The sequence below is a fragment of the Tyto alba genome, unplaced genomic scaffold (genome assembly GCF_018691265.1).
Source record: "Tyto alba isolate M040663 unplaced genomic scaffold, T.alba_DEE_v4.0 Super-Scaffold_48, whole genome shotgun sequence".
Classification (NCBI taxonomy): Eukaryota; Metazoa; Chordata; class Aves; order Strigiformes; family Tytonidae; genus Tyto; species Tyto alba.
The window spans coordinates 14,215,233-14,503,590 of record NW_024881324.1 but is presented as its reverse complement, the minus strand read 5'-3'; the positions used below and the strand labels follow the sequence as shown (position 1 = coordinate 14,503,590).

Below are 288,358 nucleotides of genomic sequence, written 5' to 3'. Positions count from 1 at the left end.
TCTTTGCATACTGGTTTTTTTTTTTTTTTGCATGTTTTATATCATCAGACCCGGCACCTGCCATCACTGCCAACATGTATCCATGTATGAAAAAAATGAGTTGAATATCAGCTCTCTTGTCTGAGAAGCAGTGTCATCTGTTCAGAAACTGACTGGAAATACTATTGAAAAATGGAGAGAATGGGAAAAATAAACAAGCATCAGAAACATGCTACAAAAAGAAATGTAGAGATGAACATAAGGAGAGCTATGCAAGTGATACAAATTGACAAATCAAATTCTTCTCATCCTATTTATATACATGTATTTTACAAAAAAAAAGAACACATACTAGCATAAAAAGTATACATTTATTACAACTCACAGAATATATATCTTGTTTTCTTACTATGTTCTTGTGGCCTGGTAGGTATCTCTTTTACTATGGCATCTGGCTAGGAAATAAAATAACTGCTCTTTTCTCTATTTTCTTGCCCCTCAAAACAGAAGATAAAAGGGTCAGATACACACAGCTTAGCTAGTTGCTGATGTTGGTAGTGCAGTGTGTTCCCCAGTGAGGTTCCCACCCATGCTATTGCATTGCCCACAAATACCACTGATGAATGGTATTGAGGAATGTCCGAGGAAATCTGGAAGAATCACCTTCACTTTGCTAAACTGTTTGTTGTTGAGCCTACATTTCCCTGTAGAAAGAAAAAAAAAAAAATAGGATGTAAAGGCAGTGAAAGGGAATCACACATTCTTCTGCCTTTGGTACAGTTGTTTGCATTTTCCAGCTGACAATACAAATGATGAAAAATAGCTGAGTTCTTCCTTGCTTTCACTCAAAAGCATTAAATATTTTAGTCTTTCAATCAGCCAGGACAACTCCATTATAGCATTTACATTTAATTCCTCTAGCTTAGTTTTTCACGTACAAAGTTCTCAATGGTTAAATCTCTCTTATCAACCATTATCTTAAAATTAGACCTATGATTACTACAGGTTCCCTCTACACTTAGGAAGCTAGTAATGAGGCTAGGAAGTGCTGATGTAGTAATATCCTCTGTTCAGATTACAAATACAATTTTAGCTTTGATTATAAAGGAACTGAAGGACTGTACTGGTGCATCTTTGTGGATATATCACTAATGTGATGATGGTTTGTTATATTTTTAACTACTCTGATTTTCCTATGCATATGATAATACAACTTACCACTGGTTCCCCCCTTAGCAGATGTGAGACATTTTCCATTTGGCCATTTTGTTTTTAGCATTAGTCTAACTGTTGTTTCTTGCCCAAGAATTTCAGGGACTAACCAATGTGGTCAACTTCTCCCATAACATCACTTGATGCAAGGATTCCTTTCTTTGACCTTTCCCATCTTCTCTCCAAATGATACTCTCCTACTATCTCTTGATGGAAACTTCTGCAACACTGTCTGCAGAAGAGTAAAATCCCAACACACATGTGCGCACGCAAGTACCAGAAGTACCTTCTCAAAAATGCTCTCAGTGAATTATTCTTAATGTAGATCACACAGGCTGAAATCATCCTCTCTTTTAGGCCTAATTACATCCCTTATATAAGTGGAGCCAGCTGGGTTTTTTTCCAGCTTCTTCAATTCCTAGAAGGTTACTCTAGCTCAGTGCCTATCAGGTTACTGTTGCCAAGGAGTTTACAGCTGTACTCGGCGAGGATGATCTACTATCAGTCAACTCATCTGTATGATCACAGGTAAACTTGGTTTCTTGAGGACTGCTTTTTTTGTCATTTCTGACATGCTGCCCTCCATCATCTGGGTGTTCTTGAAAGGAGGAAGTGACTGGAAGTAGCCTAGGACAAGTTGTCATACTCAAGAAATGAGCTCATAGCTTAGCTTCAGCAGTGAGGGGGGGGATAGGGGTGAGGGGGCTTTTCTTCTGGCTGTGAGCCATCATTTGTGTAAAAAGCATCCTCATGGTGTAGGGTGTTTAGAGGAAGAAAAAGCATCTCACATTCCAGTTCTTTATTATGCCAGTCATGTTGGAGGGCTTATTTTGAGCTGTGGTAGGAAACCTCTCTTTTTCTATTCAACAGAAAGTGTTTAGACAGTTTGAAGAACTCTTGTCTCCCTTCCTCTATTTGAGCTCAAGTCTTCAATTAGATGTAATTGAAAAAGGTAGAGTAAATGGCAGGTGTCTGCCTCTTTGGAAGGCATAATTATGACTAGCTTGCAGACTTGGAATTTTGATGACTGAATAAATAAAGAAGACAGATGTGTTTGTGTACACACCGACAGCAGTATTGACAGGATGACACAGGGAGATCTGTAGCTCTGTATTCTGTAGAATGAGGGGGAAAGTGAGGGGTTTGGGCTACTTTTTCCCCCTCTTATTTAGGAAAATGAACATCTGTTCCCTTTCTCTTCAGGTCTATGGATGAGGTGAATTTCTATTGTGCCTGTGAAAAATAATAACAGCTGTAGTTGGGACTTAGGCATTGATTTGTGCTACCTAGAAGATTTCCATTCAACATATTCAGTAAGAGGTCTTCTCTTATTTCTACTTCCACATTTACTCTCTTATATCTTCTTCATCTTCTCAGCATTCTACAGGTAGGAAATGAACTTGAATTTGATTAGAATTTGGAATGTCTTGCCAGGTAACCCTGTCTCCTAAACTCAGAGGTATTCCACAAAACAAAGGCTGTGCAAAGGACTTCCATCTCCTTTAAAAGCACTACCATAGCCATGTTGCTGTGTGGCATTTTTATCAATCGTAAAAAAAAAAAAAAAAAAAAAAAAAAAAATGCTAGGAGAAGTATTGCTTGGAGTGGAGCAATAGAATATTTGGGTAACCAAGTTCTTTACAAGGTCTTCATGCTCCCTCTGCTAAGGTTTGCAGATGGTGATACTGGGGCAAACCAGGTTTTGCTAACAAACCAGTTGACAACAAGCTGTTATCTAATCTATAGCTTAATAAAATACTGGTGCTTCTAAGACATTAACTATCTTCTCTTCATATACTGTTAACTTTCCTACCATTATTGTATTTTATATCAAAAAATGTTCTCAAAACACAGTTTGGTCAGCAGCCCTCTTTTTTTTTTCATTGTCTTTTATGTTACAGATTCATGTACTCATGTATTAATTACATTGTTGTATTCTTTGCATGCAAACACAGCATGGTTACTGTTGAAAATGACTCACCATTTTTGAATTTACAGAGGTCCTATGAGAGAATTACTGACTATATTCTTAACACATTTCTTGAGCTCAGCTCAAGAATGGTGTGTTAGTTTAAGATAATTTCTTTTACACTTTGTAACACAGATTCATATATGGTCAGACTTTGCTAGACCTACTCTGGTGCTGCTCGTGCCATGCAGAAGGGGTTCTGTTTTGCTGTGTTTTACAACTTTCTACTCTTCCACTGATATGTAAGCTTAAATAGCTAGCTTAAATTAATAGCGTGATGATTATAGAAATTTTGATGGTGTACATAGGGCTGGGGGTCTTCAGCATAGGGACTGATAACATAAGAGGGTCTTTATTTTCCTGCCAGTTGGGAATTTTCCTCTGTTTTAAATACAGTTTCTTATGAACAGTATCTGAGAAAGCCCACACAAAGGGTGGTTAGGATTGCCTAAGGAAACAGCTTTACTCATCTATTTATCGTGCAAAATACTCAATTGCCAGGGATATGCTTTCATTGCTCCCTAAGGAATAATAGAGGAAATAAAACCATCTAACTGAGGGTAAAATATCTAAGCAAATAGTGAAAGAAAAGGGAATAGAAACAGCTTTGAACAGAGTGTCTCTTCTTGTGTTAGACTATTATGTTTTTTTAAGGTTGTGGGTTTTTTGAATTCAGCTATTCCCCGTTAGCTCACACTTCATTTATGTTTTCCCCCTCTATTCTGCTTACTGAAATTGTTTATTTCTGTAGCTGAGTGTCCATGATGTTGTATACTTGGGCCCTTCAAACTGAAAATACTTTCATATTTCTCTTCCCTTCAACCGAACAAAGGCTCTCAGCTGTGAAACATCTGGTTTCTAATCACTGTACCCACTATTGTGGGCTCCTTTGTTGTGTTTTATAGACCTGCAGTCACATCTGCCTTTACACACTTGCACAATGTGCATTGCTTGCTCCAACAAAGCTATTTTGACATATGTCCTGTTTCTACCACATCTCTGGCATGATTCCTCAAATAACTTCCTCATGCCCTCTGCCAGTTTTACATCGAATGCAGAAAGTGCTAAAGTATATCAATATCATGAGGTTTATTGTTGTGGAATTAGCTCACTTCTGCCTCTGTTGGTTTGGTCTGGCAGCTTGAAGGTATTCTTCTGTCTGTCTTCATTTTAATAACAGCTGTGCTGGTGCTGCATGCTCAGTGAATATCATGCAGATCATTGCTGTGAGAGTTTGGTTCAGCTTTATTGCTTTAAAGCAATAAAGTAACCACCCCATTCCATGTGTTGTGGAATGGTAATCTAGAAGATGGGAGCATGTGCTTAAAATTTCTAGATGTGGTATTAATTCTTGATTACAGTCCTCCTCCTACTGCAAGCAAAATAGCTAATGTATAGCATTAAATTTTTACATAGGAAATGAGCAATGGGTGCATTTAATAAAAATAAATTACATTTGTTGTCTAAGGTCATCTTGCCTTGACAGGTGTGAAGTAAACCTGGAAAGTTCATTGCCATAGAAGCTTTTCCTCCCGATATGACTATGGTACATAGTAGTAAAGTAGCATTTTTATTTGCATCATTTATTCTTGCTCCTGTTTCCTTTCATAAAATAAAAGAAGGCAAACTCCACAATTTGCAGATAAAGCTGACTCTGTATCACAAAGGCGATAGCACAGTTATCTTTGTCACTTGTTGTACCTCTTCACAACCCTTGTTGCTACCAGGATGTCAGCTAAGCTTGTCATATAACACTGGTCTGAATTGACAAAAATTGTGGTGTGAAGATAAAAAGGATTGCAAGGAAGGAGGAAAGGGAAATGGTTTCCACAAGCTCTTATTTAATTAGATTTAATTTAATTCTATTTAATTTTAAAATTATTTTTCTTCACATTAAACTAATAAAATGTCAACATTGATTATTTTTTTTCCCTTAGTCTTGTTAAGTAGAAGAGAAAAAGGAGAATAGTTGGAAAATAGAAATATTAATTAAAGATTAAAGAACTGCAGTAAAATGGGCAATGCACATCTATCTATAGTTTGGAAGTTACATATGTACACAGTTACAAGGTCTAGCCATCTTCTACAATTTGGAGAGCTGGGGACTGTGAAGGGGAGCTGCAGGGGAGAGTTCACATAAATAAGGAAGGAGACGAAGACAAGGTCTCAAACCATGACAGTGCATTACAGCTATTGTCCTGGATCTGTGAGTCAGAAGTGACCCACTTTAATGAATTCTTTTGTATTATTATGAAATATTTGGAAGAAAAAAATATTCTTATATCACAATATAATTCAAAAGCTAAAGAAAATAAATGTCACTCTTTGGATAACAAGAAAGCTTTCATCTTCTGGAGCTCAAACAACTGTGAAGACCTAGGTGTATGAGCCACTGCTTAAAAAAATGGAGCAAAACTTCAGTGAAAAGATTGCAGATGGGCTAAAAAATATATTCTTCTGGTCCCTACATGTGGTATGTCCATCTGCCCTTCAAGTCCATTTCAGGCTGATGTTGTGGACTGTTGTTGGTGAGTGAAGTGCATGTGTGTATCACTTGCTTCCCTGACGGGTCTGGTCTGTGAGCACTGATAACATACCTCTGCCCATTGACTTTGTGTCCAGAGATCCAGAAAAACCCCTCTGCTAGTGTTCATATCATATGCACAAAAATTATCTTAAAAGTTTGAAGAATATATACAGAAGCTATTTATTAGTACCTTATCCAGAAGAAGGAAGGAAGTACTCAAAAATGAAAATTCGTTACACAGTATGTTGGAATGAGGAACATTTGAGTTGTGCAACATGCACTGCAGTGAAGAAGCATGTTACAAGCAAAATGTGACAGATATGACATAAATGATCATCAGTTTTGATGCAGTTTGGAGCTTTGCCAGTTACACTTTTGATGAAACACTTGATTCTGATGATGTTCTTATGCTGTATGAAAATATCTGCTGTTATATGATACAAGCTATGCATTGCTGTATCTCGTGTTCCAGAAATGTGTCTCATGTTCCAATAATACTTTAGATCATCATGGGAATTCACCATTTCCTTTGGAAGCTGGTGTTCCAGTAGTAATTCTCTCATGTGTAATTATAAGATTATTCACCTGAATTATTTTTGTCTCTATGATGCCAGGACTGCTGCAATAAGTTTGCATTTTCAGTGAGAAAAATATATGAATCATCTCATTTAAAAAAAAAAAAAAATAGTGAGAGAAATGTTTCAATGAAATGATCAGTGAGCAGGAAAGAAAGTGATTGGTCTCCTCCCCAAAAATACCGAATTGGTGTGTCTGTTGCAGATGTATCCAAGCAGTGTGCCTCTAGTCACATTCAGGCACCAAGTCACTGGTTTTTTGTATACACAGAATTTTCACATTTCTGGCCTATTTCTCATTTCACTGATTAACTGTACCCACTGCTATATAATGCTCTGACTTAATGTAATGAGCAATTGTTCCTTTAAGTAAAACCATTAAATATCTGGAAGTATCATTGATACCTGATGTAGATAACATCTTTCATGTCTTTTGATTCACAGTGATGTTCTGCTTCTAGTATTCTGGCACAGGCATCCTAGCCTTTAAGGATTGGTTGCCCCTGTTTAGACAGCACACACATAATTAATAATCCATGAAAGAGTCCTTTTCTGTTTCATGTGATCTGTTGAGTACACACACATATGCCTCAGCTAATATTAATTCCATAGAATAGGTAAATCACTCTTTGGATATCTAACAAAGCTGTTTCACCCCACATTCAATTTTCATATCAAGATGTTTCAGAGGGATGTTGTTTCCTAAGGTACTCTGTGGTGTTGCTACTCTAGTTCTTGAAAATCTCTGTCAAAATGCTTTTTCTGTCTTGCAAAGGGCAACATCTGGCACCTTATCGGCAACCAACGTGCAGTACTATTTTTCTTTCAATACAGTTTGCCATCCCTTTGTTTCCTCTCAACCTCACAGAAATTTCAACTGTGGTATTTTCATTGTGCACTCAATTTTATTTCTGGGTTTGTTTTTTATTTCATTTTATTTTATTTCCTGGACCATTTTAACAAGTTCTTGGGAGTTTTCTCTGCTTCAGCCATTGGCATAACATAGCACTGCCCTGACAATGTGTCCGCAGTCATTTCCTGTTCCAAGTACTGCTGTATCTCATATTATATTGCTGTGCATAACTCTTGCCAGGAAAAAAGGGTCTCAAATTGATTTTTCATAGAAAAACACGGATATATTTATTTGGTTTGCTACTACAAATATTCTTCCTCTAGGTTGTGACCGGGTGAATTCCAGGCCCATTGAGGCCAATGGAAATCTGGCATTTGGCTACAGTAGAACCAGGATTTCCACCCAGATTTTTGCCTGTTTGGATAATTAGAACTGACAATGATTGTTGACAAAAAAACCTGGAACAGAATAGCAATTAAAAAAAAAAAAAAAAAACAACAAAAAACCAAAACAACCCACCATGATTCAGTCACTTTGCTACTATGAAATAATGACTTTCTGAACACTGTGAAAGCAATTCAAAGAACTGAGCCTTATGTTTTGCTTGGCTTTTCTTTTAAATCATTACCTGTTGTTATTTATGTGATGATAGGATCAAGGATTCCTAGCCACAGATAAGAACCTCAGTGTTGTATAAACAGGGAAAGAAAACACAGCCTCCTTCAGGCTTGCCAAGTAAGTGCTTACCGAGAGATGAGGGAACATGGGAAAACACTGCAACTACGCTGATTGGCACATTAGGCTGCACATTGGCACCCCGGGAGCATCTTCTCAGGGTTTTCTAGGTGTGATGGCAGAGGAGAGCTTTAGGAGGCATTTTGAATAACATAGAGGAGATTTGCACTGGCATTGACAGATATTTCTTTCAAAACATGAGAAAAAGAGAAAGGTGTGTGATACTTCTTTCAAAATATGAAGAAAAGAGAAAGGTGTGTGAAACACCTAGAAAGCTGGTAGGGGAAACTGGGGTTGTGAGCTGCTGCCTTTGACAGCCAAGAGAAGAACGGGGGTGAGGGAAGAGCAAGGCTGGGAAGTGCAGGGAAGCGCCTGTGAAGCGGTAATAACAGCAACAGCAGGACGGGTGGGACTGGTTTGCCTTTTCCCAGGAGAGGAAGCTATCTCCATTCACCTCTCCTTTCTGTTATTGTCCTCAGCATGGCTTCTTAACACTGGTGTTTCTAGCATTGGTTGTAGTCACAATCCAAAATTCAGAGGCTCAAATCAAATAAATGTCCATGTCCAGACACTTTTCTCACACCATCAGCAAGTACTTTTGGAACTGGATGTAGCCCAGCTGGAAGTAAGATGAGAACAGATTTTCTTGCAAGATTTCTCATACAGACAGCTTTTGGCTGAGTTGGAGACATTTTGAAAGAAGTAATTTTTCGTGCTATTTCAGCATTTCTTCATCCAATCAAAGTCAGGAAGTGCAAGGATAATAATTTTAAGAGAAAGAGAGTGAAACCTAATTGCAAAGCTATAGTAACTGACACAATAGAAATATGATAAGCAGATTTTTTATTTGAAAAAGAGTAATGGGGGTTTCAGACAATCGGTGATCTGAATGAAGACTCAAGTAGGCCACTCATCCTCTGCAACCCATGGCTCATCTTCCTTTAATATACATGGATCCAAACCAGATCCTGCCCCTAAATATTTTTAAAGTTTGAGGCTGTTGGAAGTCCCCTTCTGCAATATATTTTCCATATAGCGAGACTATACAGCTCATCCAAAGTAAAATCTAACCCAGGGTATACCGGAATTTGGAAGTGCAGAAGTACCTCAGAAAAGCGACACAGCATCATCTTGGTGAAACGGGGGCTCAGAGACTGCCTGTACTCAGATGCAGATGTGCTGCCCTCAGACACCATGCACATAGCCTAACCTCTGCCTTTATAACTGCTGAGTGGAGCCTGTAGTTCAGTGTAGGTGTCTGAAACATGGATTTTGACAGTAAGGCTTGTACCCCTCTCTGATTGTCACAAGGTAGATCTCCCTTTCTTTTTCATCTCAAGTTTGCTTTCTTCCCTTCTTGAATCATGGTACCACACACCTCTGCCCGTGAACCTTCAGATTTTTATTTCCTGCCTTACTTTTTGTAATCCCTTCCTATCTGAGCACTTTGGTCATGCAGACACTCTTTATTGGACCCTATATTTTTCTGACAGTTGTGGGAAGAGGTGATAAATATTGTTCTTCTGTATGAACTTGGGTAAGCGTTATCGTGTGTGTTCTTTTGACTGCTAAGCCATGTTTCCTGCTGGCTTTGTTACCCATAGCAGTATGTAACTTTCCTTCCTTTGTCCCATTCAAACTCTTAAAAAAAGGAATCAATTCAGCAAGCAGTTATCAGTTCACAATTTCTAAATTTTCTGCTTTCCTTCTTTTTCCTTACCTCACAAGGAGATTCTTTAACTTTGTGAGAATAAACACTCGCCCCGGCTTATCTGTGCCATGCCAGAGGTGCTCAACACACATCTTCATTTCTCCTACATGAATATCCCTGCCCTTTCTGACCACAGCAGGTTAAGACTCAAAAGTGGTGTTTCTGTGCTTGTGCAGCAGTGTGCCTGAAATTACAATGGCTAGAACTGGACAAGAAACAGCTTTCTTGTCCCACAGTTTGGTTTTGAAATCGTGGCTTTCATCCCAATTGCAATCAGTTGGAAATTTTCCCCTTAGACTGTGGACTTACTTTTTCACTATTAACTACCAGGTGACTAGGAAGATTTTTCAAACAAAAGTAATTTTGAACTGAAACTGGCACCTGAGTGAACTTTTTAAAAATACAAACAAAATATTTTGTTGCTCTGGAAACTTTTTTTGTTAATATTTTTCTAATTGTGAACTTTATCTCAAGTGATTGTTTCCTGAAAAAGAAAAACCTACTTACTTTTGACAAATGGGTGATTTCTGACTGGGAAAGTTATATCAAGAAATTCCCAAGTGGCTCCTCTACAGGCTTACCAATTTAGAATAGTGACACATTAGAGAGCTGGTTTAAAAACTTTAATTTCACCATTCAGTCAGTAGTACTACAGGCTTTATCTAAAGCCTGATCAAAAACTTATTGTAGTCAGCCACTCTTTACATTTAATGGACTTTTTCCACACCTGGAAAAAATAAAAGCCATTAACAGATATTAGTAGCTTCATGTGGCATTTCCATGGAGCTCAGTGAATTTTCTCAGTTTTCCAGATGTTGAATCTGAAGCACACCAAAGGTGAAGGGACTTGCTCAAGGACATGCTGTGGGTCAACAGTGAGACCCTGAACAGCAGCAGCGTCTCATCACTAGACATTGGCCTTCGGAGTATAGGAATAATAGAATATAGACCAGGACAGTCATAATAATCTTAATGTTCAAGGTTTTCATTCATTTGTGATTGCAATGGCAAGTGCAAGTTTAGAACACATTAAGTGCAAGTGGATTAACAAAGCCCTGTGCAATGCTTACTGATGCTGCAGTTAGTGGTATACCACGCACATTGGACAATAAAGCACAGCTTCAGAGGGAGCAGCATGGCTTTAGGGATCACCCACTGCTCTGAAGGCATTTATAAAACTACTTTTTCCCATATGCATTTCCAACTGGTTGTGCCTACTGCTGACAACCACTTCAGAGTCACAACCCAGCCCCAGTGTCTCTGTCTGAGTAGCTTAAGCCTTTAGGGCACAGTTCTCAGTACCATCATTTATTTTCAATGGAGAAATACCACTTAAAAACCCAATAGCTGTAACACAAACTGCAGACTGTTACACTCTCTCAGTGGGGTCACATCTTGAGCAGTTGTTCCAGCAAGAACATATTTCATGGTCTGTGTCTCATCTAGACAAGGCTTTTAAATTAGATCGCTCCTAACAAATTTAGTTTCTTATCCTAGACTTTCCTCGAAGGCTGAGATGCATATGCCTGCACCACCAGCCTCACTTAAATTTGCCTTGCAGATCATATATTTGGTAGCTGGGAAAAAAATAAATATAACTGCACTTTTTTCAAAATATTTGCTGGGTCCTTTCCAGAAAAGACAGTAAAGAGTTTACAGTCAACTTGAAGTTAACACAGATTCCTATCAGTAAACATACCAAACCTTTTCAATCCATGGCTTAAAATTGCAGCTGTCCTCTTCCACTGCTAGAGTTTCTGATGTCTCAAGCCATCAGTTTTCAGTCATGATTGCATTTTGCTGTCACAACCTGAATTAATAATTTCCTTGGATGATTTAAGTGTTATGCTTTCTGATATATAAGCAGTTCTGGGACATCTTTAATTCCTGCCGTACTCCGGCTTTTTACACTGTCCCTGCTCCATTAGACCAATAAGCCACAAATTTCCCAATATGTATTTTGTCATTCTGAGCAATATTTCTATGTCTCCATTGCCTGTCAGGGTCAGAACTCAACTGAAGCATCCCTTGCTGTGTTGCCTTTTTTTTTTTTTTTTTTTTTTCTGTAGATTCTTTTCCTGCCTTACACAGACTTTGTCTTGCTATTGTCAGTCTAGCTGCAGCACAGCACCTCAGTTGCTTTTTTCTAAAGTTTCCCCAAGGCTCTAACCATGTTTTTTCACTGGTTTTCCCATAGTCAGAAAATGCCACCTCTGTTGAACTTAGTGCCTATTGTAGATCTAGGCATTCCAAACCCTTGCATGTTCTGAGGTAAGTCTTGTGTCCTGAAATTAACCCAAATGCCGTTTGAGGAAATACTGTCATATGAAGTGCTGCATCTGCCCAGACTTGTTGGGCATGATCATGGTAAGCATTAGCTGGCACAGTGTCATGAGTTACAGGGGCCATCTCTTGCTGGGTTCCAACTCAAACTGCCTTACTGCTTTTTAAACCAGTCTTTTGTCATCTATTGATTTTGTCAGGTAGGTTCACTGGGTTCCCTTATTTGGGTAAATCTGAGTACGTTGTCAAGGTCTGTTTATGTGTCCTCCAGTGTTTTGCCTTGGAGCTCTTTGCTCCAGGCATGAATGAGTCTTTCACACAGCATCCAGTTTTTCCCTTCCCAAACACTACAGTCTGGTTTCGGTTGCAGACAGGCATTATTTTTTTTTTTTTCGATTTGTGTTCTCTGCTCAAGAACTGCCATCTCTCATGCTTCATTTTTCCCTTGGAGTATAGCAGGCTTCATAATCCTGTACTGTGATTTCACTTTTTCTTCTTTCTATCTGGATTAATTAAAAACTGTAAGAGCCTACCAAGTGCTTCAGAACCCATTGTTGTCAGAAATAAGATATTCTGATTACCTTTTTTTCCTCTCAGACTCAAACAAGTTTTTATACCTTTTACATTTCAGCATAATCTCAGAGAGGTTTGGCTCCGGTGGAGTTTATGGGTGTGCCATTTTCACACCAGCAAATTGTCTTATCTCTTTTGTATACATAGCACTCGAAGTCCAGTGCCCATTAGGTGCTTAAATTAGGACATGAAAGAGATGAGACTTTTATTCTGTGTCTGGTTCCATCTGGCTGCCCATAACAGGAGTTTGACAGAAGCCTAAACAGACCCTTCCAGAAAACTCAAAGCATAAAGATAAAATCCCCAGTAGCAAAAGGAACAATATAAGCACTACTCACTGAAGGTGTGGAAATCAGTCCAACCACTGATGGTACCTGTCGAGTAGAAGTAATTTGGAGATGTCATAAAAAAATCTCACAGTGGTGAGCCAGGAAGCTGTGCAATTAGCTAGGATGTATGGTGTTTCAGTTATGACTGAGACACACTTTAGGATAATGTATTTAACTTCTTTGGGAAACTATGTATGTGATCATCATAGAGTGGAGGTGGGTCTTACCTAGCCCAGTTTATTGCCTGTCTCAGACTCATGGCTGCCTCTTGTCTGTGTGGGGGATGCTCTGTTAGAATCATCCTTAGACGTGTATGCCAATTTTAAAAATTCCTGCAGAAACTTAACCCATGAAAGAACAGGAAGGACTGACTTGTTACAGTCCGTGGACAGTCCAGTATTTATGTGACATGGCACTGTGCTGTCCTCTTTGCATCTTGGGACTGGGCTACCTCTTTGATTTAATCCACAAAAAACCCACCCGGTAAATGTATATCCTGCATAATCCTTAGGCACTGAGGAGCTCTGACCCTTTCCCACCTGTGTACTTCTGTTGCTGCGGCTGTTTAACAACACCCTGTGAGTTACTGCTTTGTGTCCCTGCTCCTGAGTTTCAGACTTGGCCAGCTCTGGCCAGGAATGCAGCGTGGAGGTGGGAAGTAGGGGAAGGCAGACTGGTATGAGAGGGTAAAAAGTGCCATGGCTCAGCCCGTTGTGTGTGGAAGGGAGGTCTAATACCCCTAAAGCGGATTACTCTTTTGAACTACCTCTGGGGTAAGAGCAGCAACATGCTAGCCATCAGATAAGAGATGGAGCAGCCAGATATCTGCTCCTGCACCAGAGTCAGCCTCCGAGCAGTCACGTGAAATCTCCTACTGAAATTTTTGCACATTTGCCCAGAAGAAAATGAAGATGATGTGCACAAGCTATGTTGATTACCACAACTTGAACAGCCATGGCAGCAAGCAAAACCTGCTAACAAGCTGTCATATTCACAGTCTCCCCCATTTGGAAGGACAAGAGATAGTGAGGACAATGGCTTGAGGAAAGCGGCTTTAAGGAGTTACTCTTTATGTATGACACATCATACAGTTGCTAATTTCTTCACATATATACAGTTTGACATTAACTTTATTGTCATGTGCATAGTTACATACCTGTCTCACAGGCATCTTATCCATGCCTAATTTCTAGAACCAAAACAGCTCTGGGACTTAGTTCAACACACATCACAGTGCAACAGGCAATCATATCTTTATATTTTATTTCTTAATCAACATAAAGCTCCGTTTCCCTCCCGAGGTGGAAAAAGTGAATTGCTACACAAAGTCTTCTCTCACTTATTTACTTTGTGTATACTGCAAAACTCCCATTAATTAGATCTCCCGGGGCAGATACTTTTCTTTGTCTTGCATTGCTGTGTTGCTAAAAGCCCAGTGTAGTGAAAAATATTACAGGGATACGATTCATGAGATTCAGACCTGCCTGCTGTCTCTCTGAATTTCATGCCAGCCCAGGTCTGGAGAGGACTAGGATGTGACAAATAGAAAAGCCAAATCTGGAAGAAGTGGTAAGTGACAAAAGTCCAAGAATGAACATTTTAGGAAAACTATTCATTCATAAAAGTATAAATGCTCTAGGACTTATTCTTTAGTTTATATAACTGTTTCTACAGCATCTGTTAAGTGGTTTGTAATTTGCCAGTAAAAATCAGAAGAATGAGTAAGTTAACTGCCTGCATGACTCTGGAATATAGGCAGCTTTGGAGCTCAAGTGAGAAAAGGCTGTGGGTTTCTGTAGGATGTTACATTTATTGTGCCTTCCTAGCCTGCAGAGCAAAATACAAGGTTTCAATCAAATTAATGTAGAAAAGTCATTGTTAGAAGCCTGCTCATTTGCTTATTTTGTTAGTGAACTTTATTCCTGCTTCTCTTTTAATGTATTGAATTGATCTGTGTTTTGGTAGAAGACGCACTATACGTGCTTTTCTGACTATAGGTACCTCATGGGTGCTCCAGCTAGCACATAGCAGTCATCTCAAATGGAAAGTTTAAGACTGAGAGCAGAGTGCTGTGGGGCACAGGATGAATCTTTCCCCCCAGGTTGATGAAAGGCCCACCCTCAGCTCCTGCTGGAACGCTGTAACTCTCCTGGAAAGGAGAGCGGTGAAGATCAAAGGCAAAATACTGCCGAAGAACAAAACTTAACAAAGATTCCTCACCCTACCTTATTATCACATCACACTTTGAGTCAACATGCAAGGCTGTTGGTGCCAGCTGTGAAAAAGGCAATTAATAGCTTTAAATCGAGCCCAGCTTCAGGCTCAGGATGAGCAGCTGTGAAGAGCTATGTGCAGGTAATAGGCCCGCTGTTTCCATCCCTTGATGTGGCACACTGCTTGTTTCGTGGTGGTGTGGTAGGGATGGTGGAAAATGCCTTTTCACAGACTTTGAGAAACATGATGAAGTCTAGATAGGTTTTTAAAAGGTCTCTGTCGATCCTAAAAAGGTAGCAGTGGCATTTCAAGAGGACAAGGCAAGCACCACTCACATCAGCCAGGCTGGAGCAAGTGCTGCAAGGGGAGTAGCAAGGGGGTTGCGTTCTGCTATCCCAAAGGGAACTTCCCAAAGAAAATACAGTTCTTTACCAACAGTCCCAAAAGGATGCCAGTTGTTCACAGCGAGTAAGATGCTGGTGTTCAGCTGGGTTCAAAATTCCAGTTCTGAGTCGGTGCCAGGGTTGTGTGCACCAAAAGAGGGCACTTGCTTGGCTCTGAATGACTCGCCCTGGCTCGGAGAGGGAGGCTGTGGCTGAGGGAAGGCTAGGAATCAGGTGTCTTCATTTTGGTGCCTGTCGTGGAAACAGAAGACCTCTAGTTCATCTTTTTAGCATGTGAATAATCTGTTCCACGTACCTTGTAATACCTTCACGCACCACACACCAAGCATTTGCCATCAATGGCAGGCTTGGCAGCCAGAAGAGCGTTCCCCAATACCTGATGTGTGGTTTATGGAAAGAAGGATTTCATGGCCAATTTTACTACACATTAAGGGCAAAAAATTGCCCAAGTGTGTTTTATATATACATCTAGAAGAAATCCCTGGTATTTCTGAAGTTGTTTCTAAGCCACCTTGTTTCAATTTAAGATTTTGCTATAAAATAAGCCTTCTTAAAAGCTGCATGTCGTTATGTTTTGACTTAAAATTAAAGGAACATTGTAACTCCTTTTATTTTGCTAATATTCCAAAAATAAACATTTTTACTTATAAAGCTTTTAGGAAAATTCATTCCTGTTTACAGTCCCAGCACATGCACCATGCTGGTTCCAACTCTGTCAGCCAAGCAGCTGTCCTGCCATTAACGCTCTTTAGCAGCTGTGTTCTTTCTGCTACCTGGGGACCTGTTAAAAAGCGTTTACAGAGTTTCGTGCAGACAGGTGTCCCTGCAAAAGCAATGCCGCCTGCAAAGGAATGCAATAAGAGCGACCTCTCTTCCAACACCCTCAGATATTTTAGATATTTTATTTCAATATTAAAAGAGTAAAGCAAATTATTAAGGTGCTCTACCCGCCTACCGCTCAGATAATTTAAACAAGTTGTAGAAGTTGTGCTTTTGCAAAAGTGTCCACTGGCATGGAAAGTCTGTCTGCCTTGCTCTGTTTCTACAGGGTTCTTGGAAATGAACTATAAAGGTGCTAAGGAATGAATTAAGGCAGCATAGATATTGTATGTCCCTGACAGCTGCCCTTGTCTGCAAGCTAACGCAAGTGAGTTGTCTTCTTTCCCACTTAGGTATTCTGAGGACAGGCACCACAGAACAGCCACTCTTAGGACTGGGGACACAAACTGGCCTTTTGTTCAGCAAAGGAGTACATCTAATTCTCTGTTCTATCTTAACACCAAAATACTTTTGATTTACATCAAAGTAAATTAAATTGCAGAACTGGACATGACTGTAGTCTTGAGACAAATAGCTGGCATTATACCTCAGCAGAAACTCTGAACTAAATGTCAACATTCATAAATGTATTAGTCAGGCCAGCTCACCAAATTTTCAAATGTTCAGGATTTCCAGAAGCAGCATAAAAAAATGCTATCAGCGAACATTTTAATTCATGAATGATCAAAGTTAGGCACTTCAGTAAAAGTCACCTGATTTACAGGCAATGCAGGAATGAGCTTGTTTCCTCACAATCAGTGTGGCTTTCTCCTCTGCTCTTGGCAAGTTCTCCCTTTGATACTGGGAAATGAAGCCGTGGGTTTTTTGTTTGTTGCTTAGTACTACTGTAAACCAGTAGACTATTTGAGATTATTGAAGTCTGCAAGTGTTCTTTGAGAGTCTGATGGACATAACTAAATCCGTGTCGTAACACCTTTGTCATGCTCAAGTGCATCATGACTTGTACTCTTTGGGATTGATGGGTGTCATTGTGAGTGGCCCGGCAGAGGCTGCCAGGTACAGGCCAACTGGTAGAAAGCCTTCTGGTCAGGTTTGTCTAACTGCAGCTGAGCTAATAATGTTTTGCTATGTCTGAGATAAGAAACAGTCTCTGAGGAAAGGTTTTGGCCTGTACATGGTCTAAGTGCCTTGTGGAAGTCCTCAGGCTGGGCAAGGGTCTCCCACGAATCAGAGGGTGATGCATGGTACCTGCTGAGTGGTAGGACAGATGTGCACATGTCACCAGAGCCCTTCTGTAGAGGTCGAGGTAGGGCATTTTGGTGACGTGTCTGACCGAGAGGCACCTGGGTGAGCCGCAAGCCTGCTGACATGGCTACCTGGCAAAGCCAAGCACTGCCTCAGACCCCAGAGGCTTGCATCAGCAAGCCTTGCTCTTGGACTCATCAGCTCTGCTTTGCAGAGCACTTGTGTGGGACACGGGGACCTTTGATCCAGGCCTCTGTCCTGGACCCGAGAGAGGTAAGATCTAGACAAACATACCCAACATTGCTGGAAAAAGCCTCTGGTGTCTGGTCTGTTAGATAAGGGAGCGGTAGAGACTTGGGTTTGTTTGACTAGTCCCCCTCATATTTTCAACGTCAAGTATTTGAAAAAAATCATAAGTAACTATATATCTAATTGTCTAGCCCTCTCTGCTGGAAAAAAGAAACCAGGGGAGAAGGACAACTTGGGCAGTTGGCCAGAAATGGGAAATCCTATCTGTGTAAGACCATAGGACCACAGAAATGTTGATTGACAGCAGCCGCTGGATTTCAAATCTCCACTTAGACTTCACCACCAAAACCCTAAGCTTTACCTTATGGTTTAAGAAGGTGTTATTGTATGTGCACTGTATAATTTCTTCATGTCTAGTTTTCTGCCTGACAATAAGAACCTCGGAGGAGTTCCCTTCTGCTTGTCAGAGCCTGTCCTGTTTCCACCAACTTTACAATTTTTCCAGTTACCTAAAGTTAGATCCTCTTTTTACGCATCTTCCTAGCATGTCTGGAGCTGGCACATGGTAAGGCCAAGCTGATCTTTGTAGATGGTGGCTACAGCAATTGGAACACAGATACTCAGGGAGAAAGGCAAAACTCATCACTTCACTTGCTTACTGAGGCATCTGCAATTGCAAAAGGACACATGCTAGCATAGCATGATGCCCCTTGGACTAGCTTCTTCATTTTCAACTTTACTTTCAGTGTTAAAAAATTTCAATTAAAGAAAAATAAACAAAAGTGGCCAGTATTGCTCTCATTGTGACAAAATGAGTTTCACCAGTAAAGGAAACAGAGATGAGAGATTATCTTAAACTTCATCCCTATTAAAACAAAATTTTTCATATATTGCCACAATGCAGAAACTTTATCTGAACTTCCCTCCAACCTCTATAAACATGCCCTTAAAATAAATCCTGCGAATTAGTATTTGAAAAGTAGTCTCTCTGTGACATTGGGGAATACTATTTGAATAGTAGTAGTAGTAGTAGAACTTGTTCTGAAACAAAAAGCATTGCATTGTTGGATGAGATAGAACTTAGTTGGAAAATATGGCTAGTAGTAAACCTGCTGTAACCTTAATGTTATTTTTTCTGGGAAAAACCTCCAGTGAAATAGTTTGAGAAAGTATGTTAAATAAGATGGATAAGAAGGTCTGTCATTTGTTATCCATGGAATACTGAAGTGAATTGTAAAATCTCCTGTTAAGGAATATCCTTTCTTGATACTCAGTCCCATTCTGTGGAAGGTGCAATGCTCTTTCAGAGAGTGATGGGAAAAAAAGATTAATTAGAGACCAAGTGTCTGTTTTATGCACCTGCTCCAAGGAGTGACAAAAATTGGTGCTGTCGTTCAGCAAGGACAGCATTGTTTTTTTACTGCTGAGGTTGTCTGGAGGAGGGCTCTGCTGAAGATAGTGAAAGAAGTTACAGAAGAGGAAGTGTCATATATGCATGACCCCAACATTAATGAAGAAAAATGGGATTGTGTACCTAGCAATTTTACTGCTTTAGCTTTTAAAGCTCTTAAATTTGGATTCTGATTTGATTCCTGTTACTATACTGTGAGAGCACGGATACACCTGCTGTGTTAACTGGAAAAAAAACTGTTCTGGGGAAGCGGTTTGTCCAACAGAGAATCTGAGACTCGGGATGGGGGGAAGGACCATCAGGCTTCAGGCCTTTCCCGCGGCTTTTGCTCTCCATCTCATGACTGACCGCCTCTGCCTGGCTTCCCTCCCTTTCAGATCCGTTGCCGTGCACTCCAGGCAGATGTGGCTGCACATCTGTGGTTGTTTCAAGGTCTGGAGTCCAATTTCTTTCACGGTAAAGGGATATCAGCAAATCAGTGTGGGTGAGTGCATTTCACGTCGGGAATGAGGGGCACACCTCCGCCTCTTCCCCCAGCCACGCAGGTGTCTGCAGGGGGGCTCTGCTTCCGCACAGGCACCCGCGTTTCCGAACAGTGAGGTGAGGGGTTTTGGGTGCCCTCACTTGACATTGGGCAACTAGTTGCCAGGAAGTAAAGTAAGAGCTGTTTCTTTTAAAAGACCTTCACCAGGTCTCACACCGTAGCCCCTGAACGTCAGGGAGCAGCCCTCATTGTGTGAAAGCCATCTGTGTACAGGGGTGCAGGGGTGTGCACAGGGGGATCAGCAAGCTCGGCCAAATCCTGTGCTCACAGCAAGTTCAGCTTATTTTGAAATGAGGGCTGGGTCAGAGGGGGGACCCTGCGCCTCCCACCCCGCTCCCTCTTCTCTTCCTGTGTGTTCCTTTTTCCCCCGAGGGGATTTTATTTTTTTCTTTCCCCTGGCAACAGCTCCTTCGTGGTTTTAATCTGCCAACAACAGGCAGCGAATGCTCTGCACACCTTGAAACAATTTCTTTTGCAGGCCAGGCTGTGGAACGCATCTGAGCAGCTGAGATGCTGTCAGTGCAGAGGAGCTGGGTTTCTGCCTGCTGCGGGGGTGTGGATGTGCCTAAATCCTACTGACCTCAGCAGGAGATGGTTGAATGTATGTTTAGGATCTGGGAGAAAGTGGTGAAAGGCACAGGAGAGAGTGAAGTTCCGAGGAATGGGGATTTGGTGGTAAATTCTGAACTCCCATTTTTTTCTAATTAAAAAAAAGAAGTCACTTAAAACACTGAGGTACAAGTTTTGGGTTTTTTTTAATTCCACTCATTTTGGACACGTCCAAGTTTAGGAAGGATAACCTGCGCCCCAGGAATGCTGGACTTGCTGACTGCAGTCTGGATCAACCGCGAGACCCTAATTTTCTTGTGCAGTGAAGTTTGCATTTAGACCTAGACAAACAGGAAGGATGGAAACTAAAAACCAAATTGGAGTAAATAATGTGTTGTTACCTGTGTTATTACACAGGGTTTCAGCATGTGGTCACTGTTGGTGAGAGAGAAAGAAGAGGCTACCACCATGATGGAAAAAGATCCTACAAATAATAAAACAACCTACAGGACAGAAGGCCTTGAATTGAAACACGAAGATTCAAATCTAGAATACTTGCATATAAGCTATGTAGAACAAGGTAGGGATGTCTTCATTTTGAACAGCCGCCTAGATGTCTTGCATACAAGATTTAAGGGCTGAAAAGTGCTGTCGAGATGTTTGTCTCAAAGCGGCTGTAGAAGGCGACGCTGCATTTATGCAGCGCCACAGCCGTGCCTTGCAGATGCATTGAAACAGTGCTGTTACTGGGCCATTACAGAGCTGCCTTCCCCCTGTCCCCATCGGAACTGAATCTCCTAACCCGCCTGCCCGCCCCCCTTCAGGGCATTCCCCCCTGGAAGATGACAGTAGCTTCATGCTGGCACTTACCCGGAGAAGCTCATTCTAATTTTCTGCTTATCTGCCAGAGGAGTGTGATCAGACACGCTATTTGAAAGGTGTATTGGGGTTTCTAAGCCTCATGAAACAAGGCAGAGGTTAACCCAGGCAACCACCAGGCTGTAGTTGAAAATTGGCCTGCCTTCAGAGGATAAAAGAGCAGTGGGAGGGTCTCTTTTAGGCAAACACAGCTAGCTAGTGAATTGCTAAAAAACCTTGATCTTCAAGACACAGAAAGAAGGAGCTTTCTGAACTTGGAGAAGGTTGGTAAACTGGAGGTTGACAGCAAAACGTTGGTGCCCCCCCACAAAGAGGGGATGGGGACTGCGTTGCATGGACGCGTTCCAGTTGGAGGAGAGCTTTGCTAGGAGGGGATGCTCTCGGGTCAGGTGAAGACAGCGGGATTCTTGCAAACCAGATAGGTAAGTCAGCTCCTCAGAGCTGGATTTCAAATGAAACCTGGACCGGTTCATTATTCCGGGGTGGAACCAGGAATTTCCATGGCTTTGATCAAAATCCTACAAAAGTAATGGTTGTGGAGATGGCTTTCTTTGAAGTTTTGAATTTGAATTTTGAGAGAATCCAAGATGCAAACTAGAATAGGCTGAAATTTGTTTCAATAAAAACATTTAATGCATAAATAAATAAATAAATAAACAAACTATGAATTCTCAAGGAAAGGTGCTTTTAAAATATTGTTTCAAAGTTGATGGATAATGTACATTATGTTTCAACTGATCTTCCTAATGAAAAGATGTTAAGACTCTTAAAATGAAAAATGATAATGTTTTCACTGAAAAAGGGGTTGGCCTTTACACACTGTGCTTTCTCTGATTTTTTTTTTTTTAACTTCAGCAGAAAGAATACAATACAGACTCTCTTGTGTACCTGATAACACAGTGCTGTGAGGAGCAAGCTTAATAATATTCTCCCTACTTTCCAACTTGCAAAAATCTTGAAAAAGATAAATAAGCTCCCACTTATTCCCTGAACCTTCCTTTGGGAAAATCTTTCAACCTTCCAAGCATTTTTTCTTCTGTAAAAATTCTTATGAGGAAACATTCTAACTTGATATTAATCTTTAGTGCGAATGAAACATAAAAATCACTTTGTGCAAACACTGGTGATCAGAGACTGCTGACCTTAGCCCCGCTCTGTTCCTTCTCGGGAAGCTGATTAGTGTAACTGTGGTCACTGAGGAGGCAGAAGAAATATTTTAATGGAACTCCAGATGTGGTTTGTGTGTCTGTATGTGTGTGTGTGTACACACAAACATATCTATATAGGTACTATATACTAAATATATGTGTTTGTGTGTGTGTGTATGCACGTGTATATATATATATATAAAGTACATGGGTTTGTGTTTCCCAGATTACTGAGAACTCTTGTATCAAGACACCTACACTTGATTGCATCCTGTGAAAAGAATAGTTTACACACAGCTGGAGAACAGAGTCACTATTTAAACTGTAAAATATTCTGTTTCATGCCACTTTCATCTTGATAGACATTAATGTAACTTTCTTTTGCCAAGCTGAAGATAAACTGTTTGTCTTGCAGTCTCAGTCCAAAATACAGAAATGACTGTAAGAGTGCCTCACCCCTAAAAGGAACAGTATGTGATGAAACAGAATATGCCTGGACTTATATTTAATTTTGCTGACAAATGTCTTTAGAGTGACTGGCTGTTCCTCAGCTTCTTTTCCAGTCCTCTATTTTTACGAGTTTGGTTTTTTTTTTAAATACTGATCTTTCCACAAACTGGTGACACAATGTCATCTCAAGATTGGAATTGGTCAGAACATGTTTGATGAAATATATTTTAAGTAAAATATGCTGCTTCTTGGATGCCAAAACATTATGCAGAGGTGCTGGTGTTGATGAGTGGGGAGTTTTCTCTATCCCAGGATGAGGTCTCTGGTTACGTCTGATCTGAAAGTATGATTGAAAACTTGATCTCTCTAACTCAGAAATAGATATTTCAACACAATTCCACACCCATCCACTTAAAAAGTTTTTGTTTTCATTTCGAGACCATACAAAAAAATCGGAAAACCTGCACAGTTTTGGAACGGACTTATTCCACTGTCACCCAGCCAGCTCTGATTGGGACCTTCGCTCCCACAAATGCCTGTGCCAGATTTCCAGAAAAGGCTGTAGGGCTACAGCCGCAGTTTCTTTCCTCAGAAGTCACCTGTCACTTTCGCTGTAGCTTGAGCTTCAACACACTTTTTCTTTTCCACTGGGGCAGGCTACGGGCTGTCAGAGCAGACCACAAGCACGCGTGCAGCCAGAGCTGTGCCTCGGCTCGTTGGCTCTGGGCTGCTGTTGCAGCCGTCTTTGCTGGTTTCGGCAGTGCGACCGCTGTGGCCTCATTATTTAAAAAAAAAACAAAACAAAACAAAACAAAACAACCAAACAAACAAACAAAAAAAACCCCAAACCCAGCCAAAAAGGTTTATAGACGTTTGACTTCAAATTCTTGCACAAGGGTGACTTAATTGAAACGCATACCCGGTTGAACAGGGTTAGACTGTGCCAAAGAGAGCCTCAGTGCATGTTTCATTTGAAACCTGTGGAGGGAAGATAGGTTGTTAAGTCTGCGGTTTCTAGAAATGTCTCAGATGTGGAGTTAAACTTTTTTTGTTTTGAACTCTTTGTTTTGTTAAATGAGTGCAATGTTAGTTGTACAGCCTGAATTTTAATGACCTGCTTCTTAGTTTAAAGAGATGCAGTCACATTTTCAACCTTTGAGGCTGTGGTTGCCTATTATGTAGATAAGCTAAAAGCGTGACCAACTCCCCTAATTAGACTTTGGTTCTTGCAGTATATGCTGAACTTTATTGGTCATGCTTCCACTCACTGAACTCTCAGGTCATTTCCCAACACACCTTGAACTTAGAGTTAAACCTGAAATATCTTATCAGAAATGTTTTTTCTTTTGATTTCCTGGAAGTCCTAGTCTTGATCTGGAGAAAAATACTTTTTAATTTTTTTTTCTTTTTCAAAATTAAGGCATTCTTTGGAATTATGGACAGTTTTGAAAAGTGGCTCCCCTGTTAGTCAAAATATTAACAGCAAATACTGTGTTCTTCTTTGAAATGTACAATGAAAAGCAGTAGGCATTTATATCAGACTTTTCCTCCATTGAGGACCTTGTGTTGCCATTCTCAGAAATACATAAAGGGTGAATTATCCAAGAGCTCATAACCTGTCAACCTTATCAGGAATCAAATGTCAAAATACCATTTGAGGAGGTGGCCCTTGAAGAATGCAGCACTGGTGTCTGTCTGACAGGCTGTGGGAGGTGGGCTCCTGATCCCTCAGACTGTTTCTGAAAATGGGACTTGGGGTGACTGAAGCACCATAGGAATATGGGCTGCAGACATTTTGGAGGTTCCTTTTGTAGACTGTTGAAAGGTGCATCCTTGGGGATGGTCTGAGTGAATGGTTTGGCAGTGGTAGCTGCAAAATTGAGTCTGGCAGGTTGCATGGTTTTTACCTAGTTTAAACCACCTAACACACATGCTCCACAGCTGGTGGGCAGAAACCAGAGAGGAGCTTATAGGGGATGTCACCAAGATGACTGCAGTCCATTAAGGTGAAAATATCCAATTCCACCTTCTCAAAGTAGGAATTTATCATTGTGCCTAGCTGTTACAGTGGGTGGTCTCTCTACTACTAATATAACGTAGCTGTTAGAAAGGTATTCCCATCCCTCATAATTTTGTAGTGTTTACTTACCCTTGCTGTGACACTGCTGTTGACTCTGCAGTTGTAATTATAACTAATAATTCAGTAATCCTGATGATATATTGCAACAAATTGATCAATGATTACATAGGAAACTGTACCGTGACAGTCACTGGGGACTGCCTAGCATCCGACAACTTTAATTAGAGATGACTAATGCCTTATCCAGCCCCCAGGGTGCAGAGGATGTTGAGTGCTAAATGCTATTTTTTCTATTAATTTACATGATCTTAGGGGATGGAATTTTGCTAATTGTTCATATAAAGGAATCTCCATTTACAAAGAGGACTGGTTTGTGGCACATGGAGGGACTGTTAGCTTTAGCTGAAATCAGCAGCATCCTGGATTGCCAAAATCAGTTCTGCAAGGAGGAGAGGAAGTGCTGCAGAAATGCCTGGCTTCTCTACAGGCACTAAATTGAAATCTCTTCTTCCCATATTCAGAAAATATTTTAGAATCCCAAATATGTGTGTAGCAATTAGAGTCAGTTACCTAAAGAAAAACTAAGTACATGAACTGGAGAGGAAAACTACCCCTCTCTGCTCCAGCCTCCACAAAAATTATGTTTCTATTTTGATGAAATGTGTGGCATGTGCCACTGCTTTTTTCAATATAATAGTGAGATGCAACATGAGAACCCTTTGGGATTCATAGTCTGCTTGTGAAGGATCTATAAACTACAGATTAGAAAAAGACAGTCCAGGTATTCTGTGCACAACCTACACATCTGGGGATTTCAAAATATATCTTATTTTGCTTTAGAATATTTGCAGTTGTCCACAAGTGGAAGTCACAGTTTGGAACAAACACCATTGCAAAGATCAACAAACACCTTCCTGCCTGTTGTGTGGAGGGCTGACATTCAAGGTATTGCTGTGCTTTCCTCCACAACACCCCTAATACAGGCACCAGCATCATCCCTTTCTTCCTTTTAAATTGCTTTTCCATACGCAGCTCTACTGCGAAACCAGCCCCTCTGTAGTGTCTTCAAGGCAGTGGAAAAAATGCATTCAATTACATACACAAACATAACCATGAAAAGTTAAAATGGGTTCAGTTTCTCCCATACCTTTCTTATCTTGCTTGTTTTCTAAGTTTAGGGACAGGAGCCTTGTTTAAACATAAGTTAGCATAACACCCTAATTTTAAATATGGACCTGTAGGCAGCAGTATAACATAAGTGCTAACACAATAACTTTGACTGGAGACCTTAGCTGAACCCTAGAGCCGTAGTTATTTCACAGTACAAATAGTCATTCAGGGGTGATCCTTTGCTTGGATAAAATGCTTCCATCCAAAAGTAATGATAGTGTTTAAATTAATTAAGTTATAACTGAAGTTTTTCCATGATGCTATCTTAGAATAATAACCTAGCAGTGGTACCCACAGCCTAATCAAAATCAGGCTTTGTGGTTTTAGGTGGTATACAAACACTTCTGTAGACCTGATGTAAAAAAAGTGGAGCATTTCTAAGAAAATTAAGAACCTCAAACTCACCTTCTAGAGTAATTTTGCTACTTAGGACCAGCTTTTTCAAAGTGTTTATGCATTGCTCTTTTCAACAATAGAAAAAGGTAAATGATAAAAAGAGAGCTGGAAAATATAGGTATGGATTTCGATAAACCTGAGGTACCCTGGTGCACATCTGCAGCTATTCGCACCTATGTACTTTAAGAAACCTGAACTTAGATACCTCCCTCACTTTTAAAAATGGGAATTTACACCACAAAGCCTAAGCATCAACAGAGCAGTGTGAGCCAGAATACCTGTAGAAAACAGTTTTCAAATGCATATTGTTACCTCGGTTTGTAAATGTGAGAGGTTATCATATGAGGTTAGTTACAGAAGTAACTTGAAATATCCTAACAGCTATCTGTCTATCTGCTTAGGTGGAACATTGTTTAGAAAACTGGTGTGCTAAGCAATCCACACGTGGTAGGTAGGCTCCTAAGTTCCTGCTGAGAATTGTCTTCAGAGTTTCCATGAAGCACCTGTACTGTACCTGGGAAAGGAATGCACAAAGGAACAGAGCTGTTAAAAGCAAATACTTACAACAAACCAGGGCTTTTTGTGTTAAAAGAAATGGTATGTCTTGTGTAGTATGCCTTCAAAATGTTAGAAGCTTTTCTGTCAGAAGCAGTCCTGTGAAGTGAACAGGAGGCAGAAGGAAACTCTTTAAAGGCTCAGGCTCACTTTGAGCTTTCACTTGTAGAAATGTTTTTTGACCAGTGTCTTGTATAAATTAATTTAGTGTCAGTTGTGCTGAAAGGACATGTTGGCTCTTGATCTTATTGTTCACAGGCACTTTTCTTTGTATACCAGAGAGAGAAGAAAGCATCCACCAAATCACAGCATTTAAAAGAAAGAGGCAGAGAGGTCTCTCTCCTTCCTGCCTCCGCTTTTCAGCCACAGGGGTTCTGAAAGTGCTGTCCTGCTGCTCCCCTCAGCTTCCCAGCACTGTTCTACAGTTCAGACCATCCATAGCACAACTTTGCAACAGAGTGTATCAGGTTGAGATGAGATTTAATTAAGCTGGTGGAATCAGGAAGAGGGCTTGAGCACAGTTACGGTGCAGGATATACTTCAGGCATTTTTTACTGTGTCTGAACCAAGCTTGAGTTAATCCTAGAGCTAATTTGAGATCAAAAGCACAGAGACTGTTTGAAATCTTATCTGAATCAGACTGCCAGATCATTTAAGGCACACGTTAAGCAAGATCGCTTCAATTACTCCAATCAGTCAATCTTGGTAACTGAGATTGGGCTATTCAGATCAGGGGCTGATCTACTACTATTAGATTAGGGTAGTTAATAGGGTAAATTAACTAGCCTGTATTTCTTAATGCTGTGGCTATTCTGGAAAGCCAGCTCTGCCATATCTAGACCACACCGTGGCACAGCTACAATCCAGGTTTACAAGTCCAGGGCTACTGTCTCGAGCATCTAACGGGCTCAGAGTCAGGGTTTGAGTTTTGACCCACTGTCAGTTTGGGCACAAAAAAATTCTCACCTCTTCATGGGCATTGCCTTTGTGAATAGTTACACCATTAGGTAAAAATATACCATAACACTCTTTGTGATAGCTGAGAGGCTATAGGACATGTCCACTGTGATATGAGATAGTTATTAAAAATGTTTTAACTGAACCTACAGTACATTCGGATGCTGGCTGAAATCCTGACAAAATCAGCTCATTTAAAAATGCACCTGCTTATGAGGAGATCGGCTTTGTTTCATCTGCAGTGGTTTGTATTAAGAGGTAGATAGATCTGATATCAGTTTATATGTACAGAATTTTGCTGAGCTTTTCCTATCGGAGCATTTTTTCCCCCCCTTTTTTTGGCTCGCTGTTCCCATGGTTTAGAGTTCAGGTTGAGCAGCTGGAACTCAGGACTGGAAATCTGGGGCCAAGTTTCTGATCTCTGCTTTCCAGTGCCTGACTCAAGTAATGTCCCTGGATACGTTCCTGCCTCTCTTCCCAGACTGTAAAAACGACTGTCAAAGCATTTGTCTGTCTTAAAAAGGAGTTGAAGCCTTTGACTGATGACAGAAGTGAAAAGGGCTTTTACTTTTCCGCCTATTTTTAAGCTGTTTAGGACCTGTCTCTCTTATGCCAATCTTTCATTTTGGTAATTCCCTCTCTTTCTTGGAGTAAGAAGAAAGTATAAAGAAAGTGAATTAAGAAAAAAACATTTGTTTCAGAAAAAAAAATTTGGTTGCTCTGAATTACAGATTTTCACCTTTCAAAAATACAAACTCGAGGTTCAAACTAGAGCCAGGCATAGGTATCTTCTTTTTCCTTGCTATGCATGCAGCTGTTTCTTCCCCTGTGGAGAGCACTCTATGCATTTTAAAAGGGAACATGGGCCCAGCTCTGAGAGTTTCTTTGTGTGGCTCTGTGGAGGTACCTCAGCCCTTTCTGCAGAGCCGCTTTTGCAGGAGCACTGAGCATGCTGCTGGGTTTATAGCGTACCCGGATGGAGACTTAGGGTAAGGCCACAAGATTCCTCAGGTGGGGTCTGAATGCAGATAAAAGGCTGAGCCCCAATCCACCAAGTCACCTCATTTGTAAAACAGGTCGGAGGAATCAATAACATATGTAATTCACAGCATAGCAGTAATAGTGGAATTTTATAGTGCCTTTCAATTATAGCCTTGAAAATTATTTCTTTACCTTCTATGTACTAAATATGCATAACACTTGCTGTGGTACAGGACCGGAGCAAGCCAAGCAATGTGCATTACGTCCCAGTGCAGCAAACAAGTCTCAGTTTAATCTTGCCACCCATTTATTTTGGGTGTCTATGGTATATTCTAAGCTCCCACAGCCCAAATATACTTGCCCCTCTTCCCACATATATTTCACAAATTCACAAGCCATAGCTGTTAATAATACCAGCAAATTCTTGTTTAAAAAGGAAAGGCAGGTTATTTTGTAAATATAAGGAACATCTGTTTGTGACTGGGGAGAAGATTGGTATTGGAAATCATTCTGAGAGGTTTATAATGCTTCTCCTAAAACTGTCTACAAAATCCCCTCCCTTTTCTGCCCCAAGGCCTAAAAAAAATATTTTTTTTTCCCCTTTGATATCTTGACACTTTCTTTAAGGAAAGCTTTAAGATCCAAGTGAAAAGTTCTTATCTATTGCCTCAAGCTACAGCTTTTACCTGTTTAACACCTGTAGTCTGATTGATAACACTTTACAAGATGTGATAAAGACGCTTAATACCATTAGCAGTATTCCACACACTAGTAATCTTTGCTCAGAGTTACAGGCTCAGTCATTACCAGTAGCAGTTCCTATTTTTTGCTGCGAGTTGATTTATCAGGGTGTTCAAACTTCACTTTGGACATGCAGTTCCAGTACAAATATGACCAAGCACATTCTTGTTTCATGATTATATCTGTATGAAACTCAGGAGGCAGTGCCTCTAGTCATTCTATCCTATGAAGTAGCTGTGGACAAACCTGTTGCTGTGACAATGCAAGATAATAGTCAAGAGATTTGGTGCACAAGCTCAGCATGAAAGAAGTGTCCTCTTATCTCTTTCTGTGAGACCCTTCTCAGATGTGATGTACATTCTGGTGAGATCCTCCAAGGATGTGCACACTGACCTTCAGATGCATTTTGGGTATGACAGACACCCTTCCAATCGCACAACCCTGTACTTTGTTCTGCAGTTTTCTTGGTTCATACCCCCGTGCTTTCAGCACTGAAGGAATGCCATACTGGCACACACAGCCTGGTTTTCCCCCGATCTAGCTTCTTGTGTGGTTACTGTTTGTTTTCACAGAATGAGTTCATGCTGCTCTGTAGTGGTGTAAATGAATTTTTCCAGGTGCCAAGTAAAACATCAGAGGATCAAACTAACAAAACAAAACAAAACAAAATAAAAAAAAAAAAAAAAAAGGAAAAGAAAATTAAAAAAGAAAGAAAATCAGAAAACAGGATCATCTTAATGTCCCCTGGGGCTGTGCAGCCGTACCAGCAGGAAAGGAAATTTCAGCCTGGTGGGTCTGGGAGAGCAGAATAGGCCAAACCTATAGGACATCCAGAAGTTGGAGGCTATCACTTGGACCGCTAGTGTTTAAGGACAGCCCTGCCAGATGAGGATTAATAGAATTTTACACCTACCATCCTACAGAGCAGGGCAGGGAAGAATCATGTTGAGGTCCTCTGCGTTTGCCAGGCTTGTCTCTACTTTGATCTCCTTCCAAGGCAGCACTGCTGTCTGTGCCTCTGTAATGTCAAATCCTACCCTCAAAAAAGTCCTTGCAACTGCAGTGGTTGTCTGTAGAAAGCTGCTCTGCTCTGATCATCTCCCAGGGTAAAGTTATTAATGAAACAAGTGTTCCTACTCATTCCAGGTGGAATGGTGGGTGCCAGCGAGCTGGAACTCTGCCCCGGGAAGCAGGCAGAGGTCTCCCTCCTATCATTTTTTTGCATCCCAGCTTCTCCAGTGGGACACAAAACGTTTGTAAAGCTCTTCCTGACTACTTGTTCTGCAGGGAAGTGTGTTTTAAGTTTTTTTTGGTGTGTGATATTTTTAAATATTAACATCAATGATCTTTGTAAATAACAGAAAGTGATGCCTTAAATACCTGTTCAAAAAGCAACTTTATTATGATCTCCTCAGCAGGACAGTTGGGTTTTTTATTTCTTCACTTCCATTGCAGAGAGTTGCTAATTAAAGATGTCATGTAGACCCACACAGGAAGGAAAGAATTTCACAAAATATCCTGTTTCCCACCCGTCGGATGGGAATAGAGTGGGGGGAGAGAGAATGAATCAAAGGATGAGCACAAGAATATAAAGTTAAAACTGCAATAGTGACAATAAGGGTTTGTTCTTTTCCACAGGAGCCTGTCCCAAGAAGGGATTCCTGGTGGGACATTTCCTGTTCACATTGCCGTCTTTCTCATGAGAATCCACTCTCAGATCCCGTGCCTCCTTGTGGACTCTGACAGATGGTGGCATCCAACTGGACCCTGACTGAGCAAAGTAAGGAAGAGCCAATGACATGAGACAGTACTGGTGGTGCTGGGGTGTGATCCACAGCCAACACTCATGTTAAAAGAACTGCAGCAAGAATAAAAAATACATACGTGATTGCTAGTGGCTACTCCAGATAAAAATAATGCATTATGTCTCAAGAATGTAAAACCACTTCAAGACCTTTATTCCATTTTGGTTAATGTAAATGAAATTAGACCTATGGGATCCTGATCCTATGAAGAGATTTTCTGAGAAGTGTTAAGACTATCTGATGCTTATCAAGACTGCTTGGGAATAATCAAGGGATATTTGGTACTCTGTACAATTGACCTTGGAATAGCTGTTCTGCCAGTGGTGCTGTTGATCTAAACTCTTTCTCCCATCCATCTTAGGTAAAAAACCTTCTATGAGAGGGTTTGAGAAAGCAATGCTTGAGAAGTAGATATTGTAAGGATGTTACTGATCAGTTGTGTAGTGGCATGCTGCACCTGTGTACTGGTACTCTGCATATCATATAGAGAAACTGGAAGCATTGGGAAGCTGAGATCCACTGAAACCTACCATTAGTAAAAAAAATCACACTGTGGCTTTGAAAACCTTTAACTTGGTTACTCTTGTAGATGCTAAAAGAAACCTATTCAGAAACCTATTATGGAAAATATTCAAGATTACTTTTTAAAACTCTTAACTAAAAAGAGTGGCTTTGATAAAAGGCAGTCAAAGAATATTTTCCTTTAGCTATCCTCTCACCAGTAAAACCAACTTATTAACTAGACATCAAACTCAAATTTTCAGAAGTTAGGTACACACCTAGGTATGGAAGACAGGTGATTATAGAAAGACATTTTCCATGTGGAGGCAGATTGGGGCATAAAATAATTACAGGCAGAAATAAGGGGAAAAAAAATGATAGGTCTGCTATTGTCAATGTTTTTAAATACAAAAAGATACCTCCAAAATCTAAGAAAGATGGATTACCCTACCCAGTAGGACTCAATTACCAGATAGTCCTAGAGAGATAATCTATACGCCACTGAGAAAAAAAAAAAAATTCCTTTTTTCCCCCAAGCAAAATGACTACTTTTTAGAAGAATCTTTTACTCCTGTCAAGTTGGCAGAAACTTTACAGGGAATTGATAAGAGAATGGCAATGTTGTCTGGTACTCTTGGCCAGCAGTGGTGATGCCTGCCTGGCTGAGTGCAGCCACTGAAGCCTGTTAGTGCCACATGAATAAATGCAAAGCCAGGGACCTGTCCTGGCAGGGAGTACAAGGTCATGTTGCTCTATAGAAAGCCCTAGAGATGATCTTAGAATGTTTCTTGTGAGATTAAATGTGTGGTTTAATGCCTGCTTCTGTCAAAATGCTACTCTATTCTCCTACACTTCACAAAAGTTTTTATGTATTACTAATCTTAGTTTATCCTGTTATTGCATAACAAATGCAGATGGTGGAAACTTGCCAGAGGCTGGATTTTCAAAAACATCATCACATGTTGTAGTTTCCAGTTTTGTCCCTAATGACACTGGACAGAAAACCGTGGCCTTCATAGGAGCAAAGACTTGGCCATGCACTTTTACAATAGCAGGTGTGCATTTGGGTTTTTTTAGACCTCTAGTGGTCTGTTTGGAATAAATTAGTAAATGGTAAAGAATACAAGTTTTCCTTGGAATACAAAAAGGAAAATACTCAAAGGCAACATAGAGCATAAATTCTTACAATTTTCTGTGTATCTGAGGTGATTCAATGTACTCATTGCACAATGGCAGCAACACAAGTAAGACTGTAAGATGGTTAAAATGCATTTAGATGCTCTCTGTTACATCTTAAAGGACAATCACAGTAAAAATAACTGTTCCACTGGAAATGGTTAGAGCTAACTCAGAACAAATTTTCATCTTCCAGAATTACTCTCTGACCACTGTTGTTCAGGAATAGCTGCAGGACAGCTGTTATGTGGTAACACCCCTTGGAGATAAACTCATCAGATTAATATTTTCTTACAGTTTTCTTATCACTGGATAAAATTGAGAGAATATCATACCTTTCTTTATCATATCTGTGAGTCACCCGTCAAGATCAAGGTCTCAAAATGCAAGAGAAGATGCCTGCAGGTTGTGAGAGGTGAGAGCAAGCATTACTAAAGAGATGTCCTAGAGACTGTGCTTCACAGTAACAATGACAAAATTCACACATATTTTCCTGTATATAAGTATTTTCAGTTCCAAATCCTACTCAGGAAATGTGGTTTAATTAGTGGGGCTTTTTAGTTTTCCTACAGACCAACTGTTACTTTTAACCTGAAATCACTGTTTATATCATTCAGTAGTTTATCACCAGGAACACCTGTGTGGGAACTGAAGTCGATAAGAAAATTTTCAATACATCACTGTTTTCTATTTGCAAGGTGTGAGCATGTATAGAAGTCAGTATCTGTCTCCTATTTAAGTAAGATAAGGGAATTATAAAATGGGGTGTGTTCTACCTATGGTCAATATGTAAAATCCCACCTGAAGAGATAAGCACTTGGAAACTGTAAATTAAATGTAAAAATAATGTCTCAAAAATGTTCACTCAGGGATTTTATCGAGCATTTGTGTTCCAGAGTAAATCTTGTTTTATTTTCTTTTTTCTATAACACTTGTTAACGGCCATGCCACACTGGCATATTCACTTATATCGCACTTCTTGGGAATTGTGTTTGGGCAGCTTCTGGTTTTTATACTTGATTAGTCCTTGCAAAGATGTGTGGTTGAATACAAATGTAGGGAGAATCCTAAATCTAACAGAGTGGTTTGGGCCAAACAAATCCTGAGAGACTGTGCTAACATGAGAGGTCATCTTTGTAACTTGTAAAATAGAGTGGAAAGGGGACTTGCCCTTTGAAAATACTCGTTTGAAAACATCCTGCGCTGGGGATAATGTAACCGAGAGGAAGGATGGACTTTGTGGGCAGCACTGGCCTGGGAATCAGGATACCTGCTATGAAATTTCACAGCTTTTCCTTTCCCTTGTGGGTAAAAAGTGCCTAAATAGTGCTGAATTTAGTAGCCTCAACTCTTGTGAATCTTTGCCTTGCCTTCTTATTTTTGAGTTCTCTGATAAAATACCAATGCCACTATTATGACCTATGTGTCTCACTTTTTTTGGACTGGAAGCTTCTAAACTACTCTTGCCTTGTGCATATTACAGTGGTAACGTATGATTGATCTCCTCTACTCGAACCGATGTAGCTGGGTGCCTGCTGTGTATCTTTCACACAAACAGCTGAAAAGCGTTATATGCACGGAAACACTGTTGTCTAACCTGAGGCATTTTCCTACCTCCATATTTAGTATGCAAACATGTAGTCTGTCTTTTGGATCTGTTCAATTACTAGAGCATCTTACCATTCTTTGAAAAATTGGTTCTGCTTATCTTACTTTCTCAAAAGTTCTCAAAAATCTTCTTTTCTTCTGGACATGAGATAAGACTTCTCAATGGCATTAAGCAGACCTAGCATGCTATAGCCCATCACTAGCTGGGCTTGGAAGATCTTGCCAGTCTGGCTTTGAAATGGTCAAGATTTATCACTGTAACTATGTTTCTTGACAGAGACTATACAGAAGTCAATTTTCCTGGGACACAAGACAAGCAGGAGACTTTTTTCTAGCTCTGAGATCTTGACTCTGCTTCACCGATCAGCCCTATGTCGAAAAATCCCTGTCGTCCTGCTGCTTTTTAAGGTTCTCCCTTTGTTTCCAGGGTGAGCCACTGTCTTCTGGTACCAAAACAGACAAGCCTCCCTGGGTGAGCTCAGAGCTCTCTGCCCGTGTCAGGGAGCCTCCATTGCTAGCAGCTGTTTTGCTATATGAAGGGACTTAAGTGTGGCTTCCACTGAATTGAAAAGAGTGGACTTGGCAAGCTCATTGGCTTAATGAGGTCTGCAAACTGTCTTTGAATCCAAGACTCCCATGATGGCAATTGTTAGCACTTTTCAACACAGCAGTCTTTATATAGGGTAAAATATTCAAAAGTTCTTAAGTGAAGGTCAATAAGACCTAGCTATTAAAATAAATAAATAAATAAACCCCGGACCCATAATTAACAGATGTTTGTGGTCCTGCAATAAGTGAAACTATTTTAACAGCACTTTGGTAGAAACCAAATGCTGAAGTAACCCTTTAGTTAAAAAGAAGCATAATTCTGTAGCCTGATGGGAAGGACTCCCTCCCTGTGAATAAACAACCCCTGGGTTCAGGAAACATCTAATTACACAGACAAACCAAAATAGGACCAAAAGGAGGGTAGTTTGGAGCATTTTCACCCCAGTGCTGTACCTCAGGGGAGCGTCGCACCCACGGCAGGGTAACCTGCTCCTTTGGAGGCAGCTGGTTCAGGCTCTGGCATCTCACCTCCCCTCATTTTCCCATGTGTCGCTTCCATGTCTGGGACAGCACAAAACAGGCAGCATGGAGGAATGCTGCACAGCTGGCGGGCTGCATGGAAAGTCACAGTCTGGTTGTCCCACCTTAACCTACGGGATGGAGAGTGGCCTCCCCGGGGAGGGGAGATAGTCACTTCAAACACCTCGGAAGCTGAAGGACTTCTCTCTTGCATCCTGGCTACTGAATGAAAAGGGGGAGAACAGCACTTCTTGCTTTGTGAAATCTAGCCTTTTCATTTCCTTTGCTTTTACTACACGTGTCCAAAAATGAAGTGTTTCATTTTGGGGGTCAGAAGGAGCTTTTCAATGCAAAATGAGGCTTTCTCTTTTTTCATTTAATGTAAAAAACGGGGAGGGGGGGAGAGGGGAGTTGCATCAGTTTAATCCAAGTTTCCAAAGTATTTCCAATTCAGTAGTCATGCTGAAAAAAAATGTAATTTTTCATGCAGCCCTACTCACTTTGGAGACAGTAGCAGTGAGATGATACACAACTACATATATTTAATTTTAAGGCATTAATTTACACAGTGAAGTAGCAAGAATAGTCATGGGAATATATGTTTCAGGTTCAGGGCCTGGATTATGTGAGCACATATGATGGGCATAGATGATAGAAACGGAGTTCAAATCCCACTTAGATTTGAGTTCCTTCTCCTGGTAAAGCCTGCAGCTTGTGTAGTGCATCTGACTGTTACTTGCTTTAATAGTAACAACCCGATGTGAGTTAGACTGAGCACCTTCCACAATAAACCTCAGCTCTACTGACCTGACTAGCTGTGACCCAAGTATTAGCCTACTTTCTACTGCAGGCTGTGGAGGTACGGTGCAAATTGAGGGAAGAATTTGTCCCATGGTTGAGCAAATGAAACCCAATTTATGCAACAAAACCTTTGGAGGCTAACTGGCTATCTCATTTATGCTACTAAACGTAAATGAAAATCACATGTAAAATATTATTAATAAAACAACTAGCACCTTTGGTTATTTTAAGCCTGGACTCTGCCAAATGCAAATAAAATAAATAATTTTAGAGAGAGAACTGGGTAGGCTAGTCCAAAATCTGTTTTTGTATTTTTTTTATAGAGATGCCAAGACTGTTTGATCAGCATGGGAGAGCAATTTGTTGACTCACGAACCTAGCTCTCTCTGATTACTGCTTACATAGCACTTTGGAAAGGTTGGCCAAATACCTTCAAGTCAAGTACCTTGTTATTATGAACATGAGTGCCAATAACAAAGAAAAAATAGCCTACATGTCACTGAATAATAAATCATGGAGGCAAATAAATGGCTTTTCTAAGAAATGCTCTATTTACCTTTTGTCACGTGGCATAGCTTTGCTTATGCTTGTGGACGTGATAACACTTAAAAGAATATTTCCTCTTCAGTGCAGCATCTTGGCATCAATCATCTTAGTGCAACTGCATATTCTGGGATCTGTTTGCAATCAGGCGAACGAAGCGGCAAGGGAGGTTTAGCGGTAAGACCAATTTTTAGTTTTAAGTGATGAAGCTGTATAGGTAAACATAGCTGGCCTTATTCAGCAGTCATAAACTACCTCCCTCACATGAGCCTTTGGCATAATTACTCATGCAGAACAGGTATTCATCCTCTCTAAGCACCACATGAATGAGGCCATGGTAAAGTTATGCAAAGGGAATATGTATCCAATCTGATAAGAAGTCCCTAATAATTGCTGGTATTTTCCATAATATTAGTTTAGGGCTAGAGCCACAAAAAAGGTTTAGGCATGTAAGCTCTGCCTAACTGCCTCGTAGGCATTTGCGGCCAATATTTAGATCCTCAAAACCCCTGTTCAGCTACTGCCTAACCCTGGAGGCGTCTGAAGTCTGCAAGTGCCCACGTTCCTGCCAGTAAAATTCCTGAGGTGCCCAGAGGTCTGCTCCTGGGCACGCCTGGGACTGCCTCTGGTTTTTCTTTCTCCTTTTTTTTTTTCCCCCCTTCCCTTCCTGAGCTCAGTCAGTAGACACCCAGATCATGATTAATGTCTGATGGCATCTATGAATGAAAGCTCTGACAGACATCCTTTGAGAAGCCCAAATCGTCCCCTGACCACACACACACACACACAAAAAAGCAGTGCAGCTGGTGGAAATAGTGGTTTCACTTCAGTCTAACCCCTCCATGGTGGCACGATGCCCTCCTTCAGGTCCTCCCTCTGCCAGAGAGGGGACATCCCCCCTCATCGCTGTGCTCTAAGCAGAAGGAAAGGATGGATGTCTAGTCTAGGGCACCACGAGGGTTTCCCAGCCAAGGCTGGTTCTCAGTTCCAGGGTGTAGACCTGCCTCTCTTAGCTGGGTGAGGGGACATCCCCGGGGCTCGAGTGTCCCCGCGCCCTGCTGCGTGCTCGCATGCCCGGGGAACACCTTGGGGTACCAGGATCAGTGCCAGCCTCCGCAGAGAGGGCCTGGGAGTGCCGCAGCCTCGCCTGGCTGCAGCCCGGCGATCCAGGCGTTTGGCTGGACATACACCTCCCCTCCCCACGGCCAGAAAGGGGAGGCCCTGCTCCCACACCCCACGGACACAAGCCCTGCCATCGCTGGCCTCCGATGAGGCAATTTAGCTTCCTAAAATCCCAGAAATAATTTCCTCCCCCCAGCCCCTTGGCAGGTACAGTCTTCTGCAGGCTTAGTGAGCCATGTCATCCCATGAAGGGATCCAGCCATCCCTGGAGCTGACGGGCCAAAAGCGGCATGAGCAGCTCTGCTGGTGGCGATCAGCTGCTGCCAGCTCCGGCACAGGCTCTCTTCAGACATCCCAGAAAACTAAGAAATCTAACTTTTTTTTTTTTTCTTTTTCACAGGAGCAGTTCAGTGGCTGATCTGCAAAATCAGCCTGGGGCCATATTGTACAGGAAATGAGAAGGGACTAACTGTGGAACCCTCCACCAAGGGAAAGTGCAGGCTAACATGAGACAGCTACTTTGCTGCCAGCAAGATACTTTTTCTAGTATCTTTTTAACTGCCTTCAGGTGATCTGTATGAAAGCAGGTGTGGCAACTGTGCTTTGGAGTAATATGAATCATGTGAATGTAATGGAGGCATTTCCCCCTTCTTGTTTTTCACCCTGTCAAATGAAATCTTGGAGATCAGTAACACGGTGAATTCCAGATGTAGTAGGTAGGAGACTCAGCAGAAGGAAAGTGAGAAGGAAAGAGTCAGTGGCTAGCTAGGGCTGGGAGGGAGAAGGAAGAGCCAATGGCCCTCCAGGTGCTTCCTGGATTTAACACCCTACTGCTTTGCAGTAAGTGGTCACCTCCACTTCTCTAGTTAAAAGATGCAAAGAATCTCGCAGAAGTTTTACTTGTGTCCTTGCTGTTGGGCTTTTAGGTAGGAGACCTCAGTCTGGACCTTGTCTAGCCTGGTCAGGTGTAGGTGGGCACCAACATTCAGCGTGCCCAGATGGAGTGCAAGTGCCTTGCTGACTCAGACACGGAGCTGATGTTCACCTTTCTCAACGCGCCAGGACTCTTTGGAGGCATGTTGCTGTGTACAGGTAGATGGCTGCACAATTTCACATCTTTTATCTCGGTGGCAAAACAACAGGAGAAATATTGTCTGTGGCCATCCAGACTTGGATGAATTGTGCTCATACATGTACCTGCCTGTATAGTTTCCAGTTCTTAGATGTATTCCTCGACCATGGTTGCGCTGGTAGCAGTAGGAAGTGAATCCACATTCTTTGCAACAGGTAGCCCAGTATCAAGTTTGGGAAAGCGACTGGGTCAATGGGCTGGCATGGCCGATGAGGTTTAAGTTAGACAGCAGTGCCAACTGCACAGGATGCAAGTGTAAGGAAGGCAGGACTTGCGCCTAGTACCCGCCGATGGCTCCTTTGTTTAATGCCAGCTTAACTATGTGATATCTCTGATTTAGCCTCAAAAATAAATAGTTCATTTTCATTACCTTTCAGTTTGTGGTCCCCACATGTAAATATCATGTCTTAATAGATGTGCTACTGAATAGCAGGATAATGCACCTAAATCCTTTTCTGTCTCATGTACAGTTACCTTAAGATTTTCTGTCAGTGGTAGATGCTCTACAGCCCCTTCTGCGTATCTGAATTCCTATAGCACCTGCAAAGGCAGAGCCCTAACCTCCTGGGGGGGGTTTCCTGGTGCCACAGTATTGCAAAGGGTCATTAGCAAGCAGTGTATTATATCCAGCGAGAAAACAAGCAAAATGCTTCAAGTGTCTACTCATTCCAGCTTCTACAGTATGGTGGGCTTAAAATATCTGGGTTGTTTTGCCTTTTCCATCTCTCACCCAATTTTAAGCATGTTATAAACCATGTTTTTTATCAATCAAAGAATTAACTTTAGGTTAAATAAATAGTGTTGTCAGCTTCTGCTTCTTACAACAGCTTGAATTTGAGACATGTATTATAGAAGGTCTCTGGTGTTCCTGCTCTCTCGCCCCCCTCCTCGCTCTGCTACTCGGTTTGTGAGAAAATGTGTCCTCCTGGTAGTGCCATATTAGAAAGGGGGGGTGAGTGTTTCCTGTCTAGTGGAGCTATCATCAAGTTTCAGTCCAAATAAAGCTGAAAGAGTCTGCAGATTGGGAGGCTTTTCTGGTGAGACTTGCTCTGTACATTTGTTTTTATAGTACTATAGTTGCCAGTCAAAGAAGCGAGCAAGTCACTGCTTAATCCAATGCAGACTAAACAGCAAGGGGACTGGTTATGGGAATTTGCTTACAAAGAGATTTCCTGTTCTGTTTGGAGGTCAGTCCTAGTAAAAATAAGATAGTGGAGGGATTTACTTGGTCCCTCAACATATAACTGTGGAAGTGATAATCCCAGTTTAGCATGTGAAGAACATGGGCAGGAATCTACAAAGTGCCCATAGAGAGAGACTTTTTCTCTGTTATGTTGGGAGGGGGGTATCCTTTCAAACTGACAATCTATGCCTTAGTTTTTGTCTTGGTCATCTTAGTTTTCAAACTATAACAAGGCTGTAGATTTTTGAAAGACAAATTATGACAGGTTATTCTTTTGCAATCATATTGGCAACTTTCTCTCATAGCAATGAGCTGAACTGAGTACATTTTACAAATGCATTTGCATTTAGTTGTCCTGAATTTTCATGTAAATGAGGGAGTATTCACTCAAGCAAGAATCCATTCTCTAGGCATAATTTTAGAGATTAGCTAGAACATCTAATTGCTTCACCTGATGCAATCGCACTCTTCCAAACAGGTAGAATAGAGCAGGTTTGTCATTTGTGTTGCCTTGGGCAACTCCAGGATGTTTTATGTAATCACACCACTGTATTATGATAAATGGCTAGCGTGAAGTTGAGGTCAGGTGTTACAAATGTGGGATGCTCCTGGGCAGCAGTGGTCAGTACATGAAGAAGAACAGCCTAGGAATATTTTCCACGAGACAGCGAGAGTTTGCTCCTTCTGTTATGCTGTGAGGAAGCAGAGCTGGAGCTGCTTTTCCAAAGTGGATTGCAAATGAATCCTTCCTTCCTGCTTCATAATAAATCCTGCAAGAATAGCTGCCAAGGACGGTCAGATTGCATTAATCATTTTTCTTTGGAAATGTCCTCTTGTTAACTGGTGATTTGCATGCAAGTAAGCGGGTGCACTGGGAGGGGTTATAGCTAACGAGCAGTATGGTTAATGAGTGATACAATTGCTCAGTTTATTACTCAGTGACATGCCTTCCCATTCCCTCTGAGGAAGGGAGCAAAGATGAGCTTTCCCACTGCCCACTCCTGGGCTTGTGTGGCCCAGGTGGAAACAGCAAAAGCAAGAGCTCCAGAAAAGGGCTGGGCAAAGGTGAGAGCTGCAGTTCTTGGTGAATGGAGATCTTGGTACCCTGAGTTACTCCTGGTTATGAGTTAATATAGAGGAAGGAATTAGCAATGTTGGCCAGCAAAATCATAAGGGCCACAATTACAGCCACAGCCCTGTCAGCTCACTTTTACTCTTCCCTCCCATTTAGGAGCAAATGTGCCAGCAGAGGAGTTGTGAATTACTAGAGTTCAGTCCAGACAGAGTTTAACTCAGCCTCCACTGCAGGTGAGCCATGTGTATTAGATGTGCTGCAGGTATGAGCAATACCAACCCCCACCCCATTCCCATCTGTTTCTGGTTGCTCTCTGCTTGTCCTCTGTGTTATGAAGCCCTGTGCATTTTTCTTGTCCTAAGGAGTGTTTTTTTGGCCCTGTTCCCCTATATATCCCTCTCCCAGCAGATGCTCTATCTTCTTTCTTTACATATATCTTAGAAATGTCCTCTTACTTTTCTAGATAACTTTTGGTTGTGAAGCTGTCAGGTTCATCGTAACACTTGACAGAGGTTTGTTCCATTTAATGCTTAACTATTTGCTTTCAAAAGCATACAGACACCTGGTTTTATCCCCAATGCGTGTCCAGCCTTCACATTCATATATCAACATGGAAATAATAATCAAGTTGAAAATCTGTACTTTGGTTCTTAAGATACAGACTCTTGATGAGCAAATCTGATTAACTGTGGTAAAAGCAGTTGTTACCTTTTGTGATGTTAAAATTCCTTCCATATTTTGAGATACCTTCCATGTTTCAAGATTTATCCACTCAGATTTCTTACATAGGCTGGAGTTGGGATCTGCCAAGGTTCTCGTTAGATTCTTCTTCTGGGGTGGGGTGTGTGGAGATTATAGCCGATCTTTTTTTTTTCCAAAAATACATTTGATTCTTTTTTGTAATTCTGGCCAAAAGCTTTGTCTATACTTGCATGTATGTTATTACACTCACAATTTCTGTGCGTCTCCTGGTGTAATACTGTCAAATCATGCCATACTTGTGTTGCATTCATCTGCGCTTTGTCTTCATAGTGACATTGATGGCAAAGCTAAACAAGACCAATGAAGGAAGGCATCCTAGTTTGACAATGGGTTCTGTGCTGCATTTCTTTAATTGGTAAATTGAATCTTGATGTAAAACATTGCTCATATCAATTATCTTTGCTTGTATACATTAACTTGGTCAGTTAGTGTTGATTTATCCAGTTATTTGTTTTACCAAATCTTCCATTTCTTTATTTGGATATGAGATATAGTGCTTCATAGTTTTGGGTGTTAATCTTGTTGTCTAAATCAATCCCTTTTTATGACATTGATCTGTTTGGCATCTCTTGAAAGCATTCTGCAGATTTCATAGTTTCATTCATCCTCACTTTAGGTTTCCTCATCTGAGAGCAATTATAGTTTTAGCCAAATACACAGTGCTGTCATGTGGAAAGAGACATGACCTATCAATATCGACTTCTGGTGGTGAATCTAACTGTAGTAGCTCAGATTTGTTACTCTTCTCTATCTGAAATTACTGGGTTTATGCTTTGTGCATTAGCTTTTTGCTGTTAGTTTCCTCAGTGTTTCTTGGGCTGGTTAGACTTTAAGTGGTTTTCTTTTTTTTAAGTTTGAGCTTCAATTTTGGCACATGTCAATTAGAGTAATTTCCCAGTTCCTCTATAAACTTAGATATCCTGGAAAGCTGATTCAAATTTCCTTCTACAGCACAGATCGGCTAATCTGGCTGGTAGTGACTCTGCCTGGTGAATTCCATGCTCTCTGGTGGATACTATTGTTTGGGAACATTTCTCTTCCAATTATGAAGCAGGGCACCAGCCCTGTTTCCAGCAGCCTTCCCAAATTCTGATGGGGGAATAAAGGTTGTGCACATCTCTGACTTCCTCAGTGGCTTCCTGTAGGTGGATACAGAACGTGGTTTTCAACTCATCGGTTTGTTGGTTTCACAGTACAAATGTTGTTTCTGTGTTTGATAGGTATCTTGGAGCAATTGATTACTGATTTGCTGTTGATCTGCAAGTAGGTTCTTTGCTTTGGAAATTATAAGCAACACTGTTGCTTTGAAGGATAACCAGTTTTGGCCCCCAAAAGATATTATTTCCAAAAATAAATTATTATTTTAGAGTTTAAATTGTTTTCTGTCATCTCTGGATCCTGATACACAGCTATCCAAAACTGAAGATCTTGAGTGTGCATTAATTTCCTGTCATCACTTCTCCTGCTCTTATAACTTAGCAATGCTTCTTATGTTCCAAAAACACATTTTCATAGTTTGTTATACCACTTGTAAAGAACTTACTGATCACTGCTTTCTGCATATTCTTTGCTGAGACTTGTTAAATGTGCTGGGAAAAAATCCATTCCTCAGAATGGCTACCTGATTTTATTTCTGTAGGATTTTTTGGATTTGGATTGATTTTTAAAAAAAAAAAAAAAAAATAAAAAATTTCACCATTGCTCCGCTGTCACTTTGAAAGGACTTCAGGGTTTCCCCTCTGCTGCTACCTTGGTCACCAGCCTACCAAGCCGGGTTACCTTTTTATGTCTCCTTGTCCGCAGGACTCCCGGTGGTGCTTGCCGGGGCGGTATTGGGGCTGAAGACTCTCTAAGGGTGCTGAGCCTCCACACAGAATAGCTCGAGGCCCAAGAAGAGGTAAAAATGCCAGTTTCAGCCCAGAGACATGGCTGGGACCTCTGCTTAAGCCTGGGCTGAGAAGTGGAGGCACCACCACGTCTGCCTCTTCCCCAGGCGGGGAAGGCAAACCCAGAGAGCATGGGAGGCACGTGCCCCCCGGCAGGGCGAGGGGGGGTTTCTGGGGGGAATTTGAGAATCACTCTGGCTCTTAGCAGAGGCCAGTCCTAGCCAGCTCTTTGAAGAAAAAGCTGGCAGAGGTGAACAACCCTTCCCCAGGTATGGTACAGTCTCCCCAAGTGCTGCACATCCCACGGCCAGGCACCCGTGCTCTTTGCTGAACCTGGCCCTCCACCTTTTGTCTTGTATGAAAGCCATTAGTGTACATATTAAATGGGTTGCTTTTATTTCTGCCTTGCTACACAGTTGAACTTTGTCTTAAGTAAAATACAGTTCTGTGCAAACAATAGAACTGGAACCTCTGTACTCAATTTCTCCCTGAGTGGCACAGTCTCTGGGTCTTTACAGAATTTATTATGCTTTCTTCCATAAAGAACATTTTTACTTTTGACATTTTGTGTGCTTGAAGTAGCAAAATATTTCGTGTGATGTTTGGGAGCAACAGTAGCTATTCAGTCTTTAAAAAAAAAAAAAAAAAAAAACAAACCCAACTTTTGACAATCTCCATAAGCTAATATATTTACTTTGAAATTATTTTGGATTCACTGTATGTTTCCTACAAATCAAAGCTGATACATATCATGTGTTGCATTAAGTACTTGATCTACCCTCAAAAAATTCAGCTACTTTTTACTCAATGGCCTGTCCAAACAATGAATTAGTTTCTTCATTAACTGGATAACAAAGGCCAGCCACAACATATGTTTTTGTTCTTTTGAAGTGCTCTCTTAAAAAAACAGCTTACATTCAGATGTTTACCAGTTTAAAAAAAAAGTTTCCTCTGAGTGAGACGTATCTAGGGAGTTTTAAAAGATTTTATTATTATTATCACTATTGTAAATTTAGTAACACGCAGAACCAGGAACCCCAGTAAAACTCTGAAATTAAGGAAACAAGAAAAGCAGCATGTTTTCTGCATGTAATTCTTCATCATTCCCTGAAATATATAATTTTTAAACATGCTTAAAATAATGGCCTTGGCTACTAATGAATGTTTGTGAATGCCCATATTAAAAGTTTGGTTCTCTTGATCAGAATTTTAGTTACATGAAGAAACATGCAGAAACTTATACAGAAATTAATGGAACCAACATTGTTGTTTTAAATATGGTTATAGGAAGTCAGACTCATAAACATGAATTCTTTGTTAATTTTCAGTCTACCAGAGTGGGAAGACTTAATAATAACACAATATATGTTTTAAATATTACTTTTTTGTCTAAGGATTTAACAATGTACCACAAAAAGCACTCTGTCAGAATCATAATGCTATAAGTAAGCTGCCTGTCAACAAAAGAATATTTTGTGATGTACTGTGTACCTTAAGATGATGAAGATGCAAATGAGAAATAGGAGCTAATCAAATATGGATGTTATCCCAGAGTAAAATAGGATGTTAAAGGGCAACAGATTTTGGAACAGCTGTCCTGTGACACACAGTTATGAAATTAGATTTTTTTGTGTTTCTTCTGGTTTACCTCAACAAAGACTCTAAAATTTCCCACTGTATTGTCAGAACGTGTTCTGCCACATCTCTCGTGCAGGACTTCTGTACATGGGCAAACCACGATCTTGCCAAAATGTTCTGACACCTGGCTTATCTTCCACATGAGAAAGGATAGTGAAAAAATTATCCCCCTAAGTTTAAAAAGGGAGCAGTTAAAGGTACATAAAATAACAAGAGGTAGAAATAAATTCAATCTAGTGCTCCTGTTTGGCCATTCATAACAGAAGGATTAGAGAACAATTTACAGGCTTGAAAGGCAAGTAGTTTGAACTGCTAGAAGACTTTCTGCTGTTCTTTGAAATAAAATACAAAAGTTACATTTTGCAAATACAGCCCTAATAAATTGTCTTACCATTGAACAGAGCTGGTCATACCACTTAAAAGCAAAATAAATGGTCTGGGTAAGTTCTGAGTCAGGCGTTATCTGTTTTGCTGCTTGGATGGTGGAAAAGGGCTTTGGCAACAATTTCTTTGAAGAAAGCCCCTGATCGTTATAGATTAACCAGTTGAAGGAGGGGCTGTTCCACCGCTAGGTAGATGGGAAGAAGGTGACATGTGAGGCTCACCTCAACAGTCCCTTATCAGTGGGGGCAGCCCGGGATGGGGAACCAGCGAAGGCATGGCGTATCTCCTAAGTTGCCATGCGTATGTATGCTCCCACCAGCTTGTAACTCTAGGATACACCTAAACTGCACCGAGGGGCAACGCAAGGGCAGGCAGGTTTGTGGTCCCAGAAACTCTTACCAAACACAGCACAGAGACTGCACGAAGAGGCCAGTCTGGCTCATGCTCCAGCTCATGGGGCGGTCAAAAAGTTTCTCCTAGAAACTACAGCTCGTTGAGGTAGAAAGAGGGAACAGCTCTGCCTGCAGCAGCTTGTTCTGACTCCACAAGTCTTCAGGTCCTCTTTCTGCCCAGTCAGCGATGAGAAGAGGTGTGTCTGTATCCCCCGATGGGCTGCCTTGCGGTGAAAGTTCCCAGAAGGTGTGTTTTTCAGTATTTACGGTGCCGCCATGGATCTTACATCTTCCGTGGGAGAAGATCAGCAAGTCCAGCTTTTGGACACCCAGGAAATTTGAAGGTCAAACCACTCCAGTCAGACAAGGACGAAGGAGGAAGTGCTACCCAGCCCACATTCAGGAGAAATTTATGTTGTACCTCTTTTCAGCTCCCTTCAGTTTAGGGGTGATAAAGCTGCTGAATTGTACCTCAGTCTTCTCCAATGCTCCTTAAAGAAAAAAAAAAAAAAAAAAAAAAAAAAAACACAACAGACAGGCCAACCTTTGAAGAGCCTGGAGTAAAAGATATTTATAAACAAAAAGACATAGTAGTAGCCAGAGATGTACTTTTAACCACTTTATTTGCAGACCAGTTTCTGACCATAGTGAAATCGTACTACATCTGATTTAGGAGATATATTTTTTTTTCAGTATAGCAGTTTTTCTTTTTCACTATTCATTTTTAAGCTGAAAAGATATATTATGAACGGAATAAAGGAATCCTAACATTATACTTTGACAGCACTAAGTATAATTCATCTATGACTTCTTTTAAGAAGCTTCTGTCTTTCTGTTTCCTTATAGGTGTTATTCATTATGAGGAATTACCCTTAATTTTAGGGAATAACTTTTTATTTAACCACAACATACAGAAATTTTATGTGAAATTCTTCCTTTGTTTACAGTGGCATAACTTGTACTAACCTCAGTTAATGTGAAAAAAAAAAATCAAGCCTTATTTTAGAACTCATATCTAGATTTAGGATCTAAGTTTAGTTGGGTGGAAGTCCTAATTTTTGAAGGAATTTATTTTGAAGCTACTGCTTTTGGTTGGAGCTATGAGTTTAAATACCTTTCAAAACTGTTAAGCAATGGAACAAGCTTTAAGTTGCACAGTCAGAATCAACCCCGAGGATAGCCCTGAGTCATTTTCTTCTATTGGTCTCTGTCTCTCTTCTCACCTAACCTCTCAAACTTTCCTCTTAATGTTTAAACACTAACTGGTGACTAAGCATGCATTTTCACACTAAAGAGGTATAGCAGAAAGCAAAGAATGGCTTTTTAGGTGAGGCAACACTAGCTTACCAGGTGTTCTTAAAAGAAATAAGGTTTGAATGTTACAAGATAGATACAGATATATGCGTATAAAAAATAGGATCGATAGAAAGTTCACCTTCTCTCTCCCTTCCTCAAGAGATGAAAGGCTGCTCTGTACATGAATGAAAAAGCCAAGAGACTCCTAATTACAGCGCTTGTGGAAAGCAAACTACCATCTGTTTAAATTATTTCCCTCATAACAAATACCATTTTAATGTTAAAACCTCTAGAGCTTCCTTTTTTTATCACGTTATTCTTTACATCATGAAACAGCCCCAAATGCTTCTCCAATCTGTTTAGAAAGGATCATCACCTGCATTTACAGGTGGAAAAACTGTGGCAGAAGCTGTGTCAGGTAGTCACAGAGGGCAGGGGCAAAGCCAGGAATGTGTTCTGGGTGGGTAACCCCTTTCCTTCTCCTCGTCCTGAAGCACGTGGCCTCCTTCACACACGACTGGTGGTGTCTTCCTTGGAGGTGGGCCATAACAGTAAGAAAACTGCAGAGAAAGCTAAGTTTGCATTCTATAAATGGGATTTTGACCTTTATCACAAAACACAGTTCTTGTGAGTGTGGTAAAGCTCCTTTAATAATTTGGGCTGTGTCTCTGTTGCTAAATAAAACTGGTTCAGGGAGCGTGTTTAAACACCGACTTCCGAGCATCTGTGCTGCTTAATTTTGAGTATGACCCCTGGCCATTTTGGCCTTTGCCAAGTGGTGCTCTCTAAGGCAATGCCTGGGCCTGGAGTAGGGAAAGCATAGAGCAGAAACCATTCCTGATCGGGAATATAGGTAAGACTGAACCAAGTTTAGATGCCTCTTGCCAGGACAGACCTCAGAGGTCCAGCAGGCTTTGCACCTTCCAACACCTCTCTGTCCTCCTGCATCAGACACATATGATGAAACTATCATTCTGGTGGACCCACACATTATTTCAGGCATACTGAGCTGAAAAAACACACTGAAATTGTAACTTACGTCTTAGGACCGCCATCACACAAGGTAAAGAATAAAGGTAAAGGACAAAAGGGTAGGAAGGACCAATGCCAAGTACAGTAGATGTAGTCAGACTGGCCTCTAGGCCAGGAATATTCCCTGGACCTGATTTATTTAGCAGTCTTGACATAGCCTCAGAATCCAGCACAAATAGGGTTTTCCCACTCTAAAGTTTTATTGTAGTAATTGCTACCCTTTTACTTATCTGATTTCCTTAGACTTTTAAAATCCCTCTGTGTCATGCCAGCAGATCTTTGTAGAAATCTGGGGGAAAATGAACCAGAGTTAATGTAAAAAAACAATTAACCTCCCTTTCTTTTCAACCATACAGCGTAATTTCTGTCAGAGTTTCATTATTAAGTTCTTGCAATATTTTATTTGATATTAAACCTTTTATTAATATTTTTCAAATATTTAAGTAATAACAAAGAGTCAAATTTAATGTCTCCTGAACTGGAATGATAAAATATTCAAAGTATTTTTAAGTTTCTCTATAATTTTTTTTTTCCTGGCATTGCCAGAGTATCTTTAAGATCTCAGTTCAGAAATATATTAAAACCTCAAGAAGGTCTATAGCAATTTCACTCTATTAACATGTAATTTAGAAATATCAATCTTCTTTCACCATTTAGGCAAAGAATAACTGTCATGCCATTGATTTATAGGTTGCAATGAATGCATGTTTTATAATAGAAAACCAGGAGTATTACAGATCTGAGGTTTCCTCCTGTTATTCAGAATGCATCTTGAGAAAAGCTGTTCCTGTGCTGTTTCCAAGATTAGAGATGCTCATCTTCACCTTATACCAAAAGGTAGAATTGCATCCAGCACGTAAATCTGCCAGCATCTCAGTCTGGTAGTATGTTCATAAACTGCCCTCAAAAGCACATGCATCTGAAGGTAATTGAGATTCTTTTCTGTGGGTTTGTTCTTAGGAGCCAGAAAGGTTGCATGATCTAATGGCATTTTGTAAAATAGCCTGATGTTATAGAATCTCCTCTTCCTTTAGCCCAAAATATCCCTGTAGCTTCCTGAAAGGTGTTTTCACCAGTTGGGGTTTAAACTTTGCCTTCTGCTCTGCTGCTGTACCAGAAATGTAGGTTTGACTGTTCAATTTTTGGTGCCCCCATCATATAGTTAATGAAGCCTCAGAGTGAGTTGTAGATAAATGCTGAGGACTTTATAGACCTGAGGCCAGAGAAACATTAAAAAGCTGCCTGATCCAGGTGATTCGGGTACAGTTTGAGGTTTGGCATTCCCAAAAGAACATTTCATGAGAACAAAGAGCCTTTAATGGAAATATTTGGGAAGCTTGAAATATACTTTAATCAATTGTAGCAATTTATAAGGGAATAAAAGTAAGTGAAAGTCTGGGTCTTATCACCAAATATTCCAATTCCACAGAATTCAGTCTTGAAATCCACTTGAAGCCATGGGAATCCAGTTACCTCTGAGACAAACCCGTCTGATCTGAATTAGTGTGTGAATTTCAGTTATATTTTTACTACCTTTATTTGTTTATATAAATTTGTTATTTCTATTAACTATTGTTAAAAAAAAAAAAAAAAAAAAAAAGGAACCCAGACACATCATTTCAAAAAAGAAGAATAGAAGGTTTTTTTGCAATATATCAGTTCAATGCTAATATCTTTCACATAAAGGGACATGCTTAGGTCAAAACTGTTAAATCACATTAAGGATTAAAAGCAGTCTGCAATTTTATAATTACCAATATTAGCAATCACAGTTTAACAGCTGTGGAACATATGAATCAGAAAGATTTTATTTTTCTATCAGAGAAAATGTGCAGGAAAATTAATTTATCTCCAAAATATCTTGGAGAGGTCACAATTTTGAAATGAGAAGTAAAAAGGGAAACTATCATTTTGTTTTTTCATTTCAGATATGAACATTAAAGAAGAGCAGGTAAAAACAGTTTGTACCTGTTTCAAAAAGATCTTACTGTGTTGTTTGGCACAGTAGGTGTGTCCTTCGTTGATTTACTTTTTGATCTGATCAATATTAAATGTCATAAAGGTGGTATGTTGAAAAAATAAGAGAAAAGAAAGAGCATTAAGGCTCCTTGTAATCAGTAATGCAAAAGGTTCTTTGCTTCGTAGCTTCATTTCAAGGCAAACAATTACTTTTTTTTTTTAACATTGCAATCACTCACTGCACTGTCTTAAACTCTGTTTCTACCACAAGTTATTATGTTTCCTAGCAAAATGACGGAGTGAAGTCCTGGGGTTGGTGTTTTGCAGCAAGGCACTGTGGCTGATCATCATGTTGCCTTCTGGCCACAAATTTTCAAAGCCTCAAAAAGTTTCAGTTTGACAAATGCAACTTAGGACATTTGCGCTCATTTCTCTACCCTGACCTTTTTGTAAATGGCAAATTTATTTGTGTAGGGAAGGTGCTATGTTAGATTAGGGGCCATTTTGTGATTGCAGTGGTTTAGTCTGTATTTTTACATCAAGCCCAGATGTTATGTAGCAGATGTAATATAAATAAAAGAAATGTGTTTCAGCTTGTCCAGTATTGGATTCCCTAAGCTCTGTGCAGATGCCTCAGCATAAAGAGCAAAATCCTTTTTGTGAAATGTGGTCACAATGAATGGGATTTTCAGAAGGTAAAATTATGTTTAGGTTTATTCTGGTGACTGGAGTTTACCAAAGACTCCCATCAGCTTCAGCGGAAGCAGGATTAGGTCAACAGAGAGGGTTTCTGATGGACTGATCTTAAAGCAGTAGCTGTTTTCTGTAACAGATCTAACCTTTCTGCCTTTGGTCAGAACTGGCTGTCATCTCTAAGTTGCCTGTCAGCAGTCTAAAGGCTGCTTATTTTTGTGGGATGTTCTGCGATACTTCAAAATAGGAAGTTCTATATCAACTCCATCGCTTTGCTTCTGTTTTCTAAAAAGAACCTCTGGAATAATGACTATTGCCCACATGAACAAAGCTTATCCGGAAAGCATTGTCCAATTTTATGGTTTGTTACAGTCCATCCCCTCACACATTCATCCTGGTGCCTGAATGGTCCTGTTGTTGTGTATTTGGACCCTTTTCAAGTGTTTGAAAGTGGGAACAAAAGCAGTATTTCTTTGGGTTGTCCTCAAACATAACTCCACTCAATGGAGGGCATAAGTGGGCACCAAGGCCAGCTGCTCAGCTGATAGTATATATACTCAGAGTTTTCTCTTAACGAGCGTGAGTCAAAAAATAAGCCTGTGTTGGAATTCAAATACCATGAGGTTATAGCGTGATCATCACCTCTGAATAGCAGGAGTGCTATTCCCCCATTTAACAGAATCAGACTTCGGTGTTGATTCTCCTTTCCAAACAAGCAAAAGTACATATACTAGTACTAGCTTCTATCTTCATCAATAAGGATCCCAAAATAGGGGGTCCGTTGTGAATAAAGGTTCAATGCATTTTTTCATCTGTGCTGTCAGTGTCCATAAACTGGAAAGTATCAAAGCTATTCCTGAGTGTTTACGTTAGGTTCCCCCACGCAAGCAGGGTGACTCCTTTCACTCCCTGGGTCAAGGTTAGTGTTTTGAAAGCTGAAGGCTATTATGAGTTCTGGTTGTACATGGCAAGCTTTTAAGTGTGATGTCTGCTTGTACGATACATGGCTATGGAGTGAGCCAACTGCATCTTGCCCAAAAAGTGTTCCAAGCACAGATTATGGAGGCCAAAACATTTTTTGGTTAAAAAAAGAAAGCTAGCCTATTTTATAGAGCCTATTACATACCATACTTCAAAGTTGCTCTCAATTCAGATTCTAATAATTTGAAACCTTGATAAACATTGTGTATAAACCATCTGAGGGATCAAAATGTATCAAGATCTAGAGGTACAACTTGGAAAAGCTCACTGCCCTTTTTTCATAATTCTAAAATATTTGAATGTCTCTGAAGGGCACTATTTTGAATTCCTTCTTGCTGCTCAAACTTTCCTTGAAACTCATGAGAGTCAGAAGAGTAATTTTGGAGAGTCTGGAAATGTAATCATAAGATCTGGAAGAATGGCCACATAAAGCATGATGCTAGCTTAAGTAAGAAATGAAACAGAGATTTTTCAGTGTGCCATTTTGAGATAAACATTGACATAATTAATGGTAGCTATTCTTGTGGTTTTGGGGTTGTTTTTTAATGATTATTTTTTATAATTATGATTAGATTGTATGCTTCTCTAGTTGCAGTTACAAAGGAAGATACATTCAAGATCTCCACCATGTCCAGGTCTATACAGATGAAATATGCATCCTATGTGGTAGCCTCCAGTCTAACCTTAGTATTAAAGGCATCTCTTCATGAAACACCTATGTTTTATCATAAAATACCTCTTAGAAACCACGGTGCTTCATAAAAACTTAGCAGTCCAGGGGCTATAATACAAAATTTCAAGGATGGAAAGTCTAAGTATTCTCTGTTACTACTGTCAAGAATTTCTACCTGTCCATGGTCTGTGAGCTGCTGACTGTCTAGATATTCATGGAAAATATCTTTGTCAATATTTCAGTGCTATCTTCCTGTTTCCTATTTAAGATACTAACCCTCTGAAATGATGCTCAGGGCTTATGCCCAGTTTCATTTCAGCTCTCAAATAATAAAGACTCAGGCTGTCTGAATTAATACAAGCTGTCTTGGGTGAAATTAAAATAGAAACATTACTTTTTTCCTACCCTCACATAGTCTTTCTTTAATTAATTTTACATTGAACGCTATTTTGTTGAAGTTAATACAAAAATAAACCGTTGCAGGGCAGACAACTTGCTTCCCCATTCTTGTGCTGCAGAACTCTCCATAGTGGCACTTTCAAGCTCTCGTTTCCCATTGTAACAGGGGCTGGGCAGGCAACTGCATCATATGGTATGAACTTTGCTCTGCCTGGCTCCACCTGAACAGGGAAGAGGTTCTTTCCACCTGCCCCTTCCCCTCTCCCCAGTAAATATGTGCTTGTCACTGTTGATAAGAACTGTTGCATGCTGTGCCATAATGTCCCACCTGTACAAAAGCATCGGAAATGCCAGCACTGCAGAATTCACTCCTCTTGCTGTTAATAATGCTTTTCATCTATTTAGCACTGTCACAGATAGCTATTCAAAGTGCAAATCAGAGAGAAGTAGGCATTTTGGTATGGTTTATGTTTGTCTGGGTTCAGACAGTCCCTTATAAATTCAGAGTGAAAAAAACAGTAAGTCCTTTTGCTAGTTCAGTGGTCTTTGCAAAGCTAGACATGGTACCATGACTACCTTGGAGGGGTGGGCTCCACCTTCTGTGTGAGCATCCACTTCCAAAGCACTGTGAGAGGTACTTAGCATCAGACACATCCAGTTGCCAGCAAAGCACTTCAGCATGTGCTGAGGCACTTGGGTGAACAGGGAAGGATTATTAAGATTTTAGGTGTGGTTATGTACTTTGTTGAATCGGGTGGTTGTTTTCTATGTACTTTTTTTTTTTTTTTTTTTTTTTTTTTTTAATAAGAAGAGCATATAGGCGCCTCCTACTTTGTCTGTTCAGTTTGAGCCTGAGAGGCTTTTAGAGCTGCTGAGCACTCCTCCTGGCAGGAAGATTCAATAGGAACAGCAAATGCAGAATGCTTTCAGAAATCAGATCTTTCCCAGAAAACAGCGAAAAAGAGCTGGCATTTCTGAAACCTTCTGTCTTTAATGTATAAAACAGAAACTGGAAAAAAGAAATCTAGCAAACTTCACTCCTAATGTACCAATACAGCACCTTCGATTTCAGCCAGGCACAAATAACCATGAGAGGATACAAGTTTCCCTGAAGCTGACTTAGGATAACAAGTGATTTATCACCATATTCAAGCAAAGTGGATTTGAACGAGCTTCCATGAGCCCAGTCATCCTTTGGACTTGACTCAGAGCCTGCTGAGCTCAGGTGAAGTCCTACTGACCCTCACTAGGTCAGGTTCTCCTCCTATTAACGTCAATGGGAGTTCTGCCCGGATTTAACTCGGAGCAGGTTCAGGCACAGACTTATCACCTATAGGAAAACTCCCACACACACATATACATCATATTATAAATACAATATAAATATTAGTGAGTGGTTTAATTTTGGTATATATTTCCCAGCTCTCAAACAATGGTCTCATAAGAAATAAGAATAAAAAGCCTTAATAAGAGACACATGTTTTTGTAAATATATAAATAACATGCTTAAGCTATTCTTCAGTCATGTTTTAAGACTTGCCCTTCCTAGCACCCTAGCTTTCCAAGAATGTTTCTCAATTAATTGAAAAGAAGGGGTGGGGTACAGCCCCGAAAGCCTTTTGTCCACCATATCCCAGTGCTTTCCTCCATTTCAGTGGTAATCATGGATCCCAGATGCTGAGCTGTACTGGATATGTTTCCCCAACAACAACATCTGGCTGCCTGGCAGAACCTCCCGGCCCATTGCACTGACAGCTGTTAAGTCCCTTGGAGTTGCTTCATGCTCCAGTAGCAGCACGGCTTTGCTATTTTTGGTCTGTCTGAGCAACCACGCTCACATGGATGCTGCTTGCCTTTGATCTTCATAGCTCAGCTCTTGGTTGTTTCCTAGTTCTCTGTAGAAGTACGGATCTCTCGCTGGGATTCTTGGGCAGGCGCTGTAAACACAAGAAACATGCCAGCAGCCACCACGCACATGCTGTAGTCTCCTCTTTGGTAGGGACTCTTGCCTCAGACCGACTGATGGGCTCCTCAAACACTAGTGCCACCTTCCTTTCCCAAAGTCCCGACTGCATGGGTAGAGACACAGCTCCTTGCCCCAGCCCTGGGCAGCCACAGAGGGAGGGTCTCTTCATTGCGATGCTGGGAAGCAGAGGTCAAGCTGAAACAGGGCTTGTCTGAGGAATGCAGCTAGGAGAACTGACCACAGCAAAGGGAGGGAGAGAAGTAAGCCCGCAGCTTTTTTAAAAATACACACACACATATATGTATATTTATATTTGTTCATGCACGCATTGCAATCAGCTAACTGTGCTTCTCTGGCCTCCTGAAAGCTTTGGATCCCCTTTGGTGTTGCCTTGAGCGAAAAAGAGAGTAGAATTGGCTGAAACCTTTCACTTCAGACCTTGGCTGGATTTTTCTCTTTGAAAGCTTCAGAGGTACATTTGCAGCTTCTCTCTCCTTACCACCTTCTGTTTGCAACAAGATGTAATGGGAGGGGAATATGACAAGGAACAGAAGTAGTGCTGGGTGTGGAAGAAAGGGTTAAGGGAGCTGAAGGTGAAAGGGAGTTGAAAGCAGAGAAGTGTGGAGAAGAGCCAGAGTTCTTCAGTAGAAGAAAAATCTCATAATTTTTGCCAGTAATGACTGATGTGTCTTGCACTGTTTGGAAATAGAGGCACATGAAAGGCAGCAGATAGGACGTGAGCTACCCTCACAGCACTGCTGTGACCAAGCAGTTAAAATAAGAAAAACAAACTTTCTTCTTCAACCGTTCAGCCACCTCTGAACCTTGTTACAAACCCTGTGCGCAGCAGCCTTGCTGAAATCTTGCTCTGCCACAAGTTTATACTCTGATTCCAGTCCTCCAAAATACAGTCTGCTTAACTTTATTTGAAAAAGTTCCTCAATTTTGAGCAATTTCTTATACAAACAGTGATTCCCAATAAAGGTTTGAAACTTCCCATGAAACACATCTTTCTAAGAGTATTCTGGTCATGTCCCTTGCCTTTAATGGAAAAAGGCTATGGCTGTATTAAAAAATACCAGTTTGATAGGGAACATATATGAGCCAATCCACATGCTACCATTAGCTGGCACAACTCCACTGAACTGGCTTAGCCTTTTTTGGGAAAATATAACCTAGAACTTGGTTCCTCACCACTGGTCCTAGAATCAAAGATTGATAGCAGTGCTCCAAGGACATTAGAGAAATGGAGTGGTGTTTCAAAGTTTTGCCTGCTAGAGCGTGAGATGGACACATTTTCTGCAGGGGTCAAGAAACACAAAGGCCATGTTCTTCTGGAAATTTGGACAAAGGTATTCACTGCAGTTTAGCTATGTAGTATATAAATGTCCACGTACATATATAGACACGTCAAATGGGGAATGGCTGTAGCGCAAGTTTGAATTTCTAAATATTACAGTGAATGGGATGTAACTTTTACAAGTGATGTCGCCCCACTCGTTAATCTACTTAGTGTTGTTAGCTTTGAATTTATGCCCAATTTCGGCAGGTCAGTGCCTGATTCAACTAACTTTGTCTTTATGCTGGAAATTGCTACACTGATAAAATTATGGCTTTGAAATTTCTCCAATCACCTTTTGCGTGTTGAGAAATTCTGGATATAGCATGGGCAGACTCCAGCTTACATCAGAACCATCACTCCTGGGGAAGAGGCAGAAATATTCCTGAATTACAACCATTTTATGAGCGCTCACAAAGACAGAACTTCATAATCTGGAGGTCACCTTTTGTTATCTCCAACACTGAAGTAAATAATTCTACAACAATTATATGACTGGTTCTCTAGTTGAGATAGAATAAAGCTATAGATGTGTTTTAGGTAGATATAATGTTGCTTCATCCTGTACAAGCAAGCTGTATAGCAAGCAGTGTTACATTCAGAGTAAGAAGTTGTTATAGCTGAGAGCAGGAAAAAGGATGAATGTGGAAAAGTTCATTATATTGAAAATGTCTTATCATATTTACAATGCTGTTACACTTAATAATAAGAACAATTTGTATCACAGCAGGAGGGAGCACATAAATGTTCTAAGTTATGGTAAAACATGCAAGTAAGTTGTTTTTTTCTAAGCGCAAGCAATTCTAGAGCTGGTCAGAAAATTAGAAAAATCTTAGTTTTGGTTGCATTTGATTTATTTCTTCAATTTCCTAGACTATCACAATTATTAACTCGTATTTGTTCTGATTAAAAATCCTTAGGAAAGAAATCACTCCTTAAAGAAATTATGGAAGGTATAAAAAAAATATGTGAGGGTATGTTTATAAGCATGTATTTTCTTCACATGAAAACCAGCTGAATATTAATTAAAATATCCTGATTATTAAAATGCTCTAATTATTACCACAAACACTGGCCCTGGTTCAGGAAAGTGTTTAAATACATGCAGGTTGGTTTTTTTTTTTCAGTCTCAGGGACTTTCCTGGGTTCTAGTGTGTGTGCATAAGCATTCTTCCTAATTTCAGACCCTGTCCTTGAATTAGCATTGGAAAAATCTTGTCTCCACATGCGAATAAACCCAAGGTTTGTAATGTAGGTTCAGTTACAATACACAATTTCTGTAGTCTGATTCTGCAACTTCTTAGGGAATGTAAGACCAAGATATTTTCATATTATGCAAAGTTGCACGTTTAGCTCACTATTGTTTTAACCCCCCTGGAAGCTTGAGGCTGAAGTCTGTTTCCTTGCTGCTGCAGAAGCTTTTCATTTCTATTGTGTGAGCGTCCTGGGTTGTTATTGTAGGGCTGTGATCTCTGGCTGTTTGGCTAGCTGTGTTTCTTTTTTAGTTTTAGCTCAGTGAAGCATTTGATCTGAAACAAAGCGAGCTATATGTGAACTGAATTAAAAGAAGCTCAGATTTGTTTCCTGGTACCACTATAGCCATGATTTCTGGATATATTTTAGGACCCACTCTAGCCATAATTTCTGGATACATTTTTGGACGCGCTATAGCTATTATTTATGGGTAAATTTTTGGAAATAGAGACACATTCCCTACGCAATAGGTGTGCTGGCCGGTGGGGCTGCTTCTATCCCCACTCAGCCGGGAGAAACAGCCTGAAATGTGTTTCTCGGGGGAGACTCACTATAACAGGCCAAACTTGCAGCACTTTCTGGGTCAGGTCGCAATCACGTTGAGCACAAACCCGTCTGCGTGGGTGCGCTCAGCTCACGGGCAGCCTCATCAGTGCGAGAGGGAAGGGAAGCAAAAAAAAAAAAAAAAAAGGCGGGCGTGCTCCGCGCCGGGCTCCCCGGGAGCGTTCAGCCCAGGTTTCGGCCTGGCGGGAGGGGATCCGCGCCCGCCAGCCGCGGCCTAACGGGCCGCCTGCCCCCCGCGCCGCCGGGGCCTCCCGCGCCGGTCTCGCCTGACCCCTGGCGGCCGCCAGGCCCTGCCCGGGCCCCGCCGCGCCCGGAGCCCGCCCGGGCCCCGCCGGGCCCTGCCCGGCCCCCGAGCGACCGGGCCCCGCCGGGCCCTGCCCGGCCCCCGAGCGCCCGCCCGGCCGCTCCAACACCTGCCTCGCGTGCCCCCCCCCCTCCCTTCCTTCCGCCATCGCCTTGGAGCAACTCCAGGGCTCAGGCTCCCGCTTCACGAAAGGCGACTTTGGATCCTTGTGCGGCTTTCTGTTGTCTTGGTGGAAGGATGATGGTGATGATTTTAATGTTTGTTTGTTTGTTGTTTTTTTTTTTTTTTTAATTAAAGATAGTTATATGCAAATAAATATTTGAAATAAATTAGTGTCTCTAAAGTGTGTCGCAGAGAAAGTAGCACTGTAATGATGTGCCTGCTCTTAAGAATTCCCATTACATACACTCTACCATCACCTTCTTTCAGATTTTCTTTGAAAACATAGCAAAACTGAGTATTTGTTGCTTTTCAGCACATCAAACCTTTTTTTGGCTCTCCAAAAGCTTCCCGCGTTTTCAACAGGTACAGGTTTTGGTTTTTATAAGAGCAGAAAGGAAACTCTCTCAGTGGAAATTTTTTAAAAGAAAGAAACAGATTTTTGAGAAGTCCACATCACTGCAAGGTCCTTGAATCAGACACTTGATGCCCAGAAAAGGAGGAGGCAGAGTAACTGTTAAAGCAAGGGAAGAAGAAGTAAAAAAGAAGAGATGCAATGTAGAAAGGAGATTTTTTTTAATACACCTTGATACTAAGATTTGTTCTATGGATGTATTCTGAGCAATCCTAAAGAAAGGATGTGACTCTTTTTTTTTTGCCTGAGTCAGTCAGGAATGAATGGAATTAGCCTGGGTGTTATATAGTGCTGATACTATACAAGTGCTTGCAGATCCAGTCCTACCTTGGTACGCATGACCTAAACACATCTTATCTGTGTAACATTTGGGTTTAGTCTTGCATACACTAGTTTCAGTGGATTTGCCATGTAATTTACATGCGGTGTATATAAGTTAAAGGAGAATCAGGTCTTTTGTTTAGCTTTGGTTTTAATACAGAAAATCTGTAGAGCTAAACTGAAGTCAGTGTAATAACACTGATGCATTGGTGAGCACAACAGCAGCATGTTACGTGTCCTGCAAAAAGCATCTCCCTGTTCTTTTTTTTTTTTTTTTTTTTTTTTTCAGTTTCCATTCAGGATTGCCAAGATACATACAGTACGTGTAAGGAAACCTTCCTCATCTGAATTAGCAGTGCCGATTTGTTATGTTGCAGTCTCCCTCTACTTTTGAAGGGACTTGCTGAAAAGGAAATCCCACAGTCTTGTCACAAATATAAAGATAAGTAACATTCCTACTGGATTCATGATCAAAGAGCTCAGTGCAGTTGTATTCCCACATTCTTATTTCTCCTTTCAATGTATTCCAAGCTCTGTTCCTTTTTTTTTTTTTTTTCAGTCTGAAAGTGTTGTATATTTTTCATGAGAACTTTCTGACCAATTCCCACTAAATCAGGAGGGTGAAGTGAACATATCTGGCTATGTTACAACCTTCTCCTAGTGGAGCATTTGCAAACTCTCTGCATTTTTCATATGAAACTTCTAATTGTGTTAGAACTGCAGCACTAGTTACCTGATTTCTCTGCCGGGTTTCCATGCTGCCAGAGTTGCTTGTCTGACAGAGAAGCCCTGACAGCAATGCAGCAATGGGTTCAAGTCACAGACTCTGACCCAGAACCACACTTTCTCAGCCTGTGTAAGCCCAAATTAGGTTTCCATCCCCTTGCTGATGCCACTGGAAAGCTTAAAGAGTTTGGCACATGTTCCTGTATGAAGTATTAACCACTTCTTGCATGTTCTCCCGTTCCCTGGCCAAGGTGCTCTAGGATGCTTTGTATTCACCCTGCAAGTACCGCTGCCAGTTACAGCGGTGTAGCTGACTGTAGGATAAGGCTGATAACCTTTGAGAAGCAGGACTGTGTATATGTAACCACAGAGGTGTAAAATTATCCATGAAAAGCAGCCAAAACACCAAGGTTAGGGTTTTTTGATGCAATTCTTCTGCCCCTTCAGTTGTTTTTCATGCCTTCTCACCAGTTCTCTTTACACCACGTTTTTCTGCAGTAATGAACTCCATCATTGGTATTATCTAGATGTAATCCAGATTTTGGCCCAAAACTATTTAAATGAATAAATTAGAAAATTATTGGCAGCTGTACCTTTATTTTTGTTATCGTTTGCTGAAGAGGTGGAGGCAGGCTCTCGGTTCCTGCAAGTTATGGAGGTTCATTGTCATCTTGTGGTGTGATTTGTACTGCATAAGGATGAAACCGAGACCCTTTGGGTTCACCTCTGCCAGGTCTCCCAGCTGGTGTGTTCCACCTTGGGCCCTGTGAAGTGGGTAAGCTCTTACCTCAGACATCACTTATGGGACATCACACTCAGATTGCACAGATACAAAGGATATCTTTGAGCACTAAAGATTCTGGGGTTTATGGCACCTGCTTGCCTGCTAAATTTGAAGAATTATAATCTTTGATTTGTGTTGCTATGAGTTGTGTTACTATGGTTTGATTCTGCTTTATAAGGTAAGCTAAAATCCATGAGTCATGCCTTTAATTAGGCTGCAGGCTGTAAACACCATGCCGTTTCATCCATGACGCAGACAAGACTCTTTACCTTAAGCAAGTCTAAAGCTGCATCAGCAGTATAATTGAGTAGTAGAGGACGTGGCTGCACGTAAGAAAGATGACCTTCAGATCCTTGTTAAGTTGTACCAAAAATCATGTCTGATGAAGCTGTGCTGTGAGGTAAGTGTAGTGAAGGACAGAACCAGAGATGACACGGTTCTCTCTGCTCCTCATTTTAACCAAGTCTTCAAATAGCACAAATGTTTCTTCTTGTTAGGTCTTGTAAGCAGCAGAAGTGTTTTGGATCTTTAAAAAAATCCAATTTGGACATTATTAGATGAGGGTCTATGCGGTACAGTATGAAGAAGGTCAGCCTTGGCTGACTGAGGTGATTCCCTCCTGGCCTTAAAAAGCGTGAGGAGTTGTGTGCTCCCAGTGATCCCTGATGGTGTTGATGAATAAAGTTAATAGAATTTTTAATAAAAGATACAACCACTGGAACCGAATCCACCACTGTTTTAAAACATGAAATAGATACTTACCTTATAAAGCTAGAAAGTGTTTGGTTGGTAGCCATGGCAATTTACAGGTGTTAAATTAGCCACAATGGGGCTGCCTAGTTCCCTGATGCAACAGAAATATTTTGAGACTTATAATGAAAAAAAATAATAAAGCCCTGCAATATAAAGAATATAAAGTTCAAACAAGAATGGAGAGTGCAAAGTTATATCTGTACTTCTATGAAATTTCATAAAATGGGATTTTACACTGCGTAATACAACCTGCTGCTTCAACTGAAATAAGGAACTTGGTTTGATATTTTCATTAAATGCAAAGTATTTGTGGATACTGGTGGCAATTAGGTGTTGCAAATGCAGTCATCAGTTTGAAACTGACCATATAAAAAGGTATTTTAATAAAAAATACAGTCACCTTGGTACCTGAATCTACCCTTATTGTATTGTATAGCAGACACTCTATCCATTAGGCTGCAGTCACAGGTTAACAAGAAGGGAAATTTCAAGGCATAGAATTAGCTACAGGAAAGCTCTCCTATTATTGACTGAATGCAATAAAGACACAGCAAAATTTACAAGGAAAAAAAATTTAATAAAATATTGACTATAAAGGCTACAACATTCTGCGTCTGCTCCATAGCTTATATCCAAATCTGTGCATGTTCAAAAGTCCATGCAAATTGGACTTAATTTACTTTGCTTTTTCCTTCTTCAGGAATATAAAGTGAGCACAATAATTTTCCTTTATTTTATCTATAAATGGTTTCCTAAATGGGAGCTTATTAAAAAGGAGTCAGGGTTAGGCTGTCCAGGATGTTAGAGTGATTATGTCTTGGCAGCGCCAGAAGAGGCTGAGTCCAAGGGCCTGACTGTTTGTTAGTGTCTAGCCAACACCCTGGATTCCTAATCAGCTTAAGAAACGTATGGACAATGACAAGTGGACTCTTTCCCAGCTTTATTTTTGTCATTGCTGGCAGCTGCCAACTGACAGTTTTTGGTACGTTATTTATCTTTGGCTGTGTAGAGGGCTACTGGGATTGCCATACCCAACTCTGCCCAAGGTTCCCCAAGTTTCTTTTACATTTCCATATAAAAAAAGTTACTTTCACTGCAAATGTTTCTATGGTGAAATAAGAGAGGAAAAAAGAGTTTCTAAGGGAGGCTATGGCTTTTGTCCTTTTTCTCAGGAAGAGCTCACAAGAGGTAGGGGACAAAACTGGCTGCGCTCTAGTCAGTTTTTAAGAACATAAAGGTCCAATCCACAGCTGCAAAAACTGAACCAGTTTCATGTCACGTCTCTCAGACCCATAATAAATATAGCCAGCTGTAGTCTACCAGTTGGTATGGTATTGCTTTTCCTATTGCGTTGCATGAGTGTTCATCAGTGTGATTTGGACTGGAGCTGGTTGTGGAGAACCGAGGTTGCCAGCTCCTACCTGTGCGCAGAACCTCTCTTCAGCGTGCAGCTGTGGTGGAGTCCTCTCCTCTGGCACACCTTAGCAGGGGATACACCAGCACGCAATAGCCTGTTGATTACACTATTGCAGCCACTTATACACTGTGTAAATAGCAAATGTGCATAGACCTCTCGAGTGTCTGAGAGAATATGCATAAAGAGCAACAGATCCATTCAAATTGTCCCAGAGAGGTCTGCACAGTGTTCTTATTAAAGATTCACCCTGGGTTAGAAGTTTTACTGTGATCACATCGTTTTCTGGAGGACTTACATATCAGGGGACCTGCACCTAGTTTATACCATCACGGGAAGAAACTTGCCCACTGGAGAGGGACAATGTGTTAGGGGTAGTGATAGCACTTTGTCACCCACAGGCCCAGGTTTCAACGTCTTCTTCTAGAAAAAAAACACCTTGGAAGCCAAAGGAAATTTTGGGCCCAAGGGAGACACTCAGTATGAAGTGTTTTCTATTGTTTTGTTTCTGCAATAGTTTATAGATGGATGGGGGAATAGTCACAGGGGAAGGTGTATTACTGAAGTGTAGACTGATTCGAATGCTGCTGAACCTTATCTGCTGTTTCCCTGCATCCTTGTTATCCTACCAGCCCATGGTGGTCCACAGTGAGTTTGTCTGTATCATCGGCCACTAGACAAAGTGACTTTTATTTACTTTAAAACCTGTGGTGTTGGTGTGCCAGCATTGTCAGTGACTCGGGCAGTGATTAAACACAGAAGTATTTTTCCCTACATTTATGAAACATGAAGATATTTGTTTTGATTCCATCACTGTCACCTCATTAGGCACCAGGAAAGTTAGGTTATACATTGAATCAGTTCTGCACTTGGTTTTGTTTACTTTTCATAAATTAACATGGTAATTCACTGTAATAAAATTCTTCGTTTACACAAAGATATCAAAAGGCATCGTCCATTATTCTCCTTAATGTTACAGCTTTAGAATGTGCAGCGAAAGGCTCTGTTTATATTGCAGCTGGATGGAGCACTTACCAGAGGGTGTCACATCCCAGATATGCTCTGCTTTAAGAAGCGGGAGAGAAATGACAAATAATGAAAAAAAAAAAAAAAAAAAGCAACCAAAAAAAAACCACATCTAAAACCCTCCAAAAACCCACCTCCTTCATTAAAATGTTTCCCACTTTACTGAATTACTTATTCTAAACTCTGTCTCCTTCCATTTACATTCCTTTTTCATGGTCTAGGAAGCAGCAATGAGGTACACTCCTATAGGCAAGAGAAGGCTGAGTCCTACTAGTTGCAGTGTGCAGAAGGGGCTGACCACGGTCATTAGAGCAAGAAACATCTGCAGTGAAGGTAGCGCAGAATTGGGACAGACTGTGCACTTTTTATCATCGGGCAAACAACTGATCCTTTACTGTCACAAGGCATGAAAGGCCCTTCAGTCCCACTGTGCCTTAGCAGGTTTTGGATTCTGGGTGCCCTTCCCTGCTGATCCAAAGTTCTCGAATTCCCTGAAGAGAAAATGGTTCGTACTGCCTCTAATTGCTGGTGCTGCTTGGCGTTTGCCAACATGTTATTTCTTTCTGCTATGTAAGTGGTATTGGAGTCGCAGGCTGTAGAAGAAATTATCCAGCTTACTCACTTCCCACATGTGGAAGTGAGGTATTGAGAGCAAAACAAAGCTTAGCTTAAGCTTCTGTTTCTTCTTTTCTCTCTCCTTCCGCTTTTAGGACTGTTTATGTTTGCTTGAGCTCCAGGGGAACTGGAAGTGCACTAGCTGATCTAGAAAGGCACAAAACCCCCACAAATATATGTGTGCTTTATTTGTGTCCCCTCTGAACTTTTTGGGAAAAAAAAAAAAAAAAAAAAAGGCAGTCAGAGAAAGGGAAGGATCTGATGGGTTAAAAATTCACTATTGTGCTTTACATCAGATAACATTCCAGCCTGTACTTGCACCAGTCTCAGCTAATTGCACTGAATGGAGAGCACACAGTGGGTGAGATCTGGCCATGCTTTGCCATAGCATACAACAAAAGGACCCACAAGAAGAGATATTCTTCTGTGCAGTGAGCCCATGATATTTTTTAAACGAGTATTCCATATTGAGTATTAAAAAGGGCTTTCAACATCAATACTATAAGAACCAGGAGGGATATTTTGAAAGCTCATTTCTTTGGACAGTTCAGAAAAATTTTGCAGAAGTTTTATGAGCGTGTATGGAACATATACTGTTAGGAATATGTTAAAAAATTTTGCAGGTTTAATTTTGGGGATTAAAGAATAAACATTATGACCTTTAGAAATAGGCTAATAATTAAGCATTTCATCTAAGAGATACAAAAATATCGTTTGTATATTGGTGGATGACATGATGATAAACAGTAATTTTTATTAACTTTAATATTATCACTCATTAAAGATAAGGGGCAATAAATTAACTAGGTTCTGGAAATCAGCAAGTTATAGAAAGATTTATCACACTTTTTCCAACATGTGATCTGTGGAGCACTGGTTGTGTATCGATCACTTGCTGGCGGTCTTCACCCAACACGCACAGGATTACAGGGGCTGTAATGCAGGACAGATCTAAGCCCTAGAGTAGATCAGAGTGGACAGAGTGGCTGTCTCGGACTGACCCAGCCCTGCAGTGGGGGCTGTCACTGCGGCCGCTGCAGCCCTGCCTGCAATGCAGGCAGGCGGTTGAACTGCAAAGGGGGCGGTTTGCCGCCGCAAACACATCCCAGATCTTCAGCCAAGTTATGAAAATCACAGAGCAGGAAGTATGGGGATGTTACAGAGCAACCATACCCAGGGAAAGCTCTCGGCACAGGAAAGAGGTTAGTGTTTTGGCAACCTCTCCGTGCAGGAGGAGCCTCCCCACCCCAAGGGTCGTGTCCCCAGGCTGGCCAGAAGCACATTAGCAGGTGGCTGAGGGTGTCCTCCTCCTCCACCCAGATGGTCCCTCGCTGCTCTCCTGCTTCCAGAGGCTCCTCTGGCCATGAGGGCTTCTTGTTGGACTTGATCCCAAATCCACACAGTTTATGGAAAGATTCCTGCTAAGGTCAACTGCTTTGGTTCGAGTAACTGCACGGAGGCACTCCTGAATTTCGGGAGTTCCAAGTGGGGTCCCGAGCCTCCGTCAGGTGTCTGGAGAGGTGAGGGGGACAGTGACAGGCACGGCAATGTCTGTGAGGGGCCAGAGCTGCTTGAACGCGTTCTCTACCTTCTCCCTCCCACATTTTAGGGATTTTTATGGAAAACACATTCGTAATGTATTCAGTTGCATCTATGCAGGGGAGAATTAGATTGGCATAAAGGTAAACAACTGGCAAATTATTCATAACTCAAAATCTGCCCGATGTCTTTTTGTTCCAAAACTTTAGAAATTAGAGACTGCTCACCAGATGTTATAAAAGAAATTACTAATTTAACTGCTAAACTGCTAAAAGGCTCACTCTGGTAATATTTTCCTGCAGAAAATGTCTGTGTCTTGTTAAATGTTTATTGAATACTGTAATTATATTACATTTGCTGTTAAACGATATTGACATTTTTGAATAAAAAGGGTTTTTTTGTTTTTTAGTTTTTTTTTTTTTTTTAATCCAGGCAAGATCTATAATGTGAACATCTGGTTGCAACCTAATGTGTGGCACTGAAACAAAAAAAAAAATCTCCCCACCCTCAAAGAGAAAAGCCTTCTGCCAATGTTTTTCTCTGTGTATTATTTTTTCAAAGTAGCTCCGGCTTTTGTAGCACCAGCTATGATTAAGTACCAGGACTTTCTCACTATCAGCAAATGTTTGAAGGCAAGTAAGCAGCAAAGCTTCAGCAAGCTGATGGCTGGTGAAATAAGTATATATTTAGCAATGAAACAGCTGTTTCTTGAGCAATAACCCAGCTGTTTGGCTTGGAGTATACCTGTTAGAGTTATTAATCATATTAAAAAGTAGAAAAAAACACCCTGACTCTGGAAGGCATGAAACAGACATTTTAAGGGCTTTTTTTTTTTTTTTTTTTATAAAAGGTGGCTTTGTCACTATAAGGGGTATAAGAAAAAAAAAAGGGGGAGAGGAGTTGGGAATCTTTTAGAAGTATATAGTTATTTAAATAGTTGCACTTAATATTGCTGCCAGCTACCAATCAAGATTCTTTTCCTCACTTAGTGGACTATGCTCTTGTAAAACACTTGCAAAATGCTTTGTATCGTGGTGTTTTCTGTATCCATACCCTCCCCCAGACCTTTCTGTTGAATTACTGTGAAGGGTTCAGTTGTGATGTTGGCTAACTGCACCACTCAGCGTACATTTATTTTTTTCCCATTTCCTATTGGGTAATGGAAGACAGAAATTTGGCTCTCTTCAGCCTTGAGACCTATCCATAACTCAAAGAATGTGATTTCTACTGGAGGCTAGAGTAAGAAATACGTATAAAATTCTACCATCTAGCTGGAATGTTAAAGGCAGACGTACTTTTATGGGGTTTCCCTGTCACGCAGTAGATTTAATCAAGAGAACCAGTCAATTACAGTATGCTTGTGCCGAACAGACATGGGACACAACTCAAGTATTTAAACCATAACTTACACTATTCATAAAGGTGTTGCTGGCTGGGAACATCTTCAAAAGCAAAAGTTTCTTTGTATGTAGATAGGACCCGGTCCTGGCTGCTGTATGTGCATAAAAAGTAATTCTGGTGGCTCCATTGTTATTCCAGGTGGTCCTACGCTGCACAGCTGGAACCACCACAAGAAAGACCTATGTATGTACAAAGCACATGCTCTTTGGACAATGCATTAATTCACTAAAAAGTGGACAGATACATTTCTTCTAACTAAATTTTGGGGATTTTCTGACTTAGGGTATTTGAGTTTTCTTTTGCTTTATGTCTCTTTAAAGAATAAGTAAATAGAATAAAAGGTATTTTAAACATCTCAGACATCAGCTACTTTTTTTCAGCTGGAACTGAACATTGCAGTGTTTTTTAAGCAGAGTGAAATATTTTGATCTCTCAAAATGAAATGTTTCATTTAGGGGAATCTGAATGGGAGAATAAAGACAATCTAGTTAAGTTATACTTTTTTATTTATATCATCAATTTTTATAAAACCATTCATATGAACAGAAATGTATCTGTCAACAATGAAAAGAGCTTAGACTTCCATCAAAGAATTAATTCACGCATTGAAAGTCACACGGACTATCATAGCTAAAATCTGCTCCCATTTATCGTGGTTTACATTTTGTGTATTAAAGTAATCTGCCTGTTGTACTGCAGAATGACTAGAGGGTCTGGCACAGTTCCCTCCCAGCCTCACAGGATACAGGATGAACGTGCACATTTTGCCTGGGGCTGGACATACATCCCTTGCCTCACTGGACGTAAGCTTACCTTTCTCCTTGCAATCCTGTGAGTTCTCCACACTTGAGAAGGTTTGGGGAAGGATGTTAATTAGGAGAGCACATCGTGAGCCCTTTTTTGGCTACCAGCAGCATTAAGCTGTCAATGACTCCTTGGCATCTAGCCGATATATTGCTTCAGCAGCTAAGCATATGATAAAAATGTGCTTGGACTCAGTAAATATTATGCCAAGGTATTGTGTCCATAGACACACAAAGAGGTCACGATAAGACAAATCAGCACCAATACTAAGATAATTTTATAGAATGATGGAATAATTTTTAGCTTGCAAAAGGTATTTGTGTTTTCAGATTCTCCTTTTCCCCCAGAGCAACACCATGACATAGCTGGCAGTTGTGTTTTCACTGCAAAGGTTTCCTGCAACTCAAAGAGAAGACAAAATTTGCATTGCAGACAATGCAAAAGCCCACGTTAATTTCAGGCATGTGGATGGGTGGAGTTCTAACCTGATCCTTATGTTCAGGATGCCAAAGAGTCACGGTTTATCCCACAGTGATTCATAGACACTGGCATTAGAGTACCTCATATAAAGCTAACATAAATGAGCCAGGGGAAAGGGTGCCATAGAAAAGATAGCAGTCAGTGAGGTCCAAAGCTGTCTCCATCACACACTGTGTCACTCCCCATCCCCTTCCAGAGCTGTATGGTTTCATCCGAGGCCACAGGCCCCTGTTGCAGAGGAGTGAGGGGGGCAGAAGTCATGCTTTCGCAGCAGGTACGAGAGGCCCTGGCAGGCTCAGTGTGAGTCTCCTGCTGGCTTCTGGGAAGGGCATCAACTACAGGATTAGCAAAACTGGCCTCAGGGTACCACTGATAGCAGCAGGTCTGACATGTTGGCTGTTTGTCTGTTTTTTTCTCTCATAGAGGAAAATTAAATGCCAGATATAATTTAACACTGTACACTGTGTTTCTGCAGCTCTAAACAGGATATCGGAGCATAAGTGGCTTGGAAAGATGCCTTCCTTTTCTCTGCAGGTAGGTGTCCATCAGCACCAATATTGCACAATGTTTTTCCTGGGTTGATAGTGGAATTTAAAATGTGGTTTGTAAACTGAAATTTGTTAAGTTGAGGGCTTACCAGGGAGATTTTGACAGGCACCTAGGATTGAAATGTCTTAATGACAAAAATGACTTCTGAGATTCTGCAAAGCTTCATGTCTTATTCAGCAGGGAATTGAATTACCAAGCTCCTAGAGTCTCTCATCTGATACCTTCAGCAGGGCAAGCGAGAGGTGTGAAGTAGCAGGTCTGAAGGACCACCATGCTGACTGGATGCTCAGCAGTGAGTGGCATGCTGACCGATAAGCTGTGAAGCAGACCACATCACATTGCTGCCTCTAGGTTTCTACCCTCTGCATTTCATAAAACCATTAGGAACACCATTTTCTGTGAAATATTGGATTGAATTGAAACTAGGCCTGGGAGTTACTGGGATAGAAGGAAGAAGGAGGTCTGATCAGACAGATAGCTCATCCCAGAAGCTTCATTTCTTCAGGATGCCTCTCTAAAAATGCTGCTCTACTTTCAGTGGCATATGACAAACATGTACATGGGTATAACTTATACAATTCCATAACTTCTTGATGGATTTTTAGATGCATAGGGAAAGAACCCATGTAAATTATCTTCATATAAATTATATTATAATAGTCTTATATTATACAATTATAATTATTAAACATTACAGTAATTGTTGTGTTATAATTTATATTTGTATGTTATATTCATATATATGGATACACACATACATGCGCACTATAGATGTGTGTGTATATATTTTACAGAAAGATAAACAGAAAAATCTTGCTAATAGTATCTACTTAAAAATTTTTATAAAAAAGAAAAAAAATAACTCAAGTGTAATCCCTGAGAAAATTTGTCATTTGTTGCTTTTGAGCTTTCTTCACCACTCTGGAGCAAATGTAGATGCCCATTTCTTTGTGGAGATGATATGCTGTGTAAAAAAGTTCTCAAGAACTTTTTAACCAGCCGTATCGTTGCAGAGCAGCTGTCCAATGAGCCAAAGGAGAATTAAGACATATGCCAGTATATGAAACAAATCTGACAAACAGCCTGCCAGAGTTCCCAAATGAACCCTTCCCGAGGGCTGTGCAGTCTTTCTCATCCATTGTATGGAAAACCACATGCATATATTTTCATATCAATGTGGCTATTTGCTCCTCATGGGATGGGTCCCAGAACCAGAGGGAAAGGTCCATTCTCATCTGCCATCCTGAAGCTGGATACCCTGCAATTGTCTGCCTACATGCCAGTCAATCTATCAAGAGACAAATAGCAAAAATATTAAAAGTTATTGCCATAACATAATCAACATTTTCATCATTTTAAGATGACATCTTTTCTGAAGTTAGGCATTCCAGAAAATTAGCATTGTATTAATCCATGAGAAAAAATTGAAATTATTAACTTATATGTAGTTTTAACCTCTTTTTGTCCATGTATATCCAGGTTGGTCATGGTTGGAATGGCATTTTGAAGAACTTTATATTTGTGCATTGATTTCTAATTCAGGGCATTTGCTATTACCTTCTTTTTCATTCATTGTTGCTAGCCTGTTGAGAGCACTGTTTTTATTGCCTGGCTGGAGTAGTGTGCAAGAATTCCTTGTGAAATACTTGTGAACACATCTCTGTTAATTACATTTGAATGGGAACAGATTAGTCTCCAAACAGTGTACATTTATTTTTAAAAGACTGTACCTTAGTAGCATTTATTAAATCTCTGCCCCCTCATCTAAATTCTAACAACATTTCATTAGTGTTCCTATTTAATTATTTACTTTTACAGAGCAAGGATACAGAGTTGGGCTTCAAGACCCAAAGCTTTGTTATATATACAGTTACTAAGTGCAGCTGAATCCAAGGAAAAATATACTAGTAAGTAGAAGGCGCCAACTGTTAGGAGCTTTTTTCACTTGTATAGTTTTTATTCAGATATGTTTTTCTTTTCATGAAGAATTCAAACATGCTTGCTTGAGCAATGCCATCTGCAGGCTTTCTAAAGACAGTAATGTTGTTCTTTCAGGTCTCCTTTCTTCAAAGACCTGAATCCATCTTAAATGTTATGCTTCGAGTTTGGTCCTGTTGACTTAATCAGGACTACCTACCCACCACTCCGAGGGAAGCAGTGGGGTTGAATGTAGAGACCCCGTTTGCCATCCTTTGCTGACAGATGCAATGTGCCATGCAAACGTGTATTGACCAGCAAGATGTCTGTCTGCCTCCTAACTTCCCACTGCTGGCATAAAAATTCTGTCAAAAGTAGCCTCTCATGCATAACACCCAGAAAAGGGAATCAGGAATCATAAATGGGGACTCCTCTTGAATGGTGCGGATGACAGGTTTCACGCCTCTTTCTCCCAGTAAGCCTGTACAAGGAGGTTGGTGATTGTAACCTTGTAGTTCAGCTCTTTCCACAGTTTAGCCTGATGCAATTAAGGACATTTTGTTCTTTTTACCTGAAGAGTGGTTGCATGATCTAAATCTTGTCTATTTTTTCAACTATTTTGGTTAGTCTAATAAAAGAAAATACGTCTTTCTACACACCCGACCTTGGTTATACACTTAGACCATCATAGCTACAACACTACTTATAAAACATAATGAATCTCAAAAATAACACATCCATTTTTACTTTTAATTTTCTTATCAAGTCGAAGTGAAATGGCAACATTTTTGTAATCTATGAGTACCATGAGCAAAAGCAGGATGTAGAAATGCTGGTGGTCTGATCCCTAATTGGTTTAAAAGGCAATAAAGATAGTTTCTTTTAAGAAGCCACAGTCACTTTCTCTTCCTAACTCATAGTACTAATCTCTCATAGCACTGATAGTTCTGCATGGGTCTAACTCCTTGAAAAGCTCCTTATAAGGCTTTGTAGCTCCAAAACAGCTTTCTCTTAGTACCTACTTGTTCTTGGAAGAATCTTTTTCGTCATGTCATAGAAAGTGAAAAATTAAAAGTCAATTCCTCTTCTTGGCACTCTCAGCCATTACATCTGTGAGCTAGGAGAATCAAGGCATGCATGACATATTATTAACTGCATTAACATTGTAGTGTTCAAAGGAGCAAATGATATACAATCCTTGAAGTCAATGGAAGGATCACTGGATGTCCAGAGAAGGCCAAGCTGTTTATCAATTTTCAGTTGTGTTGTAGGCACTGGGACAGAGACAAGTTTGCATCTGAAATTAAATACAGTACTCAGAATAAATATAAGCCCAACATGACATTAGAAAAAGACGATGAAAACAACTCTTCCTGTTACCAAAGCTAGTTCTGGGAGAGCGCCCTGCTAAAAGTCCACACAAAAGATCTTTAGAATAGGGTTGCTCTCTCCAGCACCAGAGCACTTGTTGAGAAGGCAAAAGCAATTCAGTGCTTTTGTTCGATGATGGAAGTAATAGGAAGTTGGTGGAGGTTTAGGATGTTTCTTTGAGGAACATATCTCCACGAGAGCCGGAAGAAAAGAGATTTTTGAAGGCACTGAAATCAGGTCAGTAGAGAAACTGATCTTTGAAGCCATCTCTGGTTTGGGTGCAGGAGGTGTAAACCAAGCCTACAAGAATAAATGAGATGTCTCTGGGTCAGGCTAGGTTTAGTCTGTAGTTGAAGCACTGACGGATAACCTAAGGGTAGAAGTAAAAAAAATAATTCTGTCTTTCTTGGCTTGTGAACTTCAGGCAAGAACACTAAATCTGACATAATATTAGCCTCTAAAGGTCCCTTCCCAACTAAATTGTTCGGTGATTCTAAGTATGATCTTCTTACACTGTAGTGTCTTTTGTAATACTGGTGAGTTATAAAAATTTCCAAATTACAAATATTCTACACCATGAGGGACTGTTTTTGTTCAGCAGCCTATAGGATGGTGGCCTGGGCACTAGCTTCATCAGATCCTATTTTGCTATTTTATTGTGTATGCTCCCTATTGCAGAGTGATTTTTAAAGTCTTGCAACCAAAACAATTTGTTTCTGCAGCTTCCCATCTCCTCTTTTCTCTTGTTCTACCTATTGTGTATGCACACACAAAATGAGCACCACTTACAATTCTTCATTACTAACACTATCTACACATAGACAGCTATCTACCAGTCATGCTCTTTCTTTATAGAAACACAATTTTAGTCTTTAGAAAGCTAATGCTAAGCCTCATTTATTTCTTTCAAGACTTGGAAGGAGATATAAATCATCACAATGGAAGCCAGTAAAGACCATATGAAGCCAGTATCAACCTGATGTAAATATTTATTTGCCAGAGCCATCAGCCCTCAAAGCATTATGCTCACTGCTTTTCTTCTAGTACTGCAAAGCTATTTTCGCTAAAATATCTGGAAAGTTACAGAAGTGCCTTTCACCTGATATTGTGATATTCTCAGGCTCTTATGTAGAAGGGTGGTCTTATGGTTACAGCATGGGACAAGAAGGCAGATGAGCTTGCTTCATTCCCAGCGCACACCCAGATTTTTTGCAGGTCTTCAAACAAGTCATCAGAGGTAGTAGAACTGGCTGGATAGTGGAGAGGGTTGGCCAAAGTTCAGTATGCATGAACTCTGTGAGGGTAAGAAATGAGGGAGAAAAATTTTCTCTGCCTTGGGCACCTACTTGCCTTGCCTTAAAGTAATGGGATATACTTTATTGTTTCTAAAGACGGTATTTAGCCATCTCATAGTTATATGACTATAGTAAAGGAATATTTTCTAGATTGTACTGCATCAGTGGCTTTCTATGAACTTCTGTAGGTAACTGCATGTGCCTTTTCCTCGTCTTTCTCCTCCACCCCTGCTGCCGCCTTTTAAAGTTATCCAGGAAGCTCTCAAGAGTCTTTAGACCTATTGCTCTAAAATGCATGGCATTGTCTGGCATCAGAAAGATAAAATGTCTGAATCCATCAAATTAACATTTCACCACTGAAAAAATGAGCTATATTGTTATCAGAAATTTGCATACTTACTCACTGCTATTGCTCGCATAGATATATACAGGGTTTTTTTCCCTCAGTGCTTCTATGAATCTTTAAAAGAGGTTGATTCCATCTGCTGAGAGATTTAATTCTTGGTATATGTTTTCCATGTGAATGATGAAAGCCAGCTAGAATTACTGCTGAGTGAACTAGAGCAAGCCAGGATTATGATGAATAGGAGTAGTGAATGATCAGTGACTGATGTAAGCAAAACGTTACTGAGTTTGAAGCACCTATAATTAGAGGGACATGATACTTCCCAACTGAATATTGCCATGTCAAACATGGGACAAATATGATATTCGTCTTTAAGTACTGAAATCTTTTTATCAAGAAATTAGTTAATCACAAAATGGCATGTGGTTCTTATGCAGCAAGATAACTCACCCATTGCATAGCTTCAGCAGAACACGTCTCATTTACATCAGGGCTGAATTTCTCGAGTAAGAACTAAAATATTGGGAAATGTTCCTTCAGAGCTTGAGCTGCTGACCCCGGTCACACAAAGTCCTGCCTTCCCATTACAAAGTTTTGGTCTCGTCACTAATCAAGAAGTGATCCTTTTCTCCTACAGCTTCTCATACCTGTTAGGCTCCTTTCTGAAATACTTCAGGAAACATTACTCTGTGTTCAGGTTGCTGCCTGGAAATAACTTATTTGGCCCCTTGAATTTGAACAATAGTTTTTGTTTTTTTTTTTTGTTTTTTTTTTTTTTTTTGTTTTGTTTTGTTTTGTTTTTAATTTCTTTGCCCAGTAGAAGATACGGTTCACAGACTATGGTGTGGCTACATCAGGACATGTCAGGCAGCAGCTGGAAAGCTTACCTCTGAGGGTAGTATTTACAGAGCTGATGATTGTACTTAAAACGATGTGACCTATATACAGGAAATCATGGAGATAAAGAAACACCACTTTTCTAGTAAAACTCATTTCTAGTGAAATCTAAGAGTTTCTGAGGCATAGCTCAAACCTGATCATGGCAAGAGTAGATTATACTAGAACATCACTTCTGGAGGAGAAACCAAGCAGGTCAATGTAACTGGCTTTAATTAGAGGAGATGGAAAGTGGACAGTGTCTTTTTTTAAGGCAGAACATCAGGAGTGCAGATCCTTACCTCCTGTACAAAGTAGTATATATAATCGGAGTACGGGTGGCTTACAGTGGACCTTAGGTTCACCTCAGTCCTCATTTCCTGAGGTTCTTTTGACACCACTGAAGTGTATTACAGACAATCTTCTCTGGCAGTATTTCAAGAGAGAAGGGGTATTATGAAATGCAGCAAGAGTGGAGAAAAATAAATGATCATCAGTAATGTCCTTTTAAGACTGTGTGTGTAGAGGGGCAGTGTGAATGTGTGCACACATATAAGTAATCTGGATTTAAACTGATTTTTAGATTAAATGTTGTTAGATGCACAAAATGAAAAGAAAAAATTATTTCTATTCTGTTTTGCGCACATTTGGGTAAGCTTGGCTGGTAACAACTGTAAGTAAAGAAAAATCTTAGAAGACCAATTCATACTGGTGCTGCTTCTTTAGGAGAAATAGCTGGTAACTGGTCGCAATGTTTCATACAGGCTTTGTTACATTTCTTTTCCTTTGCCTTTCTAAAGGAAAATAGATCAGGGCCAGCACACTGTATATATTAACAGGTTAACATACTGGGCCATACTTGCACTTTATTGTAAATGTTTTTGATACTTCTTCTAAGTCTGTGTTTACCTTGGGTATTTTCTTAGTTCACACATGTGAAATAACAGCTGGAACTTGCCAAAATATAGCAGTCAAGTGCTGTACATGTAGTAGCTTTAAAACTAACACAGGTGTCCTAGATCCCTAACGCAGAATAAACAGAAGCACACGATCAAGAGTGTGTCTAACTCCACTCTTCTGGAAATGACGTGTCTTGAAATGCTTGATCTGACAATTGCTCTGGTCTCTCAAGAAAGATGCATCACATGGGTGAAATGCTGTTGATTTCTACAAACAAGTACACCATCTTCCTTTTTTTTTTTTGTTATTTTTTAAATAGAAATGTAGTATCGTAACGCGAATCTACCAATTTCTACCCTTTTTCTTTTTTTTTTTTCAAAGGAAAGGCAAGTACATGTAATGAGCTCAGTTCACTCCTGGGTCACACCAGGAGCAGAAGGACAAGACCTCCATCACTGGAAAGACCACCCAGAGAGGAGGAAGCTGCTCTTGCCCAGGGGGGAGGTAAGGCAAGAAGGTCCCAACAATTTTCCTCCAGAGCCCAAGTCATGAGTACCATCATCCCCACCAGCAGAAGCCCAGGGGTCCTGGCCATGCAGAAGGGGCCTGTTTCTTTTCAGTGTGAGTACACCTCGTTTCCTTTGTGCTGGCAAGGCTGTCTGTGAACAAGAAAATACAGTTTCAATGAGCCACTCAGTTTTTTTATGGTGGCTTTTTCTTTTGTTGAGAGTTTTTGCTTCCATGATTTTATGTTGTGCTGCTGTTTCTATAGCTGAAAGAGAAATAAACTAGGATATAGTATACATGGAGGAGGAACTTGCCATGGGTTTGCACAGCTGTAGCCAACTGGGATTGAGCAAACATTCAAGAATCCCACTGATAACGTCCAGGAGGAATGGGAATTCAGAACAAAATTCTGGGAATTTTGTTCTCAGAGCAGTTTTGGCGCCACAAAGATGACATACATAAAAGTGTTATGCCTGTGGGGACACCTGTGCCATCTTGTTGCTTGTGTAAATGACTGGAAGTAGGTAAACAAGCCTAGGCACATACAAGAAAGAAGAGCAGCTGGTTGCTTCTACCAAAGCGGTATTGCTTTGCAAGGATACCATGCAGAGTAGCATTCAAAGTATTATAAGTGAAGACACTTACTTGGCAGGTTCACTCAACAGGAAGTTGTGTTTTGCATAGTAATTCCATTGACCTACACTTTCTTATGAAGGTGTATGAACCATATTGTCTGTAAGGATAGAAACTAAGCTGTTGGAAGAGAACCATCAATTCTCTAGAATCAATGTATTCAGTTTAAGAATCTGTGAGACTGGACAGAGGTTTCTGATACTAAAAATATAGCTAATTTTGACAAATGCATTTGCATTATTAGCTCTAGCATACAAGATCCTATGCAAGTATCTGGGGTTTTCCTGTCATAAAAATAAAAGCTGGGAATTTATTTCTAATTACACCATAAAAATGTTTTTCACAAAGAGTATAAAAAATTTACCTTAGAAAGGGTTAATTATGTAAATGTCCAATGCCAAAAGACTTGTTTTCACTGCAGGGCTAATCTCAGCTAAACTTCTGATGTTGCTCCATAGCTGCACTGAGTCTCTGTGCCTGAAAGGCTGTCTGCTTTTTCCAGCTGTATCAGTTGATCTGATGAAAGATATTGCTTCTCTTCAGAGCTTACCTTGCTGTTTTTGTAAATATTGCAGCTCAATAAATCTTACTGAGTGTTTCATTCTGACCTTTCTGTAGAGGTGAAAGTGTCTTGGATTCAGATCTAGATTCCTGAATACTTTTCTTGTAGATAATGTAATGCATTTAGTTTTCCACATTGTGCCTGGCCAGGACAGGATTAGCATGGCATTAATTGATTGCAGGAGGATGAAGGAAGTGGATTAGAGCTGCTTCACAACCAAGAAAGTTGATGATCCTGAAGGTAAACTCTCCTATTTGGGGACATGAGATGGAGAAAGCAAGATTTAATAAACTGCTTTGAGAACAGGGTAAAGCCAGTCTTATGTCCTGGTTTCCCAGTATGTTCCAGTTATCCCATGGGATAACTATATTTTAATACAATGCCAGCTTTCTTTTTAATATGATCCTTGAAATTTCTTTTAGACCACCTAAAATGTCATGGCTTTTGCCTTCATCAATCAAAACATATTTTTTTTAACTGCAGGATGTTTGTTCAGTAGAGCTCGCCGTTTTTCTTTCATTGATTTTCTTTTTAACATGCAGTTGTTGAAAACTTAATTTTGAGTTTGGTCAGCTTTGTTCAAGATGCATTGCTGTTCCAAGTAGAATTTGTGGTATGTTTTCTGCAGTCCAGTATAAGGGACGTACAGCATGATGGATGATGTTTGGAATTAAAAGCTGAATGAATGCAGGCATTACCAAAGCTGCTCTCTTGATCTGGAAAGAGAAATCCTTTTCTTTGTTAATTCTTGATAAGGAATTTGCAGCAACACAGTGTTGGAAAAAACTCCCTCTGAAAAAAATAACTGCTACTTTAGATTTAGCAGTAAGATGCGGTTTGTGTTTTTTGTCTTCTATATAAAATTTGTGAACATAAAAACATTTTAAAAGTGTCGGGGGGGGTGGGGGGGTGGGGTGGGGGGTGTGTTCCTATTTTGACTTTATGGCCAGTCATTAATCTTTCTATGTAAAATTGGCTCTTGTTCCCCTGGAAAATTTTGCTCCTATCTATATTAGTGTTGCCCACCCAATGTTAGTAGCAAACACTGGTTATTGCTACTTTTTGATTCCTGCCTTGGAAAGTCCATACAGTCCTCTAATGGCTGACAGATTAATTTGCTGCCTTAGAAAACTGTATATAGTGATCCAAATGCATGATGTTGTTTTCAGCAAGGCAAGAATGTATTATTATCATCAGGTAATCTCCTGAAATTCAGCAATTTGGGGATTTTCTATTATTCTCTGACAGGGAAAAAAATGACCAGCTTGTCCTACATCAGTGTCCAGGGAAATGTAGTCTGTGGGCAAAAGGGCTCTGTGTAGTGACAAAACCAGGTTTTAGGTGGTATGGCATACAAGGCGTTGGTGGGAATACTGTGTCCCTAATTCATCCCCTAGGTCTAGCTTGGCTGCTGGGCTCTATTTCCTCTGGGGATAATTCAGAGCAGGGACCACAGCTGATTGCAAGGGTGTTCTTTTTAGCAGTGGCAGAGGAGCATGTATACGCAGTGACTACTCAGTGTTGTACATCTGAGAGCTGTTGTCTATATTTATACTGTTGAAAAGTAAACTGTAACTGCCTAAGCACTGTGGCAGTTTGGGTGGGCTTTGAACCATGGTGCACAGCCCGCTTCTCATACCTGCTGTGGAGAGTGAGTAAAACAAATTTTAAAATAGATATGCATGGCCTCCATACTGTTAGCAACTGGCATGCTTTGGAGGGTATATATATGATGTTCTTTAACCCATGACTTTTGATCTGTATTCCTAGATCACTAGAAAAGCATGGTGTCAGTAGGACTAATGCCATGTATCAGGTCTGTGCACCCAAAGACATGGCAGACTGGCCAGGACAGAAACCCACTGGCCAGAAGGGATGCAGCTGTGTAACTTCAGGATGGTGACACATGGGAATCTATACACACAGGTTATTTTCTCTGTGTTCCCCCTCAGTTGTGTGGGTGTATTTGGCCACAAAAAGCATCGTGATGTTTGAGAATGAAAGATACTAATGAATCTTTCAACACCACGTCAATTTGCATGCTTAATTTAAATACTGCAGTTGTCTGCCCCGTGGCTTAATTAGTGTGGCATGAAATTAGCATGAAAAACTGCAAGTCCCTTCTGTAAAACAACCAAAGAAAGAAGATCTCTTCCACAAGTAAATTCTTGTTATAACTTCAGCAGGCTAAATTCTCAGCGTAAACCTGCGTAGCCCCCCATTCCAGATGTGGTTTTACACCAGCTGAGAATCAGGCCCCAATAGCTTTATGCTTCATGCCTTAATAGTGCTGCGTGGTAAAGAAGTGATAATAGCCTTACACATAGGCCAAACATCAGGCCATAAGGTCTCAAGAGGTCCTGGAGTAGAAAACACAGCCTTCCAAGCACTTTAAAAGCTGGAGAAGTCAAAGCACGCTGATCCAACAGCATAATCTTGAAAATACAGTGACAAATAAGGGAGTTAACTAATACCTTCATTCTGAATTGCTGAGCACAGGCAGATTTGCCTCCGTACCTGCAGAATAAGTTGTTAGCCAATGTGATTATCTTGCTGATAACACAGAAATCTCCCAGGGAACAAGTAGTGTCTGAGCCACCACTCAAGCCCTGACAGGTTTCCCTCCCGACCTCTACCCCCACATCCACAATTTCCTCCCCCTCTGTCTTCCCTGGTGCTAGTTGCCTTCGAGGGGCAGGAATACGTGAGCTCTCCGTCTCACAAGAGGGAATGTCACAAAGAGCCGGGAGCTTCCCAGGGGATGGCACTGGTGACTTGCTAGAACAGCTCCTGTCACTGATTTCAGGAGGGTCCACTGCTGCTCTCCCAAAAAACACATTTCTAACCCTCGTGGCTGTAGAGAAAAAACTTAAAACCTGAATTCACAGCAGCTCAAAAACCAAAGGATAAATGAAAGGAACCCCATTTTTTGAGTCAAAACTTCTTTGGTCTCACATTCTTGCTTTCCCTCCAGCTGTGGCTGAACCCCAGGGCTGCTGGCCTCTGAACACAAGGCAGCCATCATGGCTGGCGAGCAGAGCTGGGGTGAGCTGGGACTCTCCTTCCTTCTCCTCTTCCCTATGTCTGCCCCACACCTGCGGGCAGGGGACGGGGTGAGGAGCCCTCCGGCACCACCCCACAGCCCCAGCGTGTCGAAACAGAGGACGGGAGGAGGTTAGTGGGGAGCTGTGCCCACCAGCGTGACAGGGACCGCGCAAATGTGCTGTGTGCTCTTGGCCAGACGTTGTCAACCATGAGAACGTGCTGCTTCCCAGAGGTGCTTTTGTCTATGGATAAGTAAGCCGAATGCCCGCTTTCAGAAGGGGCTTTCAGACGTACCCCCGAAAAGGAAAAAGGAAGTTTTGAAAGGTGGGATCTGAGGGGAGGAAGTGACTCATGGGCTCAAAGAGAGATGGGCAGGGAGCGACAGCCGGCTGAGGCAGCAGAAGGGATCCCCAACTGTGCCGAGCCGTGGGAATGGGGGTGAGGAAGGAGGATTTTTAGCGCATCCCCCCATGGCCAGCTCCCAGGGCGCAGCACCCCTGGCATGGCGGCCCTGCCTCCCCCAGCTGCCTGGGCCCGCCATCGCCCGCCGCAGCGCTCCAGCCCCGGCCGCAGCCCTCCCCGGGACGGTCCGAGGGGAAGTAAAGGTGCCTGTGATTTGAGGGAAGAAGGACAAGAGATTTTTGCCCTTGTTTTACATTTTGCAAATAGCCATCTTTTGTGACTTTCAAGCAGTGAGAGCAGACATGGTTTGGGTTTCATGGGGTTTCATGAGAGATGTGACTTGAGAGTCACACTTAGGACTTTTGCACTGGCCCCTTGCAGAGCTTCTTTGTCAGGGTGGCCATTTCTCCACCGATGGGATGCCCTTTTTTACCTGGCTGAGGCATGAGCTCTTTCCCTGCAGTGTCTTCTGCACCTTGTAATTTGTGTAGCCTTGGGTAGAACGAGTTTTCTCTCCTAACGAGGAAGCTCTAACAGTCAGGACTTTGTGAAAACTAAACGAGGAATTTCCTGGCTTTCAAACAATTCCCCCCCCCCCCCCCCATTATGATATTCTGATAATATAATTTTTTTTAAAGTAGCTGATCTCTACTTGATCCCTCATGTGCAGAGTACTCGAATAATAAACTGGCTGTGGTTCTGTACCGTGTCTCCTAGAAAGAAAGTGAGGCAGAGATGATGTTACCTTTTGTTCCTTTTATTTATCTTTAATTAGTTGTCTTACGGACCAACTAAGGTAGATCAGATCAGCGTGTTCAGTCTGAATGTTGAACCAGACCCTTTTTTGTTGAGATCAGTAGTGTTACAGGACTCACCACTGTAGTCGAGATGTGCACTGCAGGAATATTACCAATCCAAGTTTACTGGCTTTTGCTTTGTGGCATTGACTAGTCTATTTGTAATGTGTGTGTAAACAGAACTGAATATTAGTTAAGCACTTCAGGCATTGTTTAAAGCATCTTCTTCCCCAGAGGACTACAGAGCTAGAATTGGGAAAGAACTATTTCCTCCATCGCTGAGGTCACAGGAGTGGAATTAAAACAAATGGTAAGAGTTTGCCATAGAAACTGAAAATAACGCTCTGCATTTACATCTGCAAAAGCTGTAGGTAATTACGTTCTGTGTGCACCTCCAGAACCAAAGTGTCAGAAAGACACACTGCGTCTTGCAGACAGCTTTGGCCAGCTATTAGTTGAGGCTTGGTTTAAAAAATGTTGCAATTAAAAACTGTGACTGTTCCTCAGGGGAAAGATGTATGCAAGATGTCTTTTCCTCTATGTCCAGAAAAAGAGTAGTGTGTTGTAGAGCCTTTCCTGAGAGTTAATAAAGGTTAAGGTTCAGTTCTTGGCTACAGAAAATGGAGCTCATCTAATCTTCATTAATTTTACTTGGTTGTTTAAAGAAACAGTATTTTCATGTGTCAGGTCTTGCTATCAGATCTTACCTTTTGTCCGTCTTTCTTTTAGGTTTTTCAGTACTTTAAGCATTTAATTTTTTCCCATATCTCTAAAACTTGGACATGTATCCTGAAGATATTGACCTGGCAAGGGCAAACAAATTATGTCATGTGCTGTATCATCATGCCAAACTTCTTGGGCTTTTCTTAGTATCTACTTTTGTTTTAGTCAGATCCTACTGAACTTCTGGAATAACCTTCATATCAGGTAATTACAGTAAGGAATCATGACTTATACTTGATATTTTTAGCCTTCTCTGGTAAAAGTGTTTAATGATTGGGTCTGGTAAGTCCATTGGGACCATTTGCACAGTTTCTTACTTACTTTGTATTCTTGTCAAGGTAACGCTTAGTTAGATCAATCAGTGACCAGCTGATTGATAGCCAAATCGGTAGCAAGTCATACAGTATGTCAGTCCAGATTTTAAAGTACTTCTCTGTGATAGTCACTGCAGTCACTAACCTTTAAGGTGTAGACACTTGCAGGATCACATCAGTGCTTCATGACACCATGCTCCTCACTCTTTCATCCAGAGAATCAGCTTTTCTCCAGTGACTACCTTAGCCAGCAGCACTTGCAAGGGAGTAGACACTAGTAATCTCAAAGCAGCCCCCGAGGCTAGCTTGTAAATGACATCACTCATGTTTTCATGCACCTGATGGTGTTCAACAGATGCAGCAGCAGAGGTCAAAAGTATGTTCATAAATGATTATATGTTGTATGGTGTCTGGCTGCCTACATCATATAATCCTCACCCCTAACATATATCTTTTGACATACTAGAACTCTTACGAGCTTTATTAACACTTGTCAGGACCAATTTTAAAAGGCTCTTCTAATATAGTTCTATGTGTATTAAGTGTCACTGTCCGTAACTTTTGCATCTATGTGGATCTTGGTGAATCATCAATTAGCATATTTCATTGAAACCCAAAGACTGCTTAATTCTTACTCCATTTTTTCATTGCCAACCCCCACACGCCTTTACTTTATATTTATGAGAGGTTATGGGCTCCCTCTGGTGGTTTTTGAAAATCAGAAAACTAGTAGAGAGCATACATCGAAAAACCAGTAGTTTGGTGCATAAGAAGTTGTTGATCATTTGCAGAAGGCTGTATGCCTAATTCTTCCTCTATCTGTCACCACACTTGTTTTTAAGTTGAGCTAGTGTTTTTATCAAGGCATTTTACTGCAGTGATGTATCTTTCAAAAGGAGAAATGCATATTGATATATCAGAGCAGTGAGGTAGATAATTCTGCTAAGGGGCTGTGCTTTCATCAACGGTTTCACCAGCAAAACCTACATGGGTCTGCTTGTTCTCTACCTCCTTCTACGAGTTCTTCAACTCCTGCATTGGTTTTGAAATGACTCCATAGGTATTTACTGTAGAAAAATATTGTTATATTATTTTTTTCTGGGGAGCTACTGTGAAAATTAATAACATAAATGGAGAGTCAGACCCCACTCTTTAATAGCCATTTTCTCAATGTAGCATTTACACCTGGAGACTGAAGGGGAAATAAAAAAAAAAAGAAAACATTGACATCAACAACGATTTTCTTTCTCCCCAGGCTCAAATACATGGGTATGCCTTTTGCTGATGAAAAGAGAACTTGTATTGGAATGTTCCGCATTAATTCACAGCTAATTACAAACATACAGAACATGCAAGGTGAAAATTGCTTCTAATCATGTTCTATTTCTGCGGAAGTCGGCGCTGGCTTGCAGGCGGTCTGGCGCAGGGCTGGAATTTCAGTGCAGGCGCGCACGTGGGGGCCGAAGCATGAACTCTGCAGCCGGGATGCTCAGATGCCAGTTGTGCATCTGCTGCAGGAGTGTCTGGGCAGCCAGGTGACTACTGGAGCCCAGGAATGCCTCTGGGACAGTCCCCTCACCCTTTACTATGGTCACTCCCCAGGTTTTTTTCCCAGAGCCATTGCATGATGGTCTGCAGAGGAAAACAGGGAACTACCTTTGATCTGCAGGAGTCCAGAGGCATTGTGGTTAAACTTCCTATAGATTTTCCTGCCTTCCAAAGCAGAAAAACTTTTTTTCCATTGTGTTTGACATAAACAGTAGTTGTAGGGGAGGAAAGAAGGGAAGAAGACATAGAATTGAGAAAGAATTTTACCTGTGCAAAGGTATGTGGTTGTGTTCAAAATACCTCTGTACTACTGTAATTCTTTGGCTGACTAATTTGATACTTCTGTCTCATTTGATTAGAATTCAGGAAACAAATCAGTTGCATTAAAATAACATGACTTCCACCTTTTTTATTTTGATTGTATTAAGCAGATATTATTGTATAATTTGGTCACTGGCCATAGGAAATTGCCATTTAATTTAATATTAAGAGTCAAATTTGGAGTTAGAAGAAGGGTCCAAATCAGCCTATGTCATGTAATAAGGGATGAGCAAAATCCTGGCCCCGTGAGAAAAATGGCAATGCTCCTATTTTATTCCATGGAACCATGATTTTTACCCAAATGACTTAACTAAAAGTCTTGTTGTTCAACTCTGAATGTATAATTATATTTCTAAAATCTGTAGGTAGTTCATATCAGCTGGTCCCCTGTTTCTGAGGGTAAGTATTGCCAGTGTTATTTTCATATTACTTTTAGGAAGCGTGCCTTTTTTTTTTTTTTTAATAATAACTTTTACTTCACCTCAGGAATTAGTTCAATATTCAAAGTTTCTGTCCTGAGTGCCAGCAAATGGCTCAGTCCTGCAAGGTGCTGAACACTCCAGCTCCCATCCAGCAAGGCACTTAGGCATGTCCTTAATCTTAAACACAGGTCTAATCCTCAGGACTTCATCAAATAGAAGCTAAAGAGCTCAGTATCCTGCAGATGCGACCCCCCAAATCTCCTCTCCATTGCTCTTTTTGCAAAGCTCCCATAGTTTTGTTATAGTAATATGGTAAGAATTAAGCCAATGGCATTTAAGGTATTGTTTTAAAAATACTGCACAAAGATAATACATGCTATATTGTACAGTAGATCGGTTTTCAAACCAGGAAAATGAAGTTTTCTGCAAGCTTCAGTTCCTTTGTTTTTTTATACAATAGGGAACACTCTTGTAGCATCTTATGTGGTTTTGATTATAGTATTTGTGATTCTTTAAATATTTATTCTTCAGCAGTTAAGCAACTTGGTGAAGGGGAACTTTATAAACATTTATCATGGATCAAGTGTTCACGTGGAAAGGAAATGAGGCTCTCTCTTCCTATAGGGAAGAAGTACCTTTTCATAAAACCTGTGGCCTCAATTCAGCAAAGCATCTTGATTCAGGACAATGAGTGAGCATATACCCAGCCTTATGCAAGTGTCCAAGTTCTGTAAAAGTTGTCCAGACTCCCCAAAACACATAAAGCTGACCTGAATTGGTGCCTCTTCCACTTAGCTGTCCACAGATCACTTTAGCAAGATTAGATGTGCCATTCAGCGTTCACAGCATGCAGCCCTCCAGAAGACAGATGGGTAAACTCCCCCTTCACCACCTGAAAGATTTGTTTGCTTTGTGGTGATTGGCAACGGTGTCATGTGAAATACCACTGGGCAAGTTCCATTTGATTAAATAATTACCACATACGACCAAAAAATGTACCATTATGTATGAAAACAAATTAAAACTCCCCAAATTCCCTCCATTTCCTTCCTTGCTCTGTTAATTGCTCTTTCATAGGCAAGTGACACAATTATTGACTTTAAACTAAAAAGGTTCCAGGGTAGGTATGGTTCTTGGAACATAAGATATTCTGTGCTGATTAAAATTTTTACACAGCTTATTTAAAACAGTTTCCCCAAGAAGAGGTGGAAAGTGCATCACTTGATGGACCCCAAGTAGTTTACAGCATATTCAGTCCCACAGAACTTTTCCTAGTTAGGAGCTGGAACTGAAAGGAGACTGTTTCTGCCTCCTAATGCAAATAATTAGGGTCTCATTTTGTGGCCCAGTTTCTCCAGGCTCTATCTGGGCAGAATTCCCAGTGACTTTAGTGCAATTAGGACTGTTAAAAAGACTCGCAGGATGGCTTCCAGTTCTCCAAATGGTGAAAGACAATGAAAATGGTGTGTACCTTGTAAATAAATATGAATAACCAGGTACAGGCACAGCTGTGATTTAAATGGGTGCCTGGGGTCAAGGCAGCCCAGCTGGACACCCCTGGCTGCTTGCTGTGATGTGGGATCATGCCCATGTTAGTAGTGCGGTGAAAACATTATTCACACTGCCTGCTGATATTAGGATGGATACACAGAGAAATCTTGGCTCCACAGAGGCTGGTGAAAGACCCATCATCTCTTCCCCACTTCCACTCATGGCTGCACTTGTTTTGTGTGCTCCTCTGCCAGCCACCCTCTGTAAAGACAGCCCAGGTAGTACGTGGGTCTGGCTGGTGGGATGAGGGTCTCCTGTGAGGCTGCAGTGCCACCCTCCGCTGACAATCGCAACATCAGTTGGGTAGAGTAAAACAAGAGGACATTTGTAGGGAAAGGTTTGGATTCTTTATCTGGACTGGTATTTCTCTTTAAGTTTCTCCCCTTTTCATTTTGTTCTTCATGTTTTAGGCACTTGCTTTCAGGATGAAGGTCTGGCACAGCACCTTCTGTTGTCAACGGGAGCGCTTCCTCTGACTTGCAGAAAAAGATGTAGTGTCTTCTTTTGTGCCTTTTAGTTTTTTATTTTCTGACATGCTTTGTGCAACTCAGTCTTCAGATATCTTCTAAATACCACTTTGTCTATAAAGGCTGTGCGAAAAGAAAATTGTTTCATTCCTAAATGCTGTGCATGTCTGCTTGATTGGGCGATATTTCTGGATTCCGGGCAGATGTACTCTGAAAGTGGCATCACTCCACCACCTTGGCCAGTATCTTTGATGGTATTACTCCAGGCAAGCCTGACCTGTTGAAATGTAATGTTTCTCATAGTAGTTTCCCAAACTAGAGAGGCTGTTGCTATTTCAGGTGGCTTAAAAATATGTGCACAGTTTGTACTTTGAATGTTTAATAAGCTTAAAACATGAAATATATAATGCAGCTTGAACTTTCTAGTGTTATTTCATCACCAAAAAAGCAAAGTCTTGAGGCTCAGCAATTGCCTTTGTCAGAATGTAAATTCCAGCATGTAATACTCAGGCTGTATGTTTCAGGAAATCAGTATTAACCTATTAGCATGCAGTTTTCCTTGGAGAAGAGCCATCTTCACACTGAGCCTGTATTCCTGCTTCAAACCTTCCTGTCACTGTTCCGTATCCACGACCCAGCCTAAGGCTGCCTTTGACGGTTCTCCAGCCATTTCCTGCATACTGCACTAGCACTAATTGAAAATTTGGGTGGCCTTGCTTATTTATTTTCCTGGAATGTAGTGGGTTATATTTTCATGGCACTTTCTCAGCAGTGCAACGTTTCAATTTCAAAACCACTGCAATATGAGGAAAAGTACCCCCCAAAATTAAAAAAATAACAATAAAAACCAGCATACCTTTGATTAATTTTTACAGTAGTTCTTTTGTAAAAATATATAATGGAAAAAGAATTCACTGTTGCTTTTGTCTCTCGAGATCAGAGGCAAGAGCAGCAATTTAAATACACGTACAAGATGATCACATGCAAACACAATGAGGCATGAAACTTTAAATGTGCAGATGCCATGAAAATGAAAAGATAATATCATGTGTATTCTTTGCAAGTCTTGCAGAGTTCAATAGCTTCATAATGTGTGTGGAGGGAAGAGAGAAGCAGCCCCCCTGAACTCTCTAGGAAAATTCCAACTATGTCTGGATGTGCCATTGGCACCAGTGCCGTACTTCGCCTCCCTGGATTTCTGCAGGAATGTAATTCCACAGCAGCCACAGTTAGCGTGTCACTGTTATCTCTGTGCTTGGACATGCACATGCTTGGGTACAAGTGTCTGCGTTAGATTTCAGGTTTTGATCAAATGTTTTCCCCAATCCCTCCGTAAAATTTCAAACTTACATTTTTTTTTTTCTTTCTCTTCTTGCCCGATTATTTTGTTTTATTGCAATTTGTGTGTGTTTGTGCCAAAATTAAAGGCTGGTACAACCAAGTTAACATCAACAAATAGTATCCTGTTTGTTTTTTTCCTAATACACTTTGTGCAACTGTTGAAGTCTTTTGGGAATCATGTTTTGTTCCCTGGAATGCAAGCATAAGGAAATGTTTAACAATAAATATGCCATTGAGATGCTGATTTATATCCCAAAAATTATTTGGAGGAAGAGTGAACTGAAGATGGAGTCTGATTTTAACTACAGGCACACACCTTAAGGATTATCCAACTATCTGAATTCATAGACATTTCAATATGGAGACAAAACTGGAGTCTGAAAGGAAAAGAAAACTTCAAAAAGAAAGTGCTGTTTCTGAGTTTTCAGGATGCCATTTTGGAGTTTTACCTATAACTCTGAAATTTGGAGACTTTTCAGTAAAGCAGAAAACGTTTTCTTGTAAATGAGTAAAATAACAAAATAAGCAGGGCAGGGAGGGGAGGAGTGTTTGGTTTGTTGTGGAGTTTTGTCTTGTTTTGATTTTTTAACACAGACAGTCTCAAATCAAAACAGCAGCCCTAGCACTCCTCCATTTCCATTTCGTACTTCGAAAAGTCTAGATCTCCCCACAGGTTTGGAGTGGACCTCTCCAGCCTGTTCCAAATCCTGTTTCCAAACTCCCTCACTATACATTTCCCAGAGAGAAGGTTGATTTTGGCAGTTAAAAAGTGCCCCAAGCTAAGGGTAGTATAGCAATCGATCAAAGCGTATCTCGCATGTGCACACTGTGCCTTGTTACAATTAACAGTGAATTCTGGTGCAGCTGGATGTTACAAATTTCCTGAAGTGTAACACAAGTTATTAAATGAACACTTCCCCTTATATTTATGGCTGGTTAACTTTGCCTTGTAAATGTGAGCAGTAATCAGGAAAAATTGGTTAAATAGGTAGAAGATGGTGCTCCTGCGGCCCTGCCTCTCCCCACTGAGGGTCTCTGCCCCTTGTGGAAGATGCAGCTATGCCGTCAGCTTGGCATTTGGCACAATGGAGGCCCAGCACGGAACGGCAGGGACTCTGTGGCGGGCACAAGCAGCACTTTTAAACGTGGCTTTGCTGCCCATAGAGGAAATTCTTGTTGTGTAATGACCAGAGCCTAATCTGCTTTAGAAGATCCTTCCTCCGGGCTTTTTCCTTTATTGCTGGTGAAGGCAGCACCAAGGGGTGTTGGGTTTTGGTAGTTACGATCTGGAGGAGAGAGCAGATACTTCTGCTGCGGATTGGATCTCAGTCCTGAGCAACAATTAGCAACTATCACATTTGTAAATGACCATCAATGTACTAATTCCTCTAATTTTGATTTTGTATTTTTTTTTTTTCTGCAAATAATCCATTAAAGGAAACACCAGGATTTCTCTTAGATCATGACTGATGTTGTCTTTAACTGCACCTGATAGTTCTGAGAAATGGGAAAGGGAAATGGAAATTATCCTAGTCAGTTTTTGCATACCATCTTCTTTCTGTTGCTAGAAATCCTTGCACAGGCCAAAAAATTGTCTAATCCTGCCACTTGCTCATAACTGAATCACGACACAGGTCCTAAGTGTGCAAATGCAAGGGTATCAGCATAGGCGGCTATCCAGTGCATAGCAAGAGCCAAATACAAGCTGGATACTGCTACTGATAGTTGCACAGGGATAGAAGGCACCTCATGAACTTGCCCAGTACATCCTGCTTAAGGAAGGACTGACTATAGCACCTGGAATAGCGTCATTCCTATAGGTGCTTTACCTAGCCAGCCCTTAAAGGCTTCCAGTGAAGGAAGTTCAGTCCGCTTCCTAAACAACCTGTACCAGTATTTCACTGACACTGGTGTTACAGCTCTTCCTAATGCCTCACCTGAACCTCCCAGATATGAACAGGATATATGTCTTCTCCCTCCCAGCTATGGAAAACTGACTCTTAACCCCTGCTGTGGGACTTTTATCAGACCTTCAGAAGGGGGTGGATATGGCCCACAAGTTGGATTTGGATGTGCAAAACACAGTAAGCAATAATAATAAAAAACAACAAGCAGAAACAGGACAGAATATTCATTATAACTGTATTCAGCTATTGACCACAATGTATATTTTAAAATGTGTGTCTCAGAGTAGGTTCTGAAAGTGGTCCTGATGGGCACTTGGCCCTTTTGAAAAAATAGCCCTGAAATCGGTGATGTGCTTGAGTAATTTTACGGCTACGTCCCGTGCCACTACCGCTATAGGGCAAGTCACGCGAATCAAGTGAGTCGGGGTCTTAGCTGTGGGCAGAACGGGACTGGGGGCTGGACGAGGCCGAGTCCAACAGGCTACTTCATGTGCATGCTTAATTTTAAGTGTTTGAGTTCAGTTCTTTTGGTAAAGTGAATAATAGAACTGAATGTGTTTTAAAGTTAATGGGAACACATAAGTGCTTTCTTGGATCACAGCCAGAGCGCTCAGCACATTGCAGGGCTAAATACAGATTTAACAGTCTAAATTTAGGCCCCTATGTTTTAAAACACTGACCAACATTCTTTTGAGAAATTTCTGTGGAAATTGCTGTAGATCTGAAGTCAAGGCAAAAGAACTCTCTCATATAAACGTATTTTTGTGTCTAAGAATAAACGTCAATAAGAAACATTAAAGACTAGAACTGTAGTTCATTAAAATCAAATATTGTCATGTATTTAATGGGCTTCAGATTAAGCTGTCTGATCTGGTACCTTTGATCGTACATTTAGGGCATAGATCAAAATCCACATTTTAATGTTAATTGCTTGTCTGATATAGTAAAATAATTTTTGCCTCTAAAAGGAACTTCATAATTATATCTAACTGATGTAAAATACAACCTCTTGCTAATAGCATACAGTTGTGATACTAATTTGACTGTAAATTATCTAAAAATTTAGTTTTTAAAAGAACAATTATACTTGGCCCAGATTGCACTGTTTAACTAACTGCTTTTTGCCATTCTTGTTCCCTAGCCCTATCTTGTTCCCTAGCTCTTGTTTCCCCAGCCCTATTTTGTAATTTTCCCTTCCTTTTTCACCATAGGAGAATTAGAAATCAGGAGGATGGGAGGAAGAAGAGAGGAAAGAAGAAGAGAGAGACAGACAGGGAAAGTTAGGAAGAAAAAAAAAAAATACAGTCAAGAAGGGATTTAGAAGTAGATGGAAGTTTTATTTTGTAATATTAAACACAAATCCCCTATATAATTTCCTTTAAAATCAATGTGGGTTTGCAAATATGTGTGTATGTGATAAACTTGTGTTATCAGACCTGATTATTTATTGTTATGTATCAATTGTCAAAAACCAGTCCCCATTGTACTATGTATCGAACAGTTGTAATGGCAAAATGGATCTGTCCCCAGAACGCATGTCACATAAAGCAGAGTTCCTGCAAGAAATTGCACATACGTCTGAAATTACAAGCTGATAGGCACTCAGGCAAGCAGACACTGGTAGTAGCAAAACCCAGCCGACCTTGGGCTGCTTGTCACGTCTTCTCTCTTACAGATGTGTATCAGCGGAGCCACCGCATGGGGCAAGTGAGGGAAACGGTTCCATTAAAACAGGCCTGACTGGTAATTAAGTAATAGTTCTTTGTTCGTCCAGCTGATTTTCACTAGGGTGCAGTGGAAAGTGCTGGCTGTTCCCAGAGCGGAGGTATGCTCGCTTCCAGCGGAGGGGAGCTGGGGTGCGCAGGCAGCGATGAGCGGTCCCACGGGTACAGTTCAATGCAGAACAGGAGATCTGACCTCTGCCCCCATGCAACATGAGTTCAGAAGTCTGTGAAAAAATATCTAATGAACAGATTTTCCCTGGTTATTCCCAAAAGCATGGAAATAAAAGCAGTTGTGCCAGAGTCTGGTCTTGTGGAAAAGAAGGATGGAATTTCACCTGGAATTTGGGGGACAAAAATTGTCAAATTGTCTTTGAAGTGTATTGGTTTGTTTTCTTTTGTTTGTTTGTTTGTTTGTTTGTTTGTTTTTCTTTGAGAAAGAAATGTGGCCAAATTTTAAGTTGGTTTAGGTTTCAACTTTCTCCCCCATCTATTGTTTTAAAATACACGCAGTAGATGAAGGTTGGTTCCAAGAAGTATTTAAACTGATGCAACTTAGTAGTGACACTCTTGACAGAGCTGTGGTATACAGCATTCAGTATTTTTAGCTGCACAAAGTAATTTAATAATTTGTTTCGTTGGTGCTGTTTAGAGAAACAATGCCTCTGGGTCAGTAGTGCACAGATTCCTTGGATAGGCCTTGAAAGGGAAGAATTAGGGTGGTGTTAGCCAAGAAAGTAAAGCAGTGAGAGAATTTTGTGTACTGTTGGAAATGGTTTAAAGTGCAAAAGACTGTATTTTTTGTTTGATGTGGAAAAAGTGACTGTACATGTTCTGGAAGAAAACTCAAAATATTGTGTGCATTAATTTATATGTTGTTTCTCTTGAAGCATACCAGAAATCATCTGGGGTAAAACACTGATCAGTAAGTTGTTTCTTTCTCTCTCGCCTTTCAGCTAAGATAAATATATTTCACTTCATAATGAAGGTTTCTGGCTTAAACTCCCAGATAATGGTCAAAATGCTGCCAAGGTCAAAGAACTTATTTCTGTACCTATTTACTTAAAAAAGAAATGGAAGCATGAGGTTTAAGTAGATCACTTCCTGGATGTTGGTTTGACAACACAGATCCAGGTGATTTTCAATTTAGGAGGAAGCAGAGAGCAGCTGATCTTGGGATCATAACACAACACAGGAAATCTACTTGGAAATTTAAATATCTGTATGATTTTTTCATAAAATCTGTGGCAGCTGCTAGAAGCCAACATCTGCAGGAACGCTCCTTCAAAGGATCAAGAAAATAAAGGGAAGTGGAACCAATGAGGCGAAGAAAGGTTGCATGGGGATTATAGATTTGCTAGAGCAGGCAAGGACAGGTTGGGATTTCTGGCTCTGCTCCTGGTTCCACTGCCACGGCTTTGGCAGGTTACTGATCTCTGGTTCAGGAGACACCTCTCATGGTCATGGAAGCAGCCCTCTTAATTTCAATCAGGTTTAAAGTTAAGTACACATAGGGAAAAGGAAGAGCTGGTGAGTTATAGATCAGGTAGCTTAAGTTTGTAGAAATTATCAAGCAAGCCATCTGTAAGCATTAGAAAGCTGACAGACAAGTAACAATGAACACGGATTTGTCAAGAACAAATCCCGTTAAACCAATCTGATTTCCTTTTATAGTAAGTTAATAGGTGTTATATGAAGGAGAGACGTATCAAAAACTCATGTATCTTCATTTTAGTAAAGCTTTTGGCAACGCTTCTCAAGAATAAGCAAATACAATATGGTCCAGAACGAAAATCCCATGGGGTCAGAAAAAGCAGGGCTGAGGAAGAGTTAACAAAATGGGGCCACTATCAAAACAGAGAGATGTGCTGAAAGAGGTTCTTCGAGGGTCTGTCATGTACCTGATACTCCTTATAAAACATCTGAAGAACAGAATACACACTAAGCTTGTTGCATTTGGAGAGGACATGAAGAAGAAAACAGCTAAAAGTGTGTTAGAGAACAGAATTAGAATTGAGAGGGATTTTGTCAAACTGGAGATTATTTTTATTTTTTTGAACACAAAAGATAGTATTCAATAGGTGCAAGTGTAGTTTATTAGACATAGCATCATCAGTTTCCCAGATACAGGAAGGAGAAAAGTAAACAGGATTACAGTTGCACAGAAAAAATGTAGAGTGAATCACAGGCTAAACACGAGTCACTACTGTTACACTGTTGTAAAAAGGCAAATGCCATACGAGGGGGGTAGGAACAGGAAGACAGCCTGCAAAATAGTCAAAGCAGTTATTTTGTTCTGCTAACCCATGGTACAACTTCAATTTTAGTTCTTCCTTTTTTGAAAATGTTTTTCACCTGGAGCATGCTTGGCTCGAGGCACTGTACTTCCAGAATGACATGGAGTGACTGGAGAAGAGTGCAGAGGAGATCAAGCTTGATTACCAGTCCAGAAAACATTAAATATCAGGATACTAATGGGACTCTTCGGATTCGTGAGGAAAAGAACACAGAGGGGCCAGAGACTTTAAACAACTGCTATAGGGAAGAAGCAAACAGTCTGTTCTCTGGGCCCAGTAAAGACAGAACTTTCATTAACAGACTGAAATTGCAGTAGGGGATATATTCAGTGTATACATTAGAAAAAAGACTTTTAGTGATAAGGGTAGGGAAACACTGGGAAAGATTGCCTGAGGAGATGGCAAAAGCACCATGCTGGGAAGTCTTTAAGAACAAGGTTGAAAAAACAGTTATGTTACAACAAAGCAGTAGTTGATCCTGTCTTGGGGCAAGGGAAAGGACTAGAAAAGGTGATTTCTTACGGTTATTTTCAACCTTATGCTTCATACATTTTTCTGTTCCTTAGATTTCCTTGGTTATAATAATCACCCCACAAATTCAAATTGAAGTAGGGACCGGTCTGGTTTGGACATCCGCATGTCAAAAAAGTAAGGCAATAGCTATAAGCTTGAAGGCATTCAGAAAAGACAGCAGTTCTGGAAAGGCAATTATACAGTGCAGAATCAAAGTTAATCCATATAGTTTATCAAGAGAAGGTAAAGGAATAAATCTGCTGTACTTTACAAACATCTTCAAAAGGAAGATATTCCTGTTAACAAGAAGCAGGCTTGCAATGGACAGATGCTGCAGCTAGATGAATTTACCTTTTCAAACAACATTTATATTTCTTTCAGTTATTTTTTTCCATGTTAGGGTAGCATGGTACATGTTAGGGTAGCATGGTACATGTTACGGTAACCACTGAGAAATCTTCAAAAGTGCAGTGATGGATTTGCCATTTCTCCAACTCTTTAAAATAAAATGAAGATGTCCTTCTAAGAAACAACCACAGAAGAATCTTGATGTGGGAACGGCTGGAGGAAATTCTACAGCTTTCAATATTCAGGTTAGACAAGATGATCATAATAGTATCTCTTGGCTTTCGAATCTGTTTACTCAACTTTGTAGAGAGATGTAATGTTTATGGATCACTGTCAAATCTGCATAAATGGATTAGAAAAAGGCATGAATGAGCAATTACTCGTGACCTCTATGAGGTATAATACTTACTATTTACCAGGTCATTATATTCAAACTTGTCATTTCTTTCCTCAGTTTTAACAGCATAGGTTAATCTCTTTAACGGCATCTGGAGTTCCATGGAATAATATATTTACATTACCAATGTTATATATGACAGCAAATATATACTATATATTATGGTATATACATTATAAGCTCTGTATACGTGAGGTAGAAAGACACACATATTAACAGCACTAGTTTTCCTCCTTTTGTTCTAAAGAGATGTGTGGGGCAGTGTTTCTTTTCTCCAGTGGGTCAAATCCACAATCAGTCACCATAAGCTTTGTTCTGGAGTCACTGAAGGGGTAGGTGATGGTTACCACATGGTCACCAGACATCACTTGGAACAACCACCCACAGAAGATTCAACAAAGTGCAACACACAGGAAGTTCTTTATCGACAATATTATCCAGGGCCCCTGCAGATCCTGGACGCTGCTCTTGGCAGTAGGAGGATTTCCCTGTGTGGATGCCTGTGATGTACCTACACACACCATTTACAAGGATTCTGTCGTTGCAGTTTAGCCTGGCTGTACTGTTCTGACAGGTTCCCCAGGACCAAGATCTGGATAAAAAACACTGCTGAGCAGCTGTTTAGAAACAGCAAGTTAAAAGTTCTAAAACGGGAGGCTAGGTAACATTTTCAGAAGCAAAACGCTTTGCAGCTTTTTCCCCACTTCAGCTACGTTGAGGGGTTTGTCGCTTCTCAAGTTCAGTCTTCCCCTTCTTAATGATTCACCTCCCTTTGGGTATTTGCACTTACAACAGAGGTAAAGATGCAGCCAGCTCTGCAGCAAAACTTTAGTCTGCCACGGAAGTTTCTGACTTGAACTAAATCTAAATTAATGGTTGTTTATTACAAAATCTTCTGGGCAGACATCTCCCTTTAGGGACCCCCACTAAAGTCAGCGGGCTTTTTGGGACACGGGTATCCACTCCCAGAGGGTGTCGGGCAGTGCTGGGACGCAGGTATGTAGTGTGCTGGGCGGGGACTTCTGTAACAATCAAACCTTTCAAAGTAGTGGTTTTATCTGGCACATCCAATGACAGGCTTTTAATGAGAAAATGCAAACAAGCTGTCACGGAGGAAAAACATAATTTTGAAATGTGACACAAATAATTACTTTTTTTTTTTTTTTTTAATGCGATGCCAACTTTTCATGGAGGACTGAAGAGCTCTCTTTCTGCATTGGGCATTAGCAGAAAACTGCAGTCACTAGTAACAGCTTCAGTGATAATTAGAGAAAATATAGGCATTGGACACTTTCTTCTTTTTCCCTAGAGAGATGCTGCGGAACGTTTTACAGAGCCCAGAGGAAAGAGTCAGAAAAGTGATGTTTATTCATGTGATATTACAGCCTACTAATTTAACTTGGGCAGCTTTAGCCTCTGTAAAAAAGTGAGGAAAATTATGTTTCTTGGCCATAATGCTTTTTATGGTGCGTATGTTGAGGTTTTATGGAAGGTAATTTGTTTTCCCACTAATGTCCCGGTTTAGGTCTGGTTTGGCAAAACTGAGCAACGGATTCTTCCTTCGCTGTTTTTCTCTCATTGCTTTTCCTCACTTTCCCATTAAGATTTTGCCTGAACTTGGCTTCCGCAGCTGAATTTTCAAACAACCCCAGCAAAAACAGCTTGGATCAAGAGGCCTCCCCCCCGCCCCCCAGGTAGACAGCGGGTTTGACAAGAAACATTTTTACTTTTTAATCGGAAAAAGAAGACTGACTGGCGTTGCAAAGCACGGACAGCACCGCCGGCTGCTGGCGCCTGGGCCTTTCTCCGTCACCCTTCCCCACCCGGCCCTGCCCTCACGCCACAGCACGGGGTTCCCCGCGCTGCCGCTTGACGTGCTGCCCGCAGGGACCTCGACACAGCGCTCGGAGATGGTTCCATCACCGTTTATTACTGTTGTTGCCCTTGCCACCACTGTTACTACGATTTTATTTTTTCCCCCCTCCGCCCATGAGGGGAACAAAACTCCCGCCTTCCTCGGCGCCTTCACCACCGCCCGCTGTGCGCGTGCGGGGGCGGGGCCTTGAAGGGGGCGGGTCCTTTAAATGAGGGGCGGGGCGCGGCGGCAGGGAGCGGCTTCCTTCACTCCACCCCCCTCACCCCCTCAGGCTCGATCGCTCGGCGCTCCATCGGTTTCCTCGGCTAGCGTGCGGCGGTGCCTGCGCCCGCCGGACGCTGCGGCGCTGCCGGGAGCGGAGCTGCCCCAGGTGCCGGATGCGGACGCGGCGGCGGCGGCCGGTGAGTGACAGTCGCGGCCCTCCCGCCCCGCTCTTCCTCCGCCGGGCGCTGCGGAGCCGGCTCGCAGCGGGGCAGCGCCAGCTCCTTCCCCCGCTTCTTCCTCCCACGCTCCCGGCGGGGCGGTGTGTGGGTGTGGGTGAGGGGAGGGGAGGTGAGGCTCAGGCCCGCCGGGCGGGGCCGAGTGTCGCGTCGCAGGCCCCGCCCCGGGGAACGGGGACGGAGCTGCCGTTAACGGCCATCGGGGTGCGCGGAGCGAGGGGTGGGGTGTGGGTGTGGGTGCCCCGTGGGCCCCCTGCGAGGGCACAGCGGTGTCCCGTGGGCGGGGGGGCGGTGGCGGCCCCCCTCGGCGCGCCGGGCAGCGGCCCGGTGGCGAGGGAGCTGCTGGGCCCGGGGGTTGTGCCGTGAAATAGTGGTCGTGCGGGTCTAGAGCTGGGTTGAAGCGTTCGGTTCGGTGAAGCGGTCGGGTGCGGGTGTGCTGGGTGTGGGGGAGTGGAGGGAATTAGCGGGGGAGAGGCGAGGTGTGACGTCTGAAGAGCTGGCTGCTTGCAGGTTGGATTACTTATTTATTTTTAAACTTTGCATTCAGGTGTTACCATACAGTTTTAGAAATAACTCCCCCAAAATGAGTCTCTACTTAAGCAAGTACAATAAGAAAGTACCATAGTAAGAAATGTGGAACAAAGCAAAATAACATATACTGGTTGAGAGATGACTGCTTTCATTGACGTCTAACTGGAAGTGTTACACTTCCTCTGTGGCTTAATTATTTTTTATACTTCCTATCCAGTTCTACATTTCTCCCTCACTTGGACCGACTTGCAGTCCAAGAAGGGCCCATGACCTGGGTGACCAAACGTCTTTCCTCCTTGCCTCTCCTATGTCTTAATTAGGAACCTGTAAAGTGTCTCTTATCAAGGGGAGTAGCTGTTCAAAATCGGGGATGATCCTATTTCCAGAAGAGACTTTCCCATTCTGTCCAGTTTTACTGGTTTTCAAAATAGCATTCCTCCTACACTGTCAGCTTTTCCTTCTTCCCTCCATCCCCCCACTGCACCCCCACCCTGCTTACTCTATTTCCTGCAATTTGCTTGTTCATTGTGGATTATCAGTTTCTAGCCGTACACTCAAAAGCCAGTGAAATATTAAGCCATTTTAGCTCTGACACAACATCAGATTAAATCTAGACCACAAATATTGATTCTTTAAAGTTTAGTTTAAAATCATAATCTCATTCTTAAAATAAGTAAACAGTCTGTTTTCTCCTTTAGTGATTTGTGTGCATTTCATCACTGTAAACTTTGTTTTGGTTTTGCTTTTGATAAAGTTGTCAAAACAGTTAAAGGACTTCTATTTGTTTGGGTTTTTTAAATGTAAACTGCAAATAAACAAACTTGTGGCTTGGGAAAACAAGTCTGTTTCCTTGCTTTACCTTTTGCTCACCGGAAGAAGAAAAGCTCTATAATTCTTGGTTCCTTGTTTCTATAGTATCTGTCACAGCTTGCACTGACCCAGCAAAGAGCAGCAAAAGGCATGTCCTGCTGCTGATTTCTTTCCTGTAGATAGCGTAGTTTACAGTTTTTGTGGTTCATGCCCACTCACGGACAACGGTGTTCTTACTTAGATGGCATTTCTGTTGTCTTAAACATCGCCTAAAACAGGATGCAGTTACTTTCATTATACTGGTATGATTTATCTCAGTGAAAATACCATAAATTTACATTGTAAGGAGCTTTTCTGTATCAAAAAAGTAATTCTTTTTAGTACGTGTCAGGGGTGAAACTATTAAAAGCATGTTATCAATCAAATTTGTGCTGCTTTTTTTAAACAAAATGTAATGTCTCATTTTTTCATGGTATTCATTCAGTAAATTATAATATTTTTACAGACTTGATAGGTTTGTATTTTTTTTTTAATGCTGTAATTGCTTTATCAGATATTAGTGTTGAATAGCAGTCTAAGTTAATGGACATTTCAAATGAATTCTAAAAAACAGCTTAAAGATCTAAGTTACAAACTTTTAAAAAAAAATTAAAAAATAACCCTTTGAAGTAAAATATATAACACCTTGCCATTTGAGCAATGGATATTGTTGTGTGAAGAAACTGTTTCATCTTCAGTACAAAAGGTACTGTTCACTAAGTATTTCTGAATTTAAAGTATTCAGATTTTTTTTTTTTTTGAGTTGTAGGATTTCTTGTGAATATGAGCAAGAGTTTTTTCCTAGCTGTTGAGAGCATTTGAGGCAAAAATGGACAATAAAGATGCTAAAATATGTAATCCACTGACTGTTTTCCTGAGATCCTATTAGAAAGAATCTGTATCCAGTGTTACAGTCCGTTCTTTATTATGTTACTCGTCACAGTGGAGCTGGACTGAAGCAAAATAAGTGGGTGACTAGAAAGGCAGAGGCCCCTGACCTCTTTTAGTGATGAAAACTTTTAGGTATGTTATGTTAAACCATACTTAATCAATTTCTTTCAATGTACGGATATGTTTAGCTGTAAATCCAGTAAGTCTTAAGCACGGTACTTGAAACTAAACATCAGTTTTGAGTTATTTTAATGCTGTTTATTCTGTGCTTTTCTGCTTTCCTATTAAAAAAAAAAAAAAGAAAAAAGTAGTATCTCAATAGGATGGTGACACGAGACTGAATATAAAAGTTATTCTTAAAAACTTGGATTCTGACATCTATTGAAAGTGTCCACAAGGTAATCTACAGTTAGTCTTGTATTCCAGGACAAAATAGCCTGTGAAGTACAGACGCTACCTGTATGTATTTTGAATGGCTGTACATCACAGTTACACAAACGGGCATAGAATATCTTCCACAGGAGAAATCAGTAGTATTTCATTTTACAGTGGAGGACTAGAAAATACTTGTAAGGCTGTACATGTTAGAGTGAATTTTTTTTTTTGTGACATTTTCAGTAGGAATGGAATCTGCTGCTGTACTTAAAAGTACACTGAGGGTTCAAAATCCGAAACCAACTAAATTAATATCTTAGCACAAGTCAGACGTTAGCTATTCAGCTTAATTTTGACCTTCTGTCCTGGACCACCTACATTCTGAAAATCTGTGCTGTGCAACATCGTCTTTCAAATTACTTTTCCCAGGGGAGAAATATGGTGCTCGGTAATGGGGAAAATCTTGTTTGTAAAGGTGCTTGTAGGATGAGGGATGATTAGACAGCACATGCATAGCCCAGTCATGTCAGATTGATGTTTCTTCTTTTGCGCTGAACATGAAAGCAAAGGTCTGTGTTTACAACTTGTGAAGTATCAATTTAAAAATAAAGCTGATTAAAATTTTTGTGCCTTAACCTGAAAATTATTTTCTAGAATTCCTGTCAGTATTTCACTTCAAAAGCAGTTAGATTGTTCTCCCAATGTCAAAAGTTACAGGAGGAGGGAAAGGCAGGAGGGAGAACTCATTTTTGTGATCTGAAGGAAAAAAAAAAAAATAATAACCTGAAGCAGTCTTCCTAGAAACTGAGTAATGAGAGAAATGCATGAAAATAAGGATTAATTGTGTGATTGGTATGTTATGCATGTTATATAGGGAAAGGTAAACTAAGTATTTAATACTTTAAACAATTCTAAATCAAACAACTCCCCTCTTATGAAGAGATTGTAATTGTAGTTTTCGTATTATTTTGGAAGTATTTAGTGCTTTTTCTTCAGGAAATTGGTCTATGTAGCCTTTTTTTTTTGACAACAGAGTTGTTAATTAATTTGCGGACAGTACGTTTAGCATTTTCAGTAGAAAATACTGTGATTGCACTTGGTGATGGGTGTGAAAGCCTGTGTTTCTAATTTTGTTTGTTTTGTTTTTAAGGAAAACAAAATTTCCGAGACACCAAGCCCTTAATGGGTCTGGTTTTCTCTTGACCTTAAGGGAACTACAGATTCCCAGATTTTCCATTTAATTCTCAAAGGCAGACCTTAGACTATATTGTGCAGAAGCCAGTGGGTACTCTGGCAGTGTAAAAGTGTCTGTGGATCAGATTACAATGTAAATCAGTGATTTTTAGGTATATTTAGACTTGTATTCTTTCTTTCACTTTGTGGATAACCCAAATACAGGGTACGTTGCTTTTGCAAATTCATCAAAAAGCCTGTGGTAGTTAAAGATTTAGGGCTATGCTGAGCGAAAGTTCCTTTTTAAATGCCCACTTTTGTATTGAGGACAAACTAAATGGATTTTTTGAGATAATGCTAAAATGTCTCAATTAAAAAAGCAGTGACTTTAGATTTTCTATTTAAGAATTCTGTGAGTCTTGGGACGCTTTGAATATCACTGTGGTTTTAACTTGTGTACCTTACTTCTTGCTGGAGAACTGAAAATTAGATTTTTGACAAAAAGCTAAGGAGATATATATGTTGCTGATGGATTTTTCTCATGTTCCCTTTTCATCGGGATGCAAGGCAGGGGAGCTTCTGTTTCTCACAAGACAACTTCACTACTCTGAGAGCATGATATTTCCATACAGGAGATGGGATTTTAAGCAAATGAGGACTGAGAGTATGTAAAGCAGAGGTGGGCTGAAATATGCCAGAAAAATACCTGTGCACACAGGCTCTCAGACAGTGAAATACTTCAGCGTGTGTTTGACCGTGTGAATAGAGAAGGATGCTATAGCATATGGCTTGATTGCTTCCTTGAGCAGAGTCCAGAAAGCGGTGTTTGGGAGAGAACATGAAAAATACAGGAATCTCAGTAGCACAAGTGCATGTCTCATCTTTTAAATATTTTTGAAACAAAAGGAACTGCCAAAAAAGTCACACAGCAAATGTTAAATTTAGTGTTGCAGTCCTACCTACAATCACCCAAGTTAAAACTTCAACCTTGCGAACTGTGTAATTACAGTGGTTATATAGTGTTTTTACAAAGAATATTGTGTGTAGTTACAGGGCTTAGAAAAAAAATCTGTGGTGTCTTGTTTCTTTTCTCTAGGAAAAAAAAAAAATTCCATCCCATTGGGATTGACTTAGTTTATTTTTCTGAACTTCTGGATCTTTCTGAGTGCATTTGCATAAACGTATTTGAAAGTTTTTGATGCTTGAACTATTGTTTTTGAGTTTCTGCCTGTGAATAAGATAGAAGGATGATGAAAGATTCTTTACCATTTTCCTATAACTAAAATATTGCACAGAAAATTATGAATAACTTCAGAACAAAAGAGGGATGAATGGTTTAATTGGAGGACAGTAAAGAGAACGACTCTAGATGAGGCAGACTTTGCTGGATGTTAGAGGTTGAAGCAGATGTAGGAAAGCATGTGCTTTGTGAGAATTTAGGAATTAATGAGAGATTTATGGCCATCTGTGATACGGTTTTGTGTAAAGCTGAGTTGACTTTTTTCTATATATATGTTTATGTAAAGATGCTTAAGGATTTTCTTCACAGTGTTGCTAGATTAGAGTGATGTGTCGCGTAATAAATACAGAAGCTTTTAACCATGTAGATTACTTAATTTTTGAGGAGTTGTAATGCAGTTTATAATGAAAATAGCAGAAATCTGGGGAGAAACTTCTGTGGTCAGACTTTCTTAAATTACATTTTCTTCTCTGCTATTGCCCTTTTCTAACTGATTCAGTATGACCAGCACATGTTCAGAAAACTTAAATTGGTTTGACTTGATCCTTGGTAATGAATAGGTGCTGTGATGTTGAATATACTAGCAAAAGTGTTCATTCAAGAGCTGGTATAAACCGACATGTAGACCTAATTAATAAATTGGGGGGAATAATTTATTTGCAGTGTGAAGGTATGGAACTTTAAAGCTAATTTTTTTGAAAATTTATTTATAAGGTGAATTATTGTTAGGAATTTTTTTCTTAATGTTTTCCTCCAACAGGAATGGCCTAATCAGAGTTTATAGGGCTAATATTGACACTTGGATTATTATAGTATCGATGGTTTTGTTCAACAGTGGCACTTGCAGATTGCCATTGTCACTTAGATAAATAGATTTTGAGCTGAGGTGAAAATGTGACTGTGGTTCTGGGCTGTTCAGGCTGTGTATATGGATTAAATTAAATTCATGTGCTAGTGAGTTTGATGGAGGAGGTATGTGTGCTTATGGTGGCAGAGTGGCAGGAAGAGAATCTTTTTTTAAAGTAGGCTCACTAAAATAGATTTTTAAATTCTTCAAACATTTTATTTGGCTTTTTCTGTTTGAACAGGTGATATAATTGGCAGATGAAATGATTTTCTGAACTAAGAGAAGCAAAGAATTTCCCCCCCTCAAATCTAAAAAGTCTCTGTTCATCTGTATTATAGATTAATGTTCTTCTTAATCTATTTTTAGAGGCTTGCTATTTTTACTTCTTGCTGGTGGGTCACAAGCTCAGTGTTTTATGTAGGCTCATTAATATCCTTCAGGTTGTTTATGGTGTATGATACTAATGAATAAAACTTCATTTTACAACGGAATGTTTGTGGGAAAATTCAGTGTTTTGATGCTGTAATGGCATTTGGGCAGTTAATTGTTCTTTGTGGGGAATCTCTTCCGTCCCCAAATAAATAATGTGTCAAAATTCCTGCTGTAAAAATACATCAGTGTATAGGTATGCTGTGCATCATAACTGATAGGATGCTGTAATTTAATATGTACAAGGAAATGGATTTATGCTAGTTGCGATTTTTTTTTTTTTGACATGTGATAGATAGAAGGTTAATTGATGTTAAATGGATGCTTTGTTAGCCCTTCATCAGCTACTAAACTGGTACAGGAGTGCAAATCATTACTACAAAAGGCCAAGACCAGTATGTTTTCTTAGTGAGGTTTATAGGTCTTTTTTTTTATCCCTCCCTTCTTTCCCTCCTTCCCAACCACACAAAACATAGCCAGCTGTAATGATAGGAGGAGTGAGCAAGCAGCTTTTCTAAACACACACACGCACACATACCGGCTCGCACTCCTGCCCCCCTTGTTCCTCCTCATACCTCAGCAGAGTGACAGCTTCTAGATGTTGCGTGCGAGTGAGTTCAGCTGGTGCTGTGTGGTCTGGGTGTGTGGTCTCCAGCTCAACCCAGAGGCTGCTAACAGGGTGGATGAGAGAGAGCAACACTGTTTACTTTAATTTATTTCGGATGCCGGAACTGTGCCCGGAGTTTCTCCCGAGCCGGGTTCCACAGTTAGCGGTGTCAATCCCTCGCAGCTGCAGCCCAAGCTGCACCAGGCCCTGAACTCCTCTGCCGAGGGCTCTCGCAGCATCTGCCTCGGGTCCAGCCTTTTAATCCCTTGCGACTCAGAAATGTTAATGGCATCGCTGAGCGCTGTGATTATTTTGCTTTCACTCTGTCAAGATATATAGCCATGGAGATGTACCTTGCTGGCTTAAGGAAAGCAGGACCTCTGAGATACCGAGGAAATACTCGAGTACGGCAGTTGTGAAAGCAAAACTGCTGCGCTTATTCCTTGGCTACCCCAAACCCAAAATCTCTAGTGTGCCCTTCATGTCTGATTGAAACATTCGGGAGCCCTTTTAAAAAGAGAAGGCTATTGTATTACGCCATTTAATACTCCAAATATTTTCTTTTTTGTCATTTGCCCTCTCTGTCGCAAAACTTGCACATCTTCCCAAATTGAAACTGATTTTGGCGTGTAACATTGTCCTGTAGGTTAACAAGTTTGTCAGTGTTAATACTGGCTTGAATCAACATGCCGGATATGACAGGGTAAGACAAATGAGGCTTTGTTTTTTTCTGTGTGATAGTAAAATTACTCCCTTTTTTATGTTTGTTCATCTTTTCATTATAAGTAGCTTAGTGGTGTTTTGAAGAGTGTTGTTTTCCCCCCCCCCCCCCCCCCGTAAGATTTGTGAGCACTTCTTGTTTAAATTGACAAGTCTTCTTTTATTATTTAAATAAACATGCATAGATTCTTAATATCACTTGGAATTTCAGCATTGTTTAGCTTATTCACTTCCCAGTCTTTTCTGGCAGGCTTGCAGGAATGGACTTTGTATTATTAATGCAGTGTTGAAGGCTGTGGAAATTCTAGGGCACTGAAGATCTCCAGAGGGGTTAATAAATGTCAGTTATTTTCACAGTGCTGCTTTTTGGATGCTTTTAAATCTTGGTTTATGTAGTTTGTCTGTCTGAATTTATATTGTTGGGAAGATAAAGCACAGAAAAGGTTGCAATATTGTTTTTCATCATTTTTTAATGGTTTTGAGTACAAACATATAGGAAGCTTTTTGCTTTGCCGTCCTTCTCGGGGTCATTTGCTGTGTCCCTTCACTGACTGTCGTAGTGTGTTGTACTCGAGGGACTCTGGGTTTTCTAGTGAAAACAAATTATTAGATTTATTTAGTAGAAGCAAAAGTTTGTGTAGTTTAAGGTGAAAAGGCCATCACCTAGGTTCTGGAATCTGAGTATTTATCGCTTGTTTAAAAAAGGGCATTTCATAAATCTGTTCATTTGGAAAGCATTTCGTGCTGTGATGTTAGTGTGATAAGGGTACCTCACCTACTGCTTTCAGGTTGGTTTGTTTTTTAAAAAGTAAACAACAACATCTGAGGCATACTATGATTTGAACATGGGTCATGCTCTGGTCATTCCTGCTGTTCCTGCTTCAAAATTTTAAAAATTGTATTCTGTCATATATGTATGAGTGAGTCCAAATAAATATTTGGTGCCTGAAGACTCACATGCTTGCTTGTAGCTTAGACTTTCTTAGCAATGACAAATAGGCTTTTTCTTCCCTTCGACAGCTTAGATTCCCTTTGCTAGATGACCATGGAACTTGCATTGACCTTGAGTCTGTCTTCTTCCAAGAGAGTCTTTTAAGTTCAGTGTCAGTGACAAAGTACTGCTGAAAACTTTAACTTAACCAAATTTTCAGTCACTGGAACCAACTTGCTATCTTGTTTTACAAGTCAGAAACTAATTTTTAAAACATTTTAACTGCTAATTTTTCCACTGGTAAAATTTGTAAGGTGGCACCCAATTGTTACTTGTCTTCTGAAGTTCTGTGCCTTCATGATGTTTGTATTTTTCCTTTGGGATTTTAATTTACCAGCCAATTTAATATCCTTAAATCCTGAACTTCTCTTGTTCACTTATTTAGTACTCTGGTACTTCTTTCAGAGTCATAAACAGCACTCTGCTTTACAGAACAGTTATGGTAGCTATTGGCATTTTACTTTGTGTTTCTTTTATGCTCACTATTGAAAGTTGAATGGGGAAACCTATTTAAGAACTCTCGCTTTAAACCAGCTGAAGGTTTACAAAAGTCAGAAAAACAACTGGACTTGTGTTTTCCCTTATATTGGGCCATATGTCGTTTCTTCATTATTTATTTTTAAAGTGGCTTTTCTTAGGATAGAGTGAAGATCTCTCCTCTTCAGCAAGTTTGTAATGCTCAGAATTGTCTGGATTTTTTTTTTTTTTGAACCAAACCTTTGTGAGAGGACAGTTTATTTGAGAAGCGCATGTAAAGACAAAGATGATGTTTATGAAAGGCATTTTTCAAGATGACTTTGTAGTAGGTGGTCTTTGCAGAGGCTTTCTAACTCCTTGCACTTTTATAACAAGAATTATGACAGAATAATAGAATAATATGGGCAAGATCATGGGAGCAGTCAAACAGATGTCATCCATGTTAAACTGTTGGTGAGATACTGTGAGGAATTGAAGTTTAAAAAAAAGGGTGAGGGAAAGTAAAGAGGGAGAGAGACCTCTTTTAGTAGAAGATGACTGTCCATTGCCAAAAAAAATAGTCTTGTTAACACTTCTGTGAGCCTGGCTTCTCAGAGGAAATACCTTGTATAGAACTGTCTTTATGCAATCTCCCCTATTCTATATAAGCAGCAGTCTGTCATTAAGAGGGCTGGGATTTTTTTATATTATTATTATTAATTTATATATAATACATATTTGTAAATAATATAATTTATTTTTAGGGCAGTGTATAGAATTGCAACAAAAGATCTTAATTAGATTATTGTATCTTTTAATGAAATGAAAAAGTAATTATTTTGGGGGGATTTTTAGCTTTGCCTTAAATATTTAAAAAAATTGGAAACTTGCTTTAGGACCACAGTAGTATACTTACTAGGCTTCCCAATAAGGAGTTCAGTCATTTTAACTATTAACATGTTTGTCATAAGAAGGAGGAGAAGAAATACTATAAATGAATTGAAGGCTCCCAAGCGTTTGTTTGATATTTGTAGTAAGGACAGATTCCATGAAGTTCTTTCACTTACTCTTTGAAATAAATGAAACCAATTGCTCTTTAAAAAAAAAAAAAAATAGTAATAATAGTGTGTCTCAGTGCTGTAGTGCTTTTGTAATGTGTTGAGATTTACTGTGGTATTCTCATTCCAACGAAGTATTTTAAAGCAATTCTGCAATAAGTATGGAAATACTTTAGAAGAAATATTAGACCTCAGGAGGCTCAGCATTTTTATTACATTTATTTAGCTCATCATGAAGGGGGATCTAATGCCAATTTCTGAAATCCAGAAAAATATGCTGTAATATTACTTCTGAGTTTTGGTATTGATTCAGGACAATTACCTGTGTGCCTAGGTATTTTGAAAGAAACAATGGCTGCAGTGCAAGGGAACCATAACATGGGGGGGGTGGGGGCTACAATACCAAAGCAGGCTCTATTTTGCTTGTTTTCCTTGAGATTTCTTTCTGCCCATATTACCACTGAGTTCCTGAAGATGGCTTCTTTTGCATCTGTGTTTCTGATTATCATTCTATATAAATCTTTACCAAAAAAAATGCTCAAAAGTGAGAGGTGTTTTATGTTGTCTTACTGGTATCTAAACACATGCTGCTTCCTGCAGGAGGTGACTAGGTATGTATGTGGGGATGTAACCCCACGGTTTCTTTATAGCTATTGTGTATCTTTGAGCTCTGCTGAGGATCTGTGAGAAAAGCTGCAACGAATACATAGATAAGATCACGAGGAATAGATGCAGTTTGCCCTCACTCTAGGTAAACTTAGGAACCTGATTCTTTTCTAACAACCTCTTTGCACAGGACTTCAGAGGAAACTTCAAAATCTGACAGGTTTGCACTTCTGTGCATAGGTGTCTTGTAGCTGTATAGGAATAAACAAGACTTTCTCTGCAATTTCGGATTCTGCTTGCTCTAGGTAGTATTAGGTTTAGCAGTGGAAACTGGGAAGCTTATTTCTATTGTGCTGCCCATTGTTTTGTCAGGTGATGCTGTGGTAATGTAGCTTTGAATGTAGCACAGATGAGAGGAGAGCTGGGAAAGCCTTGTGACTCCAGGACTGGGGATCCTGACAGAAGACTGAGTCTGTCATTTTCACCTGTGGTGAAAAAGTGGATCAACAGTAGTGCAGGTTGGACTATCTGGACAAGAAGGCTTGGGGTAAGGAGCAAGAGGTAAGGAGGAAGAATTACCAAGGTGTCTGGATTTGTAAGGAGAACACACCTCTCCCTCCCTGCTTGAATTTATGGATAAGAAGTCAGAGGGAGAATCGGCACGATAGGGGCAGGAAATAGTTTGGCTGCAAGACTAGGACCTGGCCTCAGTTTTGAAGTGAGCCAGAGACTCTGTCTCTGTGTGAGGGGTTGGCAGGGGAACAGTGCTGAGAAAGGAATAGCAGTAGGGCATGAGGGAGCAGGATGGAGGGGACCCTGCCTGCCAGAGCACAGCCTTCTCTTCTGTAGTGGGAGATGACTGTCAGCTGATTCCTTTGTAATCTGTTGATACAGACCTCCTCTCCTTCAGTGATGTTCTACTTGCAAGGTTATAGACTGCATCTGTTGGCTAGTCACTTCTCTAGCCTCACATTGGTTTCATGTAAAAGGTTCCAGTATTTTACATACAGACTTTTAAGAGCATCCGTATGATACTATTTAACTTAATTCCTTTTTCATCAGTTTGTTGTCTGTAAAAAACCTGGAAAACATACATTTTATTTAAAATGTAATGTAATTTTTAATGTTGTGGAGTCAACCAGTCAAGAAATATTATGAGGTTTGCTAGTTAAAAACACAAAACCAACCACCTTAGTTCCAGACATACGCTGAGTGTGTTGTTACAGGCTCTTAACAGTCTTCCTTCATGGACTAGACATGGCTCACATACTGCAACTTACTGTGTTCTTGCTTGTTCAACAGGAATTTGCATGTCTTATTAATTACCTACTCTTCAAAAGTAGTCTCAGAAGTTCTCTAAAGATATTAATAGTTCTGTGGCATTCAGACTATCTAAATGCCTCTTCCATATTAATGAATTTGTCTTCAGAATAGCTTTTGAGATGCGTGGTAACATTCCTGTTTTAAATATGTGCAACTGTGAAACAGACATTTAAGATCAAATGTATTCATAGATTTGACGTGGTTATTTAGGAGCTGAATATTTTGGAGCATTGTGCAGCATTTGCTATGTTCAGGGTACATTTCACACTGACTTCAGGTGTGACTGTGGGCTCTGAAGTTGGACACCCAGAAACCAAGAAATAATAAAATTTTACAGTAACCTTTTTGTCAATTGACCTGCCATGTGTCTGTGTTACAGATAGAGACAGGGTCCTGTTCTGGGGATAGTATTTGATTACTGCCACAAGATATTCCTCCTTATTTCTGCCTTTCCTATTTCCATCTTCCTTTTCAGTGTGCGTTCCAACTTCAGAACATGAAAGAAACCAGTTAGTGGGAGCTGCTTTGATCCTCATGGCAGATTTATCTATAACACTGAAAAATTTGGGGAGGTTATGTAAAAGCATGGTGTATGATGGTACAATGAATGTATTTTGTATATGTAGAAGCAGCTAAAACAAAGATAGCTTACTTAATTCTGTTACTTCTTAACTGCAGGTGCTTGAAAACTGCTACTTTTACTGCAGTTTATTGCTAGGGATGATTTACAGAGGTTCTGGGTTTTATGGACTTGCCTATCTGCAAGTAAAAATAGAAAATATACCTTAATTCAAAATAAAAATAGGTAAGAAAAGTGTTATGAAGCTTGTCTTACATTCCACGTATTTTTTTACCAACCTGAACTTTAAAAATTATTACACTAAACTGTTCTATATGTATACCGAAGGTTTTTGAGTACTGACTTATTTCACCATTCCTAGGTTTTCCTGGAAATAAAGCCATTTCTTCCTGCAGGTTATTTTTGGTTCTTACCTTTCTAATACAGATGAATTCCTATTAGAAACTGATCATAGGTAACTTTACAAAGTTCCAGAGGACCAAATGAAATTTTTTTACTACGAATTTGTTCTTGTCTTAGTAGAATTCAGGAGCCATTAACTAGGTGATGCAAAATTACCATGGAAGTCCTTAAACTTTTTTGCCTGCCTTATGACTTCTGTAGGACCTGTGGTCAGGCTCTATGTTTAGTAAGTGTTGTAAATGTGGAGAATTTGGTGGGAGCTAATGTGCTTCAGGATATATTCATCTGCTTCCTATAGCTGCAGAGCTATACTTAATTTAAAAAAAAAGGAAGTGTGAAGAAGGTGTAGGTATTTATTGGTTTATGACTGAGACAAAAACGGCATTGAGAGTGGTGTTCCATATTTACATTCATGTTTCTCTACTACTTTAGAACAAAATTTTAAAATGCTTTTTAACAATGCTTGTGTAAGTATTGCTTTTAAATTATTGTTTCTTGCTGAACAGGTAAAAGCAACTCAGTTTTCAGTAACTGAATAAACATCATGTCTCGAGCACGGCAGCCCCCACTTGTAACTGGCATCTCTCCCAATGAAGGCATCTCATGGACAAAAGTGACAATTAGAGGTGAAAATTTGGGGACTGGGCCTACAGACCTCATAGGTAAGTTGAAAAAAACATCTGTTGAGATGGTAGTGTGTCACATTTAGGATATGATTAGAGATTTTTTTTTTTTAAGGCAAAATCTATGTTGCAATCTATATTGCAATCCGTGAGGAATGCCCTTTTCACAAAAATGAGCTAGAATCCATAAATTCAGGGATGCTGCTCAATGTGTAACTAATTAGAATGACCATAGTTTGCTAGATGAACTCTTAGCCTGACTCGACATCCTGTGCTGAACACTTAAGAATGAATGCATATGGGAGTGTACTAGAAGAGGGTAGGGGTAACGAGAATTTCAGCATGGAGACTTTCTTATTAGAAGTGTTTTCAGTGTATTGAGAAAGTCACTGAGCATAGCTATTCCTTGAATTAGTGTAAAAGTCAATTTGTGTGTATGCAACAGTTATGACAAAGCAGGTTCAATGATTTAGCTGCACATTATGTGAAGAACCATTTCATTTGCTGTTTTGATTTTAACATGGTAACTTCATTTGAATCATCTTAACTCTTGCGTTGAAAAAGAGAATAAGCAATTTTCTCTGGTTCTCCTGACCATACAGATCTTGATCATCACTGTTCTGTTGCCTCTTTCCAGGCTGAAAGGTCCTAGCGTATTTAAATTTTCTACATGTATCTTTGACCCTTCTTGTTGCTCTTCAGTGAATCTCTTTCAGTTTCACTACCAATCATGAATCAACATAGTCTTGGTTACGTGCAGTGTTCAGGGTGTGAATGTACTGTGGCATAATACTGTACTCTCACTTTTGTTTTGTGTTTCTTCCATAGAATTCTGTTTTCTGTATAACCCCTACTAAGCACCGAGCTCATTTTTTTTCTTTATTCTGCCTATTATAGAACCATGAATTAATGCTGGAGGGTAGTAGTCAGCTTGAGCCTGTCATCTGTGTATTTAAGGTTTTGCCTGTGTGCATCATGTCTTTGCTCATTAATTTCAGCTGCTGTTTTATAGCATCTAGATTATAGCACATCTACTCAGTTTCATAAGGCCTGTTCTGCATTTTTTCTAGTTTTTATGGTCTTTACATTCTAAGTAAATTAATATTATCAGCAAATTTAAACTTCTTTATCTTGTAATTTATTAATATAAATATTTATGAACATAAGCCAACACATAACCCTGTGGAAACTTTCTTCAGTGGAAACATGTCATTTACTGTAACCTTGCTTTCTATCTTAAGCTATTTATTCATTTGAGGATCATATCCTATAGCTGCTTAGTTTTCTCAAGCCTTTCGAGAAGGACTTTAAAATTTTCTGGAAATCCAAGTTAACTATAACTACTGGAATTTCCCTTTTTTATAAGTTAAGCATATGCGCACTTCAGTATTCATGTTAAAGACCGTTTATCTAATTTGTTGTGGAATCATGATTCGTCTGAAGTCCATTGGAATTTTGTTTGGCTTTGCTAGGAACAATATTTCACTTCATGGCTGTAAACTGAGATTCCCAAATTCCATTTGTGGCCACCACAATGAACTCCATGGCCAAGCATAATCTACTACAATTTTCCCCTCCACTTCAAATTGCTGTCTTTCACAAGGGGAAGTAGTATTTTCCTGAGCTGCTAGCCAAGACTGCAGCACACTAATGAATCCTTATTGAGAAATAGTCAAGTAACTGATAATATTAGAGGTGAGTATATTTTTGTGTATTTATGTGGCTGATGTACTTTGATAACCTCATTCACTAGTTCATTGGTAGGATCCTTTTGGAAGGAAGACATCTCCTGAACTGTGCCTCACTATTGCAGCTGACTATCTCCAAATACTTTTCTCTCTTTTTTTTTTTTTCTTCTTTTTTTTTTTTTTTTTTTTTTTTCATAGTAAGTCTTGTAACACATAGCTGCTAATAATCTCATGCTTTGAGGTAAAAATAAAAAAATAAATAACGGATTGCCTTATTTCTTTCCTTAGCTCAGTTCTCAGCTTTCTCCAGTAAGTGACTAAGGCCCCAGACATGTAAAGATTTCTTTTCATGGTTAAATTAGTCATGTAAATATTCCCTGTGAATTGAATGGAAATACTTGCAAAAGTGAGCCTTTGTAGGCATGAAATTTAAGCAAATTTGAGTGAGGGTTTTACAAAGTTTATAATCTGCTATTTGAGATGCACTAGAGTAAAATGGAAAGCAAGGAACTTTTATATATATATAAACAGAATATCACATAATAGAAGAACATGCCTTTTTGTTTCATTTAAGGGAGAGCCTTCTAGTAAACTCTTTGTATCTTTGAAACCAAATGAAAAGTTTATTTGTAACACTGTAACTCATGGTACAATAAGTCAAAACCAGGAGATACCTGTAGGGTGCTCTCAAGGTTCAGTTTGTCTATTAAGGCATTTGCAGCTGTATTTTGTAGGCATTGTAAAATTGTCAATATATAAGCTGAACAATAATTGGAAAGTCTCAATAAGAGAATTACTTGTGCTTATTTATTGAAAGGCACATAAAGGCTAGAACTCAAGTACGATGTTCTCTAAGATCCTTGTACCGTGCAACAGAACAAAATGAAATTTTATTTAAAGGGAAGTTTTCTCCTTCTGGAGAAAAAAACGTCATATCTGTACTATCAAAAGGTCTCCCCCAACATGTCTTTATTTGTTTTAGAAATTGTCTTATGCCATTGCTATATTTAGTGTGGTATATAAAATGTTAATAAGAGACTTATTTTCTTCTGCATTTTTATGATACAGACAAATGCTGTTTCCCTTCAGTTCAGAAGTGTTGGATCTCGTGATCTTGTTTTCTTGAGAGCTTTAGGAACCTCTGATGAGGAGAAAATAATTGATACAAGGATCTTTGAAACAGTTGTTCAAAATTTTTACCCTACTAAATTGCGATAGCTCAGATTGTGATTTTAAAGTATTCCTTCATTTTAAGCATTAATTCAGACCTTTGAAGTTCTAGGGTGAAAACCCCTTTATTAATGGTTCAGACAGATTATTTCAGTTAGTCTTAGTTCCTACCTCAATCTTTTTTCCTTCAGAGAAGTTGCTAGCATAAAACCAGAAGAGGTGTAATAATATAACCCAAGGTTAAAACCCATGCATCATAAATGTGTGAGTGTTTTTTTCCTTCCTTCCCCTCTGAAAAATAAAAACTGGCCTGGTTAGAATACTGCAAATAAATAACAACCAAAATATTTTTTTTATTTTAAGACATTTTTGTGTGTGTGTATCCTATTTTGTGCCATTCACCACCACCATTCGGTCATCTTTTAAGAGACAAATCTACTGTCCTTGCTCAAGTAAAATTACTTTCATTTGTAACAAGATTCAGTGCCTTTCTGGTTTTTATTTTTTAGTTTTCATTTTCAAAATAGTTTTTGGCAGGGAGTAAGGCATTTTTATGTCTGACAACCATGAAAACTGCCAAATTTGTCTGCTGCGTAATGTCAGAGACTTAAATTGTGAGAAAAAGTGAGTGTGAAGCTTTGGTACCAAGCCACATATGCTGACCCTTTTCTGGCTGTAAGTATTTTTTAAATTGGTCAGAGCTTTCTAGAAATTAAAAACAAAAGCCAGGCCAACAGGGGAGGAACTGCTATGACTGACTAGTTTATACTCCAGTACAGCCAACACACTAGTAAGGCCTTGTCCTTTTGGACAGAAAGCAAGATGTTTCTAGGTAAGGGTATTATTTACAAAGAACCTAATTAAGTTGTTCTCCAAATCAATACTATGGAAATTCTTGCCAAATCTTCAGGACAGCACGACTCCGTTTCGGAATACAGAAATTGTTGTTCTAGATCTGAGAAAACAATCTATCAATTCCATCATCCAGAGTCCTGATCTGACCAGAATCGGTCAAATTGATCAGCAGATCAGACTGATTTGATGTGAAGCCCCAGGAAGTCTTGGACCTTACATTAAGGTGTACCTTGACTCTTAAGTGTGAAGAAGTGTTCTTAAACACTAAAGCTTGACACATTTTAATATACCACAGTCTTTTCCTACAAGAGAGCTTCATGGCTAAAATATATGTTGTATTTTTATTTCATAGTTCGTCATTTGTACTTCTGTTATGAGAAAGTTTAGAAGAGGAAATAGATAAACATTACATGACTATTCTTTCATACAACAAGGGTCACTTATCCAGTAGAGTCAGTCTTGCATCATAGATTTTGTACAGAAGAGATTGGGACAGAATATTTGTTAATCGACGCTTTTTTGACCAAAAAAATCTTGTGTGTCCACAGAAGTACTGCTGAACAAATAAGGTTGCAGAGACACTGTTCATTGTGAATATTTTGCAGTTTCTTTATTTTTTTTTTTCTATGCAAAGTCATACGAAGTGAACTTATGAAAGATTTTTTTCATACAGTTTTGATGGAAGTTTCAAATCAGTACAATACTGAACAGCAGTTCTCTTGTGTCTTGCAGACAGAAGATCTATTGTACAACATGAAGTAAAAGTTGCAGTACCCCGTAACTGGTGGAAGAGATTAAAATAAGCCTCAAGCAGCACTGTGTGTGTCTCATGGAGTGTCACTAGGACAAGAGACCTGAAGTCACCTAGGGAACATAGGAAAAATTTATTTGTGACTCTCACTGTAGTTGGCCATAAGGGACTGGAGAAGGGTCGCATATTTATGTAAAATACATGAAGCATCATAAATGTATTTGCATTCTAGAATTTCAAAAAAATACTTCTATTCACAGTAAGGTATTTCTTTTTCCTTGTTTGCAGGTTTAACAATCTGTGGTCACAACTGTCTGCTAACTGCTGAATGGATGTCTGCCAGTAAAATCGTGTGTCGAGTTGGACAGGCTAAAAATGACAAGGGAGACATTATTGTTACTACAAAGTCTGGTGGCAGAGGAACTTCAACTGTTTCCTTCAAACTGCTTAAACCTGAAAAAATAGGTATTTTTCTTACTCAAATTCACATATGTTTTCTTTGCTAAACAAATATATGACTGAGTGCCTCTTTAAATAGAATGTATGATTAATATATGCACTTCAGGACAATCTTCAGTTATCTAGGAAAAGCAGAGTATATTAATAAAATGTGCAAATATATACATAGATACATTAATCCTCTTAATACTTCAGTAAAGCCCTCTGACTAATTAAAAGTAGCTCTTTATTCTTCTGTAAGGAGTAGCATTAAACTTCTAAAATTAAAAAAAAATTCATAACAGATCCAGTAATTACTCTTAAGTGTACTAGATAAATAGAAAATATAAACCAGCTCATGAGCTTTAACCCTAAATCTTGAAATGGCAGTTAATCCTTTAAAGAAAGTTGAGTCCTCAGTGCCATTTCTTATTTGTAATTCAAACCACCCTGTAAGATGGAAAGTCTTAAGTATTTCTTGTGAAATGCTTAACCATTGAAACAATGTTGCCAAACAGTCTAGGACCTCTGCCTAATCTAGAATATGGTCTAAATACCCTTTGGATTGGAAGTTTTTCTTTCAGAACACTTCATCGATGAAGATGAACAGTTATCTTTTCTAACATAAGGGTTCCCACAAGAACTGTTTTAGGCTTTTGTTCTCTGCAGTTTACTTGACAGTTAAATAACACATAGTTTCTCCCAAACTGTAGTAAGATCTTAATAATAGAAAGATGAATCAAGTGCAAATGTTACACAGTGAAGCTTTTGGTGATGGGAGAGGAGAATTGATATTTTAACAAATGGGTAAGTGTGGGGTTGGGGTAATATCTGGTGTTGAATATCTGATGGGTATGTTAAAGGATGGCATGGCCAAGAGTATGGCTGAGGGCCAAGACCTATTGGGCCTCATTTTTATGCACTGTCTCTGATAAGGCTTTGGAAACAAAGTACAGTTCTGTGTCCTTTGAACCATCTGTTTTGGCATGTGGCCAAAGTTCACTTTTTGGTTAGTGAGTGGCACAGAAAAGGGATCTTCCCTAAAATATGCAAATAAGACCTCCAGGTAATTGCTTGTTTCAAAGTAGTAGATGACAAGGCTTGGACAAATACCAAAATATTTGGAGGGATGAAAAGTACTAATACTATGTGATCAGGAAAATTGCTTAGTGCACATGAAACTGTGCACTCTGTTAGAGAGTAATGTTTGATGCCCAACCATGAAAACCTTTTCAGCATCTATAACAAAATAATTTAGCATAATTGCATCCAGGTTATTTTGCCATGTATCTGCCAATATTTTACCTAGGCATGAATTTTGTATTTATCAGGATTTTTTCAAATTAATTCAATATGTTAGAAATTGATAGTGCTGCACAACCCTTGTTGTTTTAAGGATCTGCGCTTTGTTTTCTCTAGGTATCTTGGATCAGTCTGCTGTCTGGGTGGATGAAATGAACTATTATGACATGCGCACTGATCGGAACAAAGGGATTCCCCCCTTGTCCCTACGTCCAGCTAATCCACTTGGTATTGAGATAGACAAGTGAGTACCAAATGCCTTTAATCCACTTTTTTAGTGGTTTTCTCTATATGTGCCTTCATGAATTCCAGAAAAGTTTCGTGGTTTACAGGGCAGGGAACAATTTAAAAATACATACCTATATTAGCTGTTGGTATGCTATTTGGTACTCAGAAGAGCTGCTGGTGCACATAATCCTCATTTTTGGACCATCAGTTAGAACTGTAGATAATCTAAAAGCCTGATATATTGAACCACAGTGATGTTTAGATTTTGAGGATTGGTAAATAACCTAAGGGTTTGAATTTATACATTGCAGTTATAGAATACTTACTGTTGCATTTGAGTTTTATGGGGCTTTTAAGAATGTTTAGATTGCTATCTGTTGCTAAAATTGCACTGTAAAATGTGTTTTATTATACCACATCAACTAGTTTATTTTATTGAAATATTAATCCTATTTTCCAACCCACAGACTTCTTTACTTTCATTCATAAGTATGGCTGAATTCATGACATTTTCTTCTGAAATAGAAACTTTATAGTGAGTGACAAATGGAATTAAAGGGCTTTAAATGGGACACTCTTAGGGCTCTAAATGTGCCCAACTCCTAGAAATAGCATCAAGAATAGTATTTCTCCTGATCAAGATACCAGCTCTGCCAAAAGCTATTTAAAGTTAAACTATTACTAGGAGTGTAATCTGCTGAATACTTTGCGAAGGGGAGTGCACTGGAGAAGATCTGCAGTGTCCATTGTTACATTGTTCTGATAGGGAAACTCCACTTTCCCAAAATCTGTATGGGATTTCTAGTGGATTCGCCATCACTTTCCAGCCTCTGGCTCTGCATTTCTTTCCTAGTTAGAATATGTATTTTTCTTTCTTTACAAAGTACTAACCCCGTTTTTTGTAATAAGGTGAAGATTTTGTCTCTCCAAGTATTTTTCTCCAGCATCTGATGTAACTTCTGACAGGTGGCACTTTCATCTTGTCCAGCTTTCCAACCCTGTTAAAATGTGGGCTCTAGGACTGTGGACAGTATTCCAGTGTCTTAGAAGACTTAACTGTCCCTCTTCCATTCCCCCTCCACTGTTAGTACATTAAAAAAAAACAAACAAACAAACCCCAAACAAGCAAAACAAAACAAACAAACAAAAAAAACCAAACCAAAACAAAACCAAAAAAACATAATAATCCTTTTTACCACAGTGCTGTGCTCTGGCAGCTAGCAGTGAGTGCCTTGTTAGCTGATTCTCTTGAGTTGCTACTTTTGCTGCTGGCATGGTTGCTCATTATTCTGTAGGGATGACCCGGATTTCTTTATCCTATCATTATCTTCTTGCATTTGACCATATTCTTCTACTTGTTGCTTCCTTGACAAATATATCTTCTCAGTCCGGATGACAGTCTTTCTTTTTAGTGTTTTTACCAAATATTTATAAAAAATGATTGCTGATGATGCAAATACTGATGAAAGAGTAATGTGGGTTTTGGTAAAACCTGACGTACAGATGTTCTCAGTGTTTCTTCTCCATGGATCGGGTTGGTGGTTTTTTTTTTTTTAGTTAGTTCTTTAGTCCATGTGATGTATTCTATTGGCATTGCATAAAACTAAGTTTTTAATTATTTTATGGTAGCAAGTCCCCTTTAAAATTATGATATATTAATTTTGTCCGGTTATTTTTTTCAGTGAAGCACTTAATCTCAAAGCGCATATAGTATGTTCTCAAACATTGTAAGAAACAGTTGTGACTGACATTAAAACTAATTTTCTCTGCCTTAATTCTGTATTTATTGAACCCTGCAACAGCTTTTCCAATGTTTTATCTGGTATTTAAGTCAAGATAGCTAATTCTGTTGACTAGTCTTCTGTCCATACATTTCTCACAATACTTTCTGTAAATACAATGGTTATGACACAGTTACCTTTAATTTGTTCTTATTGTAAAAAAACTTCTAATGTAGTATTTGACTTCATAACCAAAATTGACAGTTCCTACAGTTAAGACAGTGTCAGTGTATTAGATTGGGAATTCTCATACAGAAACCTAAACAGCATTAGTTTAGGATTTGTTTAATTTAGTCATCTGTTTGGATGTTTGTTAAATAGGAAACCAACAATATTATATTTTAAATGTTTCATCTGAAAACATTAGAAAATACCATGTTAATGAAACCTCAGATTTTGTGTGAAAAAGAAATAAGTCAGAAATATATAAATACAGATAGGAAATAAGCTTTTTGTGAGCAGGGGGAAAAATAGGGAAATCTTTGAGCAAGCATAATATCAAGACTAGTTCACTGTTCATTGATCTCAAAGTTTACCTCCAAGCTCATTGGAGGTGAGGCATGAAGATTATGGTGTTGAAGATGCCCAGTTTGAGAGAAGGAACACTAGCCAATATAACAAGTAGTTGTGTAGAGGGATTGAGGGGTAAGTTGTGGAGAGTGGGCAGAGGTGGGGAAAGAGAGGAAAAGCCTGATCTGCCCTCGTGCTTTGGGTGTTAGCATGGTGTTAATAGTTGTGACTATAGCTGAAACATTCTGTGTTTGAAAAGTGCCTCCCCAATGGGAAAATTTTCATAATTTGCTTGAAAAATTGGAGCATTATGATGTTTACTTTTATAAAATGATCTCTAATACCATATAGTTTAGTTAAACTCAAACATTTGCAAATACTTGACATATGGGATGAGTAAATAATGAGAAGTTGTACAAGGTAGTAAAAAAAGGCAATTATAAGTTAAGAAAGGGAGTGGATAAGCAAGATATTAACATTAACCATTACTAGGCATGGGAGTAACTTGTGACTAGAAGCTGTTATTAAATGTGTGCAAATTCACTTAATTTTGAAACTGAAGCATGTGGGATTTATAACCCTTGCAGCCTGATGGCTGATAAGGAAGGCAAATGAGTGCCTTGTATTGGTTATACAAATAGTGGTAAACAAAAGAAATGTTTAAAAAGAGGACCAGGGAGAAAACCAGTGAAAAATAGATGTGAGAAAACAGGATAGGAATAAGTTAGGTAGAAGCAGATTGAAGAGAAGGCAGGAAGTTGGTAGATTACAGACATAGAGAGAAAGAAGTCCTTATTTTACAAAGTGGATGTCAGTCATCAGCAGATTATACAGAAAAGACAATCTGCAGCATGGGAAAGAGATCACTTATCTATTGTGGTTTTATTTAGTTTTTTTTTTTTTTTTTACTACAGGTTATGCTTAGTTCTAAAAGTTCCTTTTGTGGCTTTTTTGAAACATTGTTTATGGTACTTTGTCCAATTAAAATGTGTTTGAAAGGTAATGGTAGCTTTTGAATCATTCAGGTGGCTACTTTTGAGGTGCTGCAAACGGGACATTGAAATACTAGAAAAAATATCCTGTAAGTAATGAACAGAAGTGTTTTAGTACAGCAGTTAATTAAATTTTTAAGAAAGCACAGGGACAAAAAAAAAATAATTCTGACTCGGTAGATTTAAGATTGGAATTTGATTGGGTTAAGTGAACAAAAGGTTTGGACTGTGAATTAAGGGAAATGGATAATAGTGGGTCTAACATGTTCTATTAATAATTATAATATTGCCTGTAGATATATTGTAGGAGTAATATATATACTCTAAATACGTACTGGAATTCTCTTTTCATATCCATATTCAAATGTTGCAAGGATGCAAAGTAAGAACTATGGATATACATTAATCCTCCTGGCTGTTTTTTACATAGTCAAGATATTTTAAATATTATATGTATACACAATGTGCAAGCCATCCTCTTTCAGCCTGCAAGTTTACCAAGCAGTAAGTATACTTAATTTCTGGCTGATAAGTTCTTTATATTTTCCAAGAATTAATTGCTGTTCTTGTGTCATGTAACTAACTAAGAATCTCAGTTGCTAACTAATAAAATAATTTCTATTGTAATGAAACTTGAACTTGCTGGTTATTATGTTTCAGTGGTGATCCTTAAAGTCACAGATGTATTCATAGAAGAATATTTGCACACGTTTGTTCTCCTGCCTTGCTAACAGTTGTTTGTTCATCTCTTAAAACACAGAACTGATCCAGTTAGATGGGTTGGTTTTTTACATTGCTATCACTTAGTGCCTATTGTGTGGATGCTATGAAGTATTTCATTCACACCAGAAAATAGGTATTTAAAATATTTAATCTTTGATTTCTAGTTTTTTAATTTTCAGAATGGTGTAAAGACTGATACAAAGCTTTAGTTTTCTATCACCATCTTTATGCCGGCTTTAAGTGCAAAGCAGGTCTGTGCCACCTTGCTCCCTAAGGAATATTCCTGGCTGTGGTGTTATGCAGATGTAGGGAGAAACCCTTACAGAAGGCTTAAATAGCTTGCAGGAAGAAAAAGGGTATACAGAGTAGTTGCCTTAGTCTGAGAATTGTGGGAACTTGGGATGAAAGTGCTAACATTAACAGCAATGTTGCAGTACTTGGGTTGGTCTTCACGGTGCAGAGCTGGTGCAGGAGCAGGTTGATAGGTTATGTCCTACCACTATAGGATTATTCAGAATTTTGAACAGTTCTGGGAGAGAACATGTGATGCCTGTTTCATAACAGCACTGGTTGAAATTGGTTGGTGGAAAATTTAGATCCATATAAGATTTGTGAATGAATTGCTTGTTTCTCTGTACGACATGTTTTTCCCCTCCTTCATGACAAGTCCTTGTTTAATCAAAGGTTCCCTGCCTCTACCTCCTCTGTCAGACTAAGAAAATCTATTCTCTGCAAAGCAGTAAGAGCAGTTGGGTTTAGCGGTGGTTAGAAAATTTTTGAATAATGTTTGTTGTTTCGCATGTAGCAGAGGTCATTATGGTGGATCCATCTCGTACATGAAAGCAAATGCTGACATGCTAAATACATTCCACATACTTCTGTATCCACCCACTCAATACAGATGCTTCCCTCTTCCCACGCCAGCTTCCAAAACAGTTCATCTGGTAGGAGGGAACGGATGATCTTACGCTGCCACCTAATGGTAAATGTCAGCTTGCTACCATGAGAGAGGAAAAGACTTTCTGGAGGCTTTGATATTTATTTATTTTTAAGTGGCTTGTTTGGAAATACAGTCAGTTTCATCCTTGAATGTGATGGGTTTGTGGAAACTTTTATCAGAGAGATGCACACGGAAAAATTGTGAAACCTGAGAGAGATGCATTATATAGTAGCATATAGTCCTAGTTTTATGGCGTTAAAACCTGTAGTAATACTTACTGCTTGTAAGGCTGACACATCAGTTGCAGCTACCAGCCTGTAATCTCTTAGATTTCCCTTATATTCTGCCGTTTCTCAAATATGGTTGTCATTTTGTTGTCGTATTTCTAATAAACCCAGTGTTACTAGGGAGTAATTGCCAGAGTGCATCCTTGTTTTTTTGCTGTTGGAGAGACCTTTGTTAACACCTTCTGATTTGTCATGTTTAGTCTACTCCGATGTCCCTTATGCTGGTCGTCTTGCATGCATTATTAACACAGTACAGCTGGTACAAAGCCTGCTTCTGGGAGACTGACTGGTACCAGACAGAGGGGTGAGTGTACAGCAGCTCTATCTGGAGCTTGCTTATGCTGGTTGCTATTCAGAATCTGTGTTTATTTAAAGTTGCTCCTTTTGACCTATAAACTCCTGTGGAATTGAGGATCAAGTTACCTTTTGGTGGTTGTATCCTGTTTTGGGACCTGCCTTTAATCTGCAAATATTGTCATGTATGCTGAAAAGCATACTTTGAGATTCTGAAACTCTGGAAGCAAAATAATTGTTACAGAAAAATTACAACTTGCTAAACTGCATTCGTAGTCAAGCCCTGCTCATTAGTAGCTATTGCGTTCTATTGTTGTTACTCAGTTGTGTCTGCTTGGGGGCTGTGACTTACTCACGGAGATTACAACTAATTTTAAACTTCTGAAGAATATAAATGCTCTGTATATGCCCAAGTTCTGTAGTAGTATTTGTGGTGATGTTGAATTAGATTTATTGAATATCAGGTTATACAGAACCTAAAGTTTGGGGTAGTGGAGGGGAGGGACTTGTATTGATGGGTGCATGTGACACAAGTGAATTGACTGTACCCTATGTGTTTTGAATCCAAAGTAGACACGCATGCCTTTTACATGGAAGCAAGGACCACTATATCTAATACTGCATGACTGTATTAGATATACTCACTCAAAATATGTTTGAAGGAAGTGGAAGTGTATAGTGGCTTGAAATCAAATGTATTTTTTTACAGTTCTCATGAATATAAACAGTATGTGAAATCTTAATTACTTTTATATTTAAAATTGTTGCTGATGGATGAATTTGGCTACTTTAAAGTGTTCACTAGAGTTCTAGTACCAGATCTGATTCTGTTTTAGATAAAATAGTCTCCCTAGCAGAAAGTACTACTGTGTAAATATGTGTACCTTTGCTGAAATTGTAAATGTTTTGAAATACGTAAACTTCTCTCCTTTTTCTGAGGTTTTCTGGTTTCAATTTGTGGTTCCATTTCTTTTACAGTGATTGGTTTTTAATCAGTGATTAAGTAGAGTTACTGTTTGAAGTGATTCCTGTGTAATGAGCAAATCAACAGAAAAAGTACCAAAAATTTCATTGCATGTCATCCTGGCCTCAGCTTTTGCTGCTGGTTCATATTCATCCCATAATGTGGAAACGAGTAAACCAGAAATACTTTCTCAAGTCGCATATGTGCTTGTTTATAAGTAAACAGTAAGCAAGTTTTCATGAGAAAAACTTCCAAGGACTTATTTAATTTACTAATGGAAGTTGATGAAACAAACTTGTGTGTATGTGGAGTCAGTCTCTTCTTAGATGCATCTGGCCAGACATTTTAGAAATACAGTTGCTTTCGGTTTGAACTTTTTAGTGAGCAGCTTGTTGTAAAGACAGCTGTAGCAAGTCATTCCAAGCTCCCCATATCTGTTAGTGGAAAAACTACTGGTAAAATTTATGATAAAAATAAGAATACTACACCACAGAGTGTAACATATTGTTAACATACCGCACACATCCACATTAATGTTTCTACTCTGTTGTGACTATGTTTAAAATATGTCCACAGAGATAAAAGCACTCATAAACGCATTGCTAATTTCTGGTTCTGCACAAATACATCTTCTGGAAAAAAGCTCCTAATAACTTTTCAATGCAATCAAACATCAAACTGAAAAAACCTCTTCATTTATATCCCACTGTCTGTGGACAAAACTCATTTGCAGAAATATATTACATCCACATCTGAATTATTGGTCTTTATCTCTGTGTATATACATATTTTAAAATACAGAGTTTTTTTCTCTAGGAATTGCGTAGGTCGTGCATAAGCTTAAACTGTCATGCATATGTCTTACAATCTTGCAATAATAAGTAGCATTTGATAATGGTATATTTGTTGAGTGTGTGTGGCTTTTGTTATATCTGTTTCTTTTGGCTTCTGAGAAAATACATTGAAGTTCTGAAAAATATGGACAAAGTTCTGCTTCTGTATTGCATGCGTGCACTTACATAGTGTTTACACTGAAGGTCTGAGTCTCTTCTGAGGTAACTGAAAAATTTTTAAATTGTTTTTAACATTAAAAAATGCTAAATGCTTTGACCATAAAGATGCCACTATGTGTGGATTTAATATAAAAGTTTTTTTGGACAGCCATGCTACATATCACATGTGAAATATTAACCTGCAAACTCATGTGCCTACTGGGCACTTTCGACTACTTTGAAAAATAAGATATCTTAAAATGTCTTTAAAGGAATGATAAATCAAAACTTCCTTCTTCTTACATCCATCAGCTTTTTCTGCTCAGTAACTGGCATTCATGAAATTCAAGGTTATTGATAATCCTGAATCTCATTACTTATAAATTTTTATATTAACGTTATCACTTTTCACTGGACACAGAGAAATGTTGGGACCTTCATTTTTAGTTGCTACATGTTTCTCACACTATTCTTCCTGTCTCTTTACTTTTTATATCTGTCATCACTTTTACTTGCATCTAATTCATTTTTTTTTCTCTTGTTTTTAAAAAGTATTGTTTCATGCCCCTGCTGTAATCAGGTGCTACTGATGAAAGACTTCTGTGCTATGTCATTATGTATGTAGGTCCTTTGTACCTGCTTGTGCTAATGGACATTTGGATATGAATAGAAACTTACAGAAAACAACATTTGTTTTTGTATAATTGTACTTTGTAATGTTCTTGCCTTCAGTTTTGCTTCACTTAATCTGCTGTTTGCTTTTGGTAATAAAACCAGCTTTAGCTATCTTGAAACATGTTTAGATGACAGAAAAAACCCAAACTAACAAATCATTGCTTTTGTGTCCATTCAAATGGCTTTTCAGATGTATTAAAGCTAATTCCAATAGCTGACTCTGGATTGCTACCCCCATCCATGTTTGATCTCAAATGTAAAGTACAGCAGGCTTGCATTTGCACACAGTGTATGTTGTATAGCAGAGCTCAGGTAGCTTTTGAGCATCAGAGGGGGATTTTATTGGCTTTTGAGTTTGATGTTGTGATCCAAAAATGACAGGAAGTTTTTAGAATAGAACAGTTTCAGTTGGAAGTGACCTATGATGATAATCTAGTCCAACTGCCTGACCAGTTCGGGGTTGACCAAAAGTAAACTTGTTTGCCATAATTAGTTTCTGAAGATGGGATGCTGCTGGTAATAAAGAATAGTGATGAATGCACCTGGTGATGTACTGAGAGTATATGGTGGAGTGAATAAGGCCAAGTGTTAAGTGTGTGTCTGGACTGAGGGGTGAAGGTTGTCATGTTTTCATCAAAGTGCTTTAAAATTTTTGTTACACTGACTTAAAACAAATGGGATAAATTTTCTGTATGAATATCTTAAAAGCTACTTGTAGCTTCAAAAATACTGTTGTAGAGAATCTGCTTTCAAAAGGAATTGGCTCACATGCTATCTTTAAGACCGAGTAAAATCAAACAAAACATGTTCTTTCTCACTCAAGACATGCCAACTTTTCCTTTGTTTTGTGTACTATGAACAGACAGATCAGTGTATTCTGTTTTGCAGAAAGGTGATTTTAACTCAGAATTTCTTTCAGTGTTTGTATATAACGGAAGTATGCTCTGTGTATCTTCCTTTATGTTTCGGTGGGACTTCTGCTGCATGTGGACCAATAGACAATGATGGTGCGAGATCACTTACAAGCTGTCAACCTGATGATGTCCTGTCATTTTAAAGTTAAATAGATACTGGTTCATGGCATATACAGAATATTCGCTCTTATTTACTTGGCTTGGTGTACTGATTTTCCTGTTTAAAAGGTAGAATTGACTTTGAGAACAATTAGAATTAGTGGTCCTGCATTTGAATATTGGTAGTATCATGCTTAGTCTGTCTAGTCACATTTTCCAAAGGCAGCAGTTCTCTTTCTTTAGAAATATTTTGGACAGGCAACATTTCTGTTTGTGTAATGGTAAAATCAAAATGTTAAATTAGTTTTACTTAGATTTAAATCTTTTCTTTCCCTGTCACACTACGTGTTTGTAATAACAGATTTAATTTCATGGTGAGATACAACTTTGTATCTTGTTGGAACATGATTTTTTTTTTCTTTGTGTCACTCTTAATTGTAAGATGTTCACAAATATATGTCTCATTGAAGAAATTATTATTAATTTTTCAGAGGCAGATTTCCTCAAAAAGATTTAGAGTCACTGTTTCCTGGAATGAGTGCTGATTTCACTAGTGAAAACTTTTCTGCTGCCTGGTACCTGATTGAGAATCATTCAACAACAAGGTTTGTTGCTAACATATAAATAATTGTTTTAAATGCAAGTCATTTGATGTTATTCCATGATGCAATAGATGTATCATTGGTGGTTGGCATTTATGTTAATAGACCTGTAGTCTCTACTGCCTGTGGTGTTTCTGCTTGACTAGAAACTTGAATCAACCAGTTTGCTCAATGTGGTTATGAGGAACACTTCATTTTTAACCAGACCTAATTTTAACCAGACCTAAGATCCTCTTTCCTTCCCCCTACCCCATGTCAGATGGAATTTGTCTGTCTTCAGGCTAAAGCGCTTTGTGAATCAAGAAGTTAAGCAGCATGGCCTTGAGTGGAAACTCCAGGTGTTAAGTCAGGATAAGGGCACTGAGAAGACAACTAGAAATAAAACTGTTAGTAGTATCAGTTAGCTTTTAGTTAACTCTTGTGCAAAATGTTATAGTAAAAGAAGCTGGACGAGTAAGGTCTTCAGGTAAATATCTTAAAATCTTAACCACTAATGTCTTATTTTTTAATCTAGTTCGTAATAGGTACTTAGATGAGTGCATTATGTAGATATATTTTTGCATGTATAACTAAGCTGAAACTTTTATCTGCTGATGATGGGATGACACTGGTAGCCATTTTTAGTAGCTGCTGAGCCTTTTTTTTTTTTTCAGTGTTTTCAGCTGGGTATTCTGATTAGTATTTTGAAGGGAAATACCACTTTGCAAACTTATTCAATATTTTTTTGGTATCTAATGGTAGAAGCAGGTATGGGTTGGTTTCTGGTGGGGGGAAGGGGGGCAGGGGATGTGTGTTTTGGTTTTAGGAGCTCCAGAAATAACCATTAATCTACTTGGGAAAAATAGAACATTATTACCTAATGCACATGTAATGATAGCATCTTTTGAAATCAAGTAACTAAAAGAGGAGTGATTCAAAATTAATTCTGCGTCTCACAATCTGATAACTTCAGGGATCATCAGGTTCTTGAAAAAGCTGAGGAGATAATAAAGTATGAAAGAATGAACAGCTCTTGATGTAGCTGTTTTTAAGAAATTTCCTTTGCTTGGCCCTTGGACTATTGCCATTTTGTTGCTCATTCATGCGGGCACCAGTGATGCTGCCAAAAGAGATGCAGGATGGATCAAGAGTGATCGCAAAGCTCTGGGAACAAAAATTAAGAACCTGGGAGCCTGGGAATCTTCTTTGATTTACAGGTGAAAGGGAAAGCTTCAGGTAATAGTGGATGCATCCCATAGGTTCACAGCTGTCTGTACTACTGGTTTCAAAGGCAGCATATTTTACTTCTGTAGCCATGGATCCGTTACTAAAGAGCCAGGGACTGCTAGTGAGAAATGGGATTAATTTGAAAAAGTAGGACAGGAGCATCTTTGCCAGCATCTTTGCACCTTGGTAAGAAGGACTCCAAATTAGGAATATCAGGTTATGGTGATAACAGCTTGCGGTTAAATGAAGGAGCAGAGCACTACACGTATGGTTCAGTGATGGCATTGAGAATGCTGTTGGGAATTACATCACCAGTTGCAAGGGTCTAACCACAAGTGCCTTTACACACTCACATGTGACCTGGGAAACAAGTAAGAGGAGCCAGAGCTCCACATGTGGGATTAGATAAGCATATCATTGGAATAAAGTGGGATAGCTCATGTGCCTGGTGTTCTGTGATGGTATTGAAGAGACCTTCTGAGAAAGATACCCACCCAGGAAAGAAGAGGGATTTGACGTTCATGTGAAGGAACAGCCTGAATAAATATATGGTCCCTCTGATGGAGCAGGTAGCAGTACGGTTGAGAGCTTGTTCAAGAGGCTGGGGAGGGTGAAGTCACAGCGAGATGAGGAAGTGAACAAAATCTTCCTTAGGCAACTTGAGGAAGTCTCCAGAGAGCAGACCCTGGTTCCTGTACAAGACTTTAACCTCCCTGATATTTACAGGGAGGGCTGCAGTCCAGGAGGTTTGTGGGGAGTTTGGGGAATGACTTCTAGCGTAGCTGCTAGGTGGGCAATCAGGGGTGCTGCTTTCCTAAATCTGATTCTTGCAGGCAAGGCAGGGGACGTGATAACCAGTGGTGTCCTTGTCTGTAGCAACTGTGAAATAGTTGAGTGCAAGGCTCAGAGGGGTGTGGGAAGGCAAGCAGCAGAGTACGCACCTGGGATTGGGCAACAGTACTACAGAAGACAGCCTGATGTTTGCAACATGCCATAAATACCAGTTGGCTGTCTAGTACAAATCATCTTCCAGGGTGTATCAGCAAGACTGTGTTATGTAAGATATGGTATAATTATTCTGCTTGGTGTTATTAGAGTTGCAGTTGAAGTGGTCTACCCAGTTTTGGCCACTGCTTTAAGATAGATATGAGGGCTGAGCCACAAAAATAGGAGTATATAAGTATGTGCGGGTATACAGCTTGAATTAGTTGGGTGCTTTTAGAAAAGAAACAAAGTTAATACAGAATGCTTGTTCTGAAATATATAGTAGACAGTTCAAGGATAGCCATCAATTGCTCTTGGTTTACCAAGGATGGAACAAACTGTCTCAGTTTGCGACAAGGGACACTTAGATGCAGATTAAAACCACTACTGGATTGCTTAAGCTGTGGGACAGTGGAACTTGGAAAGTTGCAAAATCACTGTAACTGGAGAGTGTTGAGATTTGGTTTGGCAGCTGTTAGTCATAGATGGCTCAGGCATATTTAAGGATGCTGTGGATCCAGAAAATGAATTAAATTACATATTAGAACTGATTTATATGACTTTTTTTATTGCAGTTACAATGGAATATGAACAACAGCATCATGTAATACTTATCTCTAATATGACAACATATCTGTAAAAACAGTGATTTTTCTGGTCACCAGTGCTATGAATTGATAATTTAATTACATCAGCTAGTATGGCCACTTTTTAACTTGTACTATGCCAATGGGTCAGTACCCGCAAGTCCATTCTCATAGTAGTTTGAAGCTTCCTATTACGAAAAAACATTTTTAACACTTTTTCTAGTATCAGCTTAAGTACTTCATCTTTCTTGGAAAAAAAAGCTTCCACTGATTTGTGTCTTTGCATGTCAACAGTTTCAAGTCATGATCCCCTCAGTCCAATAGAATAAAAAGTATTAACTTTTGGTTTTAAATAAAAGCTGTTTTTTTGCATGTTAGTTCAGTTTATATTGGTTTATAAAATCTAGATCTTAATGTTGGAAGTGCAAAAGCTGTGTAAAACTCAACAGGAAGAACGGCTTAAAGGGTAGGGTGAATCCAGTCATGTTTTGAATCTAAGTATAAATAGCTTTTTAAATAAAGAAGCAAAACTTGGGGTTTTTTTCTTTCCACTTCAAAATATGTAGTCTTGAAAATACTCTGGAATTGTATAATTACCTGCCCCATATCACTTGTGCTGTTTTTCCCGAAACACAGAGCTATGGTTTAGTTCTTGTCCTCTATGTAACCTCAGGTATTGGGAGTGCTAAATGTGTGGTGCACTGATGTTTTGGTTAGCTTATGTCTGTTTCTTCCTTGAAGGAAATTCTTTTTAAGCAATCAAAATAACTTCCCCCCCCCCCCCCCCAGCAATATCCTGACAAATATAAATAAACTATTTAGACATACTATTAGATCATCAAATAACATGAAACAGTGCTTAAAAAGAGAACTGTACAGATTTCCATTAGTTTGAAAATGCTGCTGGTAAGTACTTCTTGTATGCCCAAATAGACCAATCCACCTATTAAGTAATGTGATTTCTGTCCAGCAGATGGAAACAGGAAATAAAGTAAAATATTGTGACATTGTCAGTATAAAATGGAAAATGCTTGTAAGTGCACCAGTGTGTTTTGTCTCCCAGCAGGTGGTGATAGCCTTCTCACTGCCTGGGCTAAAGTTTGGTTTGTTTTCTTCATACGCCTTTTTCTATCACTGTTTAAAACGGACAAAGAGTATTGGTGGAATTCCCTCATGTCTTAATTTCCTTACTGCCTTGTTTTCTGCTCCTCACTGAGGTATACTGCAATTTTGTGTTTGATTCTTTTGTATTAGGGAGATGGGTTTGGGCTGCAGGTAGAAAAAGAGACTGTAAGGATGAAAATCATGTTATATTTGTATTTCTGACCTTGTTTGTGATAGTGCTTTTATAACGAATCCAGTAGCATAACTACTAAGATCATATTCATGATCATCAACAAAAAAATTATATGCAGGTAATAAAGAATCAGTCATGACATAAGACTTCTAAAATAATTGCAGCTCCTTGCAAAAAATAAAAATGTGAAATCAAATTTAAACTGGCAATAATCTAAAAATACTAGGTAACAAAGATAAAAAGAAACCTACCATACAAGCGTCAATGATGAGTTGGTGATTAATATGCCTTTATGAAGTGTGTTTCAAAAACAATTCTGTAGACTGCATATAAAAACCATATTTTTATAAAGCAGGAATCTGTTCAGCTTTATTTTTGCACTAATACTGCATTCAATTCTGAACCAACTCAATTCAGTTCCAAACCAACAAAATTATTGAAGGAATTAAGAAACTGAAAATGAAGAAGGGTTGTGAACTAAGCTCCAGGGTTAAACAAATGTCATTATTAAGGAGACTTCTGACATCCCAGTAATTAATCCTGTGTACTGAGTGTAGTGAATTGTATTATCACCTCTGTACAGACAGCTAACTAAGAGCAATATTGCATGTTTAGAAGAAATTTCTTGACTAATTTAGAATATAGTCTGTTCCATCACAAGTGATAGGAGCCCTCCGTTTAGGATTAAAACTAAAAAAACCCAAAAAAACAAAAACAAAAAAAAACCCAAACAACAAAAAAAAAACTCTTCAGACTATGAGTAAATTGTCATTATCAAGAAGTACACTCGTTAGCAATTTCTCAGTCCTTAATAGCTGTTGCAAAAGTAACTGGCTTTATTTTCCAAGTAGTTTGTTCTGTTTATTCATTAGCTGACCTTTATTCGTTGTTTGAATGTCACAGGGGTTTTCTTGTTTTATTTTTTCAGTTTTGATCAGCTCAAAATGGCTGTTGTGAATTTGAAGAAACAAGCCAATAAGAAAAATGAGGGGAGTCTAGCTTATGTGAAAGGAGGTCTCAGCACATTTTTTGAAGCACAAGATGCTCTGTCAGGTAAAGATGCTTTGCACTTACTAAATACATTATAGAAGAAAACACAATATCTGCATGTATGGTTGAATTTAATATTAAAAATACTGGTTTTCTTCACAGTCTCTTCTAAAAGTGTATAATGAGCCCCAGATTTGCATTCTGTTGGTCATGAGCTGGGACTGTCTGTAGCTGATTGTTGTGGTATATTTGTAAAAGATGGCACCAAATGTATCTTAAAGGAACTAGAAGCATTTGATGAAACTGCTTAGACCACAAATCCAGAAAAGAGAGGAGATGTTAAACTGGAGATAAGGTTAAGATGACTTACGAATGGTAGCAATGTAAAAACTTGATTTTATGATGCCTTATCCAATAGTCTGTCATAACTGTATGAATATTCAGTAAACTCTGACTTGGGAAATCAGATGACCTTTATGTTCTGCTTGCCATAGGGAAAATACAACATGCTAGTGAGATTACCTTAGTTGTGAGGTGCCATTTTATATATATATTTATTTTATATAGAGGTATACACACACACACGCATACTCTTAAGCATAAAATTGTCTCAGGTAGAAGCTCATTGTGGGCTGCCAAAGTCCTGCCTAGCTGGGGACTATGCTGGATAAGAAGGTAACAGTGCTGGGCCACTCCCAATAGGTTTGACTTTTACCACTATGCTGTTCTTCCTAAGTACTCTCTATATATTGCAGGATTACCACTCCTGATCATTGATCCTGTGTTGTGGGTACCATGGATTAAGAAAATTTATTAGCCTCAGCCAGGCTAGCACTTTGTGGGCTTTAGGAACACTGCTTCGGAGAAGTACCAATTTTTTCTTGACCCACTTGCAGGCCGCTCACTAACCACCTGATGGCCCTTCCCTGTGTCAGGGAAAAGGGAAGGTAATGCTTTCTCACCTGGTGGTCCACCTGTATTACTGCCTCAGGCAGATTAACCTGTGACCTGCCCTTCAGATGGTAGCATTTTCAAAACTGGTTGATAGTTTTTTGGCTACCTACCTAATTTTGTAATTTTTAAGAGGACAACCTTTTCCCCAAGTGCAAACATATGTGCTTTGGTAAGGAAGACCTCTTCTTGAGACATGTGAAGATTCTTCCTGTGAAGAAGCTTAACTCCTAAAAGTCTTTAATTCTCTACCCAGAGCTGACCTATCACTGAGCAGCTTTGGAAAACCTTGGCCTAACTCTAGATAGCTTCAATAACAGAAGAGAAGTATTAAATGATTCCATGGAATTACTAAAGAATGTGGTGGTTGTCATAGAAAAAGGCATTTAGAAGAATCAGTATTTGGCGTTCTTTAACTCTTTAAGTCAAGTTTTTATTAAATGCTAGGATAAATAATAGGCTGTTTCTTTCTAAGTCTTAAATATCATGAAAATGTTGAAATCCTGATTTTTCTTAAATAGTTCAAAATCCTAAATAATCCTGAGAAAATATTGAAATGCGACTTTTTCACAGCCAAATCTGCTTTGCATATAGAATATCAATTACTATAAAAAAATTCAGTGTTCTGTTTCTAAACAGTTACTGGTATGGATAACACATTTTTCCTCCAGCACTACTTTTTACCTTGTAAGATTATTTTTTAGACCAGCAAAGACTTAGTGGGGTTTACAGAAAGCTAATGCAAACCATAAATGTTGTAAAGTTGTAGAAAGTCTGAACACAACTGAGTGATTTTTCTCTTGTTCCATCTATTAAAGTGTAGGCTTCTTGCCTTTGGAGATTGATTTCCTGATAAATGAAGAGGTCAGAGAGCAAGTAGGAATGTAGAAAATATTAATGAAATAATGATAGGGAAAGCAAACTTGTTTATTTCACTAACTACTGTGTTCTCAATTTAAAAAAAATATAATAGCTGTAATATTGTTTTGCATCTCTTATCTATACCAGTATGTTATTTGACCTGAAATGAGAGTGCAGTCCTTTAGATAAATTATGAACTCAAAAGTTGATATGACTCATGTGGTTCTTGGTGCCTCTTTTCATCTGTAACCAAAATGTCTTAGTTTTGTCTTCCTCCCAATGATCCCCCTTAAGTGCTCAACAGGAAACAGACTTGTAGCTTGTGTTTTTCTAAACAATTAATTAAAATAGTACTAAGAACAAATGGCCTTGATGCTGTTGTAGAAAATTGGAGACTTGAGGTCTTATTCTCTTATAAATTCAAAGCTACAACACTGGAGTTTAAGGGATTTATCAATTCTGAAACCAAATTTTTAATAAGGATGCTTCTGTAGCATATGTAATATGCATTTCTCTGCTGAAATTTCCTTTTAAATGCATGTGCAGAAGTGTTTTTGATTGTTTTCAGTCAAAAAACCTCCCTAACGCATATGAATTTCAGGTTTCTAATGCAGAAGTGCTTATTTACCCTTTCTTCCTCCTTATGTAGAATATTTTTGAGAGTGTGTTGCTGGAAAAATTGCATAACTTTTGAAAGACTTGAACCTGTGGTGGATGCAATCAACAGCTAAGCTGGATGTGGAGAGGCTTCTAGTAGTAGCAAGAAAAAGGGTATCTTTGACACCATCATCCAACCCACCTGCCAGGTGTCAAAAGCTTTTCTCCAGAACATTTGATCACTATAGTTTTCTCAAAGAAAAGATGACAAGAATTAAGCATAAGCATTATTGGCGTTGTTCTAGAGAAACAGCTCAGATGTAAAATTAAAAAACAAACAAACAAAAAATCAAAACAAATAAAAAATAAATAATAAAAAAAAAAAAACACCAACAAAAGTTGTTAACAGAGGTCCCTCCAACAAAACAACCAAACAACAAAACAAACCAAAAACCCTCAAACACTCCCATTAATTCTTAGGCGTGCAATTATGAAATTCAAGTTCTTTAACAGAAGAACATTAAACTAAAAATCCTGTTGTACTCTGGCTCTACAGTGTTTGCACAAGGTGATGTAATGGCACTTTTCTGTCCTTACACATGTAAGGGTGAATTTGTATGTCTTACTTTCTCCTTTAAAAAGGTGCACCTAGAATTTTTATGCATTTAAACAAAGCTACTTGAAGAACAATTTATATCTGAAAACTGAAAGATTATTTTGGCACAAACTCTTAGGGACATAGTCTTGGTTCTGCAAACTTTAATTATTTGATGTTGAGCATACAAATGACACAGATGGATTGTGACTCAAGGGACAATCGTTATTGAATACATCTAGTTTGTCTTCCAATAAGATTTAAATTTCCTGAGCTGCTTCATTTTGGTTTTGGATTTTTTTTTTTTTTTACTCCCTTTGTGAAGATTTCGAAAATCTAATGCATTTTCTAAAGGTACATTTTTGTTGATGGGCAAAAACTCAGGCTCCTAGTTTTCCCATTCAGATATCCTAGAACACATCTTCCAAACCCAATGGTTACGCTTCATAAACTGCAGGTTCATTCCATTGTTGTAGAGTAGAGCTATCTCTCTACAGTTATTTCTCCTGGGTCTCCCTAAATGGATAGAGGATAGAGGATGCTCACTTTAATAGGTGTAACGCTTGCTTTACCAGATACTTCATCTATTTGCACATCTGTTTATACCTGTTTTTATAACTCATAGACATTTAACAAGGTTTGTTTCAAATATATGAACTTGATGTGGGAAACCCTGAATTACTGATTATGGTGTAGCTTTTTTTCATTAGTTGGGACCAGTAAAATAAGTCTGCTCTTAAGTGTGCTATCAGAGTGTATCACATATTTAAATGAGTATTAATATTTTCACGAGTAAGCAATGAAAACCATAAAAAGCTATGCTGAGATGTTGATTGTATTTTGTGATTTAGAAACTGTTTACTAAGAAAATAAAAGGTCAAATAGGCCAGAACACTTGCTTGTTTGGTTTAATTTATTGGAAAATAGAGTTGTCTTATCAGATCCTGATGTCTCTCTGCCTGTTAGCTTGGCTGACAGTTTGACAGTGACTTTGCTGCAGAGATGATGTTCAACAGGAAGTTTTTTTCATCAGCTAAAGGGAGCTGTAAACTGAGCTGAGGGGAACTGGGCTCACCTCAACTTGACCCACTTGTCAATGGCAGGGAGTTCAGCTGATTTATTTCCCATAATTCTAATTGCAACCTAGAATGTAGCATTCCTAAAAGGGCTGCTGTTTATATGCTTGCAGACAAGTCGTGTTTTATTGTCATGAGCAAGTCATGTCCTTCACAGAAGCCTTTGGAAAGTTAGTAAATTAATTTACTTTGAATATACTTTTTCAGAAGTGTTCCTTACAAAGCATCTTAGTCTGCAGAGTTTCTTTTTAAGTGAAAGAAAAAAAATAGGGAAGTGACCACTTCAGTTGCTCAGTAATGCAAAAACAGGCAAGTATGACATCTGTATTGGCAAGTAAAGAAGATTCTGTATTGGCAAGTAAAGAAGATGCTGTGTTGTTCTTGAAACACACATATGTTGAACAAATTTGAAATTTAGATTTGACTCTAGTTCTCCATGGCAACAGTTCTTCTGCAATTACAACTACAAATGTACTTTACATGGTTTTCAGAAAAAATCTATACAAAAGAAGCTCTGCTGGCTATTACAGCACTATTATTTTTTCCCTTTCCACTCCTGTTAAGATGTGTGGCCGATGGGAATGCCAGTATGATTAGAAACTTGGACTGTAGTTGGCCTTTTGTCTAATACCTTACTTAATACATAAGCTAGGATAATGTTTACCTGGCTGAAATGATCCTATATCTGGTCAATGCCTGTTTTTTGGTTGTTTTTTTTCTTTTCTTCCCACAGAATACTTCTGCACTTCCATCCCCTAGGGCCCATTCTAGGATGAGCGTGTCAGTGATCCAGGATCTGATTCAGTATGAATAAGCATATTATGTTGCCATTATGTCCGTTAAATTAATTTTCTCTGAAACTAAAACAAAAGAAACTACTGGATCTATATTCAATTCTGAGTCAGACTGGGAATTTGAGAAACTAAAAACTGATGCTTGTCTGTCGTATAAGTGTCCCTTTGCTTCTGGCTTTTGAGAAGTTATGTCATGTTTGAATTTAAAGAGAGTACATACAGCCAATTTTTCATTAGTGTTTCTGTTTGCAAACTAGAGTGATGACTGACTAATTTTGAAGTGTTTTTACATTGCTAGCTCTTATCTCGGTTCACTCTCTTTTGTCTATTTGTCTAATGAAATGCTAGTCCATGCCTGTTTTTGCTAGGTATAACAGCATCAGACTGTTGTACCAGGTTTTGCTGTTGTCACATTCCTGATTTGTTACATATCTCATTAACATTTTTGCTTTACTTTGGTCTCATGTGCATTTTCCCAAATAGTATGAAATTTTGTTAAACATATGGATTTGAGTAAATCAAATTCAAGTGTGTGATTGCTACCTAAATTTTATGCAGCTGACTTGAAATGGCTAGAATAGCTCTGTGTAGAGTGCTCTGTGTGATGTATGTCTATTAATGTTGTCTTCCTCATCCTGCTTCTAGTGATATAGTCTTTGTAGGATAAGGACAGCCAGCTATTATAACTAGTAATTTTCAATATGGTCATTCATAGAGGTTAAAAAGGAACAGAGCCATGGAAACAGGCTGTCGAGACTAAAATAAGATGCTGCATGTATTGGGCATGTATCTAACAGCATATCAGTCTCTTCTCAGTTTGAGAATTAAGACCATGCCTCCAAGTAGTCATGAAGCAATAGCTGATGTGCTCCGAGTTCAGTCTAGCTTTCTAAGTGACTGCTCATGTCTGAAGGCTTATCTGTGCTACACTTACAGACAGAAGCTGAATGAGAAGCAATTACACTATCATTGCTACATATTTTGTCCTTACATTTATGTGCCCTCTCATGTATGCACAATGAAGAAAATAGGCATGCTGATTTAAGTTTGCTTGTTGAAAACTTGTGTTATGATCTTGCAGTGCTAGATAACAGGGGGGAACATTGCAATGAGTGATGTGTGCTGAGAGAGATGACCTGACAAAGGAGTGCTAGTAAAGTATCTAAGTGGTGGTAGGTAGTTTAGTCTCAGGTGATGCTTCTTCATGCAATGCCTGTGATCAATTGCTGTAGCAGACCAATTACTATCTTAATGCAACTCTAAAAAAGCAAAGGTTATGTGATCGTGATTGATAAAAGACTCAAACTTTCCTTTCGTGCAGGTTCTAGTATAGCATTGTCTAGGGAATGGTTTTTTGTCTTAGCAAGAGATAGCCTGTTTTGGAAAAGTGTGAAACGGCAGTTGTCCAGTCCGTAGTGAAAATTCTGTGCCAAGGCCTGTACATGGTTTTATGCTGACCGCTCATATAGCTTCTTTTAAATCAGTAATTGTTTTAGAGATGTAAGTTAGTTACTAGCAGAAGTCCAAATGGATGCAGTCATGGCAGCTTTTAGCTATTGTGTCGCTGTCATGTTTTATGAATTTATGATTTTCAGGTAGGTTAATTTTTTTTTGCTTACATTTGAAAAATAGTACAGCATCAGAAAGAAAGATTAATTTTGCAGTTGCAGTTCTCAATTAGCAAATACTGTAGTTGATTGAAGGTATGCAGAAAATTACCTATGATTAAATTTGAGCCAGACTTGCCCTACAAGCCATAAAACCAGCTTAATTTCATGTTACATCATGCCATTTTGTTTTCCATACCACTTTTAAAGTACATGCATCATTTAAAAGCTGCTTTTATTTCTACCATTAGCTTTCATAGATCCAGAACGTTAGCACTGTGTTGATAAAATAGCGTTTCCTATACTCTAAAATTCTGAAGTATCCTGGCAAAGGCCTGCATCCAGTCCTGGAATTTTTAGTGGATCCATAAGCAGAATAATAAACCACATTTTCCTGTTTATTTCTGAGATATTTGCATAGAAATATCACACTTGGTTAAATACAAACCTATGTGAGAACAAAGTTATCAGGCCTCACGATGTTATTAGACTACAATTTTGGTCTCTTATTTCCATAAAACTTCCTCTTTTAGCACTGTCCATTCATTTTGTCTTTGTATCATTTTAAGTCTGTCCATTTTCTTTGTTTTTTGCCACTGTGTTGTTTAAATAAGCTTGAAAAAGTAAATTCAGGAGAAAAAAAAAAGGCAATTAAAGTGAATACTATATTTACTTCAATATTTTGTAATTTTTTCTTCGTTTAGCAGTGTTTACCAAAATAAAGCCAAGTTTGTCATGCAATTTGTAAGAATATCTAGAAATATTGGGGGAAAAAAACCTAAACCAAACAAAAAATAAATTAGCAGTATTGACTAATGGCAGTAGTAAACAAACTTCAGGTGGTTTTATGTTTTAATAGTGTAATGTATTATTAGTTCTGTTCGTGACATGCTGTCTTAATGTATTGCTTTGCTCATTATATAGACAGCTATGCAGTCCTGTTGAATCCATTCAGAAGAGTTTTTTACCCTACATAGGGGTGCTGTCCTCCCCAATATCCTTCTTATGTTTTGTTCAAATTACAGAAAATCATTAAATTTTTGATGGAGGAAACCAAACAAGTTTTTATTCATGCATTGGTGTGAATCCTGGCAACATGTTAACACGTGTTCTTCATCCATCTATTAATGTGTTTTGGTGCCAAATTCTTTATAGATACCACATTAGATCTTCAGAAATGCTTTGCTGAGTCAGTCTTTCCCTTTTTTTGTATGTTTTTCCCCTCTTATTTTCTGCATCTGACTAAAAGGGTTTGATTAATTTCAGGTACTTTTTTTTTTTCTTTAACTATATTTCTGTGGAAATGGGTAAGATTTTCAGATATACTAAATGCATTTCTAGCCATCTTTTAATCAGAAAATAGTAGAAAACTTGCATCTATTTTGCTTAGAGCTGAATTAGGCTGAGGAAGTTTTGAGAATACCACTGTTGATGCCTATCTCAAAACATGTTTTAAAAAGTCTGATGAGTAAATCAAGAATGCAATTTGCAAGTCAAAAACTGCATGATCCTGGCAAGTGTGGTTTATTTGTTAGATTTACAGTTGCCAAGTAGAAAAGCATATCCTTCCTTAGATTAAATAAAAATGTTTTCAACACAGGCAGCAATGATTTAATTGCAGTTTATTTTACTACAAGGTCTGTACAATGGCTTATTTGCCAGATTGAACTTCTCGTGTGTTTTGACCAAAAATAACCAGTTCTGAAGTATTTAGTCACAGTTTAAACACTGTGAGCTCTAAACTTAGTCTCTTCACTATTATTAGTTACTATCTCATTGCAGCTCAGAAGTTTGCAAGCCTTTAAATATTCTGACTTAACTGGGAAATGTGAACACTTATTGGCAAAGGTGATACAAAATACAGTTAATTTTCTGGCCTTATTTGAAGCATCTAGACCTAGATTTTCCTTGTCTTCATTTATTGTATGTTTGTTACAGTAAAGCTCCTCTGAAATGGTAAACGGGCTCTCCTAGGTTTCCACTGCTGTTCCACCTTCTGTAGTTTGTACGAGGTATGTCCAGGGTAACTGGCAATGCAAGAAAAATTCCTGTCCACCCCTTGCTTCATGCCTTCGGAGACCTAAAATTTTCTCCTTGTTCTTCTTACTGCAGCCAGTGATGAGTTAAGGGTACGAAGTTGCCTTTGAAGGTTATCTTAACTGCTGGATAATGTGAGAGGTGTAGGCTGGCCTTCCATCCGTCCTTGGCCACGTGCTCCTTCCTCTTCCCCTATACTACTGTGGTGCAGCTGGGGCAAGGCTTAGATCAGCTCACTGATCACTAAAGAAGTCTGTTACTTAGGGAGTTTTTCACCAGATCATCTCACTACAGCTGCCCCACAGCTGTATGATAGCTAGATCCAGCAAAAGGAATCGTGTGGGTGCAAGAGAAGGGGGATTGTCCCAGACAGCACCATCTCACTGCTTCCATGGGGTTAGTACCTTCAGCTAAAAGAGTAACTTAAGTATTTCCAGATTGCTTCCAATCAGATCAGGTCTACAGCTATTTTTCTTGACTAAATGTAGTTTTCACTTGCCTAAACTTTTAACTCAGAAACTTTTTGTCTAGTCCGCATGGAAGGGACATGTAGTTAGCTTTTTTAAAATCAGTTAATGCAAACAAAGTAAACTTAGACTTTCTGATAAAGCATTTTTCATAACATTTTTCACTATGAAAACTTAAAACTTTTTTTTGTAACTCAACTTTGGTATACATATGAATGCACTTACTGCTAAATCTGAATATAATGTGTAAAAATAGCTTCAGTACGCAAAGGAAGTAGCACATTAAGCATGTAGAAGGAAACATAGAAAATCCTATTGTAGACCTACCTAAATTACTCCGTGTACATGCGCTTTTTCAGTTTGTCCTAAAATACCTTATTTCAGACAGTGGTCCAAAAATACCTTTTAGTTTATGCTACCAGTTGCACACACTTAATATGCCTTTATCTGTACTCCACAGTGCTTTATACCTTTCTGGAACTTAATACCTTGTTTTATTTTTATTTTTTGCTCCACTAACATCTTTTTCTCTGTCTGAACACACCTATGAATTGGCTTAATGGGATCATTATTCCTGGGTTTCCAACACCACTATTTTCAAACTAAGAATTTCAAATACTTTATGCCAAGCCACTGCCTTGAAATGCTAACAGTGTGAAAAATGTTATCTTCCTCCCCCTAAAAGGAAGAGGCATGAATAGTATTGCTATTGTATATTCTTATCTAAAGGAGATGAGAAATAGACTTTGAAGAAGGTGTATTTTAAAACTTTCAGGACCTGGTTAATGATCATGATACAAATTCTAAATAAGCTGCCTTCAAAATAAAAAAATACAGTTCATGATGACATCTTTGAAAGTGTTAGCATGGTAAATCATGCTCTTTTAAAACTTCTTGTTCTGTACATTAAAGGAAGTCTTCATCATGTTGCCAATATATGTATTTTGGTAGAAGTTTAAATGCTACAGTTCATTTTTGGAAATTCAGATATGTCCCCTTCAGGAGTAACATTGTAGTTAATAGGCCAGCAATTAATGCTATATTATTAATGGTTCCAAAATACTCAATTTAAAAAATCTGAGGCAATATATAACTTAGTTTTTTATCCACGTCCATTTAGAAAGTACCTTTCAAAAATATGCTTCATAGAATGATTTCAAAATACGTGAATTAAAATCATTACACTTTGATACAGTTCCAGTAGTACTTGCAATGTTTGGTTTTAAGATATCTGTATATATTGTAGTTGCTGTTCTGATGAACTTGCCTTTCAGCATGTAACATTAATTACAGTACAGTAATTGGCTGCCCTTGACTGGAACTAATGTATATAAATGGAATAATAGCATTAGAACCTTTAATGTTTTGATACAAAATTGTAGAGAGATTCTTGTAAGTGAGCAGTGTTACACATCATATATAAAATATGTGCTACAGTTAACAATATACTATCTTTTAAACTGGACCTCAGTTCCTTAAAATATGCAAAAATCTGTTAGTTTGTTCACTTCCTTTAAGTATTGATTGTCTTAAGAAACATGATGTCCTAAATGAGATTATTTTTTTTTTCTCCTCTAATGACCTTAATAGTAAAAATAGAGGTGCTCTTGCTTTTTCAAGAAAGCAAAGCTTCCTGAAATTCTTTGTGTAGGATCAAGGGATTGAAGGGTCAAATTTAAATTTAGATGTTTGAGGATAATGGAATTTTCTCTCTCTCTCTTTCTCTTTTTTTTTTTTTCCAACTCTCACACACACCTTCCTTGCCCACCTCCCCCAGCGAAAATTCCTCCTCTGAAGGAGGCTGCAGACTATCAAGGGCCATCCTATTTCTAAACAGCTGCCCTCTCTCAGTGCTTAGATTCGGACTGAGGTCACAGGGCTGCCTTAGTAAAGTTAGTTGCTGTCCTTGTTTGCTTGTTCTTAATTTGCATCTACGTAGCATGGGCAAGTAGGGATAAACAGTTGACAGTGACATCTCTGTGTGCACATTACATGCAGTCCAGGGTGATATTTTAGACTAGCTTGAGTATCACCCAGTGGATTGAAATCCAGGTGTCTCCTTGAGCACAATAGGTATATTCATGGAATGTGTCTTTTAGTTTTGTTTCATCTTAAAATAATCCAGTTGAGGGACTCAAGTTGCTCTGCCATGCAAACCAAAGCAAGATGAGCTGGGACAATTGGGAGACTGATTTCAAAACTGTATTTGTGTTTTGAACTAAAATACATTGTTACTCTTTTTCTTCAAAGCACTGAGCATCACTGTTTTTAAGGGTGGTATAGCCTCACTTCATTCTATTGAGAATTAGCAGGAAGCAGTAGGAGGTTTTTTAGAAGCCTTAATTTTATCTAAAGCAACAAGAACTGATGGCTATTTGATAGAGCAGATTTTACTTATGTTAACAGATGAAAAATGTTAAAGGAAAACAGTATTTTTAAATAATTGTTATATATATGCTGCATGCATATGTGCAGGAATCCTACCTTTAAAAAAAAAAAAAAAAAAAAAAAGAAACACTAATCTCTGCAGGTTATATTCAACAAAGAGGGAAGGAAGGCTGTGTAAGAGAAAGGAAGTAGAAGAAAGGAATATCTAAACCCATTCACTGTTCATATTTCCAGAGTGGTATAGTGTAGTCATGCTATTCTGGTAAATCTCTCCCTCCCTGAAAAAGAAATGATAATAAAACAACAAATTAATACTGATACTACGCATTTCCACATCCATTAGTAATACCACATGGAAACCAGAATTGGGGCTTTTAGCATTTTAGGACAGGAAAAAAATGGCATCTCCAAAAAAAAGAATAAAGCAAACTCCCCTCTGTTTTTGTGGCTTTGAGCAAAACCATCGCAATGCTTCTGTGTAATGATTAATGCAGTCTGTTGCTACAAGATACTCTTAAATTGTGTGTTTTGAGAGTGTATTTTTTATAGATGAAAAAAAAAAACTGGTGGGGGAGTGTTCTAGACTGCTTAATTTAGGGGTCATGCAAATTCGCCATGTTTCTCTTTCTACCCTTTAATTATTGGTAGTTCCTTTTTGGTGAGATCAGTGTAAAAACCTTGCCTTACAAAGCAAAAGTATTTTGTGCTTAGATTATACTTTTCAAAACACTAATTCACACTTGTACTACAAGATAGCTGTTTGTGTTTATTCTCTCCGCTTTTTTTTTCTTCCTTGAGCATCACGGTCTTGTTCAAGAAGATACAGGAAGTCTGTGTCAAAATAATGGTTAAAATTCTGCAAGGGCTGGCTCTAAGCCCTGTCCTCCACTAGACACTGCTGCCATGAAGCATGTTTGTATTTTTTATGTCTAACAAGAAAAATAACACTTTATTTTTAATTTTTAAAATGTTTAAAAGTGTCACTGATGTAATGTATTCCCACCTATTAAAATGTTCTGAATTTTAACTAGACACTTTATTCCAGCAATCCATCAAAAACTGGAAGCGGATGGAACGGAAAAAGTAGAAGGATCCATGACGCAAAAACTGGAGAATGTACTGAACAGTAAGTTTTGTCCTTCCAGCATCAACTATTTATGGACTTCGGACTTTCTAACAAGCTTTAATGTACTTCTAGGAATATGGTATAAAGTAGAAAACAGTACAGTCTTTTTTGCCTTTCCCTGTTTGATGGTAGTGATTTTAGGGTGTGATAGTACACCTTTTGAAATAAGTAGCAGCTTTTGCCATGATTTTCAACAGTTTGTGATAAAGAGAATAAATGTCAAAATAAAGATGTTCTAAAGCAGTTACTTTAATTTTGATGGCATCTCAGTTTTGAGTGGACAGAGGGGTTATATGAATAGACAGAATTGTAGAAGAATGAGCAAAGCTAAATACTGGGATTATAAGAAGTTTGAGCAAAAGAGGCAAAAAACCCCCAAATACTAGCTGTTTGTAATAATAAGGTCTATTAACAGAACCTTTGTCACTTACTGTGCTGCCACTTAGACTACTTGGAATTAACATTCTTTTTAGAATATTTGAAAAGCTGTCAGTACTTTCTTTTCTGTTTCTCTGTATTAGCTGTAAGGTTGCAGTGAGAGAGATGGCTTGAATTTGCTGGAGCTCGGTATGTGTTTCATCAGATCAAAAAAGTTACTTTTTTTTTTTTTTTTTAATTCTGGGACTTCTGCCAAGATAATTTTACTTTGTTTCATTGTGATTTTTTTCACAGAGGAAGGGATGTTTCCCTTAGTGTTGTATCAATAAGCAGGAATGACATGCAGATAGCTGACTCAGTGTTGGAAAGTCTGAGTGTGTTTTATGAAATCAAGAAAGTGACATGGAAGTTCACTGTTTTTCTTCTCTTGTATGAAGAAAGCAGTGACTGTATGTGTGTTTTGTATGGGGAGCACAAAGAAAGCAGGGGGTTTTGTGAAGAGCCCTAGCTCCTTTCAGTAGAAATTCATTAAAGCTTATAACAAAGGTGTAGTTTGAACACTGGTATTCCCTTGTCTTCTTGTCTGGAATGCAAAAAAAACATCAAAAAACAAAAATCACCAGAAAAACCCAACCAAAAAAACGATGAAAAAACTCTCACACACACACACACACTATATAAAGATTATAGTGTATGTCTGTGTGTGCCGAATACATGATGCATATAAGTTAGGAGAAAAAAGCATCTGCTGAAATTTGCCAGTGCAATCCTCAGTGCTCTGTATTTACGCCATGTCATACACCAAGCACAAATTTGTCTTTGACAGAATTGTGTGACAGATCTTATATAAAACAGCAAAAGTTTAGGTCTATGATGTTTTCCTGCATGCACTAATATGAGACAAATCTACCTATAATATCTGATTGCTGTTTCATTTGATAAATGGTGGCTGAAATCTGTATGCAGATAATACACACTGTCTTTTTCAAACTGAATCTGTAGAGGAACTTGTGCCAGGCACTTCAGAGTGGAATTAAGTTTGGCTCTGCTGTGGAAAGAATTGGCTGGTTTTCCTCCTGATACTTTGCAAGTCATGATGGGTGGGAGGCAGGGAAGTAGGAATACAAGGATTTAAAAAGAGTAAATAATATTATGCAAAGTAGTTTAGGATCAAAGCTTTGTTTCTTGTCTGACCATTGAAAAGCTTCCATAATCCATGAGTAAGAGGGCCTGCTTTCAAAAATTACTTCAAACCTTTAGTTGAATTTTACATTTTTATGGACTGTAGGTGCAGATTTTGAGACACAGTTGGTGTTGTGAGCTTGATTACAAACTCCTAAGAATAAGGATGCTTTCCATAGCATATGAATGTATGTTAAGAGCATTACAAATTACTGGATTGAAGTGGCGTGAGATAATAGAAGCACAATCTAGTGTTAAATGTGGAATTATAAATGTTTGGTGTTTTTGCAAAATTCCTAAATTGAATTACTAAACAAGCTATTAAATATATATATATATTTATAAAAACACATGGTGTGCTTTAATGAATTTCACAAAGAATTTTATCTTAAAGGTGGTCAAATTCCATTATGTGGTGGGTTTGTCAGGCTCTATGAAAGACAATTGTTGGATAACTAGAGCTTTATTTCAAAGTAAAAAAAAATATGCATATAGTAGATGTCATCTGTTTCAAAAACATAGTCAGTATAGGACCTGGATCTTTAGCCATGGATTATTTAGGTTTAGATTATTCATCAGTAATCAAGAGATAAAGATTGTTAATGTAGAAAGGATTTGGACGGGTGAGGAAGGAAGAAATTTTAGTTTTTTTTTTTTTTTAAATCTAAAGACAGACCTGTTTTGCCGTTTCAATGACGTATTGAATTTAATTAAGACACTAATAAGTCATTTAATATATTTAAATTTTTATGTAAAACAGAAAAAGTGTCAATAAAAAAAAGTAAATCATTTACTTGAATTGAGGATTTCCACAGGAAATTACACACCTTCATCTCTTTATGAATTAGTTTTAAACTAAAGGTGGAAATCACTGTGCTCTTCATGCAGTTGTTGATTACCTTTTAAAAACATTTATATCAAATTTTAAAAAATTATTTGTGACTATAACTTTAATTCCCAGATATAGTACATAGTTTCTTGGCTGTTAAAAGAATGAACAAGAAACATATGAATTCAAACAAAACAAATGTTACTTACTAAAAGGATTTACAAAACAAGCATTTATTATAACCTCAAGAGAAAAATCATACTTTATCACTGGTCTGTATTTAAATGTCCAGCTAACTGTTTTAATTGTGGATTTCTCCTTAATGGATTAAAGTATTCTATGCTAAATAGTATGCAGTAGAAATAGCTATCCTGACAAAACTTTTTTTACATCAAGGCTTCAAAATTTCAACAGAGTTTAAACATTATTTAGATATAACAATTATTTTACAAAGACTACTTTTAACATGAGCAGGCCACCCACAGTGTTGACTAGGGAAAATGGCATGCAAGCCACCCAGCGAGACTGATGTAATTTTTTTTCATCTTTGCTTAAAGTATAGTCACTAGACCAGATAATGTAGAAACTTCTACACGCAATGATCAAAAAAGCTAAAACAGCTCCACTTTTTTTTTTTTGGTTAATTAAAAATAAGTCATGAGGTGAAAAACGCAAATATTCACATGTGATGAAAATCTACCCTACTATAAATGAAATTCTACTATTCTCTGTTAAGAAATAAGCCTTATTACAAAATAGAATGTTTTTTAGTCTGGATAGAAAAGGTTCTAAGGCTCTGTTTAATGTATTTATTGAAGAATATTCACAGTTAGTATAGAAAATTAACTGCATTAAAAAGTTGACCAAGGCTTGATCCTGTATGTGATGAAGCCAGTAACACTTTTCATGCAACGTGAAGACAATTTGTATTCATTCTGTTACAGTGATTAGCTAGTTACACTTTTTGCAGTCATGCCATTGTCTTTGACTTAATCATTGATACTTTTGAGTTATTAAATATCAAATATTGTTAATAATTTTAAAGACTTAATTTGAAAACACAAAAAAATTGTTTGCAAAACCCAGTGATAAAGCTATGACATTAATTAACATAATTAAATTATACTTTCCTAAAAAGAAAACTTTCTATGACTTTTTCCATATCCTGAGATGCATAATTCAGTTGTAAAACGTAGATCTGGAGCCAAAGCAAACTATAAAATATCTGCAGCAAAGTTAAGCATTTGAAATAGGAAAGAGTGATTGTTTTTAATTGCACAGGGGTCTTACCACATTAAAATGCTAAGTGGTTCACTTTGAAATAGTATTTCATCAGTTGCAAAATGTTAACAAAGTGGAACAAAAAAGTATAAAAATTTAGCAGTAATTACTCATTTGTTCTAAAAAAACTTCAATGGCTCATTAAAATGAGAAAAATCTGTATGTCGTTTGAACTGATTACTTTATTTTTTCTTATTTTCATCCTTTTTAAAATAGGAGCCAGTAACACAGCAGACACCTTATTCCAAGAAGTGCTGGGTCGCAAGGACAAAGCTGATTCAACAAGAAATGCACTTAATGTTCTTCAGCGTTTTAAATTTCTTTTCAACCTTCCCTTGAATATTGAAAGAAATATCCAGAAGGTATAATCCTTTTAAAAATACTTTTCTATTTGCTGAAATTAGTCTGTTGTCTTTTTCTTGACAAATATAAATGTTTGTTTATGTGCGTCTTTGTTTTTTTAAAGGGCGATTATGATGTGGTTATTAATGACTACGAAAAAGCCAAGTCACTCTTTGGAAAGACAGAGGTTCAAGTATTCAAAAAATGTAAGATACGGGTTATGTTTGCTTTTGTTTCTTTGTTTTTTTAACTTAAAGGCTAAAAAGCACATAGCAGTCTAAAGGGCTTTATGTGATTTTTTTTTTTTTTTTTTTTTTTTTTTAATATGGATTCTAATACATAAAAATTATGGACTTGTAAGAACCACTTACTCTAAGCAATATTTCTAGCAAGTTTTATGAATGAGGTATATACTACAAAACATGAAATCACAGCCAAATTTATTTGTTACTTATTAAGGGTTAGTATTGCTGGACACTAAAAAAGGTTACAGTAATTATGATTTCAGGTATCCCTCACTCACGTATTGTTGGAGAGACTTCAAAGTTCAATTTTCTGTTTTTGTAAAACTGTTGTATACAAAATTTTCGGATGTGGCTTGTTAGAAAATGAATTATATTGATTTCCACATTAACTCCAGAAGTGTCTGATGCCCTAGAAAAATAACACAATTTTCAGTTCATACCACTGCTGAAAGCAAACACTGGATTTATTTCCTCTCCCTGCTCCTAGATTATGCTGAAGTTGAAACTAGAATTGAAGCTTTAAGAGAACTTATGTTGGATAAGCTGCTTGAAACTCCATCAACATTGCATGACCAGAAACGTTATATAAGGTAATCATTTTACTGGTGTCTTCATCAGACATATGGTTAGATGTGTATTTAAATCTGTTTCCTAAATAGCAAAGTGAATATCTTTGCTATGTTTTAAATACTAATTTTAAAGATGTAAGTAGAGTATTTTGGTATTTTATGATTATATAAATAATGGCAGTGGATTGGTACTTGATTGAATGATTGAAAAAAAGTTGTTGAATGACAAAAATTTAATGAAGGATAATTGAGATTTAATTTTTTAAAATGTTTAAGTCATGTTTAGATTCTGTTGATTACTCTAAACTGTCATATTACAAGCTATGTCTTAAATGATCACTCACAGGCTGCAGATCTCAAAAGAGATTCCTTATTGACTTGTTTTACTCTTCAGCTTGACTTGGTGTTGAAATGGAATCATCCTGAGTCAGATAGTAGAGAGGTTTTAGTTCATAATACAGCCACGTAAGTTTGGCCTTGACTCTTTTACTACTCAGTATAAATAATGTAGTTCCTTTGTATTACATGAACATGAACGAGTTCTCCAGTTTTCATTGAAATTCCTAGATTTTCTGTAACTCACAAAGCTGATGTCGAAGTCTGCTGTAAGCATACCAACATGAGTTGGGTGGAGCTTCTTCTACTGGTAGACCTTAACCTGCTTTACAGTCATGGAGCCAAACTTTAGAGTGCTCTGGAACATTTGATGGCTTTACTTGGAAAGCTTTTGAGTTTGGATGTCACTAGGGCTCCTAGGGTAGCTTGACACTCTCAGTGCTTTTTTCAGTTATCTTAAAAAATGCAGACCAAATGCACTGTGTGAGAATCATTCTTAGAATTCTGACACCTGTGTGAGGTCTTCGATGCTTTGTATGCTCACCAGGCCCAGTCACACAGGACAAAGTGTGGTACTGGTATTTTAGGTGCCTTTACAATATGTTAGTTTATGAGGACAGTGACCAGCATACATATATGTAGAGCACTTCTCATTCTTCTGGGTGCTATATAAATGTTGCCTATTTATTGGAATTTTATTTTAAGGTGAATAGTTAAGTGTTTTGTGTGTCTGAAGAAGGTACTACTGTTACCTTTCTATGTCAGTCTTGAAAATCTTAGAGCCGCTTCTTTATCTAAGCTAAGTCTTATGACCTCTTCTAAGGATTCTTCGAAAGAATTAGAGTTGTGTATGTGTTTGAGTCTGGGGTTTAATTTTTTTTGTTTGTTTTCCTCTAGCCACTTACATTGAAGTATTGGATCTTTAAAAATACCCCAGCCTATGTTAAATCACACTGTTAATGTAATTACCAAATGTATTCCACATGTAGAACAGTATAATGAGGGAAAGCAGGGAATGGACAAATGTGGAATAATTTAGTTCTAATGAATTAACAGAATTCCAGAATACAAACCAATTAAATTAGTTTCACTACTCTAGATATGCTAATGTGGTTATAGTAGTGTAAATTTTCTGGAGGTAAGATGTGCAAACAGCTTTCTTCAGAGCACTTCAGCTAACAAGAAACTAACAGAATCCTAACTGTAAAATTATTTGCATAAAACCTGCTATTTTTATGAAGTTTTTTCTTCCTTAATACGTTTGTTTTATATGTCTCCAATGTCTAAGGCTGGACAAGACCTGAAATACCGTGGTTTTCCCACTCAGATATTCAATGTTTATCTTTATAATTAGGTTTCAATTCATATTTTTCTCCCATTTTATTATGGTATTTACACTGATTAATTACTTTATACTGTTCACAATCAGTTTATGGTTTCACTTAACAGCCAAGTAGATGTATTTTTTTCAAAACCAGAGGTAATTATTTTTTTTTTTTATTTTGTGGCTAAGCGAAGACTGAAGTCCGCCTTAACACTGAGGAAGGACTTGAGCTCATGATTTATAAATATCACCATGTCAAAATGGTTGATCATGTAATGTCATCCATCCAACTGATCCTACTTTGACAGTTTATTTTTTGTTCGAGTACTACAGACAGTTCTCAAAGACAGAATTTTTCAGCTCAGTCCTAATTAGCATTAGGTATTATTGTAATAATACAGCTTTTGTGAAGGAGTTAAACATTCCCTGCACTGCTTAAGATAATAAATCAGTGTACTTCACCTTGAGCATCTTGAATTTTTTTAATCTGTCCTGAGTCTCATTAATGCCGAATATAATGGAGCACATTAAATGGTGGAGCAACTACTGCTTTTTGAAAATATGCTTCTGAGAGTACTGTTCTCAATCTTGAATGCTGTTACGTTAGACTATATTACTTCTGTGTTCTCTTCAAAATCACAACACCTGGCTTCTAATACTTCACTTTCCCTAAAGACAGAGGGTATTTTGTTTCTGTGTATCATAGAAGCCCCAATCCTTTTCATTATCTATACCCCCCCTTTTTTTTTTTTTTTTTTACTGAGTATGCACATCCTAATAAAAACGAAACAAAACAAAAAAACCCAAACCAGGAGCTTGGTCTACATTTGTTTGTTCATGTGTGTGCTAAAATTAATGAGCCGCCAAACATTAATTCCTTCTTTACGTACTTGTTAAGATTACATGATGATACAATCAGGACATATAAAGTGGTAAGAAAAATACCATATTTTATGTACTTGAGATGTCATCAGTGATTCCAAATGAAACATGAGTTGAACTGCAACCTTGGCAGATAAAGAGCTTGGTTTCCCAAGTACTTTACTAGAGGCTCAACTGAAAATACATGTTAATGTGATATTAAAAATATATGGTTTTGTTTATTTCTACAAGATTTTTATGATGAAATTTTGCCTTGCTAAATGAGGGAGAATGCAAAGCTTGTGTTTGCATTGGGTATGAGTGTATCTTAACTATTCTTGAATTTTTAAAATTGTGTTTAAAAAAAAAAAAGTATTTCTTAGTACATCTTTGGTCTGTTTTAATGAGGCCTTCAGTGTGTCAGGTCAAAGCTGTGATTTTTGGACTGGGTTTTACAGATATCTTTCTGATCTTCATGCGCCTGGGGACCCAGCTTGGCAGTGCATTGGTGCTCAACATCAGTGGATTCTGCAACTCATGCACAACTGTAAGGAGAGCTATGTTAAAGAACAAAAAGGCAAGGATATATTTTTAGTTTAAATATATATATATTTTTTTGACATTTAGGAATTTGGCAATGCTTTTTGTTTGACAAGTTTTAGTGTACAAATGATATTTGGATTTTTTCCCCCACCAATTTTGATAGCTTTATACAAAGTTGAATACTAATTCGTATTTTTTCTTTATTCTATTATAAAAACAAAACAGCAGTTGGAGTTTTCTTTTTGTTTAACTTACAACTTCTAAGTTCTTTACATGGAAAAAGCATTACATTTCAATCGTTTATCTGAAGTTTACTGTCCTCTTGAAATACTTCTTTGAGGTCACATGAAATTTTGATTGTTGTCTGAATCTGCCAGTTAGATTTCTTTGTCACAAGACATGCCATTAGTATATGGATATGCAGGGCATTGGGACATAATGGAATAATGTGTTACTTCTTGATATGCAGTGGATCATAATACGGTGTTCTCCTGTTCTTTGTTCCTGTGCAGTTTCAAAATTCAGGTTACGCTGTTGAGGCACAGACCTGTGAGTTGGACAAATGGGATGTTTAGATGATGTGATATTAAGACCAATATGAATACTTAGTTCTACTCTGTCTTTGCCAGTGTTACTCCTCAAAGTGTGTAGGTATTGCTTTCAGGTGTAGCATCAGCTTAGCTACCAGTTAACACAGTCCATCACATTAGCGTATTTTCAAAAGGTGGGAGGCTGGTGGCCTGGCATTTCTAGTAGTAGAATCTGAAAACTGGATTTTCAAATTAGAAAATGGCATGTAGTGCCTTGTTTCTCAAGAAGTCTTACTGAGTTTGCTGCTATTTCTAAAATGAGTAGGCATATTGGAATCTGGCCTTTCTTGGCCTATAGATAACTCCTATGTTTAGTGCATGTGTATCCCAAACCAAATAAGGTGTTCTATTCTGAGAAACCACAAAAATTTTACTGCATTTGAGCTGCTGCAGAAATGTGCTGTAAAATTGCTGCAGGAGGCTATGACATCAGGTATAGAGTTCAGAGGGTGCATTACATATGACAGCAATGTCAGTAAGTTTTAGCTGAAAGTGTGCACAGACCATCTTTGTTCCAGTACACAGTGTGAAGTGGTGTGGGACCTGCTGGAAGGCCAGGTTGGTTTCTTGGCCTCCTGGTCAAAATTCAGAGTGTTTCTAAAACATCCCCATCTTCCATGCTCATCAAAGCCCTGAGACACCACCATCACCCCCCGCAACATGCAGCTGTCAGGAGCAAAACTCACTTGTAAAACCAACCATGATTAACAATTCTAAGCTTTCTTTTTCTCCTGTCACTTGCAAAATGTTATATAGCCATCTCTCAACTTGTTAGCAAGAAAACTAGGGACATGAAGATACTAAGTGCTCAAGACTTTTTTTTTTTTTGTTTTAGTAGTCTATATAATTTTGATATGCAGGCTCCAGTAAATTAATGGAAAATGTGTCTAAATTCCTAGGCTTCTCTTGAAAATCTCAACCTGTTTGGTGTTTTTATTGCAACAAATCTGCTTACCTCAGTCATACTATCAAAGGGGCTATTATGTTAGCAGCTTTGTTTGGCTCACAGAAGAGGGAACTTGAATAACTTCAATGCCCAGTAAAGCATGTATGAATAATTAATATTTAATGCATGTATGAAACAAATGCTAATATATTATCACTTTTATTAAAGAGCTCATCAAATTTCAGTAGTTTTCTTCCAGCCTTTTATGTGGCACTTACTGATGTAATTTCTGTACAGATTGTAAAATACTCAAGAAATTATTCTGGTTGATGGAATTTCTCACTTAGTATCTCACAGGACAGAGGAAGGTTGCTAAATGTGATTTTTTCCTTTCCATAAATCTTTAATTTTGGCATATACCAGATGGAAGAAGGAAAAAAAGAAAAGTCAGAAGAATTGGTTTTAACTGCCAAGTAGAACAATGCTGATTGTGATCAGAGGCATGGAATGTGTTTTAATCTACTTTAATAGATGTATGCTTTTCAAACAGGAAAAGTGTGGGGTTTTACTTACAGATATCAAATTGGTTATGCAAGACTTAGAGGAATCTAATCAACTTAAACAAGTTAAAAATGTGGTTCACATGTTCAAAAATTCAGACTTTTTTAAAGAGAAAATAGCAATAAATTTTCTAACATAAAAGTTCTCCATTTAAAACATGCTTCCAAAAAAGATTCTTTGGCATATCAAGCATTTGGAGGAAGAGGTGAGTCATAAGGCTGATACTGTAATGAACAGGGCATTAAAACTTTTTCTAGGTTTCCCTTTTTAACAGAGATAATAGACATTGTTACTAGCAGATGGTAGTCTTTGTATTGAGTGTGCTGGAATAAGCAGGCAGCGATTACAGTTCCACCTTGAACATACTAACAATTTCTGGCTATTCTTAGCATAGTTCTTCTTCTGACTGTGAATCTGTGGGTTCAAACTGACTGAGTCAAAACTTTTCAGCACAGTAAACTTAAACCTCAGTAGCAGATTGTATCTATTTTTGCATTTGTGCACAATTTTTCAACTTTCAACTGAGTTTATGCCAGAGCATTTTGCTGCTATTTTATTAGCTTTCAAAGTAGAGCTGTGTTCTGAGTCATTACACATGATTTTGCTACCTGTAATGGATTTGGAATTGGATGAAAGCCTTTGCTTTTCTTACCTGGAAAAGTCTTTTTTGGAAAACTCTACTAGGCGTTCTGAACAGGATTTTGTAGCTGATTGTCAAACAGTAAATATTCTAGAAGAATTTATTTGCTGGCCATGATGTGTTCTGGAAGGGAAGGTTAACATGGCAATTATTTGCTAAACAAGCTAAAACCCAAACCTAAGTGAATTCTAAGGAGAACTTACTTCAATCACTGATATGAGAAGCATACTCTGTGGGACAAAATTGTTCCAGTTGTCTCCACACTACTAGGAGGCTGACCTTTTAGTCATTGCAAATTAAACAATTCCACTTTCTTATATAGAAATAGAATCTTCTCCTATCTTTTCTTAAGAGTTTTAGTGATGTATCATCTCATCTAGGCCACTAATAATGGTACTCCAAACAAATCCCCAATATTGGTAAGAAGTAAATCTACTTTTCTACATCCTCTGTAGATTCTTTATCTTTGTCTGATTATTGTCCTCTCATTAATAACTTTACTTTCAATTCTTTCCTAAGCATACTTGAAGAGTGGAGTGAGATAATATACATGCTGAGGTGGTTGAAGGTGCTATCAGAAAATTGTGTATTAGAGATGTACTGAAATACATGTTTATTTTAGTTTTATATCTAAGTATATATCTTTTTATCTGTGAATCCTTCACTTTCAGTAGTACTATCACATGAAAAAGGTTTTTTTTTAAAAAAGAAAGTCTCTGTGCTTGGACATTGCTAGAGATTAACTCCATTTTGTAGAAATACTCTGCAGTTGTAAGCATGTCCTAGAACTCTAAAGCATCATAGCATAGTACAATCTCTGATGCAGCCTGAAAGAAGAAACAGTGGCAAGTTTACAGGACTGTAATGGTTTTGTATTTTCTTCTTGGAATTTGTTTCCGGGGTTAGCAGAAGTCCTATGTGTTTCAAATACTGTCTGTTTTCAGTTAATCTAACTTGTGTTAATATTATTTCCAAAAACTGAAAGGTATATCAAGCTGTGCTAAGCTTTGTCAGATAATTTAGCAGTGTGACTTAAAGGCTGACAGCTACCAACAGCAAATTATTCAATTGGATGTTTCCTTTTGATTTTAATAGACAATTATTAATCATAAAAGATGTAGCAATCTGATCACTAGTTAATTGGTTGCATTTAATTCAATGGTTACAAGTAGGATGGGGAATTTTCTTAAGTCCTGTGTATGAAGTACTTTACAGCAGCATTTTGGTGCATGTTTCTCTTGAGGAATAATCTCTGTGTGTATTACCATACAGTTTCCCCTCAGTCTAAACAACCCTGTTGGTTTACTGATTAGTGTTGAATTATGTAGATTAATGTTTCATTACAAGCCTAGATATGGCTGTTGTTACTTACCCATCATTGCTTTTAGCCCATCTGTCTCTTGCTCTGTATAGCTGTAGTAGACCTTCCTCATTTGTGAGGTAAAAAAAAAAATATGGAGGCAGATGATGCTCATATTATGAGAAACTGCTGGAATCCAAGCCCACATGTTTTAAGGAGTGAGTGAATATGCATATATGACAGCACATCTGAATTTCTCCTGCTCTGAAGTATGAGCAGCCAGGACAAAAAGATCAAACAGCATAGCCAAAGTCATAGTGGACGAGGCAGTACAGGGGATGCCCAAATCGTAAAGTTCCTGTGCACGTGTCCTTACACTAAGCCATTCTCCTACTTCTTTGATGGTCAGATTCTTCCATTAAAGGTGTAACTGTAGTTATGGGACCCATGTGCAACTGGCTGGAGCTCTAGCTCTGCTGACATAGTAATGCTTGTAAATATGTGGATTTATTAACTTTTTATGTTTTCTATTTAAAATATCTGCCTTACTAATGGAATAGGCAGTTGTGTTCTTTTATTGTTTTTGAAACCTTTTTTTATGGTTATGAAGTTATTTCCTGAAGCGTTGATGAATTCCTTCTATAAATCTGATTGCATCCCACTGTTGCTGCCTGCTGGACCTGAAGTAGGTAAAGACAGTTTGCTGCTGTTTACTTAGTACGTAGATATGTTAGAGGGGGATGCTTGATACTGAATAGACAGGAAAAAAAGCATTGTTTTGAAGCCTGTGAATATAAAGCTTAATGTGGAAGAGCACTATGCTCACTCAAATCATTATTTTGTAAATCTCTAGCAAGAGATAGTTGAACGATAAACTGAATTGTGCTGGTATATTATGCCTTGTATTGGCTAAAGCCTGAATGGCTGCTTCTGAACTTTGAACTTCTGATTTGAAGAAGTCTGGGGACTTTCAAAACCTGGTACCTGGATAGTAAATGGTTTCTTTCAGTGAAGATTTTACATATTTGTAATTTTTATCTTCACTTGGCAATTCTCCTATTATTAAGGCATAATTGTAGTTCTTCACTATGGTTTATGCTTCTCAGACTTGTTGCAGTACAGGAAACTGGGAGATGTAAAATGACTTTAAAAAATGTAAATAAATTGGGTTTAGTTTGAAATTTGCCTGGGGCACTGGACAGATATCCAAAATTAGTTAAGCAACTGGATTCTTAACATGAGTATCAGGGAAAGAAGCTTTGGAGGTTCTGTGTGGCCAGTGGTTATTTGCTTAGACTTTCATAGTGGCTTAGGTTTCATAATCCTTTGAGCTAAAATGGATAGGGACTCTAATCTAGTTATCATCAAACTGACTGAAAAAGTCTTCATTTCTTAACAGGTCTTACTGAGATACTACATAACATTACTGCAAATAATCTATCTGTTAATACCCTTTACAAACTAAAACTGTAAACAGAAACACTAACACAGTTTGTAGTGTGATCTTTCTATTGCCCTTTGGGTTGCAAAATATATAATATACAACCTATTAAAGTTCCCAGCATGGAGACGGCTCTCAAAATGGGTGTGTATACTAGTTCAGTCATTGTGATTTTTGTTGTAGTTCATCTTGCTGTGAAAAAAAGTACAACTTTTGCAGAACTCACAGTATGATGCACAGCTCTCCAGATACTGTAAAAAACTATGTGGGGTTTTTCTGTGCCAGAGTAACAGCAGCTGTATATAGTGTGAAGGAGAGAGATGGATGCTTAGACCGTGTTGCTCTTTCTTCTCTGCCACACTGAGATTCTATTCACCTTGCAATGAATGATCCATCTTTGTTAGATCAGTCAGGCCGGCAAGGCTTGTGTCAAAAGGGCCTTTTCAATTTGTTATCCTAGCAGCTGGTTCTCTTCCATTGACTTTGCTTACTGTACATCTGGAGGAAGATTTCTTACAGCTGGGAGCCATTTCACGTCTAAACCACATCCCCTGTCCATAGCAGAAATACCCTTTTGACAGCAGATGTCAAGCAAACCCTTAATGGGTTATTAATTAAAAAAAAATAATAAATTAAACAGTACAAAGTTTGACACTGAATTTGTTGTCGTCTTGTACCACCTGTATCTGTCTGTAACTTTGCTGCTGCTTGGAGTTTTTAGTAGAATCTGACATGTTCAAAAGTGAAGGGGACATTCTTATTTAATGTAATAATTTATATAATAATTATTTAAATATTATTTAAAGTATTATAAAGACAGTAAATACTGTGATTAAAAAGCAGCACAGGTAGTTTAAAATCAAAACTGATTTTAAGAGTTCTTTCCGTGATCTTCACTGAAGATAACGTGAAACTCTTCTTGGCCGGAATTTTACCTTCGTGTCTGTACTAGTCTTTTAAGTCCTTATTCAGGCAATTAAGTAAAAGCAGGTTGTTTACAAAGTTGCTGAAGATCTTAATGTCCACTGGTGCATTTTACTAGTGCTAGTCAAATGATGTCATTTTTATTTATGTGCTGAAATTAAGGTGTTTAGCTCTTGCTTCAGTATTTTTTTGGCCTGCAGGACTGACAGTAAGGCTTACCTTTAGGCTGTGAAATACTTACAACACCACTAGAAATAATCAGCCCAATTACCCTTTCTGTGGTAAACTGAAAAATTGTTTCAGTATAAATACACTTGGTATAATGAAGGCTAGCCTTAAGATTTTAAAAACCATTGATTTTTAAATGTATTCCAAAAATGTTTGTTCCATACAGTACAGCAGTTTTTAATCTTCCACACTCATCTCCCTGCTAGAAATACAACCCATTTTCTTCTTGATCATTTAAAAATGTCAGATTCCTAATTAATATAAGGTTAGAAAGAAAAAGAATAAAATACAATCATTCATCTATAGAGCAGGTTAATTTTTTGGTAATTTCTCCTGCTCGCCTAATTTCTTTCCTAGACAAACCAAAATTCTCAATGTGGTGTCCTTGAAAGGAATCTTATGCTGGTTGTGTCAGTGCGGGCTCCAGGCACTGTGTGTTTGGTCAACAAGCAACAGTGGGTGGTCAGGCTGTAGCACAGGACAAGGGCCCGCTGTGCACAGGAAAAAATGTTCAAAGGTGTTTAAGGGTGGTAAGGAAGTCTGCCGCCCTTCAGAGAGTCCGGAGGCTATAGATCAGCCTTCCCTCACTATTGTAGCCTGTGAGAAAAATCTCTAAGATACATAATGGATGAAAGAATACAGTGACTGTATTCACCTGGCTGCACATCTGTAGGGTCTTTTTTACTTTATTTTATTTTATTTTATTTAATCTTGCTCATATACATGCTGCATATAAGCAAGTCTGTGTAATGACTGATATTTCACTTACCATGGAAAATTGCACTGAAAAACTACTCAGCCTAAAGTTGGTCACTTGTTAACAATTTTCCTTGTCACTGCAAAAAGTAGTGGCACTATATCATCCTGTGATCAACAAGTAGCTTTTGTAAAAAGCTTTAGCTGAATGTCCTGTAAGTGATGCACTGGCCTGGCCGAATTACAGAGTGGCTGAGGCTGCATTACGGAAGGGAGGTGAGAGATGTGTGACTCCCACAAACCTCTGCCTGTCAGACTGAGGGGGAAGAAAAAAACCCCAAAGAAGCAGAGTTGTGAAGTGGTGAATATTGCAGAACAATTTTTGCACTCAGATTGGTGTAATAATTTCAAAATAAGAAGGTAAAGCTGCTTTTAAAGATCTAAATCATTGACTGGTTTGCAGATCATAGAAAAATCTATTTTAGGCACACTCCATACCAGTCATCTTTTTCACTGAGGCTGCAACATGCTGCATGCAGGTAACATCTCAAAAAAATGAGGTCAAGGTATGTATGTGAGCCATCAGTGTACTGTAGGCACATGAGTACTCTTTAGCAACTCCAGTACTGATAAATTTGGAGAAAACCTGCAATTAGGGGTCAGAACAGGTGACTTGATTTACAGAAAAAGAAAGCACAAATTAAATAAATGACCTAAAAAAGCACTGCTTTTTTTGTTTTCAGATCTTTATTTTGGTGCGATCTTACTGCACTTGAACAGAAGAGGACTGAACAAAACCATTTAACTATTCATATTACATATAGTATCTGAATGGTTTTGTTTCATTCTACATACCTTTAAAATATTTGTGCACAAAAATTTGAAACCTGGTAAAATCTTTTTTTAAAAAAAAAATAAATGGAAATATTGGAAAAAAATACTTCTGTAACTTCAAAGATGCAGTATATTAAAAAAAAAAGTTAAGAACTGCCAGGAGCATGTTGTTCATGGTCTTTATACATCTTAAAACCTGTTAGCACAGTAAAAAGTTAATTTCTTGAAACCTTAGGTTGTTGCTGTCCTATATTCAGAGTATATTCATGTAGAAATAGTACATGAATCGAATAATGAATGGGCAGTAAATTATTATTTCATTAGTTTATTTAGATTTCTAAAAATTATCAACATTCTATACTAATACTAATTCATTGTATTACATTATGCTGCTAAATTTAAGCTGCTGGCTCTAGAGAGGAAACAAGTTAGGATGGGGAAAATTGTTTTTAAGTTAACTCTCACTTTTTTTACAAGATTTATGCATTAGTGTGCAGTCTTCAAGCGCTATCTTCTGGTTCGGTGAAAGCAAAATCAGCTTTGTTAATGTAGTCCAGATGCTTATTAGTCCTGAGGGTATATGTGCTGTTGTAGTTCCCTGCTGCTGTGTTATACTTGCTTGTAATGCTAGACAACCAATTAAGAAATTAGTTCATGTTAAACTTTCTTTTCCTGGTACAGCTGCAAACTGATGATGTGGTTTTTCTGGTGGAACAAGAGAGTATTCTTTACATGTTCTCTGTTACTGGTGAATATATAAACCATTTGAGTGGGGTTAGTGTATCAGTAGTAATACAGAATTTTCAGGTTTTCAGCTACCTCAGGCAGCAAATGGTTTTAATTGAACTAATTCACATTAAGATGTTTTGGTAAGTGTGTCTGTTTTTCTTAATTCTGAGGTTTAATTGGCACTGTCATTTTTAGAAACCATCTGTTAACAAGAAATTCCTCATATTAACAAGGTGTTTGAAGGGTAAGCGACTAAATTCTATGTGAAGACATCAAAGAGGGAAGTTTTGGTGTATCATGACTTTTTCTAATTCTAGTGCTTGTGAAGATAGCATTGCTGCACCTTTGACGTTTTTTTGTTTTGCTTTGGTTTTCTAGTATATGTTTTAACTAGCAATACCTCTGAAATTCTGATTTGTCCTTAACATACAATTTTTTTTTTTTTCACTCAAATAAAATGCAGATGTGTAGAATCTAGAGTCAAATACTTATGGAAGCCCAAGAACTATGTGAGGCACTTCAGATTTCTCAGGGTCTTCTATACAGTTTGCTTTTTATTCTGGATAGAATCTCTGTAAGATATCAAATGTGTGGGGTTTTTTAATCTGGAGAGGAAGAAACTTTTGTTTGTTTTTACTTCATTCGACAAGCTTGCTGGAACGTTTTCACAGAAGTTAATGTTGTAAATTTGTAATAATTAAGATCTGTTTTATAAGTCATAGATGTTTAAATCATAGATACAGAAGTTGTGTGACCTTAAAGAGATGTGTTACATGGACAGTTACATTGTATGTGTCAATAATTAATTATTTGCACTTGTAGCATACATACCTATTTTAAAAGCTTCTGATAGCTTTAGTTTTTTTTCGTTGTTATTCTGTATTTTTAGTTCATTCAGATGGCAAAGTCTTTCCCTAAATTCTTATTCAAACTCATTGTAGAACTTCTTCATGGTGACAGTGGATAGTATACTTAAATCAACTGTAGCAGAGTACGTAGTGCCAAAAACTCATCAATTTTAAGTGTCATAAGGATTAGTTATTTTTAATAAGTGGTGTAGGATTTAAATAGTCAACAGAATCATAGTACAGGCTAAAGATAGAACAGATGGATTCATTAAGTCAGTTAATGCAGTATGTCTATTATGATTATGAACTACATAGCAAATGGATCTATTTACTTAGGTGTTTTATAATGTGAACAGTAATAAGATGAATGCAGGAACCAACAGAGAGTTTGATAATGACAATGCAACAATAAGGCCACAGGAAATCTCTTTAAAAGCCGTTAAAGAATTATGAGGGGAAGAACTTCTGTCAAAAGGAACTAAAACCCAATACTGTCACCTATTGGAAGTTTGGGATAAGTTTCACAGTACTTAATGTTGCTCTTTAAGCCCCAGCTGTTGAAGTAAAGTGTCTAGGTATATCTTTACTGCCATACTGGTCTGACAGCAGCATAAATTAAGAAAAAATTTTCTTCAAATTCTTTTTACTTTTTGTTACTCTTGAATCTGAGTATTGCAGTGTTGCAGCTGGTGCTCTTACTGTGTGGCCTTCCAGTTATTTTAAGTAAGTGTAGGTATTGATGGAAAGATCAAGCAATATAAACCCAAACACTGAGGTTCTCACTACAAAATTCAGCATGAATTATCAGGAGAGGCTTATGGTGAAAGCCATCAATCACTGGAGCAACCTCCCCAGGGATGTGGTAGAGTCCTGGAGGTTTTTAAGACCCAACTGGACAGGGCGCTAGATAATCTCACATAGGCTTCCTTTCCCATGAAGGTTGGACCAGATGATCTTTCGAGGTCCCTTCCAACCTGGGCTGTTTTATAATTCTGTGAATTGTGATTAATTTAAGTTTAGCTGTTACAACTCAGTTGGCCAGTACTAAAATAATTTTTAACAGCTACCTTCAGAAATGTGTCTATATAAATGCATAAAGCAGCAATTTAGACTTTAAGAGAAATATTGGCAGTGTTACAGTACGTTAAAAAATCATCACGGTCTGCTCATTAAGATATGGTTGTTTTCCAAAATGTGCATTAGATTCCAAGTATCCATCTCCATCATATTAGATCATTGATTAGGACTTGCTGATAGTGACCTACATAAAAAAGAAAAAAAGTAATTAATCAGGGACAATAACTGTCTCACTGGGAAATATTTTGTGTGTTTGTGGACATGTATGTATGGAGTGGTTTACAGGCATACACAAGTGTACAATGCCATTAGTTCTTCCACTTTATGATGGATGGATTCTTTCTACCTGAAGTCTGCACAGGTCAAACAACTAAGCTGTTGAGCACTCTGCCCTTAACTGCTTCAGCTAGAGGTACAAGAAACTGTTGCTGTTGAAAAGTATATTTAGACATACACCAGAAAAAAAGTGTGTGCCATGTCACTAATGGCATAAATAGATATTTATCTATGGCTTTCAAGCAACTAATTGTAGGGCATTAATTAAAGTAAAAACGGAGAAACATACAGACCAAAGAATGATATTTCCCACATGGTATTTGTGGTTTTGGCTTTGCTACAGGAGTCAATAGTGGTGTGTTACTGAATAGCTTAGGAGAAGATGAATAGCCTAAATAAGTAAGACTAAGAATGTTTTTGCTAGATAACTTTTGTCTTGTATCACTTCAGAACTAAATTAGAAGTCCACATGCAGCATGATGTTTCATGTCAGTTGATGTGCAAAATCATTATAACTTTTTTTTTTTTCCCCCTTCTCCCTAGGCAATGCATTGCTCCACAGCCCCATGTTAGACCTGGACAGTGATGTGCGTCCATCACCGATTGGCCATCTCAGTCAAACTGCTTCATTGAAAAGGGGCAGCAGCTTTCAGTCTGGCCGTGATGATGGTAGGCATGTTTTATTTGGAAAAACAAAGCTGCAGTTCCCTAGGTCTAGTGTGTGGTATAGTCAAAAAACCCAAACAGAAGCCCGCATTCAGTGTGTTTGTTTTGTTTTTTTACCAAATAAAATTCTTTCTTCTCATGCCTTACCATTGCTTACTAAAGGAGTCCTCTGTGCTTTTTTGCAAGCAAAGAGCAGTTCATCACTGAAATCTGCTTCTTAAAATGCAGTCAAGGTAAAAATAGTCTTTTTTCTGCAAAACAAAAATTTTTTTTTTTGCATACATAACCACCAACTGCCTATGACCTTTTGCTGCTCTTATAACTTTTCTGTGTGTTTGCTAAGATGCTGTCCTTGTATTTGCTCCTTCTGTGACTTCACATATCCTGTCCTTGTTCTCTAATTCTGTAAACCCAGAAAGGGAAACAAAAGCATGTGACTAAACCCGAGCAGTGTGTCCACAACCAGCTGAGCCTTTGTGTCATGTGTCTTCAACACCCTTGTCCAAACACCTTCATCTCAGGAGTCTTTCAATGGTGCCATCACAGGAGACAGAAACATTTTTCACAGGATAGGTAGTTTCTTACAAAAGTACTTTTTTGCAGAAATCAGGTTTTTATGGAGAACTTTCTGGCCTTGGTCTGGTTTGATGTTGCTCTTCTCCCAGTTCTGTGGACTTCTTTGAAAAACCATCTATGTATACCTGATTTTTTTTTTTTTTTTTTTTTTTTGAGCAAGAGCAGCAGTGAAGGGAATCTTTAGAGAACAGAGAATGAAGAATAATGAGAGTTGTATATTCTTGTGCTGCCACAGTGTATCTTCACATGCACGATAATTAAATAGCATTACAGTCTGAGGTTGAATGTTTTTATTTCAAAATATAAATTGCACACTCTTCAAAATATACACGTATACCAAGTAATTACATTACTGTATTACTGTTACCCTTGTCCTTTCTTAACCCAAAGCATCCACTAATATACATGCCACACAGTGTAGCAAACTATATCTAAAATCCAGTTTATTTTTGTCTTGTTTGAATTCTTTTGCATGTGTGTCTGCTTAAATAGTTGCATCTATGGAAGGCAGTTTCAATTCAGCTGGTTACCTTTGCTTTTAGAGTCTTAGTTATGGATCCATAACCTTTTACAAACTGGAAAAGATAAGTCTTCATTGAGCTTTGCAGATTCTGTAGCCAGCAGTTTAAACCAAGTTTCATAGGAAAACTGGAGGATCAGAGCATCATAATAGCTTAGGAGCCCAATCCACCACAAACACCCTAGAGTTAGAATGAGTTGCCTCTGAGTTGAGTTCGTTGGTACTTAGGTGTACGTGCCCACTGCATGCTTAGGAACAGTTGAAAGCTCTGCCATTCTTGCTTTTCTCTGAGTGGAGAGACAAAGCAAACCAACTGTTTATGATACCTGGGCAGGAGCTGCCATTCCAAATATGTCATGATGTGCTCTGTTTTCAGGTTGCTTGGACATCCTTTTGTTTTGTTTTGTTTGGTTTTTTTAGCAAATTTAAGGAATGATATTGCTGGGCTTTTTTGGTGTTTTGGTGTGATTTCCCCCCCCCCCCCCATGTGATTGACAGTGAGTGTCCATGTGATTGAACAAATTACTTCGAATTCAAACAGCAGCATTCAAATAACATTCAGCTCTTGCTTGAGCATATGTTCATGAGGATATGTAAACAATAGTTCTAGTTTCATCTTTAGGGTGTTACAGCACAGATTATAATAGAATAAAATAAAATTTCTGCTTTAATGTAGATTGGCACTTTCTCTAGCAACAGAGTCAAAATATCCTGAATTTATGGCCAGAATGTCCTTTTGACATGATGTGCAGTAGCTTGTTCTTATAAATATCTGCTGTCTGCAGGTTTGGGACTAAGCCTGAAGTGTGCTTTCTGGAAGGGAAAAGAATTTCATACATGAAGCAAATCTTGCCAGTGTTTCCAGTTAGAAACAGACATCCCTGGTTATGACCCTGGGTTGGTGCTGGAGCTTTTGGCGAAGATGAAATGGTTTCCCAAAGTAGATGAAAGCTTTTGGTTAGAACTTGGGGTTTGTTGGCATTGCAGAGCCTCTTGTGATAGCAGTGTTGGCACAGCTTACTGGCATAGTCACAACTTCTGTTAATAAGAGGAATTTCTCTGCTGATGGGTCTGGACCCGTGCTCTGACAGTCATAAACCAGCACTAGTGCTCTGACATCCTGTGTCCCCACTATGAGTGGTTTCTCTGGCTAGTTGAGCGCTGATGTTTTCATGCCTCCTAAGCAGATGCATCACTATCAGCAGAGTTACACTTCAGTTATGTCAAAGTCTCTCTCCAGATTTTGGGCTTCCATTGTGATGATAATTTTTTTTTTTTTTTTATTTCCAAATATTAATCCAGAGTCACTAAATTTTTCGGACATGAAGAAAAAGAACATTTTAGGTAGTGTAGATGCTTATTTGTCCACTAAAGAAATGGACCAGTATTTGATCTGCACCTTGTCAAATGGATGCTGCAAAAGGCATGCTGTACTTCAAGGAGATTTAAGATTGGCACTGACACAATAAAATAGTGAGGGTCTGGTGAAGCCAACTACCTAATGTGCTATTAGGCAGCTATTTTTGCCTAACTGCATAATATCATGTTTTTAACTTTTATAATTTATAAAAGGCCAGAGTTTATATGCAAAAGAACCCCACAGCAGCAGATGTGGACCTGGTTTGGTTTTGTTTTGTAGTTTTTTGGTTGTTTGGTTTTTGGGGTGGGTAGTTTGTTTGGGGTTTTTTGTTTTATGTTTTGTTTTTTCAAAAATCTGTGATTTCTTTTTCCAAGTGTTCTAACGTGGACTAATTCTTGAGGTGAAATGTAAGTCTCTTATCACTGTTACACCAATATACCAATACCCTGTTTTGTTAAAATATCATAATCAAGAAAGTGTCAATCGAGGAGTAAGATGATTATAGAAAAGTATTTCACAAAGTTTCCTTTGTTTTCTGTGTTAATTAGTACTTTCTTCTGCCTCTGTTCAGCTTTCGCTTTACCTCTTCCCCAACCTCCCTTTGCCCCATTTGATAAGAAACTGAGAAAAGTTATCTGCTGCCAAAATGTAAGCTGTTTTCCTGATGTGTATTAATAGACCAGGAGGTTAAGTAGTCTCATAAAGTGAGAGATGCCGCAGTGTTATATGTTTATGATTGTGTTCTTCATCTAGGAATCTCATTACATAATTAGTGATACTTTATTGAGTTTTCACAACAATGTTGGAATCTCCCCTGTTTTTCAGCTAAAACAAATGAAGATGAGAAGTTGGCAATTTCCCCTAGGCCACAATGGAAATTTTTTTTGAGTCGGAAATAAGGCAGATCTTCCAGTTTCCATTGTTTGCCTTAATCACTAGCCCATCCTAGCAGCCTTGTTTCTTCAGCTTCACTATCTCGTCATTTGAAACTTCTAATATCTTGGTTGCTTTCATGTTACCTCAGCTTTTTAGAGTGGTTTAAAGACAGAAGACTGGCTAAGTGGATTGTTAGGTAGATGGCATTAGATACCCCTACAAAGGTGCCTATTCTTTATATACTGTTACAGTGCTAGCACCTTGTAAGCATATGAGAAGAGAAGAAAGAGCTTGTATGTGTACCAGTTGTGTACACATATATGGACAGTACTTTAAATTTTTTCATTTCTACCTGAAAGGTTTTATATAGACACTGTATAGTCACTTGTGTAATACAAAGCAGGAATAATCTAGTAGTACATTTTTTATTATTAATTCAAAGTTTTTTAATTTTGCTTTTTCTGTCCCCTCTCCCTCTTTTAGCTTGGCGATATAAAGCTCCTCAGCAAGTTGTATTTGTTGAAAAGTTGACAAAACTTGTTGTAAGTCAGCTGCCCAACTTCTGGAAGCTCTGGATTTCTTATGTGAATGGAAGCTTATTCAGCGAGGTATGGGTTCTTCTATATAAATAATTTTTAAGTAACAAAGCTCCATAATAATTATATTTGAAGTAGTATACTTCACTGGAAGAAGTGACGAATTCTTTTAATCAGAAAGGTTTATAAAACAATATGTAGACTCTTACACATTTGAGAGATGCTACCCTGACAAGTAAGATGTGTTGCAATACTAACCTGCAGAAGTGAGATCTTTATTTTTAGAAGAGTAAAATCTTACAGTGGAATTACTTAGAATTCTGCCAGTGGTGTATGCGTGTGTGTTCCAGATGCTGGAGTCAATATCTGTGTAGTTTCATCTCTTACTCATAGCTGGCCAGCTGCCCTTCATTGGTGATCTGAAGAAATAGCAAACTTCATGAAGAATAAAGATAAGTAAAGGACAAAGTAATACAGAAAAAAAAGTTTCCTTTCTTTGGAACAAGAGTACTCATTTCTCGAGCTTTAAGTATTTAGAATTGAGGATAGGTTCGAGACCAGAACTGCAAAATGACCAAGGACCAGACTGGTATACACGTACATGCTATAGGGAGTCTAGGCTGGAAGTGCAGTCAAAGGCAATCATCTGTGCTTCTAGTCCTCTTGCTCAGATGATCTGGTTTTTACAAATTATGTAAATATAATCTTGACAATCCAAGAAGCAGGGGGAAAAAAAAAGTAATCATTCATGACATGCCATTTTTATCTGCATACTATTAACAGATTTTGAAAGTAGAAGGAGGAGAACTGTAGTGATGACACATTCCCAAGGAGAAAGTCTGACAAACACATGATTGAAGTGTAGTGAAAGGCAGCTCTATCCCATCAGCAGATGATAAGATGCTAGTTCACACCTCATCTGCATAACTATCACTAGGAAGTCCTGCTGACTGCAGTTTGGACTCGCTCATTCTGGGTCATAAAAAAATCTGAAGACAAGGTCTGCAAGAGATACAGAGATATGTGGGGTGATACAGAGAAGGTGGAAAATAAGCAACCTTTTGGACATGTGTATTATTCAAATCAGCTTGTATATAGAACCTAGAAGTTTATGCATTTAAAACTCCTCTGTTTAACTGTTGCTATATCATTTCAGTTGTTGAGATTGTAAGCATGGCAGGATAGAAACAGTGCCCTGCTGTGCTTAAATCCTTATATCATCACAGCTATAGTATTCCATTACAGAAATATCCCTAAAGCAGAACTGCAGCCATAGATATCTACTATTCTTTGCAGCTTTAGTAGAAAATAAAACAAAAACCTTGGAATAAGGAAATCTGTAAGCTTATTTTGTCATTTTCCTTTTCTCTGACTGACTATAGAATTAATTTCTCCAGTCGTTCTATTTATTGCCATTGTCTGTAAATCAATATAACGTTCACATATGATGCTACTAATAGGTACTGTAGCCCTTTATGTTGAACACAATATACAGAGCATTGTAGCTACAGTGAAATAGATTCTATTTGTGATCTTCATTTTACGTGATAAAATCAAAGATATGACACTCGTAATGTTCAGTGAAGGAAGTAGAATCAAGAATAAACCTTAGTACTGTTGACTTTCACAAAAATAATGAATTTCATAAGGGAAATTACAACCTTTATATTTGACAACAGTACCACTGGAAATTAGACTTTACAAATTCACCTGTTAAGTTATTGTGATTGTTTTTTTCTGAGTACATTGAAAAAGAAAGCCATTTCTAGAGAAACTGAGACTTGAACTGTAAACAAGGTTGAGAAATTCTGTTCATGAAAATGACTGCAAGTGGAAAATGCAGTGACCTTATGTCATGTCTGAACAAAACATTGTTTCCATGTATTAAAAAAAAAAAAAAAAAGGAGGAGGAGGAGGTAGTTTTCCTGTTAGTCTTTAAGGTACATCTGTTCTTCTGTTGGGCCAGATTCTGAGCTGTTGAGCAGTTAATCCTCATACATTTGATTTCTTCTGCTCCTTTGGTCCTTACAAAAGTCCCCCAAGTTCTTGGGGAGAGAGGAGGAATGGTGCCTTTTTGTGTGTTCTGCATGCCACAATCAACCATCAGCTGAGGACAAATGGGAAGAGGGGTGGCATAAGCTAGAAGACTTCTTCTAGAGCATCTAACAATACCTGTCACCACATCACATTCAAGACTCAAGGTTTATATGTTTTCCTATCTGAAATCATACAGATTTTAATTGTCCATGAAGAAATTTTTTTTACCATGTTGCTTGCTATTTCTTGTCATTCAGGAGGCAAGGGGATTGCTACAGTTTTTTAAGAAAAGTCCTATGAAAATCGTATAGAGTGTCATTTCAGTTAGCTTATTCAAGTCTTCAAGACATTTTTAAAATGTGAAAGAAAATTCCCACACGTGAATTTCAAGCTGTATTTTCTGTTGTTCAGTTTTTAGGTTTTGGGGGGGTTTCGGAGGAGTGTTCTTTGTAGTTCTGAAAGGTTACCTATATGCTCTAAAATATTGTCAGTTAAAGATTTACGTGGTATTTTCAACAGTTTAAAAAGTTGAGTTCTTTGAATCACTCTAGGTGAAGTCGCATATGTGAGTAGTAACCGTTGGTCTTACCACAAGATAGTTTTGGTCTGTCTGTGCAGGAAAGGTTTAAGATTGGTCTTCAGCAAAACCACCAAGAAAAAAAAAAATATATCAAAGATCTGTGAATTTTTTTGTTGTTCTTTAATCCAGCTGTAAAACAGTGTGAATTTTAAGTTGCTATCTGAGGTTTAAAGTAATACACCTTATTATTTTTTTTAAGGCATTAGGTGAGAGAAGTGAGTATTATTTACAGCAATAACTCAAGTGGTGTTTTCCTTGTCTGAAACTGTATAATTCATAGCTTTAAAGTACAAGAGTTTCATAGCTATGTATTTTCCAAAACTGTTAAGCAGTTCTGGTTTTCTCTACTTTTTCCTCACTTCAAATTATTTACTTTACCTTAAAACTCTGAAATGCTTTAGCTAAAGAGGGGATTTGAAAAATACAGCATTTCAAATAAGTGACTTGAAAGTAAACTGATTCTTTGAGAAGACTCTTGTCACGTTATTGCACTTATCGTCCAGTAGATGTTGCTGTACCTACATAAAATAGGAGATTTTCTAAGGATAAAATTCTACATCTGCAGTTAACCCACTATTTGAAATAACTTTTTTTGGTATCATTTACTCCACTATGTTCTCAGTAGACTCCACAGAAGGCTAGGACCACAAACAGGAAGACTATTAGTCAAACCGTGTTTTTCTTCAACTGTAACTGTCTCATGCAAAGTGTACTCACATTCCTCAGTTTTCAAAGTAGTAAGCCATCCATGAAGATGCTGATTATTTCGCAGAGTCTGTTTTACAGTTCGTTAAATTATTTAAAGAGTATTGTCAACAAAATGCTATTCCTAAAACAAAAAACCCCTCAACCTTCCCCCTCACATGTTATAATTCCAGATTACTTTCATTCCAAGTGTCTCCCACTTCACATCAATGTCCTTCTCTGGGCAGCTTCCATGCTGAGAAATTGGAGTTTCTTCATATAAACCTGATGCACAATTGGACTATATAAGTTTTAACTCTCACTAACATTGCAATGAGAAAACTTTGACCTCATGAAGTTTGTATTGCTTGAGCTACTCTTATGCTTGTGTCTGTCTTAAATACACATTGTTCCTCACAATTAAACATGAGCACACTGACCTACAGTAAGTAGAGTGTACTGATATATATAGTCTGTGCTTATTGAGACGCCATGAGTTAGTTTTTATAATTGCATCATAAACTCATTGGTTTTCACTTCTTCACTTTGAAACCCCCATTTTCAGAATTATTTTAACAGTGGTTATGAGACACTTATACTTTTCAATTTTCTTATTTTCACAAGACTGCTGAAAGATCTGGCCAAATGGAAAAATCGAAGAAAAATGCTAGGCAAAGACAAAATGATTTCAAGGTAAGTTATGGGGGGGAAGCCTTGCTTTCTTGCAGTTGTCCGTTATAGCGAGATAATTTAGTGTCACCACCTTGAAAACTGGATTTTTTTAAATCATCTTTGTGCCCTTACACCTACTTCTATGCTCTCTGCCATGTGGAGCTAGCTGGAAATTGTACGTTCCAAGCTGTTTTGTATAGCAAGTACATGGCTGCTTAAGCACACTGATACACCTTTTTGCTTGATTTTTCTTTCCCTTTTGATGCAGAAAATGATTCAGGAAGTGATGCACTCTCTGGTAAAGCTTATTCGTGGAGCTTTGCTTCCATTCAGCCTCAGAGAAGGAGAATCAAGACAGTATGGTGGCTGGGAGATGAAATCTGAACTTTCTGGCCAGTGGCTAACACATGTTATCCAGACTGTAAGGTAAATGGATCTGTGGACCTACAATATGATGCTATTACTGGAATATGCGTGCTTCAAGACAAATAGTTTTGTTTATTGTATTAAATACCCTGAGTAGTGAGAATATTAACATTTTCAAAAATAGGATTACAAAAAAATTACTTATGTTAGATTTAGGATTCTATATGCAAGTGTACTAAATAATGTCTCATGATACACCCTTATTACATAACGATATGTTCTTTTTTTTTTTCATAGCATCTTATGAAAAAGTTTGAATAAAATACTTGCCTGGCCCAGCATAGACATTCCATGAAACAGGATTTGATTCTGTGGGGTAGAAAGCAATTATCTGTTTAATTTGCTAGACATCTTCCCATCTCTGCCAAAATGGGTGAAAATAGCATGATTAAATCATAATTCACTTTTACAGTTGTTTTATAGAAGGTGATACTCCTGCTTATAATGTCATTCTGCTTATAATTAAGTTTATAAACAGACTTAGTAATGTGCATGTCATTAATTATAAAATGTCTCATTAATATACAGAACTTGCTTCCATTTGTCTGTAGTGGATATGAGAATTGTCATTATGTTTTGGAAACTTGAATAATACCTGGGTATGATATTGTACTTTTTATCTGCAGTTTTCAAAGTAGGTAACAAGCAGAGCACATAGGAAGAAAAGAAAGGGCTATAATCACGTGTAGATATCCCTACTGCAGATGGAGCTAGCAGTTACACATACCTGTTGTAAAGTCTGCTTAACACCTTCCCAAAGTCTGCTGTCAGTTACATTATATGTACTTTAACCACTTCAGAAAAAAAAAAATGTCCATGTGAAGTTTCTTATTCTGGCTAAATTTTATGGAAAGCTTCTGATTTAAGAAGGAACTGACTTGGCATTTGATGAAAAGATGTAAAGGGATGAGGGAACAGGCTTTGGCACTAGTGTTGCCCTTTAATGAGAAGCAATCAATTTCACTCAAATTATAAAATTCTAAAATTTAAGACTTGTACATCTGTAATACTGGCTTGAAAATTTAATGAAGGGTTTCTCTAACAGTTGGTTGTGCTCCAGAGTCCTGTCATCCAAGGGATGATCCAGGCTGAGATTATAGGATATATGAAGGCTCTTTTTTCAGAGAATCTCCTCTTGTTCTCTTGCCACTGCCCTGGTAATGAACAACTGAACTGACAGCAGGGGAAATTCTCCCTCCCACTCTTTTCGCCACCTCATGTTCTTACTGATGCCTGTGCTCGAACTTCAGTAAACTGATGAGCTAGACTTTAATGCAAAGCAATCAAAAGTAGAGAAGAAAAGGAGCAATCTGGAGAGGAGGAACTGAACATATCATGATGGGGTACTGACCAGTGATGACCAGGTCAGAAGTTTTTTGCAAGTGCTGCAAGTACTTTTCTTTTTGAGCCCCCACACTTTGACAGTCTAATAAATTCTTGTGACTCACACCAGTGATGAAGGTGGACTCTTCTCAGGAAGAGTCTACACATTGCATAAAAAACTTATTTGTTGCAAAGTTATATAATAGCTTAAGTCCTATTTTTATAGTTTCTAACATCGTCATTATGAAGTACATGATAGGGTTTTACTCTTTTCAGTCATCTCACAAATGTTTTACTGTTTCCTGCTTGTATTTAAGAATGTTAAAACTTAGAAAATTAGATAACAAGGAGTTGTCCTTACATCTGTGTGATCTTAATTCTTCTACTTGTTCATATCTGTCACACAGCTTAAAGTGGGGTGGTTGCATGGTCTTTCTCTTGTACCCCATTCTGTCATTGTCCAGTATGAATAGGTTCCAGAAGATAAATTGGACCTATGCAATAAAGTGAAGCTATTGTCAGCAACACTTCTGTCTTACTGTGAGGCTAGAAGGGTATGTATTTGTTAGGATGAGTTATATGAGGAAAAATATGATCTTAGGGATGTGACAGCTGTGTGCTCCCTTAGAAACGAAATTGACACTAAGTACAGGACTTCTATGCAGTCTAAAGTCACATAAAATTCCCACAGGTGGGTCTTTACATCCTGTGTTTCCTGGATGGCCAAGATAGTGCAAATTTATGTAATCTACTAATTCAGTAGTTGTCCTGAGCAGGTAGCAGTCTCGTTAATGGTGGGGTTTTGATGGTTCATGCCCAGCACCAGGGGTAAGGAACTGGAGCCTACAGATGGATGATTGGAAATGTTCTACTTACTACTCAAACTTGTTTGCTCATGCCTTCCTACTCCTGTTCTTTGGCATTTTCTAGTAACTGTGCTTTGCTCAGTATTAGCAGTAGGGCAAACGGTAATGACTGCATTTGACTTGTCCTTGCTTAAATATCCAAGATTTGGATAAAAGCAGTGAATTTCTCTTTGTGTCCCTAACTAAAGTCTGAGCACAACTGCAGCCTTTTAGTTAGAAGCTGGAATACTATTCCTTGCAAGCAATTGATGTGTTACTATTTCTAAAGGAAAAAATGGGAATTAATGTTTCCATCTTCAGTTATAATAACTAGTGATTTGTGCCCGGTCAGAGTTGAGAGCAATGAAGTGAATGAATTCACTCTTCACTTTGCAGGTGATGCTATAGCTGTATTTTGGCTCCTTTAGATGTGTATACTCATGTCAATCTGCACAGCCACGTCACCATTTATGGTGCCATTGATGGGCCGTTATTGTTGTAACAGAGGTAAACAGTATCTCAGAAACCCTGATGTGGACCTAGAATTTGATCTAGGTATTCACATAAAAGCAGCAAAAAAGCTACTTCGACTCCAAAAGGATTATTATACAAGAGATAGATCCAGAAAGGCAGGTGGTGAAGTGCAAGAGGACAGTGGGAAAAGTTGGCAAGTAGCTGTGATGACATTATTGTAATGTTACAGAAAAATAAATCTGTATTTGCAAGCTTCTGAATTAAGTAAATAAGTAATCTTCTCTGAATAGGATGATCAGTTTTCAAAGATACAATGTGGATGGAGCTACTGTATTTGTATACACAGAAAACATCTAAAAATTCAGTTAAGTCACATATATATAAGCTTAGAAAACCATGCAGATTTACACTTCAGTCTAACTTCATTTGCTTTCTAGGCTTAGTTCCGAGTCTCTTACTGCACTCGAGATACCCAATGATATGCTTCAGATCATCCAGGATCTTATTTTGGACCTTCGTGTACGTTGCATTAGAGTGACCTTACAACACACAGCTGAAGGTAATAGAAGGCTGCGGGTCTTTGCTTACTGTCATGGTTTTTTTGTCTCTGATTAGGCCAAACCATGTTCTGGAAGATAACCATGTTTGTTACAGATAATGTAGTGGCAGTGGATTCCTCTGAGTTCTGTAATATCTCACAAGAGTTACTCAAGTATTTCAGTTTTCTGATATGTGTTATGAGTATTGTCTTCCCTTAGTCTAATGAATGCAGTAGTTTAGATCTGTTTCCTTTGGGTTGAGATAGTTTTACAATGCAAGTGATTTATCTCATGATGCACCTTTCCTATATTCGAAATATATTTTTTTTTTCTTTTTTGAGTCCTTCTATAAAGTGAAGAATTAAATAAGCAAAAAAAAAAAAATCCACAGCCCTTTATGAAGTATTTTAGTTGTGTGTTTTCCAAGGCCTTTTACTAACATTACAATCCCCAGGCTTCCTGCTGTGTACACAGCTTTTGCCATAAATGTCTGGACTGTTAAAGGCCAGTAACACAGTCTCTAAATCTAGTGTGACTCTATGTGCATCAGAGTCCATTCATCTTACCATCTTGTATTCAACTCTGAAAATTAAATGTGAATGAAGTAAATCTTCCAGAAATAAATGTCACTCTTAAAATCAGGGGAGATTGATCTACTCATTCACTTAGCAGGTTTTTTTCCAAGAGGCTAATTACCTTCAATGTTAAAAAAAAGTAGGGCTTTTTAAATCTTACAATTTAATCAGTTTTTAATCTTTAACATATGATTCATCATTATTTTATAGGCTGACATGAAGCTAAGTCTTTTACTCAAGCTTTAAGTGTTCAAAGTGCAGGTGGCTGTATTAAGTAAATTTTTAAACTTTTGATGACAACATCATAAGGCCTCTAAGGTTTATTTGATACACTGTTGATATGAATTGTATGCTTGGCTCATAATTCCTTTATTAAATCCCCTTTCAGTGTTAACATTATTTTTCTGCATCAGTATCAAGCTAGTTGGCCATACAAGTACATAGGTTATCTTGTATCTTTAAAACTCTATACAAAAAGTATCACCACTATTTCAGATTTCACTTAAAGTATGAGGAAGTCTCTTTTGCTTTGCTTCACAGAGCACAATTGAGATTTTTTTTTTAATGGTAGTTGAAAGATTTTTTAAATTTTATTATTTTTTTTAATTGTGACATGAGGATGTCTTGTTGGACTGACTGCCCTCTGTCTAGGAGTTGTGAGTGATTCCTCAGATGTCCTGACCATTATCAAATCTCTGATCTATCCACCTAGCTTCTCCAATGCAGCCCAGAGAGCTCCAATACATGATTAATAATGAAGCTCTTGGCCAAAAAGTCTGGTGTCTCACTAGTTTTTCCTACTTGCTGCATCATAATAATAGCCCAGTTCGTTGTTCAGATCTAGAGTTTCTGCTTCTTATGTCCTGATTGCTGGTCACATACGTTCTATGGAGGAAAAAAATCTTGTGGTAGTCTACCTTAGACTATTATAAAAGCAGATTTACCAGCCTGTGTGAGAATGATTATCTATTTGGTCTAGACATCTTTATTCATACTTTTTTTTCTTGAATTGGAGGAGATCAGATCCCTTAAGATGCTGGTATGTTACATTGGCTGGATAATATGTATCTCTCTCATCTAACCAATAATAGCAGCCTTTCTTGGCTGCTGCTTCCATTCCCTATCAGTGAAGCAGTTCTATGTATTAGTTGTAGCATCAAGCAGGGGGGAAGAAAAGATGCCTGCCTGTATGATGACTCTCATTCCATATTGTTGCATTGCGTGACTTACCTATGGGACCCTTTTTTTATTCTTTGTCAGCTAAAGCAAAATTGCACATGTTGAATGTGTTTAGATAGTTTTTCCGGACAGGACCAGGTTAATTGGGCCCTTGAATAAACTTGTTTTTAGGTAACCAGCAAAAGAACAGTTAATGGATATTCTCATGTAGCTATGTAAATGGATCTCAGATTTAGTTATATAATATATATGTCAAAAAGGCTCCTCCTGGACTTGAATCTCACCTCTCAAATCTCTCTCTGATCTGTGTAGACTGCTGGTATAAAGTTCAATCTCACCTTTTGTTGTGTGCTGTAAATTGGTAAAGTCATTCAGATCAGTTCAAATTTTTAATTGAGCACTCTACTATTAGCTGTTTAAACAGGACAAGTCCTCCCACGCACAGGGTTTTCTTGTTGTCTTATGATAATCACCATATACTCATGCTGGCCCTGAGAAGCAGTCTGTGTTCTTTCCCTCCATATGTGAACACTGGTCATAAAGGTCATGAAAGCCAAATTATGTGAATGCCAGACTAGACAGGGGGTTTACATCAATGTATTTGACTGGAATTTGGTGAGCACTGAAATACGAGAAGGAAATTTGTTTCTTTTGCATTTGTATTAGCTCAGAACAGAATGAAAAACTGAGTAGCCATAAAAGCATGTGAAGGCTGACAGGTACAATCTAAAGCCTTACAGAAATATCAGATGAATTAAGAGGTTTACTAAATAGGGAAATGAACACAGTAATCATTCTGCACAGTCCTTGAGTACTTTTTATCCTCACTAAGCCTATATTTCTATGAGATGTAGAATTGCAGGGTATGATACCATAACCAAGCTTATTAATTTAGTTAATTAAAGCATCAAGATAGTGAAGATACCTTTCAACATGCATTAGTTATCCTCTTCTCTTGTGTTTTGGGAAGAGATGGTAATTCACCAGAATTCTTGCTTATTTAAAAGGGAGTTTCATGATGTACAGGCAGTCCTGATGAGCAATTTGTGGGTGAAAAACGGTGTGTCAGAGCCCCTACAAACTGCACACAGTTAATCTTTGTTCTGTTTACAAGTCAAGTCCAAAAAAAGCCAATGGTGCAGAATGCATATGTCCATAGAGGAATCTTGTTTACAGTGCATGAGCTTTGGATTCACATCCTGACATCTCCTCTTAGTTTCAGTAAGCCTATAGAAGTTGGCACCTTCTGGGTAGTGGAAAAGAGTGCTTTTTGCATATGCCTTCATGTATTTTTGAAGAAAGTCTAGCACCATGGATCCTTGACCCTGAGTGGGGACTCTGTGCATCTTTTATAGTGATTAAATATGCTGTCCTTTTTGTCTTTGCTAAAATGCTAGGCAGTTGTTCCTTCATATTCAGTTGAGAGCTGGAGTATAATAGACTAGAGACTTGGGTACTTAAATGCAGTATTTTATGTTGTGATTAAAAATTTAGAAAATAAAACTCATAGCCTTCACAATATTCCTTTAATTTTAAGCTTTCCAGTAAAAGATGTGCTTCGTGCAACCCTTGCCATGTATCATAGATATGCTTCTCTGTGTGTATCAGCAGCATACCATGTACAAGTTCCTTTCTTAGTCATTTGAGAATGCTGAAAGCTTTGAAGCTGTTAGTGCTATTTGCTTGTATGCCTAGTCATTGCAGTCCCAATGTCTGTGGTTTATCTTTTCAAGTTCAAGGAGTTTTTAATAATGAAAATTAATATCTTCTTCCTCCCTCCCTTCCCCCTCTTGCTCCATCTTACAGATATAAAGAGGTTAGCTGAAAAGGAAGACTGGGTTGTTGACAATGAAGGTTTGACGTCGTTGGTGGGTATACTTGTGTGTCTTGTAGGCACTTTCTTTGCTGGATTTTTTTTTTTTTCAAGTGTAATGAAACTTGTTTCTGTATTCTCCAAAAATTGAATTATTTTGGACTGTGTCTACATATGTACATACTGGTGTCTATAGTTTTATTAAAATATTGAAAATGTAGGAAGATAAAAAATACAAGATTTTTTTTGTTTAGATGGTTGCTTATTTACAGCACTTCTGACAGATCTCATCACTAAACACAAAACTATTTTTTTCTTGCTTTTCCAAAATTTTTATTTGTACTTCTTAAACTACAGTGTCTGAAGTAATTTGTGATAATGGTAGTACTAGACAACAATATTTTTTAAGGTGCAAAACAGAAAAACAAAATAAAACAAACAAAAAAAACAACCTAACAAAACAAAAAAACACAGAAAAAAACAAACAAAAAACACAAACAAACAAACCAAAACACAAAAAAACCCAGCATAAATAAAAGCTTTGCAGATTTGTGCCATGTCTCAAGAGACTAAAATGAGTATGAATTGGGCATCAAGATGCATAGCATGGCTTTCTGCCTCAGTTGTAGAATTATTTAAATGTATCAATATGATAACTGATGACCTCTATCATGATTTTGCTGAGATAAACAATAATAGCATTCATTGTTAAGCATCTTATTTTAGGGATGGTTTACTGAAGTAAAAATTATTTTTGAGGTCACAAGAAGTTCAGTTCACATTAAAATGCGTCATAACTTAGTAGACATGCTACCATGGAATTGGTCTGCAGCTAAATAAATAGGTCACTTGTATGTTATAATGAGAAATTGAACTGAAAAGCAACTAATTCAGGAGATTGCCTACACACAAAAAACAAATGACTTGAAACCAAATTCAGATAAATCAGTGAGATGCTTTCTGGAAATAAACAGTAATGAGTAATGCCTAAAACACAGCAAGCATGTTGTAGGTCTGACTTAAAAACAATCTGCGAAAGCAGAAAGGGCCTGTGGGAGGGAGAGTTGCTTTGTGTTTATTACCTAAGAGAATGCTCCACAGACTTTTTTAGTTTTTCTTATTTGCTTCTATAAATACATGTTTGAAGTTGAGTAGGAGGGCACTAAGCAATCACAATATACACATTGTAGGAAGGAGTGTTGTTCTGCAACTTCAGTATTATAACCAGATTTACAGCTTCTGGTCTTCGTTTCAGTTGCCGCTGACTAGGGCAAGTCCCTTAACTTTTCTGGTTTTCACTCTATTCATCTGTAAAATGGAAGGAGGAGGAAAGATCTTCCACAAAAGCTTTGTTTCTTTAAGCTTTTGCTGTATCCTAACCCATCTTTGTTTTAAAAACTACTTAAGTCTTTTTTTATGTTTAGAAATCACCCATTAATTCCTTGTGTACAGCACTTCCCTTGGTACCTTTTGAGGTCATGTTTGAGACATGACAAATTTTAATGGTGGCAGTTGACTATGTTTTGTCATAGCAGGGTTACTAAACTACTAAAGTTCATTGTGGTAATATTATAACAAAAATTAACCAGTATAAACAAGGGCCAGGCAATCTCTTTGGGGACATTTTAGGCTTAAAATAGAAACTGTATTTTAAGTTTGTAGGAAATACTGGTTGATAACCCCTTTAGCATTTATATTGCAACTAAAAAAAAATACAGTAAGACACAAAACCCACTTTCCTCAGTTTCATAATATCCAAAGAATAACATCTGAACAGCTTTCATCTCCTGAGGTGTTATGTAGAAACAAAAAACAAGAACAGCACTTTACTGCTGTGCTTTTTCTTTTAAGCAGGCCTCAAAATAATAAATACAGATTGTCATAGTGGCTTTTTTCATTATTTTCTGGTTGCCATGCAGACATCACTTTCATGATCCACCTCCACCCCAGCATTTACAGAAATAAAAGTTACTCCTAAGCCTAAAGTTGGTGACATGCCATAAACTATCTACTGGATGAAAAGCAGGTTTACATGGCCTAGAAGTGCTTTTTGTCCACCTCTTTGACCCAAATCCAACAGGATGATGTCCCTCTTTTCTAGAGCAGTAACATCTCTCTGCTTCACGTTGCTCTGTACAACAGCTTCCTGCCTAATACCAGCAGGCAGCCTCATGAAAAAAAAAAAAAAAAAAGGTGTGACTTAACAGGGAAGAGAGAAAGACAAGGAAAAACTGACTAATGACTCTGCTGTGAACTCGCTTGCACTTTCAGAGTAAAATCGATGCACCCATGAAGACATTTGTGCTTCATGTTTGGAAACCTGAAGATAAAAAAAGCCCCCCAAACCAGTAGGTTTTTTCCCTTAATGTGAAAACAATTTCAAACTGTTTTTCTTAAAAACCTTTTGCTGAAATAAAATGCAGAAATATCTGATATCCTAGGTGAAATTCTATCCCAACTTAGATCAAGGTGGGGAGGAGGAAGGGTGTCAGAGGCATCTATAATGTAATTGTCAATATATGCTACCACAAACAAGCTAGAAAAATCATTCATGACTCCTAGAGGAGTCTGTTTGGTGTACAAGTCTCTCAGATAAAAAAAAAAATGTACACTAGTCTAAGGTAATAATTCTGTAGACAACTTAAGTACAAAAGTATATCGCTACAAAAGGGTCCTCTGGTAATACATGAATTGTGATTTTTTTTTTTTTTTTATTATTATTTTTTTAATTTTTTTTTCTTCCTTATCCCAAATAATTTGGAAATAAAGAGATTACCATATGGCATGGAAGTTTTTATATACATTTGGCGTGCTTATCTAAAACTAACAAGTAATTTGCTTAATTTGCTTTTCAGCCATACCAGTTTGAACAGTGCATTATCCATTCCTTGCAATCTCTTAAAACTGTGCTGGACTGTAAACCTGGAGAGGCCAGTGTAAGTTTTAATTTTGATTTTATTTTTGTTATTTTTATGTAAATTACTATTGGATTTCAGAACAAGAGCTTTCAGAGAATGATAGAGGGGAATAACTTTTCTCTTTGTTTATATTTTTTCCATATACACCCTTTTCACTGCCTGCTAGGTTTCAGAATTCTGATTGTTTCCTTTGATAGGGATAACTGGGGGGGGGGGAATATTGGACCTATATTTAAATCTTTAAGGCTGTTCTGTTGAAAAATGCTGCTAGTGTGATTTTCAGATAGCAGTAGATGTGACTTTATTTATGTTTTAAAAAAAAAAGAAAAAAGGGATAGACATTCTAGGAGTTACTTTTCATTCAGAACTTGAATTCCGCTTTTTATGTGTGTAAACTTTATTCTAAATCAGGAGTCCTGATTGTCCGCATCCCCTTAGTACCTTGAGGCCCTGATTGATTGTGATACTGATGTTTTCCTTCAGGTTTCAGTGATCGAAGGAAGTTTAACACTTTTTCCAAAGTCCCTTAGGCCCTTCCATATGAGCATTTTTTTTTCTCTCCCCTCCCTTATTTTAATTTTTATAGCTAGCTTGTTTGGTTTCTTAATTAACATAATACAGAACAATCTGCAGTTCATGGTGAATCCTCCTTCTTAGGGTGCAAAGATCTTTGAATGTCCTGGGAGCGTTTGCTGCAATTCTGTTAGCCAGCAATGATACATATCACATGTACTAGGGCTTCTTTCACTCTGTTATCTCCTCATGCTTGTCAGACTGTTTACTGGGAGTTGTATTCTCTCTCCTCATTTTTAGGGTGGGGAAAAATTTAAATTGATCCATGAGGAAACACTGTCCCAGCAGGCATTCCTATAACTGTGTCATCTCTTTAGGGACAGGTTACTCAGACGTTCCTTGAGAATAAGGCCACATGAAGCTGTTCTGCTGATATAATATGCTTGCATCTTCAGGTTTTCCAGCAGCAGAAAACACAGGAGGATGTGTGCCAGCTAAGCATTGGGATCATGCAGGTGACTTGAGCACTTTTAAGTATGAAATTTTGAACACAAGTGATCAACAAAAATGTGTGCTTTGTACCCTGTCCACCTCCCAAAAGGTAGCTTGAGTTGATGACTGTGCTATTCCTCTGATACACTCTGGGATACTGAGAAATGTTTGACTGTAAAAGTATGTAGAGCTTACTGGCTGAATCCGATGGTATCAAATCCTCAGAGGGTAAGCGACATATTCAGATATTTTACTGATTGTGACTGTTTGAGATTTTACTGACGATTGAAACATGCTTGCTGAGCTGATGTCATCTAGCATCGATACACTGCAGTAAAAGGAGAAATGCTGATTTTCATCAGCTGAAGATCTCGCTTTTAATTTTTGTGTCAGAAACCAATATTCTTTTTAACAAAATCTGATTTTTTTTAAAAAATATATTTGAAATTAGATAATATCATACTTTAGGCTTTTGAACCATTTTTATAGTCTTCTCAAAGAAGAAATCATGAGCCAAAACAAAACATGGATTTTAGTGATGCTTCTGCAATGTTTGCTTGGGATCAACTGTTCAGACTGAACACTTGAAAACTATTAACAATGCCCTCTTTGCAAATCAGCAGATTATCACTGCATAATCTTAGACATGCATGATGAAAATCATTTAGCAGAATTAAAACCTGTATTCTGCTACAAGTAAACTGTGATGCATATAAAATTGAAAATACACATGTTACTGTATTTATGCAAGGTTTAAGACAAAGAAAGGTGATGATGATTGTTCTGCTTCCGTAGACTAGTAAAAGTGAATGTTAAGATTTTTTTTTTTTTAAAAAAACTTCTGGCAGAAAAAGGTGTATCTTGCTTTATTGTTTCCTAGGTCTTTATAGACTGCTTGGAACAACTGAGCACCAAACCTGATGGTGACATAGACACAGCACAGTAAGTAAAATAAATAGGGCCTAGGTGTAGTATTCTGAAATTGTGTGTGCAAGTCACAAATTTCAGTGATGGTGTGGTTTTATCCCCTCTGGTATTTCATATTGTGAATACTTTTGCCTCTGGTTAGTAATGCTTTGAAATAAGAGCAGATACTATTTATGCCAAACAATTGACTGACTTGTAACATTTTATTCAACGACACGAGTTTTGTGCTGTAGAAGTAGGTATATTATTTTTTACATGACCTTACATGAAATGAGTTGTCTTTGTCACTAAGTAATGTCTAGTCATGGAGAAGCAAACCCTGCCTTTCTTTTCTTCCCTTTTATTTTCACTGGTTCTATTGGTATTTTTGCTAAATTCTTGAAAGTTTGTTTGATAATTGCTCATGAGCCACTTACTTTAGAGACAAAAAACAAGTCAGAGTAGCTTGAGTTTCTAAGACTACCAATCATTTCTATGTGAAAAGCCAGAGACTTGGCAAATACTGGTACTTTCAATATACGTTAAAAAAACACAAATTAACTGTGTTCCTAATGCCACTTGTTTTTGCTATTTGCATTACTCTGTAGGTTGGATCAGTGTGAAAACAAAATGGAATCTATGGCAAACCAGAGAAATTGCAGAAAATTTAAATACTTTAAGAAGGAAAGGTCTGTAGCTAGAATAGTACTGTCTGTCCAAAAAAGCTCCCACAGGCTTTGTGAACATCTTAGATAAACTGATCTATGTGGGCTGCTTTATTATCTGGTGCGAGGGGGCTTGAAACAACATTCCGGTCTTCTGTTCCAACTGCTCATTTGAATCCACCATGTATCAGATAGTCAAAAGGACTATACTACTCACTTTTTAAACAATATTCCTAGTCTTTCAGTTGATGTTTCATCTCCAGATTTGTTTGGAAGCATTCATGAAGATTCAAGTCTTTCTTCAGTAAGTTTGGCTTCTATTTGTAAAAGCTGATGTGAAACTTAATACTTCTCAAAGTAACAGTAATGTGGTCCTGGTTTTTATTAAGTGTTTCAGTTTTTTGTTTTTCTCTTTTAGAGAGCAATTCTGTATTCTAGAGGCATTTCCTAGACACATGTATATAAGCGTAAGAAAATACAAGGTTATAAGGCTTGAATATAAAGCTCTTTAAAAGCACTGTTTGTTTATGATATCTTAGTATACCACCTTAAGGTAACTAATAAACACATTTTTTTGAAACCTGGTCCTCCTCACAAACTAAAATGGCATCCTGAAAATAGCACTGGTGTTAAGACAGCTGAGGACTTAACTTTTGATCTATCACCTTGTTCTAAATTATAAGAACTGGTTTGATTATTAGTTACTTTTTAAAACCCATGAAGATACAGATATTCAGTAATGTAGTTTTTCCCAAAAAAAAATATTTTACTGAGAGTAAGTATTGATTATTTCTTTGGCTTGTTTGGATTTGGTTTTGTATTTTAGGAAATTGGAAAAATGTTTAATGTTCTGGATCTTTTGACTTTGGTTAATGTACTTCCTTCTAGTCTGGTGGCTGTTAAAAAAAAAAAAAAATATGTAGTCATTCCCTGAGAGAAACCTAGTGAGAATCTCCTGTGAAGTTAAAATTCCATAGTACAAGTTTTAAATGTTGTCAGAAGCTCAGCTTTGCCTCATTTACAAGACCAATAAGCATTCCAGCTACAATAAAGAATCGCAGATTGCCAAATCAGGTCAAGTGTCTGAATTGCAGACTGTAATAATTAGTTCTTTATCGCATTTTATTCTTGCAACACGTAGATTTTAATTGTTGACGGAGTAACTTTTTGTGGCTGTGACTTCCTCCCATGTGTCATAGGTATGAAAGTTTAAATAAAAAAGAAGAAATCAACAATTTTGTACAATGTTTGGTTTCTATGGTATCCTACTATTTTTTTTCTGTAAATCACAGAACACTTTATCTTTTATTTCCTGACTAATAAGAACAGAGAAAGTGAGTGACCAGAGCAAGATTTGTCACTGTATTTTTAAAATTCTATTTTTTTAATAGTTTATATACCAAATGATTATAATTTAAACAACGGCACATCTCCATATTACTGGAATACAAAACTGTCAGGAGTTCTGGGTCTGAAAGCCACCACTACTTTTAATCAGATCTGCACTATTATGATGACTTCATTGCCAAATAATTTTATCTTCAAAATATTTGCTGCTGATGATTTTGAACTTCCATTTGAGGTAGAAAAACGTTTTCCCATTAGGAGGAGAGGGGAAGAGGGAAGACCAAATCTATTTAAATAGTAGTTCTGTCTTGCTGCTTTGTCTCTGGAAAATACACATGATTGCACCAAGGTCAGGGAAAGGCAATTCTGGTATCTCAACTCCAGAATGCATTTGACCTTTGTAATTAAAAAAATCATTGAAGAACAGAGATTCGTTATATTCACTTAGAATTTTTTTCAAATTAACTGCTGAAATTATGTTATGTACTTATGAACCTTGTAGTATTTTAGAATGAGTGAGTGCATTTGTTCAGTACCTGTTTTGTTTCTCTTGTTTTAGCCAGCTTCATGTGAAAGTGAAGATGATCTTCAGTTAATTTTATGATGGTCATAATTCTTAGCATATTTCTTGAAGCAAAGTAAAAGCCAGAAACAGCTTCCTGGAAAGCTGTCCAAACCTAATTTTTGTAAAGAAGTCTTAACCACAGTTCTGTATTAGTCACAGCTATTCCAGTGAATGCTCCAGATCCTATAAGAAAAAGTATATGTTCAATCATCATACCTGATATTCACTCAGTTCTTGATGTTTTATTCACAAAAATATTTGTAAACTCTTTATTTATCAGCATTTTTATCATACAGAGAATCAATAAAATACTATATATTTACAATATTGGTCATGCTGATATTTCATTTTTCTAACTCATATACTCTTTCTTCTCTTAAAACAAATTTTTAGGAACAGAGGCTTTTAATTGCACTCAGTAACTGCCGTTATCTGGAACGTCATACCTTCCTAAATATAGCTGAACATTTTGAGAAACATGGCTTTCAGGGTGTTGAAAAAATAACTCAAGTAAGTGAAAGCACTGGAATGAAGTATCATTGCTTGAAGAAAACAGTTTTTATTTGTTTTACTTTCCGTGGAAATTAAGTACAGGTGTTCAGATGGCCAGAAGGTCTCTTGGGTGAAGCTTCTACAAATGAGTGGGACTCCAAGCATCTGTTGGACACAACAACAATTATATGGTTGTATGTTCCTATAAGGCTTAAATAGTTGGTATAGAAAATGTGATCTCTTATTCAGGACTTTTGTGTTCAATGGCAAGGCTTATCAGATTTCTTAGTAAAGTTGTTTAATGTCACTGTGTTTTCTTAATGCACAGAATAAAAGATTGTTATCTTAGAAATATACTTGATAAATTATTTCATCTGGAAATCTGCACTACTGATAGCTGTTGTTCATAAACTAGTTCAAGTTTTTTTGTTGTGTTTTGGGTTTGGTTTTTTTTTTTTTTCAAAGAACGAAAATGTCAAAGTGGGCGGCAGTAGCTGTCTCATTTTCCTGCCTTTTTGTAAAGATTAATCATTTTTTATGAGAAATGTTGTGACTTAATCCTTAGGACCATAAAGCTAGTTATTTCCAGAAACATTTGTTGGTTGGAAGTAAAATGTTATCTTTTCCAGTACAGCGTACAATATTTCACTCGAACTGATGCTTCTACTATGTAGTACATCCTTAGTCCCATTCTGTCTGAACATTGTTTGAATTTCTGTGGCTGAAGTAATTTTGAATAGCATTTAAATAGGGTTCATATGATTTCTGTGGATAGTACAGTATACAAAATTACTCTGGATATTGCTGTTGTTTGCTACCGAGACAACTGAGAGTTGAGATAGGTATGGTTAGTGCTGTCTATAAAAACAAATAAGACATCTGTTATATATGTATTCAGTGCTCTGTCTTGTATGGCCACATCAAAGTATTGCCATTAAATGTCTGATAGGTTTGTAAATGACGAAATTCAAATGTTGAAGTTGCAGATTAATTTCAAATCTGTGTTAACCCTTTGAAAGCACTGACTCGTGCAGTACTGCATATATGGGACACATCAATCAGTAATGCTATCTGGGAGGATTTAGATAATTAGACAGTCATCTTAAGAGGGCAATTTCTGAATCCTTCATTAATTTTGAGAGGCTAGAATCTTTCGGAGGTTTAGAGGGAGAAATTTCATAAGAAATTGAAGTGAAAAATGTCTTGAAACAGATTCCAGGTTTACATTTCTGTGAACCTGTGAAGGGGAAAAACATTGAGATTTCTGTACATTTTTGAGTATGTTATTTTTTTTTCAAGTCTGGAGTGCTAACAGGTTGTCAGGTAGAAGGGAAAGAAGAAAATAGCCTGGATCTTCTCCTGGGAACAATTCTCAGTGCCTCATGAAAATCCCATCTTGGGGAAATAGATCCTCTTGTGATAAATTAAAGGAGATTCATCAGATAGAAAAGCGGGAACATAGTGGTGTCTCTTGTTTCAGGGCACCAACTTCACAATCCCAGCTTTCATGAATCTGGCAGCAAGCTTGACCTCAGTAATATCTGTGTTCCCTTGCACTTACAATCTCATTCCTGAAGGCTTATCTGTCTGTCTCTTCCCAACGCAAATACTGCAGTTTCCTTTTCTCTTCACTTGAAAATATATGCATGCCAGAGGAGAACACAGTTTAGAGACATCCCTGCAGTGAATAAGCTTCATCCCTTATTCTGCAGTTTACAGCATGAAATCTTTAGAAAGGAATGATAAGGAGTCGGTGGTGTTCTTTTTTTTCTTTCTTCTGAATTCCCAGCTTGATCTAGAGACCTGCCTTCTTCCTCACTTTTAAACCCCTTTGCTTCTGGAAATTGCTATTCATATGTTCATATATATTCATATGTATATATATATATGCGCTTTTTCCCTAATGGTTGAGAAAAAATGAGGACTGCTTTAAAAGCTTTACTTTGCTATTGCTTAAGCTCTTACTTCTAACCATAAATACATTTAAGTCAGATGATATTTTCAGCATATTTTATTTGTATTTAGCATCCACTGCCATCCTAAGATACTGACTTTCTACTTTACCATTTTACAATAAACATTGTGTTCAGAATTGTTTTAGAAGCAATAATTACATAATACCTATGTTTAATAAAAAGTCCTGTATAAAATTTCAAGTTGTTCAAATACAGTGAACAAACTATGCATATAACTGTGCAGCTTTCAGTGTGGCTAAGTTGTGTGAATTACTAAAAATTGCATAGAGACCTGTTAAAGAGAAAAATTCTGCAGATGTTGATGAGCTGCAGCTTATGCAGCTGTTGTACAGAGAAGCCTTGACGTAGAGTGGAGAAGTTCATATGTTTCAGAAAGCAGAGACTCCTAAATATATTACTTACTTTTCAAATATAGAGCAGATAGTGAGAAAATGTTATATTACAATTGGTAGAACTTAAGTGTTGTCTGAAAATCTTCATGTTTCAGGATGGAAATTATTATGGGCATATTTTAAAGCATTAACAAAATTCAGTAGTTTACTTGGTGCAAGATCAAGACCTCCTGACATACAGGAAAAAAAAATCATGCCACCAGACAATTACGGAGTAATCTGCCTGCTTTGGCATTCCTTGGACTTTTCCCAAAAATGTCTGCTCTTGAGCACAGTCAGACAAAAAAGTTGTACTGGGTAGGATGGGTAGATAATGTGGAAGTTCCTAGTTTTTTAAATATGTAATTACGAACTGAAATGTGTAAGTAATTGCTACTCTTCACTGAAAATTAAAGAAGATATGAGGTAAATTTTTGGGGTATGTGATTTAATTCTTGTAGTTAATGACTATTTATTATGTTCTTTCTCTTCCTTTTTTTTTTTTGTTTTGTTTTTTAGGTTAGTATGGAATCCTTGAAAGAGCTGGATCAAAGACTGTTTGAAATGTACATTGAATTCAAGGCAGATCCGATAGTTGGGTCATTAGAACCTGGCATTTATGCAGGATATTTTGATTGGAAAGATTGTCTTGTTCCAGCAGGTAAATATCTGCTTATTAAACTCTGAAATTATTTTAACAGTGATTGATGGGAGCTAAAATATACTGTAAAATTAAAAACTTTTTTCTAGTCTGTGTTTTTAACTTTTGACAAGTTCTTATTATAAGTTCTTTCTCACAGACTTTACTTAATTCCTAATTCATTTTTCAAATACCTCCAAATGATTAAAGCAGCTTTTATCATTGATAATATCTTTAATACTTGTTTTTTGTGATTATCTTGCTTCATTGCTTATATATAATAGAAAATATTATAAAAGACATCTTTGCTCTTTCCTTATGAAATTCATTGAGATTGTTTGGGAGTTTTCCAGAGAATCTGGCTACTTTTGTAATAGATGTAATTACAGTTCTGGAAAGGTAAAATTATGAGAAAATACGTACTATAACAGTAGTTCAGCAAAGAATGTTAAACCATCAAAGAAGGGCAGGTATAAGGTATTTAGAATGACTGAGATGTTAGTCATTATTTAGATGCTTTAGGAGCCTCTGTTTTAAGGAAGCATAATACAAATGAGTTTGTCTCTTTTTTTAGTGGATGCTGTGCACATCTTAACATTTAGGTCCTTTGAACATCTAATTTGTCATATCTAAAACTAATTTATCTAAATCACTTATCACGTGAATGATTGGTTAATAGCAAGTAGAAATTAGTTGCAGTAACATAATACATGCCATTTTGAAGGTGATCTTATACTAATTTTCAGTAAATCAATGATTGACATAACAATTTGTAGTTACTTGTTTTGATTGTTTCATGGAGTTGTATATGGCAAACTTAGTAGAAATATTGTGTTACTTTAAAATTTGATAGGGAAGTAATTGCAAGAAGCAGCCTTGTATTATGTGAATCAAGAGCTGCAGTGCTTGCTCACTGGGCCTTAAAAACACAAAGATCTTAGGGTTTATTACTTTAGAGAAGAGTGTCTCATCTTTTGTGACTACTTTTGTGCTCAGAATAGGTGCTCTAATACAGTTTATAGTGAAAATAAGTTTTAATCTTGCACATTAAAGTTTATATCTGAATAATACATAACTTCTCATCATGTTTGAAGTATGGTTTTTCTTGTCATGTTTTCATTCCCACCAGCTAACAAAGACAAAGAGAAATAAGTAGTGACAGATTTTTACTAGACTCACGTTGCCTTTAGGATTATTCTGTAGTATTTTTTTCATTTAAAGGAAATACTGAATTTCTATTAGAGGTGTGCCTTAGTCTGCTTGTTGTCCAGTTTATTGTTGGTTTTATGTACTTTCTCTGCAACTTTTTGGCGAAAATTGGGGTGAAGATGGTGAATATTAAGAGACTTCTCTTCAGGGTTACATATCATAGTGTTGGCCAAGAGCTGCCAATTTGAAGTAGTGAACAGTTGTTTGCATTTTTTTGTTAATCCCCAAGCTAGACACGTTAAGAAGGAACATACAGTAATATCTTCCATGCTTCTCCACCTTAATGAACTATCTGATGGATAAATTCTGTCAAATGTACCCTGTTGACTATAGGTATAAATGTGTCATGGTTTCACCCCAGTTGGCAGCTAAGCACCACCTGCTGCTCCCTCACTCCTCCCCAGTAGGGTGGGGAAGAGCATCGGAAGGGTCAGAGTAAGCAGACGCATGGGTTGAGATAAGAACAGTTTAATAATTGAAATTAAAAAAAAAAAAATAAAAATTGTAATGAAAAGGAAAATATCGATGAGACACCAATAAAACCCAAGAAAAAACAGATGATGCAAACGAAAAAAATTGCTCACGACCATCTAACCAATGCCCAGCCTGTTCCTGAGCAGTGACCCCCAAGCCAGCTCTCCCCTCAGCGTTATATGCTGAGCATGGTGCCACGTGGTGTGGAATTATCCTGTTGGTCAGTTGGGGTCAGCTGTCCCAGCTGTGTCCCCTCCCAACTTCTTGTGCATCCCCAGCCAATTGCTGATGGGGTGGGGTGAGAAGCTTAAGTCATTGACTTAGTGTAAACACTGCACAGCAACAACTAAAACATCAATGTGTTACCAACCTTATTCTCATCCTAAATCCAAAACACAGCACTGTACCAGCTACTAGGAGGAAAATTAAGTCTATCCCAGCTGAAACCAGGACAAAGAGTAACTTGAGTACCTTCAGTTTGTCTGCTTATAGCAATGATTAGTTGACCCTGAAAACACTTTGTGCTCTGAAGATAAAATTAGTAAGTGACTGGGAAAGGCTTTCTCTTGGAGGAGGTAGCTAAACTTCAATATTGAAAAGGACTGGAAAAAAAAAAAAAAAAACAAAAAACAAAAAACCAAAACCCTTCATGGGGCATATGAGAATCTGATTTTTTTCAGTATTCTGTCAAAAAAGTAAATCACCCAGCAGTCATATAATTTATTTTTTCCAAGAAACTAGTATTCACAAACAATACTAAATTGTAGAACAAGATTATAGTTGAGAAAACATGCCCTCATGTAATCCAAAAGGTGCAGTTGGTACTGCAGTAGACATAATATCTTTTCAGTTTTCTCTTAGAAAAACCCAAACCAAACAAAGCTGTACTTTAGAATTCAACTCCAAGTAGAGCATAGAATGTATCTATTTTATTAAATTAGAATAGCATACAGATGAACTAAAACAGCATATAGGGATAGGTCAAACACAGAGTTCACTCAGAGGTTTGTTAAAGATCACACATTGATTTACTGAGGAAAAAAAATTATTTGTATAGTAGAAATGATCTGTTCTTCAGAAATCTTTATGACTGCAAAATTTAAAGATTTGATTTGAGTCACTTGCCTGGTTCAGATCTCGATTTCTGTAGCCTTAATTTTAAAACAGAAAAAAAGTTAATGGCTTTGACAAGGCAAAATATTTAGGCCTCAGTTGTGTTCCTGAGTTGGTACTATCAGTGATGAGTTGTGTTGCATAATTAAAGTTACTCATGTTCATTAGTGGATACAACTATGCCTGATTGCCAAGACATAATAGTTTGACCTGAAGGTTTTTTTATGTGGTATTTCTGCATTAGCTTTCAAATAGTACTAGTGATAGTAAAAAGGTGAATTTTTACAAGAACCGTTCTTCTTTTGAAAGGAAAGAAGAGGGCAAAGGCATCAGTTTGCCCATATTTAAATGTAAGGTAAAAGGCAAGTAATTTCCCTGATACAGTCTAAAACTTCCAAGCATACCATCTGGCAATTAAAAATTTGACCAGAGCGGGGGCATGTTGATGCAATGGATATATCCTTTATAAAGGACATTTTGGAAAAAATGTGAGTATGAAAATAATCAGGAATTAGTTAGGTATAATATTGATAATTTTCTGATGATTAATTTTCTGTGTTGCTAGTCCAGCCCAGAGCTTCAAGTCTGCAGCTATTTTTGGACAATTGTACTGGTCAATCATGAGCAAGTATTCTTTTCTTGATGCTCCCCCTGCTGTTACCAAGCATAATGAAGAAACTGGAAGCCTGAATAAAATGCAGAGGATTCCTGATCTGGACTATCTAGAAGATAATGCTTCTGGGCAGATTGAATTGTTCATGGGCAGGATACCAATGCTGGTAGAAAATAAGGTTAACTGCAAGGGAGGTAGCAAACTGGAACAAAAGGCTTCTGATGAAGACTGGTATCAGGCCAGGAGCAAAAGGGGGAACAGGGGATAAAACAGGACTGGATGAGCAAGATAGAAACATAAATTTAGGGTAGGATTTAGAAATAGAATTAATACAGAAATGGATTATACAAACAAGAGACAGACCTGAAGTGCAAATAAAAGGGTGGAGAGATCTGATACTCGATCAGTGAGCTTACCAGAAGCTGCAGTATAATTGAAGAAATCCCCTCAGTCTTGCACTTTTGTCTTCCAGAGATGACAGCCTATTAATATTACTGATCACTTTCTTTGCACAGCTGGCAGAAGTAATGTATATATTACTATATGCTTATAGTAACACTACAGGCAGTGCTGTGAGCGATACGTAGGCAGTACCACTGGGAAACAACAACCTAAAAGTTTTGCCTTGCCAATCCCATCAATGTTTTGTTTTTTAGTGTCAAGGCTACAAAAGTCAAGGTCAAGTACAATATCAGCCAAATGATTCAAATCTGTATAAATCTACTGTACAGAAGTTATATGTATGTATGTGCCAATTCTGTTGTTGAGCCATATAGACCAGTAGGAGAATATTCTGGTTTCCACTCTGTGTTTTTGTTTGCTTTCTTTTCAATGTCAGTAAAAATCATGTACAGAAAAAAAAAATGCACAAAGGCAATCAAGTATAATCCAATCTTCAAATAATAACATTTTTTCCCACGTGGGCATACTTGAATTGCTTCATGAAATTGAGACTATTTTGGAGATAAAACTGGGTTTTATATTAAGTGGAGCTGTTACAGGCAAAAATTTATTCTCAGCTGTTACAGATTTTGAGAAGTGAGTGAGGCATAACCTGGGAGGGGGAAAAAGTGGAGGCAGGATTCTGTCCCTGCCTCTGCAGGGTTTTCTATGTCATATTAATAACTCACTTAAGCAGTTTTATCTTTATCTTTAAAATGCCTTCTTTGACTCCTGTCAGTTTGAACATTCATGTTTAATTTGACTACCTAAAGTCTTGTAATGTATAAAATATTCAGAAAAATCTTATCCAAAAAACTTGACAGTCTTTGTCATTGGCAACTTTGCAGTTATCTGTCTAAGTATGGGGGACAGTATTTCCTTGCATCATATAATTCATGGGGAAATAGAAGAATGAGAGGAACTGCAATAAATGAACAGTTCTGAAGAAGAAATTAGAATGAAATTAAGAAGCCTTCCTTCTGAGCAAGCTTTGAAAAATAAGTAATACTAAAGTTTTGTACCGTGTTTCTGTCAGAGTGGAAAAAGCATATGTCCTGCTCACTTAAGCAGTTGTCCTGTAATTATCAGATATTTACTTATACATATGGTTTTTGTTACAGTTTTAAACATAAGGAAGGGCAAAGTGTTTGCATAAGGTAAATTTTAATTTAGCTTATGTGCTAAAACTTTTATCGTTTAGTTTTTCAACATACATGCTCTTTTCAATATGGAAGTTCTGAATGTCAAAAAGAACTTGTGTACAATGTAATTATACATTTGCCCCTTTATTTTGATCTAAGGTGCGACTGCTGGTGTTAGAAGGCAGTATTATTAACTTAATTGGATTTATTGTAAATAAATAACTTTCATTCACATTTTCATTTTAATCTCAGTGTTGACTTTGAGTCTTTACAACAAAGACTTCAATTTTAACATGCAGGAACAATGAAATCTAGTTTGGTTTTTTTTTTGTTATTTGAAACATTGTTCTAATTTAATGTACAGTATTAACAGAATTAAGAGATGAAAGGAATAATGGGAAACATAATGTTAATCAGCTGCCGGGTATGTTTTTAGATTTTTTTTTTTTTGTGTATGCTAGTCAATTTGCTAGTTCAGCATACAAAGGTTTTTTTCATTTGTGTTCGTTCTTCTATTTTCTTCTATTTTGGTACTAGATTGTGTTGTGTTGGGGTTTTTAAATTCTATTTTAAATGCATATATTTTGTTTTAGTCACCTGACAAAAATAGACGCTAATCTCTTTTGGGTTCCAAGCCTATAGTCTTTTGGAGGGTGAGCAAGGTGGTTGTGTTACTCTGAATTTGGATAAATAAGAGTTCTGTGCATTGAAGTTTGTGCAGTACAAGCAAAAGGAATTGTAGTATATGGGCATTCAATCTTTTAGATTATTCATGTGAACTTTTGCATACAAATGTCAAATTATTTTTAATAATGTGCCAAGTTCAATTATATTTCATTTGTTTACATATACAACTACTACATAAATTTGAGACTAAAGGTCTCTTTCATTTATTTTTCTGAAGAATTCAGATATGGTGATCTCTTAATAAATTATTGAACTGCTGACTGCTGTGCAGTCTAGCCAACATTCACTCCACAGCATACAGAGTTGCAGAGGCTAGTCTAAGCAATCTTTTTGAAATATATTTCAACTGTGTTTCACTGGTGTTGTCAGATACTGGGCGGCTTTTGGTTGCTTTTTTCTCTTTTGGGAGTTGCTTCCTTTTTCTTTTTGCAGTATTTAAAATTTCACATTGCATTGAAAGTTTCAGGTGATTTTGCACTTTCAACTGAAAGCTGATTGTGTGTTTCAGATATTCATTCTGTACTTGGCATAAATTGTATATAGTAAACACAAATTTCTTATTTGGCATGTTAAGAGAGCATTGTTTGAAACATTTCAAATATATCAAATGCCACTCTTACAGTAAAAGATTAAGTGCATCATCTACTAAATCAGATTTTATATACTTGTCACATCTCTTATTTGTTATTTGTCTAATTTAAAAATCCTGTAAAAAACTTCTAATGGCAATAGCCTGATGAAAAGGTACTCAACAGTTAAAAATGAAATATCAAAAGGCATATTTAATTTGTAGTTACACAGCATCATACTTGTCAACCTTAACTTTTCTTCTTTTGTTTAATTTGGGGCACCAGCACCCTGCTTACATCAAAGATGACAAGTGCATTTACATCTTAAAAACATTTGGATATAGTAGAAAATTTGTTGTTTTTTTTTTTTTTTTTTTAATAAGCAATTACATTTTGACTGAAATGTGCAAAATAGTTTGCTCTGAAATCTCTGTAACCCTTTAGTTTTCTTCTAACACTTCAAATGGATGGCTTCAGAATTATCTTACTAAATGTAGATGATTCTGAACTCCACCAGATCTCAAACTATTGATGTCCTGTGTTTAGGAATTTTCTGTTTTTTCATGCTTTAGTAAGGCCAAATTCTGCTATTTTGTTGCAGGGATATAATGTACTAGTTAGTCTTCGTATGTGAACAGGAAGAAAACAATGATGCTTATGGAGTTCTGTTGCATATAAAAAATGAATGCCATAGTATTTTAGAAAAAAAAATGTTCTGCATTGGCAAATAAAGTTGCTAAAGGACTTGTCAATTGTGCTTTTTTTGTTACAAAATGGTAGTTGTTTAACTGTTCGTGAGTCACAGATATATTCCACTAGCTAGTTATTTTCATCTAGGTACTGGGGTAGAAGGAGGAGAGGGTAGAGGCTGAAGCCTTACATGTCTCACACACCGGCGCATTCTTGCATCATTCTCAGGTTGCAGTTTAGAGTGCACTGGGTGTTCAGCATTGGTGAGAGTGCCAAATTTGGTTACTGAAAAGGGAACACTTAGCTTTAATTGCTAGCAACTGCAGCAGCAAAGTGATTTTTTTTTTTTTTTTTTTTTTTTCCAACAGATGAGTATAAAGTATAGCTAGGTCTCTTCAACAGCCTGGAAGAACTGAGCTGCAGCAAGCTCATCTATGATGTGTGAAGGGGGTATGGGTGAAGGGGAGACCACATAAAGACAGGGCTGCACAAAAGGGAATCAGCATTTGAAGAAACAGCTATGTATATGTGCTGGTGTGTTCTGCATTTGGAGAAACTTTTTGAAACACTGGAGTGTTCTTATACATAGTACTCTAAGTAATCGAGTTCAAATAAACTTTTTTTCATTCAAACTGCGTTTGCAACACACATTAGTAAATTGTCATTTTGTCATTCAGACTTTAATTTCGTAAAAAAAAAAAATAATTTGCTGCTTGAAATATAAGCACAAATTTCACTGCATGTTTCAAAATACCTTCATTTGTGTAACTTCATTTTAACCTCAGATTTTTCTTCAATTTCACTTTCAGGCATTCAAGTTTCATTAAATTTCTCACTTCTGACAACAGTGAGATTTCTTTAACGTATTACACTGGTGTCTGACTTACAAGTATTAAGGATCATTCTAGCTGATGAAATGGAATGGACATTGTACCCTTTCTGTCCTTGGAAACAGCTACAAAAGATGAGAACAGGAAAAGGAACTTTTTCTCCAGCTTCCTGTAGTTTGGACTATTATAGAAATACCAGTAGAAACTGCCCTGGAGAGACATTGCATTTTTCCAGTCCCTACCTGCCACATACTGAGTTGCACTTGCATGTAGACTTTATTATATATTTTCTTGTGCTTCCACACACTTCTTGCATGCAAGATTTTCTGCTGCTTGTTTTCAATCAAGTTTCTTGTTGGCGGGTCTCAGCGGACTCTGGACTTCACATGTACAAGCATGCAGTAGAAGTTCATCTGCAACTTAACTATTTATTTCTTATGCTTCCTCTTGCTTTGCACATATCTGCCTTCACTCACTGTTCTACTTTATAGCATTTTCCCCTATTAAGCCTACTAGTAGTTGTTTACTAGACTGTCTTCCATATCTCTCCCAGTTTCTCTTTGGCTTTACCTGTCAAAACCTATTCCTGCAATACCTTGTGGTATTTCTGTCTGTGCTTTGCTAAAGACTGCTAAGTTCCAAAACCACTTCATCTTCAGCATTTTTCATTAGAAGTTGGAAAACCTGCATTCTTTTCAAATTGCAAAATTAAGTGCTGAGCAAATTTGTAAATTGCCTATGCAAAGCAGGATGTATTTTAAAATGGGAAATAATATGATAGAGAAAAAATCTTTCTCGTCTGAAAATTTTGTAAACTTAAGGCAGGCTGCATTTACATAGCTTGAAGGATGGGAAGAGCATGAGCACAAAAGCCTTGTATCTCTAAAAAGAAGTCTTGCTGTGATTCCTTGGTCAGACTGTATCCTGGTCTTGTGGCTTGAGAACTGTGTCTGTTCACATGCCCTTTCTAACTGATGGTATTAGAAGTCACTCTAATACCTAAATGAGATGACAGTTATCGCAGCTCCAGAGGATTTACTTACCAGCAATGTCTGACAACTCAGAAGTCTCTTGTTGTCTAGCCCGTTGTAGAAAATCATACCATACTTGTCTCCAGTTTGGCATTTCAAAGACCAGTTTGATCTTTACCTGGGCAACTTGTCAGTTCATCATTTTCTAGTTCATGCAGGGTTAGTTCAAAGTCCACCTCTGAATGGACATGTGTTAATATCAACAATCTTGTTTTGTTTTGTTACAAGGAAACCTAAATATTTTTTTAGATCATCAAGCACAGTCTTTGAGAAAAAAAAAAAAAGGCTATTTTAATATTATTTAGTATTTTTATGATGGTCTTTGGTAATAGCATCTGATTTCTGCATTGCTTAAAGTAGAAAATCAGAGATTGGAATCAATGATAATGCATAGAGGAGAAAGGTCAAGCATCATTTTTTCTTCTTCCAGCACTCCTTATTACATGCATGAATGAGGGGATACGCACACAAGTTTTGTACTGCCCCAACCCCTTCAGTAAAACATAGGTAGTAATAAATCGTGTCATCAATAAAACGATACTCAGGGGTCTAACTTGCTGGAATGGTGAATGCTTTCATCTTTACTTTTCATTTGATAGGCACAAATGCCATCTTAAAGTTTACTGTTTGGTTTACTGATTACTTTGGGTGCCCCAATGTTACTGGAATGAGGCAGGAAACAATTTTGGAGCACTGGCAGTTTGGGTTTGCAGGTTGAGTAAGTGTGTAGCGATGGAAGGGTGGGGGAGGAATAACTCAGTGATACTTAAGATGGGTTTGGGAGTCAGAACTTGAAGACCAGGGAGGTGAGGGAAATACAAGATCGTAGTATAAAAAAGCCAGAAACTTAGAACTCCAAGTCAATACTTACTGTTACTATTATTTGTTCTTATTTGATTACTAGTCTGATTATAAGCCAAAAAAAAAATTAAAACCTTCGTTATGAATGAGGTCTTTGAGTGGGCTTAGTGTTAGACTGCTCCTTCAATCATTACCCTTAGAAACTAGATTTTTATTATCTTGGTAATGCTCAAGGTAGTTTCTGTGGCAGTATTTAACAAACGGAGGTGTAATGAAACAAGTGGAGTGGGGAAAGTCAGTCACATGAAAAGTAAAATTACCTGTAGTCCTGAACTGTGGTATTGGGTTTGTCTGCTGCTGTTTATAGCTAATTCATAGTCCTCTAGCTCAAAATATAAAAGATCAGAGTTTTGTGTGTGATATTTAAATGGAAAGTCCCAAGTTAAAACTTTGCTATTGGTCGAAGTAAACCCAGCTGTATCAAAATTGCCAGACCTGCTTGTGCAGGGAACTGCCTGTATGGTTCCTATAATTCACACTGTTGTGCTTAGAGAATGGTTTTGTTGTCTTAACACTTAGCATGTAGGTACTAGTTAGAAGCAATCCATAACAGTGTGTTTTCCCCCCTTATAAAGATGCTTAGTGTCTTGTGATGGGGATTCGTCAAGAGCCATGCAAAGCATAGTGTTACAGTACCTCCTGTAGCACTTGCACAGACGCAGAGAATCATCTTAAAAGGCCCGGGGTTTGCACCCAGACAACTGATCCAGGGAGGTCCAAAAGCCTTGGTGCCCTTAGTAGCCCACTGCTCAGTTCACATTCTTGGTTATGGTTTGAAATGTTACATAAGGGGTATATGGTCAAGCATAAAGCAATACCAAACTCAAGATCAAAGAGGAGTGATAAAAATTATTATTTTATAATCCTTGAATGTGCACAGTAGTTAAAGATGCTGTAGTTACTAACATTTTAAAAACACTGATGAAAATGCAATCTCCAAGATGTACCTTACCACTGGATAGCTAAACTAACAGAGTGGGAAAATAGCTGTCTGCTCAGTGCTTCAGTAACACCTTCTGTCCAGGGTGTGCATGTGTTTTGGAATTGAAAATTTTAGTGTAACAAAAAGTCTCAGCTTTCTATACAACATTTCTATACAAAATTCAGCCTGGACCTTATTCTCTCTGTAGCCAAGTTATCAAGCCCTTGAACTCTTACTTTTTAAGTGGGAAAATATGATAAACTTATAACAGTACAGCAGATCCTTTGTAATAAAAAGTATTTCATTAGCTTAAAATTTCTTTACACAACGAATAGCAATTTAAATTTAATGAAACACTTAAACTTTATTGATGTGTGGATGAAATTATAGTGTTGGACTTGTTCAGCAGTTGAAGTAATTCAGAATTATTAAAAGCCTTTACTTTGAACTGTGAAAAATCTTAAGCTTTCCAGTTATTGTGGGTCACTCCTGAGACCAGATAGCTTCCAAATGTTAATTTGGGACTTAAACAGTTTTAAGGATCTATTGTTCAGGTCATGCAAAGACATTCTTAATTTCAAAACCATGCCCTTTTCAAAATGCTGTAGGGATTCAGTGAAACTTGTTAGTGAAAAACTATGAGCTAGGAAGCCAGTGCAAGTTCTCACCTTCACTGTAATAAACAGGATAAAAATATGTGGTCTGACTGAATACTCTACATGCCTTGAAACAATTTTTTTTATCTCTTTTTTTCTTTTTTTCCTAGCAGAGCAGACATCAGTAAGGGATTTTTTGGTTGGATTGTTGCTTGGTTTTGGTTTTTTACTGCAGCAACATCTCTAAAAGCTGCTGTGGTCTGTTTCTGATTCACTGCTTATTTAAACAGACAGATAAATTAACTTCTATGTGTAATTCAGTTTATGGCATTTTTTGCCATAAATTTAAAGTATATTGCTGTATTTATTACTGATTTGCTGACTTACATGCATTTGACTGCAGTACATGGTGCAGTTTTAAATACGCACATTGGTAGAAGTAAGGACTGGCTGAAAGTCAAGATGATGACTACATCTTCAAGGTCACTGCAAGTTACCAAATCGCAAATCGGGGGCGGGGGGGGGGGGGGGGGGGGGGGGGGAGGGAAGAAAAAAAGAAAAACAAACAAACCACTTAGACTTTACCACAGAACTCAAATTTGAGAATTTGATGAAATGAAGTAGAGCATGACCTCCTACTGTGTCTTCCAAAAAATCCACCATATCTGTAACCAAGGTCACTTTCTTCAGTCAGATCTTTCCCATGACTTGATACTTCCACCGTGCCTGCAAAATACTCTACCTATTAATATTTGCTTGTAAGCTAATATCCTGACTTTAATTTGGTTGCCAAATTGCTCAATTTCTTTACTAAAGAAAAATTAAAATTCTGTGTATCCCCAAATAGTACACAAAGCAATTTGGAAGAAAGTATGTGAAAATATTAACAGCCAGTCCTGTGGTTTCTTTCAGTGAGGTGACTGCTTGCATTTTTTGAGTTAAGAACATTCACAGACCTTTGCAGAATAAGGTTCCAAAAGTACTAGGTTTTTATATTATATCTGTAATGCCTGCTTGTTATCATCGTATTTCTGTTATAATTCAATAGAAATAGAAACTTAAAAAAAAATAATCATTAATTGTACTAAAAACTATACAATAAAAGACAGGAGAATTTCCTATCTTATTGCTGGTAGTAATCTTTTTGCTCAAAGCACCACTTTTAAAGTTTCTTAGAAAAAATAATCTTTTTAAAATTCCATACTCTACTTCCTTTTGCCATGTTTGCCTTTTCTTTTACTTACCAAAGTATATCTGTCTTAAGTCACTAATAAACACAGGACATGTTTCACTAGTGACTAAAGGTTTTTTTTCTGTAGCTTGAAGGTTAGACAGATGCAGGACATAACTGGACACTAAAGTTATTAATGTCTATATTGTTCCCAATGCTTTCTTTGTGAAATTGGTCTCTTTTGGATCAGTTGTCTTTAGTTTTCTCCTTTTTTATAATAATAATATTTGAGTGACAACCAAAGTAAATTCATAAACATAGTATATCTCTAAGCCCATTCTTCATTTATGAAATTGCTGTCACTTTGCATATGACAAGCTATTATTACAGTACCAGCGACTTCAGGAATTATGAGAAGAACCCACAGTTTCCTGAGTGAGTCTATGTTTTGAAAGGTTTTAATAATTTCAGGTTTTATAAAATCATGAAAGGACACCTTCAGGGTGCCTTAAAAATGATGTGTTTGAAAGAAATAAATGAATATTCTTGCAGACTATGCTTGGTTTGTGGTAATGAAAGGAAATATTGCTTGAGATTTTTGGAATCGACTGTTCTCAGTTTTGATAGAGATGTTGATTTTTAGTGTAACTTACAATTAGAGAAGTGACTTGCTTTTCCCATTGAATTGGTCATTCTGTATCTTTATGGTGCATATATAGCCACCCTCTTTTATCTATGAAATACATCTTTTTTAAATTGACGCTTCTTGCTATTATGTAAATCCTCCTGTATTGGGATATCTGGGGACAATGTGAAGAGCTTAGTCTGTGTTGCTGACTTGAGCACCCACTGACACCACTGGATGTGTGACTGGGCATTAACCTGAATGTCTGTAAACTGAGAGATGTGTCTGGGATTGGCAAGGGCCACCAAATACGGTGATTTATCGCACTCAGGCTTTTGGAAATCTATGTCAAATTGTGAAGAGGCACAATTGGTTGCTTTTTTCCTAAGTGTCTCACTTGTGAAGAATTTGGAAAATACTTTAGGTAAATGACAAACAGGGTACAGTATTGGAAACAGTATGAGTACAAGGCTTCAGAAGAATGTAGGTATTAGTTTTACAGGATGATGATACTCTAGTATGTTTACCACCCACCCGCTGCTTTGTTCCACAGTTTCTCTATTTTTCTGAAATCTGAAAAAAAACAGGGAGCTTTTAAGCAGCAGAGCAGTTTTGGTCAGCGTGCTCTAGCTTTATTTCATGAGAAAACTGTTGATGCAGATGGCTTTTTTGAAAATATGTCAAATATATATCAAATATATATCTATACACACGAAGCAGTTCATCCCCTCTTACATGCAGTATTGTGTCTTACCTCAGTGTTTCTCTTGCTCACAGACACTGGGAACTTAAGAATGTGCTGTGACCAGAAAATAGCCATTAATTTCCCACTCTGCCCAATGTCCTGATGTCTTGGATATACATAGAAGGATCTCAGTCCTGCCTTAAAATCTGCTAAAATCGCTGGGAACCTAATCATGCAAGGGACATGTGCCCTGATGATTTTTCAACATCTTATTAGTTATTAACACCCTCTACTTTATCAAAAGAAAATCCTCCAGCATTAAAATTGTTCTTATAATGGAAATTTAGTGATAATAGAACTTATATACACAAGAGTGTGTGTATTATATGCTGAAAGTAATGGGGGGCAGAGGGAGGGAATTTGTTAAAAATTTAAGAAATTTTTCTTGGGGAGAATGAAACACTATTTGCTTAAGAATCCATCCTACAGCTAATGAATTACTGGTAGAAAAGGTTCAGGTAACACTGAGGCATGCTTACATGTATTCATGTTCATGACAAGAAGGAGGGTTTGTTGTATCTAAGAATCTCGCACATAAATTTCATTCTTCAGAACCTATTTTTCCCACTCAGTGAGAACAATGGTTTTGTTTTGGATAGTATATGCAATGTTGTAGTTGGGTAAAATGTCTTTCTTGTAGTGCAATTTTTTTTTTCTACCTCAAACCAGCTACTTAATCTCAACTATCAGCTGTTTCCCCTTAAATTGAACATGTATAGCCACTTAATTTCAATTAAAAAAGACTCAACAGCCTCAACACTGTTAACGCTGCAGTAGAAATAGTAAGATTTTTTTTTTTTTGAGGTGCTGCTAAATCTGTAGGGCAGCACGCTGTTGGCTGTGAAGTGTTTGCATTCTTATTCTGTCTCACATTTGTGTGCATATATTATGACCCCACATTGATGGGGCAACTGTGCATGTAGAGCACCGTTTAATGTCTGTAACTGATGTTAGAGACAATGCTGTTAATACTTAAATGACAACAAAAAGAAGTTTCTGTGGGTCATACATCTCAAGTACTGGTCTCAGTTAAAGGTCATTGGTGCATTTTTTTTACATGTGGTGATTTTGGTGAGTTGATGCCTGTGTATGATTAGATGAAGAGGTATGGATGACTGTGAGCTCCAATGTCCAATTGATTTTTCTTTTTATTTTTTTTAACATTGGTGCAGAGGGGTTTTGATTGGTTTAGAGGGGTTTGATTTTTTTTTTTTTTATTATTTTGCCATTGACATTTCTTGTTACCAGATTAATGAGTTGAAGTTTGTCTTACTCTGCAATAATTATGTAATTTGAGAGTCTTTATGGTTCAATTAACAGCATGGAGTGCAGCATCCTTTGCTCATGACCTTCAGGTCTGGTTTGGTAAAAGGCCCTTTACACTTTGCTACTGGGTTTGATGGAAGAAATTCAAGTAAATCCATCTCTTAACAAAACTCTCCTGAGAAAATGCCTACATATCAAATTGGCCTTCAGCTGCTTGCACATTTTTTAAGTATTAGATGCTAGCAAACATCTCCTCTTCACAAGTGAAGCACTACTGGGCTTCGCATTTCCTGTTGTAGTCTTTGGCTTTCACAGGTTTTGTTCCTTATCCTCTTAATGATAAAGCAAATTATATTCTGTCCCAAGAAGCAGTAGATTTTAATGTCCATGGTAAGGATCAGAAAGCAGCAAGTATTTGGATTGCAACCCTTCTTCAACTGTCTCTCAAATCCTTCTGGCAGTTTGGGTGAAGTAGCAGAAAGTTCTGAACAGCCTCAGCAGCTTCTTTTTTTTAAAGACATCTTAGTTTGGGCTATGCGCAAGGACACAGAACCGGTATTATTCTCTGCATGTTCTCTTATAGACTGAAGTTCATGCACAGACAAAGGTATTAATCGCAGAATTGGCAGTCTTTAGAGCTCTTGCTGCTCCAAGCCAGCTGAAACACAGAAACTTTCAGGTTCTTTGAACGTCATTACATAATTTCTGTTTCTTGAATTAAAATAGTTCCAAAACTACAAGTAATGTAAGTCTTGAAAGCCTTCATGTTTAATGTTTTTGGAAAGTAGTTTTGTGGCTACTTGTGTCAAGTCCTTCAAGTGATACTTGCTGTGTTACATCAGTGTAGTCTCATGGCAGAAAATATGAGCAAGGCAACTAATTCAATTCTGTAGCACTCCTGGCCTTCAGGTCTCAGAATATTTAGCTAGGTTCTGACTCTCAGCAATCAGGCTCTGTCCTTTGCTTCGGACCTGTGCTTTGTAAAAGCACTTTCCCACACAGATTACCAGTAATTTTTTCATTAAATCTCCATTTATTAATAGCTATTTTTTAGGTTACTATTGTTTCTTATAACTTTTTCTCTGATTCCTGAGGTGCTGTATATATATAATTACCATAAGCTACGTAGAGAAGAATTTCAAAGAAACATTGATCTGGTTCACAGTTTAATTAGTATGGAGCTAGTAAGAACAATAGATTTATCAAAACATTTTCAGTTTTACCAAGAAAGACCTGCTAATGAGCTATTTATAGCACACTTGTATCTATTTTTGTCACTAGTCTAAGGACTGACTTAGGACAAACGGGTTAAAAAACAGGAAATGTGGTTAAATAAGTGGGTAATCTCTCCAGAGAGTTTCCAGTTTGCCTACACGTTCACATTTTCTTCTGAATATACTCTCAAAACAACACCAAGTACAGTACCTTGAAATCCATCTCTGTTTAAAGGAGGGAATGTTTCCAGCAATAGCAGGAAGTGGCCTAGTGAAAAATTTTACATTCGTGGTTAAATTCAAATGAGGTTCTAGAGTCCCTGCCTTTAAGTGTTTTTTTTTTCTGCTTTAATAACATTGGAACAGTTGTGTGACATTTCAGTTGCTTCAAGTGTATCATATGAATGCGTTTAAGTCTGTGTATGCTGTAATTTGATTACTGTCTTCCAACTTTACCCTTGCTTTTACATGGGGCTACATTTATTTGTTAATATACTATGCACATATTTTTTAAAATGTATATAATCATGTTTGAAGATAGTAAGAATAGTATTATTAAACAGACTGCATAAATCTTACTGTGAAGTAAGGAATTTACTGAACATGATGATGTCCGTTTAATTCTCTTAAGCGGTGGGGTCCATATTTCTTTGGGCAAAGCAGAAGCAACAACTAAATGGAAGCTGAAACTAAATGAAAAGAATGTTATCTGTTTTTTGACAGCTACTAATTATTAGGTTCTTTTAAAATTAACTTGAAAATGATTTGTGAGTCAAAATGAGGAGTGAATATAATAAATTAATAAAGCAGTTTAAGTGTTGGTAAAGTCTATGACCTGGTAGAATTCTTCTATTTGTAGCGTTGCTGCCAGATACCAGTGTTCTGCTCTTAGCATTCTACAAACAGTTTTCTAGAAATGTTTTTATCCAGGACAGACAGCAAAGCATAATAGCAAATGCATTTTTAGTAATTAGAAAGAAACAAACAGGCTTCTCTAGCTATCTTAATTTAGAAAACAGGCCACTGGTAGCACCAGTATTTGAAGCTGATTTCCTATCAACCATCTTTGAAGAGCTTTATGTCCATGGGGAAATTCCAAGTCACACCTCTACTTTTTATTTTTTTACTTTTTTTTTTTTTAAACATCTGCGTGGTGTCAGATGATATCACTGTGTGGGTGGGGGCGCTTCAGTAAAATAGCACGACATAGTCATGTACCAGTGCTGCAGTTCATCAAAGGCTCGTGTCTGCAAACAAGTTAGGTTTCTGTCTGTTCCACGGTTAGGAGACTACCCTGAAAAGTATAGGATTCTTGAAAATTAAAGCCCTAGTTTTATAAATGAGATATTGCATTCACTATAGTAATTGAAAATAGTAGCTAGCTTTTAAAATTATTTTCCAGAAACGTTAAATGATTTATAGCATTTTCTAATGAGGCAAATACAATTTGTTTTTCTAAAAACATACAGTTTTCATTCATAATGGCATTTTAATTATTTCAGTTAATTCCAACGTTTGAATTAAACAGACTGTCAGTCACCTTAAATTTTCCCTAATTATAAATGTTAGATTTCTAAATAGTTTGGGGGGACAACATCTTTATTCAAATGCATTTAACGTAGCCTCAGGCATGTTCTTGGTCCTCATGAGTAGTAGATGACACCGTCTTCTTTCATGTCATCTTGGAAACTTAATTCTAAATCCAAATTGCTTGTTGTTTGTTTTTTCCAAATTCAACTTAAGTGCTCTGAAAGAGTCAATAAATAAATTTATTCCAAATAATTTTACAATACCAACATGATGCAAAACATTTTTTGCTATACATGCTTCATAGTTCTATAGCCTGAGTCTCTGAAATACTTCACATGTAAGGTATATTATAAGTCATGTTTATTTGGAATGCTGCATACTAAAAATAAAAATATTTTGGTGTTCATTTTAATTTTCACTTTTATTCTGTGCTGCCTCTTGTTCATTTTTTGGGATAAGGTAGTTGATAGATAGAGCTTCATCATGCTCTGGGAGGTGTCAGGCAGTCATCTGCAAATATGGGAAATATGGAGCTAGTCTGTAGATCTCTTAAATTAAAATTTGGGTGCCGAGGCATGTCTGCACAGATATTTATTTTTTTTCAAATTCTTCCAGCAACTTCTGCATGCAGACAGTGCTGACTAGTCTGCTGACCTGCTGCGACCTCAGACAATGTTTCACTTTTTAGTGCCTCTTCCCCCTCCCACCCATTCTGTCTTACCTGTTTATATTTTTAGTTTTCAAAAAGAGATTACTTGATTTTAGTCGGAAGTTATGGGTTAGGTTAAATTGAAAAGTGAAATTCTGTGGTGTGTGTAGGGCAATAGGGCAGCTTGGTTTGTCAGGAGGCATCCATCTAACCTTGAAATCCCCGCGCAGGCTGCACGGGGCAGGACAGTGCTCATTTGTTGTATTGCATTAGCACAGTTTGCCTTTCCAAGAGCTGCAGAAATGCAAGTAATAGGCTGCCATCCCACAGGATATCCTGCTAGACCATGGTTCTGCTTTTGTAACATGAATTTCATGGAGGAAAAGATGTCCTGACCACACTGCAAATCATGCTAGAATGATTGTAGTTAAAGAGGCTGCTATTGCTTCAGCTGCAATGCAGCCAAAACCTAGAGGAAATTTAACAGTTAAAATCAGACTGTTTAAAGAAGTTACATGGCTTTGTGGATACCATTCATTAGTTTCTTTTTTAATGTGCACTACACAGCACTGATTAACGACTTGCAGTAGATGTGTGCAGTTTTTTCCCAGCAGTTTCATATAGCAGATTAAAAATTTAGAGAAGAGCTGCAGGAGTTTAACTGACACACAGTTCAAAAGCACTTTGTGTGTGACTTGCTGTAAAGTATGGTACTATATATCTGAAGCTTTTAGATGAACATTTCCAATATTGATTCAGTTAAATCTTGCAATAGGGTGCAATGTAACCAAAAAGAATATATATCAGATAATTTTAAAAGCAGGTGCCTTCCTTGGAACAGAGCAGATAAAATAACTTTTTTTTTTTTTTCTATTTGTACTCTAAATTTGCTATCAGCATAGCAAATGAAACATCTAGGAACATTCAAGTATCAGTGCTGTTCAGCTAGGTATGAAAAATATTAATCGCTCTGGATTACCAAGTTGTTTGTTGTTATTTTTGAGGAAAGCTTTTATTAAAAAGTAATCAGGCAAAAAAAAAAGTTTATAGACGGATTGACTGTTACTGGCATAACTCACCAAACAGAACAATAAATTGTAAAAATACTGCATATAATTGGATGGGTTTAAAATTTGAAATTTCAGACTGCCAGGCATCAATTTTCCTAGCTCTAACCAAGTCATGTTCAAGCCTCAAGGCCAACAAATTTAGTGCTCTTTTTTCAGAGGCACTAAGAAACTTTGCTACCACCACCAGCAGTTGCTTGCCCATGCAAGTACTGGCCTCCTACAGAGGCCAGAATGCTTTCTGTTGTTTGCTAAATTGGTGGCTCTGTGCCTACCCAAGACTCATTTCTGTTTCAGCCCCTCAGAGGTTAGGTTTCTAATAAGCCAGTCAGCTCAGTTTTGAAACGAGACTGGTAGCTTGGTCAATGTACAAAGAGCCATTCATTCCTCTTCGGTGAATCCTTCTCTTTCTTTGCTTTTCAAAAGAAAAAAAAAAAAAAAAAAAGCCAGAATTGAGTGATAGCTGTCAAACTGTAGAACTTCCTGTGGATGACTTTTCTAACTCCTCCACAGAAGAGCAGCAGCTTTTAACGTTCCTGCCTGATTTTTATTTGACTGTGAATTTGCCTGAGAACTCTTTTTTCTTTTGACCCTTCGTAGTCTCTCATCCTCCTGTCTGGTGTGGTTTACTGCTGGTGAGCAGAGGTATCTGCTGACACCAACTACTTTTTCTAAACAGTTATGTGTTTGTATCCTCCTCTCCTGCTTTTTGTACAACAGGCAAGCTGAAAAGCTGCTTCAGCGAGAAGCAGTGCCAAGGTTAGCTTCCAGTTGTCCATCTCAAATGAGGTTCCAGTCTCACAACAGTTAAAGTATGTTGAACCCAAGCTGCCTGGGTTAAAATTTCCTGTGTGTTTCAATTGTCCTAGCTCAACTTCATCTCATTCTTTGAACTCTTGAGGCTGCGGAAGACGTAAAAATGTTTGATGCTCATATCCTCTCTATCGAGTTACTCTAGAAGGACTGGGAACATTTGAAAGACCTGTGTTGGGTTCTGGCACAGAAAAAGTATCCTGATTAGTTCAGTTTTACCGTGTGTGTAACTTCTGCTCTATTTGTGCATGCAAGTTTTTGTAGCCTCTCTGGGTCTTAAAATTACGCATATGGTATTGCAGTTCCAGCTTCTGGGTGCTTGTTCAGTCACTTTGGAGGTTTCGTAGCAGAATGCTGTCATCTAAGTACTTGGGGGAAACATATCTCTGAGAACTACATGTAGGACAACTGGTAGCACTGTGCCATCTGAAGATCTCCTGAATGACTCCTGCATTGGCAAGCTAGAAGTTTAGTTTCAGTTACTCCTCGGAACCACAAATCTTTTTCCCTTCTGCTTTTCCCATATTTCATACAGTCATCCTTGCTACAGCTTCATGGTATGATTAAAATTGCTTGTAAATGTAGACTTTCTGACAGATTTAATTTGTAAAAAAAAAAAAAAAAAAAAAGAAAGAGTAATAGGTGATGTAAACTTGAGATTAAATTTAATGGATAACTTGTTAGATATTTCACCAGTAAAAAGTTCAGCAGAGGGCCCAAAATTGGAAGGTGCTATTTTAAAGTTTGTCGGCCATTGTGATGGTTGATGGCTGAAACTGTCCTTCATTTTTATGTCTTAAGTCTTCCCATCCGTTTTTCTTTAGAGCAGTGCTGGGGCTTTGTTAGTGGCAACTAGAATTCCAGCAAGTCAGTCTTTGGTGTTAAGAATAGAGTGGGAGTGGAATGCATTTATGCTGTAACAGAATAATAACATTTTCCTGAGAGAAATTGCAAGGGCCTGTTGAGAATTTCTTCAACACATTTCTGTCAGAAGCTATGGAAAGGCATTGTATTTGTGCTTCAATATGCTAAATAAGATGTATTTTAGACCTAAGAATGTTATGTTTCACTTGATTAGCCTAATAGTTGCAACCTACAGTTATATGGTACATTAGCTTTCAGTGCTGTATAATAGGACTGGCAGCATGGTGTCCCAAAAACTGTAATTGCGTGGGCTGCTGAACAGTCATAGAGAAAGCTGCACAAAAATTCTATTCTAGACAGAATTTTTTCATTTTAAAATTAATTTCACAACAAATTCACAGTTGGATGCCACTGCTTGTATTTCTAGTGAATCATACTCCAGAAAAGTAGTACTTTGCTTCACTAAAGCCTGCCACAAACAGTGCAGTGATATAAATCAGAAATTGGATATTTTTTAATTGTAATTTTTCAAAATACGGTACAGTTCTTAACTATGCCTGCAGGTCCTGACATTCAGATATGTTTGACTTTGACTCCACATGTGAAAATGAAAATCCTTTACAAATAAGACAGAAAGAAGGGCTGGGGGGAAATACCCTTTTTATTTATGTTCTATTCATGATAGGAAGCTGACTCTCTGACAGCAATGGTTGTCACAACACTAAGTATGTAATAACATAGAGCAAATCTGTTACACTGTTAGGTTTAATTTCTAGTCTAAGTTTACTGATGGTCAATTAATTTATACCTTTCTTTCTTGTGTTAGTATTGTTCTTCAGTTTAGCTAGTTCTCCCCTCCCTGTCTGGGTCCACTTACTGGCATTTTTGGAGTACAGTTGCACCTTTGTTCATCTTTTGGTTTGCTTAGTTTACCAAGACAAGGTCTTTTAGACTATTAGATGCTACAGTTAAGTCAACGACAGTTTCATTACGCAGACTGTCTCTGAACTGCATAGGTTAGAACAGTTTGTGCTGAATTATCTGCTCTTAAATTGCAAAACCTGTCTAAGAAACTGAGGAAATGCATGAGCTTGTGCTGAGCCCCCTGATCCTGCAGTTACAGCAGGACTGGACCTGCTATGGAAGGTCAGGAACACCTAATTAGTGGCACTGGGATTGCAATAAATAAGCTCTTTTAAGTTCTCAGTTCACCCATTTGTCCTTGTATGTGGTACAAGGATGCAAAATAAAATATGTCTGCTTATGCCCTTTCACTGAAGTTTTAAGTTAACAATTTTATTGTACCGTAGAATGGGCTAGCAATATGCAGTACTAAGCCACTGTCACTTCATTTTTACTATAGGTTTTCTCTCAATTCCATTTAGTCAATTCATTCTGAGTTCTTCAGCTAGAAAACATAAATGGCTGGTTTATGTCTTAGCTGTGCTAATACCAGACAATGGTATTTAACACCTGGTGCTGATGTTGCTGACATTAGTATTTCATGCTTGTAGAATAACGGTACCTCATTACGGTAACTCAGTGACTGACTCTTTAAGAAATATGTTATGGAAGGTTTCCACAGACACAGTTGATAGGCAACTTTTATTTAACACAGTCAAAAGTTGTTTAACTTGGGTGATCTCAGCAGCAGCAGACAGAATTAGCAGCTCCTATCCTGAGCCAAATTGCATGAACACATGAAAAGAGGCACGCTATCTCAGGAGTTTAGGTGGGATGAGTAGGGAATGAGGATTCTTCCTTGGAACCACATCACCCTCTTACACAACCCTCACCCTCTTACACAACCCACCCACTTTGGCCTCTATACATTCCAGTTTTTCACTCACCTCCTTGGTAACACTTATTCCCAGCTCAGCCTGCTGGCCTTCTCTCTGCAGGACATGCCCCTACCCTCTCTCTGTGCTTTCATTACAGCTCCCCAGCTGCACCAGAGTTTGAGCAAGATCCTTTGCTAGAGAACAGCTGGAGCCAAGAAAGGCTGCTTAGTTCATGAGTGAAATTTTGATAGACTGATGAACATGCTCTGGCTGTGTTCAGGTATCTGTACAGAAGGGAGACCGTCAAAGTCTCAATTTTGTGCAGCATTGTACAAAAGTAAAAACACACAGTTTCCACATGAAAGACCCTACTGTCATGAGATGATGCTGGTAGACAGCCAAAAACTGAATACTTCATAGGTTTGCAGACCAAAATCAACACCTTGCACCCTGAGGTGTACTGCAAACCAGTTTTCAAAATCTCCCTGTACCTCTTGATGTGATTTGCATACCACTGTTCAGTGCCTGGTCAAGTTGTATTTGCTTGTGGGACATGATACAAATTTTGTCCTCTGTAATAGGAAGCCTGCAGAAGACTTAAACTGGGGCAGGGTGAAGTAGAAGGAGGAAAACAGCCGAAGAGGAAAAAGGAAGGGGGTGTTGCATTTCCACATATACCTGTGATCTTTTGGTGTGGTTCAAGCAGTGGTGTGTAGCATTCTTTGTTTTGCAGGTTACAGGGGAAGAGAGAAAAAAGTCAGTTTCATAAAATTTCTGGTATTGCTTTATTCCTCCCTCCCTCCCTTGTTGCAAAAAATCACTAAGATAACAAGAATTTGTAAGTTTGCAACCTAGTATACTATGCTGTTTGACTTGTCCTTGGTTTATTTTAATTAAAAGAGTGACTGAGATTTTTCCAGGAACAGAATAAAGATAATGAGAAAAGGCATTAGGGATGTTTTGGAATGTGTGGGGAAAGGCTTGTATTTTTCTTTACCTTTTTCATTTGCATCTCCTCCAAGGTGAAAATAGAGCATTCCTTCTAAAAAGTTCTTAATTCTTTTGTATGTTCAGAAACCAAACTGCTTTTAGTGAGAGCAGTAAAATCTTTGACGTTTGCCTCTTCTCTATGAACTTTAGAAACAGACTGTCTCGATACAGAGGCCTGGGTGCAGAGCTGAGCTACGTCTCTCCCTCCGCTTTCCCCCCCCAGCACCCTTGCTTCCAACAGGAGACCCGTGATGCTCTGGGAAGCACCCTCCAACCTGAACTCCAGGCTGCGTTGCGTCACACAGTGTAGATGCAGGCGATGAAAGCGTTTGTACCTCATGCAAGGGGGTCCTTTTGTCCTCTTACAAAAATGTTAGTCTGTAATTGTCTAAGTAAGAAAGAACAGGTGTCTCTTTGAGATCTTGAGGCAATTTGTGGAACCAATGGTTAAAAAAAATAAGCACAACTGAGATGGCAGTTGTGAGACACAAGACTATTCTCCCATGGAATAATGCAGTTTGATGTTCTCAAGTAAATCCTTTTAAAGCTATTTTTCATAACAGGATTAAGTCGCTGCATTGGTGTTATCTGAGGAAAGGTGGAGCAAGTAAGATGAACTGATTAAAGGTTCACTTTGTAATTTTTATAACAGCAGCCTTAATCACATTGTGATCTCTGAGCTGTGTGGTCTCACCAGTCTTTGTCCATGATTCTCATCTTTTACTGTCGTTTGAATATACCGAAGGGAGTGATGGGGTCATTGCACTTTCTCCAATTCACACTAGAGTAACTGAAATCAGAAGTTGAGATCATGTGGATCAGTAACCCTCTCTCATTGCTTTGTGTTGCATTTCCAACATTTATGCATACTTTAAGTGAAATGTTTTCTAATTGGCCTTTGTCTACAAAGTGAAGTGGGGCAATTTTAGATTTTTGCCTATTTTAGATCTTCCACAACTGGCGTCCAGGTCTGGGAAGTTATTGCAGAATTACAGCAATGTAGGGAACTTGGAGCCTGTCCTAACTGAAGCATACCTTGCTGGATGTCCTTCTGGTTAGAATTTCATTTTTAGTATAAATTGACAAAAAGTTCATATGCTTTGTGAATAAAATGCTTATTTGACTTATCTACCTTCCCCAAGAGAAAATTTCTACTAAGGCATGACATCTCCTGTAAGATGCCCTGAGTAATATCTTCTGAACCACTTTCATAGAAATGAGCACTTGCTATTTCTATCTATAATAATAATAATTTACAGTCAGAGAAGCTGATAAAGTAGTATGATCTTCTTGAAGACTGTTGTACAAACAAAACCCCATCTTCTCTGTTTCTTTAGAACTTACCGAGCTGTCGTGCATGTTCTGTGCCATGGTATGTGTATTGTAGTAAGACATCCAGGATTTATTTTATAATAACACTAGTTTTTTATTAAATTGCGAAGTTGGTGAAATTGGGTTGCCAGAGAAAAAGAATACCGAAACAGGAACCTGATGGCTTTTTTAACCTTTTGCTGTAAGGAAATGTGCCTTTCTCCATTTGATTTGTAAAAGGAAATAGACTGGTGGTGTGGCTATGGAACTTTCTCTTTCTGCCTCTGATTGCAAAAGTGCTAGTGAAAGAATGAAGAAAAAAAAAAAAAAAAAAGTATTGAACAGTAGAATATTATGGCTTTGAGACAACAGAATGAAAGTAATTAATTGTGCTGTTTGTTTTGTTTCAGGTGTCAGAAACTATTTGAAAGAAGCATTAGTGAATATCATTGCTGTGCATGCAGAGGTGAGAAAAACTTCAGATTGTTTCATGTTTTCATCCATATGAATAATTTCAGTGTACTTTGCATGGTCAATCCTGGCTTTCATCACCCCTGAAAACTGTACCTCTGTTGAAGTGTCTTCATTACAGATGTAAGTGCTTTGGGTTAGGTTTAGCCAACCAAGTATGCAACTGCTAACTTTAAGGGCAGGAGGAGATGAACAGTTCCTGTTTATCCTCAGTAACACTCCATTACATCTTTTTGTTTCCCCTGTCTAATGAAGAGGAAAGACAAAGTCTAAAGCTCAGTTCTTCCCTTTACGTGTAGATTAGAGAGGGAGAGATATGATGCTCGCTTTCTCTGATTAACTTAATTTTCCACAACATCTGAAGATGAACTTGTGCTTCACTTTGGAAGAAATGTTCAACGTATGCCACTTGGAGTGAAAAGGCAATATGTGTGATTCTTGTATACAAGCTAAAAAGTGGAAACCTAAAACCAGAAAGTTTTATAGTCTCTGTATAGCACAAATTGTGTTTGAAATACTTAAGTAGGTAATGGCTTGTGATAGGGAGTGCATATTAAAATATTTTTATTAAAGTAGTATGCTTGCAGAGCTGCAGTTATTTGGCCTTTTGTAATAATATGCAGGAATTTTATATAGTGCTTTAAATTACAGCCTTGTTCTACATACTCCTTCCTTCTAATCATTAAGAGTATTACCAGATTACTTTTGTTCCTGGTACAAGCATTGGTAGTAATACCACTCTTCCCTTTCAAAATACCACAAGTATAGCTGCTCTACCTTTTCCATCTTAAATCTCATGAGATTCACTTGAGGTTTTTGTTTTATTCCTCCTTAAATTACAAGGATTTATATAAATTAAAATATTTTCAGAAACTTTAAATGTTGCTTGCAATATTTTTTTATTAAATTTTTCAGTATTTACTTATAGCAGTTTTCACAGAAGCATTGCTGATTTTACCAAATGCTTCCAAATGAGGGAATAAGCAACATCAAGAATGCATACCAATGCGACATTTGTTTTTAATGTTGTTTTTCAGTGTAATAGAAATTAATAAAAATGAGAGGTTTGGCTTTTAAAAAGTCAAAGGCATTTGGGAATTATTGAGCTAATCCTGTAAACATACGTACTTATTAAATTGCTGCAGCAGGAAGGTGCACTGCCTTTGACTTCATTGAGACCGATACTGATTTTGGCCCAAATAGTGTTGCCTCATGAATTTCTAGATGTGAATTATTACAGAAATACGAAAACGTGTGTCAAGATGAAACTCCCATTTCCACTATTTTCTGGTGAAATTCTGTAAGCTGGGTCAGATTTAAGTTTAGTTAGCAAGGCTGCAAGTTTCTGTAGTTTGAAACAGCAAAAATTAACCGTCAGCTGAACAGTGAGCATGGACTGAAGCAGAAAGAAAATTGTTCCTCTGCATTTGAATTCAAATTTAACTGAAATCAGAATAAAGGTTTCCTATTGCAAATTTATGATGATTCACCATTGCTGAGAATTTTTTTTCCTGGATTCTGTATAGTAACTTCAAGAGTGCTCATTGTGGGCACAGATATTCTCAGTAGAAGATTTTTGGGTGTATTCCTGGTATGTTTGTGTTGAATTGCTCAGTAATACTTGCTTCTGAATAAGATGACCCCTTCCCAATTCATTACTGGTTGGGTTTATTTTTTTTTTTATTTCTTACCATGCAGATAAGTATGTCACTTAGTTTTTGTGGGTTAAGACAGGCTGCGTGTTTGAATTGACAGTGATAACAGTCACCTGACATACAAGAGGTCAGTGTACTTAGGCTATGGTGCAGACCTGCCTTTTGGAACAGTCAGTTTTTATGGGATCCCTGCTACATAATTCATTACTTAAATCACTGAAAACTGTGTAGGAATCTTGCATTCTTCCCTCACCCCTCACCCTTAACTTACTTTTACACACATGTATGAATATCTTCTGTCAATTACTACATTGCCTTGTCAGACATGAAATCTAAATGTCACATAAAGCAAATGTATTCTAGCAAAAAATCATAAATCATTCCACTAAATTTTTTAGATCATTTTAAAGCAGAACTCAGGAGGGGGGAAGTGTTTAAAACTATGCAGTTCATTTTCCTTCTTGCACCACTCCACTCGTATCATCTTCAATTCCTTGTGTCATCTCCCCAACCTTGTGCAGGTTTAGTGCAGCCTTATGATCACCTTTAAGTCTTGACACAAGTTTGGTCCGTCTAACCTATAATCTCACTTCCTCCTATATTCCAACCTCTTGGCCTGCATTTTCCCCAATTTTGCGTAGAACAATCTTTTTTTTTTAATTCACCAACAACTTCTCGCTTCCTTAAAGCTCCCTTTAAGGAACATTGGTTTCTTCATGCTTTCCTTCAGCATAGATCTAATGTTTGGTTTTGTGTTGCTGTTGTGTTGCAGTTGCTACTCTGAACCTCAAATGGAGGATCCAAGTACCACTTTAAAAACTTATACAAATAAGCAGTTAAAAAAAATGGTCTTGATGCATGGAAAAAACAGTAAGGTGTAGTGGTTTTGCCAGGGAAGTAATAAATGGCAGCAGTGGAAGAATCTAAATAAAAATCCATTACATCACCATGCTCTCAAACCCTTTCAAAGGCTTATCTCTGCCACAGAGCATAAAGACACTAGCCATTTGTCAGTGGTCAAATATAAAATGTTCTAGAAGAAATAGCAAAATATGCGGGTAAAAAGTAGCTGAATATGTAATTGGGTCAGTCACACAAACCTGAATTAAAGGTGCTATCCTACAAAGCAGCAGTCTACATACTTGCATCCCTCAGCTGAGAGCACGTATTTTGAAGTCTAGCTGCTTTTAGGGATTGCAAGAAAGTTGTCATTATCACATATCATATAGCTAACATTGCTATTAACAGAGGTGATTGGTCAAAGAGCAGGGCAAGCATCAGAAGAAATCCTTCATATTCCAGTTGCTTTTGATTTTTTTTTTTCGTCCATTGATAAAAATGAAGTGGTCCTTTCAATCAAAGTGTTTAATGCTTTTTACTGAAATGTTACTGTAAAAAATATTTCTGTTAATATAGCTGTTGTGTTCATGATTCTTCATTCATAAAAATCAGGTGTTTACCATTTCCAAAGACTTAGTTCCTCGGGTAATGTCAAGAGTTGTAGAAGCAGTCTCTGAAGAACTGAGTCGATTGATGCAGTGTGTTTCATTCTTCAGCAAAAATGGAGCTTTACAGGTACCTGAATACTTTGTACTGTCAAACATCTGAATCTAGAAAACTAAGAATAACAGAGAGGGGTATAATCTGTGTATTTGTTGGATTTATTGGAGTAGTGAAAGCATGGAGATAAAAAGGATTAGTATGCAACCTATTTCAGATTTATGGATAAATAACCTTTGGGATACTGTTTCTTGGGTTTGATTATATTCTAGTGTTGTCTTTGTGTCTGAGTGCATAACAGGTTACTATATCCTATGAAATAAAAAGCATCATAATGGTATCTATTTGAAATGTCGTTAAATACTGTCTTTGGCCTGACATTAAAAATTACTTTAAAAGCAAAAACAATTATGTGATACTATGAAATTTTAAAATCTTGAAAATACAATACAGTAGGATCTTGCAGGTCTTTGCATATTAGTCACTTCTCTGTTACACTCTTTCTACATTAGCACTTCATTGCAGCACGGGTATAACACTTTTAGACTGCATTCTGCGGTTATGGCTGGATTGGTAGTTGCGCTTGCTATAGGATAAGTTTTAAAGGACTCTTAAGAAAAATCCTTTTTTTAAAAAATCACTTTGAGTCAATGATTGCTATGGCCATAATGGGCAAGAGTAGCAAACTCCCAATTATCTTTGTACACAACAGCATTCTTGAATTATAATGGGAAAATAATTATCAAATTGCAAGCCTCATTTTCCAGTTGCTGGTAGCAATTGCATTGGACAGAGAATTAATGTAGGAAGATCACAATCAAATCAGATTGACTGGCTATTTAAAACCAAATCAATGAATACCAACAAAGACCCGTATATAATTTTTGTTTGACTAGACAGACCACTGTTTGAACTTGCTGCCTAAACCCATAATTGAAAATATTCTCTCTCCATACTTTAAATTTGTCAGTAGTGGTCATTTTCTGTTCCTCAGAACATAGAAAATCTTGTCTGGCAGACAGCAGCAGTGTGAGTGTGATCTGAGTCTGGCTAGACTGATCAAAAAATATCCATTCCCAAAATGAAACCTGAATCTATATTCCTGCATCCCATAACCCACAGTTTTTCAGGGTTTGCCCTTCCACCATGTTTATTTAGGCTAAGGTACTAATGCAACACTTACACACTGTAAAACTGTGACACTTCCCCATGATACTTCTGCCTCCTAAAATGTAGGAAACACTCCAGAATCTTATGTGTAGGACTTCAGAAAGTCCAAGGCTGTTCAGCTTGGAGCATCTTGCAAAAACAGGTGAAACATTCTGTGACAAGAAAAGCATTTCTTACAAGTATAAAATCGGTGGGTGGCTATGTTGTATTTTGTTCCAGAAAGTTTTGGCACTAAAAAAGCATAAATCTCATCTAGCTTCCTACATAGGGCAGAGATAAGGGGAAGGCCTAAAAGCCAAAGCCTTTCATTAGAATGGAATTAGATGTCTGTGTTGTTTTGTTTTGGAAGATTAATGTCATATTAGTTGGGGCTAAATATAGATCAGTTTCTGTAATGGCTAACTGGATTGAATTTTATCTTTATAATGAACAAGGATGGAATATGAATTTGGATGAAGTTCACTTAATATTTTTAAATTAAATGACTTAAAGTATTGATCACATGCAGAATGTTTCTATTTCATATAAAACCTGTGATAATAATGATTGCTTTTCAAAGCCTGAAATCTGTTTAATCTTTGAGTTCATTCTCCACCATAGTTTGCCTAGGGGAAAATTAATACCTAGAGACTCAGTACAGTGCAGGAATAAAATCCCCAAGCTTATGTGCCCACCAGGTGACAGACAAGAAGCAGAGCATGATCATTTGACTTCCTCATCTGATGGAAAAAAATAAATTCAACAGGAAAACCAAGAATAAAGTGTGTATTGACAGATATTTGTACTCTCGTGTTTCCTTCCTCCCTGGCCAAGCCATGTTGTGAAAAATTAAGATCACTGTATTTAATTTAAAAAAAAAAAAAAAATAGACATATTAAGGCTGCATCCTTCTATCTTCTATCACAGTACAGAAAAGATGGAACAGAATTGAAGATTTATTACTGTTACTGAGAGACAAACCAATGTTTTTAGACTGCTACATAGTGACTGTACAAACAGTTTGACTTGAATCAAAAGTACAAAATTGTTCCCTTTAGCAGTCTCTTGACATAGCAGCGTGGCAACGCAAAATACAGGAAGCAAACTGTTAAAAGCCAAGGCTGCTTGCAACTGCAGTATGCAATAATATTTGCCTCTAAAAAAGATTAAGCTTTGGGATACTGGTATTCACTTGATGAAAGGACACTGTGTCATTGTTTTAATATCTTTATTTCTATCTTTAGGCAAGACTTGAAATCTGTGCGTTGAGAGATACCGTGGCCATATACCTAACACCTGAAAGCAAGTAAGATGTGCTGTAATGCCTGTTTGTCTGGTTTTTCAATGTAATGGAATCCTTGGTAAGCATGCAAAAGCACATAATGTAGATTAAGGATTAAGAAATTTTGTTTCAAACAGAAGATGTGCTGTACTAGGTAAATATAGAAAAAAACAGATTGCTAGCAAGGTTTTACCAGTTGAAAGAAAATAATTACTTTTTTGGGGTTTTACTTAAATTTATAGACACAAACTAGTATTAGCCACTCCAAAAAAAAAAAAAAAAAAAAAAAAAAAAAAAAGAAACACTAAAAATTCTTAGCAGCAGTACAGCTGCTGAGAGAAATTATGCTAAAGCAAGACAAAAACAGATGTCGCTGAGTTTTATCCATTTTTTCATAGCAGTCTCATAAAGCACCTAGCAAAGAACCTGCCAGGCACATCAAAGAAGCTACAGAACCAGACACAGTCAGGATCCCCTTACAGGGATATGGAGAATTAGGGGTCTCCACAAGCTTGTGCAATACCCTACTCCTGCTCCACACACCTAATCAGGGAAAGTGAATTCAGCTTCACACTGTCTGTTACAATGAAAGCCTTCAGAAGGCTTCCAGCGATTTATCATTTCTCAGTAAGGTCCAAGACCAAAGATAAATAGTGTGGGATGGACTCACACGTTAATATAAAGGGAGAAAGAAAAGCATTTAGTAGCATCAGTGGTTGATGTAGTCAAGGCATGTAAAAACAGACTGTGATAGCTGTCAGCAGTGTTGAGTAAAGTGGACTGATGTAAATTTCTAGGTGATTATGTTGGGGATTGGATATGGGCAGGTTCATTCATTGTTTTAATTATCTATGGTTCCGTCAGGATTGGCATTGCATGTTCCTGCAGATGGCAATTTGACCATCTTACCAATCAGCATTTTGTAGGAGACATTTCAGGGCTTGAGGGCCTAATATGTCTTCACAGTGTCACAGATAGTGTCCTATGGTGTCACTGCATTCCCCTTCAAAAGACTGTTCTCAGTGTCTGATAGTGATGACAACCTCTAAATGAAAACTACTTGGCACTGGCTCAGATTGGATAAAATGGAAGTGGTATTACCTCCAGTAAACGCCGGGGCAAAGCACAGTGAACCTGGGAAGCTGGAGCTTTATAGATGCCTTTTTGTTCCTGGACTTGTCGCTTGTAGTAGTTGCCACAAGTCATTGTATTAATCTTCTGCTGACAAGATTGTAGCTATCTGTGCAGGTCCTGCATTGTTCCCTGCACTTCTGTTCCACATCTGCTGCCCAGGGAGGGGTGGAAACCCCATTTTTGGAGTTACTCAAAACTTGACTGGGTAATGCCCTGATAAACCACCTCTAACCTTGAAGCTGGCCTTACTTTGAGAGGGAGGTTGAACCTGAAGACCTCCAGAGGTCCCTTCCAACCTAAATTATTCTGTGAAACCTGTTACCTCAATGCAAACCTACTGTAATTGTCTCTGTAGGCCCCCTTCTGTAGGGGAGAATGCCATGACCTGTCTACTGAGCACAGAAAGCCAAAATCAATGTTTTAACTGTGCTTCATAGTCTGATGGTCACTTAGTTTGAGGAAGAAGGCAGGCTGGCAATTATCTGTAGTTCTTGAAGAGTCCAGGGTGTCAAGCAGACTCTTAAATCGGCTGCTGACATAACATTTCCTGTTGATGTATGGTCTATATCACATTAGGAGTGTCAACAGACCTGCTTGAATCCATGACCACTTTATGTTCAATTTGCACATGAATGTCAGGTCTCAAGTTAATATATTGTTAATTTATTGAAATAAGAATGGATAAAATATAGCATATCTCCATGGCATTTATAGAGAGAAACTGTGGAATATGAGTATTTTTGTTTTCCTTGCAGCTCAAGTTTTAAGCAAGCTTTGGAAGCCTTGCCTCAGCTCTCAAGTGGAACTGACAAAAAGTGAGTGTAATGCACCTTATTTTCTCCTTTCTGGTCTTTGGAGCCATTGCTTTTTACTCAGGTATCAGAGATAAGAGAGTCATAAGAGAGTTAACGTTCACTGTACTTGACCCTTCTGAATTACACAGCAGAAGCCTCTTTGGACAGAGTTGAGTAGAAGCTAAGTCCTTCTTCATCGTAGCATATTAAATTACACAGAAGAGCTGATGGCTTTATGGTGTATGCCTCTTGCCCATCCTAGTCTTATCAATTCAATATAGCTTTGTATTTATTTAGTAATTTCAGTCTATTTTAGCCTTCCTTGTTAATCTTAAAATTTCTGTGAGGTCCATTGTCTTGTCTTACTGAATTTAACAGCAATAAAAAAAAAAAAAAAAAAAAGCCAAGGAACAAAGTCCAAGCTTTTGCCAAGTGATATATGGAGAACTCTCAAAACTGGCCTGTTTCATTTTAAAAACAAAGAAGGGTCTGTGGTTCATTCTTATCATCAGGAGGAGTTTTGGGTTCCTCCTTCCCCACTGTAGCAACCTTTGACAACCAAGCTGCTTTGCTGCATCCAACCTAGTATTTGGTAGTCTATTTTACAAGTGTAACTTAATAAAAAGTAGTATGGTAAAACTAGGATGCATTTGTAATGAGTGTATAAGTATAGATGTTTTGAACTTGAGATTGGTATTACAGTACTTTCAGGAGCTGAACTGCATCAAATCAGTTTGTACTTAACAGTCAGAATTTAGAATGTTTTGTAGACGCATGAAGAGACTGTGCAGCTCATGGTCTGTGGACTGTGCCTTCTTCCAGATGGCCTCTGTCTATTTATTCAAACCTACTCTTCACTAGCCACAGCAAGTCTCAAGATACCTCCTTGCCTTACTTAGCTCTTATGCTTTACTAAACATAGGAATCGGTTTGGAGTAAGGAGAGTTCTTTCAACTCAAACTTTCTGAAACACCTGTAGAATTTATGGGTTTTTTCACATAGTTATAAGCATTTGAGCTTCATGGAAGAGATGAGAGTCAAGAACTGCATCATTTTACATCTGCCTCGGAGTTCTGAGCCCTATACAGTGCAAAACTTGTTCCGTTTCCTAGGTTGTTATACCGTAATTGTCATCATTCCAGGCAGCTCATTGTAATCTACACATATTTGCATAAAATAACACACATTTGTGCACTGATTTAGAGTTGTTCATTTCCGTTCATTCAGTCATTACTATGATACTGAATGATGAATGTGACCATAGTCATCTTCCAGAGGACCTGCTGAGGAAGCAGATACTGATTTTGTGGTTCAAGTTGTTGTTCTTGGGTTGGTTTGGGTTTTTTTAACATACAGTATAATTTAGTGTGTTATTGGCTGTTCAATAATCACAGCTTGCCAAAAAGTTGAGGTGATACACGTCTACTCAATCTGGCTTGGTTTTGAAATAGAGGAAAAAGTTCAGAGAACACATTCTTCCCTAGAAGGCAGGGAAAATAAAACAGACAGGCAAGACTGTAAAACTTCATGATGCATCTCCACTGTTACAGTAAATATCTCCTATAACAGAGCCATCAACACCCTTGGTCTATACCTGTAGTTTGTGGAATATAATAAATTTACCCTCTGCACCAAGTGCCTTCTTGGCAGATATGTAGATGTAAACAAACCATTGTTATGCTCCAAAATGAACTCACACATAGTTTGTTATCTATGAAGGACTGAAAGAGATAGCTGCCAGTGAATTAACGTTTCTCTTAGAATAGTCATACCATCATGACAACAATGATACTTAAGAGAAATCAAATAAATACCTTCCAAAGACAAGTCTGAGAACTGAAATTTGCAATTCAGCTGCACATGAAAAGCCATAGCCTTGATAAGGGATGCTGGTTTTATGGTACACAGTCTGGCAGTTTCTGGATTTTCCTTACAGAAGTATCTTATGACACTCTCTACCAGTCCTTTTGCCGTTGTGTTTTACAAATATGTTTCTGTCAAGATGATGTTCTTTATCTGGAAGTAAAGCCATATAAAGGGCTTATTTTATCACTTTGATAAAATCTCTGTGGCTAAGTCCTCCCTTGGCCACAGATCATCCTGACATATTGGTATACTTCAAAATATCTATATTATTCAGACATTTGAATAGATCCAAATTTAGGCCCTTTATTTAAGCAGACAATGTACTTGAAGTCACAGACAGAATAGCCAAAACTATTAGTAATTGTTCCCTTTTCTGAATCTGCCAAAGTTGTAACTATTTTCCTTTTACAGGTTACTAGAAGAGTTACTAAACAAATTTAAAAGCAGCATGCACTTGCAGCTGACCTGTTTCCAAGCTTCTTCATCAGCAATGATGAAAACATAGACAATGACACAATGCAATCAACTCAGAAGAGAAACGTGCTTAAACATCACCCATTTTTTCTGTACTTCATTCCTTTGAAGACTGAAGAGAACAAAAGGAATTTCAGTGAAAACGAAATTGAGATACAGCTCTTTGAGTAATGGTATGGGGTATCTTGCTGAGTGAGACTTCTGGTCATAAATACCTTTGATAAAGTGGTTTTCTGTCTACTGTATTTCATTCTGTGGAGGGGATTAAGCCAGTTTTGTTTATAGACACTATTCTTGGTTGTATTTGAAGAAATATTCATTGGTGTGCTGCAATCTGTTTCATTTGTTAAAAATATATTGAAAGGTATTTCTAGCAAATGTCACCTTAAATTTGCGTATTACTCATGTTGATCAGTGTATCAATCTGTTACTTTTTAAATGTAGAGTGATACTGATGTAAGTGACTGGAAGACTCAACTTCTGTAAACTATTGAGATATAATAAACATTACTACATACAGCTGACTAGTAAGTGTTCAGATACAGTATGGAGGACACTGCTGCTTTTGCATTTAAAAATTACCACTTTTTTCTGTTTTCATCTACAGTTTTAGTGGTCGTAAGTCTGATTTCTTGGGAGGCTTTTATTTTCTTGCTTCTTTTTTAATTAAACACGTTCCTACCTCTTTAGTTTCTCCCTTCTATTGGAATATGGATGATAATATTCACATTTGAAATAAGGTCTCCTTTCATTGGCATTTAATAGAAAAACACTTCAAGTTTCTAAGATTAGTAGAAGTCTTTTTAAAAAACATTCAAGTAAAATATTCTTTGGTGTTAAGGAGTAGAACAGTTTATAGCCTCTTGCATACTCAGAAGTAAGGAGGAGCACAGTATGTCCTTGGTTTTGCTGCTTCCTCCTTACTCCTGTCTTGTCTTGTTCTTACAGGCTTACTACCACAGTCTTCCTCTTCCCTCCTGTTAGTAAGTCCTCTTTTCACCACCAGTTACTGAATTTGTGTGGAGAGGAACGGGGATTCAGGAGGAAAAAACAATTTTGCTGCCATTAAGATATAGTTACACAAATATCAAAAACCATCTTCCCAGCGGGGAGGATTTGACACGGACTTTCATTTTGGGACTTGATGTAAAGTGCAGTAAACTATGACAGAGCAAGTAATAGAAAGTGGTCTTGTTTTGGGGGCTGAGGGATGGATTTAATTTAAGAACCGAAATCATGACTTGCAAGTAAATCATTCAGTCATAACATATTCTTTCTGTATTTACAGTCACTTTGAGGGGGATTTTTCAGAAACAGTGTCCTGAGTTTTCAAACAATTTTTTAATGTCAATTTTTTTTCTTTTACCTGTTCAGTTACATGCTTTAAAAATACAATGTACAGTTCCTGTAATAGGAAGTACTGAAGAAACGGTTTGATGTACATGTATTTACTAGTAAAAAAAAAAAAAATGTGTGTAACTAGTAGTAGCATGTTGAATGGAAGTTTGAAACTTCAAATATACGTCATTATTGGCTTTAAGGAAGAATTGGTAAAAACCTGAAGCGTTGTTTTGTTAAATGTCCATTCTAAGCTGGTCATAGTCTCAGCTGCTAGTATTAACTGAAATAGTCATCCAGTTAGCTCAATCTGTAAAGGATTTCACTTCAGAAAAATAAAATAATAAGAAATAAGGTCATAAGCACTACTTGAATTCCTCGCTTTCCAGGAAATGTGATTTCTTTGTGAATTTTTCCAGTCTGTATTGTCTACATTTGTATCAGACGTGTTCCTAAGTATTGGAAACATATTTTATCATCTGTACCAAATTAGTCTATATTCAGGCATTTCTTTATTGTAACATCATTCTCTTACTCATCTTCTGTTACAACAGCTTGATGCTTGTCTTTAACCTGAAGTCAGATGTTTCTGTTTAGTTGCCTTTTGCAAGTAACACTTCAGAACATGTCATTGAGAACAAAGAGAATAATGTGTAAGGGATCAAAATATTACTTGGATTTGACCTGATATGAAATAAATGCTCACAGTCATGTCAGAGCACTGAATTTCAATGAATCCACTTGGAATTAAGGAAGCCAGTGAGCATCATGCCACAACAGGATGTATTGGAATCCCTTTGCAGGGAAGGAGAGTTGGGGCTGCTGAGGCTTCACAGCCAACTTACAGCAGGCTGCAGTTCCTCTGAAAAGATGATGACAAAAAACAAGAAGTGGTCAGTGTGGTTTTCGAAACAAAAAAAGAAAAAAACCTGTTCAAAGATACAGTGAGGTTTAAAACATATTATTGGAAGTGAAGAAGAGGGGGAGACCACACCAAAATACACAATCAGTTAGGGCTTGCAGACAAAAGAGAGTCAGCAAGGAAATCAAAGTAACAGAAGTGAAAGGCTCTGACATTTAAAGCAAAGGTAAATGCTGAAAGAAGTGCAAGAGAAAATAAAGTTATTACATGCACTTTTAACCTCTAGAAAAATCTAAAATCAATACAGACTGAGAAAAAAAATGACACTAAAAAATCTGGAGAGCTTTATTTCTCATTTGGGAGAAAAATTTAGGAAGTAGTAAGGCTGTAAAATATATCTTGCTAAAAGTAGTTAAGACTATAGGAAAATTCAAATGTAATATGCTCTGTTGAGATATTCAGCCTTTGGAGATGTTGAGGGATTCTGCTCATCAGAGTGCATTTGAACACTTATTTTGAGTAGTCATGAGTAGTTCAGGAGGTAGGCAAAGAAGTAATAAAAAGCAGATACTGTATCAATATAAGGGGCATGGGGGGTACACACACAGCACAGAATAAATATTTAAATCCTCCAGTAAAATGATGGAAAAAAGGAAAAAATTCATTACATGCCTGGGTGTTAATGAAGTAGATCGAATAAGTAGCATGAAACAGTGAAGAAATCCTGCCCCTACTCACCCTCAAAGTGTTTCTTTTTTGAACATACTTTCTAAAGAGTATAGATTTATGAAATGTGCTTATAGTGTGTCATTGTCAAACACCTTCGTATAGCTTTTGAAAAGCCACTTAGAGAGTTCAAGAATGTAAACAGAACCCTAGTCCTGCAAAGTTTCACATACGCGCTGAATTGCAAGCACATGAATAGACGTGAGACTACTCTCGAGATGCTGCGCGCACGTGCCTGTCTTGTGAGGATCAGGAAAGTTGTGTTCTGTGGACTAAACCTCTTGCATCTTCCTCTAGCTGCATGAGAAGGCTGAGGACTCCAGCCAATTTAATTTCACTGTATGGCAACAGAGAAGGAGATGAGAAATGCAGGCAGTGAGTGCTGCAGGGTTAGGCTTTGTAGGGGCACTTCTGGCTGCAGAGGTCGTGGGCAGCCGTTGGCTTGTAGGAGCAGGTCCAGCCTCCCAACCCTTGCCAAAGTTACTGCATCTCCCTGAAGAGAAGGTACTTTGTTGAAGGAGAGATTTTTTTTTTTTTTTCTGCTTTCTACCCAGACAGCCTTTAGCTATCCAGACCTAAGGAAACATTTCTGAAGCAATAGCATGTTTCTGTGATTGTACTGGCAAGTAGAAAGATATACATAGAATAAAGCCATAAAAACTAGCATAATACTGTACAGAGCATGGAGCTGAAAGAAAAATAAACTTAGTTATTATTTATTCTGATTCTACTTTAGTTAAAAATGCTCCTATGTATATTCAGAAAAAACAAGAGTAAGAACTGATTGTTGATACAAAGGAAGGTATAATGGCAATTAATGCTTAAAAAAGAAATACTACAATGGAATTTCTTGAATCTCTTTGGCTGCTAAACCTACTAAATAGCATGCAGAAAGCCCCTCACCTGTGAATGTCTAACATTTAGCTAGGCAAAGCCCTAGGAAATAGATCACAAAGAATATGCACAAATTTAACTCCTTTTTAACTTTTAATGTAGTCACAAGCATTTTTTGTTTCTAATCCAAGAGCAGGTAGAAGATTGCAATTTCATAGATGCAATTTTGGCCTTGTGACTAAGGAAATGTCAGGACAAGAATCTTTTGCCATGGTTACACCTAATCATCAGAGACAATGCTACACAGGGAATTTATACTTCCTAACCTACTGTCAGACCATATTTAAATCAACTGCAGCCAACTTCTTTGGACCTGACCTGCTAAAATACTCGAAGCACTGTGATTTTCCTGAGAATTGATTCAACAGTGATTGTATCAATGAATGCAAATATTGATCTTTGTTTCCAAATAGGTGTTTGAACTCACTAGAAATGAGGGAGTTTACATGTATCACACACCATAAATGTACTGCTTTTTTGCTGGTTTCAGTCTACATCATCTCTAAAAATTAGAAGGAAAAGATCCTTAACCTCATCAGAGTACATCGAAACTGAAAAATGAATGCAGTGCTCCTGCTGAAGCCTGAGATTCAAAATTCAGATCTGGATCTTTTTTTTTTCAAAGCTTTGGCTCTCTGGATCTGACTGCTTGGGTGGATCTTGTCCCGGGGCAGAAAGAAGGACCCCTGAGGTATATAACATCTGCAGCCTCTTTCTGGCTGTTGGGAATTGTAGTTCCTGCACGACACTTAAAATTTTACCATCAGTCAGGAGTGAGTAATAGGCTGTGATGACTGTCAAAACAGGTAATAGCACATGCATTATTTAACTAGTAAGACACTAATATGTTTTGAATTAGTTGGGCTTCGAGGCAGGTTAAAATATTTGGGGATTTGTTAAATATGATGACAGGCTTCAAGTAGGACTTTGGTTCACTGGGCTTTTGGAATTTCTGGCCTAGCCATGTACCTAGAGGAGTTCTGGGTGAAAACCCTTACCCAATTCAAAAAAAAAAAAATAAAACAAACAAAACATTATAACTTGTAAATTTGTTTAAAAGATTTTTAGGAGAGAATCTGGTGGGTTTACAATTCACAGGGAAAACAATAACAAAAAAGTCCCGCTCTCACATTTATCCCTACTTACATTCCAGCCTGTCCATATATTGATAAACAGATGGCTCAATTTACCTGCTATATGTGTCCTCATCAGCAGTTTTCCTGTGCTTCTGTATTAGATGTTAGTATGAAGTGTGTGCATGTTATGACTGCTTCTGCACTGTTGACACATGGCATTGTTTCTTTAACATTGTTAAAGGAAACCATAAAAAATGCTAGATGGTAAATTATAGGCAAAAATAATTTTGAACAAGCTGTGCTACGTGTTAAGAGTATTTGCCTTCGTGTGGTTGACAGCTTGTTTTCTGACTTTGCAGTATCTACTAAAGGTTTTTTTGGCATGAAATAAAAGGGAAAACTGGGAATAACAGGGAACACAGTTTCATCAGGGAACATGATAGCCATTTCTGTCTTCACCTTTTTTAAGTTCTGTTTTTTAACCCCAGCTGGGGATAAACCATGACAATATAGTGCTGCCATAGGTTACAGAGGAGATTGGTTCATCTCCCTTTCTCTTTGTGCTATTTGAGCTTCAGAGCTCTAAAAGCTTGTCTTTAATGAAGATAGTAAGAAAGTGTGTCCAAGATGGTATATCTATTTCAGAACAAGGTGTTTATCATGTAAATTATATACTTCTTTCAGTTTTACTTGACAGCCCAAGGGGGCTTTCATTTGGAGAGTCATCAAAGCACCCTTGAATTCCTTTAAAATCATGTGTGTTGGTGAGTAACAAATGACACGGTTTGCGACATTTATCATTGCACAGAACAGCAAGGGAAACTTGCTGCTTCTGGAGTAGCAGCACTAACAGATCTGCTGCAGTTTATTTTTGGGATCAAACAGGGGGGCTCCTTTATTGCACCTAATTTCTTCTAGTCTGAACTCCCAAGAAGATGTCTGTGTTCCTTTTCTCTCATGCCCTCACTATTTAAAGGCTTGTAATAGATTTTGTACAACTCTTCTGCAAGCAGCCCTCCTTGAGGTCAAGACCAAGTAAGGGAAATCTTCAGCCAAATTCCTTTTGAATTGGAAAATTTAAACAACTTGCAGAAAAAGGAGTAAGACAATGGAAAGTGGAATCCAGCCTTATTTGTAACAGATGCTATTAACACATGCTTAGTTTTATAGCCTATTTTGGCTTTCGCTTCTTTCTTCTGAAATAACTTTAGTATTAAAAGTTCATTGCCAGTCCCAGGCAAAAGCACCTAGATGAAGTGGGCTGATTGTCTCAATATAGCTCATTAAAAAATGCATTAAATACAAATCAAGGATTAAGAATTATCTTTTCCTTTATTCCTGAAATGGGCTTGGGGGTGCAGGTGGGGGGAAGGACAACTTTGCTGAGCACTTCTGTGTGTTGGTGATACCTGTGTGGTGAAATCATTGCAGTTCTGATGGGACTGCAGATAACTGGGAGGCTCTGCACACACTCAGACCCGAAGCCCAGCACACCTAGCTATTTCTAGATGCACAATGATCTAGAAACAACTATGAGAGTCTTCATTTCAGTGTCAGGGGCTTTCATGCTGCAGTACTAAGGCAGCAAAATTTTTGTGGCCACAGATTCTGCTTCAACCAAGTGAAGTACACCCCTTGCTTTTCTTGGTTCATAAGCAGATTTTTTAGCACAGAATGTCAAATCAGATAATTTATAAAGTAAAATTAGCAAAATGAGACTGTCTTCCTCACTGCTCATTACTCATTTTTTCTGATAAATTTCACTCATTTAACTAGATTGTACTTCTGCTTGCAGAGGGGCTTCCCCTTCCAGCTTATCTTTTTAGATATTCAGTAGATAATTAAAATTCAAAATGTTAACGGTGATAGTTATTTTTAGAACCTAACATAAATACGGGCAGATGTAGATTTGAAAATAAATTAATAGACACCAGAGAGTTCTGAGCCATTGGGGTAAAGAATGTTAGTAGACACCTGTTGTAACCCTCTCTGGTACAGCCTGCGCTGTAGGGAAGGGAATCTCCATCCATGTCTCTTCAGACATCTCCACCCACCCGTGCTGGAGAGCAAGAGAAGGTGATACCTCGGTGCAGAAGGTGAGATGATTCTCTGTAATAATTAAAATGCTACAAAACTGAATAAAAGAAACCCCAGCAAAATTTTCTGTCTCACAAGGATAAAATCTATCCTACATTTTGGAACTTCTGAAGTCAGTAACACAACTTCACTAATCCTGGTACAATCTCTGAGGAAGATATCTCTCACAGGCACGTTTTACCCTTGTGCAGTAGCCTTGCCCAGGTTACCCTTTTTGGGCAATTATTTAAGTGTTGTGTCAAACAGGAAAGCTAATTTCTAGCTCATGTAATCAGTGACCGCTTTACAAACCCAGGTGATTCATGGATTAGTTCCTGAGCAAAATACACAATTTTTCTGAGGGTCCATCATATGTGAATGTTGAATCTCTTCTTGAACCTCAATAAACTCTGCTCCCTCAGGACCCTCTATGCCAGTACAATATGTTCTGTATGTAAGTATTTTTCTCCTCCTAAGAGTACTCGCTACACAGACCCATCTGAATGCTGTTAATCCTATCATACTTTGGTCCAGCCTCCTCAATGTACTTGGTGATCCCTTTCTCAGCACATCAGAACTTGTGTATTTACTTCTCCAGCACCGATCCTGTAATTTCATATGTCCAGCTTCACAAGCAGGTTTTGGCACAAAAGATGGGATGTAGGTAAAAACCAGCAGTTGGCGTGCAGATGTGCGACACCGCATCTCCTTGCCTGTGCCTGCAACTCCTCAACATGGTAGACACTTGAGTTCTGCTGATCAGGTACAGGCAGCCTGCTCGCACCTGAAACTTAACTGCAGCCCTAGAGCCGAACTCTTCTGCCCCCCTAAAAGGCAGGATTTCCACATAGATGCCGCAGTCTGTCTTCCATGACAGACCCTGGGTAGAGGGACCTCTCAGGAAGAGGACCTCTGGTTTTGTGTCCTCCCTTGCCTTCTGCAGCCGTGTCATAGCTCCTCTGCTGTAGGTTGTGCTGGGGTAGGGAGTCCCCATCCCCATGGTTTAAGCTGTGCAGGAAGGAATTCAAGATTTCTTCAGTCAGAAAGAAGGAACAAAGTGGTGTTTGGTTGCTTAAAGCGGGAACTAAGAACTGGGAAAGACCTACAGTTCAGTTTTGAAGACAGCTAGAGTGTTGTGGCCACAGAATGTTTAAAGATGAACTTCTGACTTCTCCTAACAACCTTTGTAGATGGCTCTTCATGCAGCTTATGTGCTCTTGAGACACCTTGTTAGGGTGCTTTTCTTAAGGTGTTAGGAATGGATTCTGCTTCAGGGACTGAGGCATTGCAAAGTTGGACACAACACTTCAACACATGGCTCTGAGGAGTGTGAGACCGCTGCATCGCCACCCTAGCCCAGCCCTCCACCTTCACTCCAAATTTATCATCAATTGCATCAGATTTCTGAGCAGATGGTTGCTAAAACACAAGGGCTGGCACAAGGACGAGGACAGGGACCAGGGATGAGGAACATACAGTGCAGAGCTGGGAGGGCCGAGAGCAGCCCTACTTGAGGTGGGACAAAGCTCCCCTCCTGACGTGGGATCGGCCTCGGTGCCTCCCCTGTGATCACAAGCATTTGTGCCAGAGCAGAGACACATGAACCTGGAAGTCCTTGAGCAAAGTCATGGTACTGCTGGCTGGCTGACACACGGCAAGCCTTTGACGCTTCAGTGAAGGCAGTATTGTTCTAACTCAACCGATACCCTCATGTGCAGCCCATGAGCACACTGAAAACTCAATTTGCAAATCCAGCGTAGCTTCTAGTAGCACCTCGGGCCTTTGATCTCAGACTCCTGACGTGGCTTGCAGGGATGAGCAACAGAACCAGTGAAAGCCAAAGGACCCTGCCCATCAACTTTGGCAGTCCCACTATTACGTGCCTGGTGCTAGGTAACTTCAGTAGCAGAGCTGTCCCACCAGGTATGCCACGGCCTCCCCAGGAGGTGCGGAGTGGAGCAGGAGGAGACTCGCCCCCAGCCAGCCCGTGAGTCGGTGCCAGCGGCAGGGATGGAAGTGAGATACGCAGCGCCCCGGGCCTCTGCTCTGCCCTGCAGACCGCACCCTCCAAGGTTTCCTGCCAGCAGTGAATTGTGTCAAGTCTTATCTGCAAAACGGGTTTAAAAGGAAAAGAAGAAACAAAAAAAAAAAAAAAAGAAAGAAAAAGCCCCGTAAAAAAAAAAAAAAAAAAAAAAAACGAAAACAAAACAAACCAACCCCCAGTTCTCATGAATGAAAAATTATCCAGGCTTTAAAAGCTTTATCAGCTTTTCTGGGAGCAGCATATCATTCAAATCACTGAAGAAATACTATGGGTTATCAATATCTCTTACGACCTTAAGTCTGAGTAGCTAGCTTTTACCAAGGATAGTGAGTGATAAACGTTCGCTGTTAAAAATGGTTCAGCCTTTCTGGGGAGGCTTTTTTATCAGGTTGACCACTTTGGGTTGAACAGCTCACAGATTTTGGTCTAAGCATGACAGCTCTGGTGTGCTACAGAAATGAAAGATGAGTCAAAAGCCCCCCTCCCCACCCCAAACGCACCTATATTTAAAGTAAAACGAATACAACACTAGAGCTGGAATAATCAGACTTGTACACGATATGGTCAGCCCTGACTGACCACATGGTGGTAAACACTCATCTAGAACGAGGTGTTTGAGGCTTGCTGGGAGATGTTATTGTATTCATAATGTTACATTCTCTATAACAGAGAGTTTTTCCCATCAGCCAGGTCCAAGATGAAATGTGTTTGCAAGATTGGTCTGGTTGCTTTACCAATATTGGTTTTTTTTTTGTTTGTTTCAGCTTATACAAGTATGAGTGAATCTCGCTAAATGACTCCCCTTTGAAAGTGGCTGATGGCCAATCTGCCATCGAACATCCTTCCGGTGCTTTTATCGTGCTGCAGAGAACAGGGAGGGGAACAAAGCCGCGTGGGGCTGATGGAGCATCATCTGGAGTGACTTGCCACACCACAAAATGCTAGGCTTTCTGGAATGGTGCCCCAGGCATTTATTTACTTCTATTCTTCATCTTGTTTTTTTGTTTTTTCCCACTTCCCATATTTGCATTTTGTTTGGGTTTTCAGCTACTTCATTTCACCATGTTCCAATGAAACCCAATTGCTGTCCTTTTGTCAGAGTTTTGGGGCTGGTTGCTCCTTCTGGGTTTTGTGTTTCATTTATTTTCAGTTTGGTTTGGTTTGCTTGGACTTTTATTGGAAAGGGATTGTTTATCTATTTGATTTATTGGAGCGGGGATATTACTTGAGGGGGATTTTGCCATGGCAATGCTTTTTCTTTTTTTAAAAATTTGCACTTCTCACCAATATATTATTTCAATCTTAACTTCAGTGTAATGAAGATTTTCTCTCTGGCAAAAGGGAATCTGTTTTATGAGATCTGTTACATGACATAAGATGTTGTGCCATTTTGACCCTGGGATAGAAGAGGCCATACAACGCTAACACTGCAGCAGCAATGGTGGCAGGAGATTAGATAGATAGATAGGTAGATAGGTAGGTAGATAGGTAGGTAGATAGATAGATAGAGAGATAGATAGATGATAGATAGATAGATAGATAGATAGATAGATAGATAGATAGATAGATAGATAGATAGATAGATAGATAGATAGATAGATAGATAGATAGATAGATTAGATAGATAGATAGATAGATAGATAGATAGATAGATAGATAGATAGATAGATAGATAGATAGATAGATAGATAGATAGATAGATAGATAGATAGATAGATAGATAGATAGATAGATAGATAGATAGATAGATAGATAGATAGATAGATAGATAGATAGATAGATAGATAGATAGATAGATAGATAGATAGAAGACAGCAAAGGCAAAACAAAGAACCACATGTAACAGTTTATGCTCCACAGTCGCATTGCTTTTTCCTTGCGGGGCTGTTTTGGTGCTCACTGTATGACTGAGTACAGCGAAGCATACCGGGGTGCTGCCAGAGCCTCCCCTCCTGCGCATCGGCTGTTCTTAGATAAAGCCATGGAGGCTTTGGCCCTTGGTCTCCAGGACGTGCCTGACACGTCCCCTCTCTGTCGTTTGGCCGTGGGCACTGTGCGGGTCAGGCTGTATTTCCGGAGGCGCTTGTGCTTTCTCATTCCATGGGGTTGGGACTTGTTGTACGTCCTTACTGCTTCCCACCCATCCTGGCGGTGCCCAGGCAGAGGCAATAAAGGGGAAAAGAGGGACTAGAGCACAAAGGGAGGTTATTGAAGAGAAAGAGAGAGAGAAAAGACCTGGAGGAAAATCGTGGAGATGAGTCAGAAAGCGTGAGGGACAGTGAGTGTGGCAGCAGACCCCAGGGCAAGTGCCGGTTATCCCTGGTGAGAGGTCCAGCGACACCTTCCCCGCTCTGGTGTGGGGAAACTGAACCCTTTGGTGCCCAAGTGGGGCGGGTGACACTGCCTGGGTGGCCAGGCCTTTCCCCAGGATTTCAGTCAGCAGGAGGGTGTGCTGGCCGGGGTTGAAGTCCCGCAGTGATGGGGAGGCAGCCCTCCTGCAGCCTGTGCCCCCCCCCCGGCCACCCCGCGGGCCCCGCAGGGGAGATATGTGGATTTGGACTCTGAATGTGGGGGCAGGCAACAAAGAGCATGGCGAGCCTTTTCCTGGGGATGCCCAGAACCCCCTCAGGTGCCCCCCCATCTCCCTGGGACTCTGCCCAGCCCAGGCGCTTGCTCGGCCAAGTCAACCCAGATGGGATGGTCGCTTGTCACCCCACAGCACGTTCAGAGATAAGGATGGGAGGCTCTCAAATACATTTCATGGAAGCCAGCTCAGAATAAAAGGCAGCCCTTCATTTCAGGAAACCTCATTTTTCGTTTGTAAAACACTTTCATTCAGAAAAAGAAAGGGGCGGGGGAGAAAAGCGGAGCACTACTTCTTCCCAACTATAGCAGATACACCTGCACAGCATCGTTCATTCTTTGAAAAATATAAAAAGCATGTTTTCATGGGGCACCAGCAAATCTAGCCTGTTGCTTCCTAATTGTGGCTGCTTGTAATTTTGTCAAATGACAGCTGTTTGGGCTAGAATATCCCAGGTTGGAGTCTGCCCCAGTATATTTTCTCTGCTTGGAAATTTTAAGTGGCTGCTGATCATTTAGCTGGAAGAAAATGCACTCTTTTTTTCCCCCCATACCCCAAGAAATTTGGTGACCTTTTCTTCATGCCCCCAGGCTTTGGAAAAAGGACTTGAAATGTAGCAGGATTTTGGCTTCTGTGTCAGGAATGTGCTGCTTGCCTGCAAAGAGCCTCCATCCAAATTTTGCCAAGTTATAAGTCTCTGAAGAGATAAATCATCTTGCTCTCAAGCGCGTGCTAAAGCTGGACAGCTAAAAAAATCCTCCCTAGCTTTATTCTAGTCTCACGTCTCCCCGTGAGCCCCCCTGAGGTCTGCATCTGAGCCCCTCTGCATGAAACTTAGTGTTGCAGCCCTGGGGGGCTGGGTCTTGCTGGGGTCTCACCCAGGAGGAAGGTCCCACCACCACGAGCCCCGACGGTGCCTGTCAGCAGCAGCCTGACCCCGGCACTGCCCGTGGCAAAGCAAAAGGAGCTGGAGGTGGGGGGGGGGGGCAGAAATGGTTCAGGGTGGGACTGGGGATGAAAGGCAGAGGGAGAAATTGTGCCTTAGAGCTGGTGACAATGGGGCAGGGAAGCAGTGAAGGAGCAAGTGCCTGGAGCATATGGGGGGACGTACTGGATGAGGACTAATCGTGAGGATGGCAATTTAGGGTGCGCCTATGAAGCAGCAAGCTACAGCCAAAGGGTCCAACATAATGTAATCACATCTTGTTGCTTGAGTTTGCACTCTGCCTTCCTTTTATCTCTCCTTAAGCTAAGGGAACCACATACCCAGGCACACAAACACCACATAGACAAGTGTGTTTTCATCACCACCACCATCCTGGTCCTTTCCTGTGTGCTGATCTCTCCAAGACGTGCTGGAGAAACCTTCCTCTTGTCGTGCCGAAAGGATGCAAGGAAGCTTGCTTTAATTGCCGGCTGAGCTGCCGGTTTTCCCCTGTCATCATTAGCAAGTTGCTCCGTCCATTCAAAAGCAACTTCTGAGGTAACCTACCTCTCACTGCCACTGCACAGCTGCAAGCCCCCATCCCACCATCAGTCCAGCCAGCACCTCAGAGCCCACGTGAAAGCCCCAGGTTGTAAAGATGGCCCACAACCTCCCCACCAACCCCACAACTCTCTACGCTGTGTTGAGACCTTGACTGTCAATGCAGGGCTGGAAAAGCATCCCACCAGCCCTGCCTGCAGCTACGTGTGTGCCTGAGCCTCCCTTTCTCAGCTGCCTGTGAGCGTGGACAGGCAGGGAGCAGCAGTGGGACCAGCTCTTGGAAATGCTGCCTTCGCTGCCAACTAGGACATCACGACCTGTGCAAGGGCGATGTCTGAGGCTGTGAGCTCACGAGGAGGAGTCACGGGGCCTCCCCACCGGGGCTGGGCACCTGGGGGGCTGGTTACAGCAGCCCTGAGTACCCAGGGAAAGTGCAGATCCGGTGCCTAAGACTGCAAAAGGGTCCCTCGTGTGATTGCCAGCCCTTCTAGGCGTACATCTACATTCAAAAAATCCTGTCCGTGTGTTGAGACATTTTTTTCTTTTGTTCTTTTTTTTTTAATTACCAAAACCTTGATCTTTTTGCTATCAACCCTCTCTTAATAAAATTTTTTCAGAGGTGGCAGTGGAGGAAGGATCTAGTTAGTAATGTTTCCATTCTCCTGCCACTTGCCCCATTGATTTAGACAGGAAGCTTCTGAGGATGAGAAATGTCCTTTATTAGATGCTACTGCACTGGGTAACCTCATTTTGGTTTGGTGTCTAGACAGTAAAGCAGAGGAGAGCATTAATAAAAACTGAGCACCCAAATGCCTCAAAGTTCTTGTTTGACAGTCTCAAGCTCACCTTCACTGAAGGTGAAGTCAAAACCACTGATTTTTTTTCAAGGGTTTGTGTTGGGTTTGGGTTTTTTGGGTCTGCTTTGATTTTGACTCCAACATGAAGCTGACCTGATTTGTGTGCATGTGTGTTTGCATATGCATGTGCACTGATCATGCACTGCTTTTTATTAATTGAAGTAGGAAACTTGAGACAGAGATGTGCTGCTTTTTCAGAAGTTGAACTGTGCTGCTGGAAAAAGAAAAATCAGGTTGATTCTTTAAAGTGACCGATGTAGAAAGATGTCCCTCACTTTTAAGTTCCCTAACTCTGAGTAGAGCAGCCTCAGTGTTTAAAATGAGCCGTTTCTGTTTATTTCTGCTTATAGCAATGTGGGCCAAAGACTCATGCCTATGTGAATCTTTTCTAGGAAAATACTTCAGGCTGCTCCAGTGATCTCTCTTCTGGCTGTTATGAATCTCTGTTTACACCACCATAGCTTTGTAAAAATGCCAAGAGAGAAAGAAACTGGCCTCCTATTTATGTGCGTTTTGAATTGCTGTCATAAGCAGAGGCCTTGATTCATCAGTCTGTGAATCCATGAAGTAAATGCAGCTCCAACTTACATCATCATGAGGCATGCTGGGGAGAGGGTAACGGGAACACAGCGGCTCCTCGAGACATGTGGTTGATGAGTCTGGGGATCTTTTGAATGGCAGACAGACTGAAAGCAGCCTATTGCCACCTCCAACGTTGAGGTGCCTGAAGGTAAGGTCAAACCACCATTGCTCTCTTTCCTTCCCTTTGAGTGTAGGTTTTGAGCTAACGTGCTTCTTGGAGGTGGCATCGGGCACCTCCCTTGAAAAGGTTGGAGGTTAATCCAAGTGCATATTGCAAACGCTCTGCATCATCCTACATTGCAGGGAAACAAAGCTCTTAGTTTTGCATCTTGGCTATGCTGCTTAAAAAAAAAAAAAAAAAAAAAAAATTGAAAAACAACAGCAGGAACAACAGGAAGGAAGACACTAATGAAAATGCTAATGGTCTATCCCTGGGGAAAGAAACGTGGGTTTCATTTAAGGTAACTTTAGCCCCAGACACACCCAACAACCATCATCATCTGGTGGATGAAGGCTGCTGTCTGACACAGCCCCTGCAGAGGGAACTCACCACATGCAGCAGCTCCAGCTCGGCCAGCAGCGCTCAGTTACCCCCGCTGCCCCCCCCCCCCCCCCCCCCCCCCGCTTCTGAGCTGCGATTCATATGGTAACTGCTGAAGTAAGATCAGGAGAAATGGGGACTATATATAAAAAGGCTGGAGTAAAGGCGAGTGGCACCTCGATTCTGCTTCTGAGTAAGTCTTCTGTTTTTAGAAGAAGCCGGGTGATGCGCACACGCCCCGAGCCGGCTGCAGGGCTGCCAGGAGCCACAGGCTTGCACGGCACGATTTTCCCTGCAGCCGCTGCCTCACCGCCCCGGCACCCAAAACCACGCTCCTGCTGAGTCACGCAGGACCAACCCCTGCCCCCGGGGAGGTGTGTTCCCCCCCCCCCCCCCCCGGGCTGGGTTTCCCTCCGGGCACCCCCGGGGCACAGCCCCGGCGAGCGGGGCAGCGGGGATGCTGCCGGCAGGGCTGAGCCTCCAAATCGCCGCTCCGGGCGGGGGTGAAGGGATGCTCTCCCCATCACCGAGCCTCTCCTCCGTCGAGTTCAAGCCTCCCTTGCTCAGCCTTGGCTGTGGGCAGCCTTTCTCCAGGGACGGAGGTGTTGGGGCATCCCAATGCCTCTGCTGAGCCACCCACACCCACGTGTGGCACGGCTGCCCACACCACAGCAGGCAGGTGACGGGGGAGACTGGGCTGGGCCAGCACCCACCTCCTGATTTCTAACTTCCCTACTGGTGTGGAGTACTGCCCAAGCTTTTGAGTGGCAGGTCTTTGATTTTTTTTTTTTTTTTATTATTATTTATCCTTGTTTGTTGGAGGTTTTCACCCCTAGGAAAAATCTTAATCTAATTTTGCTCTGCTCCCTCCCCTCCCTGAATTAAAAACAAAACAAAACAAACCACCAAAAACAAAACCAAAAGCCCAAACCCCAAATGTCACAAAATTCATTGCTGTTTCTGCAAAACAGAATTCTTATTGTCCAGCAGCCCCAACTTATTGACAGGCAGAGGCAAAGCAGAAGGACCTGTGACGGCAGTGGGAAAAAAAAAAAAAAAAAAAAAAAAAAGAAAGAAAAAGTACAAACACTCTCCCACGCAGGATGCAGCTCAATTCCCAGGAATGATGCTGCTGCTACGAGCGTGGCTCAGGCCGTGGAGGCGTGAAGTGCTGGAGAGCATAGGGCTAGGGACGTTCCCATCACCCAGGACAAGGGCTTTCCACACCCTGCAGGGCTGGAGAGGGTTTTAACATGGCATAGGGCCATGCAAATGCCAGGGTGTTTGTTTTCCCATCTGTGTGAGACACGACCCAAAGCCGAGCCAGCACAAGCAGTGACAATGCAACTGCTGCAAAAAAATTAACGCCAGCAAACCACCTTGCCAGAGCCCTGTCCCTCCCCAGCCAGTAGTGCTGAATTACAAGGAGGCAGAAGCAGTAACTGAGAATAAAAAAAAAAGGTGGGGGTGGAGGGAAGGGAGATCAGGATGTAGCCCCATTCAAACCGGGTAAGAGAAAACAACTTTTAAAAAAAAAACCAAACATCACTTTTGTGAAGTTCCTGACGCCAACCACAGAACAGAGGGAACTGCTTTTTTACATAAGTAAATGTGGTTAAGTAGCTGCTGGCTCTGTATGTCTGGTTCACAATGGCTACAAGGTTTTTACCTGGAGGTGAAGCATCCTGGTCCCTCCCCAGGAGTGCCCACCTCATGCAAGCCCCATGACTGAGCAGCAGGAGCTGCCCTTCCCAGGGGTGGGAATGAAAACCTCTTCAGACAACCAGAATATCTGATACTATCAGCTGTGGACATGGGTTGAGAGCAGAGGACTGGAAAGCCCTGGAGTGGCTGGCGCTGGGCAGTACGGCCGTGTACGTCGCATGGCCACACTCTTCTTAACTTTGTTTTGGGCACTTCCTTGGGTTATGATATTTTTTTAATAGGAAACCACCTCAGGGGATCTGGACACTCATTTCAATCGTATTAAGGTGTCTCCGGTGGCATGGGAGCCTCTCTGCCTCTCCTCTCACTGTTTTTTTGGGGACGCCCCTGCAGCTGGTGGCAGAGGCTGTTGCAGGACACGCTTGCAGGCTCTGTCCTCCAAGGCACCCAGCGAGCCTGGTGGGGCTGTGCTCTGTGGTATGCCAGCGAGTGTGTGACTGGTAATATCTAGCAGATCATGCTATAGCAGTGCTAGTTCTTGTCCGCATTTGCTCTATACACCCTGCTGCTTTCTCCTAGCGTGGCTAGTTCAGGCAGCATGGCACCACGCATCGCTCCCAGCTGGGCCTGTCGGCTCATGGTGCTAAATGACAGAGGAATGCACACACACACCATGCCAAAGAGTTTGTAGTCTAGTTTGAACCAAGACGCAGGCAGAAAAATCACCAAAACCAACGTGGGAAAATCAGGCTGGGCAGAGGGGAGGCCAGGGCTAATCTCACTTCATGCCTGAGCTTTTCCAAATTGATGCCACTTTATTTATCTTTGAGATGACAGAGGTAAATCCGGAGCATCTCCCCTTTGTTTAAATTGTCAAAATATATTAGCTGGGCTGGGAGGGGAAGAATATACATGTTTATTTTATTTTTGCTGTTTGCAATTGAGGAGAAACAAGAGCTGTTATAAGGCTGAGCGTGACCTGCAGCAAGATGTTTGGTACCAGTCAGGGGTGGTAGTTTTTGGACTAGGGTAAGAGCTGGAAGTAGGAGCACAGAGCTGCAGGGGAATCCCTGCTCCGGTGTGAGAGGCATCATGTACTTGTCAGCCGGTGCCTCATTAAATACAGGCCAAATTTCCGTACCGAGAAGCTCCTGCCCCCTCCTCTGCCCACCCCAACTCAGTTCTCTGCAGTGGTGGCACCCGACTCCCCTCTGTGCTGCTTCCACCGGGGCCCAAGGGGCAGGGGGTGCTGCCCACCATTTGCGGCACCCCTCACCGCTGCAGGGGAGCGGTGCGGGCGGCTCAGCCCTCAGGCCCCTGCCCGGTGCTCCCTCCCACCCACGTCACGCTCCCCTCCATCGCCGTGCGCTGCCACGCAGCCCCGTGCGTCATCGAACCATGCTCCTGCCAAACCAAAGGTACTCGCTGGGCTCCCTTGTGAAGGGGGGAGCCAGCCCCTCAGGGGCACCCCGGGAAGGGGAGACACCCCCCGAGCCGCGCTCACCGTCACCCTCCCGTGAGCGGCGGGCAGAGCCCGGGAGATGCCCCCCCTCCGGGCTGCACCTCCCTTCTCCCCTTCTCGAGGTGCTGACTGAAAGGTCGAGCCACTGAAAGGCTGGAATTAATTATTTACCGGCTATTTTCTTTTAAAGCGAGTTTTGATAAAGAAATATTTTCTCCTTATGCAGTCACCTGAGGTGCTCAGAAGGGACTTAACATGTCCAGTGGAGAGTCGGGCATCATTACTTTTTAGCCTTTTTAGCTAAATAGCGAGGGAAAGATGAACACACACGGCGGCGGGGACGGGGGGAAGATGCTATTACACGCCGCGGGGTTATCACGTCTGATTTGGCCATCAGGCAGAGAGTCTGATTCACTTCTGGAAACACTCCAGTCCGACGCCGCAGCCAGACTGCTGAGCCCGTGGCTGCCGTGTGGGCCGTACAGCTGCCACAAAGCCTGAAGTGAATCAGCCCGGCCACGGGCAGCCTTCGCTCGGCACGAGGCGCCCGCTGGCACCAGGCGGTAGGAGCCCTGCTGCGGCACAGGGGAAGAGAGTGAGAGCAACTCAGCACTCCTGGCAGACGAGCGACCATCTCCAGCCTACCCTGTGCACAGTGATATTTTTATTTTTTTTTTTTTTTTTTTCTGTTTCACCCACAGAGACTTTGTCTGATTACCTGCCACAAGCGCGCGCTTCGCCAGCAAGCTCAGGGTGCTGCCTGTGCTCGGCGGCAGCTCAGCATCGTTCCCATGGAGGCCCCCCCGTCTTTTCTTGTAAAAGAACCGCTTCAAGTAATTTCTGACTCTATATTCCCAGCTTTGCTTGACAAACAGAACAGGGAAATGCCATTAACACGCAAGCTTTCCTCAAACCACCTTGTTTTTGCTAGTCGCTCACTGCCAGTTACAGTGGAAACAACACCACTTCCTCCCACATGCTGTCAGTGCCTAGACTGTAGCTATTCACTTTTAATTGAATTAGCCAGCCCATTGCTTTTTTGTTATCCTATACAAAGCAGCTACGTTCTGCAAACACCTTGTCGGCGTGACAAAATCAGACAGTGAGATAATTATTTCCACCGCATCACTCGCTTCGGTTCCAACTTGGCCATCAAAACACAGACGGCTGTGAGGTTCATGGGATGTCCTCTGCAGTTAGGTAACATCACAGACCTGCTCCCAGATAACTGAAGTAATCTCTTTTTTTAAAAAAAAAACCCTCGGATTTTATTACCTGGGGTGAAATCTTAGCCCACAAAATCAGTGGAATCAGGATTTCAAGCTTCCCTCTGCCAGACCTGCCTTACTCCAGTTTCTCAAACTATAAGGATTTCACCAACACCTCAGTTTCCACTAAAATACTTGTTGCTGTTGCTGTTACTGCTGTCATTAACACAACTGAGCACAGCTCACAATATTCCTTAGAGAGAAAAGCTTTGCTTTAATCACCAGCATAAGAAGTGATAAATGGCACATTTGCTTTGTGCATCTATCTTACAATTCACCTGCTTCCAGTGCATTAGAAAGCAGACCTAAAAAAGTCCTCACAAACACAGGACTATTTTAGGGGTGGGAGGATAGCTTTGGATAGCCTTTAATCATGGGTTTACTCTGGACCTACTGCAAACTTTTAGCTGCCCCTTGGCAAACCTCTCCAAGTGCTTCCCCGCACACACTGAGGGCAGGATAACCTTCCCACTGGCCAGGCAGAGGACCTTGCTCCATGCTTGTACGAGACCCAAAATACAGGGGCTGTGAGTTTGGGAAGGTTTTACAAGCACTGTCGTCTGCGTGAATCCTTCTCAAGCACCATGCAGATGCCCCTTGCCCAGCGCATTTGGCCTCTGCCCGTGGGACGGGGGAGAGGAGCGGTGGTTGCCCCTGCCCAGCCCACAGTGTGGCTGCGAGGGGCTCGGGCGGAGATGAAGACACTCAATGTGTGGGGTCGGCTGCCTGCTCATGGAAGAGGAAGAACCATCTGTCCTGTGCTGGCTGGTCCAAAGCAATCCCACGCACGCCGGGCGCGCGGGCTCCCTTGCACCCGCGCAGCTCACAGCAGCGCTTCTGCCGGGAGCATGGTCATGGCATTGCCCATCCAAGGGGCTGGCACTTCCCAGAAAAGAAAAAGCATTGAGGAGCAATGGCAACCAGTACCTTTACATCATTGACAATAAAATTAATGATTAACCGATCTAGTCACTACTTACAAATCAGCCTTCCTGGCCTATTAAACCCTTTGCAGTCTTGACGAGATTCCATGGTGGACTGAGCAGGAATTGCTGTCTTTGTTACAGAAGTAATACCTTTTGACTTCTCCCTCCAAACATGGGGCTGGAGAGAGCTGGGCAGGAGCAGGAGCATGTGGGTGGCTGTGGGGAGATGCTTACCTAAAGCCAAGGAAGCTTCACTTGACCTTGTTGAGGAACTGAGGAATTATTCAACACCCCACTTTCACTAAGGCTTCACCACATCAGGACCACTTGTTAACTTTCGTAACTTTCGCTCCTCTTAACGTTCTTCAGGCTATGCACTGCTCCTTATCTGATTTCTGGGCTCTCAGTTCCTTCTCTATGGCCACCTTCTTCTCTCCCTCAGCATCATCTTCTTGTCTCTCTGCCTGGCCTTGCCATGACCTCCACTGTACCACTGGCTGTGGCTTTGCTGCTGTTTTCAGCCTCTCCTTGCCTAAGTTTCTTCAGGACCTCTCCAACAGCTTTGAGACTCCTGGCTTTTTCTCTCTCTAGCACTGGGGCCATTCTGATTAGCTCTATCCCAGTTCAAGATCCGCTTTTTCTCACTCCCTCCATGTGGCTGAAAGCCTCCTGGCAAGCCCCTCCAATAACCCTCTCCTCTAGCTCCTCTGGACCTAGCCACACAGCACTGACTCCTCTAAATACAACCAGTTCCTTATTTCTGATGATCACCATCCTCTTCCTTGGCCTCCCTTCCTCCCTCTTGCCAGAGCACCAGAGGCTGCAACATCCCTCTGTCTGTGCCTTCTCCTGCGCCTTCCCTCCCTCCAACCTCTTCCTCGAGCTTCCTCATCTATTCCAAGCATGACCCACTGCACCATATTGCTCAAAATCTCCCTTGCCCCGCACTTACAACTCCACTTAGCAGCCCCACTGCTGCCTTTCCCCCCTGGCCAAGGCCACCACTGCCCCTTGGAGAGCCCTTTTGCACCCTGTCCCTCTTCCATCCTCCCCTGGGGTGGTCTCCAGGCTTGCTCCTGGCCTTATGGTGTCCCTCACTCACCCTTCGCAGACCTCTTCCTCACCCCACCGCAGCTCCTATTCCCCCACCCCATAACCAACTTTCCCTATGCAACCATTAGCAGCAGCTTATACCTGCCCTCCTCTTTTTCCAGTCAGTTTTAGCTTCTCTCTTCCTTTTTTTGGTGGGGTAAGGCAGGGGCAAGAACTGTCTTTATGCATTGATTGTATTTTTTTTTTTCCCATGCCTTTCCTGCTCCCCACATCTACATGTGCTACCTTATTTCTGAGAAACAGCTGACTTCTGGCCAAAACCCACTTCTCCACTCCAGAACTGCTCACCCCTTTGCTTGTGAAAGGCAAAGCTAATTCACCTTAGCACCATGTACTAAATGACCCTACTGATCCCAGCTAAACCCAGCAACTGAACTGCCCTCAACCAGCTGTCCGCCTCCACACTTGCTCCTTGCATCCACTGGGTCCATGCCTGCAGCCACCCTGCTCTGCCTCATCCTGCCAAATACGGAGAGTTTTCCCGGAGGAAGACACGGTTCAGCCGGTGTGGTGATGAGCAACGCCAATAATCCTTGCACCCTGCCAAACTAATTTAATAATAATAATAATAATTGCATAATAATAATCCACAGGGCTGTGCTGGCGAGGCTGGGAGGAGAGGCTGCGCACAAACACTCACCTTCCCCTGACAGAAGTCAAGCCCACCTCCCCAAGCTGGTGGCCAGGGGAAGGGGTTTTTGGTACCAGAGCTACAGTCTTCCTCCTGAGAACACCAAGCATGCAGAAGGAGGAGAAATGGGTTTATCGAGGCCCTTGGAGTGTGCGGTTTGTTTTCTGTAAGACCTTGGGGAAAGATGGAGTTTTGGAGCAGCGCAGTTTGCTGCCTGTGTCCTACAGGGCAGTCTCCGGGGTTTGATAAGGCACAAGGCATCGATGCCCACTCCTCCCCAGGTGGAGTCTAAAAAATTTAATGCCTAATACGTATTGAGAGCCTGCAGCAGATGCCCGTTCTCAGGTGCTCACTTGATCTTTTTTTCTCTCCTCATCCCAGCTGAGTATTTTCATTAAAATTCTAGGGCATCATTAGCACCCTTTCCCTCACTCACATGGGAATGAACCTGGGCAAATGTGTAAAACGTAATTTTAGAGGGGTGAGGGTGGCTTGCTAGCTGCACACACACACACACACTCTGTATGCAAAATCTTCATGTTTTACTTAATGATGCTGGCTTAAATCTTAAATATAAATGTTGCAAAGAAAATAAAAAATCACCCTTGACAATGATAAATGAAATAACTTCACCAAATATCTGCTTGTAGCAGGCTGTGGGATGGTAAGCAGCATAGAAACCGTGTTTCAGATTTAAAAAAAAAAAAAGAAAGAAAACCTTTCCCCTCAACTTCCTGCATTAATCCTCTTTGCACCCCCTCACACACTGAAGCACCCTCACCACCGCCTCCCAGAAATGAGCTCACTGGTTTCCAGAAAACGCCGCGCCATCCCCTCCCCGCAGCAGGGATGCCGAGTGCCCGGGGCGCCTCCGGGTTTCGCGTGGGCGCAGGAGCCCCCCCACGGCCCAGCTCCAGGGCTCCGGACGTGGGGCAGGACCCCCGGCGCGCCGCGGCACGCGGGTGTGCGTGCCGGGGAGCCAGGGCGGGCGGGTCGGGTTCGGCGGCTGTGTCACCGCCGTCGTGGATGGCGAAGGTTCGGCAGGGTCCCTCGGCAGGAGCTGACCTATCACAGCTCCGGGCTGATTTCAAACTTCCTTTTTGCGGTTTATGTCGCCTCGATTTATTCATTTCCTTGTAATTTACAGATAGACATCAACGCTTGCTATATTTAAACGGTGCCTGTATCTCTGTGGGGATTGTAGGTAAGCCATTTTATTTGTAGAGTGATGGTTTTAAAGGAAAGTGAGACTTCAGAGTCACCCTCCAGGCCGCCGCTGTCTTGTGCGCGGGTACGGGTGACCTGCATCCGTGCCCAGGGACGCCAGCACCTTCCTGCCACGCTACCATGGAGGAGGCTTGTCCGCCTCTCCCCCATCTGCTGTGCAAAGCCCAGCGACCATCCGGGCTAGCTAGGCCAAATAATACAATTTTTAAGGTGGTGCAATGAAAACTTCCAGGATTTGGTTATACCGGGGGTGAGAGAAGCTCTGGAAGAAAAAAGTCTGTTTCGTTTAAAAGGAAAAAAAAGATTTTGCACTATTCCCACACAACTGTTTGTCATTTGTTTCACCATATTCTTTTGGAAAGTCCAAGCCTGCCAAAAGCTATCCTGATTGGTGTTTCAGGATGGTAACCTATGTTGAAAATCACACAGCAGCAACTCCTCTGGATGGAGGGTCTACAAATATTTGGGGAAGAGACAGGAGGGATGAGGATAGCATGAATACTTCAGACCCGGTCTGGGTTTTTCAGCTGTGTTGTGAAAAACCCCTTGCTCTAAACAGCTCTGACCTTTCCTATTTCTTGGAGACTGACGTCTCTACAGTAGATACATGATGAGGTCACTCACCCTGTTTTTGAAGTCTTTATCTCTCGCTACTCCTCGTATGGGTTTTTTCTGTGGGAGGGGACAGTCATGAAGAGGGCTAAACCTCTTGATCATGTGTGAAAAAAGGAAATGAAAATGAGTTATTGGAGATGTTACTAGACCTGACCCATAAGTTTGGTTTCTGAGGATGTAAAAATCATGAAACCCAGGAGAATTTCGAAAGGAAAAAGGTAGAGCATCCAGCTCTAAAAGCGATTTTATTTGAAGCTAGATGCTGTGTGCTAGAAACTGGAAATGCTCAGCCTTCACTTTTGTGAGATAATGATGAATGGCTGTAACAGGATCGTGAGAAACAATTGATTCAATCAGCTCCTTGAGAAAAAGTCATTTGAATGTGGTGGCTCGGGCTGAAATAAGCTGCACACCAGTTTCCTATGGGAAAACCTAGCATAAATGATTGCCACGATTATATTCTGCTGAACATTTTATGGCTTCTAGGGTGAGAATCACGACTGGCAAGACCCAAGAACATCCTACTCACAATTATAGGAATTGTGGTGTTGTCTAGAGGCTCACCTTCAAAGGTGGTGCCCCATCATGCTTGGCACTGCACAAAAAGTAAGAAGCACCGCCTGCCTTTAGATCTTGCTGTCAATGTAGAGGAAGGTTGAGAGAGGACCCAAAAAAGAGCCAAAAGTGTTAGCTAGATCCACAACAACAAGGTATTTAGCAATGCAGATTATCAGATGGCTGCAACCACCAGTAAAGGAGAAAATTTCTTTATGATCATGTACCAAAGCTGGTACCTATATTAGACAAGGAGGAGAAGGCATAAGACTAGGTGAGATAAACAGTCTTTTATATACAAGTAGGACTTACCCATGGACAGAGACAGGCTAATGCATTTTGGAGACAAACAGCAGAAGTGTTTAAACCTGAAAGTGCCTGACCTTTGCCTGTGCTGCGCTGGCCATCCCCAGCTCAGAGAGAGATTCTCCATCTTGCAGACCTGCAGAAATCAGGGTATTCCTCTAGCTGCCTGGTCCAGATTTAAACATCTCTTCTTCATGAAGGAAGCGAGAGGGGGTAAGGTGGACAACATGGTAAGGATGCAATGAAATGCATTTCATGCGCATGGTGATGCACACATTGCGCTAGTGCTGATACAGCTGAGAGAGCTTAGCAAGCATATTTCAGCTACTAAGACTCAAGCTCAAGTATCATCTGCTCTAACCTCACCAGCTTCATATGGACATTCAAAGAACTTCTCTGGTAGGAGGCTGCATTGCTACTACGTGGACATCATTTCTGTCTGGCCAGGAGCGGGATTAAAAGCTGGGGTGAGCAGCCAGGCCAACCAGAATCCACAAGTTTTTGGATTTCAGACACTTCTAGAGCAAGAATGCAGAAGCCAATCTGAAAACCAAAACAGAGCAAGCCCAAGGGTCAAAGATGAAACCACTTCCCAGGAATACGGAGGAGACGTTGCCCGCAGCTTGTGTAAAGCAGTCACCTAAATCTGTCCTCTTAGCTTGAGAGGCAGAATTTGTGCGTAATTCATGACCTGTCTTTTGAAGGGAGCAGGAGGTGCTGGCCAAAGCCTGAGCGACTGATTTCAGAGAAGCGCCCAGCGCAGGGTCCCGTGCCCGGGCTCGGCCGGCAGCACGGGGCTGGGGTGGCAGGAGCCGGCCAGCGGGCCCGCGGAGACGCACGAGGCAGCTGTGCCGCGCCAGCGCTGCGGAAACAATAAAAGCGCATTCGCAAAATGAAGTCCTGTGTTTCGCCTCCATTGTTTCCCAGGGCATGAAGCTACTCCTGTCTGAGAGCTGAAAATAGGCTCTACCCTTTCTTGACTACTGCCTTTTTGCGAAACACAACCCCATGCAGAGCCGCTCAGACATCAGCTTTCAGGTCAGGCTCTGACAGTCCAAAGTGGAAAAACAAATCCAAGACCAGAACCAAGGCATCTGGCCTGCTTTTCAGTTTCCACTCGAGCACAGGGGGTTACCTTACCCTCTTGGCAGTTGCCAAATGAGCAACGGCAGCCCATCCAATCAACGTGTTCATCAGTTATTCAATGTCTATAGTTCGGGGAGAGTTATTCTGAGGCACCTAAGTTAGCTCCTTCTCAACTGCCATTTCGGCACAGTCAAGGCACGGAGCATGTTGCAGGTGCTCGGGCACGTGGTACCCGTAGGCCAGCAGTGGAGCTGGTTGTGGGACGCAGTGGACGTGACCACCCCGTGGGGATGCAGAGAGGATGCGCTCACCTGCCTACATGTTTGAAAGCCAAGTGCTTGAACGAGCTGCAAACCAGCTACCTCCTAACTGCGTCAAGTCACAGGACCTGTCAACTTCTCTTTGGAGCTGACCAAAATCAGAAGCACTTGATCACAAATAAATAACTCTTGGCCTCCTCCTAGCCAGATTAGAGTTCGGATAAAAAACACCCTGGCAATATTTAAAATCTTGCTGTCCAAGTTCAGCTGAACGTGACATATAGTTCTGCCTGGGAAAGGAGATATTATGATTATTTCAAACTACTCCGTGCTTTTTTTTTTTTTTTTTTTGGCAAGTACTCTTTTCTCTCTCTCCCCCACTCTGCCTCTCTGCAAGTATACACAGACAATGATCTGAGAGCGTGCAAGAGAAAATGCTTTACTTTTTCCTGAAAGCTCTCTGCTAAGGGTGGTGTTTCCCCACCTCCACGCTGCTGACAAATGCTGATGTAAACAGCATGCATATGCCCGTTCTAAAAGGCCACAGGGGTTTTCACGTGAATCCTGTGTTTTTTCCACAAACCCTGTTACACTGTATTTCAGCTTAAAATATATCTTCTCATTTCTGGTTAACCTACAATCCCTTTAAGGCTAATACAGTTTACAGCAGTAGGCAAAGCCACTTAGCAGAACCAAATTTTGAATATAGGTACTCCAGAGCTCTGGCACAAAACCCTTTCAAGAAACAATTTTAAATGTGGCCATATTAAAATCAGAGAAACCAACACTGACACAAATCGCATGCTGATATCATTTGAAAAAACACCAGCCATGTTTTTGGTGTTGATGGGAGTAAAACATGTCATTTATAACGCCACCGAAATCATAACAGGAAGGAAGTAGACCTCAGAAACTATAAACAGAAGTTAACAGAAGTAGGAAGTACTTCAAATGCTTTCACGTACTGACTGTAAAAAAGATACTAAAAGGAGAAAATGTTTTCAGGGTTTTTTTCTTGGTCTGTTTTTTGTTTGTTTGCTTTTTTTTTTTCCACTTTACGTATCCATTAGTTATTTTGAACAGTAAGCGATGGTCACGAAAGTCAAATGCAGCTTTGAAGTCTTCACATGCAAAATAATTTATGATACAAATCAACAGCTTGATTTTCCTTCTACTCTTCCCACTGCCCCATCCCTCCAAGAGAAATATCTCAACCTCTCTGCTTGGTTAAAGTAAGTCTTTCACCTGCATCTCTGCATTCAAAGTCAGCAAGTCGTGTTTGGCCAGAACACAGCTGGGGCTCTTCTCCCTCCTGCTTCACAGCCACTGACATTAAATCATGCTCCTTTGAGGGAAATAATTAAAAGCTCATTCCAAAGCCAAAAATTATAATGCACCTTGAAAGTCAACAGGAGCCTCCACATAAAGAGAAAATGCCTCCTCGCACCTTCAGACACTTCACAAATCTCGCAACTACTTTTCACACCTTGCTCTGCCTGTAAGCTACTGCACCCAAGGACCCTTCTCGGGACCTGGATTTCCAGTAAACAGGGGCTGTCCGGTAAAATTCACTCCTGTTCTTAACTTCACTATTTCAGTTCACTTGCCATCCTTTTTTTCACCCTTTCCCAGCTTTTCACACTTGTCAGCACTCTGGAAAGTGTAACGACCAGTAACCACCACCTCCAGCTCCAGCCACCAGCCCAGCAAGCGGTGGGTCAGAGTCCCCCAGCACTGGGCTGAGCATGGGAGTCCCCAGCCAGGTCCCCAGCCCCCCCGAGGCCATGGGGGAGCAGGGGCAGAGCCCTCAGGTGCCTGGCAGCACCAGATCCCCAGCTGCAGCTAATAACGTTGATGTTTTTGTAAGAAAAAATCCTTACCTTTTGACCTTTCCCTGCACTTCTGGCTTATAACACAGTACCCCATAGATATAGCCAGCAGTGCTCCCCAGGTTCTCAGTGCAGAACCGTGCCCTTTAGATTTGCCCCATTACTGAAAACAACACATAGAAATCGAGTTGGTAGGGAATAAGGACTTTATTCTAAGATGTGAGCTGAAGCAATGAGCATATGAAGCAATGACCACTAGAAAAAAGTGAAAAACACATCAAATATTTGTATTGTACCAGTTCAGTTTGAACACAAAAGTCCCTTTCAGTAAAATGTATGCAGAGGCAGGCCAAAAGCATATGCAGAAGCTCTGAAGGTCACCTAGAGCAGTGCTTTTAATGTCTAAGAAAGAGGTCTCCCCTATGAAAATCTTTAAGCCAGGAAAAACACTTCAAGTAACAAAGAACACAAAAGTAAAACTGATCTGTTAATTCTGCTTGGCACTGTGGAGAAGGAGGGGGATAATATATCCCAAAAGAGTATGCATCTTTAAGATGTATAAATTCAAAGTCCCTAGAACACAAGTCTGCTGCCAGACCAAGTACCAGTTTTTCTTCCTCATTTAGAAAGTCAAGTGAAGTATGTCTGTTAAGCATAAAGAGATCATGCTCTGAAGTTAAAGCTAATAAGATCACACGGTCTGCTCGCCAACGAGGAAATTTCACTGACATGCATACCCAACAGACCTCATCTCTTTGTCTTTATAACAGTACCCTATCATTAAAAGCGGCAAGTTTTATCAAAGCATACATCTGTAAAATTTTTGAAAACAAATGTCAAAACAAGTATTTCCTTGACTGTCTTAATATCAGAGGCCAAATGCTGCTCTCCTTGAACTCTCCCTTCACATTCATTTCCGTACCATTGGAAGGGAGCTTCGAGTTCACACACGGAGCAGAGCTGGCTCTGTTTAAGTCAGAGGTGGTGGTTACCTTATCCTGGCTCATGCATGTGTCATCAAAAAAGGGCTGGCAGGACCACTTTTGTGCTATTTTCAAGGCCTACCAACTTAATTCTAATGCATACATATATGTATATATACATATATATACATATATATATATATAAAACGCACAGTAGCTTTCAATTGTAAGAAAAATGTAATTTATTTTTAAACCTGCTCTTTGGGACTTTAGATCTAATTTTAGTGATTTATACACTAAATCCACAGGTAATATGAACTGAATGGTCACTTTTCTTAACACAGTACCATGAATGCATCACCTTAGAAACTGCTATTATGGGGGCTAATCCAATAATAACAGTGGCAGCAACAAAATTCATTGTCAGGACAAATGTCAGTCAGGCGTTAAAAAAATATGTCTCTGAAGAATTGCATTGCTTTTAAAAAATACACTGAAATATTCTATACAAGAATATAGGCATCACACTTATGAATCTAAATTTATAACCACTTACATGTATTAGCTCTTCTCAATAAACCATCTACGTTTGCTACCCACCTATAGTAGCTACAGTTTCAAATTGGGAACACTGCAAATTTATGTACCTTCCCTGAGATCAGTAATCCAAAATAAATAGCCCTGCAAAAGTAACAGTGTAAACTCTGGATTTAAGTCTTCTGTAAGAATCAGTCCTCAAAACCCAAGGAGAACAGTAAGCAAACGTAAACATAGCAATAATTTCGTCAGTTTTGAGTTATTCTCAGCAACAGTGGAACCTATGTAAGATGTAGCATCCAAATGTTGAAGACCCATCATTTGTATCATACAACATGGTTGTCCTAGTTCACTTTCCTATCATTGAACCCCTGAACACATCCAGTTGTGATGTGGATCTCCAAATTGCGACCCAGATCTGCTCCTCCACTCTGCATAATCTTTAGAGTGTCTTTAAAAACACTCTTTCTGAGGATCTTATTCTTGAATAGAGGAATGGCGGATAGATCTGTGATAATCCTCTGGACTAGTCACAAGTTCTGGTAAGTCATAGCCTCTCAGAAGATGTCCACTGTTTTGTTGAGCAAAGTAATACAGCTGCCTGGCAAACATTGGTTCAACCTTAAGAACAGACAAAATGTTAATCAGACATGTGACAAAATTTCATGCTCCTCATCTTAGTTATTTACAGTGGTTCCAAGTTAAAAACAAGGCAGGACAAAACGGTTCTGCTTACCAGAATGGGAAAACAATTCCAGTGGTCTCATTAGTCCCTGTTTTAAGCTGGGCCTTGCCTGTTCTGTTGCCAAGTGCCTTGCTAACTGCACACACTCCTTACCTCCACAGCCTTCATTTAGGGGGGCACATGGCAGTGACACCAATGATGTATTAACAACTGCAGCCCCTTAGCCAGCCCCTGGGTGTGAGCCATGCCAACAGGCCAGGCATGTCTGTGGTCACTCAACGTGTTCAAATGCATACGCTAAGCGCTGAAAGTCTTGTCTGCATTGTAAAGTGCTTTGAGGACTTAACTTGAAATCCTGGAGCCCTCAGGTAGACTGAGATACGTCACCAAACGACTGTGTTTGAAATTAGACTTCCATCTAACACCACGATCACTCTTCTTACTATTCATTCAAGCTCTGATGAGGAATCTGTTCAACCACCAAGAGGGATTTGTATGATTTAACACTGCCTTCACTTATGTCTCTTCCCCCTCAGGGCTTTGGGCTCTGGCTGCAAGTATTTAAGTAGCACACTGAAAACAAACACCTGAAGCTCTCCTTACTCATGGGGGATGGACAGGGTGGATAACTTTTCTCCACAACCCTCTCCTGCTGGTCAGCCAGCCCCTCCATATTTAGACATGGGCACAATTTCAGATGAAAAATATGCTGTCTGTGGGTCCCACCTCCAGGAAAGGAGAGAGCCAGGAGGGATTGCTGCCTTGGAGAAGCTCCAAAAATCCCCATTCTCTTCCCTGTCATCAGCGTTCAGAGGCAGCTGAGCACCTCCCATCCCACCATGGGCAAGATGGGAGAGCAGTGGGGCAGGTGAGCCAGACAGGTCCTGGGGCATAGCCTCTTTGGTGGGATGGTGGAGCCCCACCAGCCCATGAGCAGGGACAGCCCAAGAGGGTGAGCGGTTGAGGAGCAACTGGTAAGGGGGAAGCAAAGCTCTGGAAAGAGCAGGAGGTACAGGCCCACAAAGAAGCTGCCAGGACAGGAGCTGGAGAAGGGAACTGGAGAGGGGATAGGAAGGAAGGATGGAAAGCTGGAAACTCAAAATGGAGATGGGAGAGAGTGAACTCTCCCAAAAGGAGAGATGAAGATGGAGAGCTACCTCTAACCAGCCATTGCATAGCTTGGGATGGATTTGTGAGCTTCCTACCTTCCACCCCAGAGACTCACTAAGCAGTGGTGTGGCAGCACAAAAAGCTACACAGATAAGGGGAGGCCACAGCTTATGACAAAAATCTGGCTTGCGATCCATGCTGCTACCAAAGGGGCTTTCAAAAAATTAAGAGAGATACCAGTCTTCTTCCCAAGGATGCAGTAAGCTAAGCCCTGCTGCTAACGTGTGCATTATCACCTCTCTTGTGGTTTTATGGGCCAATACAGCCAATTTAGAAAGTACCTGGTCTCAGTCTCCGTCATCACCCTCTCTCAGACAGCATCCTGAAACACTAGCTTTGAGTGTGTGCGAACTGTGGTCAGTCAGCCTGTGAGCTTACCAGCTACCTTAACCCTGAAGCTGCACAGGCAGCCGCTGCATCCCACTAAGGGCTGAGGTCCCTGAGATGCCAGCTGGGATTCTGGAGCACCTTCAGGTGCTGCAGCTGTGAAAGCACCATGTCCTGCACCCGCCTGGCAGCACAAGGCGCTGTGCAACTGGGCCAGCGGTAACAACGCGGCCCAGATCTTCCAGGCTACCTTTCAGCTTTAGGTTTTGAAGGGATTTCCAAGAGATCACAGATGAGCCTTGTGCTCTACAGAGAGGGAAATCAGGCGCCCTTCCCTACTGAGGGCTATCAGTCAGTCCTTGGTAGATCTGGGGATTCAACTCTGGTCTGAATGGTGCTGCATTTTCAAGAATTTATCACCTCCCTCACAAGGTAGAAAAGCCTCACTGGCAGACTCATATCCTCCAAGGACTATGTTTCTCTTAGGTAAGGTAAAAGTCCTACTTACATGGGCTGTAATTAGTTTCCTCTGCCTCTGCGGATCTGGAAATTCCTCCCCAAAGCACAGAGCAACCTGGTATCTCGGCAGCGGACGTCCATGGTGAGCAAAGGCTTGCAGCTCTGGGAATAGAGAAAGGGCCACGTTGAGGGTTAACCCCGGCAGGCAGGCAAGCACCACACAGCTGCTCACTTGCTCCTGCCACTGGGATGGCGAAGAAAATCAGAAGGGCAAAAGTGAGAAAAGTTGGGGGGTTGAGATAAAGACAGTTTAATAGGTAAAAAGAAAGAAAAAAAAAAAAAAAAAAGGACAAAACAAAAAAAAAGGAAAACAAGTGATGGAAAAAGCAATCGCTCACCACCAGCCAACCGATGTCCAGCCAGACTCCAAGCAACTGCAACCTCTGGCAAACTCCCCACCCCGCCAGTTTTACTGCTGACTACAAGGTCACTCGGTATGGAATATCCCTTCAGTCAACTTGGGTCGGCTGATCGAGCTGTGTCCCCTCCCAACCCTTGTCCACCCCAGCCTACTCACTGTGAGGGCAGAGTGAGAAATGAAGAAAGCCTTGACACTGTGCAAGCACTGTTCAGCATTAGCTAAATTATCCCTGTGTTATCAGCGCTGTTTTGATCACAAATCCAAACCATAGCACCACACGGGCTGCTATGAAGAAAATGAACTCTATCCCAGAGAAAACCAGTACAGGCTGGTAAAAAAGACTTTGTGGATGGCTGAGATCCAAATGGATGACTCTGGAGCACAGTGGGAGAAGATGAAGTAACTGCAGGGGACAATGAGAGCGGTCAGGAAAAGGATGAGAGGTAAGGAGAAGACACTGAGTTCCAAGACGTTCCCACAGATTAGAGGGAACTAGTTATAACATTGCAATTTTTCTGTTTGCCTTGCTCATAAGTCATTTCCTATGCACAAACAAGGATGTCTTCCAATTAGTATTTCTATCGGGCCTTGACAGCAGAACCTCCTGGAGCAGACGCCAGCGGTAGCTGGGACCCACACAAGCAGACACCCAACAGCAGCACTGAAACCAATGGCTTAGTAGGGCCAGAGACTCAAAGTACTGCCAGGCACGAAATTCAGCCTCAGCTACACATAGTCATGGAGCCACTGTCATCACTGTGCCTAGTGGGGGACGGGAAGGCAAGGGAAGGTGAAGGACATTATTTAAGCCATGCACCGAGCCAGCAAAAGAGCCTGTGTCTTCTGCACTCTCTTCACTAACTCACAGCCTTGCGCAAAGGGAAAAGGTCAAGTTATATAACTATTCCAATAGTCCAAGTGTCCCCTAAAAAAGATAGCGGGGAAGGCCTTTACAAGAGACTTCTACTTGGATCAAACTCACTATGTTGTGTTTCAGACACTGCATTTCCTTCCAGAAAAGAGAAAATTCCATCTAACACAATATCCTCATTAAAGTCTGCATTATTTGTAGTATTTCTACATAGTTGATTGGTAAAGATTTCATTTTAATTTATAACCCTATTCATGCTTTCTGGAAAAAGTTAAAAATAATATTAAAACCAATGTCTTTTAACGAAGCACCCCCTGCTATACAGGGAAAAGAGAGCCTCTGAACTTGGCATGACAAATGCATCTTTTCCCAAAATACACTGCTGCCATTTCTACTCTAACTGAAAGCTTTTCAGATCAAGGTGTGAATTCAGCAGCTACCACAATAAGTGTAAAAATCCTGGCTTGGGACTACTGGTCTTACTGGGAGGGTCAGTTATAAGAGTAAAGTAATGGGCAGCTCACTTAAAACAAGGACTAAAGCATAGTTCTCCCCAGGGTCTCCTCCCAAACACCCTAAAAGTTCTGTGAACTTTATGGAGATATGCCAGGAGAGAAGAGATATTTTCCCTGAGATCTTGCTTCCCTCTGTGCTGTCACAGGACAGGGCAGGACAATCCACCCAAGGCCAGTCCAACCATATTGCTAATAGGGAACTTCCTATTTCCCCTCGTTTTACTTGGCCTCAGCACTTCTCCCAATCCTGAATGCTTGTGGGAGTGCCACACAGCAGCCTGTGGCATGGACCTGGAGAAGAAAGCCCTTTCTTTCCCACCAGCAGGATAACCGGGGGTTGAGGTCAGCCTTGTGCTTCTCCAAAACCCTCTACTCACTCCATCTCCCTTTCCAAGCACCTCCTGCAACACCACAGGGCTCCCCATGCACATCCCCAAACCTTCCCCCAATCCTGCTACTCCAGCTCCAGCCACCCCTCCTTCTGCCAAGCCAACACTCCTCTGGCTGCCACCTTCACACTCCCAAATTCTCTTCCTCTATTCTCCTACTCTTCACCCAGCCCAATTTACTGCATTTATTATGCAGTACTTCCCAAAGACCATCCACCTGGTTTCTGATTTATTGCCATTTTAGGCTTCTCAACAGTACAGGCTGCTCAACACAGGCCTCAATGCTCCGGTGCAGTTCGCATTGCAGGGTCCAGCTCCTCACTGGGGTCCTAACAGCTGTAGTCCATAGCAGTTCTGCATCTGTCCCTTTCTCTGCTGATCTAGATTTCCTCTCCTGCTAGAGATCTCCTGCCTCCCTTCCCAAGGAACGACCCAGTTTCCTAAGAGGGGAATCCTTAAACATGACTGCAGTCTGGGACCCCTATACATTCAATTAACATGCAGATGCGATACGCCCGTGGCAAGTCACTTACAAACCTAGCTGAGCATCAACACATGTAAAACTCACTTTGCACACACCGCAGACTATGACTTCAACCACATGCTTGGGTTTGCACAGGCATTGGTGCATAAGTAATTTAGGAGGGGGAAAAAATAAGTATTGCTTGAGCTTATCTTTGGGGTTAAGCATCTAAAAAGAGATGTCCTGTCAACCGTTTGGAAGAACCCAGAGTACATCTGAAAAACCACCTGAGAAAAGGGAAAGGGATTTCCAAAACCATCATCAGAGGCAGAATTATACGTCTTTAAATTATCATGTGATTGAAGCCCAAGCCAACACCCTGACCTCAAATTCCCCTTTCTAACTGTCAATTCTCACATCCATATGAGATTTCTCTCTTTAAATGCATTTCTTGCTTGACCATTTTGCTAGGATGATGCATCAACCCTGGAGTACAAAGTATGCTAAAGCTGTTGTTTTGGGTTTGGTGGGTTTTTTTAATTTTGCAAGGCATTATTCTCCCAAGAGAGTCACGCCAGTGCCAATGCCTTGTTTTAATGGGAAAACACATCAAACCACAGGCACACAGTTCACCTGTAGCGATGACACACATCTCAAAAAAAGGGCCAACGTGTATTCCTACTGCCCAAGCAGTAGGGACTCTGGGACAATGACTGGCTCCCCCCAGTTTCTCTGGGTGGACAGCTTTTCTCTCTCTAATTGTTCAGAAGTGCTGGGAAGCAGGGTTGAGGCTCTGCCCCTTCATGGGCTGGAAGGAGAAGGCACCATCCTAAAGCGTGCCCTTGCCCCCTGTGTACTGCTCTGTGCATAATGAGACCTTCCCACAGAGCTCTGGAGAGGTAATGCACCTCTTTCCTTAGAGTATTAGCCAATCTGGAAACTCCAGAGCTTGTGAAATCATTCCTATCCCCAAGATATCTTTTAAACACTGGAACAGACTGAAAAGAAGGCTTTCTACTAAAATTCATGCTGGCATTTGCATACTCTGAGCAAGATCTCAGGATGGCCCCGGGTCAAGTTGAAAGCAGCACAAGTGCAGACCACAGACCAACCCAGGACTTAGACTAGCAGATCCAAGATCAGGATCCACTTTCCTCTGTCACTTCATTTGTGGAAAGACTATTTTGTTAGGTGCCTTCTTACGCTTCTAAGAGATGTGGGGTTTTGGGTGTCACCAGCTGAGCATCAGTTCGGTCCTGCTGGTTTGAGCAGGGGCACTGAACGTGCACAGAGAGCAGAATTTGAGAGGATTATTCAGGAGTCAGCCACCCCTTGACTGCACTTGCCCAGAAGAAGTGAGGGGTAATTCTTACTGTAACTTGTAAGGTGACACAAAAAGAGCACTCCCGTGAAGCTGATGTGGAGAGCAACCAGGTAACATCTCCAGGAATGGTATCAAAGTCATAGTGGAAATTACCTGCCAAAAACTGCTGAGTATCAAAGAGCTTGCATGTTTGGTCCCGCTCCAGCTTGTTGGGCCGGTCATTGCAGAGCGCCAGGGGCCCATCCCAGTAGATCCTGCTTTGGCAAAGTCTCTTAGCATAGAGGCCATCAGGTGCCATCCACAGTATTACTCCTCGTTCCAGGTGGTTCAGCAGTTTTTCTATGTTCTTCCTCTGGCCATTATCCTCTGGATAAGGGAAGATAACTTGCTCCAGGCTGCTAACCTCATAACTTTGGCCATGGGATATCCTACAACCTTCAGGACTAGAGGTTGTCACCTCCTTTACCAGTATTTCACGGTAATATAAGCAGATGTGGAGTCGACAATCTACAAGGAGAAAAGGAAAAAAAAAAAAAAAAAAAAGAATCACTGTGATACATTAGTATGAATGTTTTGTGTTTCAGATCTACACTAAGACCAAGAGACAAGTTTGCATGCGACTTCTGAGCCTGGTGGCCACCACCACCCAGAAGACAGGCTCACATTAGCACAATTCATATAAAGAATATAAATACTAAAACTTTTGGGGTGTGGTAGCATTAATGTTCTCTCATTTTATTACAAGAGCTACTGATGTGAGAATTTTGTGGGAACTAACATCCTGCAAACTTCACATTTCTATTTAAAAGGAAAAGTCTGCACCCGAAAAGTTGCTGTTCATCACATTTTCCAAGTACACGTCACAATTAAACCCACCAGCTCAGTACACTTCCTCAGATTTAATCAGGAAGTAGCTGTGTTTCTCCCCAGATTTTGCATAAAGGAGGCTTCTGCACAGGGGACCTGCAAACTTGCACTCGGCTACCCGAAGAGAAGCTCCAGCTCCAAGAGGGCTGTACCCAAAATCCCCAGCCTCACTTTCAAATGGCCATTCGGTCAACTTGGTTGACCCCTAAGAACTCACACAGCACTGAATATATATATATATAACATATGCATGTGTGTATATTTTTATATATACATATCCACAAACATACATACATACAGACCCTGATTCAGGAGAACAATCCCGCTCAAGAAACCTGCTGAGCATCATGTTACAGGTTTATCCATTATTTCTGTGAAAAGCACATTCCCACAGCTTTTCCCAGAGTTATTCAGGAAGTCCCCCAGCATTCAGACATCTGCAAACCCAGCTGAAATAATGTCCCTTTTCTTTCCCAAATGCCTTTTTTTTTCACCGGGAATAACAAAGCAGAGCCAAGCCAGATGGCACCAGCAAGGTGCCCAGGTAACACCAGTTTTTGTGGGGGCTCCTCCCAAATGAAAAACTGAGCTAAAACCCACTGACTGCCCAAAATTTCCAAACTCCCCTGGGAAGGCCTGATCTGGTGGCTCACCAAAGCAACCCAGCACTAACACCATGAGCCAGCAAAGCACTTCCACTAGCTTTAACCACCTCCATTCCTTGGAGCTGGGGCTACAAGTGTTTAAATATCCTGGAAAAAACAGGCCCATACACCAAGCTCATTCATTAAAGAGGTTTTGTTTTGTTTTTTTTTTCTTCTTTTTTCATTTCACTAGAAAGGAGGGATGGTGCTAGAGCAAGTCAGAAGTGGGAGTCTCTCGTTGAGCTCCCCAAAAAGCCCGGGGGGTTACGGACCTTACCTGACAGGGCGAGGGCTTCACCAGACCTTATGCTTGGCTCAATCGGGATGCCAGGAGTCTGGGACTCAGGAGGGGCACAAGCATAAAAGGTTCCTGTCACCTGACAACCTGTTTTCACAAACAAAAGTCAACGACAGCTGCCTAAATCCTAAAAGAAAAGCTTGGGCAGAGATCACAGCGGTGCAAAAGTGAGTTTTCCTGGGCCCCACCAGGAACTCTCTCTCTTTCCCCCTTCTTAAAAAGGCCCTACTTCCCAGTTTTTCCCGGAATGACAACTCTACCAACCTTTCCAGACGTTATTTGGACTGTATTTTTGTTTGGGTCTGCATGAAATATCCCCTTAGCACTTCAGTATTCCCCTTACTCCTTTTTCCTTATCTATTGTGCCATTCTATTACAGAAATAATTTACATTTTTAACTAGGCTATAGTGGTCTTAAAAGTTGCCTGCATAAAACAATCCCAATCCATTTCATATAAGGAATTTTACTAAAGACAGATATAACAATAAAGCTGGAATTAACACTGTTTAAAAAGTAGGGAAAGAAAATCGTGCATCGGGAGACTATTAGGGTTTTATTATCAGGACTACTGTTAGACTGTTCCAAGAGATGCCTTTCAGTAAATGGATTGTAACATGGGCAACTGATGTTTTCCTCTGTTTCTTAATGTCAGTAAAAGTCTTTGGAGGATGATGCAAGTGACTTGCAGACAAATGCTTGCGCGCTGCCTTTCCCAGCAGCAGAACCCACCTTGATTAGAAGCCGGAGTGATGCAGATACAAAACACCCACATCTCCTGACACGTTTCAGAGCCCAGTGAGAAACCCAATACCAGCCGCTAACAACTGCCTCCAAATTCAGCAAAGCACCCGAACGTGTGTTTAACTGCTGCAGAGGATGTACTTCAGGGCAGAGTTAGTTCAGCTTGCTACCTCAATTTTTTATTAGCAAATAGCTCAACTAAAAGCGAAAGGATCCTGCCTAATAATTCCAATATACTGCCAGCAAAATTTTCAGTGCACCAAGCATTTGCTTTTTAGCAGACTCAAAGATTCCTCTGCACCAAAACCTCTAGAGAGATGTCCTCTGAAAATGCAGCATCTGCTCTAAGAAGTCCTTCCTTGCTTCCCATCTTTTCCAACCCTTCTGAACGAGCTGCTTCTTCTCACAAAGAAAAAAGCCTGCATCCTGAGGAGAGTTATCCTGCAAGGGTCTGCAGTGCACGGTTCCCTTTCTCTTATGTTTTATCCCCTGCAGGCTTCAGTGTTGCCAATTTTCACAATTCACGCTTTTTCCTAAGGATGCAGAGTTGGGAAAGCAATGACTATGTTAGGCTCTGGTTCTGTGAGATCTTCAGGGAAGGGAACATCCCTTTCTTCTGTTTCTGCTGCACCAGCCCCAAGAGAGACTCAATCCATGACAAGCTGTCCCATTGACACGGCACTAAAATAAAGTAATAACTTCAGCTATGCTCTCAGGAGAATAATGCCATTTTAATCCACAAGACTGGAGGGAAAACCTCACTGATGTGTGCCTCAGAATGTCCAAAATCAGAAAGCAAAACTAAAGAACACATGTTCCCATTTGGGGTTTTTGGGGGGTTGGTTTCCTTCTTATTGCTCAGGGCTTTTGATGCAGCTGAGAACTTTTGGGAGCTGACCTGTATCAACTCAGCGTGTGCACAGCCCACACACCACACGTGTGGTGGCAGTGAAAGCAAGAGCCAGGACAAAGGCTCTTGCCTTGGGCCCCGTGGCTCTCTTTGAAGGGAGCCCAGCACTCCTCTCCAGCCACTTCCGTTAATTCCAATCAAAGCCGCAAATAAGAAACGTGAAATCTGCGGTCCTTCTAGGTGACCAACCTCAGCAAGCAACCCGACATGGGAACATCTTACCATTTTCACAGCCAGGCCCTTGCCAGTGATGACTGCGAGCTGCGAAGGGGACGCTGGCACACTGGTAGGGGATGTCGGGATGTGGCTGCTCCGGGGCAAACTCCCTCCAGTTCCGTTCGTGGGGCACCATGTAGTTTGGTACCTATTCAATTTAACAAGATATTCTTTTACTCAGCAGCTGTCAAAACTAATGCTATGCGTTGCATCAGCTTTCACATTTCAGCTCCTTGATTTGCTCTGCCAAGGCCCACGGAGGTCTAAGCACTGCCCAGGCTACATGGATGGCACTTTGCCACCACCACCAGTGAGGCTTTGAAATGAACTCCTCACCACTGGTGTAAATAACAAGCAGGATGGAATAACAAAAGGCAGTCAGAGCACTGCTGGTAAATGTCTGCTCGTAAGAGAAAAGCTTCAATTCTGGCATCAAGAGAATGGCAGTGCACTAATATTTATCGTCCAACAGAAAAGAGCTATTACTCAGGGATAAACAACACCAAAGGACATCAACTGCCTTGTGCCTCATGCGACATTAGAAAAGCTTTGTCTCAATTTCTTGGTTTTCATAATAAAGTTTCTTCCCAGAGAGAACTAGTGAACCACACCAGCACAGACAAGCATAGCACATAGCACAGAAATGGTGATGCTCAATGTATAAGCACCAAGCGAAATGCATAACTGATGTTATACCTGGGATGGCAGTGAAGTGTAAGGAGACGTTATTGGAAACGGATGGTTCATCATTAACGGTTGCTCTTCCATGCTGATCTGTTTTGCACCTGCATTCACCAGAGGGGTGAAAATAAATTATGTCAACCACATCTTAAGGAAATCTGGAATTGGCACATCGAAGACAAATCCCCACAAATTCCCCCTTGCCTTTGAACAAGAGGAGGACTAAAATGCCCTCCAGTTTGGGACATGATTCCCAGCCCTCCCTTGCAGGCAGCTCCAGGAGGCAGTCTGTCCCGCTGGGCTCCCCAGTGTCCCACAGGAAAGTGCTGCCCAACCATACCCAGTGCGCCGCAATCCCGCCCGGGCCCTGCCAAGACCCTGCCTCCCCCAAGCCCTGCCTGGCACCAGGGGCTTCTTGGGGGGCCGGCACAGCCCCCAGCCCCTGCCCAGGAGGCTGTGGGCTGGGCATCCCTCACTTCCAGCTCCTTCCCCCACAGCAGTTACCTACTGCCCAGCTCAAAACACTTCTGTTCTTCCCTGAACTCAAAACCTAGATCCAGCAAGCAATTTTTTTTTTTTTTTTTTTTTTTTTTGCCTGTCCCTTGAGTTGCTTGCTTGGCTCTCACTACACAGAACTGGTGGGAAGGTTCCTGCTAAAAGAGCAATTCTTCCAGCGATGTGCAGGGCACCTCTCTGCATCTTCTGCACGGGCTCCCTTTCAACGCTCTGGCTCAAACGCCAGCAGTCCTCTCGCAGACGCAGCCTCTTAAGTCATCAGAACAAGCTGCACTTGAGCCCTGCATTGTGGCTCCTTAAAAGACTTAAAAAGACTGCAGGGCCATTCTAGAAAAGCACGCTTCGGTCCTCCTATGCTTACAATGAGACATATTCACACTCTGTTACACAGGGAATTAGAGATGCTTTACCTTTTTTAGCTCCTTCTGGCACTATTCTGTACACTTTATAGGGATCTGAGATGTCCAGCTGGCTTCTCTCTACCAGTTCTTCAAAGTCATTGCTCTTGTTCAAAGCACACCTTAATCTTGTCTTCCAGGTAGGGGGATCTGGTTTATCAATGCCCTCTCTGAACTTTCCTTTAAAAAGAGCCCAAGCCTGGAAACATTTCAAACGATCAAAAGAACAAGGGGGGGGAAAAAAAAAAAAAAAAAAAAAAAAGAAAGAAAAAAGAAAAAGAATCAACTACAAGGTGCAAGTCCACAATGCTTGAAACAGCATATATATGTGTGCTTATATGTGCATTAATTTACTCCCTACAGGTTTAGGCTGAGAAAAAAAGCAGCACAGTAAGGTAGGAAACGCAGTTTAGCAGGCACAAGGGAAGGCAGAAACGATCCAAGATGAATGTGGAAATAGATGTGCTGCAGTCCCACAAGCATTTAGCTCGAGGCGGAGAAGAGGGAAAGGGCTGGCGGTCTCATCCCGCAAATGCGGGGGACCCCAGGGCAGAGCCAGGGCCGCCGGGGGCAGCAGGCACCCCGCAGAGCCAGCCTGCGGACACGGGCGGCCAGCACGGGATGGCGAGGGGCCACCCCAGAGCCCCCGGGCACCCCTCCTGCCCCAGCCGTGCGTCCCAAAACCCTGACCCCAGACCGAGCCCTACCTTGAAGAGGGCGGCATCCTCCTCACGGTTGTAGTCCTGCTTGCCCGCGTGCTTCCAGGGGATGCGGAAGATGCTCTTCTCGTCGTTCTCCCATACCAGCCCCGGGTACTTGCCGCTGTCGATCTGGTCGATCAGCCACTGGCGGAGTTTCCCGTTGCCGCAGCTCACTGAGTTCATCCCGCACTCGCCCGGCTCCAAGTTCATGCCACTTGTGTCAGGGGTCGGGGTGAGGGGTTTTGGGGTGCCTCACCGAGCCCACCTCTCCGCACACACCCAAGCACTGGCTCGCTGGGGGGGGGCTGGGGGAGAGGGGCAGGAGGGGGGAGAGGAAAACCCACAGGTCACATGAAGTCCCCGTGTAGAGCCCTGGCAGCGCTCCCCAGTCCCCGGTGCCACATGTATCATGCCAAACGGCAGCTACGGCACGCAGGGGGGCCCCGGGGAGCCAGGGAAACACGGTACAGAGCCTCAGGAAACCAGGCACAGCCCCCCCCGCCCCTGCCCTCCCCAGGCACCGCTCACGCTACAGACTTTGACAGACTTCCCCCCCTGCCCCGACACTGTTTTGCATGAGCACACATGGGTTGTTGAAATTTTCATTGCAAGTGACTTAAGGCATAACCCCCCTGTCCTGCTCAGAGTTCAACTGGGTTTTTACTTTTTAACCAAAAAAGAAAAAAAAAAAAAAAACAAACGCATAAAAATGTATTTGCATATGACAGTGCACATATGTAATGTTAGACACGTGCACACGACTTGGAGGGCTTCACATGCAGTTATGATTTATACAGACAGCATCTAACTATAACATCAAAGTCGATTTCACAAGCTCACTTCAGCAAGACACATTTGAACACATGACGTCCTATACATATCTACCCCTCCAACTGCTCCCAACAGGCATATATAGTAACATTCAAATCTATACATTGCAAATACCTAAAAGTGGAAAGACACCAACCCACGGAGCCTGGCACAAGGGCACTGTCCCCGGGGACGCGGGAGCTTGCAGCCAGCCAGGCTGAGCCCCAGCTACATGCAGAGGTGCACGGGGAGAGGAAAGGTCCCAACATTAGGACACCGACCCCAGTGATGGGCACCTGGCACCAGGTTTGTCTCCCCGATCTGAAAACGTGCTTGAATGCCCAAAAGCTTAGTTTGGTGGGGTTTTCCCCCACCATTACATCTAATAAAAAAGCGATTCCTCGCTTACAGTCTTTGCCTCTACACACGGGGAGACTTTCTGAGACCCCTGTCAGACAGGCGCACGCTGCTGTGGGCACGGGGGCAGCTCCGCACCCCTTACACCCCTCCTCAGCCGGCAGCACACCCCCCTCCCTCCCCCTCAGACACCAAACCCAGTCCCTCAGCTTCTCCCCCACGCACGATGTGCCTGGGGGGCGGTGGGGGCCGCGACTCCCCCGCGCGTGGGCCACCACAGCCCGTGTGAAGACCCCCCCAAAAATCCTTTTCCCCACCTTAGAGCATGCAGCGGGTCCCCCCCACCTGCTCCCGCGACCCCTCCCCGCCTCCCCACACGCCACCACCTCCCCAGGGCAGGGGGAACCGATTGGGAGAGGGAAAAAATAGGGAATTTTAAAATTATTATTTATTTCTTTTTAAAAAAGCGAAACGGCTCGCTCAGATGCCGATAGCACCAGGAGAAGCCCAGACGGGGGGATAACCGGGGTGCCCGCACCGCCCATCCCCGTCTCCATCCCCGGCCCGTCGGGTCCCGCGGCGGGGCCGCTCTGCCCGGGGGGGCGGGCAGAGCGCTGCGGCAGCCCGGGAATTGGGAGGAGGGAATGGAGGGGGGGGGGGGCACACAGACACACCGACACACACGGCTGGGGTGGGGGGCTCCGCCGCCGCTTACCTCTGTGCAGGGGCCGCCGGGGCGGCTGCTGAGACGGGGCGCACCGCGACTGGGCCGGCGGCCCCGGGAAGTTTCTTTATATGATGGAGGGCGTCGTGCCCGGGGAGGGGGGGGAGGCGGGCCCCGGCCCGGAGGTGGAGCCGGCGGAGGGGAGCGGGGACTTTGCGAGCTGGAAAACATCTGAGGGAGTGACACATGCCCATTGCTGGTAAACACACGCCGCGGGGCGGGAGGGGGGGGCTGCGCAGCCCGGCGCCCTCTCTGCGTCCGCGGTGGGTTTTTTTGTTTTTTTTTTTTTTTTTTTAAATCTATACAGACAGACACATATACATAAATAGCGTGGGGAAACTCCTACCTATGATAGCCAGGCGGCTTTTACTGTAAAAGACCCAGCTAGCTACACCCACCAGAAACGTTCTAGACGGCGCCGGCCGAGCCCCCGGGCGGCTAGGGGAGATGGCGGGGGCGCCCACCCACCCACCCACTCGCGGAGCCACGCCGCACCCGGGGCCGGTACCCTCTCCCCTGCGAGACCCAGCCCGGCTTTGCCCGGGCCACCGAACCGCGATCGCGGAGGGGGATGAGAAACTGCTCCCCGGGGCGATGGCGATCCGGGGGGGGGGGGGGGGGGGGGAGGGGGGCGCGGGTGGCTCTCCCCCGGCGAGCAGCCCGTAAGGTGTGAAATGGGGGGGGGGGGGGGGGACAGGGGGGCGCCGGGCCCCGCGGGCAGCGAGCCCCGACGGGGCGGCCGCAGCCGGAGCCGGGGAGCCGCCAGCCCCGGCCCGGAGCCGCTCCCGCCCCGCTGAGCTCCGGGGGTGCTGCCCCGGGAAAACCTGGGTTCAGCACCGGCACCACAGCCGGGGCTGGCTGGTGGGCACCCCACTCGCTCCCCTGCCCGACAGCCCCCTGCCCGAACGTGGTGGGAGCCTGGGGGGTGTGTGTGGGGGGGTGTGAGGGAGCGAGGTCCGGGCTTTCATGAAAGTCTTTCTTACCGCCTTTTGGGTTTCAAACACGTGTTATATGCCACGACACTTTCTTGTTGTTGTTCTGTTTTAACGTCTCCAACACGCATCCGCATCCTTTCTGCAGTAACGTATCAGATCAAAAAAACCAGCCGTCGCGCTCTGTGCGGGCAGGCCGCCGCTGTGGAGCCTACACGCAGACTTTAGGATATTAATTGCAAATCTTCAACGCCATCTTCTGAAATTTAAATGTAATTATCACCGCGTTTTGAGGGAGAAGTGAGAAGCGCTGGCATTTTTAGATACCGGGTTTATAACACACCATCCATCCTCTAAAAAAAGAATTGGCAATGCCCACCCAAAATCTTTTCAGTCACGAGTTAAGGCACCTTCAAAACATTAAAATACGTCTTTGAGATTGGAGGTGACTGCCACCATAAATCGAGACGAGCAACCACGGTTCTACCAAAAGACATTTGAAAGGCTTTCTAAAAATCCAATTTCAATTCTTAGGGGCAAAACTGTGTGGTACTAAGGGCACCAACTGTAACTTCATGAAGTATAAAACCATCATGAAATATATCACTATAAAATGAACATTTCTAGTGCCTTCTCTCTTTTGCAGCTTTTAAGCCAGAAAATTCTGGGCCAGTGTGAAACATGTAGATTCGATACATATTCAATCAAACCCTTCAAGGGGAAAAAACCCCATCTTTCTCAAATGCTGAAGAATATTTTGAAAAAAATAGTTGTTTTTGTCCAAAGAAATCCACATATAGATAGAGAGGTAGCTGAATTACACGTTCAGAAATCTTTAAGAGAAGACAAAGTCAATCACAAAAAACCCAGACAGTACATACATGGGAAATTACCTGGCTGGGTGGTGGGTTGCTGTCTTTGTGCAGCAAGAACTCTATTAGGAAACTATCTTCAATTGCCTAAATGTTAGAGGGGATGCTTAAAGCCAGACCCCTACATGCACATTCAGCCTTTGCAAATAAATCTTCTGATGAGTAAGAGATGCTAACCTCATTAGCTTTGCTGATTTCGTTACTCAGGGTTTCTGGACATCAACCATTTCCATTTAAGATGACAAAAAAATGTAGGACCACCTTGTCGGTCTGTAAAGTAGAAAACTCTGATCAATAACACAACTGTGGTGTCTGCATTAAATGCTGCAGCGGTGCGCCAGTAAACTTTCGTTGGGTGCTTTTTGCATATGCTAAGAGGTGATTCCTCCCTAACCGGCCTTGATGGTGTGATCTGAACACATACAGCATTTCACAGCCTGTTCATCTTTTTCTAAAGATTTCCAGACCACTGCAAGTGCCTGACCCTTCAAACTTTACCCAAAAGCCCTGCTGCCTTCATGGAAGTTTTCTGTGTTGACGACTCAATTGAAGTCCTCTTGTGAAAACGCTCTCGCTGCTGTTGAACCACGGCCGTCACCGCCAGGCCCCCTGTTTTTTCACACTCTTAAGGTCACACTGACTAAAGCATGCCAGGAAAAGTGACTGTTTCTTCTCAACAGTCGCTTGCAAGCCCCCAGTGCATAGAAAGCTGGCTTCTGCTTTCACCAAACCCCTCTGAAGTCCCGGCTGACTCACCTGGGAATTGCACCCAAGGCAGAAAAGCAAAGAGATGCCATTTCAGACCAGCTGCTGGGGGGGCTCTCTGAAATGGGTCACTATGGAAAGGTGCAGCGCTGAGCCAAAGGGCACTCATGTTAAATGCTCCTGCACTCAGGAGTTTACTTCTCCTTTCCTTCAGAAAGGTTGCCCTTGCTCTCCTGGGTGCAAAGGCTCTCATGCCTTCCTAAAAAAACACTGTTTTTTTTTTTTAAAAAAGCCAGAGGGACCTGTTGGAAGTACACCAGAGGCGATATGACTGGCAGCAGAGGCTCCCGAAGGTTCGCCGCTCGTTCAGGGGCTCTCTCCGTGCTGGAAACCACGAAATCCCCCCGGGCACTGTCGCAGGGGGAGTTCCTCTGTGCAGAAGAGGAACCCCCCGAGGAGAAGCAGGGAGCACCCACTCCCTCGCGCTGCTCCCACCCGGGCTGAGAGGGGCTGCCTCGGCTGCGCCGGCCGTCCATCTGCCTGCGGCTCTGCCGGGAGCGAGCGAGGGAGGGCAGGTCCCGGTGGGCTGTGGAGGTCAGGCCCCCCCACACACACACTTGCCGCTGCCCAAAGCAGCAGCTCAGGCCAGACCCCCACGACCCGGCGCTGTGAAAGCCTCCCAACCCCATGCTTCGGTCAGCAGCACTGAGGCACAGGGCTGAGCTCGCAAGCCACCCAGCAGAAAGACCTGCGTGGACGGCGTCGATGGAATTCGGAGACACCGTGGAAATTGGGGGCAGATTCCCCATTTCTTCGATTTATTCCAGTAAAGCACCTGCTCTGTGAGCAGTCTAACACAAGTTGCGACGGGTGATTTTAAGCGTCCTCTGTTGTGGTAATTTCTGGTCTCATAAACACTCCCTTTGCGTTTTGGGAGGGTATTGGCAGTTCCTCCATTTAAAATAGCGACTACTGAAATAGTATTAGTCTATCATATATCTTCCATATTACTAATTACACAGTCATTTTAAACTTTTTAAACTGCTAGAAATAAAGCAAACGGGCAAACATGGCCATGCCTCTGTAATTTTAAGCAGAAAAGTCTCACAGTCCAGTTGCGATTATTTTGAGTGGATTCGGTGTACATTTTGTTTTCTTTTCACGTACTTCCCCTCCACTTCGTAGCCAAGAATATTTCAAACTGCCTTTCATTAGGCTGCCCTCGTGCTTTTGTACATCTGCCTGTGCCTGGGACTGAAATAGCCTTTCACCGTGTGCCCTAACTGCCTGAGGTATCCCACAGCTCTCCTTTGAAGAGAAAAGGTTGGTGTGTGTGCGTCCAACCAACACGGCACACGAGCAGCAAGGTGCCCTTGTCCCGGGTCACCAGGCCAGGAGCTCAGAAACCCAAGGTTGGCACCTTCACCTCTGCAAACCAACAGCGAAATGTTTACAAACTTCCTGCTCCTCGGGGCCTCCTGGTTTTTTTCCCCCCTCTTCTTACGTACCTTTCCACATGTTTTCAGGGACCTCTGGTTATTCTTGGCTCATTATTAACCCCCTTCCCACCAGTACCCCAATAACATTGCCATTTTCTCAAAGGCCACGCTGAATTGCTGAGCTTGGGGTGCAGTGAAGCCGTTTTGTGTCTGAACAGCCCTTCCGTGACCTGCTTCTGATGCTTGCCAACACTCCCCACGCTGGCTGGGAAGGGAGATACAAGCCGAGTGTGCCTCATGAACAGATTTCTGAAAAGAGGAATAACTAATGTTCAGATTTACAGACTCTTTTCTTCGATATGCATAAATGTGTGACAAGCCGTATGACGTGGAAACAGCCATTTTTAGGCTGTGTATCCCTGAGGGCAAAAGCTGCTGGAGGGTTGCTAACATGTATTTGTTTCTATTGCAGGTGCCAGAGGTAATTAGTAAATACCACTGCCTTCTGAGGAAAATGCTGAGTGCCCTGAGAGAGTGCAGGGAAACTGAACGGTAAAGAAGAGTTTTTCCTTTGGGAAGTCAGAGGAGCAAAGAGGAATATGAAGGGTAGGAGTTGGGTACTGCCCCAGCATCCAGGCTGCCTGTTGTAGCCATGTGGAACCACAAGGCAGGTACATTCCCAGTCTAAACCTAATGGGAGGAGTGGGCTTTACTCTTGAAGTGCGCTAGGTTTTTTAAACTTGATAAGGGAATAAAAACTTGGATTTTGTGTGCCTGCCCATGTGCTCATGTGCCTGCATTTTGCAGGGTGCTGGTAACAACACCAAATTTGCTTAGAAGTATCTTCTAAAGCTCATTCTGCACTCCTTGAAAAGCCACAAGGCAGGTCACTCACTGCGTGCTTGTCATCAGTCCAAGAGAGACAAGGTGAAGCTTCCTGAAACTTCAGAAAAACCTGCAGTCACATTTGTGCTGGACACACAAATCTGATGATTCCACCAAGCAAAGGAAATTAAGACATGTGAGTATTGTTGTGAATCAAATCATTAACATTATAAATAAAAAAAATATTGAGAGTTTCTTGCTGAATGAGCAAGAAATTGGACTTCTTATATGCCAGGGTTGGATGTGAAGTGCAGCAGCTTACCTCAAAGCAGCATCCTTTCTCCATTCTCTTTTTCTGCATTAGATCTATTGCTGAATATGGTGGTGTCTTCCTTCCTCATCTCACCAAAGCAGTTCAAGCTATGCTAGTCCAGATGTTTTCATCAGCAAGCAAAAGTTATGCATCTAAAAAAAAAAAAAAATTGATAAATTGTAGGGAAAAAGAAATCATTGTAAGTAGTTTTCAATTAAAAACCCAAGGAAAGCGTGGTTGCCATCACTTAACAAAGTGGATTTCTGAAAATTTCTGAACAGATATATGTGTATTTGTGAAGAATAGGTTTGCTTTGTCTTGAAATAATGCATTTAATTCATAGGCAGTCATTACATATTCATTACTCACTGCCACCATCTGAGTAGCTGACGTGTTGGTGACCTTCACCTCTCTTCCAGCTCTCCCCAGTGAGTTCAGGCGAGGGAGGGAGCCGTCTCCTTGGGGAGATGAGCATTGCAAGGACCGTGGTCACTCACCTGTTGCTGAAAGGAAATCTCTGCTCCCACCCGCTTTCGCTCTTGTTTCTTTGCTTCTTGGCATTTGGTTGAAGAAATCAAAAGCTTCCACTTTTGTGGAAAGGGGAAACACTAAATTTTTTGAAAACCTCAGCTGTTTATCAGTCACCATTTCCATTCTTTAAAATGTGTTGTATTCAGTAATAGTTAAGTACCCATACCAATCCCTGGTTTTTAAAGGATCACCCCCAACACAACAGCTTGGAGAGATAACCTGTCCTGATTAAGTCTGGGGAGTGTTCTGGCCCTTAAAAGGAAAACATAAAGTTGAATATGATGTATTGCTGCAAGAATCTAAAATTTACAAGAAAGAAAAATCTCTATCACAGAGAACAGATTGAGAAAGCAAGCCAAATCTTTTCCCAGACTACTTTTAAAAAAGAATGGAGAACTTTTTTTAGAAAACCAATTTTTAGAACTTGTTCGGTTTTCATATGAAAATTCAAAATCTAGTGTGTTTGATGTTTGACAAAACAGAAAAAAATGAGAAATCTGTTTGAGTTCTCTTTTCAATACTTAAAACATTTACATGTTTTTGTTTGCTTACCATCGACAGAATATTTTATCAAATTTTATTTTGGCTCTTTCTAGTTGGCTTGTTTTTAAGTGAAAAAAAAAAAAATTATTTTCGAATGACCTCCAGTAAATGAGTCAGCCATCTCTGTCTCATGTTCTGGTGCTGGCCAGGAGGTGCTGAGAACAACCTTTCCCTTAACTCACGTAATTTGAGGCTTGCCTCTCTGCCGGGACCGCCGGCATCGAGGTGAGGAAACCGCGGCCCATCGCCGGCGATGCGGGGCACAGCGCGGCCACGTGTCCCCCGCGCCCTGGAGCAACGTGTCCATCATCCCATTCATGCTACACTTTATTTTCTAAATCCAAAGCATAGCAATACCACGTTTTGGTTTGGTTTGGTTTTTTTACATATCCAACCTTCCCTGTTTGGAGCAAAAAGCTGAGGTGGACAGGGGGTTAGATTTCACACCATAAGCCCTCCTGGCCAAATTTCTTCAGCCGTGTCATGACCTCAGAGCATTGCCCGTAAATGTAATTTACACACCGCACTCGACTGAAGACATCCTGAACGTGGCTATTGCTGACACAACCCTTCATTGCATCTTGATTACAGGAGTTAAACCGAGGTGGGAACAGTATCACACCAGAGTGGAGAAGCAGGACCACTCCAGAGGTGGCACTCAGTCTAAATAGGATTTATTATGGTGAAGAACAAAGGAAAGGCTGAATTCATGCCCTTGGAAAAACTCCCTTTTGGGAGTGCATTTCCAGCCTGTGGGACACACAGAGAGAGGGCTGGGCTGCCTGCTGTGGGAGTGGGACAAGGATGCAGCTGGTGATAGGGGGGCTGCCAGTTGGGTGCATGGGGTGGGATGGGACACCCCACCCCCAGGATTGCTCTCTTGAGTCCTTTCCTCCAACAAGGAAGAAGCAAATTTCCAGGGATTTTGGGAGCGCTGAGCACTGGCTGGCACGCTGGTCAATTCCTGGCATGTCTGGGGCTTCTCAAGAGTCTGCGGCTGGATGAAACCCCAGCTGTTGGACTTCTCATCATGTTGCAAGAGCCCCATGCACGGGGGAAGGAAGGATGCTGATGTGACCACTTTAAATATTTTTGCTTTAACCAACCCTTGCTGGCTTTCATACCACCATAAGGTAAGTACTGTGCTTGGGTTCATTTGTATCGAAGTTCAAACCCACATAATTTCCTGGGTTCAAAAGATCAACTTGGTTTTGTATACTTTGGGGTTGAGGTTCCACTTCAAAGAAACAGAGCTGCAAGGAGGCTAATTAAATCAGAAAATGACTTGGAGAGGGAAAGGATTAGGGTGACGCAAGAAGAAAAATCACTGAAAACTAAACACTGAACACTAAAAAAATCCACAAGATCTATACTGCATATGTATTGCCCATTCTACTCCCACTACCTATCGCAATTCTCCATTACATATAAAACTGTCTGGGTTTTCTGTGCTTTTGAATTGGAATGCCTTTGTGAAAAAGCAGTGCAAAGCAGGAATTTAAATGATAGAGAAAAGGACTCAGAAGGGAAGGAGCTTTGGGAAGTTTCACAAAAACTATAGACTCCGCTGCCACTGAGATTTCCCTGCTTTAAAGAAATTGAGAGGCTCTCCCCTTGTCTGTGGCCAGTGTAGGATGGAAATCACTTACGGCACATACACCCCTCTGGAAGGAGATATTGCAGAGACCATAGGTATAGCTTAACCTGTACAATTTCAGACATGATTTGGTTTCATCCTATCTTGATTAGTGAGGGGTAAATCCTCAACCTGGACTTACTGAGCAGATGGTGGTGAGATGCAGATGGGTGTGAGAAAGAGGTGGTGGAGATGGTCTAGCAGTTTGTGTTACCTTCTTCTTTTTGATAGACAAAAGAGGAACTCACAGCCCCAAAGGAAAAATACTTAGTGAGCAAGGGGGGCTATAATCAAAATTACTTAAAGAAAAAAAATCCACTTATTAATTGCTCTTCCTTAGGCAGCAACAGAAATAATCTGCCTGTGTTTTTCTGCTGAGAAGAGACCTGACTTGTCATTCACAGCAGCCCAAGGCAAGTTTGGCTGTATGCTAGAGGGAGTGAATGTGAGCACTAAATGAATGTACAGTGGTATTTCACTTTGAAAAGAAGCAGGTCAGCCCTATTAGATGTGTAGAATAATGATTTAAAAGGAAACAAGTCTTTGCAAACAAGGATTTCAGTGGAGGGCGAGAAGAGGGGATAGCAAGCACGTCTAGTCAGAACTTCTCCTGCTATCAATGATCAGTCTAGCATGTACATAGATCAGCAAATGCTTTCTGAAAGTTCTCAAAAACATGAAACACCTTCATTGGCTGCAACACGAAGTGCAATCAAACGTTGCTTTACAGCCCAGTGCTGGATGAAAAACTGGGTCCTCAGCAGCTTCAGCACAAAGGGCTCAACAGGCCAGCTGGCCGAGGTGGGGGCTTTGGTACAATCTCTTGCAAGTGGGAATTTGTCCTACAGTCTTGTGACAACTGGGACATCTGTGTTACAGTCCTCTCTGCCAGGTGCCTTTATAAATGAGAGGGAACGGGGGCGCGGAAAGTGCCTAGTGTAATAAAAGTTTTAATAAATTGCTCAAAGTAACCTATCCCTCCTGGGATGTCAGCGTCTTCCGATCTCAGCCCAGAGCAGCTTTGGCATGGGTTTGCCATACCATGGAGCCGGGTAGAAGGGACAGTGTAACCAGGCTTCTCCTCCTCACTGATGCTGATCCCCCCGGGCAGGGGGCCAGGTGAACCACGGAGGCTCCCCAGGGCTCACCTTGCGCCGTGCCCCACGCTGGAGCCAGCCACACGCAAACCTGCCAGGGAGGAGGGGAAAGCTGGAGGCAGCGACGCTCTCCAGAGAGCAGGTTATTGCCAGGGGCCGGCACGGAGCGATGGCTGCATCGCTCCCCAGCTTCTCCCCAACGGCCGGTGGAGCCTGGCGGAGGGAGGCTCAGGGATGCTTCTCCTTCCTTGGAGAGCCTGGCGGCATGGCGCTCGAAAAGCCTTGTTTCCAAGGATGCCGAGAGCATACCCTAATCTGCAAAGAGCAAGCAAACACCTGGGTGATGGAGGATAAAACTACTAAATGTGAGGGAAAACACACAGGAGCTGAAATGTCAGAAGGAAACCCCATAGTGTTGTGGCCACTTTAGAAAAGGAGACTTGGCTGCTTTTGGAAATGTCTCCCTGAACAGGGAGTATGTGAAATTATATTAATGTTATTACTATAGGTATCTTATTGCTAATTATTATTAATGTTATTACTATATATATGTAATGTTATTACATCTCCTCCCACCTTTCTCCACTCAAGATCGCAGCAGCTGTTGGATATCGACCTGTAAGGAAGGGCTGTGGCAACTGTAGCGCTGCATCCGCGACGGTCTTGTCGGGAGAATAGCTTTTGGGAGCCTGTGAGGTTTAGGTAGAAGAAAATCTTACACCAAGTGTTAGCCTGCATAGGTTCTGCCAAGGAGAACTGGAAAAGCCCTGGCACAAGCGAGAGCGTACGCACACATCCAGAGGGTTTCCTATGGGCAGTGTTTGGTTTTATGCTAACTTGCTTCACAGTGGCTGAAGCAAAGTGCTTTGAATACCCAGGGGAGATTTGCAAAGGTAGGGAGGGAAATTCAGAGCAGCAGTGAGGTGCTGCTTTTCTTTTAGTGACAGGGAAAAAACTTCCCTTTTAAAACACGTTGTCCACCTCGCTTTGTTTCACTTTATCTCAGGAAAATTCTGAATATTCTCTGAATTTCACCTGACAGTTGATACTGGCCCACACTACCTTCTGAGGGGTTAACAGCTGCAGCAGCAGTTGACAGCTGATTACATGATTGCATTAACTTTTGTACCAGATTGCTCTTTTCTAATGGTGAAAAAAAAGAGATCTCTGCATGCATGACTACCCTTGGTTAGCATGAACAGGAAGGATACTCTGAAGGGTGACTTACTAACATGGGTGAATGCTTCCCTTTTGAAGCAAAATAAAGTTTCTCACATTGCCAATGATGCAAGCTTAGCCATGCACACTTCTACTGAAGGCGCTGTGTGCTAGAAAACACCAAGAAATTCCCTCACACACTTAGCGTTACTCATTTTGTTACATAATTATTTTTTTTTTTTCTTTTGCTGTGGATTGGGTAAAAAAATACAGTGCCTGTTAAAAACAAACAACAACAAAAACTAACTTGTCTGTTGGGCTTGTTTATAGCAAGTGCAATTCTGGCTGTGACTGAGCGGGAAGGCACCATCGGCTACTGGTCCGAGCGAGATGGCACGGGTAACTTGCCACTGGTCTTCCTGCAGCACATCAGGCCTATCATGGGAGAGTTCATCCCTCCTTATTAACACTTCTGGATAGTCAGACCTACCACACTTAAAGGCCCCCAAAAATCCACTTGCAGTAGCTCCCCAGCTCTTACTGCTTGAGAAGCATACAAACCACTGCCAATGGTTGCTGTAAAGAGCATGTTGTCAAAACTCCTAGGTGTTTTAAAGCTTCTCCAACCCTTTTCTTTCACAGACATTTAGTTCTTGCAGATGGGAGCATTTATTTGTGACAGTGCAATGCTATGAGAAGCAGAGAAGCAATGCCATTTCATCTAATATAAGGCAAAATCCTGTTTATATCTCTTTTATCGTGTTAGCCTTTCCACTGTGCTGGTGCTGCAGCTGGCTGCCTTGAGAAGAGGAAAGAAAAAAAAAAAAAAAAAAAAAAAAGAAAGAAAGAAAGAAAGAAAGAAATGGGCATTTATGGGCATTTGGTGACCTTAACAAACTGCTACTCAAAGCACCGAAAGCCAGATCCTGCTGTCACTGAGCTTGGGGGGAGTTTCCCCACTGGCTTCACTGGGGCAAAGCGTTCGGGCCAGGAGCTGCCTGCTGCAGAGACAGACATTGATGGCCCTGCCAATGCAAGAGGCTGCCCGCTGCTATACTGCCTGAGCAGTCGTGAATTATGAGGTTCCCCTCCCCAGCTGCAAGGCAATGACTTTTTAAAAGACTTTTTGAAAAGGACAGACAGCAGCATTTAAAAGGATGCAGACAAAATTCCCTGCTGGCACAGTTCTTCTTGAGTAATGGTAAATGCTCTGCATAAAATGGCACACGTATCGGGGCTTCTGAGGCACCTCTCGGGTGAGGACTTTACTGGCACAGCTAATTCCAAGCCTCCACAGCACCATATGGCAGCACCGTATTACTAACAGCAGTTCCAGGACACAGTTTTCCTGATGTTGCTCCCTGTCCACCTAAACTCCAGCCTGAAACCTAGACCAACACCCATTTATTGTGTAATGTATCTCAATATGTTAGAGAGGGCAGTATCTAGATACTACAGTAATCCTATGTTTGGGATAGGTGTGCATTTCCACATCGGACGGTCAGATGAAGTCCTGAGAGACCTCCAAGAACTGGATGAGGATCACATAATAGATTGTTGGAGAAGCAGCAGTACAAGCTGTCCTCGTTAGGAAAAAAAATAAATGTCTGACAGGGAACTCAAGAACATCATTATTGCTGCCCAAGGCTCATTTGGGAACCCATATTACAAGGGATGCTCCAGCTCTGCTTGGGACCAATTCTTTCCTCTTCCCTCAAAGGTCCCCTTGAACCAAGTTCCCATAACTTTGATGCTCACCAGAGATTGAAAGCATCCCTTTGGGAATACACAATCTATAAATTTACACTTTAAAGCATTAACCTCATATTTCCAGAGCACAGAGGCCATTTGAGGAAGGTCCATAAGGCAGAACAGCGTGTTCCAGCATGGAAAAATAATACAGAATGGCACAGAAGAAGATACAGATGCAGAGAGTCACCTCCCTCTTGGGTTTATGAATGCACGAAGCAGCTACATGCACAGGATCAACAAGAAGTGTAGGTGCCTCCAGTGTCTCAGAATGAGGATAACTGTTGGTGCCGCTACCCAGCACAAGCAAAGGGATCAATGTTATACCTGCAGAACTGAGAAAAACTGTTAGGCTCAGTGCACACTTCAGTGAAGCTCCTCAGAGCTTAAGGGAGCAGAGGTTGTCCACCTGCAACATCATCTTCCAGCTGCAGCATTTTTGGCTTCCTTTCTCAGGCAGGACTTTAAAAGTACAAAATGTCAGCACAAAGAGCGGAAAGCTGGGCTTTGTTTCCTGCTGCTCAGGAGAACATCAGGCCCCAGTACGGGCTCATGTAGTCTAAATCTGAAAGTTCTAAATCTTTTCTACTAATGCATTCATGCTCTCTCCTCATATTCCCGCTCCTCACTACAAGTTTTACAACGGTGCTGTGACCATTGAGCTGCCAAGTACAGTTCACTAGCAGCCAGTTTATCTATATACTCTAGACTAAAACCATCAGTGTGGTTAGTCATTGTGTTTTTAATATTGGGAGGTTTTTTTTGGCATTGAGACACACTAGTCAATGTAATTCTCAAAGAAAAGTCCTTTTCCTTTCATCTTTCTGTTTACACATAATATTAGCTTTTTTTTTTTTTGCCTTCCCTCTCAGAAAATTCAGAACAAAAACTTAACTCTACGTCACTGTATCTTTCTCAGGAAACTTATGCAGCTCCTGAAAGTTCCTTCAAAATCTTCCTTCCAGCTCCCACAGGTGCCGCTATTTACTTGTAAAGCTTTCCCCTTGTGATGAAGCAGCAAGAAGCCAACAGACCAAAATTCAAACCTTTGCTTGGTTTTCCTCAGAAAACATCATTATGTTCTTCTCTTACTTTCACTGAGCCAGGCCACTACAAATCCCATTAAGATCAGGTTATCTGTTATGATTGTTCACCTTCAGGGTGTTCACAGGCGTGCGCTGTGGCTCTCCAACACACCAACAGTGACAGAAACTGAGAATCATTGATGCAAAGCTCTATAAGACTGTAAGAAAAAGAGAAATTTGATGACAACCCAAAGTCATACAACGACTGCGAGCTTTTCTTTTCCATTGCATTTTATGTATGACTTTCAGAGGTGATCACAGAGGACATATGCTTAAGTCAAACAACTGTCATGTTTATTGTTCAAGCTATCAGATGCCAGGAGGATTTTAAACACACCACCTTGCTTGAAGTTCTGCTGAAACCTTAAGGTTAGGCTATGCTCCATCAGTAGTCTTGTTTAAATAACTGAACTACCCCTCTCTAGAATGTTATCTTCGTAAGATCTTCCCACAGCTGATTGCTACTGACAGGTGGAAGGGAAGGTATATCATAACAGAGGTCTTCCTTTTTCTGACTGCTACGACTTCCCTCCAGGATTGACTTTGCATTTGCAGGGCCTGATAAAAATAATCTCTGAAATGTGAAGCTCCTGTTTCCTAAAGCTGCAACAACGTGTGACAGACCAAGAATATTGATCACCTCCTTTTGAGGGGTGGCTAAAAAGCAAAACTGCCCAAAGCATGACTTCTGAAAATGTGCATTAAAGGCTTATCTTAGGACTGCACTCGATGTTTAAATCTTCCCCTCCAGGTCTTCAGGCTAATCCGCTCCCAAACAGAACATGTTCAATATTACCAATGCACAATCAGTTCCCAGTTGCCTGGAGGGGGATGGCTTATCCTGTTTGTCAGTGAACCATGGCACAGGTCTGTGCTGAGCTCAGCCTGAGCTGGGCAGGATCGTTGGCTTAGCACCGGCTGTGCCCGAGCTCACCAGCCCCCTGGGAAGCCAGGGCACCTGTGTCTCAAAGTACGGAGCCAAGCTGGGATGCTCAGGCAGGCAATCCTCCTCGCTGTGCGGGTTTTACTCTAGGTGATGGGGACACGACCATACTTACTGCCATTTCCCAGACGATGGTAGTTACATGAAACTTCATTGTCAAATATTTCCTTCAGGCATCATTTTGGTAGCTTCTATTGAGATGGGGTTTCTACTGTCTCATCCTGTCCCTTCTCGAGCAAATGTACTTAACTGCAATCCAGCTCCTGACTGCTTTCATTTCAACCACTTGCTTAAAATATCCACTGCCCATTTGCGTTCCCTCTCCCCCAACACACACATGGGTGGAAATTCTCTTGCTCAGAGGTTCACAGGACTTCATGAACATGAAATTAGAATACAACTTGTTTAAAGCAACTACTAATGCCTTTCTTCTGCAGCCCACAAAGCATTCTTGTAACCAAAGCCACAAAAAAGGAGGTATTTTTAAATGAACCATGCTGATTGATTCACTGATTACTGTCTCTTCCTCCCCATTATTGTTTCCCATCAGAGCTGGCAATACTCTCAGAGCACTCACCAAATTATGCTCTCCTTACTCTTACCTCAGCTATTTCTGCAGCCCAGTTTCTCACATGGGTTATTTTCAGCTACATAAATCATCTATTAGTTTCTAACCATCATAATATAAGTGCTTCAAATTAAAAGTGGACAAAACTGGTTGACTTTGTTGAATGAATGAACAACACGGAGTTCAGCATCCATCTTCATTCAGTCTTGAAGGGAGGGAGGGAGGCCTGGAGAAACTAAAACAGTCCTCATCACCCAGCTTGGCCCTGGAGGTGGCCATGGAGAGATCGAGGAAACCTCGGCCATCAGTAGAAAGACAGAGGCTTCTCTGATACACGGTTTAGAAGTTAAAGGGAATTTTCCTTTATAACTGAGGTGACCACAGCAGGGGCTGCAAGTTCCCCATCCCTGCTTGAAGTTCAATGTGTTTCAAGGAGCCAAGGCTCCCAAATCACTCAAACTGAGGAACGGAGGGTCAGTCCCCACACCTTCCCCCAGAAATGACCCAAGAAGCAGTGCTGACTGCATTTCACACAACTGCAAATGCATTCAGAGAAAACCAGCTAAATCAAGGGGGAGTCCCTTCCTCTGCTGCCTGGAGTTTCCAAGCCATCTTTGGAAATGAATCAAATTCGTGTCTTCCATGAAACAGTCCAAAAGTAGCAGCAGCAGCTTGGCCAAGGAGGCACCAATTTTGTTCCTCCTCCAGATCTCATCTGCCAGAACAGTTTTTATTAGATTTATTCTCCATATGTGCTTTCTTTCCAGAGCAAGCCTAGGGGAAAATCAGGACATCACTTTTTTCTATCATCATAACTATATATCCAAAGTACAGGAAACAGCAGAGATTCCCCTTTTCTTTTTTCCCCGCTTGCTTTAAATTTTCCATATGTTATTCCTCCTCTGCTTGCCCCCCCATCATTCTTGACATCACAGGCACATTACACATCCCTACCATTTAATTTTTACCTGAAATTTTATGTCCAACATGCACCTGTGGGATGAATTTTGTTGAGGGCAGTCACAACCAGAATTGTTCTGGACCTCTTCCATTTTTCCATATAGAAATGATGACATCTGCATCTTATGGAATTAATGTTGAAATACAGCAACTGGTACCTGGGGAATCAGGCCTTCATTATTCCCTATTCCCATCAACACCCAACCACCACCATATGCAGCACAGCACTTCCTATGTAGGTGGACTGAGGTGTTAAGAATAAGCAAGGAGCCCCCACAGCTTCTTGCCCCGCTTCAGAATCTTTCTGTTACAAAGGTATCTTAACACCCCCCAGGGTGGGGGGCAGATACCCTGTGTAACAACACACAACCAACACGGATGCAGTGCTTTTCACTGGGGGCTTCACAAAGCTGGACCAGGAAAAGTCATAACACTTCTTCCCCAGTTTATTGGTAAATGAATCAGTCCAGAACTGAAGCAATTTGCCCAGTCACACAGCAAGTTGTAGGAGATTTGGGAACAGAATCCCAAACGCTTTTCAGTCCTGCATTTTATGGATCGGACAAAGGTGGCTGTCTCTCAACATGCTTTCTTGGCAAGCCAAGGCCACAAGAATTTTGAGTCAAGAAGGACTACTGAACTTCCCAGCCTGTCTTACTGCATCACAGGTACTCTTGTAACCCTTTCTATGCCATTTTGGAAATTTATGTGCATATCAGGGATGTATCATTCCAAGGGAGAAAAGTCCAGCTAGAAATATGTGAGATCTCTCCAGACAAACATTTCCACCAGTGCAAGCAACTTCATGTAAGATGACCACTCCAGGGAAACAAAGGTGAACTCTAAACGTGTGAGAAGCCCCACCTCAATCCCTTGAAAAGAAAATATGGTTAAGGAAGGAGTATTTGAGATCCTTCCAGTGACAGCAAAGTCCAGGCTGCACTTGCAGTGAATTAGTACGTTGCTATAGTATACCCTGGTGGGTTTTGTATTGCGATAAACCTTTCCCCATTCTTTCCCCAAACTTATTACTGATGGTTAACTTTAGTGTCATACAGCCTTACCCAGCTGAGAAACAATAGAGGTACACTTGCACACCCTCCAAGATTTGAAGAAATGCAAATAGTTTTCAGTATTCTCAAACAGAAGAATATTTTTTTTTCTGGGATAAATGGTAACACTAGCCAGTAAAAGCCCCACCAGTTCACCTGAGTGCAATGGAGGCACCTTCTGCATCTTGCAGAGGGGCCCAGGCTGCAAACTTCTGCAAAAATGAGGCTTTACTCAGAGGATACAAGCTGTTGCATGACATGCCCTACCTTCCAGAAGAATGGAGATCTTTACCAGGTCTGATAAGAACCTCACTGCAAACCAGACATTATCAAGTAAATAAGGTACTTAAGAACAGAAGAATCTCAGGTGTAAAACCTGAGGATTTGACCAAACCTTTCATAGCACTCCGGTTTGGGGCTTTTGGTGTTTTTTTTTTGTTTGTTTGTTGGTTGTTTGTTTTGTTTTTTGTTTTGTTTTGGCTTTTTTCTTGTTGTCATCTTTTGAGATATTCAGGGATTACATAAACTGTTTTCCTGGGAAGTTACATGCTGCACACTTATTTGCAAAGACTTCCAAAATGCAATCCTTGTGAAAATGATGCAGTAAGCATGCATAATCTCAGCTGTAATACTGACATCTCAAACACATAC

The 288,358-nt window shown here is 39.8% G+C and overlaps 2 protein-coding genes across 3 annotated transcripts; one reads left to right on the top strand and one right to left on the bottom strand.

Annotated features, from left to right (window-relative positions):
- The first annotated feature begins 98,698 nt into the window (after positions 1–98,698).
- On the top strand, positions 98,699–229,048 carry EXOC2 (exocyst complex component 2). Of its 2 annotated transcripts, XM_042806646.1 has the most exons (28): positions 98,699–98,819; positions 112,443–112,598; positions 117,312–117,488; positions 118,881–119,007; positions 128,654–128,767; positions 133,767–133,891; positions 146,247–146,327; positions 150,214–150,359; positions 150,464–150,545; positions 151,072–151,174; positions 154,133–154,251; positions 165,791–165,916; positions 169,729–169,853; positions 173,707–173,775; positions 174,023–174,180; positions 177,260–177,381; positions 180,922–180,983; positions 183,784–183,864; positions 184,815–184,874; positions 185,732–185,793; positions 186,660–186,726; positions 188,728–188,844; positions 191,693–191,834; positions 217,428–217,483; positions 220,596–220,718; positions 223,037–223,098; positions 224,964–225,023; positions 227,280–229,048. In XM_042806646.1, exons 2-28 carry the CDS (start codon positions 112,481–112,483, stop codon positions 227,371–227,373), a joined length of 2,778 nt encoding a protein of 925 aa, XP_042662580.1. In that variant the 5' UTR covers positions 98,699–98,819; positions 112,443–112,480; the 3' UTR covers positions 227,374–229,048. The 2 variants fall into 2 exon arrangements, with proteins under 2 accessions (XP_042662580.1, XP_042662581.1); XM_042806647.1 differs by lacking the exons at positions 217,428–217,483; positions 220,596–220,718; positions 223,037–223,098; positions 224,964–225,023; positions 227,280–229,048 and adding an exon at positions 199,561–199,712.
- A 26,491-nt stretch (positions 229,049–255,539) lies between these two features.
- IRF4 (interferon regulatory factor 4) lies at positions 255,540–272,428 on the bottom strand. Its single transcript, XM_042806940.1, has 10 exons — positions 272,283–272,428; positions 271,291–271,470; positions 269,415–269,713; positions 268,720–268,906; positions 267,809–267,897; positions 267,119–267,260; positions 265,224–265,331; positions 263,589–263,942; positions 259,502–259,614; positions 255,540–257,432 (listed from the first exon to the last, which is right to left on the bottom strand). The coding sequence occupies exons 3-10, from the start codon at positions 269,616–269,618 to the stop codon at positions 257,289–257,291; spliced, it is 1,341 nt and encodes a 446-aa protein (XP_042662874.1). The 5' UTR covers positions 269,619–269,713; positions 271,291–271,470; positions 272,283–272,428; the 3' UTR covers positions 255,540–257,288.
- Positions 272,429–288,358: the final 15,930 nt, after the last annotated feature.

Excerpts from the sequence above, each read along its gene's own strand:
- IRF4 (XM_042806940.1), bottom strand. The coding sequence starts at position 269,618 with ATGAACTTGGAGCCGGGCGAGTGCGGGATGAACTCAGTGAGCTGCGGC. Across the intron at positions 265,332-267,118 it reads AGGGCCTGGCTGTGAAAATG|GTTGTCAGGTGACAGGAACC; the intron begins GTAAGATGTTCC and ends TTGTGAAAACAG. Across the intron at positions 259,615-263,588 it reads TACTCAGCAGTTTTTGGCAG|AGCTGCAAGCCTTTGCTCAC; the intron begins GTAATTTCCACT and ends CTCTATTCCCAG.
- EXOC2 (XM_042806646.1), top strand. The coding sequence starts at position 112,481 with ATGTCTCGAGCACGGCAGCCCCCACTTGTAACTGGCATCTCTCCCAAT. Across the intron at positions 185,794-186,659 it reads GGTGACATAGACACAGCACA|TCTTTCAGTTGATGTTTCAT; the intron begins GTAAGTAAAATA and ends CAATATTCCTAG. Across the intron at positions 225,024-227,279 it reads TCAAGTGGAACTGACAAAAA|GTTACTAGAAGAGTTACTAA; the intron begins GTGAGTGTAATG and ends TTCCTTTTACAG.